The following is a 288,358-nucleotide window of genomic DNA, read 5'->3' as shown; positions in this document are numbered from 1 at the left end:
TGGTGTTTAATACACCCAGGACTGATTTTTTTGATTGGCCTTGAGTTAAGTATGTATTTTCTGTTTGGATAAGCAGTGTTGCAAGCACCATTTCTTGAATACATATGTCTCTTTTGTCCTCTAATGTGGACTATCAGTTCATTTTATACCAAGTACACATATCTTTCATATTTTACTCTTTTATGATTTCTTCTTCTTCTTTTTTTACTATTTCCTCTTTTTTAAGTCTTGGGAATGATTTTGAGGAGAAATATACCTCTTGCTATTTATACTTTGTGAAAGACTCCCCATAAGTATGAGGTATAGAAAATAATATCTACTGAATAGAATTTGGCAGAGGCTATTAGATCATAAAAAATCAGTAGCATCTTGGGCACTCTTTCTCACTCATAAGATTCCTCATTTAAGGGGAAATAATCTGCATGTTGTGGCAAGCCTTAGGGAAAGCCCTTGGCAAGGAACTGATGGCTCCAGCCAACAGCTAATGTTGGTCTCTTTTTTAAAAATTAATTAATTAATTTTAATTGGAAGATAATTACTGTACAATATTGTGATGGTTTTTGCCATTCAGTGGCATGAATCAGCCATGGGTACACATGTTTCTACATATCCTCAACCCCCCTTTCACCTCCCTCCCCACCCCATTCCTCTGGGTTGTCCCAGAGCACTGGCTTTGGGTGACCTCTGGTCTCCTAAGTGAGTTTGGAGATGAGATCTTTTTCTAGTTGAATCATGAGATAACTGGAGCTCCATTCAAACTTTAATTGCAGCAATGAAGAGACTCTGAGACTTTTAGGTACCTAGCTAAACCATTCCTGGATTTCTGAGCCAAAGAAACTGTGGGACTATAAATGTTTGGTGCTTTAAAATGTTAAATTTGGGGGTAATTTGTTACTCTGAAAATATAAGAAATACAACTCTCATCTTTCTCTACTTACAGCCACAACCTTGACATTCAAAGTGTATTCCATGGACCAACAACATCTAGGAATTTTTTTAAAATGCAGAATCTCAGGCCCCTTCCACAACCTCCTAAATTAGAGTCTGAATTTTTATAAATTTCCTAGGTGAATTTTAGACTAATTAAAGTTGAGGTGTTACAGTCTAGAAAGAATTATTTTAATCAGAGGTAGGGAATGGGTATTAAAAAAATTGTGGTTGACAAATAACAAAAGGACTATTGAAAATAAATAAAATTTCTCAGAAGATTAAGATTGGGTAAAAGCATATTGCAGAAAACAATTTCCTGGAGGTATTAGACTCTCACATCATCAATTACTTAGCCTCATGGAATTTGAACTTTGAAATGCAAAGAAGCAACAATGATGAATTCATTGGTTTATGTCCATAAGAAATAAACTTTGACAAGACAAATGATAGAGAGGCAAAAATAAATAGGAAAGCTTTCAATGAAAAGCTTTGACCATTTTACTGTAACAGCCAACATTTCAATGTTATATGCCATTATGACATGAACTCCAAACCATTACTCTCCAAGGATGTTGTGCTAGTGCATTTTTCATAATAGCAACCTAATCAATTTTGAGGTCTTTTCTATGTTCTTCTTTTTCTTAATTCAGAAGAATTGCATGCTGTAGGATCTTATAAGTGAATAACTTGCTTAAAGAGAAGTCTTGCCTTCAGTCTGGAACAGTTCCTCAGCCTTTTCTTGAATTTTGTGACTTCCACACTTTTCAATCAACTAGTTATTTTGTAGAAATGCTCCTGAATTTGATTTGTCTGACATTCCCTTATTATTCCCTCATTATTAGATTCAGATTGTGTCTATTTCCCAGGAAATCACAGTGCAGTACTTTTCTATTGTTCCCTAGTTGCTGGTGTACAATTTCAACATGTTCTGTTACTGTTGAGGGAACTTTGTTCACTTGAGTAAGGTGATGTCTGCCCGCCCGGCATTGTGAACTTACTGTTTTACATTTTGAAATAAATAAGTGCTCGTGCCATAATATCTTGAGACTTTGTATATCCCTTCAGACTTTTTTTTTCATTTATTTACTTATTAAATTTAATGTGGATATGTAGATTTTAATTTTATTTGATGAGTTTTAAGTCTTTATTATTATTCATTTTGACACTTCAGTTGTCTAATTTGACCAGTGGGAGCCTTTTAATAATGACGGTATATGATCCCCTTATTATTTAAGCTTTCCTTCCTTTCTGGCATAAGAAAGTATTTCAGGCTTATCAGGTACTTTCCCTGATCCACCCTTGGAATTATCCCTTTCTCCAATGAACTCTCATTCCCTTTAGTGAGAGTGATGTTTAGACGCCAGTACTTGGGAAGTAGATATGTTCATTGCTGTTGCCATTTTGCTGCTAACAGGTAGTGAGAAATTGGCTCCCATTAATTTCCATATATCAATTTTTGAAACCAGTCTCCATATATTTTTACCAGCCTCCTGTCACTGGTACCACATCTCAGTTCCTGGCCAGAGTGCGGACTCTATACCTGTTTACTGTGTTTGGATTCCAACAACTCACCCTGAGCTGTCTTCTTATATAGATGCCCTCTATACTTAAGTCTCCAAACCATGTACTGGGACACCTGCCCAGACATGGACTCCCTCTTCTTTTTACTTAAGCTCTAAACCCTACATTGGGGTGATTCTCATGCCATCTACCACTTCTTCATGGATAGTCTTCTCTCTCTTGTCACTCATAATTTGGTACATTCCACCCACCTTACTCTGCTCGTGCCACAACCCCACTCCTTCTCCACACCGACAGTCTCCTCATTCTTGTTCAGGTTATGTCTCTACTGGACCGATGCCCACCTAAACCTATTTTGATCCCTACACCAGGCCCCTTGCTCAGCATTAAAAATGACTTTTGTTCTGAATTGTCTAGGAAGAAAAAGAAGGGGAAAGGAAGAAAAGAGGTAAAGGAAAAGACAATATATTTTTGGCAAATTACTCTTCTGCTAAATCAATCAGAGCTACTTTTTATTCTTTGCAAATAAGAAACCTGATTAAAACATGCTATAAAAAAGAACTTCCTTTCAGGAAGGCTTTTCACAAGCAATTTATACAGCTGCCATTTAGCAATTGGTGATCTAGAGCAACAGCATATGGGAATCCAGTGAGACAGTCACCACCAAAGGATACTAGGAAATGGGTAGGAACATGTTAAAAATGCAGGCAGGAACCCTGCACCACAAATATTAACCATCAGTATCAAGGAGGTCCTAGTCCTGGATTAGTTCCTTTTACGGTAATGTATTTCCTGTCAAGAGAGAGGCAGATTGTTGAACTTGACTCACCTTGGGCATCTGGGTGGAGATGCCACTAGGAGAGCAACTAAAAGTAATAAGGAGTGAAGGGATGGAAGAGAGGAAACTTCCTGGTGAGAGAAACTTGACTGACATATCTGTCACCTCCTGTGCGGCAGAAGTTTTGCTAAGTGATGTCTCACGCATATCTTTGAATGCTCACAGCAAACCTGTAAGGTTGGTTTTGTTTTGCCTCTATATATAGTTGAGGAAGTTGAAATATTTTTCCAAGACGGCACAGTTCATAGACGTCTGCTCTAAAGATATGGTTTGAATTCTACTTGCCTAATTCTGTGCTACCAATATTTTCATCACACCCAACAGTAAACTTGCTATTTTGTTTGATTACATTAGAGTAATAGTCTCTCTCACACACACATACACAAACACATATAAACTCTGGTTTCATTAAGCATTTAATCATTATTAAAATTTTTTACTTTTCATTATATCAAGTAAATATAGTGGTTGATATGTGATTGTTTTATAATTAATTATTATTGATGGATTCCTGTAATTTGTAATATATTTCCTTTGTTATTCATTTGAAACCATCTGATGTCTCAACGTTCAGTGCATTTGAGTTAGAAAGTATTGGTTCTTAACTTTATTTGGGGACTTTGTCTTGTCAAAAAATCATAAAATCTCTCATTCTTTCTCATACACACATTATAATTTTAGTGGAAGAAAATTTTGAGATAAAAACCTGAACTATTAATGGAAAATAGTATTAGAAATAGTTTTAAATTTCATTTATTTAATTGTCATCTCTCTCACAAACCCCTGGATTCATTTGGTTTCAAATGATGGTCATTTATTAAGGAGAGTGCTCATCAGGAAGGAGGAATACATAAGGAAATATGTTCTTATATATTTTATATTATTATTCTTTTCAGATTACTATGAAGATTATTTGTCAGTTAATTAAAGATTATTGTTCCTGTTTCTTTTTTGCGTGTCATAGTGCATGGCTTATTTATAAGCATCTAACTACTGTAATCTGTTTTTCAACCCACACAGTGTCAATAAGATTTCATTTCTGACCTTACAAATGGAAAGCACAGCTTAATTGGTTGAACGGCAGTTCCAATACCTCAAGTATTTGGTCAATCTTGTTTCATTCAACTAAAGGTCAGGAATATGTACACACAGGCAAATATGTTTTTCACATTGGGAAAATAGATAGGTTAAAGCGATGCAGTAGTTACGGGTGTTGAATATTGACAGTCTAATAAAAAGTTACTAGAAAATATTTCACATAACCTTCAAATAGTAGCCATATTAATAGGATTTAGGGCAGTGATTAATGTTTCCATAATCCATTATCATTAATGTAATTACTCAGAGGAGAAATAAGAATTTTAGGGGAAAAGAATCTATATCCATTTCAAGTGCCTGTGTGAACATATGCCAAATTTAACTTTTGTTTTCATTTCTATTAACTTGATTTAATTAGTTGACTGTTAGTTGACATACAGTCTCAATGTTTACTTAAAACTAAGAAACTGTAGCCTCACTGAAATATTTGTAACTAAAAATCAACTGTGGTGGAAGCGATTATTGATTTTCAGAATTCATGTTGCTTTTAAATTTTTATTTATTAGTCTGGAAATTTCTAAAATGATTGTTCAGTATTATATGTTTGCTTTCTTTGGAGATTTAGTGCTGCATATTTCAGCAGATGAGTTCACATATTAGAAATCACAACTCTTTTATAAAAAACAGATGGTTCAGCATCTTGACTTCTGTAATGACCAAGCCTCACATTTCAGAGACTGTGAATCTTTTTGCTTCTTCACTCAGCCCTTCTGATATGTCTACCCAAGTGTTATATATAGTGCTATACGTAGTGCAAGGGACAGAGAGAAAATTCCTTCCTGAGCCCTGCAGGCAATCAGTTTATACCCTGAAGCATGATATTTGATTGCTCTTATTATCTGAGTTTCCATTCCTAATACAGTTGTCAGTGCTCACAAAATCAACCAGGCCTTTGTAAACATGCAGTTCTAGAATTGGACTTACCCTCTAGTTATAGCAAATCTCATTGACAGTCTTTGTCCTTTACAAGATGACATTGCATACTTCAAGATTTTATGAACTGAGATGTGACACTTAGCTACTGCTGCTTCCTCAAAAATTGAGCACAGAAGTATAAAAAAGAAAAAATCACTGATAAATTCTCAGTGAAATTTCAAAAAGTTCCTGAAACTTGGTGGTGGTGGTGGTTTAGTTGCTAAGTCATATGAACTCTTGCAACCCCTTTGACTGTAGCCCACTAGAATCCTCTGCCTATGGGATTTCCCAGGCAAGAATACAGGAGTAGGGAACCATCTCCTTTCCTAGGGAATCTTCCTGACCCAGGGATCAAACCCAAGTCTGCTGCACTGCAGGTGAATTCTTTGCATTGAACCACCAGGAAAGCGCCCCCTGCTGAAACTTAATGCAAGGTAAATATGATTTTGCCTAAGTTAATAAACAGATTCATTTCTCCATCTTCTCTCTTGCCTGTTTATTTTATACTCACAAAAGCTGATCTACTAAAGAGCTCCATATTTCCAAGTCATCAAACTACATTCACATATAAACTCCCTCCCCTTTTCCAGCAAAATGCCCTGCCAATGACCTGTGTGTTGCTAAATCAAATGATTTGTATTATGTTCTCATCCTATTTGACCTCTCAGCAGATTCAGCACAATTTGGAACACATCCAATTTGGAACACCTCCCTCTCTTGGTTTCTTCTACATAAGATTGCCCTGATTTTCCTACCACCTTTCTGACTATTTATCCCCAATCTCCTTCTCTCATCAGATACTTAAACATTGTACAGTTCATCTAGGTAGTACCAGCTCTGTGCACATTTTGCCAGTAAACCCACCTTTATGTTGATGACTCTTGAATTTAAGAGTTTAACTGAAATCTTCCTCTTAAATTCCAAAACTGTGCCTGTTTATCTACTTGATGTCATCACATGCGGGTGTATTCCAGGTATTTAAAATGTAATACATCCAAAACTAAATTCTTGATGTCTTTCCCATACCACCACCCTAACACCTATTCGATCCCCCACTTTTCCCATTTTGCAGCTTTCCAGTGTGCTAATTATAGTGCAGAAAATCTCAACATCTTGGAAAATAATAATGAGTAAGTTGGACATCATCCCCTCCCTTAGAAACTCATTTTCTAAAGGGGAGACAGACAAATGAAACACAGGAAAATAAAATAGTTGAAATTCATAATTTCTGTGAAGGAACAATGAAGGAATTCAGTCAGTAGCTAAATTCTACTGAGTATTATTTTAAAATGGGGAAGGCTTCTTCACTCCTAAATTTTTTTCTGTTCTGCAATTCCTACTGTCTTTCTACCTTCTCTCACTCCTGTCAGGAATGATTGTCAGAGCATCATGCATAGTGAACCTCCATACTTTTGTCCTCCCTTTCAGAAATGTCCTTGACTCTGCCAAGCAAGTACTAATGCCATAAGTTTTTAGAACCCATGTCCTGCCCCCATGGGGACAACCCATAATCCTTTTACTGTTTCATCTCCTTCTTCCCTCTTGAAATACCATCTATTTAGAAAGTATTCTCTCAACAGCTCTCTTCATTCCCATTAATTTTACAAGTGTTTTTCCTCCTGTTCTGGATCACAAATTGATCCTTTAGGAATTTTGAAAGGCTTTAGATTTGTAGCTGTGATCTCAAAGGCCTCAACATCTAGAATAAGGATTGGCAAACTGACCCCGGCTTAAGTTTGGCCATAACCTGGTTTAGTTTATTAAAGGTTGTACAAAAACAGATGCATATGCAATAAAGAGTGCATGTGACTTGCTAAACCTAAAATATTTACAATCTCATCCTTGACAGAAATAAAATGTTTGCTGACTACTACTCTAGAGCATAGAGCTAGGACTCTTAAGAAATAAACTGGAAATAAAATTTTGGTACAATAAAATGAATATGGAAGAATTTAGACTTCTGGTTATTCTCTCTCCTTTTCTCACTGTCTCTCTTCTCCCCCAACCCCTTTCTCTTGACAGTACTGAGCACTGGGATCAGGAATGTCATATCATCTGGAATAACTCTCCAGGGACTTGCATAATGGCTTGCTTGCCCTCTTTGGTGGCTTTGGGATTCCATTAGTTCTCAGCTTCTTCAAATATTAGTCTCGAGGGAGTCTTGGCTCTTAACTAATTTGAATTCTGAGGTCTTCTTCCAGTCTCATGGAAGGTCAGCTCCATGTAGGCATCAAGACCTCTCTGTCAGAGAATGAGCAAAATTAAAAATTGGGAAGTATGAATTTTGTGATTTATATATTTTAAACTTTAGACTCAAAGACAAGAGAATTTGATTTGAAATGTTTACTCCAGAGATGATTTTGATTCCTTTTCTTTGCTGGGTGGTAGGCTGTGTTACCTTGCTCCTTGGAAGAAAAGCTATGACAAGCCTAGAAAGCATATTAAAAAGCAGAGACATTACTTTGCCAACAAAGGTCCATCTAGTCAAAGCTATGGTTTTTCCAGTAGTCATGTACAGATATGAGAATTGGACCACAAATAAGACTGAGCATCAAAGAATTGATGCTTTCAAACTATGGTGCTGAAGAAGACTCTTGAGAATACCTTGGACAGCAAGGAGGTCAAACCAGTCAATCCTAAAGGATATCAACCCTGAATATTCATTGGAAGGAGATTGATGCTGAAGCTGAAGCTCTGATACTTTGGCCACCTAATATGAAGAGTTGACTCACTGGATGAGACCCCAGTGCTGGGAAAGATTGAGGGCAGGAGGAGAAGGGAACGCCAGAGGATGATATGGTTGGATGGCATCACCAATGCAATGAACATGAGTTTGAGCAAACTCTGGGAGATAGTGAAGGACAGGGAAGCATGGTGTGCTGCAGTCCATGGGGTCACAAAGAGTTGGACACAACTGAGTGACTGAACAACAGCAACAAGGCTATATTACCAACCCAGAATTGTTCTAATCATCTTAGCCTCCATTTGGGATAAGCACTTTGATATGTGAAATTCTCCCATTTTTGAAGGTACTCCTGGCTTATTCAGTTTCTATCTCCCTGTCACATTGGTTTTCTATTTCATTTTCCAGTCTCTACTCTTCTTCTTCTCATTTTTTTAATCCCTAAGACTTCTACTCCTTTTTATGAGCTCAGAATGCATTAAAATATGCTTCATCCATATTTCCTACTATTGAGTACATCTGGTATTTTATGAACTCTGCTACCCCCAGCAAGAGTGGCTCCTATATAGCTTCAAGGTGTTTGGAGCTGTATTCTCCTCCACTGTATTCTGAAATTTTCAGCTGAGACATATTTTCAAAATGTAATTTTGAATATTTTGCTCTTTTCATAAATCCCATAAAGATACTTCAATACTCTCTAAGTAAAACCCATACTTCTTTAATGGGCCATGTAAAAGCTGTTCTATACCTTCTTCTCCAAATTCCACCTTCACGCTTTCCCTGGGATGATCAAGTTCTGGCCATACTGCTCTTTTATCATTCAGTCACTTTCTGGCTGCTTCTGGTCAATCAGGTCTGGGCTTACATGGCACTCTTTCAATTTTTCCCAGATCTAAGATAGGTCCTCTTACTGTGTGTTTGCTTCACAGCTACAATTTGCTTGTACTTACCACAACTTGCAATTATATGTTCATGTTTGAGGGCAGAACCAGTTTATTTTTATTTTTAATAATCATCTGTCTTCATATGAGTTGGCAGATAGAGTACAATAAATCCAGTAAATATTGTTGCATGAATGAATGAGCATGTTGAAAAATGAAAACTTCTGACTTATGACAAATAATTTTCTCTAAGAATCAAACTAAAGCATAAAACAAAGTCAGGTCCTAATATATCTAGGTTTGGTGAAAATGGAGTGGTTTTGAGTTATTTAATAATGATAATTATCAAAAGCATTCATTAGGCTGCTGTTTTATTTTTGGTAATTCTGAGTAACATTCAAAATTATTGGTATAGTTTCTGATCCCACAGGGATCAGCAAATGGTGACTGATGACACTGAGGAATATACAATAAAAGTTTTAAAAAGAGTTATTCCTGTCCCACTCTCATTCAAGCATGTGTTCTAATGCAATAATTCTTTCCTTTTCCTCTAGTTTTTTTTTTTAATAACACATTCTAGCACTCCTCTCTGAGTACAAGCTTCCTCGGGACATGAAAATGCATTTAGTGTCAACCTAGTTTTTAACATTCCAGAATGATTACCTAAAGGAGCAAGGAAAACAAGGAATGGAGAAAAAAATATTTATAAATAGTAGAATTACATTCAGTATACCTGACTGTGGTAAACCCTCATCAGAGCTAGAAAAAAAGATAACTCTTTACTAAGAATGCTAACATTTTCAAAAAACTACTTAAATCAGAGCATGGGTTAGTGCATATTTTCAAAGGGACTCTACTTCCAGTCAGAATCAGACATTTTCTGACAATGGGCAATTACCTTACATTTTTTAAACTGCCAATTCAACTGCTATCATGGTGTCCAATCCTCAATGCATTTTAAAACAATTTCAAACCTCTCACAATTTTCAATGATTTAATTAAACAAAACAGCCTGGTTCTATCAGGAAGTTACTTTTCTCTAAAATTTCAACATATCAGTAATATTAAGATTCTTTTGGACACCTTTTTAGTAAACTTCCTGGATAGTAAATGAGCTGACAGGTTTTTCTGTCATCTAGTTCCTCAGAATTGCACTATTAATTTATCAAAGAACTTCCAGCTGCCCAAATATTATCTTTAAAAAAACACATTATTTTGTTAGTTATTAAATTGTAATCTCTTGACTTTCTTTAAATATTTTAACTTACTGGTCTTCAACTATATATTGCTCATATATCACTGAAAAGAATTAAGAAAAATATCATATTTGTCATACTTTTAATGTTCACTAAATCTTTTATTATATATTTAAATAACTTCAAAATATACAGTTCTGGCAAAATTTACAGCCTTACATTTTTTAACAAAATAGTTAAACCATTCTTTTAAATATCTTCAATGGAATCTAAACAATCATAGTGATTTAATGCTATATAATCTTATTAAAAGTACATGAACAAGATTTTCTTACATAATGAAATATTTACATAATTCCTTTTTCTCCTGCAGAACAAATTTTCTACAACTAAGGGAAAAAGAAAAGGCTACACTGAGATGGGTAGGAGGGGCAGAGATGCCGTCTAGTCAGAACCCACACCTCTGATGTGACAGCTTGTGAGCAGAAGGGATATCACAGCTATGGAGCTTTCCCTAGGAGCAAGGGGTCAGACTCCCCAACCTGAGGACCTATATTGGGAAGACAAATTCCTTTGGCTTCTGACTTTGAAAACCAGTGAGGCTAATGTCTCAGCAGAGTGGGAGGGATGTGGGAAGCCAGTACTCTACTCTTGGAGGGCTCATGCACAAACCCACCTGCTCAGCGTCCCAGTGTAGAGGTAGCAGCTTGAAATGTGCTTGGTTCACATGAGAGGGAGACTCATTGACTAATTTCAGGTAGAGATCTGGTGAAACTTTTTCTGAGGATGGAACTAGTCGGCATGATCTTTTCTATTTTATGCTTTTAGTCTTCTTCCATCTAGCTGCCCCAGGTACCATTTAAGTCACTCTCCTAGCTAACACCTTGAGCCCTTACCAGGTTTTTCCGAAGACCAATCCCACCAATCCAATCTCTCTGGCTGGTGATCCAAAACAGCTCTCACCTCATCCTACTTGGGATGAAAAAATATGATCATCCCTATGTTCATTACACCATTATTTATAATAGTCAAGATCATTATTAAAATAGTCAAGAAAGCAAAATATCCATGGATAGATGAATGGATAAAGAAGATGTGACATTATAATGGAATATCGGCCAGCCATATAAAAGAATGGAATCTTTCCATTTATAAAAGCATGGATGGACCTAGGGCATATAATAGGGCTTCCCTGGGGGATCAGTGGTAAAGAAACCACCTGCAATGCAGGAGATAGTTTGAAATCCTTAAACAATTTAATTATACCAAACACGTTTTTACTTAGAGGCAACTTTTGGACCTGATATAATCAGAGAACAGAAATATCATTAATTTAATTATACCTTTGCCTATACAATATTTTTAATAAAATATTATTATATTACCACACTCATTGGACATACTCTCATGAGAACCTTGGAACATCAGATTTAGTTTATTCAAACTATTTGGAAAAACGTCTATCATGAGACCTAGTTGACAAATTCATATCTCATTGTTAGCTTTGTCAGCCAAATCAGACTTGCCAACTGTCAGAAAAAAACTTAGCTTTATTTTTCAGTTCTACAAATACGTTAATACATTTTACTATGACACTGTCTCACTTTTGAATTCAAAGAGAGTTAAAGAATGGATGCTTTACATGAGTTTGCCTTCTAAATGAAATAAAGTATGACATTTTAATGTTTCTTTCTGATGATAATATCTTTGCTAGCATGGAACTCAATACTATTATTTTTGATGATAATAAGGGGAAGCAGAAAAGTGAAGGGAAAGTTGCTTAGTTGTGTCTGACTCTTTGCAACCCTATGGAGCAGTCCACTAGGCTCCTCTTTCCATGAAATTCTCCAGGCAAGAATACTGGAGTGGGTAGCCATTCCCTTCTCCAGGGGATCTTTATGATCAAACCTGGGTCTCCTGCATTGCAGGCAGATTCTTTACCATCTGAACCACCAGGGTAGGAGAAGGAGAAATGAGGTCATTAGATGAACATTTTTTATTACTACTACTCTTTCATACAGCTGAATTCAGAACACCCTAATGCCTCACTTTGTTGATAACAAGGAAAGACAAAGAGCTGTTCTGAGGTTTATAATGTCCTAGTTAAAAGAGCTTAAGGGTTAACAGCAGTATTTCAGTTTCCTATGTTTGGTATTTCAAAGGACTTACACTCAAGAGCAAAACATCATATGATGGATGTAAAAGTGAAAGCAAAGCCGTTGAGGATGGGGAGGTGGTAGTGGAACACCAGAATATGTTTAACAACTGACTCCAAAGAAAGGCACATGAGTATATACATACATAAGTTATTATAAATTTTACTGATCTAAAAGCATGTGTGGCATACATTTTGCAGGTAACAATAGTCTTCATTGTAAGTTCTGTATAGGGAGTTGATTCTCATAGGATTTTTTGTTGATTTTTGCTAAGTTGTTGTATTTAAAACTGACCATTGACTACAATCGGTCTGTGTGTGGTTCTGTCATGAATGTTGATTGATACTTTGATTACAATAACAGGAAAGATGGAAGTGTAACAACAAAGACATGTTGGAACTTGACTTGTTTGTCAATGATGTGATTGATTTCTTTGCTGAATCAGATTATGGTTTGAAGTCTTGGAGGAATATTTCCTCAAATTTTTTATACTATGTGCAGTGTAATGTACACTTTTAAATTTTATATGAATTATTAGCATTTTCTCCTTCACTTTATGTCTCTTTTTCTTTCTGAGTTGGGGATGAGTGGGTTAACTGCGCCATGCAGCTTGTGGGATCTTAGTTCCCTGGCCTGGGATTGAACCTGGACTGCCCATGGAAGTGGAAGTGCTTTCCTAACCACTGGGCTACCAGGGAACTCCCTCTCCCTTTCTTAGGCATAGCTAATCAGCAAACAATAAATCAAGCTCTCCTTTACAGTGTTTGTTGACTTGCTTAGTGATTTTTAACCTACATGCCACTACATGTGGAATTTGAAAAAGATATGGAGTTCTGTTCCATAGTATTTCTAACAAACAGATACAGTAGATATAAATAATCTCAAAAAGATATATAATAGTAAAAAAAAAGAATAAAATTAAAGGAATATGGTGAGTTCTGAGTATTTGTTATCTTTGGTTTTTAATACAATTTGATTATAAGTTTATATAATTTTTGGCAATAGCTGAGTTTAACAACCGAATTGCAAAATTTCTGAAAATTTAATCATTGATGCTTAAGATACAGTATGAACCAGTTCTATTCTACTATTGCAGGGAAAGCTAACAGCATAATTCTTTGACTACAGATGTGCAGAAAAGAGGACTTATGGACATTGAAATCTAGAAATTGATTCTCTGAGTTTACTAAGAGAATTGTTTTTAGATATCCCAGTTTATAATTTTCTGTCATATTCTTTCATATAGTCATTTAGATGGTATTTTCTTTTTTCTTTTCTTTTTTCTACAGTACTTTTTAATTGGCAGTGAAAAAGAAACACAATGTTTCTCTTTATTCAAGACAAAAATAATCCAAACCTTGTTATTACCAATGCAGGGATTTTAGATTGAATTGTATCTATTATTCATGTCCCTATAGTGGTATTATACAATTCCATCCTTGCCAAGGAGTCGTGGTGGGTATAGCACACTCTTCTACATTGAGACATTGGGTTTGACCATTTGTATAGGATATGGAGATGTGCCACTCTGAACTCCATTTGAATAAGGACTCTTGCTTGCCTCAGATAGTGGGAATGCTATCAACTGAGGAACTTCAGTAGACAGCCCATGAGGGGATTGCTTTGGCTCTAAAGAGGCTTCTTACCCAAGTTAATGCACTTCCAGGGATGACTCAAATCCAAAGATTGGCTGAGGTGGAAGTGAAAGGCCTCAGACATTTTGCCAGAATGGGTAACAGTTTGATGGGCCATTTCAACTCCTGCTAGATCTGTGAGTTTGGATGACTCTATTAACCTGCCTCATAGCTCACTTCTCCCACTTCTCAGTCCTACTTCTCCTTTCTTCCATGGGTGTTGATCCTCAGAGGACTTCAGCATAAACAAACGAATGACAAACTCTCGCTCAGAGTTTGCTTTCTGAAGAACCAAAATTGCAACAAGTCACATCAGAAGTGGTCTGGAAAAGTAAGCAATAATATAGGATTTGGAGGTTGGATTACTCACCACCCAGTTGGAAATGACGTTCTTATGGTGATTATGTAGGGCACCAAAAACCCTGGTACAAGTGGTGGTTTAATTGTTAAAATTCCAAAGGTGATGGATTTGGCCACATATACTTAGGAAAGAGAAAGCATTCACTGTTGCAGTGTATCAAGCATTTGAAAGGTATGAAAAAAAATAATATCCAAAAGAGAAATGAGATTGAATGTCAATTGCTAACTATACTGACACTCTAGAAAAATATAATGGCAGCCTGGGAGTGATTGACTGGCAATTGGGAATTGTCAGGTTGGTTTATTTCTCTCCCTTGGTTCTTGACTCACTGTAGCAAAGACCTGGAACAATGGACTAATTACAGCTCAAGCAGGCAATAGTTCTTGGCTCTTGTCTCAATGTAGCAAGGATTTGAAATATCAGACTAGTTACACCTCAGTTACAGCTCAAGCAGACAGAACTTTTATTAAACAGACAGTGCATAGTACACTCCAAAGATGTGGGAGCAAGCCAACCATAAAGCAGAGGCCATGATCCCTCTTGGCTTACCTTTTTATACTTCCCATCTCCTCCTCTTGGTTTTGCCCTGTGCAAAATAAGGCTTATACACACCACCAATCAGGAAAGGGAGTGCAAATAGTCATATGCTCAAGGCCAACTGGGGAAGAGAGCATATCTGGGCAGATGTAAAATAGGGATTTTACATATTCATCTAGGTGGGCATGGACTAAGAGTTCTAATAACAACAGGCTCTATTGCATATGCTTTTCCCATAATCCAGTTTGTTATAATCAGATGTATGTATGCATAGAGTATTTGTTTTTGTTCAGTCATTAAATCGTGCCTGTCTCTTTGAGACTCCATGGACTGCAGCACGCTAACCTCTGACCTTCACTATCACCTGGAGTTAGTTCAAACTCATGTCCATTGAGTCAATGATGCCATCAAAATATCTCATCCTTTGCTGCCCCTTCTGCTCTTGCCCTCAGTTTTTCCTAGGATCAGGGTCTTTTCCAATGAGTTGGCTCTTTGCATTGGTAGTCAAGTATTGGAGCTTCAGCTTCAGCTTCAGCATCAGTCCTTCCAATGAATATTCAGGGTTGATTTCCTTTAGGATTGACTGCTTTGATCTCCTTGCTTTCCAAGGGACTCTCAAGAGTCTCCTCCAGCACCACAATTTGAAAGCACCAGTTCTTTGGCTTTCAGCCTTCTTTATGGTCTAACTCTCACACTCCTACATGACTACTGGGAAAACTATAGCATATAGACCTTTGTCAGCAAAGTGATGTCTCTGCTTGTTAATACAATGTTTAGGTTTGCCATAGTTTTTCTTCCAGGAGCAGGCGTATTTTAATTTCATGGCTGCAGTCAACATCCGCAGTGATTTTGGGCCCAAGAAAATAAAATCTGCCTCTATTTCCTTTTTTCTCCCACCTATTTGCAATTAAATGATGGGACCAGATGCCATGATCTTCATTTTTTTATCTTAGTTTTTTGAATGCTGAGTTTTAAGCCAGTTTTTTTCACTCTCTTCTTTCATCATCATCAAGAGGCTCTTTTTCTTTTATGCTGAGTATACATACCATATTCAGCAAAAAAAGAAAAAGTATCAATCCTAAAAGATCACATGCTACATGATTCAATTTATTTTACATTTTGAAATAGCAAAATTTTTAAATGAGAGAGATTAGTAGTTGCCTTGGTTATGCAACAGGGATATAGTGGGATGAGGAGAAGGAAGCAAGTATGGTAACAAAAGATCACTAGGTTGAATTCTTGTGATAACAGAACTGTTCAACATCTTAACTATGGTTATAGATACACAAGCCTACATGGTAATATTGTATAAGACTAAACACACACACACACAAATGAGTACAAGCAAAATGGGAAATCTGAATAAAATCAATCGGTGGCTTGTATCAGTGTCAGTGTACTGGTTTTGATATTTTCCTATAGATTTGAAAATATTACCATTGATATAAACTGATTAAGTTAAATGTTGGACTCCTCTATTATTTTTAATTAAAAAATCAAATGTCCAGTAGTACTTAACCCAGGGTTGGAAGTAATATTAGAGATTTAAAAAACTATTAATGTAATTCACTATGTTAAAAAATTTAAAGGGAAGGATTCTGGTACCCTTGCAAAATATACAGAATTTTGTATGTTTCTGATACTAAGTTCTAATTAAAATAAATAAGCAAAACATCAAAACAAACTATCCTCTTGCTAATAAAGCTGAGGATAAAAATAAACTTCTTAACTGGGTGATCAAATGTCTATGCAATTTTTCATAACAAGTACCTTGCCTAGTCATAAAATACTAGAAATATACTCACTGAAGCAGACAATAGCACTAAAAACTCCAGCTTCTCCTCAGTGTTGTTCTATAGATCCAATCCAGTGTTAAGCAAATAAACTTTAATAAGATTTAAAAGTGATGATAATAAGACACAAAGCTATCTTACTTGCAACTGATATGATTGCCTAAGGAAAAATAATATGCAACACAATTAATTAAAATCTATTAGGCCCAATAAAAGAAAAGTGATCAGAGTACAGATAACTTACAAAAATCCATAGCTTTTCTGTTTAGCAGGAATACCAGTTAGGAAATGATCAACTAGGGGGGAAAAAAAAGCAAACCACTACATCTAGAAAAGCAACAAAAACTATAAAGACTCTAGAAATAAACTTAAGAAGTTTGAAAGCTCGTTGAGGTACATAAGAAGGAACTGAATTAATGGAAAGATATTCCATGTTCTTGGACTGATGAAGTTCTGTTTTTTTGGAGAAATTACTAAGTTACTGGATGGGAAGACCAAATTTTTTTAAAGTCAATTTCCAAAAATTAAATTATTTATTCAGTAAATATTATATTGAAAATCTCAAAGGAATCTTTTCTGTAACTTGATTTTAAAATTCGTTTGGAAGAAAAACTTTAGCTAAAGAGATTTTGAAAAGAATACTAACTATTGCTCATATCCAAATATTCTACCAGTATTTTTGTACACATTATATTCAAGGGTGGATAATTTCTATGTTTGGGAAATTGCTTCAGGACACTGAAATGTATGGCAATTTTCTCAACTTATTCGTGAGTTGAAAACTCTGATACTAGATGTAGTGCAAAAGAAAAAAACCAAACAAACCTATAAAGACAGTAATTAAATGATACTAGTTCTCACTCAAGAAGAGGCATTTTGATTAACAAAGCAGAAGAGATCTGAGAAGCATATCCATGTATATATGGAAATTTAGTGATTAATAACTGTTGCAATTTTAATGAAAAAGAGCAGTCTTGCCAGTTGTATTTGATGAAAGTTTTATCCTTTCCTTCATTCCATCCATAAAAAAAATTTATTCTGATTAGATAGTTAGGTGTAAAAATTTTTTAAGTAAATATATAGGATAATATGTTTTTACAAACTTATGGAGAGGAAGAACTGTGTAATTAAATTATCAAGGAAAATACTGAAATAGCTGCTTTTATGGAAGTTTTAATTTTCTCTAAATAATGTCAAAATATAAAACATGTTTTTGAAAGAATTACCATTTGCTGTATATTACAAATGATTTTTTTATTGCTGTTAAAAATTCTTCAATATGTTATTCGTTAAGAGAAACAACCAATTTGTCGAAATAGCATAATGTTGACTTTGTAAAAATGATACAGTCTCCATGTAAAATATACTAAACTACAAGGTAGTTATATATACATACATATATATGTATACATATGTATATACATATATGTAAGAAATTGTGATAAAGAAGTCTTTTACTCTACATAATTCTATATTTGTTTATTATTGTACTTTAGTAAATTAAAAAAAATTATATCGGAAAGGATAAAATCATTATTGTCAGGATTACTTCGGTTGCAGCCTCTCATTCTTCCAACCTCTATATGCTAAGGCATTGATACCTGCAAGTTGCATTCTGATAGCATCTGGAGCTATTTTGGTCAAGGCAGGTTGTGACTCAACAGTTTCTGTTTCCTTGTATGTAGCGCATCGAATACCCACTTGCCGTAGACGAGCCCTGAAGGTTGTCGCGCTTGTAAAATTTCAGCTTTCTGGTACTCTTTTTCACATAATTTTCCAGCACCTTTTACTTTGGTAGCTTCTCTCTTTAGCACTTCAATTCCCCATCAGCCTGGACCCTTGCCCCAAAGCATGTGCTCTAGAACATCATCTCTGCTTTAGGAGTGGGGCATGGCTGAGAAGTTCTTTTTTCCCAGCTTTGCTTTATGTATCACTGTGAGTGAGTTGAACACCAATTCAGGTCTCTCTGCTTCTCTACACTCATTTGATTTAACTTCTGAGTCAAAGGAAACTTAGGGATGTTGGAACCTTTCAGACAAGGTACATCACACTCATTGCCTGGCCATTGTGTTAACTGCCAACCCCAAAGCCTAGGTAATTTCTTTCTCTGTGCTTCTATCTAGTCTCAGGCACCATCATTTTCTCCACCAGTGAAGTCTAGGTTTTTCTTTATTTGTCCTTCAGTGTTCACTTTCATACAGCTCCATCTTTTTCTATGTCCTGAGAGGCTGACCTTTGTAGACCGTGTCACCAGTGGGATGATCAGAAGGCTGGTGGAAATAAATTTCATAGTATTTATTCCACTGCTGGCTTCTTCCCACAAAGCCAAAACTCCTTTCAAAAGGCTCTTTCCTATTGTCAACTTCTGGCAACTGCAACATTCCTTTATCCCTTAAAGCCTAGCAAAAGTAGCTATTGCTTATACAGGATTTTTTACTATATATCTAAATTTTCCTTAATGTTGCCTATGTCTTTATTATGGATTTAGTCTTCAAATTTCTCCAAGCCACTATTTTGGGTACATGTCCTGCTAGCACTCTGATGCAAGTGTGGCTATTGCAGTTGGTAAGACTCAAGCCTAAGTACTTTTTAGTTACAGCACTTAAAGTAACTGAATATGAATGCTCATCCTTTGACTTGACTTTAAAAATCTGTTTCCCCTTAAGGTAAATTATATTCAAAAAGTAAGAAACCTAACAATTCTTGATTCTTCTCTAATCACAGTTGGTATATTCTCTAGTCACAGGTTGTATATTGTCACCCTGCTTGTTTAACTTATATGCAGAGTACATCGTGCAAAATGTCAGGCTGGATGAAACACTAGCTGGAATCAAGATTGATGGGAGAAATATCAATAACTTCAGATAGGCAGATGACACCAGCCTTATGGCAGAAAGCAAAGAAGAACTGAAGAGCCTCTTGATGAAAGTGAAAGAGGAGAGGGAAAAAGTTGATTTGAAACTCAACATTCAGAGAACTAAGATCATTGCATCCAGTCCCATCACTTCATGGGAAATAGATGGGGAAACAATGGAAACAGTTAACAGACTTTATTCTCTTGGGCTCCAAAATCACTGCAGATGGTGACTGCAGCCATAGAATCAAAAGACACTTGCTCCTTGGAAGACAGACTATGATCAAACTGACAGCATATTTAAAAGTGGAGACATTCCTTTGCCAACAAAGGTCCACCTAGTCAAAGCTGTGCTTTTTCCAGTAGTCATGTATGGATGTGAGAGTTGGATTATAAAGAAAGCTGAGTGCCAAAGAATTGATGCTGTTGAACTGTGGTATTGGAGAAGACTCTTGAGAGTCTTTTGGATTGCAAGGAGATCCAACCAGTCCACCCTAAAGGACATCAGTCCTGGATATTCATTGGAAGGACTAATGCTGAAGCTGAAATTCCAATACTTTGGCCATCTTATGTGAAGAACTGACTCATTGGAAAAGACCCTGATGCTGGGAAAGATTGAAGGCGGGAGGAGAAGGGGAAGACAGAGAATGAGATGGTTGGATGGCATCACCGACTCAATGTAATTAAGCTTGAGTAAGCTCTAGGAGTGGTGATGTACAGGGAAACCTGGCCTGCTGCAGTCCAATGGGTTTCAAGGAGCTGGACATGACTGAGCAACTGAACTGAACTGAATCACAGGTGGAAAATACTAAAGACACTTGATGTTTCTTTAGCCCGTGGTTAAAAACAGTGGTATTTCAGGATTGATATCCATACTGATAAAATTAAATATAATTACCTACACTTATGAAATCAGAATTAACAATTGTGAACCTGGTGCACTGGGATGACCCAGAGGGATGGGATCGGGAGGGAGATGGGAGGGGGGTTCAGGGTGGGGAACACATGTACACCCATGGAGGATTCAAGTCAATGTATGGCAAAACCAATACAATATTGTAAAGTAAAATAATACATTAATTAAAAAAAAAGAAAACTCTTAAGTTCATACTTAATCTATTCAGCATTACGTTTTCTTTCTTTTCTTTTCTTTCCTACTAAGTGTTGTGTTTATGTGTGCTAGTCACTCAGATGTGTCTGACTCTTTGCAACCACATGGACTGTGCCTGCCAGGCTCTTCCGTCCGTGGTATTTTCCAGTCAAGAATACTGGAGTGGGTTACCATTCCCTTCTCCAGGGATCTTCCTGACCCAGGGATTGAACCTGGATCTCTTGCATTGCAGGAAGATTCTTAACTGACTAGGCCACATATTTTTCTGCATGCTTCTCTCATTAAATCATAATTCCTTTTCAGGTATTTTTATCTTATCACTTTGAATTTCTATACATTCAATTAACTGTTTATTTCACACTTTGATTAGAAAGCAATCTTATGTAAAGTAATTGAAACTCTGGTTCAATATAACTGATTTGTTCTTTGTTTTGGTAGTATACACTTATTCAGAAAGTGTCTATTGGGGCACTATTTTAGGGACAAGGTTTTCACAAAGCAAACATTTACAGTGGACTGAAACCAAAGTATTTTTTTAGCAAAAAAATTAAAAACATCAATGAAAAACAAGTCTTTTTAAAGAGTTGCTAGCTTGCCTTTTAATACATAGCAGAACATTCTTATTACACTGTTTTTATGGAAAAATGTATTATAAGTATTAACGAACTTTAAGAGGATGCCTGGCTTTCAGTCTGTTTAAATTGAAAACTCTATATGACCCCTTTTAACATTTAGAAGCAGATGCTCTGAAGACTTATAAATCTAGGTTAACAATCAGAACTATATAAAGGTAATTTAAAGCCTTGCTTTAAATCATTTTTGGCATTTCTCTTTCCCTGCAAATGATAAGGAAAAACAAATCGAGACTTAGAAATTAATTAAATATAGAACATTGTGCCAAACATAAACTCTGGGAGTTGGTGATGGACAGGGAGGCCTGGTGTGCTGTGGCTCATGGGGTCACAAAGAGTTGGACACGAATGAGCGACTGAAACTGAATTGATGCCAAACAAGGCTTAACCATTACCATAAATTTTAAATCAGAAAGAAATAATTACATTTGAATGACATCTGTCTGGGATTGAAGCAAAAAGTACAGTGGAAAAGGATGCTTATTGACTTGTCCTTTTGGGAGTTGTTAGGCCTCAGTAGGTGATGGTAAGTCTGCTAGGAATGATGATGTCACTCATTATTACGACAGGAAAAGATCCTCAGTTCCCAGAAATGCTGACCATCTGCCCTGAAATATGTTCATCATGTCACTCATAACACAAAATCTTCTTTCCAGGGTCCTTAATTTTGTGGCTGTATCCATTTTCAAGTTTAGCTAGGTAAAGAATTTCTGTTCTTGTAAGATGAGTCATTAATCAAATCTTAGTATAGCTTTTGTCAGAAAAATTTAAATGTAATTGTAAACATATGATATAAATGCCTTTTACTTAGGTCTTTTAATTTTCAATGCTTTCTTTACCTTTATCATTCTATTTAAAACTGAAGTTATGAATCCTATAATAAAATACAATCTTTTCCACCCAGTCTATCCATTCCCCTTTTCAAAGACTTCAGAAGGGAGGCAGTAGTTTCAAGTCACTTCGTGTCTAGTGGAAGAATGATAGAATGATCTGATGGGTCTTTTTCCGACCTCAAAAACTTCATCTTCCTGAAGGGGAGGTTACCCTTGCCATTTGCTCTGCCACTTTTCGAACATTTATCACTGTCGTTTAGAAGCCTTGCCTTCCATTCTGCTGAGGGTGTGTGTGTTATTTCTTGAAAGGCTGTCATGCTGATTACTCTTATTTTTAGATCTAGAATATGTTTGTTTCCATTTGCTTCACAGCCTACCAGCAAATAGATGGCTATAGTTTTTCAGCCAGACTTTATTCATGGGGCTTCCCATTCCTATATTTGTATTAATGCTAGAAAAATCTCCCATGCATAAAAATATTTGCACTGTAGGTAAGACTACACCTGTGAACTATGCTTTAAAACTCAGCTTTAAAAACAGCCCTCTTGGGGAATTATTTACAATGAATCAATACTTTCAGAGCTTCTGTGTTCAAGTTGCCTTTAGCAATAAATTATTGTGTTAGTTGATTCTGAGACTGTTTGTGAACATTTATTTGTTTCTAATAGGCACCTATAAATCTCAGAAAATACACTCTATTGGAAAGCTAGTACATTTGATTTGCAGATGTTTGGGTCACAAAGTATAACTTCAATTTAGAAAAGAGGCAATCGATGGAATAATTCATTTTCTACACACCTCTCAGTTACTTGATATTAAACCTGCCTAGAAACTCCTCTGTAGTGGACAATGGGATTGTCTTGCAAACATCTATTTTATTCTTTTTCCAATGTGAGGCCCACTCTGTAGCCCCAGTGTGTAGCAGTTGCTTGATTTGGGAGAAAGAAACTCAACCCTGATTGTTAACTCTCTCTCTTGACACAGTGATTAGTTTAGTGATAGGTGTAGGACCCTGTTCATAGCCAAAGACCTCAAGGTGTTTTCCTGGCCCAAAGGGCTTCATTCAAGGATGGCCTAAATAAGCATGGACATCAGCATTCGTATTCCTTAGGTATAGGAAGCAAATGTATTTCCCCATTCTAGGACCACCACCATCATGTAACCTGCATAAAAAGGCCACATTGAGAACAGAGTGACCTGTGGTTATGCAGTGTTCAATGACCATAGTCACAAAGGAAGCCCTGGTTGCCACTGGTGACAGTCTTGTGACCATGGAGTGAAACCACTCTGAGGACAAGGCTGACAGGAGAGTAGAGCTGAGTATTACAGAATAAGGATATTGTGTGTGCAGGCAAGGATTTTGGAACATGGCATCATTATATTCATGGTATTAAAGTGGCATTATTATATCTTATTTTTTATTTCAATTTATCTGAAGAAAAGATCAGTGTAATGCTTAAGGTATATAAAATACCTTTTTGTTTAGTTAATTGTCCAATCTTTGCTTTACCTTTACATTCTCTTTAAAACTAGAGTTATGAATCTCATAATAATTTGAGATTTTTTTGCACCCATTCTATCCGCCCTCCTTTTTGAAGACTTCAGAAGACAGACAGTAGTTTCAATCACTTTGTGACTGAAGAAAAGATAAATTGAAGAACTTGAAGGGAACTTAAATTCAGGCAAAATTTTTGCCACAAGGATTATTAGTAATTTAAAAATTACCATTAAAGTAACAAAATTTATGAAAATAGAGTTTAAGATCAATCTGTTTTCTTCTAATTAAATGCCCCAGTTTTAGCGAGTAATACTATGAAGGAGGAGACAATTAGCATTGTTCGCTTTCTTTCGCCTCCTTCTATATTTGAGTTCGAAAAGGGTCATCATACTTATGTTCTTTTCTACATCATAATTCCCTTTTTTGTCTTTTGATCTTAGTTCTACATGTGAACAGATTTACTGCTTACCAATATCCCCTTTCTCTTAGCTTCTTCATCCCTGGCTTCTTTATTTGTCATCTTCAGCTGAATGTCCTTTTTGGGAACTTGCTTTATCAAGTGGCTCATGAGTGTTATATTGTCTGTCCACCATTGTAGAGGATACGTGTCCCTCATTTTCATAATTAAGTAACACCTTAACTAGACACACTTTTCCTTGATAACACTTTCTTTCCCTTGGAATTTCATAAATACTTCCCTGATGGCTCAACAGGTAAAGAATCTGCCTACAATGCAGGAGAGGCAGGCATAGATTTGATCCCTGGACCAGGAATATCCCCTAGAGAAGGAGATGGCAACCCACTCCAGCATTCTTGCCTGGAGAATTCCATGGACAGAGGAGCCTGGTGGGCTACAGTCCGTAGGGTCAAAAAGAGTCTGATCCAACTGAACACACAGGCATAAGCACCTCATTTTTACTGGCACTGAAGACATCTGAGACTAACCTCATTTCCCATACCCCCTCATAGGTGACTTTTTAAATTTAATAGATGCAGAATTATTTCTTTATTCCTGAGTTTCTATCATTTAGCTATGATTTATTTCTATCTCAGTAATTCTGAATTAAATTTTCCAAATAAAATGTATTTCTTTCATTTGGTTAACTCTTTCTAAACTTTAGTGCATTTTACCTGTATTATACCTATGAATGATTTTATATTTTGTGTGTGTGTGTGTGTTAGATGTCTCTACTTAAGAAACACAAGTTACTTTTATGCTGTTTCTTCCTTACTCATCCTTCTTATCTGTCATCACTGCTCTAGTTGTTTTAATCTTTTTGCCTCTGTCTCTGTTCATTCGATTACCTCAAGCCTTTTATACAACATTAATTTTATTTGACTGTAGCCAGGTCTGTCCTGATTTCTGTTATTGAGAGTTTTCTTATTGTGTCAAAAGTTGTGTGTTTTAGTTCTTTATTTTCTTAGCTTTGTCATTCTCTTGCTTTATATTTTGTTGTTATAACATCTCACCTTTGAGCTATCATATTTCTCCTTACTTTAAAAACTTTAAATTTCTTTGCTATTTTATAGAGCAAAACACTTGTAGGAAATCAACCAGTGTTTCCTGTATTATGTGTTCTACCGTGTTTTTTTTTCCCTGTAGTATATTTGTATGGTTTTTATACCATTTCTTTTTATTTTTAGATATTCATCATCATTGCTTATGATGAATTTAAGTAGCTCCATCCAGATCCTGTTGATAGTTCAACAGAATTCTTTTTGAGACTTAGTATCCTTCTGACATAAATACTTTATCTTTCAGCTAATGTTTACCCTCTCCCTGGCACCATGAGAGGAAGATAATTTCTTGCCATACTGGTTTTGGCCTTCACCATTGACATTGACTTTGGACATTATATTTTATGGCTAATGGGATGTGAGCAAAGATGTCATGAACAGGCTTTGAATGTGCTTGTGCGATGACCTGTCCTCTTGGACTTGCAGCTTCTGCTCTGAGGGAAAGCTGCTCTAGATAGCTGCTAGTTCCAGAATATAGACATGTGTGGGGCAGAATTAAATCCAGCCCCATCCTTGAACCAATCCAAGACTCTCTCACCTAAGCTGAGGAGTATCACAGCCACCTCACAGACCCATGAGTGAGAAAAATAATTTTTTTGGGGGGGAGTCCCTGAGATCATGGGGATGTTTGTTTTTCAGCACTATTGTGACAGAAATTGACTAATACCTCATTTCATTTTATTTGGAAATAGTTTGTCTATTCCTTTCAAATGGACAGTTTTCAAAGTACTTTTCTAAGGCCTCAGACTATAAAGGTGGGAAAGGGATCGCATAGCTGAGACTGAGGCAGACCTAGGTAAGGGACTTATGTTCTTCTCTCTTCTGAGATCCCATTAAATGTCCTGCATCATGGAGACATCCCACTGTTATGGCTTCAACATCTTTTCAATTTTAGTACAACGGCATGAAAGATGTCAGACCTTGGCGGCCGTTTTCACTTGGTGGCTATGTCCTTAAGGTGGTCTTGCCTTAATGTTTTAGCATTTTAGAGTTTTCTCTGATATTTCCCTGGGTCATTTAATCACTACCTTAATCTGCTTGCCCTCGAATTGATAGAGCAATGTAAATTCTTAAAGCTTTGCTGAGACAAATGTTCTTTCCTTGTCACTAGCTCTAGGGAAAGAGAGTTAAGTAGCCATGCCATATCACTTACTTTTAGACACATCTGGATGTTTGGATTTGGTTTCTTCTTATAATTATGAAATTGTTTATTCACTTGTTTATTTAATATATATTCATCTTACTAGGCAACAGAGACAAGGACCTCATGATCCTAGTTTATTTTACAGTCCTAACCTGGAATTCATTTATGTATCATGTAGAAATGCCAAGTGGAAGTTTTAAACAATTAATAGATACAAGTTCAAAATGTATTTTATATAGGAAGTACATTGCCTGTTAAAAATGAAAAAGAAATTAGCTGAGAAAAACTTTTTTTCTAAAAATATGTTCCTAGTATATTATATATCTCAAATAGTATTTTAGTTCAACTTGAAATAACCCTCCTTTTAGTACTGTATATGAAAATGTAAAAGACTAAATATTGACTTAAAAAAACCCATGGTTTTGGTGGTGTTGGCTTCATACCATATATTTATATACTGAATAATAAGATGTCTGCTAAAAGTCAATAAAATGAGGTATTTCATTAATGTGTCTCACCAGTATATTACACTAGACATAAAAACACTTATATTTGATAATGCCACTTTATATACATGAGTCCACTAATTGATACTTCCTTATGCAAGTTATCTTTTTATATTGTAGTGTCTTACTTTTGCTTGATTTAAACCTGACCTAATTTATTAAGGAGGTATGCTAGTGTATGACCTAAGTGTTTTCAAATACTCCATTAAGAATGAACTTGAATATTTTTTATATTTAGTGCATCGTTAAATAGAGAATAGCTTAGAAGAAGCATCTTTTATCTAAAAATGATAAAGGAATCTATATCAATATTTGCTGGAATTAGTGTGTAGTAGATTAGGTTATGTATTATCCAATGATAATATTTATTTTAGAAATTGGTCTTCTGTGCAAAGTCGAGCTTTAATGGGGAATAAAGGAGGAAGGTAAGTGACTATATTGTGTATCAATTTTGCTAGTTTTCTTGTATTATCCTCCTAAATTTATGCCTTAAATGAAAAGATGGAAATTCATTCAGCAAAACGCAAGCAATCAAACCAAATGAAAGTGATCTGAGTAGCAAGTTATCTTGCTTATAATGTGGAATGGAAGCAAATAGGCATGAATAGAAGAGAACCACCTCTTCTTGATGGCTGGCATGGGGTCGTTTAGTATTTAAATCAACTTTAATTACTGGCAAGCTGATTTGTTCATTAATGGCTTGCCTGTAGTTACAAAAATAGCACATTTAACAATGTTGTTTAAATACTGTAGGGCAACATCATCTTCAGTCACGGGTATTGCCTGGAAGTTCAGTTTAGGTTGATTTACCCAAGATCATTTATTAAGTCAGTGGCAACGAAGGAGGTTTCAAATTCTTAGTCTCTGAGTTCTGTTGCTTCTGCTTTCTGAACTGTGCTCTCTTTTAAGTTACTAACATACCATACATTTTTGTGATTTGTTAATTAGCACTGGTGGTGTGTTTATGTTATCATTACTGAGTGGTTGGCTAGGATAGGCAGAGACCAAATATTGCAAGAAAATGTTCCATGTTACCAGGATTTCTAGTGTATATTTTGATTCATGTTTTGAGTCAGGTTCATGTATATTCCTTTTAGATCAGAGAACATTATATGAATTATTTTAGAGCATTAGAAAGCATTTCAAATTATTTAGATATCTGATACAAAGTAATTTGTTTTATTCCAAGACTTTCTAAACACAATATTTGATCCACATTTTAGGGATGACTCAGAAGTGAAAATAAACCTGTGGTTAAAAGCTGACCTGTCTCTTCTGAACAGACCATCTTGAGGGGTGCTCGCAGAGTGGAGCTGTCACGGCGTTGGGTTAACTGTGACATTTTGAAATGATTGTGGTTGTAGAGCTTCCTGCAGGCAGTTACTGCTTGCTTTGTTAAATTGCACACATTTTTCAGTCAAAGATTTTCCTGGCTGCATCAAAGGTGTTGAGTAACTGTGTTAACCTTGGTGTGTTTTGGCAATAGGAGATCAAGTAAAAGTCAATAAATGTCTCCCACAGCCCTGATAAACTCCAAGGGCACAAACAGAGGTGTTTATGAGCTGTGGGGGACAATTTGGTCAAGTATACGTTTTCCTTCAAATTGCTTATTGCCATTTTAGTGTTAGCAGAACATATTTTAAGTCACTTCTTTGACAGAACATGTTGGTTGGCATTGCGTAGGCTTCTGTGTTTTTTAGGAGACAGATGGCAGTCACCCATTTTTGTGCACTCTTATCTTTTAGCTTTGAGTATCACATTTATTGGTGAGCTGGACTTTGTTCTAACTTTTTCTTCTTTTCATTTTGAGCAGTCCTATGTTATAATATCTCTTTACAAAAAATTGTTACGATGAGTGCCTAGGAAGTCATGGCTTTAAATAGTTTAAGAAGGAAGAGATTTCTCAAAATGGGTTCAGATCTGTGATCAAGTTGCTTTCTTTGAATATATCATTTTCATTTCTCTTCTGCCTTATGAATATTTTAGAAAGATGATCATTGATATTGTCAACATAGGTATATACTAACTAGAAAAAGCCCTCCATGTTATTCTTTTTTTAAAAATTTTAATTGGAGGCTAATTACTTTACAATATTGTGGTGGTTTTTGCCATACATTCACATGAATCAGTCATGGGTATACATGTGTTCCCCCCTTTATTCTTTTAGCTTTTTGGAAGTAAAAACCATTAAAAATGTAACAGGATTTTACTTGTATTTGTGTCACTCTTTTGAAAAGTATGCTGTCATATATATGTTATAAAGAATATAAACATCTCTAAAATTTTAAATTTTAGATATTGGTCAAAATATTATCTTTGGAAATAAAAGTTAAAATCTATGATCCTTTGATGTGAATATCAACATTGGTGTATTTTTAAATGAAGTAAAATATAAAAGGTTAAGTAACTCATGGTTCACTCTTTCCAGTTCTTCTAACAAAAGGAAAAAATGATTTTTTCTAAATTTTGGCACTACATTTTTGTACTCTGGTTATAGAGACCGACATGTAAGTAATAATTTTATTTTCTTGGGAGAAAAAAGGGTAGTTAATTATAAATATACTTAATTTAAAGTAAATATATTTTCATCTATTTAGTTATTCTAGAATATTTTCAAATTATTCTTAGGATTTTTGATAAGTACAGGTTACAATACAATGTGACATTCTTTTTTTTTTCTTTTTATAGTAGCATGTTTGTAGTAATAAATCTTGCTATGTGATGAAATTTCTGCTCCTTTAGAACCTAGATTTCTTTGTGCAGCCCAGTTTCTAGACAAAATTATATATAGAAGCTTGGATTGCAGGCAATCTTTTTTATAGAATTCATAGCCTGTATTAGGATTCTGATCAGTTTCGTAAGAATTTCAGAAGCTCTCCCTTTAATCTAGCTCTGAACTGTTTCAGTTCTGGGTTATTCTACAACCACTACTTCTGGTTCAGTTACTTCCTAATCTGGTCCATTATCTTCCGATGATTGTAATACCACTGAATCTCTTTCACTAAGGCCACAAATAGCTTCTTATTTGCCAAAACTAATGGCTTCTTAATAATTCTCATCCTCTTAAGAATTTGCATGTCTTTGCACTCTGTGAGGCTATTGACAACCTCTTTCTATTCCTTCCTTCTTGGCCTGTGACAGGATTTTCCCTTCTGAGACTGCTCTTTTTCAGTCTCCTCCAGGGAAATCTCATCCAGGGCCACAGTTACAACTTCCACTATATGCTGTTGACTCCAGAATTTTTATCTCTGTTGCTGACATCTTTTTAATTTTAGATCTTTAGTTCCAGTGCTTAGCTGATGGACATAGGCTCTTGAATGTTCCTCAAGCATCTCAAACTTGACCTGCTGTCATCATTCCTAAATTGACATTTCACTGCTCTTCATTTTTGCTTCAGGCATTCATTATTCTGCTTCCTCAACATTTAACCTGGAGGCAAGAAAGCTCCTTTAACCTCCTCTCTCTTCTTAATACTGTACTACCAACAACCAGTCAGTCATCCTGTTTGTCAGAATTGTATTTCTCAAATCTGCCTTTTCTTTTCCATTCATTTGTGCAATTACTCATTGCTTCCTGCTTGTCTTAACTGTGGATAATTATCTTTCTGCTCTCTGTATTACTCCTACTCTAATTTAACCTCTACAATATCCCTAAAATTTTGCTCTTTTTAAAGGACCTAATGATGTCCCTTTTCGGATCAAAAACTTTGGCCATATCTTGTTTTAAAGAAAAAGTACTTGTTCTTTCTTCCTGGTATTTGAGGCCCTGCACTATTTGTCTTTATAGCCAAGTTTATCCTCCCAGTGGTGGTGGTGGTTTAGTCCCAATACCTTTCTTCAATCTCCGTGTCTTATCTCCATTTTTTAACACCTTGTTGTGTTTTAAACATTTCATCAACAGTATTTTGTTTGGGATAGCATATATTTAGCTGATTTATTGAGAAGTCATTACTCATTATACATGTAATAGCTTTATAGCTTTGTCCTTTTTACCCCATTCAAGATCTCAATTTTTATCTGCCAAACAATCTGCTCCAGGGACATCACCTTTTTTAAAATTACATTGGCCAACTTCTGAAACGGTGTAATTTCAATTTTCAAACAGTCTTTTCTCAAGACTCAAACCTGATTCAAAGGCCTTTTATTCTTCCAGTAAGTTAGAACCTTGGCTCTAGTGATTTGTTGGGGTAGGTGAGGATTGGTTTGTGGATTGCTTTTCAGACCCTTCATGTTCTCTGCATCTTCCCTACACGGACTGCTCTAATATGGGGTAGAAGAACAAGAGGGAAAATGCAGTTCTCTTATTTGCTTAGGAGTTCTTGGCTCTGCCTTATTTGGCTCTTTGTCCTTTGGATGTTGTATCAAGTAGTGGCTTCAACCTGCCAATCAATGAGGGTCTCAGAAAAGCTCTTTGTGCCTCTTCTGTTCCTTGGAAGGTCTGGCCAGTTTTTCTGGTTGACCTCCAGCTGTTAGTGTCATCATCACACATTCTTCTGATATGTGAGCCTTTCTTTCACAACTTGAGTGCTCTCTGGTGACATTTCATGTCCTCCAGGGTCAATTCTCAGGTTTGTGGGCATCTGCATCTGTGGGAACAAGGCTTTCATGGGAGAGTGGGCTTCACCCATTCATTTCTTGACAGTCTTCCCTTGTACACCTCTTTTCATTTATTTTTTCCTGTTTGGTGGTAGAGTGATAGTGGCAGGTAGCCTTAGTTATTCCTCAGGAAGAACAGCATGTGTCCATTTCTTATGTGACCAGGGTAAGATTGCAAGGACACTGGCATCCCCAATGTTTATGTTAGAGTTCCTTTCTGTAGCTCTTTGATAGACTCTTTTGGTGACCACTGTTCTTCTAAAAGAAGAATAGTGTTCTACAGAACACTATTAGAATCCTATAATAGACAGTGTAGGATTTTTTTTGGAGCAGGAAATGGCAACCCACTCCACCATTCTTGCCTGGAGAATCCCATGGACAGAGGAGCCTAGCAGGCTACAGTCCATGGGGTTGCAAGTGTGAGACACGACTTAGCAGCTAAACCACCACCATACTGCCTATTATGCTTGCTACTAGCTATATGTGGGTATTGAGTACTTGAAATCTGAGTACTCTGAATCAATATATATATACTAAAAGTATAAAACACACATCAGATTTCAAAGACAGGATAAAAAACAATATGTATTTTCCATTTCAAAATGTATCAAATGTTGAAAATATTTTGATTATATTGTTTAGATACTATGTTATAAAAATTAATTCTACCTATTTCTTTTTAGATTTTACTAGTTTTATGAGAAAAGTAAATTTTTCTCATAAGCCATTTTTTAAACCAAGAATTTTCTTTTTTTCTTTTTATAATTTTATTAACATGACAGAAAATTTTAAATTATGTTTGTCACCTATGCTATATTTCTATTGGATGATATGGATATAAGGGATAGGAAATGTCAATTAAATCCTACTGTTGTTGTGAATTCTGATAATTTAGAATGGAGATACTTGGCATCTCTTGTGTTTAGCTTTTGATCTTTTCTAACAAATCAGAGACCACAGGAGTAATCCCACCAACAGTAACAAAGAAATCTGTTCTTTTTAAAAATCTATTGAAAAGTTTCTAGTATTTATTTGTACTTTTCAGTTCTGAGAAAAATGAGTCAAGAATTGATTTGGTTTATATATTGGGCCAACTGTTCATATCACCCAAATATTAGTATTAAATGAAAGCAAAGAGAGATTTTTGAATTTGCAATTTTAATGAACATTGAAGTGAATGGGAAAATCTTAATGAAAGTCAATCAGTGCTAAGGCCAGAAGTCAGCATATTATTAGTAAGTTTTGTGGCAAATTTCAATGACGTGCTACAAGTTGTTTTCATCATGCTTGTTTATACTACCAAAATATTGCAGTTGTTTTTCTAAACTAATCTCAAAATAAATCCTATCCTGTGATTAAGGTTTGAGGTTGAGCACTACTTACTGCAGTAAAATAATATTGTTTAAATCTACTTATGTGAATGGGGTGATAGGTTATCTTACTAAATAGAATTCACATGTTTCTTTTGTATCTGCTAAAATGAAAATGCATATTAAATAAATCATCATTAACTGTAGAATTATATGAATTTATCTCTTTAGAAAGCCATACTGAATTGGTATAAGAACAAGAAACTCTAGCAATGTAACCTCTATTCCCTTCTTATAGTCATTATGAAATATTTAAACACTTACTTAAAATGAAGTTGTCCTTTTCCTTCTGCCTAGATGTCACATCTTCTTGGTGAAAAATGTCTAAAAATATCCTCTTCCCTACCTAATTAAGTGTATATGAGAGTATGCCATAATTGGTATTCTGATTGCACTCTGATTCCTCATCATACCCATTTTTGTTTCAATACTATCATTATCATAGTTTTACATTATCATACTTAAAGCACTTATGATATATGCAGAGAAACTTGTAAAAGATAAGAGTTGTAGTTCTGGGTCTCAGAAAAAAAAAATATACATGAGTGTTTCTGAGAGGACATTTAAGTGTAAAATAAGAAAAATAGAAATAACTAACAATAGTAAACACCAATTCTAATAAGAAATATATAGGTGATCTCCCTAAGCCCAAAATTGAAAATTTTGGTTTTAATATTATTGACCTGGAGTCGCAAAGAGTTGGACACAATTGAACAACAGAACTGAACTGAATCGCTCTTATCTAACACTAGTAGAAAGCTGTATGTTTTAAAATTTCAACTAGATTTCAGCTATCAAGCATGAAAAATAGGAAGCGGTTCAGGTTTTGTTTTTTTGTTTTTCTCTTGAAGGATTTATAATATAATGGAAAATTCTTTGAAAGAGTAAAGCTCATGATTGAGGTAACTCTGACTCTTTTTCAGCTGCTATTTTGAGCTGCTAACTGCTGACCACAACATGCTGCTTAACAGTCAGTCATTTCAAAGGAATATTTCTTTAAAAAGAGTATTTCTAGGGAAGCTAAAAACACTTTAAAGTACATGCAATTTAAAAAATAAGTACATAGATTTTATAAACAATAGTGTGCTATCATGGACAGAGAAGCCTGGTGGCTGTTTATTGGATCACAAAGAGACAGATATGACTGAGCAACTAAACAATACTAAACAACAAATATATATAAATATATACATATGCATATTTATACACATATACACATATATAAGGGGCTTCCCAGGTGGCAATAATGGTAAAGAACTCAGCTGCTAAAGCAGGAGACGTAAGAGACACGGGTTCAATTCCTGGGTCAGGAAAGTCACCTGGAGGAGGACTTGTCAACACACTCCAGAATTCTTGCCTGGAGAATCCCATGGACAGAGAGTCTGGCAGGCTACAGTCCATGGGGCTGAAAAGAGTTGGACATGACTGAAGTAATTTAGCACACACACACACACACATACATAAACATTTTTTCCAGCTAAAAATTATTTTTATTAATTCTGAAAAATAGGCCAGAATTGTTCATAAGCCAAAGCATCATTGGTTAATATAAATTGAGCATTTGTTTTAAAATGGACAAGCAAGATAAAATACTGTGGTATAGAATCAGAGACTGATAAAGAAAATAAAGTGAAGTTACATGGCCTTTTACTATCTATAACAAGGACAAAAAACATAGGGAGGACAAAAGGCTTATGAAAACCTCTGAACTTTTTAGAAATCTGATATTGAGATCTCCATGATTATGACGCACCATCTTCAGTTCCCTGTGTGCTTGCTAAGTTGCTTCAGTCGCGTCTGGCCCTTTGTGACCCCATAGACTATAGTCCTCCAGTTTCCTCTGTCCATGGGATTTCCCAGGCAAGAATATGGGAGTCGGTTGTCATGCCCTTCTCCAGGGGATCTTCCCTACCCAGGGATCAAAACTGCATCCCTTATGTCACCTACATTAGCTAGTGGATTCTTTACACCTGCTGTCACCTGGGAAGCCCAAGAGGTTAAGTACCTCTTATGTACCAAATAACTACCCTGTTTTTATGCCCTTGTTGTTGTGGATGTCACTTAACCACTAAGTTGTGTCTGACTCTTTTGTGACCTCATGGACTGTAGACTGCCAGGTTCCTCTGTCCTTGGGGTTTCCCAGGCTAGAATACTAGAGTGGGTTGCCATTTCCTTCTCCAGGGGATCTTCACGACCCAAGGATCAAACCTGCGTCTCCTGCTTGGCAGGCAATTCTTTACCACTGAGCCACCTGAGAAGTCCCTTTTATGTCCTTAGTCAACCTAAATATCTTGAAATGATATCTCCTCTTGCAGTTCATTAGATACTGAAAAAATTTATAATTTATGCTGTAATTTAGCTTTCTTTCAGGAAAAAAATATACCTTTAAGATGGGATACTCACTTGGGAGAACTAGAGATTGATGATTCTTAAGATAAATTATTTATTAGATTTTATATTTATTTTCATGCTTTGCTTCAACAATTTTGCAACTCAGGTTGATGACACTTTAAAAGTGGTTTTCAAAGATACAGATTCCTATTCATGTGTGCCTAGATTAGTGGAGAGGCAGCTATAGGTTGGATTTCAGAATTTTCTTTGTAAGAAACAGATTTGGTGTTTACCCTTCATAGCTGAAAATCAAACAAACACGTTACAGCACAGAGTAACTGTACAGTTTTCCTGGTGGCTGCATATCAGGGTACGGACCTCCAGAATTTATTCTAAAATACTCTCCAGGGCAAACTCATATTGCCAGTTGAAAGCAGTCCCGAATCCTCATTGATGAATCAGTTCTACAGGTATATACTAGCCTTATTTTTAAAAAATGGCTCATTGAAATTTACATACCTCAGATTTTACTTTCAATCTTATCATGTATGGACTGTATTTTAACAGACTACATTATCTTACCGGGTAACTTCAAAGGCTGATATTAATATTTATAGTTTTGGTTTTTATATATTTAGTGATAATCTCTTCATACTTGATAGAACTTATCTCTTGTTTCTGAAGTGCTTTGAAAATCAGCCAGGTTAATTTAGGCACTTAAAGCTACAAGCAAATAATAACTTCTGTGTTTAAAGCGATATCATCAATTCTAACTTGTACATATTAATAATCCTTTTCCTCTTCTCTGTCTCTACTGATATTTCCTAAATAATTCCAGCAATCTTCTAAGAAATCCAATGTCATGTCTTCAGTATTTCATTATTTATTACAACTGATTCACAGAATGTCTTCCTAGGGGGTGTTGGGGAAAGGGAACTCTGATCCCTTTCTTTGAGTAAAAGGTTTAACCTGTATAACATGACATTTAGAAACCTTAATAATAGGAATTTAATTTACCTATTAGTCCCATATCTCAACATTCAATTCATCCAACTCAACAGGATCAATTAAACATCCATGCTTTTATTCTTATTTTTCTAATGAACATGCTCTTCTAGTTTCTTTCTGCTTTAGATTTGCGAGAACCAACTGAAATGCAATTTCTTTTTTGAAATTGTCTTCTGATTGTACCAAAAAGACCTTTCTTCTCTCTCTCATATGGTTCTTGGAAAATACATAGATTTTAAAGTATTCATATTATATTATGATTATTAGTTTGTATGTATTAGGTAACCCAGAAGTGATCATCCTCTGACTTCTTGGATCTTGGATAAAATACAAGTAAAAACAAAATTTTATAGATCTCATGATGTCCCCTAAGTCTTGTGATTATATAGCACCATGCTCTAAGTCTCATTTGAAGTTGACTTCACAAAACACTTGTTTGTCCCAATATTACAATACAGACTCCATTCTTTTCCCAGTTTCACACTTCCTTCCCATTGTAACTGAATCAATTATTTCTCAGGAGACTTTCTACTGTTTTTATAGCCCTGGGTGTCATCTTTCATGCAGTTTCCCCTGCCTTTCATGCATACTGAAATATGATTATGTGAAGACATTTAAATGCCTGTTTTGCATATATAATTCTGTGGAAGTGGTCTCTAGTTTTACATCATAGATGACCAAACCTTAGAGAAGATTAAAATAAAGCCTATAGTAGAGATATTTTAAAGCAATATCAAAAAAGGAAATGATCTAACAAAGAACGCTAAGTCCTTTTTGATAGAAGTTAGATGCAAGTTGTTTTCCTTCCAAGTTTCCTGCAATTTTCTTTAAGCCCTAGGACTGTACACAATTTACACCACATTAGAGAGTTAATTTTATGTTTCTTATTTCTTAATAACCTGGGGAGAGGTAAACTATTTATCTTTGAATATTCCCAAAAGTGTAATTCCTGAAAGATGGCAGTCAGACTTTTCATGAATAAATATTTATTGAATGAATCTAATCCTAAAACAAAATCTCCATTTTGGTCTTATCTATTTATTAGTAAATACTTGACTTACTACATATTATTATTGTATGCTCATAATCCTCACATTGTGTCAAAAATCACTGAAGGATTTTAGAGGGCCCAGCCATTGAAAATGATTTTGGACTTTGGCTTCCAATAGTAGTGAAACGGGTAACTTGGACTAACTCTTCCATTAAAAATAATAATTCTGGAAAAAAATTGTAAGATATCCTAAAGTCATTGAAGCTATGAGAAGGTAGAGCAAAGCTCAATAAAATGAAATCAGCAATTTGCCATGTATAACTAAATATACAAGAAGAGGGAAAAATATAATATTAGAACACAAAAAGGAAAATGAATATACTCAGAAGAGATGAACTATTTGAATATACTATATTAACTTATACTGATACATTTGCAGTCCTAGGAAAATGGGGAAATTTGTAATAAGGTAAAAATTAACAAAATCTGAAAACCTAAATGGATTAATAACTATGGAAGAAAGAAACATAGTCATTAAATGCCTCTCACCACTAACCACCCCTCCCCTTGACAAATATATCAACCTCTTTGTGTCCTGATACTTTTACTATGTGGAAACTTCTTTCACATGAACTTAATTAACATGACAGAGTCAGCCTCACAATTCAAGTCTAAGGTCAAATATCATTAAATAAAGAAACCTCATCTGGCTATATTTTATAATTATATACTATCCCTGTTGTCAGTTCTCTCTTCATTGAGTTGTCTTATTTTCTTCACAACCTTTGACATTATCTACAGGTATGTTAATTTTTAAATTCATTTATTTGTTTACTTGTTTATCACTTCTTCCCTACTACAGATAATGCCATAAAAGCAAGAACTTCATCAATATTTTTCACTACTTTATCACTAGGACTTTTATCCCCAGAATATAATCTATCACAATAAAAGCATGTTATAAATAGTTATTGAATGAATTGCAATTAAAATGGGAAACAAAAATGAGGATCTTTGATAAAGTTGCCATTATGAAATATTATAAGAGATTCTGACCAATGAAATAATACAGGGAACACAGGGGATATAAATATAGGGATAGATCAGATACAGATCATTATTTGCATATGTTATCACTATTAGGTAGGAATAAGAAAACATTAATCCACATGTATAGGAGAGAGTTTGTCAAGATGGAAATATATGAAATCAACACACATACACACAATTTTTCTTATATAGTAACAAATTAATTATTAAACATAATGGAAAACTGTGGCATTCTCAATAGCAACAAATACTACAAAATAGTTAGGAGTAACAAGAAATGTACAAGAATTTTATGGAAAAATCTGAAAACTTTTGCTGATGGATATTACAGTCCTAAATGAGCAGAGAAGTATTCTATCATTACAAATAAAATGCTTTATATTATAAATATTCCTTATATTTATAAAGAATAAATATAATCTTTATAAAATCTTTATAAAAATAAAGATTGTTTATATTAATATGTAGGTGAATTCAACTCCAAGAAAGTCATAAAAGTATTCCTCACAGGACTTGAAACATTCTAAAAGCACATGCATAATATATATGTTGATAAGCATGCACTACTAAAATCCAAATATTTTATTGTTGGATCAAGCTCTGTCATATCTGACTCCTTGTGACTCCATTAACGGCTACACACCTGGCTTCCCTGTCCTTCCCTATCCCCCGGAGCTTGTTTAATTGAGTCAGTGATGTCATGCAGTGTTCTCATCCTCCGTCGTCCCCTTCCCCTTTGCCCTCAATCTTTCCCAGGATCAGGGCCAATGAGTTGACTCTTCACCTCAGGTAGCCAAAGGATTGGAGCTTCAGCTTCAGCATTAGTCCTTCCAATGAATATTCAGGGTTGATTTCTTTTAGGATTGACTGGTTTGATCTTACTGTCTAAGGGACTGTCAAGAGCCTTCTCCAGCACTACCATTTGAAAGCATCAGTTCTTTGGTACTCAGGCTTCTTTATGATCCAACACTCACATTTGTACATGACTACTGGAAAAACCATAACTTTGACTAGATGGACCTTTGTCAACAAAGTGGTGTCTCTGCTTTTTAATACGCTGTCTAGGTTTGTTATAGTATTTCTTTCAAGGAGCAAGCGTCTTTTAATTTCATGGCTGCAGTCACTGTCTGCCGGGATTTTGGAGCCCAAAAAAGAAAGTCTCTCACTGTTTCCAATTTTTTCACATCCACTAGCCATAAAGTTATGCCATGATCTTTGTTTTTTGAATGTTGAGTTTTAAGCCAGATTTTTCACTCTCTTTTTTTACCCTTATCAAGAGGCTCTTTAGTTCCTCTCACTTTCTGCCATTAGAGTGGTATCATCTGCATATTTGAGGTTATTGATATTTCTCTTGGCAATATTGATTCCAGCTTGAGTTTCATCCAGCTTGGCATTCTGTATGCTGTATTCTGTGTGTACGTTAAATAAGCAGGGTGACGATATACAGCCTTGATATACAGCTTCCTATATTTTGAACGAGTCCATTGTTCCTTGTCTAGTTTTAACTCTTGCTTCTTGACCTGCATACAGGTTTTACAGGAGCAGGTAGGCTTTTCTGGTATTCCCATCTCTTTAAGAATTCTCCACAGTTTGTTGTGATCCACACAGTGAAAGGCTTTAGCATAGTCAATGAAGCAGAAATTGATGTTTTTCTGGAGTTCCCTTGCTTTTTCTGTGATCCAGTGGATGTTGGAAATTTGATATCTGGTTCTTCTGCCTTTTCTACATCCAGTTTGTACATTTGGAAGTTCTCGGTTCACATACTGTTGAAGTCTGTCTTAAAGGATTTTGAGCATTACCTTGCTAGCATATGAAATCAGTGTTGTTGTGCGGTAGTTTGAACATTCTTTGGTATTGCCTTTCCTTGGGATTGGAAGGACAACTGACCATTCCCAGTCCTCTGTTTTATAAAATATTATATAAAACAATTTAATTGTATTGTTTTTGATGCAGTAATGCACAAATATGATATGAGAAATAACCACCAAATATAGTAGAGATTGAATACATAATGAAGATAATGTTTCCAATGAACGGAGAAACACTTAACAGTCTGTAAATAGTACTGGGGCTATTTTCTAGTGCATAAAAACATTCATGCAGAAAAACAAGCAAGGTATTAATAAAGAAATTATGAATAACTCAACAGAAAATTATAGAAAAATATAACAATATATATAGGACTTCCCAGGTGGCGCTAGTGGTAAATAACATACCTGCCAATGCAAGAGATATAAAGAGATGCAGGTTCCATCCCTGGGTCAGAAGATCCCCTGGAGAAGGAAATGGCAACCCACTCTAGTATTCTTTCCTGTAGAAACCCTTGGACAGAGGAGCCTGGTGGGCTACAGTCCATGGCGTTGCAAGAGTCAGACATGACTAAAGAGATTTAGCATGCACATAACAATATATACAGGGGTAACGATAAAGTGCAATATATTAAACATTATTTATGAAGTAATTAAGGAAATAGCAATTGAAACAAGAAGAAAACATAATTCTTCTGCTAGATCTTCACTGCTTTTGTTAGGCTTTCCTTCTGTTTAAGTTGCTTCTTGTTTCATCAAATTTAAATATGCATTTCTATTTCTAAATTCTCCTTGCAGGTTTGAGAAGATTTCTAAAAATGCAAGAGAAACTGCCAAACTTATCCTACCATTTAAACTTGGGAAGTCAACATTTTGTTCTTGGTCTCTTTAAAGTTGCTAGTTAAATATTAGTTAAGAATTCAATTATTAAATGAAAACAAAAAACTGGTTTGTGGACTAAGAATTATGTAAAGAATTGACTGAAGATTTTGGTAATCTTAATTTTAAAGTAGGCTAGACTATATATACAAAAGTTAATTGCCATTTCATTTCTGTAATTCCTCAAAAAGTTACTTCTCTCAAATTTTAAATAACTCTTTTTAGATCACATTAAGATCACATTTAGATCGCATTAAGTTATATTCTAGAATAAGGAATGCAATTATAATAAATATCAGCTTAATACTTACATGTATAAAATTGTTTTAGTGCAAGTACGAAGTTTATCTTTAGGGCTTATTAGTTATCTGCCTTACAACATTTTAACTCAGTTGAACATATTTAACAATATGAATCATTTAAAAATCTCAAAGAATTCACAAAAAAACCCATTATAGGTGATTTAGAACATTCACAGAAAGTTCACTTCCTTTTGGTAGTAGCAAGGGAACGAAACAAGCTAATGATATTAAGATACTATGAAGTAATTGCCTTTGCCTCCAAATAAACCATTAAGTCCCAATAAATAATTAAAGCAAACAGTCTTTGCCCAAATGCAGTGTTTAGGGAGCTGTGATTAAAAATTTCTGGGAGTCATTATTAGTTTATTTTTTATGTGGCAAAAATTGCATAATGTGAAATCTACCTTCTTATATTTTTAAATGGACAGCACAATATTGTAGATTATATGCACATTATACAGTAGATCTCTAGAACATTTTCATTTTGCATGACTAAAACTCTAAACCAATTGCACAGCAACTCCTCACTTCCTCCTCTCTTCAGACCTTGGCGACCGCTATTCTATTTTCTGCTTCTAAGAGTCTAGTACTTTAGATGCCTCCTATAAATGGAACCATGTGGTATTTCTAACTTCTGTCGCTGGCTTATTAAACTTGGCATAATGTCCTCAAAGCTCATCTATGTTGTCACATATAACAGAATTTTCTTTTTTTTTAAAGGCTGACAAATATTTTTTAGTACATAAGCTGCATTTTCTTTATCTGTTCATCCATCAATGGACGTTTAAGAGTTTCTACCTCTTGTCTATTGTGAGTAATGCTGTAATAAATATAGAAATACCAAAACCTCTTCAAGATTCTGATTTCAATTATTTTTTGTAAAATATCAAAAATTGGAATTGCTGGGAACATACGATAATGCTATTTTTATTTTTTGGTAGAACCTCAATACTAATTTCCGTAATGGATGCTGAATTTTCCATTCCAACCAACAAAAGGGCTTTAATTTCTCATATCGTCACCAACACTTGTTATTTTCTATAACAGATGTGATGTAATATCTCATTGTGATTTTGATTTTCCCTTTGTTGTTTAGCCGCTCAGTCATGTCCGACTCTCTGCAACTCCACGGACTACAGCATGCCAGGCTTCCTTGTCCTTCACCATCTCCCTGAGTTTGCTCTGACTCAAGTCCATTGAGTTGGTGATGCCAAGCCATCTGGTCCTCTGTCATCCCCTTCTCTTTCTGCCTTCAATCTTTCCCACCATCAGGGTCTTTTTGGATGAGTCAGCTCCTCGCGTCAGGTGGCCAATAATCGGAGCTTCAACTTCAGTATTAGTCCTTCCAATGAATATTCAGGGTTGATCTCCTTTAGGATTGACTGGTTAGATCTTGCTGCAGTCCAAGGGACTCTTAGGAGTCTTCTCTAACACCACAGCTCAAAGGCATCAATTCTTTGCCATTCAGCCTTCTTTATGGTCCAACTGCCACACGCATGCATGACTACTGGAAAAACCGTAGTTTTGGCTATACAGACCTTTGTCAACCAAGTAATGTCTCTGCTTTTTAATATGCTGTCTAGGTTGGTCTTAGCTTTCTTCCAAGGAGTGAATATCTTTTAATTTCATGGCTGTACTCACCATCTGCAGTGTTTTTGGAGCCCAAGAAAATAAAGTCTCTCACTCTTTTCATTGTTTTCCCGTCTATTTGCCATGAAGTGATTAGACTGGAAGTCATGATCTTAGTTTTTTGAACCCTGAGTTTTAAACCAGCTTTTTCACTCTCCTCTTTCACCTTTCATCAAGAGGCTCTTTAGTTCCTCTTTGCTTTTTGTCATTAAGGTGGTGTCATCTCCATATCTGGAGTTATTGATATCTTTCCCAGCAATCTTGACTTCAGCTCATGCTTCATCCAGCCTGGCATTTCACATGATGTACTCTGCATATAAGTTAAATAAGCAGGGTGACAATATACCACCTTGACATACTCCTTCCCAATTTTGAACCAGTCCAATTCTAACTGTTGCCTTCTGACCTGCATACAGTTTTCCCAGGAGGCAGTAAGGTAATGAATTAATGATGGTGAGTATCTTTTCATGTATCTGTTGCCATTTAAATATCTTCTTTGGAGAAGTGTCTATTTAAATCCTTTACTCATATTTAAATCAAGTTATTTATCATTTGCCTAATGAGTTGTAGGAATTCCTTACACACTTTAGAGTTTAACTCCTTATCATTTGATTTTCAAATATTTTCTCCCGTTAATTAGTTATCTTTCATTCTATTGATTGTTTCCTTTAGTCTGCAGAAACTTTTTAGTTTGATATATTTCCTTTGTCTATTTTTGCTTCTTTTGTCTGTATTTTTTGTGTCATATCCAAGAAACCATTGTTGAGATGAGTGTTATGATGATTTCCCCCTCTGTTTTCTTCTAGAAGTTTCATGGTTTCAGATCTTACATCTAACTCTTTAATCTGCTCTTGAGCTTATTTGTAAGTATTGTTTTTGTTCAGTTGTGTCCCATTCTTTGTGACACCATGGACTGCAGCATGCCAGTCTTCCCTGTCCTTCACTATCTCTCGGAGTTTACTCAAACTCATATCCATTGAGTCCGTGATGCCATCCAACCATCTCTTCCTCTGTCATCCCCTTCTCCTCCTGCCTTCAATCTTTCCCAATATCAGGGGTCTTTTCCAATGAGTCGACTCTTTGCATCAGGTGGCCACAGGATTGGAACTTCAGCTTCAGCATCAGTCCTTCCAATAAATATTCAGGGTTGATTTCTTTTAGGATTGACTGATTTCATCTCCTTGATTTTCAAGGGACTCTCAAGAGTCTTCTCCAACACTACAGTTCAAAATCATTAATTATTTCAAATTTAGCCTTCTTTATGGTCCAACTTTCACATCCATACATGACTACCACAACTAAACTCATGATAGTAGTGTAGTGATAGTCGCTCAGTATGTCTGACTCTTTGTGAACCCCATGAACCAGCCTGCCAGGATCCCCTGTCCATGGTATTTCCCAGGCAAGAATATTGGAGTGGGTAGCCATTCCCTTCTGCAGGGATCTTCCTGTCCCAGGGATTGAACCTGGGTCTCCTGCTTGCAGGCAGATTCTTTACCCTCTGAGTTACTGGGCTATCCCAATTTTAAGCATGGAATATATAAATGTTCACATTCATCCTTTTGTATGCGGTTATTCAGTTTTGAAGAGACTCTTTTTTCCTATTGTGTAATCCTGGTACCTTTGTCAAAGATCATTTGATCCCGTGTGTTTCAGTTTATTTCTGGGGTCTCTGTTCCACTTATCTATATGTCTATCTTTACGGCAGTACCATACTTGTTTTGATTATTGTTGCTTTGACTATGTTTTGAAGTCAGAAAGTCTGAGGCCTCCAGTTTTGTTCTTTTCTTTCAAAATTGTTCTGAGTATTCAGCTTTATTTGTGATTCCACACAAATTTTTAGAAATTATTTTTTTCAAAAAAAATGCCATTGGAATTTTGATAGGGATTGCATTAAGTTTGTAGATCACATAGGATAGTATGGACGTTTAACCAATATTAGGTCTTTTGGTTCATGAAAATGGGATGTCTTTTCATTTTCTGTATATTCTTTAATTTCTTTCAGTATTTTGTAGTTGTCAGTGTACCTGTCTTTGTGTTTCTTTGGTTAAGTTTATTCCTAAGTATTTTGTTCTTTTTGATGTTATTGTAAATGGGATTGTTTTTCTTCATTTCCTTTTCATGTTGTTTGTTCTTGATGTATAGAAACACAACTGACTTTTGCATATTGATTTTGTATTCTGTAACTTCTGAATTCAGTTATTCTAATAGGTTTTGTGTGTGTGTAAAATCTTAAGAGTTTTCTAGAAATATGATCATGGCGTCTGCAAACAGAGGTGATTTTACTTCTTTCTTCCAAGTTTGGATGCCTTTTCCTCCTCTTTCTTGTCTGATTGCTCTAGCTAAGATTTCCAAAATTATGTTGAATAAAATGGCAAAAATGAACATCCCTGTCTTGTTCCTTATCTTAGAGGAAACACTTTCATCACTGAATGTAATTTAACTGTGGGCTTTTCATACATAGTCTTTATTATGTTGATGTAATTACCTTCTGTTCCTAGTTTGTTGATTGTCTTTATCATGAAAGTGTGTTAAATCATGTCAGGTGTTTTTTTTCTGTATCTAAATGAGATGATCTTACAGTTTTTATCCTTCCTTCTGTAAGGATAAAAGGATATGGTGCATCACTTTGATCAATTTTCATGTATTGAAGCATACTTTCATCTTGGAGGTAAATCCCACTTGGTTGTGGTGTATGATTCATTTAAGGTACTTTTAGATTTGGTTTTTGGTATTATTGAGGATTTTTGCATCTATATCAGGAATATCAGTTTGGGGTTTGGTTTTGTTTTGGTTTGCATTTTTCTTGTAGTATTTTTTTCTCAGTTTGGTATCAGACTAATGTCCTCCAAAAATTAGTTTTGATGTGTTCTCTTCTCTTTGATATTTTTGAATAGTTTGAGAAGGATTGGTATTAATTCTTCTTTAAATATTTGGTAGATTTCTCCAGGAAAGCCATCTGGTCCTAGGTTTTTCCTTATTGGAAAGTTTAGTTTACTGATTCAATCTCCTTAATATTCATAAGTCTGTTTAGACCTTCTTGTATTCATGATTCAGCCTTTCTAGGTTGCACGTTCCTAGAAAGTTATGTATTTTGTTTAGATTCTTCTATTTATTGGTGACTAATTGTTCATAGTAATCTTTAATGGTTCTTTTAAAATTTTTTCTGGCATCATTAGTAATGTGTCATTTTATAATTTCTGTTATTATTTGAGTCTTCTCTATCTTTTCTTGGTCTAACTAAAGGTATGTCAATTTGTTAATATTTTCACAACACAGACCCAGTCTTATTGACATTTTTTCTATTTTTTTTCTAGTGTCTAATTTTAAAAAAATTTCTTCCCTAATTTTTATTATTTTCTTGCTTATGATAATTTTACATTTAGTTTATTCTTTATTTTTTGAGGTTGGAAGTTATTTTTATTTGAGACTTTTAATGTAGATGTTTACCTGAACTTTCCTCTTAATGTAAATTTCCTTTCTGGTAATGCTTTTGGTACATCCCATAAGATTTGGCATGTTGAGTTTTCAACTTCATTTCCTCAGTATTTTTTACTTTCCCTTTTAATTTCTTCTCTGACCCGTTAAGGGAATCAAACTATCAAACAGAATGAGCTAGAGAAAAACTAGAATGTATCAAAGTGTATGTGTAGTTGGTGGGATAAACCCAAGACCTATAGTGAACCATATGTGTTCGTTCCACTGATTTTACATTAATTCATAGAAATCAACCAGTCATAACCTATTCAATATAAATGATTATTCAGTATAAAATTATCTAATTCATCTGCAGTAAATTTCCCCAATGCACATATCATTCACACACTTATTCCTTTGGAATGGTGATAAACAATAACAATGTACCTTAATCTCAGGAAATTACTTACAAAATTTTCTGCAGTCATGGATGCACTCTGTCTCTCATGCTTATGAGATTACCACTGTACATTCCATCCAGTATAAGATCTTCATGCCCTTGAATCAAGAGGTGATCAATCAATCAATAAACCAACCAATCTACCAACAAGGGTTATTTTATTGACTTGGATGATTCATTTTGAACGTCAAAGGGATATTGGATTACTAATAACAAACCAGAAATGACACTATTTGGAACTCTGGGAACACAAGGAAATTCTGGGATAACTTGTGTTACATTCATGTTATGTAAGATATGGCACATTATCACAACACAAAAGCAGTTGAACCACTGAAGATTCATATCCTTCATGAATATAGGTTTGACTCACCTAAGAAGATAAAGAATCCCAACTCTGAGTTGTTGGTTCAGGGTTATGGGATCATCAACTGTGTAGAAAAAGATAAGTTATAAATATCAACTATGTTACCTATTATAGAGTTGTTGTTACTTGAGGCCATTTTGTGTATTTTATTTCTTGATGTGTATATATACATCTTTTTCTCTCTCCTTTCATTTTTTATTTAATGATGTTATTCATGGTTACCTTTAAAATAGCCTTTAGTTTTCAGATGTGAATGTCACTGAATTTGAGGAGTAATTAACATTGCCTTAAGATGGGTACCATGGCTAACATTCATAAATGAATTAAAAAATTGTTAGGGATTTCTGTCTCCCATTTCTAGGGATAAGGTGAGAATGACCTTGATTGTTTGAAATATAGTTACATCTTGCACTTTACTGTTGTTGTACTTATGATTAAGTATGTGAGGAAGGGTGTTTATAGATGTTGAGTAAGTCAGAGAGCTAATTGACTCAATTATTTAGCTAATGTTCCTTGATTCCAAACCCTACTTTCCAAATTTTGTTCTGTGATGCTGAATTCAGACCTTGCAAAGCTACATTTTGTCTTTGCCAGCTGGCTTCTCTTAGTTTCTTCCAATGGGTTAGACTAAGGAAGTGGGAAGGTAAAAGAGAGAAAGGAATTACTCCTTCCTGTTTAATTGGTCCTGTCAGTGTGCTCCATCAATTGATTTTTATCCAAGACAGCAGTTGTTGTTTGTTGTTTAGTCACTAAATCCCACCTGACTCTTTGTGACTCAGTGGACTGTAGCCCGCCCAGGTTCTCTGTCCATGGGATTTTCCAGGCAAGAATACTGGAGTGGGTTGCCATTTCCTTCTCCAGATGTAACTATGAATTCTGGGAGGTCCTTCTTTTAAGCTTCTGAAGTACCACAAAAAAAAGTCTTTCTTCAAAGTTCTGCGTCCAGCTCCATGAGGTTCCTTTTCCAGGCTTCTGCAAACTTAAGTTTGGAGAACCTCAAATTTTCTTTTTGTCTCCCACCCCTAAGGAGAGTAGCCACATTCTGCACATAATACTTCCATCTTACCTCAGTATTTCTTGCTCTTTTGGCCATCAGTGTCTATTTTTATAACCATCTATAATAAATGATTTTTATTAAAATAAGTAGTTATTTTTCTTTCAGTGGACATTGATTACTACAGTCATTGAGAATAGTATGTTCATTCTTCTACTATATTTACAGATCTGTTTATTATACCCATATGTATTTTGTATTGTTTGTACTTTTCTATTTTACTTCCATTTTCTTCATATATGAAGGCTTTTAAATTTAACAAAATTTTTTTCATTATTTTCTCAGTCCAATTTGTGTTGAGAAAGGAAGCAAATAAACAGGATTACCAGTCTTTCATCTTGAAATTAAATCCTAACTTACTTTATTTTAATATAGGTTCCCCCATATAATTAATGATTATGATTCTGTAGTTATTAAAAGAAAGTTTAATTGCACTGCAGAGCAATTTTTTGGTAATTTATTATATTGTAACTTAGTAACTTATTGTAAGTAAAACACTGGTTGTGGATAAATAAACTTTAATAATTAATTCTTCTAACCAAAATTTCTGAAGTAATGCAATTTTTTAAAAATTGGAAATGATGATTTCTGTTTTAGGAATAAAAAGAGAAAAAGTAATCTAGACCTAGGAATTGTATTATTCTCAGAAAAGATTTCTATATGAGGTTTATTGATCAAAGATTCCATCTGTTATTTTATAAATATAATGGACAGAATAGTGTATTTAAAAATAAAAATTTTAACAATAAGAATTTAAGCTTAAACATTACATTTTTACTTCATTTTTATGTTTCAGTGAGTGTATATATCCTTTGTAAACTTAAATTACACATTAAACATTGGCAATGGCATTCTATTTTAAAAATAATAAGCCTTTTCCTTTCAAAGATAGAATATAAGTGTTTCTATCAGTGAGATAATTGGATTTTAGTTTCTACCTCTGGGTATGGGCAAGGGTTTGCTACTTTTTTTTTTTTTTCAATTTTGCGTAGAGAAGAGTGCAGCTCCATGAAAAGTGATAACAAAAATAATAGTGCAGTGCTGGTTGGGAGGAAGCATTTTCTTTTGCAGAAATCAATAGGAAAAGAGAGTGATCCTATTTTTCACCCGAGGCAAATCACCGTTACAGAGCAGAAGAGTGCTCATCTGGTAGAGCCGCAGTGACACATACTTCCATCAACCACTGTTCAAGGTTAGGAGCCATACCTAATACTGGGGAGAGGCTAATTAAATTAATTCCGTGGGAAAGTGACAAGATGACTGAGTGCAATCTGAGTGCACCAAAGCCTTTCCCTTTCCCCTCCATTGTCAGTACTGCGGCGTCTCTCCTCTTTAGCATCTCACTCACATACACAATACCTGGTGTGCAATACCCGCTTCCTTTCAGTCTTCTCATTTAAGCTGCAGTGTGAATATTTGGCTTTTACTATGACTGATGAGTGCAGCAGGAAAGAGACGTGATTGCTTTGACTATGCAGCAGTAAATGGATACTCCCTTTGGAAACTCCACTTGCTTCATTTAGACCCAAACATGCCAGGCAGATGCAGATGATCAATTCACAACATATGATACAAGTGAATATCTTTCTCTTTTATGTTCTGTTTTTAATGTAATAGCAAACTAACATCTGTTGTTCTGAGCATCACAAATCTGTTCTTTTCAATGTAAAGGTTTGCTGAGCATTGATATTTTAGTAATAATAGGATGTGTGTGTCAAGTAGACTGCACCATATTTTTATGTCAAATTCAAATGTTCTTTGGAAAGGTCATTGTTGTGTGTGTGAGTTACTGAGCTGTATTACTATGATAGATGTAGTTACAAAGTTAAACTATTTAACTGATAATGTTCTGGGAAGTGGGTAAAAGAAGAAAGGTAACTATTTTTTAAGGGATAATTCTGTATTGTCAATAACATCTCACGCATTCTTTGAGTGTGGTCTTTACAGAGCACTTTTGCTCCAGATAAGAAATGCTATTCAACACCCTATGAATGAATATATGCTGTGGTATGGTGGCTCAGTGATAAGAATCCACCCGACAATGCAGGAGACATGGGTTTAATCCCTGGGATGGGAAGATCCCCTGGAGAAGGAAATGGCAACTCACTCCAGTGTTTTTGCCTGGGAAATCCCATGGACAGAGGAGCCTGGCAAGCTACAGTCCATGAGGTCTCGAAAGAGTCTGATACAACTTAGTGACTAAAACAACAAAATTATTTTCTGTATCCATATGCATTTTCTAACTATCTAGATAGACCTGTGAATGAAGAGTATAATATTAGAACCTTTCTATGAATCATAGAATCATAGGATTGCAAAGTTCAAGTCTACATGACATCTATCTGTTTGTTTTTCTGATGGAAAACTGGTTACAGTGCACGTATTGATGTTTTGCTGACATTAACATTGTTGGCTGCAAAAAAGACATGGTGGAACAGTGTGACTTAGAGATACATAGCATCACATTTAAGAAAATCCAGCTTAACATACATCTTCCGCATCTTCCATTTGATACCTTTTAAAACAAAATCAAAATAATAGAGAAAAATAAACATACCTGAATATAAGAAAATAAAAACATTAATTCTATTATTTTTGGGTCTAACATTTTATCTCAACTGAAAACTCAAATTTTGAAGCCCATTGAAGACTGACCATTATTTTTAAAGGTATAATAAGGGATATATTTTTCATCTGTAAGGGATAAACTATGACTTGATAGGAATTAAAAAAAAATAAGACCTCTCATTAGTTGTAATGCTCAAAGCTGTAGCTTTGGAAATTATGTCCTGCTGTCAGTTCATCTTGCAAACCTACCAATGTAGTTTTTGGCTAAAAGTTATTTTTTATCTAATAGCTTATGTGTTGAGTACACAAAACTATTCTCATATATTCAGGAGAATTAAAAACTACAAACTTAGTGAAGGATTTGGGGAATTAACATAAAAATAAAAAATTGAAATATTGAAAATTTTTGTGACTTAATCAATAAAGTGAAGCAACTGTTATGCCATAGTATAAAATAATAATAATTATAAGTCCAGAATATGGCACTGTATAACAGGTTTCTAAAGCTGTCAAGCATTCCTATTGAGAATGATTGGACCTTTCAAGATATAAAAGAGAAGCTGGGGATATTTGAAGTGGAGATTTATATTTCATGCAACCCTAGCCAAAGACATGAGCAGCAGTATGAAATAGTAAAAGAAAGATGTTTAAATCAAGCCAGGATGCTCAAAAGCTATCAAAAAGACCTATTACTAAAAACAAAAGATGGGTATCTTAATACTATTAAAGATTACAGCATTTGAGATATTAATAATTTCAGTTAATTATTCAACTAGTAATAACTAGAAATAGTACTCATTATTTATTCAGCTGAAAAAAAACCTAGAAATAACTCTCAATATTTAGATTGCTTTTATTTAAATTAATTTGGAAATTTGTAATTAGTGTGTATTATATTGATTTATGTTTTAAAGATAACCCACAATTGAAAATGGAAATTATAGCATTGTGTAAATTTATGTTTATTTAGTTGACAAGTGCTCTGTTTGAACAGATCATTTTCATCTGGGCTAAATAACTCACTCTAGGGGACATGGGGGAAGGGACGAGGGGGCAAGAAAATCTCTAGTAAATTTTAAAAGCAATTTCCCATGGAGAGTAATAGAAATTAATGACCACTGTGCTACTTCACTTTGAAGACTACATCAAGGTTCTTATCTCTGGGTATCCTTTTAAAAATGGAAAACTAAATTTAGCAAACAACCAGAAAGAATACTTTCCATTAAGGTACCCAGACTCTCCTCTGTTTGCTCTGTACTTAAATGTTTGGTATGTTAAGACTTTAAGTTGCTGTCAAAAACTTATATGATCACTTAATAAGTATTTCTGTAGTTACTTTGAAATGTTTTGCAATTATTTTTTCTTCTGTGTGAGCTAAATGTTGTGTATAAATAATTATGTTAGCTCTAATTCTGTTCTTACAAATGATAACATGAAAAATAGGTATTTAAAAACTTCCTTAGAAGATTAAATTTTTATAGACAATTAATATTTGATTTATTAAAACTTCAGCTATGGTGTACTCAAAACAAGCTTTTTTTATATCTGATTTCAAAGTGGAGTAAATGCTTAATTACCTTGAATGGATTATGGTTGGAGTTGTTTCTTCCATTCCCCCTCTTACTGGTATTCCTGAGGAGTAACTGTGTCAAGGTGTAATTATTTTATGAACAAGGAAGTAGAAAATAAAGATAAATTGAAATAGCTTTTTAATTTTTTAAGATTATGTTTTCTTCTATTAATTGTTGTCTGCACTGGAATCTGAAAGCCTTCTTGTCTGTATGTATCACTCTATGGTTCAGAGGTTTTTAACCTGCTCTCCATCATGACATAGAATATGTCTGACTGATGAATTTGTAAACTGGGGTTGAGGGCAATTCTCCAGGGCAGAACCTGTATCATCAGTTCTTTTTTTCTCATTAAATAAAACCAAATTGAATGCAACCAAGGGAGGCTGATGTATAAAAATAACCTTGAGTCATGCTAAAACAATATTTTACAATAAAATAAATTATCTCATAAATTTTGGCACTTTCAGTATTATAAGGGACAGATTGTTTATGGCATACCATTGCATTATGACAGTGGATGAGATGATCTGATAAAATTGTCTATGGTTCTTCTTTTGACTTTCCTATGTCACTTTTGATTCTTGGATGCTATGGTTTGACAGTGGAATATCTTCTAATTTAAAATAATGGTCAGATACACATGTGAAATGGCGTGGTCAGCCAGAATATGCTGCTGTCAGAATACGTCAGCTGAAAGATTCATTTTTATTATCCACTAAGGTAACATTTAATTTGCTGTGACTTTTCTGAAGGTTGTCCAAGTTTTTCTCCAAAAATGAACATGCAGATGCAGAAAAAATTTAAATGGTACCAAATTTATAGAGAAACTGCAATTGAGTGACTAAATTCTAAGAATTCCCAAACTTGGGAAAGGCATAGTCTACTGCAAGTAAGCATAACGTCAGGTGTGACACAAAGTCATCGAGAAGGATGTCATCAAGAGGAGATGAGGGCTGGCTGACCCTCCAGCTGAGTGTAGGCAATGGGAGGCTCCTCACCCAATCCCCTGTCCTGGGAATGTTATCAGCTCTGTCTGCTGTTTCCACAGTGGGAACTATCCCAAGGATAGAGCCTTAAGAGAGTAAAGTATTGTTGAGACAGTTTGGACTGAACCCAGTTAAAGTATCAAGGTAAACTTCTAAGATTCGGGTGAGCAAGGGTGGAGATCTACTCCTTGTGTGCGGCCACCCAAAACAAGCCTCGTATATACCTGTCCTTGCTTGTTAAACCTGACACCGGCCAGTCTGGAGTGGTTTGCCTCTGTCTTTGGTCTCTCTGCCCTCCATGACCAGGGACCAGCTTCAGAGTTCACTGGGGGAACTCCTGAGGCTGGGAGCCAGCAGTGCCCTTCAGGAGTGCAGGTAACTTTTGTATTTGATAATTATTTGTCTGTTGTGAAAATTTTTCATGAACCTTGAATAAAATTCTAAAAATTGATAAGAAAATACTGTTTTTCTTTCTAAAGGAGCATGCTCCTCTCCAAGCTTGCCCTCAGAAAGGACAGCTTTTTCTATTTTTCTACGAAGATAAAGAATCTTGAGATGGACTTTCTCACTGGGGTTCTTCCTGTATTCCTTCTGTATTCATGAGCTAGCATTAGTGCTGATGAGTGAAGAAGGTTAAAGTGAGAATGAGAAGGTAGAAGGACCATTTACTCTTCCTTTATTTACATTAATGGTGACAAATATGTGGATAATGATAATGTGAAAGGAATTGACTTGTGTTTATTGATTGCTAACTGTGGGCCAATTGCTCTGCTCTAAAGACATGCTCTAAAGTCTCAGAAAACAGAGACTTAGTTTGCTTAATTTTCCCAGGACCACCTAGATAAATTTGAATAACCAAACTAAGATTTGAATTCTAATATTCAGTTGATATATTAAGAAAGAAAACAGAGGCTAGATGTATTTTTAAAAGGGAAACAAATCCATATGTTAACATTAACATAGATCTACATTTCCCAAAGTGTATAAAAGAAAGTATTAACAGGTATTTTGAAAAATATCTCTTAATGAAAAGGAATTGTATGTTTCAATAAGATTGGGTAACATTAGTTTAAATAAAATTTTAAAAGCTGTTTATTGCTTGATTTCTCAGAACATGTACTATGTGTATGTACCTTGAAGAGGAAAATATATTATATAGCATTTCCTAGACTGCTTGTGCATTTAAAGTTTTCCCTTGAGCAACTTGCTTTGGGAAGTAATCTAAGTAAAATCTGGTTTACAAGGTGAATTTGTCAAAAGCTCATATTTTCAGAATAATTTTTAACCATTCAAATAGTTGTGTAGTGGTATATCACTTTTGTGTTGTTTCCTAATGGCAAATGATATTGAGCATGTTTCAACATACATTTTGCCATCTACTGATGCCTGTGCTTCTTGGTGTAGTATCTGTGTTCAGGAACTTTTTTTTAAAGGAACTGGTAATTAATTGACCAATGCACTTTAACAATTTCTGTTTGTTCTATAAACAGCCAAGGAATAGAAATGTTTCCATTGTCTCCTCTCTGCTTTTCCATCTCCCCTATTACCTGACACATTCCAAGGTGTTGATATCAATCATGTAAGTGGTAATTATTGCTTTTCCTTCTTCCTAATGAAAGAGAAATAGCAGTATGTAGTATTTAAACATTAACAATGTCTGCTTTTATTGTGCTTATTCCTGTAGAGTTTAAGACTTCTCTATATTTCAATATAAGCCATTTTTGAAATATGTGTTTTGCAAATACTTTCTCCCAATAGATGACATCTCTTTTCACTCTCTTAAAAATAAAGTTTTTAATTTAATTTTTTCCGTTTATTTTTATTAGTTGGAGGCTAATTACTTTACAATATTGTAGTGGTTTTTGTCATACATTGACACGAATCAGCCATGGATTTACATGTATTCCCCATCCTGATACCCCCTCCCACCTCCCTCTCCACCTGATCCCTCTGGGTCTTCCCAGTGCACCAGGCCCGAGCACTTGTCTCATACATCCAGCCTGGGCTGGTGATCTGTTTCACCCTAGATGATATACATGTTTTGATGCTGTTCTCTCGAAACATCCCACCCTCGCCTTCTCCTGCAGAGTCCAAAATTCTGTTCTGTTTAGAAAGATGGTAATGATAACCCTATATACAAAACAGAAAAAGAGAGATGTACAGAATAAAGTTTTTAATTTTAATAAATTAACTTAATTAGTTTTTTTCCTGTCATTGGTCATGCTTTTGATATATCAAAAAACTCTTCACCAAAAGCCAGGTCATGGAAGTTTTCTTTTTTTTAATAGAAGGCTTATAATTTTGCATTTCATCATTGATTCATTTTTGTTTTTCTGTGAGTTTAAGATCATGTCTAAATTTATACTTTTGCTTTGAAAATTCCATACCATTTGTTATAAGGATTGTTCTTTTTCCATTGAATGCCTTTGCATCCTTTTAAAAAATCAATTGATTTTGGAAGGTTTATTTCTGGCCTCTGTATTCTGTTATACTGATATTTATCTAATTCTTTCACCAATATGGATGCTGTCTTGATTATTGTCTTCTAGTAATGTTTCAAATTAGACACTGTGATTCCTCCAATGTTGTTCTTCTTCAGATATTATTCACTATTCTGGACCTTTTGACCTTTCATATAAATGTTGGAGTCTGTCTATTGATATTTACAAAACAACTTGGTAGGATTTTGGTTGAGATTGCAGTGATGGTATAGGTCAAGTTGTGAAAAATAGACATCTTAACAATAGTAAGTCTTTCATATAGGAACAGAAAATATCTCTTGATTGATTTAGAGCTTTGATTTTTCATCAGTTTTATATTTTTATAGCTATATCCAATATAGACTTGATTTGTTTAAATACTTCATTTTGTTGTTGGTATTAATGCAAAATGCCATTTGACTTTTGTGTACACCCTTTGATCTTGTATCTTACTGCCTTGCTATAACCTGCTGGGTAATTCTAAAAGGTTTTATTTTTATTTTTTTTCTTTTGGTAGGTTCTTAAGGGTTTTCTAAGTATATCACGGAATCTGTGAATAAATATTTTTTTAAAAATTATTTTCTAAACTTTACATAAACTTTACTTTACTTTTCCTTCTTCCTAATGAAAGAGAAATAGCAGTATGTAGTATTTAAATATGAACAATGTCTGCTCTTATTGTGCTTATTTCTGTAGAGTTTAAGACTTCCCTATATTTCAATATAAGCCATTTTTGAAATATGTGTTTTGCAAATACTTTCTCCCAATAGGTGACATCTCTTTTCACTCTCTTAAAAATAAACTTTTTAATTTAATTTTTTTCCATTTATTTTTATTAGTTGGAGGCTAATTACTTTACTTGTATACTTTACATAACTTGTATCTTTTTCTTGTCTTATTGCACTAGGATTGGACTTCCAGTACAATGTTGAATATAAGTGTGAGAGAGAATATCCTTGCCTTATTCCTGATATTAGGGGGAAATGTTTTCTCTCTCCTTTTTAATTATTATGTTACTTATAAGAAAAATGCTACTGCTTCTTCAGTTTTTTGAATTCACCAATGAAAACATCTGAGCCTGGTGCTTTCTTTTTTGGGGAAGGTTTAAAAGTTTTTTTTTTTTAATTAATCAGTGTAGAAATATTCTGGTTATCTATTTATTCTTGTACTAGTTGGAGTAGTTAATGTCTTAAAAGGAATTGATCCATTTCATTTATTATTGAATTTCTGGGAATAGTTGTTCATGTAGTCCTTTAAATATTCTTTTGATTTTTTCACAATGTGTAGTGATATCCCCTGTTTCCTTACTGACATTTGTAATCTATGTCTTTTAATTTTTTTTTTTAATAGATTGCCTGGCTAGAGACTTATAAACTGTATTGATCTTTTCAAGGAATAAACTTTAGTTTTGTTGATTTTTTCCCCCCCAATTGCTTTCTTATTTTCAATTTCACTGATTTCAGCTATAACTTTTGTTATCTCTCTCCCTTTTTTTTTTCCTGCTTCCTTTAAGTTGTTTTTCCTTCTCTAGTGTCCTATGCTGGAATTGTAGGTCGTTACTTTTAATTATCTTTGTTCCTGTAGCTCCGCTGGTAAAGAATCTGCCTGCAGTGCAGGAGACCCCAGTTTAACTCCTGGGTCGGGAAGATCCCCCAGAGAAGACAAAGGCTCCCCACTCCAGTATTCTCGGCTTCCCTGGTGGCATAAGCCATAAAGAATCTGCCTTCCATGCGTGAGACCTGGGTTGGATCCCTGGGATGGGAAGAGCCCGTGGAGGAGGCTGGGGCAACCCTCTCCAGTATTCTTGTGTGGAGTATCCCCATGGACAGAGGAACCTGGCAGGCTGCAGTCCATGGGGTTCCAAAGAGTTGGACAGGACTGAGCTACTAAGCAGAGCACAGCTTTAATTGCTTTGTTTTCCAATAAATGGGTTTAATACTATAAATTTCACTCTAAGCAATTCTTTTGCTGTATTTTACAATTAATTGGTTTTTTTTTTTTTTTTTTTACTGTAGCAAAGTGTGTGTAACACAGATTTTCCCATTTTAACCATTGTTAAGTGTATAAAGTTTGTGACCTGTAATCAAGAAGTCCCCCCAACCCCTCCCCCAGCCACTGGAAACCATTATTCTATTTTCCCTCTCTATAAATATAACTATTCTAGGTACCTCCTGTAAGAGCAATCATACAATGTTTATCCTTTTGTGTCTGGATTATTTTACTTAGAATACTCTTTTAAGATTCATATGTATTATAGCTTTTATCAGGATTTCATTCTTCTTTAAGAATAAATAACATTCCATTGTATTTTCATATCATGTTTAGTTTATCCATTAATCTGTAGATGAACATTTGTGCTGTTTTCATCTCCTGACTGCTGTGAATAATGCTTCTATAAGCAAAGTGTCCAGATAGCTATCTGAGCCCCTGCTTTCCTTTTTTTGGGGATGTATACCTACAATGATAATTTTATTTATTTATTTTTTTACAGAAATGGTATATTCTTTTCCACAGTAAGTATATGATTTTATATCCCCACTAGTAATGCACAAGTGTTCCAATATCTCTACATCTTTACTCACACTTGTTATTTTCAGTGTTGTTAACTCTTGTTTTCATTATTTTTTTGGTAAAATTCATCCTAATGCATGTGAAGTGGATGTGGTACCTTACTGTGGTTTTGAAGTTCATTTCCCTAATGATTACTGATGTTGAACATCTTTTCATGTACTATTGGCCATTTGTATATCTTCTTCGGAAAGTATCTATTCAAGTCCTTAGCCTGTTTTTTTTTCCCCTTTATTTCTAGAATCTCTGTTTTGATTCTTAGAGTTTATGTCTCTCTGCTTACAGTGTTCTTCCATGTTATAAACTTTCTTTATTAGAACCATCATCATATTAAATATAGAAATTCTCTGACTGTTCCAATATGAAAATCACTCTTTTTTATACTGAGCTTTCTTCCTTTTCATCACTTGTAATTTTTGGTGAATGCAGAATATGTATTAGGTAATAAGACCTGAGATAAAAAGCCTTTAATGTAATGATTTTTATAGGAGTTGAAGTGTGTTTAACATTTACTTTAGCTATAGGAATTGGCCTTCAAATTTCTATAATATTCTTTTTAATCTCTATTCTTGGTTTGGTTGCTTACCTATGTGCTGTTCCTAGAGAGACTCTATGTCTTATAGCTTTTTCAGCTTTAATCTACTGTTATTTCCCTTCTGATTTATTCTCATTTTCAATCTGCCTCCTACCACTAAACTGGATGGGCTACAGGTATGGATGAAATCTTGGATTTCTTGCAGAGACAACTGATGCTAAATTTTCTTCTCTACCAATTGTGTAAGTGACCAGTAAGGAAAGAAATGAAAGGCAGCAGATGTCATGAGCTGGATATCTTTGAACTTTAGGAAATGTTTGGGATCCTTTTGTGTGAGATGTAGGTCTTTCTCACACTCTGAAATAGATTCCTACTTTACTGTCCCCCTCCCACCCCCAATAGTCTTACTTTTGGGAATCCATGCCTGTGCTGGGAGTTCCCAAGACCATCCTCAGGCTCAATGATTCACTGTAAGGACTTATAGAAACTGTTTACTCATGGTTCGAGTTTACTACTGTGACAGAATATAGGTTAAAATCAGCAAAAAGAAAACACATTTATGAGGCAAAGTTCAGGAGAAACCAGGTGTAAGCTTCTAAGTGTTTTCACCCGGTGGAGTAGCATGGACATGCTTATTTCTTCTAGAAAGAGTGTGTGACCCGACGTGAAATGATGACAACTGGGGAAGCTCACTTAAGCCTTGGTATCCAGTGTTTTTATTGAGGATCACTCACGTAGGCATGCAGTTCCTGTGTGACTGAACTCAACTACTAAAATTCCAGCCTTTTGAAGCAAAAATAGTCATTCATTAATAATTACATTTGTTTGTATAAACTGTCTGATTAAACTGGTTAGGCATAGCCCATAGCCTCAGGCATGCAAAAACAGTCATTCTCCATAAAATATATTGTTAACATAAATTATTTCTTCAAAGTGGTACACTGTGGTCTAAGCCCTTAGGCATGCAAAACATTCATATTAGGCAGAATATTCTCAGGGCTCAAAGTTTTTATCCTTTGGGGCAAACCTGAAGATAAGCCTTCTGGCAAATATTCAGCATTCGTGAGAACCAGGTTTGCTGAGTTAACCCTTTCCCTGAACAATTCCTTTATGTATGTCCTTCCCCTATTGACTAAGTGCTTGGTTGTATGATTTGCTTTGGTCTGTGAAATATCCGCAGCTGAGATATAAACCATAAGCTTAGTATGTGTTTATGTTTGCCTTCTTGGAAGCTTACTGCTATGTTAATAAGTCCTGTCCAACATCCTTGAGAATAAATATACATATGGAGAAAAATTTTCAGCAATTTCATCTTTCTGAGTTGAACTCAATCAACTCACCAAATTATAAAAAAATAATGACTTGTTTTTATTTTAAGTAACAAGGTTTTAGAGTAATTTGTTAACCAGAAAAAAGATAACTGTTACAGAAATTGGGGCTCCAGAATTTGGAGTGATTCCAGAAGCAAGCTGATTAATTGAACTAAGCCTACTCTTTGTGGTGTATCTTTGTCTACAGCAAAATGTTTCTTAAAGAGTTGTTAATAGCATACAAGTCAAAATGGAAACCACCATGAATAGTATTTTCAATCAAGCTAGCCATTAGAAAGGAGTGTGTCTGCATGGTACCCCTGAAGATAAGAGTACTCAACCATTAAAAAGAATTCATTTGAATCGGTTCTAATGAGATGGATGAAACTGGAACCCATTATACAGAGTGCAGTAAGCCAGAAAGATAAAGACCAATACAGTATACTAATGCATATATATGGAATTTAGAAAAATGGTAATGATAACCCTATAAGCAAAACAGAAAAAGAGACACAGATGTACAGAACAGACTTGTGGACTCTGTGGGAGAAGGTGAGGGTGGGACGTTTCGAGAGAACAGCATCGAAACATGTATATTATCTAGGGTGAAACAGATCACCAGCCCAGGTTGGATACATGAGACAAGTGCTCAGGCCTGGTGCACTGGGAAGACCCAGAGGGATCGGGTGGAGAGGGAGGTGGGAGAGGGGATCGGGATGGGGAATACATGTAAATCCATGGCTAATTCATGTCAATGTATGGCAGAAACCACTACAATATTGTAAAGTAATTAGCCTCCAACTAATAAAAATAAATGGAAAAAAAATAAAGAGTCACCACATTTGTTGTGGTGACTCTTAATTTTTTTTCCATTTATTATCTAAGTCCTGTATGAAGTACTGAGCTAAAGTCAACCACATTAGAAACATCTGGATTTGGAGTAGGCTGCAATTCCTACTACAGATACAGAAATTTCCAAAACACACTGAATAGGCATGAATGTCTTAGTTGCAAGCAATAAAGACTAACTCTGAAAATCTTAATTGAAAAAATTGTTTATTTAAAGGATATTGGAACTCTTAGAATCTAGGAAAGCATTGAGCTTGATTGGGAGGTCCGTAGAACCAAGCCACAGAAATCAGAATGAGTATATTAGAGCGCAAGAACAGACGGATTTGTGAGCATAGCTACTGACGTCTGTGAATGTGACCTCTGGCTATTCCTAAGCCTTGTGTCACACCTTTGGCTTTAAAAGTCTCCTTGATGAACACTTGGGCAGTGAGAAGGAGGATTTGATTCCTATAATAGTGAGGGGTGGCCAATTCTTCCCACTCATACCCTAAAGGAGAGCAGGGAAAGAGGGTGTTGGCTAATAAACATTGAAAGGAGAAATATGTCCACTACAGAAGATGATGACCACCTGGTGATATCCATAAAGGTGACTGTCTCATCCCTTTAAACCTAAAATCTAGTTAAGTCAGGAAACAAAAATGGTGCTTCAAAAAAGGAATCCAACCTTGTTCATAAAGCAACTATGTGTCACATATTAACAGCACCATATGCTTCCTCTTGGACTTGATGAGAACATCAAAGATGTGAGGGTTAGAATGCAAGGATAAATTTTAATAAAATGTAAGCCTCAGGTAGCTATAGTTACCAGATCTTTTGTGATCAATATCTGACATGCCTCCTACTATTAAATAGAATTATGTCTCTTTTAAGTACAGAAGCTTAAGCATGTTAGAAATTTTAAAGAGATTGTTAAAGAAAAGGAAAATTTTACAAGAGGCCCTGGGAAGGGTTTGGGTTTCCTGAGTGGGTGTGGCAGTGCTAATTTACTTAACCTCTAGTTATTGCAGTATTGCATGCAACAGACAAGAGACAGGTATTTACCTTAATTTTCCATGTATATCTTGTATGCAACAATATGTAAGAAGAGAACAGAAGGAAAATAAAACATTTCTTGAATTGTTTTTTCCTCCTATTGAGTTTTTTCTAGAATGGTTTGTGATATTATGTCTAAAGTTATTAAAAAATTTGGTTGATGAAATTATTTATGGATTGAATTAACTCAAGAGAAACAGTTCCTTGAACTTAGCTGTCTAATGCTAGTGTAAATTATATACTAGGTAAGTGATCATAATGTATAGATAGACACAGTATGCAGTACTTCTATATTTAATAATATATTAGACTTAGATCAAATATTTTTTGTTAATTTTCAAATTTAATCTATCACAGGATACATTTCAGTAAAATATGTACTAAACTATGTCTCATGATCTGATATAAATATAAACTGCCTACCTGTGCATTTTGGTCAATTCATTATAAGCTGATTTAGTGACAACAGATATTGTAGATAGTTAAGTTTCCTTGAGTGGTAATTTAAGACTTAAGAATTAACCCTTTTATCCATATCTTTGATGATCCAAAAGAGACAAAGAAAATAATTCAGAATTGTAATATTTTAAAGAATAAGTCTAATATAGATTGACTCTAAAAACATTTTTTTAAATGTCTAAATAATAGTTCAGAAAGCCTTAATATACTCAGCAGGAAAAGAACTCTATAGATATAAAATCACATGACTCATTTTCAGGCCAGCAGCCCAAGAAGCCAAATTAAACTTCTAAATAAAGGTTTTAAAAATCCATTTGAGACAAAAACCACCAACAAAATGAAATTGAGGAAGTGAGGACCCCATTATATAGAAAGAAATAAAGCACGGGTACGCTCATTCTTGGCAGAATTGTCTAAAGAGGAGGAATAAATCATAGACCAGGAAACAAGAGACCAGTCACAGCTCTAATCAGCTTTTAATGAGCACCTGTTGGCTTATTTGTGACTATTTAAAGCCAAAATAATAATAAGGTAGTGTGAAATTTAGAGTGTATATAGCAGTAAAACATAAAAGAAAAGCACAGAGTCAAGGGATGGATAATTAAAATTAAACAGTGTTTAAGGCTCTTACCCTGTTTGTGAAATATTATTTCAAGGTTCTATGTGAATTTTCCGAGATGGTGATTGGTGAGCTGGATGTCAATTAGGATTGCTTTTCACATCTCCACTTGTGGAAGGGAGGAGCTGAAATGGGACTCAGAGGAAAAGATTTGTAATGGAGAATCCATAAAAGCCTCCATCTACACATGGGTGCTTTCAAGCTGGCACCGTCCTCAGATTTGCTGGGTTGGGATGAGGAAACTGGGCCTTTTCATCCCTGGATAGGCAGTCATTAGATGCTGTTGACTGCCCCTTGCAAGGAAACGTGAACTTCCAAGAGGGAGTTTTCTTCAGCTATGTGTGTGTGTTAGTCGCTCAGTTGTTTCTGACTCTTCACAACTCCATGGAGTGTAGCTTGCCAGCCTCTTCTGTCCATGGGATTCTCCAGGCAAGAATAGTGGAGTGGGTTGCCATTTCCTTCTCCAGGGGATCTTCGTCACTCAGGAATCAAACCCACGTCTTCCATATTGCAGGCAGATTCTTTGCCCCCTGAGCCACCAGGGAAGCCCCCTTCGGATGAGTCAATCCCAAAGAGATGAGTCAATCCTTCAGATGAGTCAATCCCAAAGAGAGCTGAGAGCCATCTGTATCTGTGCTTCCAACAGCTGGGGCAAGTCCTTCACTTCTGAAGGCAAATCTGGAACAACATAACAACCACTAAAGTGTATAAGTATGTGTTTGTAGGGACATAGAGAATTGGTGGAAATATATGCACAGGATTCTTCATATTGTCATCTTAGAAACCTAGAATTGGGAGGTATGTGGGAAATATTGAAATATAAATTTTTCCCTGGTATATTTGCCCATTATTACTTTACAAATATAACTTCTAACAATATTTCTTAAAATTTATCGGGACACGCAAACTGGTGTTTTAATTTCAGCATTCTTTTTTCATTTCATACTGACTATATTTCTTTGAGGACAATGATCATCATTATACCAATCAATTTAAAGGAAAATAAGAATATTCCTTTAGCAAGTTTATTCAATCTAAAAGATTTTCTTATCTATATTCAGTACATCAGATTTTCTTCTCAGTTTTAAAGCTGTGAGTGGGAGAAAATACTATTCTTGCTTCTTTAGTTGCCAACCAATGATAGGTCTCTTTGAGCAGAAAACCAATTAGTAGTTATTCTTATTCTGTGGTTGGATTTAAGAGTGCTTTCATATTGAAAAACAAAAAAGAAAAGAAAGCTTACTGCACTGTTAGCTGATCATAGATTTTTCCTTTAGCTTAAAGTAGTTCCTGATCAAAGTCTCAAGTCTTATTGAGTCAGATTTATAGCTTTATGCATTTCACTTCTTTTAAGCATCAGTAATTCTGAGTTAGAGAACTGTAAGAGTTCATGGAGAATACTAGTCATAGTCCAGAATGAATAACTGAAGTGGATGCCTAGAAGACAGCATGATTTTTTCTATCAAAGGTATGTTGGTATTCTGTTTCCTTCAATTTAAAAAGAGCTATGATGGACAGATGTAGCAATGACTTGGCTTTAGAGTCAACAAATTATTTTGAAGGGAAGCTTGATCAGAGAATAACTGTGATGCCTGTGAGTGGATTTATTAACAAGAATTATGTAGAGATATTTCCCTAACAGAAGGGATATGTAAAATTGTTTCTATGTTGATAAGGCAACTTATATCTCTATAGACTATTACTAAAGTCTAAGCATTTATTACCCATGATTTTTCTTATCCAACATTGAAGGTATATGAATGTAAGCTTTTTTACTGTATATATGGCTTCAAAGTAGTTACTCAAAGTCCAACTGATAACACATCAGTCGATTTTGAGATATTTTAAAAGGTAATGGAATTTCTGTATTTTCTGTGGCAAATTATCACCACCACATACTATCTTGAATACAATATTGATTATATCACTTTATAAAATAGTCTGCCTGAGGTTTAAGTTACTGACTTTAGCATCTTATTGGTCTGATAATTGCATTTCAGTTCGCTTTGGGAAACCATGCCTGGATTAATTGAGTCATTATAGTTAAAGTTGGTAATAAACAACAATAGGAAATATTTGTCTGTTCAAGTGCTGTTATTGCCTTTAACCACTTTGAATTATTAAACCATCCAAATCAATACTGCTCACTTATTTTTAATAATGAGTTCAATGACATAAAAGTAAACAGTTTTAGGAAATGACTTTCTCTTTGAAGCCCAGCACATGTTGCTATGCATGCAGAGTGCAGAGTGAACTTGCTGCAGCTTTTGGCAGTTTTAAAATTATTGTTAATTAACTTTTCTGCTCAAATTCCTGGAAGCTCAACTACAGTTGATGAGTTATCATGCCACAGCCAATAAATCCTGAAGTAATTTCATAAACATAGTTATTTAACCTAAATTGGATTCTCCATCAATCGAGACAAATCAATTTTTAAATGCCATATTATTGTGAATTTTTATAGTACTGCTTTATACTTATATTGGATTACACTTAAAGCATTTAACATTTATGAATTCTAATATCTCTGCACAGTACTAAAAAGAATATTATTAATAGTGATATATATAGAATATATACTTAAAATATATTTGTTTATCAAAATTGATATGTAGCAGATATCCTGTGGTTTTTGATGCAAGGAAAAGTGAACTAGGATCAGGAGCTCTCAGCTGTAGTTTTAGAACTACCGTGTATAATTTTCATGAACTCCAACAAGTCATGTAATTTACTGAGGCTGAGTTTATGCTGTGGCAAATGAAAATAATGCACCAAATTCTTGTAAAGGCATAGAGTTAACATATCAGAAGTACCTTATAAAATATGAAAGATTTTGTAAGAACAGAAGATTACTTGTATTTATTGTTATTTTTCATTAATTCAAATTTGTTAAATTCACATTCTATATTTCTATGTAGCTATATTTTATGAGACTGTAATGATTCCAAATTTGTTTCCAAGGTTATCATGGATTGTGTATAATTTTTTCTTAATTTGAGATTCAATATGAGTTGTTCCAGGGATCACAATATGCATATGTAAGATGTAGAAATTGATCTCTTAGATAGTAAAATATGCAAAGAAAACCCCATATTAGATAAAACACTCTCTGAGTTAGAACTGGAATTTGTGATTGTGAAAGAATTCAGAGCAATGATTCATTTCTTATTAGTATAATCAACATGTAAAGAAAACTTTGGTTGAAGGAATGTCTTAAAATATGTGTTGTAACAGGATATAGGAAGTAAAATTCTACTGAAAGCCTAGTTTAGTATTTTCTGAAAAAAAGTGAGGATGGAGAGACATTGACACATTTAGTTCTGGATAGCTATTTTTTGTGCTAAGTATGATTAAATAATTCATTCATTCATTTATTAATGCAGCCCTGTATTGACTATATGCTGTGTTTATTGCTGGGTGCTGACTCTGCAAGGACGTGAAAGAATGATTCTACTCCCAATATAGTAGGAGAAGACAAGTTGTAAGAGATGATTACAGCAACATTCTGTGCGCCATAGTCTGTACATGTTTTAAAATGTTAAAATCACATCAATCAAAGGTGTGACTGAGAATGCTAAGAAGCCTTCCCAGAGGATAGATGTTTGGATCTTGTGTTAGCTGTCCAGTTTTACATAATGCCTTCCATTTTTATCTCTGATTGCACTTTTTTCTTTTCCTAGTGAAAGAGTTAATCCATTTCACTATTTTTATGCTCGGCTTACCTCATTTTATAGAATGTTATAAAGATCCTCTTTGTGTGTGCACAGTCACGTCAGTTGTGTCCAACACTCTGCGACCATTATGGACTGTAGCCTGCCAGGCTCCCCTATCAATGGGGTTCTCCAGGCAAGAATACTGAAGTGGGTTGCCATACCCTCCTCCAAGGGATCTTGCCAATCCAGTGATTGAACTCACATCTCCTTCATTGCTGGTGAATTCTTTACCGCTGAGCCACCAGGGAAGACTTTATTTCTCAGTTTACACAGAATTACACAATGCCACAACCCCAGAACTGTTCCTGGAAAAGAGAGGACCCGAAAATGGGCCTTCTGACTTTCGTCCAGTCTATTATCTCTCCTCATGTATCTGTTTTCATATAATGTTCTCAATTCCATTCAGATTCAGAAAGCTAAGTCATACAATGATATAATTTGTTTTTATTTTATATATCCATTTGTATCCAGCTTCAAACCTACTTTTGCTACAAAAATTTGGTGAAATTTTTTTTCTAAATTTATTTATTTTTTTGAAGGATAATTGCTTTATAGAATTTTGTTGTTTTCTGTCAAACATCAACAAGAATCAACCATAGGTACACCTATGTCCCCTCCTTCCCGACCCTCCCTACCCCACCACTCTAGGTTGATACAGAACCCCTGTTTGAGTTCCCTGAGACATACAGAAAATTCCCATTGGCTATTTATTTTACATATGTACTGTAAGTTTCCACGTTACTTCCTCCATACATCACACCCTCTCCTTGATACCCTCCCCCTGTGTCCATAAGTCTGTTCTCTATTTCTGTTTCTCCATTGCTGCCCTGCACATAGATTTGTCAGTTCCATCTTTCTAGATTCCATGTATATGCATTAGTATACAATATTTATATTTCTCATTCTGACTTACTTCATTCTGTATAATAGGCTCTAGGTTCATCCACCTCATTATAACTGACTCAAATGCATTCATTTTTATGGCCGAGAAATATTCCATTGTATATACGTACCACAGCTTCTTTATCCATTCATCTGTCAATGGACATTAGATTGCTTCCATATTCTAGCTTTATAAATCGTGCTGCAGTGAACATTGGGTATACATGTTTCTTTTTCAATTTTGGTTTCGTCAGGATATATGCCTAGTAATGGAATTGCTGGGATATGGTAGTTTTATTCCTATTTTTTAAAGGATTCTCCATACTGTCTTCCTTGGTGGCTAAATCAATTTACATTCCCACTAGAAATGCAAGAGGGTTCCCTTTTCTCCACACCCTCTCCAGCATTTATTGTTTGTAGAATTTTTGATGATGGCCAACTCCATCATGTAATTTACTGAAGCTGAGTTTATGCCTTGACAAAGGAAAATAATGCACCAGATTCTTGTGACTGGTGTAAGGTGATATCTCATTGTACTTTTGATTTGCATTTCTCTAATAATGAGCAATGTTAAGCATCTTTTCATGTATTTCTTAGCCATCTGTATGTCTTCTTTGGAGGAATGTCTGTTTAGGTTTTTTTCCCCACGTTTTGATTGGGTGGTTTGTTTTTCTGTTATTGAGTTGTATGAGCTGCTTGTATATTTTGGAAATTAATCCTTTGTCAGTTGTTTCCTTTACTATTATTTTCTCTCATTCTGAGGGAGAAAATTTTTCACCTTGTTTGTAGGTGAAATTTTCACCTTTGCTGTGCAAAAGTTTTTAAGTTTAATTAGGTCCCGCTTGTTTACTTTTGTTTTTATTTCCATTACTCTATGAAGTGGGTCATAGAGGATCTTGCTTTGATTTATGTCATCGAGTGTTCTGCCTATGTTTTCCTCTAAAAGTTTTATAGTTTCTGGTCTTATATTTAGGTCTTTAATCCATTTTGAGTTTATCTTTGTGTATGGGGTTAATTAATTAATTGAAGTTGCTCAGTCATGTCTGACTCTTTGCAACCCCATGGACTATAGCCTACCAGGCTTTTCCATACATGGGATTTCCTAGGCAAGAGTACTGGAGTGGGTTGTCATTTCCTTCTCCAGAAGATCTTCCTGACCCAGGGATCAAACCCAGATCTCCAGCATTTCAGGCAGATGCTTTATCCTCTGAGCCACCAGTGTTAGGAAGTGTTCTAATTTCATTCTTTTGCATGTAGCTGTCCCGTTTTCCCACCACCCTTTGTTGAAGAGACTGTCTTTGCCCCATTGTATATTCTTACCTCATTTGTCAAAAATAACGTACCCATAGGTGTGTGAGTTTCTCTCTGGGCTCTCTATCATGTTATTGGTCTATATTTCTGCCTTTGTGCCAGTACCATACTGTCTTGATTTCTGCAGCTTTGTAATATAGTCTGAAGTCAGGAAGGTTGATCCCTCTAGCTACATTCTCCTTTCTCAAATCTGCTTTGGCTATTTGGGGGTCTTATGTGTTTCCATATGAACTGTGAAACTTTTTGTTTTAGTTCTGTGAAAAAGTGTCCTTGGTAATTTGATAGGGATTACATTGAATCTGTAGATTGCATTTGGTAGTATAGTAATTTTCACAATATTGATTATTCCTGCTCAAGAACATGGAATATCTCTCCATCTGTTTATGTCATCTTTGATTTCTTTTATCAGTGTCTTAGAATTTTCCTTATATGGTTCTTTGTTACTTTAGGTAGCTTTCCTCCTAGATATTTTATTCTTTCTGTTGCAATGGTGAATGTGATTGATTCATTATTTTCTCTTTCTGATTTTTCATTGTTAGTATATAGGAATGCAAGTGATTTCTGTGTATTGACTTTGTATCCTGTAACTTTGCTAAATTCACTGATAAGCTCTAGTAATAGTTTTTTTATGATAGCTTCTTTTGGGTTTTCTATGTATAGTATCATGTCTTCTGCAAATAGTGAGTGTTTTACTTCTTCTTTTCCAATCCCAATTCCTTTTCTTTTTATTCTCTAATTGCTATAGCTAGGACTTCCAGAAATATGTTGAATAATAGTGGTGTGAGTGGACACCCTTGTCTTGTTCCTGATCTTAGAGAGAATACTTTCAGTTTTTCACAATGTTTGCTGTGGGCTTATCATATATTGCCTTTACTATGTTGAGGTAGATTTATTCTATATTCATTTTTTGAAGCATTTTTAGCATAAATAGGTGCTGAATTTTGTCAAAAGATTTTTCTGCAGCTTTTGAGATGATCATATTGTTTTTATCTTTCAATTTGTTAATATGGTGTATCACATTGATTGATTTGCATATAGTGAAGAATCCATGCATCCCTGGAATAAACCCAACTTGATCATCATGTGTGAACTTTTTTGTATGTTGTTGAATTCTGTTAGCTAGAATTTTGTTGAGGATTTTTGCATCTATGTTCATCAGTGATATTGACCTGTAATTTTCTTTTTTTGTGTTGTCTTTGCCTAGTTTTGGTATCAGGGTGATTGTGGTCTCGTAGAATGAGTTTGAAAATGTTCCTTCCTCTGTAATTTTTTGGAAGAGTTTCAGAAAAATAGACATTAGCTCTTCCATAAATGTTTGATAGAATTCCCCTGTAAAGCCATCCAGCCCTGGGCTTTTGTTCTTCGTGAGATTTTTGATCATAGTTTTGATTTCAGTGTTTGTAATTGGCTTGCTTGTAATTTCTGTTTCTTCCTAGTTCAGTCTTGGAAAGTTGAACTTTTCTAAATATCTGTCCATTTCCTCTAGGTTGTACATTTTATTAGCATATAGTTGCTGGTAATGTTCTCTTATGATCCTTTGTATTTCTGTGTTTTCTGTTGTAACCTCTCCTTTTACATTTCTAATTTTGTTGATTTAATTTTTCTCCCTTTTTTTTCTTGATGCATCTGGTTAGTGGTTTGTCAATTTTGTTTGTCTTCTCAAAGAACCAGATTTTAATTTTATTGATCTTTGCTATTGTTTCCTTTTTGTCTTTTTCAGTTATTTCTGCTCTGATAATTATGACTTATTTCCTGCTGACTTGGGGTTTTTTGTTTGTCTTTTTCAAGCTGCTTTAGATGTAGACTTAAGTTGTCTGATGTTTTTCTTGTTTCTTGAGGTAGGATTGTATTGCTGTAAACATCTTAGAACTGCGTTTGCTGAATTCCATAGGTTTTGTGATTTTGTTGCCATTTGTTTCTAGGAATCTTTTGATTTCCCTTATTTCTTTAGTAACCTCTTCATTATTTAGTAATGTATTGTTTATTCTCCTTGAGTTTGTGTTTTTTTGTAGTTTTTTCTTCCCCTGTAGTTGATAGTTGTAGTCTCATAGTGTTGTGGTCAGAGAAGTTATTTGATATGTTTTCAATTTTCTTAAATTTACTGAGGCTTGATTTGTGGTCCAAGATGTGGTCTATCCTGGAGAATGTTCAATGTGCACTTGAGAAGAAGGTATATTCTTCTACATTTGGATGGAAAATCCTGAAGATATCAATTAGGTCCACTTGGCCTAAGGTTTCATTTAAGGTTTGTGTTTCCTTATTGATTCTTGGTTTTGATGATCTATCCTTTGGTGTAAGTGGAGTGGTAAAGTACCCTACTATTATTCTTTTGCTGTTGATTTCCCCTCTTATGCCTGTCAGTGTTTGCCTTATGTATTGAGGTGCTCCTATGTTGGGTGCATAAATATTTACAATTGTTATGTTTTCTCTATGGATTGATCCCTTGATCATTATGTAGTATCCTTCTTTATCTGCTATAATATTCTTTATTTTAAAGTCTATTTTGTTTGAAATAAAGATAGCCACTCTGGCTTTCTTTTGGTTTACACTTGCATGGAATATCTTTTTCCATCCTTTTACTTTCAATCTGTATGTGTCTCTAGGTCTGAAGTGGGTCTTTTGTAGGCAGCATATATATGGGTCTTATTTTTGTATCCATTCAATCAGTCTGTATCTTTTGGTTGGTGCATTTAATCCATTTACATTTAAAGTAATCATTGATATATATGATCCTATTAGCATCTTCTTAATTGTTTCAGGTTCATTTTTGTATGTCTTTCCTTTCTCTTGTATTTACTGGCTAGGTAAATCCCTTTAGTATTTGTTGCAAGGCTGGTTTGGTGGTGCTAAATTCTTTTCACTTTTGCTTGTCTGCAAAGCCTTTGATTTCTCCATCAGTTTTGAATGAGATCTTTGCTGGGTAAAGTAATCTTGGTTGTAGATTTTTTTTCTTTCAGTACTTTAAATGTAACCTGTCATCCCCTTCTGGCCTGCAGAGTTTCTGCTGAAAGATCCATTGTTAATCATATGGGCTTTCCCTTGTGTGTTACTTGTTTTCCCCTTACTGCTTATTTGTGTTTAATCTCTGTTAGCTTGATTAATATGTGTCTTGATGTGTTTCTCCTTGGGTTTAGCCTGTAAGAGACTACACTTCTTGGACTTGATTGACTATGTTGGGGAAATTTTCAACTATAATTTCTTCAAAATATTTCTCAATGCCTTTCTTTTTTTCCTTCTTCCTCTGGGATCCCTATAACTCAAATGTTAGTGCATTTACCATTGTCTCAGAGATCTCAGAGGCTATCCTCAATTCTTTTAATTCTTTTTCCTTTATTCTGCTCTTCAGCAGTTATTTCCACCATTCTATCTTCCAGCTCACTTATCTGTTCTGCCTTAGTTATTTTGCTATTGCTTCCTTCTAGAGTATTTATTTCAGTAATTGTGGTATTCATCTCTGTTTATTCTTTATTTCTTCTATGTTCTTGGCAATTGTATTAACTGTTAGTTTTTTCTTGCATTTTTCCTATTCTATTTTCAAGTCTTTGGAACATCTTTGCTATCATTATTCTGAATTCTCTTTCATGTAGACTGCTTATTTCCTCTTCGTTTATTTGGTCTTATGAGTTTCTGTCTTTCATTTGTGCTGTATTTCTCTCTCTGCTCTTGTTTTTTGTTTTTGTTTTTCCTAACTCATTCTATTTTAGGTCTCCTTTTCCCAGGCTTTAGGTTTATATTCCTCCTTCCTTTTGGTTTTTTCCCTTGGAGGGAAAGATTTGTTGAGTGGTTTGTGTTGACTTGTTAGGGGTGACTTGTGCCTGTGTTCTAGTGGAAGGAGATCAAGCAGATCAAGCAAGTAATTACAAAAATAATGGGACATATACATACACTCACACACACAGTTATAATCAAAGTATTCTAAAGAAAAGAATACAGGAGATTGACTTGGTGAACAAGGGAATCCAAAAGTGATATTGACCAATGAAAAGCAAAGCTAACTGATGCACAATCTGGAAAACTGAGCCTGAGCAGATTGCCAACTGGGGAATATAGAAAAGAGAGCACAGCAATTTAACTTACCTGGTGAAAAAAGAAAGAGTGAAGGAAAAAGAGAGAAGAGGAAGAGAAGAACAAAGAGGGAAAGGGAAAGGGAAAAAGGAAGAGAGGGTAAAAAAAGATTGAAAAGAAAAAATAGAAAAGAAAAGATAAATATATATATATGAAAAAGATTTATATATATTCAGGAATAGCTACAGCTGGTAAAGAACTATAAAAAATGCAGTCAAATATATAAAAAACTAAACCAGAAAAGGTCTTAGAAAAGGCAGAGGAACCACAGATCAAATTGCCAATATCTGCTGGAACATCAAAAAAGCAAGAGAGTTCCAGAAAAACATCTATCTATTTATGCTTTATTGACTATGCCAAACATTTGACTGTGTGGATCACAATAAATTGTGGAAAATTCTGAAAGAGATGGGAATACCATACCACCTGACCTGCCTCTTGAGAAACCTGTATGCAGGTCAACAAGCAACAGTTGGAATTGGACATGGAACAACAGACTGGTTCCAAATAGGAAAAGGAGTATGTCAAGGCTGTATATTGTCACCCTGTTTATTTAACTTATATGCAGAGTACATCATGAGAAACGCTGGGCTGGAAGAAGCACAAGCTGGAATCAAGATTGCTGGGAAAAATATCAATAGCCTCAGATATGCAGATGACACCACCCTTATGCCAGAAAGTGAAGAGGAACTAAAAAGCTTCTTGATGAAAGTGAAAGAGGAGAGTGGAAAACGTTGGCTTACGGCTCAACATTCAGAAAACTAAGATCATGGCATCTGGTCCCATCACCTCATGGGAAATAGATGGGGAGACAGTGGAAACAGTGTCATACTTTATTTTTTTGGTCTCCCAGATCAGTGCAGATGGTGACTGCAGCCATGAAATTAAAAGACGATTACTCCTTGGGAGGAAAGTTATGACCAACCTAGATAGCATATTAAAAAGCAGAGACGTTACTTTGCCAACAAAGGTCCATCTGGTTAAGGCTATGGTTTTCCAGTGGTCATGTATGGATGTGAGAGTTGGACTGTCAAGAAAGCTAAGTGCCGAAAAATTGATGCTTTTGAACTATGGTGTTGGAGAAGACTCTTGAGAGTTCCTTGGACTGCAAGGAGATCCAACCAGTCCATCCTAAAGGAGATCGATCAGTCCTGGGTGTTCATTGGACAGACTGATGCTGAAGCTGAAACTCCAATACTTTGGGCACCTCATGCGAAGAGCTGACTCATTGGAAAAGACCCTGATGCTGGGAGGGATTGGGGGCAGGAGGAGAAGGGGATGACAGAGGATGAGATGGCTTGATGGCATCACCGACTCGATGGGCATGAGTTTGAGTAGACTCTGGGAGTTGGTGATGGACAGGGAGGCCTGGCTTGCTGGGATTCATGGGGTCACAAAGAGTTGGACACGACTGAGCGACTGAACTGAAATGAACTGAACTGAAATGAAATCAGAAAAGTCACCAAAAAAGGGGTGGAAAAAATTTTTTTAAAGGATTTTTTTAAATAAGAAAAACAAAGAGGAAAACTTCACAAAAGGCTAATGTGAAGGTGGAAATATGTAGGGGAAATAAGCAGTGTGATTTATTAGGAAAAAAAAGTTCTCAGGGTCCTAGTTCTTGGTTGTGGAGTCTGCCCCCATGGATGGGTTGGATTAGTATTCTGTGATGTTTTCCTAGTTGGGGGAGCTTGTGCCTGTGTTCTGGTTGATGGAGCTGGATCTCATCTCTCTCAAGGGCAGTGTAGTGTCCAGTAGTAGGTTTTGGAGTGTCTATGGGTTCAGTATGTCTTTAGGCAGTCCTTCTGGCTTTGGCAGTTTCTGCAGCTTCCTCAAAGTAGACCTCTCAGCATATCTTCACTGCCACCAGCCCCCTCCTTGTCCCAGGAGCCTTTGCCAGTTTTTCTGTTCCCTGGTCCCACCCTGCACTGCAGGCTGATGCTTTCTAGGTAAGGCCTTGTGTGGCTCTTTTCTCAGCTCCCCAGCCCTGGCCTCTGTGTGGTGGAAACTTGCGTGGGCTTCCCTCAGGCCCCTGAGCTCACCCTCTATGTTGCGGGGCTTGTGTGTTCTTCTTTAGGCTCCCTGGGCTGCCCTCTGTGCCGTGAGGGTTGTGTGCACTGGAGAGGTTGGTATGCTGTGCCTCTCTGGGCCCCCTGGGCCTGCCCTCTTGATGAAGTATTTCAGAGAGAGAATGGGAAGGACTGTGAGTGGGGTGGGGAAGGGAGAAGGAATGAAAGTGGGAGAAGGAAGGGATAAAAAGGGAGGTAAATGTAGAAATGGGAGAAAGAGAGAGAGGGGGGTGTTTACACAACTTACTATAGGCAACAAAGCAATTCATTGTGTGAAGAATATTGAAAGAAAATTCTCTGGTTATATGCAGAAATATAATTTGTGTCACTGGATTTGTAAAGATTGCTCATGAACCAATTGCAATATATCTTGAAGTTTCAAATGCTTACTGTAACCCAGCATATAATTTTATTTCTAAGGTCTTAAAGAGACAGGAATCTATGAAATATGAAATGCTAAATTAATTTGTGTGATTTTTCATTCTGGTGCAATTTTCACCAATACATTAAGATATATGCAAGTTTGTTTGTGTCCAAATACTGGCTTTTTCTCAGAGGTTATCCACCTTTCTGTCTTGATGACACTTCCACTGAATTTTAAGGTCAGTGTAAAAGCAGTTTCCTTTTTTTTCCCTGACTCAATTTCAAAGCAGTTATACTTGTCTATTTAATAATGCTGCATTTAAAGGAAAACTATTATTAACTTTTCGTTAATTGTATTTTTTTGTAGAACCCCAATAGAGATTTCTTAATACCCCACTGGGAAATAACTAGGTAATCCCATTATCAGAGCCCTGTTTAATGGGGGTTTCCAGTATTCCCTCTGTCTGCCTTTCAGCAGCTAATAGTGTACCTTAAGGTAACAATTCTAGGTCATAAAAAATGTTAATATTTAACCATTATGATATTTTAAAATTTATTTTCTTTTCTTTAAAGTGGTGAATTAAGGGGTCAAGCAGTGGACTTGGATTCAAATTTCAATTTTTTCTACACATCAAAATTAATTAGGCCTTCATCCTTGTACTAGTTTTCTTTTGAAATCATTATTGTTACCCAATCATTCCATGGTCACTGGCAATACTAGTAGATTTGCCTTTTTAAAAGAAAATCTTGTTTCTTCTATTTTAAAATTAGTGTCAAATTTCACTAGGTGTTTTTAGACACTGTCAGTTTTATTTTGTGCAGGTTATTTCCTTCAAAGACTAACTATTCCCCACATCAATTTTTTTTTCTTATTTTCTAAGTCATTAGTTAGGGCTCATTTTTTTTTCCTGTGTAGCAATACACAGGGAAGCAATTTAGGTGGTTTGTTCTGATTTATGTTGAAAAGGATAGGCCAATAATATTTAATATGAATTCATTAAACTGAGTTTGTATTGAGTTGTTAACTAATATGTAAGCAAATTGTGATACATCTCTCTCAGATATTCTAGGTCATTCTATCATGCCTGTTGGTAATCCAGTTCTTCCATGTATTTTCAGAGACTTACAGTGGGGCTTCCCAGGTGGCCCTAGTGATAAAGAACCCACCTGCCAGTGCAGGAGATATAAGAGACACAGGTTTGATCCCTGGGTTGGGAAGGAAGGACATGGCAATCCACTCCAGTATTCTTGCCTGGAGAATCACATGGACAGAGGAATCTGGCAGGCTACAGTCCATGGGATCGCACAGAGTCATACATGACTGGAGTGACTTTGTGTTCTCTTACTATAGTGAATTAATAGTTAAAATTGAATAAGCATTGTTTAGGTTAGGCCTGTGCTAAGTATTTCCATGCATTATCACACTTAATTCTCATATCAGCCTTGTAAGGATTCCCTATTTATGTTAATAAAAATAGATATCTATGATCTTCCTCAATAGATAAGAAGTTGAGGCAGAAAGACGTTACACAATTTGCCACAGGCTGGTAGGTTGTAGACCCACAGTTAGAAATAAGGCAGCTTAACTCTGAAACTGGTCTCTCCATCCTTCTCTATATTACCATATCAGCAAAGGAAAAGGCCATGTATACATGGCAGAATCAAAGAGTTGTGTTTTTGTCTATACATAAAACAAAATAAAACAAAATATTTACACATAGCAATGCAGATTTATACTTTGTTTTTATTTTCTACTTCAAATTCTAAGCATTTTTTTTCTGTAGTAGGGTAAATAACCCTTGTCAAACATTATATAATAATGATATCATAAAATATAGTATAAAGATACCGTAATTTACTTAATTATTCTCTACTTTTTTTATTAGAGCATAATTGCTTTACAATGTTATATTAGTTTCCGCTGTACTACAATGTGGATCAACTGTAAGTATACATATATCCCCTTCCTCTTGAACCTCCGTCCCATCAACCCCCCCATCCCACCCCTCAAGGTAATCACAGATCACCAAGCTACAATCCTTATGCTAGACAGCAACTTCCCACTAGCTGTCTTATATAAGGTAGTGTATATATGTCAATATCACTCTCCCAATTCATCTCATCCTCCCCTTCCCCACTTGTGTTTGCATGTCCATATGCTACATCTGCATCTCTATTCCTGCCATGAAAATAGGTTTATCTGTACCATTTTTATAGATTGCATGCATATCCATTAATATATGATATTTGTTTTTCTCTTTCTAACTTATTTTATTCTACATTACAGATTCCCTAGGTCCATCCACATCACTACAAATGACTGAATTTCATTGCTTTTTATGGCTAGTTATTATTCCATTGTATTTATGTACCATATCTTCTTCTCTACTTCTGAATATTTATATTGTTTTTAATTTTATAGCATCATAGAGAAATTAATACATGTTGATACATGGATATCTTAACTTGGAGTACTATAACAAAATAGTACCAACTGGGTGGTTTATATGACAGAAATGTGTTTCTTACAGTTCTGGAGGCTGGATGACCCAAGATCAGGGCACCAGCATAGACACAAAGTTTGGTTCTGGTTATAGTCCTCTTCTAGGCAGTAGACTGCTAATTTATCCTATCCTTATGAGAGCAGAGAGGGGAAAAAGCTTTCTCATGATTCATAATAAGAGCACTAATCCCATTCATGAGGGATCTACTCTCAGGACTTCATCTAATCCCAATCACCTCCAAAGCCCCAACTCCTAATACCATCACATGGCAGGAAGATAGGGGCTCAATATAGGGATTTGTGGGGGGACAAACATTACACCTATAATGATAAATAATTATTTCTTTCATATAAATTTTTATGCAGAGGATTTTGTGACCAAAGGGTTTGAGCATGAGTCACTAGACACTTCAACTAAGGAAGTACTCTATGGAGACTCTCTCCCCTACAAGAACCTCACACTTGCATAAATCTCCAGCTAATAAATGCAGAGCATACCTGTGAATTGTTCTAGTCAGTAAAGTTTGTCAAAAGTGATGCGCAATCAACTCTGTTGATTGGGTTACATTATATGGCAAATATTTTTTTTCAGATGTAATTTGTGTCACAAATCCGTTGTTTTTGAGTTAAAGAAAAATTGTCCTGAGTGGACCTGACTTAATCCAGTGAAAGCTCTTAAAATAGGATGTTAGATTCTCTCTGTGTTCAGAAATGGTTTCCTGTAGACCTTGACTAAGGAAGTTATCATGAACTCAGTTAGTGTGAGAAAATGACTCCGTTAACAACCTCAAAGAACTTGGGAGAACATTTTTCTCCGCTCATGCCTCCAGGTTAGAGCATAGTCCAGCCAACACCCTGACTGTAGACTTGAAGACTTGTAGACACCCAGACTAGAAGACCCATCTAAGCTATGCTAGGTTCTTGACGCATGGAGACTGTGAAATAAATGTATCTTAGGCCATTAAGTTTGTGGAGCCAGAGGTGTAAGTTTCAGTCAGTCTGAAAGGCCTGAAAACAAGGTGATCTCCTGGTCTAAGTGCAGGAGAAGAACAATGTTCCAGCTCAACAGTAAGAAAGAGAATGAACTATTCCTCCCCCCACATTTTGTTCTAGTCATGCTCTCAACAGTTTGGATGACTCCCGCACTATCCACATTGAGAAGGGCAATCTGCTTTACTCAGTCTACTTATTCAAGTGATAATTTCTTCCATAAACATCTTGAGACACATCCAGAAACAATGTTTAGTCAAATATATGAATATCCCTTGTCCTGGTCATGCTGGCCATCACAGGACAGATCATAAGCTCAGCCATCATGGGAGAAATCAAAGGATGGGACAAGAGAGGAACCCAAGAGGCAAAATGTTTTTCAGAAAAAGGCAAGAAACCTATAGGAGAAAAATAAACTTGGTGATGGTAAAGACATATTCTTTACCATGTAGCAATGCATGAATGGGCCTTTTGAAGGGGGACACAGTTATCCACTATAGTTTGGTCACAGGTAAATAACAGGGAGGGAACACAGCATCCATCAAAACAAGACCCAGTTTCCCTGTCAGTCAGTCTTTCCCATCAGGAAGCTTCCATAAGCCTCTTATCCTTATCCATCTGAGGGCAGACAGAGTGAAAACCACAATCACAGAAAACTAACCAATCTGATCACATGGACCACGGTCTAACTTAATGAAACTATGAGCCTTGCCATGTAGGGCCACACAAGATGGATGGGTCACAGTGGAGTATTCTGACAAAACGTGGTCCACTAGAGAAGGGAATGGCAAACCACTTCAATATTCTCACCTTGAGAACCCCATGAACAGTATGAAAAGAAAAAAATATAGGACACTGAAAGATGAACTCCTGAGGTACATAGGTGACCAATATGCTACTAGAGATCAGTGGAGAAATAATTGCAGAGACAATGAAGAGAAGGAGCCAAAGCAACACCCAGCTGCAGATGTGATTGCTGATGGAAGTGAGAGCCGATGCTGTAAAAGCAGTATTGCATAGGAACCTGGAATGTTAGGTCCATGAATCAAGGCGAATTGGAAGTGGTCAAACAGGAGATGGCAAGAGTGAATATTGACATTTTAGGAATCAGGGAACTAAATTGGACTGGGTGAATTTAACTCAGATGAAAATTATATCTACTACAGTGGGCAAGAATCCCTTAGAAGAAATGGTATAGCCATCATAGTCAACAAAAGTCCAAAATGCAGTTCTTGGGTGCAATCTCAAACAAACAGAATGATCTCTGTTTGTTTCCAAGGCAAATCATTCACTATCACAGGAATCCAAGTCTATACCCTGACCAGTAATGCTGAAGGAGCTGAAGTTGAACAAAGTTCTGTGAAGACCTACAAGACCTTCTAGAACTAACACTCAAAAAGATGTCCTTTTCATTATAAGGGACTGGAATACAAAAGTGGGAAGTCAAGAAACACCTGGAGTAACAGGCAAACTTGGCCTTGGAGTACAGAATGAAGCAGGGCAAAGGCTAATAGAGTTTTGCCAAGAAAACGCACTGGTCTTAGCAAACACCCTCTTCCAACAACACAAGAGAAGACTCTACCATGGACATCACCACATGGTCAATACCAAAATCAGATTGATTATATCCTTTGCAGCCAAAGATGGAGAAGCTCTGTATAGTCAGCAAAACATGACTGGGAGCTGACTGTGGCTCAGATCATGAACTCCTTATTGCCAAATTCAGACTTACATTGAAGAAAGTAGGGAAGACCACTAGATCATTCAGGTATGACCTAGGTCAAATCCCTTACGATTATGCCATGAAAGTGACAGATAGATTCAAGGGATTAGGTCTGATAGAGTGCCTGAAGAACTATGGTGGAGGTTTGTGGCATTGTGTAGGAGGCATGGATCAAGACCAATCCCCAAAAAGAAATGCAAAATGGCAAAATGGTTGTTTGAGGAGTCCTCACAAATAGCTGTGAAAAGAAGAGAAGCAAAAGGCAAAGGAGAAAAGGGAAGATATACCCATCTAAATGCAGAGTTCCAAAGAATAGCAAGGAGAGATAAGAAAGCCTTCCTCTGCATTCAATGCAAAGAAATAGAGGAAAACAAAAGAATGGAAAAGACTAGAGAGCTCTTCAAGAAAATTAGAGATACCAAGGGAACATTTCATGCAAAGATGGACTCACTAAAGGACAGAAATGGTATGGACCTAACAGAAGCAGAAGATATTAAAAAAAGGTGGCAAGAATACACAGGAGAACTGTACAAAAAAGATCTTCACGACCCAGATAATCACAATGTTGTGATCACTCACCTAGAGCCTGACGTCCTGGAAAGTGAAGTCAAGTGGGCCTTGGGAAGCATCACTATGAACAAAGCTAGTGGAGGTGATGGAATTCCAGCTGAACTATTTCAAATCCAAAAAAAAGATGATGCTGAAAATGTGCTGCACTCAATATGCCAGCAAATTTAGAAAACTCAGCAGTGGCCACAGGACTGGAAAAGGTCAGTTTTCATTCCAATCTCTAAGAAAGGCAATCCCAAAGAATGCTCAAACTACTGCATAGTTGCACTCATCTCACACACTAGCAAAGTGATGCTCAAAATTCTCCAAGCCAGGCTTCAGCAACACGTGAACCATGAACTTCCAGATGTTCAAGCTGGTTTTAGAAAAGGCAGAGGAACCACTGATCAAATTGCCAACATCCGTTGGATCCTCAAAAAGCAAGAGAGTTCCAGAAAATTGTCAACTTCTGCTTTAGTGACTATGCCAAAACCTTTGACTGTGTGGATCACAACAAACTGTGGAAAATTCTTAGAGATGAGAATACCAGACAACCTGACCTGCCTCCTGAGAAATCTGTATGCAGATCAGGAAGCAACAGTTAGAACTGGACATGGAACAACAGACTGGTTCCAAATCAGGAAAGGAGTACATCAAGGCTGTATATTGTCACCCTGCTTGTTTAACTTATATGCAGAGTACATCATGAGAAATGCTGGGCTGGGTGAAGCACAAGCTGGAATCAAGATTGCTGGGAGAAATATCAATAACCTCAGATATGCAGATGACACCACTCTTATGGCAGAAGGTGAAGAAGAACTAAAGAGCCTCTTGATGAAAGTGAAGAAGAAAGTGAAAAAGTTGGCTTAAAGTTCAATATTCAGAATACTAAGATCTTGGCATCTGGTCCCATTACTTCATGGCAATAGATGGGGAAACAACGGAAACAGTGACAGACTATATTTGGGGGGGCTCCAAAATCACTGCAGATGGTGACTGCAACCATGAAATTAAAAGATGCTTACTCCTTGAAAGAAAAGTTTTGACCAACCTAGACAACATATTAAAAACCAGAGACATTGCTTTGCCAACAAACGTCCATTTAGTCAAGGCTATGGTTTTTCCAGTAGTCATGTATGGATGTGAGTGTTGGACTATAAAGAAAGCTGAGTGCTGAAGAACTGAAGCTTTTGAACTGTGGTACTGGAGAAGACTCTTGAGAGTCCCTTGGGGTGCAAGGAGATCCAACCAGTCCATATTAAAGGAAATCAGTCCTGAATATTCATGGAAGGACTGATGCTGAAGCTGAAACTCCAGTACTTTGGCCACCTGATGCAGAGAACTGACTCATTTGAAAAGTCCCTGATGCTGGGAAAGATTGAAGGCAGGAGGAGAAGGTGAGGACAGAGGATGAGATGGTTGTATGGCATCACCGACTCAATAGACATGGATTTGAGTAAACTCCAGGAGTTGGTGAAGTACTGGTAGGCCTGGCGTGTTGCAAAGAGTCGGACATGACTGAGCAACTGAACTGAACTGACTAAAAGAGATATTTGATAGAAAATTTTTCAAATGAGGTACTTTAGATTCCACATTGCAGCCTATTACCAATAAAATTTTTAGTTCAAATTACACTATTCACACATTTGTTTTAAAATAATTGTAACCTTTGGACTAAATATAAGAGGTTTTAAGGTTTTATTCAAATCTGCCTTGGGATTATTCTCATCAATATCTGATAACTGGACTACACAAACTATATTATAGGAATTATCTTCATAACACCATGAAGTAGATTCCTTTTCTGGCTGTTGATTGTCAGTTTGGTTAAGTTGAATTTCAGGTCCCCTGAGTCTCTTTCTGGTATAGGTTTGCTTAGAGTTTTCTAGGAACTTGGGTAAGATTTGGAGGACGGAAATGTAGGAAGCAACCATTGGTCATAGTTTTCATGGTCAGGTAATGTTAAGGTTCAGAAACAGAAGTGGATTATAATTTGTTGCTGTTTTTTCTTTGCATCAGTATGGACAGATAGCCATACTGGCCATAAGTGGCACCAAACTTAGTCCTGTCACTTGACTTTAGATAGGCAGAGGCAGTAGCTGCTGGATAAAATCATGCCTTCTCATAGACCTCTTCAGAAACTCTGTCTTCATACTCCTACTATGGTGGTTAACAGGGTTGGCCTCTTAGATTTTCCACCAACTCTTACATGTCACAGGGCCAGTTCTTCAGACTAATCACTGACTTTCTTTGATGATCCATCCTCCTTCCAGATGTTTATTTACCAAACCTCCTTACACCCAAACCCCAAGTTTGTGTAAGGGATGTATTCCTATAAGACTCATAGTAGTGTGATTTCTTGACTGAACACTGACTGATAGACACAATTATTTGTTTAATTTTTATTTTGTACTAGAGTATAGTGGATTTACAATGTATTAATTTCAGGTATACCACAAAGGATATATATGTATGTCCTTATATATATATATATATATATATAAAATATACAATATATATACAATATATATAAAATATTTATATATTTTATATATAGTATATGTATATATATATCCCTTTTCAGATTCTTTTCCTTATAATGTATTACAGACTACAGAGTGGAGTTCCCTGAACTGTACAGTACGTCCTTGTCGATTCTCTATTTTATATGTAGCAGTGCTTATATGTGAATCCAAACCTTTTAATTTATCCCTCCCCTATCTTTCTCCTTTGGTAATTAATAATTTATTTTCTAAGTCTGTTTCTGTATTATAAATAAATTCATTGGTATCTTTTTAAAAAATGTTCCATGTATACATGATATCATATGATATTTGTATTTCTCTCTCTGACTTACTCACTTAGTATGACACTCTCTAAATCCACCCACGTTGCTGCAAATGGTGTTATTTCATGCTTTTTGTGGCTGCTGTTGTTCAGTTGCTCAGTTGTGTTTTACTCTTTGTGACCCCAAGGACTGCAGCATGCCAGGCTTCCCTGTACTTCACCATCTGCCGAAGCTTGCTCAAATTCATGTCCATTGTCAGTGATGTCATCCAACCACCCCATCTTCTGTTGTCCCCTTCTCCTCCTGCCTTCAATCTTTCCCAGCATCACATCTTTTCTAATGAGTCTTTGGATGACGTGGCCAAAGTATTGGAGCTGCAGCTTCAACATCAGTCCTTCCAATGAATATTCAGAACTGGTTTCCTTTAGGATTGACTGGTTTGATCTCCTTGCAGTCCAAGGGACTCTCAAGAGTCTTCTTCAACATCACAGTTCAAAAGCTTCAATTCTTCAGTGTTCAACTTTCTTTTTGGTCCAACTCTCACATCCATACATGACTCCTGGAAAAACCGTAGCTTTGACTAGATGGACATTTGTTGGTAAAGTAATGTCTCTGCTTTTTAATATTCTGTCTAGGTTTGTCATAGTTTTTCTTCCAAGGAGTAAGCGTCTTTAAATTTCATGGCTGCAGTCACCATCTGCAGTGATTTTGGAGCCCAAGAAAATAAAGTCTGTCATTGTTTCCATTGTTTCCCCATCTATTTGCCATGAAGTGATGAGACCAGATGCCATAATCTTCATTTTTTAAAAGTTGAGTGTTAAGCCAGCTTTTTCACTCTCCTCTTTCACTTTCATCAAGGGTCTCTTTTGTTCCTCTTTGCTTTCTGCCATTAGGGTGGTGTCATCTCCATATCTGAGGTTATCATTATTTCTCCAGGCAATCTTGATTCCAGTTTGTGTCTCATCTAGCCCAACATTTCTCATGATGTACTCGGCATATAAGTTAAATTAGCATGGTGACACTATACAGGCTGGACAAACTCCCCTCTCAATTTTGAACCAGTACATTGTTCCATGTCCAGCTCTAACTCTTGCTTCTTGACCTGCATACAGTTTTTCAGGAGGCAGGTAATGTGGTCTGGTATTCTTATCTCTTTAAGAATCTTCCACAGTTTGTTTTGATCCACACAGTCAAAGGCTTTAGTGTAGTCAATGATGCAGAAGTTGATGTTTTTCTGGAACTCTCTTGCTTTCTCTGTGATCTAGTGGATGTTGGCCATTTGATCTCTGGTCCCTCTGCCTTTTGTAAATTCAGGTTGAACATTTGGAAGTTCTCAGTTCACATACTGTTGAAGCCAGGCTTGAAGAGTTTTGAGCATTACTTTGCTAGCATGTGAGAAGAATTGCAATTGCGCAGTAGTTTGAACATCTTTTGGCACTGCCCTTCTTTGGGATTGGAATGAAAACTGACCTTTTCCAGTCCTGTGGCCACTTCTGAGTTTTCCATGTGTGCTGGCATATGAGTGCAGCACTTTCACAGCATCAACTTTTAGGATTTGAAATAGTTCAAAGTTTTGTTTGTAGTGATGCTTCTATGGCTGAATGGAGTAATATTCTGTGTTTTCATTATTCGTTCATCTGTTGATGGACAGTTAGGTTACTTTCATGTCTTGACTATTGTAAGTAGTGCTGCAATGAACTTTGATGTGCGTGTATCTTTTCAAAGGTTTTGCCCATATGATTTTCTCCAGATATATGCCCAGAATGGGATTGCTGGATCATATAAAAGCTCTATTTGTAATTTTTTTTATTTTTTATTTTTTTGGGGAACCTTCATAGTGTTCTCTATAATGCCTGTAAGTATTTACATTCCTACCAGTGTAGGGAAGTTCCCTTTTCTCCACAGCCTCTCCAGCATTTGTTGTTTGTAGACCTTTTGATGTTGGCCATTATGATTAGTTCAAGGTGATACTATATTACAGTTTGATTTGCATTTCTCTAACAATTAGCAATGTTGAGAATCTTTTCATATGCTTTTTGCCTATCTCTATGTCTTCTTTGGAGAAATTACATTTAGACCTTCCACCCATTTTTTGATCTATTTTTTTTATATAGAACTACATGATCTTTTATACATTTTAAAGATTAATCCATTGTTCATTGCATAATTTGAGAATATTTTCTCCCATTCCATTGGCTATCTTTTTTGTTTATGGTTTCCTTTGCTGTGAAAAAGCTTTTATTTTAATTAAGTTCCATTTTTTTACTTTGTTTTTTAATTCATTACTCTAGGAGGTAGATCCAGAAAGAAATTGCTGTGATTTATGTCAAAGAGTTTGCCTTTGTTTCCCTCTAAGAATTTTATAGTATTCAGTCTTAAATTTAGGTCTTTAGTTCATTTTAAATTTATTTTTGTGTATGGTGTTAGAAAATGTTCTATTTTCATTCTTTCACATGTGTCTATCAAGTTTTACTGGCACCACTAATTGGTGGGACTGTCTTTTATCTATTATATATTCTTACCTACTTTGTCATAGATTTATTAACCATGGGTGAGTGGATTTCTTTCTGGGTTTTATACCCTGTTTCATTGATATATTTACCTGTCTTTGTGACATTACCATATGCTTTTGATTAATATAGGTTTATAGTATAGTATGAAATCACAGAGCCCAATTCCTGAAGCTCCATCTTTTGTTCTAGAGATTTCTTGGACTTTTTCAGGTCTTCTGTGTTTCCATACAAATTTTAAAGTATTTTGGTCTAGATCTGCAAAAAATGTCATTGGTAATTTGATAGGGATTGCTTTGAATCTGTAGATTACCTTGGGTTTTAAAATGATTTTAAATATATCAATTTTTCTAATCCAAGAACATGGGAGTATCTTTTTATTTGTTCGTGTCATCGTTGATTTCTTTCATCAGTGTCTTACAGTTTCCAGAGTACAGGTCTTTGCCTCCTTAGGTAGGTTTATTCCTAGATAGTTTATTCTTTTTGATATGATGGTAAATGAGATTGTTTTCATAATTTCTGTTTCTGATCTTTTGTTGTTAATATATAGAAATACAACAGATTTCTGTGTATTAATTTTGTATTCTGCAACTTTACTGAATTCCAGAAGTTTATTTACCCAACCTGTCCATACCTCAGCTCCAAGATTGTGTAAGGGACTTATTCCTATAAGACTTGTAGTAGATCTATTTTCTTGACTGAACACTGACCAGTGGACACAATCATATTATTATTTTATGCTGAGGATCCAAGAAGTTGGTTGATTTGCTCAATTTTACAATTTTTTTTTTGTGGCAGAACTGAGATTTAACTTAGGTTGGTCTTACTGTAAAGCGAAGATCCTGAATTCAATTGGCCTCAGAGGACAGGTAAAAGAATGATGCAAGCTTACAGGAGGAACTATTTCTCAGGAAGAAATAATGGGATTTTCTAGTACATAACTCTCTAAAACATTCACTCAAGTTTTCTTGAGAAGCAAAGACTTAAATTATCAGTATAAAACTCTTGCTTTTACTTTAGGTCAGTGCATTTACCTAATAAAAAAAATAGGTGAATATAAGTTATAGTTGAATGACCGAAAGACCTCTGGAGACAATTTTGGACTAAATGGGACTGATCAAAAATTAAAGCCAAACCTTCATCTTTTATTGATTGATCATCCTGGTATATATTTTCAGCTCTAGATAATTGTTCCTATATAGAATTTCTGGCTTAGTGTTGTCTGATTTTCAAATATTTTAAAAGATGCCAACAGTGTGAGTTTTCAAATAAAATTTTCCACATTAAAATTTTAGGTCTCTTATAATAGGGAACATGCTGCATTTAATGTCCCTATCACTTCTGACACTGTTAAACATTTAGTATATGCTTGTAGCTGAGTGTTTTTAAATCTGGAAAAATTTGGTAGCTTTTTATATGTTAATTAGATCATAAATATTTCTTAATAAAATACTCCATATAAAAGCTGAAAGATGTAAACTTGCTGAGTCATCTGTACTGGGATTTTCTGTATGTTAATTAGGTAACTTATGGGGCAATGAATGAGGAAATGGAACAAAAGTTCTCCATACCACCCAATCCTTTATACATTGTTATCATTCTAAAGTGTCTTAATTTATCCTTGTAATTAGTACCAAGTGTATATTATTCATGGGTTCATTATGATATTTTTATTCTTCTTATAATCACACTTTGAAATAAATATAGTACTTAATCAATTTGTATCATAATTCCTACTCAAATAATCATCAAAGCACCATGGAAATTGGTGTGACAGAGCTAGCAGTTTTTCTCCCACTTTCAGTGAGATAATTAACATTAGCCAGTGATTACTAAAGTTGTAAATATATTAAAAAAAAATCCTTGATGGAGATATAGACTTAGTTTAGAAATATTTTTCATCAAATGTTTTCTTTAGAAGTGCTAATATGAAAATGACTGAAAGCAGCAAATTGTTACTCACTTACCAGTTTCTTTATGCTTACTTTGTTAAATGTTAAATTTTTATCCTCTCTTATGTTTTAAGAATGATCAATATGAAGTCAATGGTATGTTCAGCATTGCAGCTATTTATGTCCATCAGGAAGTATTTGAAAGAAATAGATGATTATGGTTGGAAGTAGTTTATAAATAATTTTCAGAGTAGATATAATTTTTTCTCCATATAATTTCATTAGCATTTTTGTGTCACAATATTTTATGTCACAAGTTTGCAAAATCAAAAGGAAGGGTTTTGTTTGATTCTAAAGTCAATTTTTAAAACTTAATACTTGAACTTTTTGTCATCAAAATTTTATATCTAGACTTCAGTTTTCAGCTGTGACATTTCAAGAGCTTGGGGATTGTCACTCCTGTCTTTAGAGCAACAAAAAGTCAAACAGACAGAAAATCGGTGACTCTTCTTGGCGTTTTCAGGGCAAAACATCACTCTGAAATCTAGAGAGACAGGTAAATACAGAGTCCAAGTTGAGATCACATTACCTGGATCAGAAGACCCTGGAATCATCAACTGATAGCAATACTTAAATGACAATTTTGACATATTTTAGAGGCTATATGAGTGTTAGCAAGACTTCGGGAGACTCTTGGGAGCCACAGTTGTGGAGCCACATTTTTGGAGCTTTACCAGTTTCCAGTGTGATAATTTGGGAAAGAACCCCTCCTGTCTCTGGTAGGGCGAAGGAAAGAGTACTCATGGTGATTATTCTTCATAATACAGAGCCTTCTCCATAATAAAGGCTTTACTTTATAGGAAGAAAGACTTTACCATGGCCTAGCTGAAGGAAAGAAACCTCCAGTCTAAAATTCTATATCCAATGAAGTTGTCCTATAAAAATGAGGGAGAAATAAAGGATTTCTCAAACAAAAACTGAAGTAACTTACCATCAGCAGACCTGTCCTGCAAGAAATGTTAAATAATGTTCTTCTTTAGGTAGATCAGTTCAGTTCAGTAGCTCAGTCATGTCCGACTCTTTGTGACCCCATGAACCGTAGCACGCCAGGCCTCCCTGTCCATCACCAACTCCCAGAGTCCTGCTAGAACTAACGCCCAAAAGAGATATCCTTTTCATTATAGGAGACTGGAATGCAAAAGTAGGAAGTCAATAAACACCTGAAGTAACAGGCAAATTTGACCTCGGAGTACAGAATGAAGCAGGGCAAAGGCTAACAGAGTATCTGCCAATAGAACGCACTGGTCATAGCAAACACCCTCTTCCAACAACATGGGAGAAGAGTCTACACATGGACATCACCAGATGGTCAACACCGAAATCAGATTGATTATATCCTTTGCAGCCAAAGATGGAGAAGCTCTATACAGTCAGGAAAAACAAGACCAGGAGCAGTCTGTGGCTCAGATCATGAGCTCCTTATTGCCAAATTCAGACTTAAATTGCAGAAAGTCCATTCAGGTATGACCTAAATCAAATCCCTTATGACTAAACAGTGGAAGTGAGAACTAGATGTAAGGGACTAGATCTGATAGACAGAGTGCTTGATGAACTATGGACTGTACAGGAGACAGGGAGCAAGACCATCCCCAAGAAAAAGAAATGCAAAAAAGCAAAATGGCTGTCTGAGGAGGCCTTACAAATAGCTATGAAAGGAAGAGAAGCAAAAAGCAAAGGAGAAAAGGAAAGATATACCCATTTGAATGCAGAATTCCAAAGAATAGCAAGGAGAGATAAGAAAGCCTTCCTTAGCGATCAGTGCAAAGAAATAGAGGAAAACAAAAGAATGGAAAAGACTAGAGAGCTCTTCAAGAAAATTAGAGATACCAAGGGAACATTTCATGCAAAGATGGACTCAATAAAGGACAGAAATGGTATGGACCTAATAGAAGCAGAAGATACTAAGAAGATGTGGCAAGAATACACAGGAGAACTGTACAAAAAAAATCTTCACGACCAAGATAATCATGAAAGTGTGATTACTCACTCACCTAGAGCTGGATATCCTGGAATGTGAAGTCAGGTGGGCCTTAGGAAGCATCACTACAAACAAAGCTAGTGGAGGTAATGGAATTCCAGTTGAGCTACTTAAAATTCTAAAAGATGATGCTGTGAAAGTGTTGCACTCAATATGTCAGCAAATTTGGAAAACTCAGTAGTGGCCACAGGACTAGAAAAGGTCAGTTTTAATTCCAATCCCAAAGAAAGATAATGCCAAAGAATGCTCAAACTACCGCACAATTGCACTCATCTCACATGCTAGTAAAGTAATAATTCTCCAAGCTAGGCTTCAGCAATATGTGAACCATGAACTTCCAGATGTTCAAGCTGTTTTAGAAAAAGCAGAGGAACCAGAGATCAAATTGCCAACATTCACTGGATCATTGATAAAGCAAGAGAGTTCCAGAAAAACATCTATTTCTGCTTTATTGACTATGCCAAAGCCTTTGACTGTGTGGATCACAATAAACTGTGAAAAATTCTGAAAGAGATGGGAATACCAGACCACCTGACCTGCCTCTTGAGAAACCTGTATACAGGTCAGGAAGCAGTAGTTAGAACTGGACATGAAACAACAGACTGGTTCCAAATAGGAAAAGGAGTATGTCAAGGCTGTATATTGTCACCCTGCTTATTTAACTTATATTCAGAGTACATCATGAGAAACGCTTGGCTGGAGGAAGCATAAGCTGGAATCAAGATTGCTGGGAGAAATATCAATAACCTCAGATATGCAGATGATACCACCCTTATGGCAGAAAGTGAAGAACTCAAGAACTTCTTTTTTTTTTTCTTTTTTTTTTTCTTTTTTTTTTCTGAGTTGCTTTTTTTTTTCCATTTATTTTTATTAGTTGGAGGCTAATTACTTTACATCATTGCAGTGGTTTTTGTCATACATTGAAATGAATTAGCCATGGATTTACATGTATTCCCCATCCCGGTCCCCCCTCCCACCTCCCTCTCCACCCGATCCCTCTGGGTCTTCTCAGTGCACCAGGCCCGAGCACTTGTCTCATGCATCCAACCTGAGCTGGTGATCTGTTTCACCCTAGATAATACACATGTTTCGATGCTGTTCTCTTGAAACATCCCACCCTCGCCTTCTCCCAGAGTCTACAAGTCTGTTCTATACATCTGAGTCTCTTTTTCTTTTTTGCATATAGGGTTATCGTTACCATCTTTCTAAATTCCATATATATGTGTTAGTATACTGTATTGGTCTCTATCTTTCTGGCTTACTTCGCTCTGTATAATGGGCTCCAGTTTCATCCATCTCATTAGAACTGATTCAAATGAATTCTTTTTAATGGCTGAGTAATATTCCATGGTGTATATGTACCACAGCTTCCTCATCCATTCGTCTGCTGATGGGCATCTAGGTTGCTTCCATGTCCTGGCTATTATAAACAGTGCTGCGATGAACATTGGGGTGCACGTGTCTCTTTCAGATCTGGTTTCCTCGGTGTGTATGCCCAGAAGTGGGATTGCTGGGTCATATGGCAGTTCTATTTCCAGCTCTTTAAGAAATCTCCACACTGTTTTCCATAGTGGCTGTACTAATTTGCATTCCCACCAACAGTGTAAGAGGGTTCCCTTTTCTCCACACCCTCTCCAGCATTTATTGCTTGTAGACTTTTGGACAGCAGCCATCCTGACTGGCGTATAATGGTACCTCATTGTGGTTTTGATTTGCATTTCTCTGATATTCAGAACTTCTTGATGAAAGTGAAAGAAGAGAGTGAAAAAGTTGGCTTAAAGCTCAACATTCAGAAAACTAAGATCATGGCATCTGATCCCATCACTTCATGGCAAATAGATGGGGAAACAGTGGAAAACAGTGGCTGACTTTATTTTTCTGGGCTCCAAAATCACTGAGGATGGTGATTGCAGCCATGAAATTAAAAGACGCTTCCTCCTTGGAAGGAAAGTTATGACCAACCTAGATAGCACATTAAAAAGCAGAGACATTACTTTGCCAGCAAAGGTCCACCTAGGCAAGGCTATGGCTTTTCCAGTAGTCATGTATGGATGTGAGATTTGGACAATAAAGAAAGCTGAGTGCAGAATTGATGCTTTTGAACTGTGGTATTGGAGAAGACTCTTGAGAGTCTCTTGGACAGCAAGGAGATCCAACCAGTCCATCCTAAAGGAGTTTAGTGCTGGGTGTTCATTTGAGGGACTGATGTTGAAGCTGAAATTCCAATACTTTGGCCACCTGATGCAGAGAGCTGACTCATTTGAAAATACCCTGATGCTGGGAAATATTGGGATGGGAAATTATATATTAGAAACATGGGTCTAAATAAGAAAAGAAAAGCGATGGAGGAAAAATAAGGTAAAAACAATTCATTTTTTCTCATTTTAATGACTCTAAAAGGTAATTGTTCAAAGGAATAATATTGACAATGTATTGGGTGTTTATAGCATATGGATAAGTGAAATAAATGACAGTAATGTCATAAGGGGCAGGAGAGAGGAAATAGTATTCTCTGTTAGAAGAACCTGCACTAAAGTGTAGTGGAATATTATTATTTGAAGGCAGACTTAGATAAGGTAAAAATGTACATTGTACACTCTGTAACAACAACTAAGTTTTATTTAAAGAAATATAATTGATCCACCAACAGAGGAGATAAAATAAAATCATATAAAATGCTCAATTAAGACCAGAGAACGCACAAAAAGAGATTCTGATAATGACTAAACCACAGTTATAACATGGTTTATATTAACCCAAGAATATCAGTTATCACTTTAAATGTGATTAGTCTAAAAGCACCAATTAAAGGCAGAGATTGTCAGAGTAGATTAAAAAAATAAAGCCCAACTGTATGTTGTTGACAATAAGCTTGATTTAAATATGAAAACTTTAAACAGTTAAAAGTAATGGGATGGAGAAAAGTGTACAATGCCAACACTAATCGAAACAAAGCCTGAGTATCTCTATTACATTTAGACAAAACACACTTTGGGACAACAAAAGTTATCAAGAATTAGAGGGGTTCTACGTAATGATAAAGGAATCAGTTCTTCAGGAAGACTTATAATCCTAAACTTATATGCACCTGACAACAATCAAAATATGTGAGGCAAAAACTGTTATAACTGAAAGAAGAAATAGACAAATTCACTCATAATTGGTCATTTCAACACCCCTTGACAGTAATTGATAGGTCAGGCTGGCAGAAGAATCAATAAGTATGTGGTTGACCTGAATAACACTATCAGTTAACTTGATATAATCAATATTTATAGAGCACTCCACACAACAACATCAAAATGTACATTCTTCTCAAACTCACATGGAATATTCACCAAGATATACCACATGGTGGAGTATAAAACACATTCTTTAAATTTTTAAGAATAGAAATTATACATGATATGTTCTCCAACCACAATGGAATTAAAATAGATACCAAAAACAGAAAGATAGCACACTTAGGAACACAAATTTGAGTTTCCAATGCAATGCTACAATGAAAGGAAACAAGCATTCTCAGAAAAATGGCTGGCTCTAGGACTAAGACAGAAAATATTCAAGATCAACCTGGAGCATCTTGCAGTGTTAGAAAGTAAGGAATTGCTGAAACAGCGCCTCCACCACAATGATCGGACATGTCAAAAGGATACCAGAGTCAACTGAAAGAGCTCCTAATGGCCAAAGCAGGAACAATCTGATAAAATAAGCAAAGTAGTACTGGGTTATAACACAAAGTATGAAATAAATATCCATGAGGCCATAGTGAAAAAAATAAATAATTGAAAAACTAAATAGTGGAGAATGGACAAATCTTCCTTGTAAATAATTCCAAATAATTTCTGTAGATTCTTCACCCTTAAGTATAACTGGCTGTTTCACTTAAGAATTACACTTAAACTCCTAGTTTTCAGTATAGAATTCCCTTTCCTACTTTCCTCTGCAAGGAGTCTTTTAATCTGGATCCTGTCTCCATCCAAAATAGTCATGTCTGCTTTCATCAGGGACAGACAGGGAAGTTGCCCATCACAATGGGCTCGTTGTGAGAATTGGGGGATTTGACTTCTCTTTGCTTTTGTGTTCAGTTGTTCAGTCATGTCTGGTTCTTGCAACCCCATGGACAGTAGCCCACTAGCTCCTTCATCCATGGAATTTCCCAGGCAAGAATACTGGAGTGGGTTGGCAAGTTTCTTACTCGAGGGGACCTTCCCAACACAGGGATTGGACCCTCGTCTCGTGTCTTTTGTATTGGCAGGTGGGTTCTTTGCCGCTGTACCAACTCGGAAGCACTTTACTCTGCTGCTGCTGCTGAGTCGCTTCAGTCGTGTCCGACTCTGTGCGACCCCATAGACGGCAGCCCACCAGGCTCCCCCGTCCCTGGGATTCTCCAGGCAAGAACACTGGAGTGGGTTGCCATTTCCTTCTCCAATGCATGAAAGTGAAAAGTGAAAGTGAAGTCGCTCAGTCCTGTCCGATCTTAGCGACCCCACGGACTGTAGCCTACCAGGCTCCTCCGTCCATGGAATTTTCCAGGCAAGAGTACTGGAGTGGGGTGCCATTGCCTTCTCTGTGGAAGCACTTTATACAATTACTAAAAAGAAAAATAAGGGACACTGCCCTATTTTTAGCACCAATGTCAACATTGCCTTACATTCACAAGGCCTACACTCCTGAATCTTTCTGGGTTCTGTGGTGACAAATGGGCTTTCTTCTCATTGACACTGGATATGATTTCCATCCTTTCCACTTACATCCTTTTCATCCTTTCTACTTATAGTCCTTGTGTGTTGTGAGTCAGGGTCCCAGATGCCTCTTGTTTTTACTGATGAGTTTCTGTTTCTGTGTTCTGTTCTTTCTGTTTTATAAGTGATTTTTTTGAGAAAAGGATACAGAAATATCTTCATTGTGTCATCCTCAAACTGGAAGTCCACAGTTGGTTTCTTAAGGGTCATTGTAATTTGATAACTAATCTCTTTTGACAGTGCTATAAGAGCAGGCTGACTAGTCTGATAACATTCTACCACAATGCTCATCAATAATGAAAATGGCCTTTCCAGCAAAGACAATCATTTCATGACATTTTTCAAAGCATTTACATGTCCTTAAGGAAAATATGAAATATTTTACACCTTTCACATTCTGCTGTCCAGGGAACACACTATGTTGTTATTTTTTTAATCCCTTAACTGTCTGCATAGTGCATGGTTCTCCTTTAAAATAAGTTGATCTCCATATAAGTAAAAGAGAAATGTGGATTTAGAGTTATGTGATAATATATATAGCTTAAAATTAAGTCAACAGTTGGTCAAAATTGACTCCAATATACACGAGAGAGTGAATCATAGAGATTTCCATTACAAAATCTATGCTTGTCTTAATTTATTTGAAAAAGAAATGAATTAGATAAAAGACATTCAAATGCATCTAAGTACACATAATAATCATTATTAATAATATTCCTGTTATATTATTATATGTGAATTATTATCCTTATCAAATTAAAGACAGAGGCCTTCCTTCCTCCCTTTATCTTTCATGTCTCTATTCATTCATCATGTATTTATTGCCTATTATTTTCCAGGTGCTGTTCTGTGTCCTAGTAATCTGTCAGTGAACACAGTAGATGAACAAATTTGTCTTCATACTACTTATGTTGCCAGGTATGTTAATAATTTTTAACTCTTACGTGGTGTTTACTCTGAGTCACTAACTCAACTGCCCAAAACATAATAGGAACTATTAGTGTTTTACAGATAAGGAAACCATGGCACAGAGAAACTAAGTAACTTGGTTAAGTTACACAGCCAGTAACACATGGCACTGGGACGTGAAGTAGTCAGAGGCAATTAGCCTTAACTATCAGACATACATATGGTATGAATGCTTGTCTGATTTGTATGCCAGAATCAGTTATCAACTGGAGCTATAATTATCTTCATTTTGCTTTTCCATATTTCAACAATAATGTTGAAATGTTTTGATCTCTGCAAAAAGACTAGAAAACAGAGAAAAGTCATAAGAAAAATAAAATAATCTGGATTCTACTACCTGAAGAGAGTTAACATATTTGTGTGTGTGTGTGTGTGTGTGTGTGTGTTTATCCATATGTGTGCAAGCTCAGTGGTTCCGACTGTGTGACCCCGTGGTCACACATGCCAGTCTGTCCATGGAATTTTCCAGGCAAGAATACTGGAGTGGATTGTCGTTTCCTACTCCAGGGGTTCTTCCCAACCTGGATCAAAGCCACACCTCCTGTATCTCCCATATTGGCAGCTGGTTTCTTTACCACTGTGCCAACATATATGTCCATATAAATCCATATATGTGTATATAGATAGATAGATAGATAGATAAATAGATAGATATAGTGTATGTATTGCTCAATATGTAAGGTTTTAAAATGTTTCTTTTCACTTAAAACATTATTTTAAGCTGCCAGTAATCTGTTACATGGGGCTTCCCAAGTGACTCAGTGGTAAAAAAAAAAAAAAATCTGCCTGTCAATGCAGAAGATGTGGGTTTGATCCCTGGGTCAAGAAGATCCCCTGGAGGAGCAAGGAGATTATTGCTATTTTAAAATACACAGAGGGGAATGTTTTAATCTCAGCATGTAGAACAAAATAATATCATTAATTGGATAGCTGAATATTGCAACAGTATTTGTAATAATGTTATGACTGCATGGTAGGAAAAATAATCCCTGCCCTATTGGATTCAATTGGACAGAAATATCATGTCTCATAAAACTGTCAAGTTAATCTGAATCATAGATGTTGACAGGGAAATAAAGATGAAAATCATTGTTCCAAAAATTGGGGATTATAGATCTCCTACAGAAATATATGTATTCAATTTAATAGTGATAATCCTCCAATATAGATGAGCAGCATTATCTGCCTTGATAATATTTTTTAATATCAAGGGCAGGATTTTATCTTCCACATCAAAAACACTTTGAAAAATTATTACTTGGGGACCCTATGCACACTGTAAAAGTAATGATATAACAGGATTTTTTCTTATTGATATGAAAGTGGAATTAGAATCTATGCATTTACAGGTTAAAAATAATCTCTTAAAGCTTATTTTCAATCAAAATTCATAGCAAATTCTGACCACTTTATTTTTCTTAAGGGAATTCATCACTATGGTTATTCCTCCACTAAGCCTGTCCTGTTAAAACTCTATAAAATGTAAGAACAATTTATTGACTGAAGAATGTTTACTAAAGTTGTTTTAGGAAATCTTGATGTTTAAAGTGCAGCTTTCATAGGCAAGGATTGTTGACTTTCATTTTAATAAGAAAAAATATAAAGAAAAGTAATGAGCTAATATTATCAAGTATTTTGCTGTTCAGTCACTTAGCAGTGTCTGACTCTGTGCAACACCGTAGACTGCAGTACTCCAAGCTTCCTTGTCCTTCACCATCTCCCAGAGCTTGCACAAACTCATGTCCATTGAGTCAGTGATGCCATCTAACCATCTCGTCCTCTTCCTCTGATGTCCACTTCCCCTCCTGCCTTCAATCTTTCTCAGCATCAGGGTCTTTTTTAAAGAGTCAGCTCTTTGCAACAGGTGGCCAAAGTATTAGAGTTTTAGCTTCAGCAGCAGTCCTTCTATTGAATATTCAGGGTTGATTTCCTTTAGGATAGACTGGTTTGATCACCTTGCAGTCCAAAGGACTCTCAAGTGTCTTCTCCAATAGTACAGTTGAAAAGCATAAATTCTTCAGTGCTCAGTTTTCTTTATAGTCCAACTCTCACATCCATACATGACTACTAGAAAATCATTGCTTTGACTACACAGACCTTTGTTGGCAAATTAATGTCTCTACTTTTTAATACTCTGTCTAGGTTTGTCATAGTTTTTCTTCCAAGGAGTAAGCGTCTTTTAATTTCATGGCCACAGTCACCAACTGCAGTGATTTTGGAGCCCAAGAAAATAAAGTCTGTCACTGTTTCCACTTTTTCCCCATTTATCTGCCATGAAATGATGGGACCAGGTGTCATGATCTTACTTTTTTGAATGTTGAGTTTTAAGCCAGCTTTTTCACTCTTCTCTTTCACCTTCAGCAAGAGGCTCTTTAGTTCCTCCTCAATTTCTGCTATAAGGGTGGTGTCATCTGCATGTCTAATGTTATTGATATTTCTCCTGGCAATCTTGATTCCAGCTTGTGCTTCATCCAGCCTGGCATTTCGCATGATGTACTCTGCATATAAGTTAAATATGCAGAGTGACAATATACAGCCTTGACAAACTCCTTTCCCAATTTGGAACTGTTTCATTTTTCCATGTCCAGTTCTAATGGTTGCTTCTTGACCTGCATATGGGTTTCTCAGGAGTCAACTAAGGTGGTTTAGTATTCCCATCTCTTTAAAAATTTTCTACAGTTTGTTGTGATGTATACAGTCAAAGGCTTTAGGGTAGTCAACCAAGCACAAGTAGATGGTTCTTGAAATTCTCTTGCTTTTTCTAACATCCAGAGGATGTTGGCAATTTGATCTCTGGTTCCTCTGCCTTTTCTAAATCCAGGTTGAACATGTAGAAGTTTTCAGTTCATGTACTGTTGAAACCTAGCTTGGAAAATTTTGAGCATTACTTTGCTAATGTGTGAAATGAGTGCAATTTTGTGGTAGTTTGAACATCCTTTGATATTGCCTTTCTTTGGGACTGGAATGAAAACTGACCTTTTTCAGTCCAGTGGCCACTGCTAAGTTTTCCAAATTTGCTGGCACATTGAGTTCAGCACTTTAACAGCATCATCTTTTAGGATTTGAAATAGTTCAGCTGGAATTTCATCACCTCCACTAGCTTTGTTCGTAGTGATGCAGGGTGTCTGGCTCTAGGTGACCGATCACACCATTATGGTTATCTGGGTCACAGAGATCATTTTTGTGTAGTCCTTCTGTATATTCTTGACACCTCTTTTTAATAATTAATTTAAAAATTAAATAGTAAATTAATTAATAATTAATCTTCTTAGATCCATACCATTTCTGTCCTTTACTGTGCCCATCTTTTCTGAAATATTCCCTTGGTATCTCTAATTATCAAGTATGCTACACCACTATTTTTATCAGGTTTCCAAATAGTTTGTATTTTTATATTTTGGTGATAAAATTAAATTGCTGCTTATAACATGTAATTCAAAAGATCCAGTATGGGTCTTTTTTTCAGTGGGGATTAGAAATTGCTGAGATGCTTTTTTTTAAATAAAGAGACAATTTTTATTTATTCAACTTGAATAAACTTGAAGCTAGAACTTTCTTAATGGAAGGAAGCGAAGAAGGGAAGGAGGAATGAAGGAAAATCTTTACCCATGTGTTTAACCAACTTTTATTACAATATTCTATGTGCCATATTTTGTGTTTGAAGTCATTCTACTTGGGTAAGGTCCTATTGCTAATACTAAGTGGAGGTAAGATGTGAAGCACATTCTCTTCACCCTACTGCACTGCTTAAGTGGTAGTATTCAAAGGTGTATAGAAACCAAATGCTAACAACAGGGAATGGTCAATAAGAACTATAAAAATACTGGGGTCACAAAGACAAATTGGCTGTATTCATTCAACAGTGCCATGTGAAATGGGCAGGGTTATATACTTATTCTACAGCTCTTTTTAAGAACTGAGGAATATTTATTCAAACGTATAGTAAAAAGAAAAAAACAGTATTTGTAGCTGTCTTTAGCAATGACTGCAAATATCCATTAATATATTTAATGAAAGATATTATGTCCTTTGGGTCTTCCCAGATAGCTCAGTGGTAAAGAATCTGCCTGCCAAGAAGGAGATGTGGGTTCAATCCCTGGATTGGGTAGATCCCCTGGAGAAGGACACAACAACCTTCTCCAGGATTCTTGTCTGGAAAATCCCATGGACAGAGGAGCCTGGCAAGACTTGCAAAGAGTAGGACATGATTTAGCAACTAAACAGCAGTTTTGTCCTTTAATAGGGAAGTTATCATGTTAATTAATATTTTTACTGAGTTAATTCAAGAGAATGAATCAAACACATGATCTCTGACACTGTTAAATTCCAACTTTGTAGGCATAATTTAAGTATTCAATGAGACAACTTTAAAATGTTTCATTGTGAAGTGAAATCATTTAGTTTTTCTCCTTCTGTGACTGACTTATTTCACTTAGAATAATGACTTCATGGTTGATGCTGTTGCATATTTCCAAATTACCTTTTTATTTTAACAATGTATAGTACATTGTATGCACATTGTAATATTTTCTTTATCCATTTATCTGTGGATGGACATTTATATTGTTTCCATATCTTGGCATATCAATTGTAAATTGTGCTGCAATGAACACTAGAGTGCAGATATCTTTTTCAAATCCTGATTTCAATTATTTTGGAGATATATCTGGAAATGAGATATATTTCAGGGTCATATTAACTTTTGAAGAAACTCCACAGTTTAACATTGTGACTGCTTTATTTCACATTCCTAGCAACAGTTTTTATAAGGATTTCAATTTCTCTACATCCTCACCAACAGTGTTGACTTCTTTTTTTTTTTTTTTATAATAGCCATCTTAACACCTGAGTAAGTCAGTCAGTTAGTCAGTTTAGTTGCTCAGTCATGTCCAACTCTTTGCAACACCATGGACTGTAGCATGCCAGGCCTCCCTGTCCATCACCAACTCCTGAGTTTACTCAAACTCAATGCCCATTGGGTCAGAGATGTCATCCAACCATCTCATCCTCTGTTGTCCCCTTATCCTCCTGCCTTCAATCTTTCCCAGCATCATGGTCTTTTCAAATGAATCAGCTCTTCACATCAGGTGGCCTGATACCTTTCAGCATCAGCATCAGTCCTTCCAATGAACACCCAGGACTGATCTCCTCTAGGATGGACTGGTTGGATCTCCTTGCAGTCCAAGGGACTCTCAAGAGTCTTTTCTAACACCACAGTTCAAAAGCATCAATTCTTCAGCACTCAGCTTTCTTTATAGTCTAACTCTCACATCCACACATGACTATTGAAAAAACCATAGCTTTGACTAGATGGACCTTTGTTGGTGAAGTAATGTTTCTGCTTTTTAATATGCTATCTAGGTTGGTAGTAACTTTTCTCCCAAGGAGTAAGCATCTTTTAATTTCAAGAGTGTCTTTTAAACACCTGAGTAATGGTACTTATTGTGGTTCTCGTATGCATTTTCTTGATAATTAGTGACATCGAGCATGTTTTCATGTATCAGTTGTCCGTTTGTGTGTTTGCATTAGAGAAATGACCTTGATCTGTAATGAGCTATCTTAAGAAATTCAGTTCAATATTTTTTATAGATTGCCTGCTATGTGCCTGGCATTTTGCTGTCCTGGATTAACACATGTAGGTGAAATATTAGCCCTGATCTCAGGAACGATTCAGCAGTAGAAACAGATAAATACATGATGTAGTATGTTGTAGAGAAACAGCGAGTAATAAAGAACTATACAAGACACCCAGAGGAATCTTCACCTCTTCATGGAGTTGAAGCTGGTTTCATGGAGAACAGAACATCTGAATTGGAATTTGAAGGACCGCATTACCCATTATGTATAATAAAGAAAGAGCAAGTTTTCCGGCTTAGTGAAATGAATACCAAGTGAAATTCAGTTAGCAAAACTTTTTTCCCCTTGATTTCCATTCCAAACAGTTCCTTCTTTTATATTCACTATATTTGTTAATAATAAAACTGGCCACTTATTATCTAAAAGGGAAACCAACCTTTCCAATTCTCTTTTTGACATACTCTTACATCAATACACTTTGTTTTTTCATGTGGCCATCTCATCTCTTAGCCAAACCACTATAAGGTGTTTTAGCTGGTCTCCTGTATACTGCCAACAGAATAATCTTTCCAAAATGCAAATCTAGTCTGTCACTATGTGGCCAGAAACTACAGTGATTTCCAGAACTTCCAAGATAAATGCCAAGTTTATAAAAAATCAGTAATTTTTCTTAATATTTAGATTAAAAAAAAATTTACTTGGGGATAGCAGCTAAGATACAGGTTTGTGGGAGTACACTAGAATTTAAATTATTAGAGGAATTTGTCAGCCTTGTTTAGCTCCCTATCCTTACAACCTAGCACAGGCAAAGCATTTGATACTATTTATTGAATATGTAAATATACTTATACAAATATCATAATTCATATGCAAGCATTTATAAATAATGTATCAGTTCAGCTCAGTTGCTCAGTCATGTTTGAATTTTTGCAACCCCATGGTCTGAAGCCTGCCAGGCTGTCCTGTCCTTCACCGCCTCCTAGAGCTTGCACAAGCTCATGTCCATTGAGTCAGTGATGCCATCCAACCATCCCGTACTTTGTCATCTCTTTCTCTTCCTTCCTTCAATCTTTCCCAGCATCAGGGTCTTTTCTAATGAGTCAGCTCTTCACATCAAGTGGCCAAAGTATTGGTACTTCAGTCTGAGCATCAGTCCTTCCAGTGAATATTCAGAATTGGTTTCCTTTAGGATTGACTTTTTTGATCTCCTTGCAGTCCAAGGGACTCATGAGTTCTCCAACACCACAGCTCAAAAGCATCACTACTTCCTCGGAACTCAGCTTTCTTTATGGTCCAACTCTCACATCCATATATGCTACTGGAAAAACCATAACTTTGACTAGATGGACCTTTGTGGGCAAAGTAATGTCTCTGCTTTTTAACATGCTGTCTAGGACTGTCATAGCTTTTCTTCCAAGGAGCAAGTGTCTTTTAATTTCATGGCTGCAGTCACCATCTGCAGTGATTTTGGAGTTCAAGAAAATAAAGTCTGTCACTGTTTCCATTGTCTCCCCCAACTATTTGCCATGTAATGTATAATACTGAAAATCTCCTGTTTATTGATGCATGTCATCCTGCTAGTTGTTTTACATTAGTGTTTTTATTACCTTTATTTACACTGTCTTTAATACATTTATTTACATTATAGCCTCTCTTTTATGAGTGCAATAACTAAGATTTTGAAATGTTAAAAAATTTGCCTAATGTCATGTAGCTGATGAGTGGCATTACTGAGATTCAAAACAAGGTCTGCTTGACTAAAATCTGTACTCTTTCTTTATAACAATCTGCCTTGTTTTTCTGTCTCTTGTGTCCCATCTGTCTACCATTATTAATTAATAAAAGGTCTTATTTATAAAACTAATTACCCTTATATCAGAGGAAGTTTTCTGTGTATGTTTTACCCTCCACTCCCCTACTTCCTACCCTAAATATATTGGCACTATTTTAATAGTACTGGTAATGATTTTCAAAGGCTTTAGTAAGAAGTAGTAGATCTGAAGACAGTTGCTCTGCTTGTACATCACTATTTTAACTACAAGGATTTTCTAACTGAAATAAACATGCAAGTTCTTACAGAATTTTGTCTCCTCAGAGAACTTACTGTGTTTACAGTGATTGTATTTTCATAATGTTTTAATGGATTAGGAATTTATCTCCTTTGGGCTTGATGGATTAACTCTGCTAGCTTCTGGCTTCACATTGGCACACACTAGAAATGCACCTATACTTGTAACAAATCCACCCAGGATTAGAGCAAATTCTAACAACAACTGCATAAGCAAAACTAAAGGGCTAATAGTTTTTCCAGGGATAAATTAGGATAGAAACAGGCTACTCATCAAAAGCAACCGAGGAACCAAGTTTTAGTCATTGTAGTTTGGTTATCACTTTTATCTTCTACTATTAATTGCTTTGTCTTTTATTTTAGTTTTCCATTTTATAAATTTGGATCTTTGTCTTTTAAAGCTATCTTTCTACTTTCAGCATGTAAAAATCTTGGAAGTCAGCACTCCATCCTAACAAACAAAGAACTGAAGAATCAAAAACTTTTCTTTAAAAGATATAGTAATCAAGATATTTTTCTCTCTTCTTAAAGAGTGGTGAGGTGACAAGGCAAACTTGAAGAGATAGACAGGTAGATACAGAAAATCATAACATACCAGAGCAAAAATCCATGAGCAGAAATTTCTATGGGGAACCAGAGTCGGGTGGGGAAATGGTCAACTGTCATTGACAAGTTTCTAGAGGCTTAATATTGATTTGTCTGAGTTAAAAATCTAGGGGGATCTAGTCAGAGAAAAACTCCACATTTTTTCAGTTTTACCTCCAAGAATTTAGCCTAATTCAACATCAATTGAAACAGAACCTCCATATGATTCAGCTTTCCCACTTCTGGGTATATATCTGAAAGATACCAAATCACTATCTTGAAGAGACACCTGCGCCCTCATGTTCTTTGCAGCATTACTTGTAATAGCCAAACCTGGAAATGACCTAGTGTCTGTTGATGGATGAATGGATAAAGAAAATGTTATATATATTATGTAATTTTCACTGCATACCATTATGTGAGGGGATGGGCGTGTTAACTCTCATTATTATAATCACTGTACAATATGTCTATGTCACATTAGCACACTGTAGTAAAAATTACACAATATCATATGTCAGTTGCATCACAATAATGCTTGAAAAAACATGAAATTGATTTACCAAAATTGATTGTTTTGGGGGACTGTTTAAAATGTTGGTTCTGATAACACAAGTACATAACATTTCTCTCACCACTTTGCCCACTCTTTCCCAACCATCTTTAAGGCTTCTTTTTTCTTTACTTATGTCTTTAAAATTGGCACTCCTTAGCATTTTGTCCTGTGTTCATATGTCTTCTTACTCTGTAGACTGACCTTTGATATTTTCATCCACATTCAATTCATAGGTTTATGTATATTATGGCTTTGAAATCTGGGACTATATTTTCAACTTCACGTTATCACCTAGGTGACCGCATGCATCTAACATTTACTGTGTCTAAAGATGGAGTCTTTGTGTTTGCCTATCTCAGCTTTAGTTTTTTCTGCTTTGTTCCCCATCTTAGAGGATGATCTCACTCAGCGACCCAAACTAGAATCTGAGTGTTGTCCTTGATTCTCCGTCTTTGTTCATTTGTATTGCATCTCTTGCACATCTTGAATTCATCTACCTCTCTACACTCTTACTTCCAGTAGTCAACTTCAGATAACCTTTAAACTCCAGCTTCAGTTACTTCCAGTGATTTTTAACTCATATCTTACCTATTAGTTGATCCTCTGTATTATAGCTGGAATTATCTTCCTAAAATTTAGATATGCTCATTTCAACCCTCAGCTTAAAAACATTGCTTCATTCCCATTGCTTATAAGATGATATCCAAACTTTTAACAAGAGCTTAAATATCTCCTCCTACTTTGGACCATGCCTACTTCTTTAGCCTTATCCCCACCATTTCCCTCCCTAACCATAGGCTCCAGCAATATTATTTTATTTTCCTTTTAAAAGATCACCTTGATTAGGATTTCACTGTCTCTTTTAAGTATTTCCTGACCATCCAAGTCAGGAGTTAGGTCCTCCATAGAACACCACTATCTCCTTTGTGGCATCTATTGTGTTCAACTTTAATTCACTATTCACTTGTATGCATCTCTACTTGTCTACACAATTACTATGAAGAGCAACCATTGCCTGCTATGCTCCTTTTTATAGTACCAGAGTTTAATGTGAATGTGTGAATAAATGAATGAACTTATTTTGAAGTTTGCATATGGATGTAAAGGGAGGTGAGAACTTGATAGAAGGGAAAATGTCATTTATTTAACACAAATCATTATACTAAATATTTTATAATGTATTACTACTTAAAAATCCTTAATAAAAATGGGTGTGATCAAACCAATGTTCAGAAAGATTAAGTAACCTACCCAAGATCACATACATAACAATCAAGAGAAGCAACAGAACTGGGATTTGAATTCTAAAAGTTATAGTACTTTCTCCTGTACATCATTATTGTTTTTTATTCATGCCAGAAGCTTAGGAAATAACTTGGGAGAAGTGAGAGGCATTAGGAATCTTTTTTTTTTTTTGGTAGGAGTCTATTTATACTCTCAGAACATCTCGCCATGTCAGCAACATGAGACCTGATTTTATTTATGTTTTTAAGTTATGGTCTTATCATTCAGTATGCTGAACTCAGTGCAGAGATATTTGTGAATTTACCCATCATCAGATCATTGAACGCTTCTGTCCTAAGGATGTATGGATAATATGGAGAAGTGCATGTGTGCTAAGTTGCTTCAGTTGTGTCTGACTCTGTGCAACCCTATGGACTGCCACCCACCAGGCTCCTCTGTCCATGCAAGTCTCCAGGCAAGAATACTGGAGTGGGTTGCAATACAGTGACAACTATTGTTATTATGGGAGTAAGAGAAATAAGAGGGGGTTGAAGTTATTGTTTACCATCCTGAAAAATCTGATTCAGAATTTGGCTGTGCTAAAGATGAAAAGAGCCCTGCTATTCTGTAGTAGTTATAAATCTTCTTTGGCTAAAATAATGAAAGGTCATTCTCATAACATACTTGTTATACATTGACCACTGTTCTGTGTACTTTACATTTGGTAATTCAGCCCTACCAACTCTCTAGTGATGCATTATTCTTCTTCAGGTTTGTTTAGGAATTTGAGGCAGAGATTACCCAAGTAAAACCCAAATAAGTAGCTGAGGTGACATTTTAACCCAGGCAGTCTAGTCATAGGGTCTGTGGTTATAACCATGGTGCTCACTTTAGAATGACATATTAAAGTATCTTTTCTTAGGATGCATTGATTATACATTTATTTTTAGAAGTTGCTGCTGTTTATATTTAGTTAAACTCCTTGTTCTCACACCTACTATGGATTGTCACTTGGGAAGATGTGCTGTATACTGTATTTCGATTCTCTTGGATGGTAGCAAGATAACATTTGTTTCTAAATAAAGACAACTGAATTTCAAAGCCATTTTGCTTCATTTTGTGCCTTATTATTTTTATGTATACATTTGCATAGCCACTGGTCAAGATAACCTTAATGATCCCTCCTCTTGACTGAACTCTAAGTAGGTTTCTTCCTGATTCTAGGCCCCTGAACTCCCTTTTCTTAAAACATTTAGTTTAAAAACCTTGTAATTGTGTTTCCTCTGCCAGTTTTACAGTCCAGGAGTATTTTTCTCAAGGATCTGGAAAGCATCTCTCTGAAATGTCATCAGAAGAGAGTACCCCCTACTCCCAGTCTCCATTTGAGTAGGAGCCTAACTTTGATGGGTGTCTTGCTACAAATTGGCAAAACTACCTGCTAACGATAAGCTAAGAAAACTTGCCCTTTTCTTTGGAAAAAGCCAATTAGCAAACACAGATGGCCTGTGAGCTTTCTCTCACTGCTATCTCTGAAAGCTCTTCTACTCTTTGTTTCAGCGCAATTGAGTTCAGACTTAAATTTGACCTCTTTCATCCTTACAGTAATGTAGAATAAAATGTTCTTTGCCTGTTTAACTTTTTCTATTGCAATTTTTGCTTTGACACCATAACTGTAGGAAAAAACACATGACAAAATAAAGATTTATATTTTGACATTAGAGAGTGGTCTTTTCAAGGGCTTAATTCTTTACAAATATTCAAAATTGCAAGATTTTGGTGAAGATGATCAGGTTTGTTATTTCATATTTTTTGAAATAAGAAATTGAGCCTCAAAATACTGTTTAGTAAGCTCTTGTTTAACATCAAATGAAAAAAGCTGTTATGGAAGAAAGCAAATTTCCCACTTTAATTTTGGGATCAAGATATTACATCTCTTTATAAAGGTTGGCAAGGTAAAGATCTGAAAATATGTGTGTGTGTCACCATATATTTGAGGGGATAGAGGCTGGGGAATTTTAACCATAAGACTTAATTGAACCAATAGAAGTTAAGAGACAGAGATTCAAAAGAGAACATGTAAGTTTAAAATACTAAAAGTTGCTTATTTTGGTCATGTACTTCCTTGGGCAATAACATTTGTTATATTCATTTGTTTGAAAGGGAGAACCAACAGAAGGATGAGATGGGCATCTGAGGAAATTTCTATTGTTAATAACCACTTATGGTCTTTTAATAATATTTAGTGTAACCAAGAGAGAGTCTCAGCTATTCTGATTGCTACTTTTGTTTTATTGGAAAATTAATTCTCTTGTGGTTTCTGTTGAAGATTGACTGGAAATCACTTTTTTCCTTCGACATTTTTCAGTTATGCTCAGTTATTTATCTTTCATTTTCATAGGGATCTGAGACTCTTTTTCCTTCGGAAATAAAGGGCAGTGTGCTAAAGTAGGACACATTTTATTTTTTCCTCCAATGTTAAAAAAAACCCACAATATTTGCATATTTTTCAAGTTGCTTTGTGTGCTTTCTGAAGTAGTACTAAGTGAATCAGCACATTTATCTAAGGAGAAAATGATATCCTAAAATACATGGAGAAACCTAACGTGTTATAGAGCTTCTTAGTGTTCATGAAAGAACAAAACAAAAATCTTCAAAACATAAAAAGACCATAAATCAATTAATCAAGTTAAGGACTTCCTTTTGGATACTTGAACAAACTTTAAAAGTGCATTTAAGGTTAAAAATTAAAAATTGAATACTGTGAAAGAAAACATATATCACTTGAGCAGACTAGCTAACTGATTTGGGGAGAAACAAAAATAACAGGAAATTCAACACACCATAGCTGATAAAATATTTTTCATGTACCTACTCTCAGAGGATAATATTAAGTGAAACTTTGTTTTCTCATAATTCCCATCAACTCCAAAAGCAGTTGCTATTTGGTTTAATTTTATAACCCAGGAATGGTCCCTTTTCAAATTATATTTGTGAAAGCTATATGAAATCTAGGTTAAAATGTAATATATAAACATCATGAGGTGGCTACTTTTGGGCGATCATTTTGGTTCTTGTTCTGGAATTGCTAACTCTGAATAGAGAACATAATAAGGGTGTGATATCTCTTCCATTAATTTTGGTATCATAACATAGGGATTTTAAATGTTATTTCAAATTAGGTACTTCTCATGAAAAAAAAAATAAACTTCTTCTGGAGAAAGTCCTTACAGCTTTACAAGCTGTTCAGATGTTTGCACTTACTAGAGCTTTTATCTGAAAGTGGTACGCAGTAGTGAGTCTCTGCCAGAGCCACCTCTGCCTGGAGGGTTAGAGTAAAAGCTTCAACATCAACAGATTTCTCTTCATGCTCACTATGTGTGACAGTTTAGAACAGAAAGATCTACCAGCTGTTTCACTTCCTACCTTTTTTGCTTTTGGTAAGATGACAAATATAACAGATTTATCAACATTTTTTTCTATAGTTAAAATGTCAGAGTCAGCTTTCTAAATACAATCTCCAAAAATCCTTCAAAATCTTGCTTTTAAAAAACTGTTAGCACACCATCCCTGATTTTTTAATATATAAGTCTACTCACAAAACTGCACAAAAATATAAGCTACTTTTCCTTATGCATGACTACAAGAGGAGGAAATAAAATCACAGTGATTCCTATTAAAACTGCAAAATATATATATCTCCAGAAAAAGGAGAAACAAAGAACACAGATCATGATTACTCTGTAACTGAAATACAACTTGACAGGGGAAGGGACTGAGGGGAAATCGGAAACGGCATTTATAGACTGCTTCAGAATTTACTCCTGTGTGACCTTAGACATCTCCCGCAACCTCTGCAAACTTTCTTTTCTATTTTTAAAGTAAAAAAAAATAATGCTTGCCCTTCCTGTCTGAAAGAATTCAACTGAGGAATGATAAAGCTTTTGCATATGTTAAGGCCCTGTACAAATGTTGCTTTTGAATTCATTAAATATGTAATTTATAAAATAATCATTAAGCGTTTAACAATATTTTTCACTCTTGCACATACTTAGCATGGGTGTGGAGCCCAGTTGAGTCCATAGAATCTTGCTTTGGAACTCTGTAGGATCCAGGTGGTTCTTACTCATTGTAACAAGTCTCTGGTTGCACTACCTGACTTACCCCTCTTCCCTAGTCTTGTCCCTAGTCTTTCTATTCCTAGCTAAGTTCATTGCAAGCATAGACAAAGTATAAGACACTGATGGTCCTTAGATGTGTTTCCATCTAAGAAAGCAGTGGAGAGATATGAATTAGGGTCTGGCTAGACTAATACCAAGGGATGGAGAATGGAAGGAAATAGGGAGAGAGTGAAATCTTTATACTGCCCATGTGTTGGGTGTTGCTTCTTCTTGACAATGGAAAACTGACCTCTGCAGACAACCCTAGCATACAGGCTGCTTGTCAGACACCTGCATACACTCTGTAGCCATTATTTACTCTTAGAATGTGCCTGGAAAAGATCTGGAATGCTGTGAACAAATTTTCATTCAGAAGTCATATGCAGGTTGAATGCCCTGTTGCTCTAAGCTGTTAGTTGGAATCTTTCTCTGTGAGGGTGCTGTTTGTGTTGCGGGTGTGGGTGGTAGCTTGTAGTTTCTCTAGCATGTTGAGAAAACCTCTCTTGAAAATGCAACGAGATCTAGACTTTGTCTGAGAAATGTAGTCAAGTCTAATGTATTAAGTAAGTGGCTACTCTTTGCTGCCAGTCACCATTGACAGCCAAGGTGGTTCTGCCCCTTTTTCTCAGCCCCAGTCTAAACCAGACGGTGCCTACCTTAAAACAGAAAAAAATAATCCAATATGTGCTCAGAAGAGGTAGGGGAGGCAAGTGATCCCAGGGGAGGAGCGGTTGGATCATTCAGCTCAACGCTGGACCACTGTCCCCACTCTGTATTTTCTGCAGCCCAATTGTGTATGGATATGGTGAGTTATGATGACAGTGGGCAGGTGGAAGTGACCCCATTGCCTTTAGGAGGCTTGATTATCTACTTTCCAGGAGCTCAGCAGCAACTCTTCTCGCTAAGTGAAGTCCTTGCAAATCTGGAAGATAATTCTCTCTTTAGTCTTCAGGAAACTTCTCTATAGATAGTCCTTGCATTCAGATGGTGGGCTTCCTAGGTGGTACTAGTGGTAAGGAATCACCTGCCGGTTCAGGAGATATGAGTCTGATTTTGGGGTTAGGAGGATGTGTTGGAGGAGGAAATAGCAACCCAATCCAGTATTCTTGCTGGGAAAATCCCAAGGATAGAGCAGTCTTGCAGGCTATAGTCCATAGAGTCTCAGAGAGTGGGACTGACTCAAGACTGAGCACACATGCATTCAGATGATGTTCTAAAGATATGAGACAATAATCCTGGAAGACAAATTCAATCATCTTAATGATCACTAAATTATTTCAATTATCTAACCAACCCCTCAAATAAGACAGTGCTTCAAAGAGGTACAGACACATTAATCAGACATCCCAGAATGACAATATCAGAAGACACTTTAACCAAAAGTCTTCCAAAACAAGTAGTAATCCCTTAAAGTAGAACTCTTGGCAAAATGTTACCCAGACTTCATCACCCACAACTGCAGGGAGTGCACATTCACTCGAGAGCTCTGTGTAGGAGAAAGCACTCAGCTTTGGGAGTTTAAAGAGACTGGTTTCAATTCTGCCCTTTAATACTTTGGTAACACTGTGAATGTAAGCTAGATAGTTTACCTTTGGCTTCTTGGTATATTTATGACAGAAGAGAAAACAATATCTTTTTCACTGCAGCCATCTATCTGAACATGAGGTGAGATAATGGGAATAAAGCAGCAAAGAACATTCTTAATAATTGGTAGTTTTCTTCCCAGCTTTTTCATGATTGGAATCTGCCTTCTGCCTTTAAGAATATTGCTACAAACTGTGTAGTCTCAAGAAAATACTCTACCTCTCTGGATCTCAACTTCTTTGGATGTAAAATGAGTAACTTGGACTGATTGATTCTAAGGTCCCTCCAAGGACTTTTTTTTTTTTTTTTTTTTTTGCTAAAATATGAAACATCATGGTAGATTTCTGAAGACATTACCATCGCTTTTGTTCCCTGATAGCCAGCCATCTGTTATCATAGGCTTGGCTGGGCTAGACATAATTACTTTTCCCCTATGGAGCCAAGAAACAAACTAAATGGCAGTGTCCTTGAATAATTTATTTGACTCCTAGAATTAGTACATTATCATTGTTATTATGGAAGAAGTAATTTACATTTTGAAAGGCTATTTTACTTCTTTTATCTCTGAGTGTATTTTAATCCTTTTACTACTTAGAAGACATGACTCCATTATTTTATGTCAATACTTCTCCTATCCTGTGATTTGGGTGGGGTCAGTTATTATCTGCAGTGTCTGATGAGGTTAATGCACTGGGACTCTGAGTGCCTACATTTAGTTAATGAATTTGAAGCAGAATCTCTGAGTGCATATACCCACCAGTACCCTATCAGCCTCTAAGCTTTTGTTTGCTTTCTGTTGTGTGATCTGGAGAATAATAGCTTGTATACACGCAGAGTTTAACAATGAAGAGTAGGTGTCAGATTTGGAAATATGCAGTGCTGTGGAAAGAAATATATATTCTCTGATCAGACATAGATTCAAATCCAGACTTTACTAGAACTTTGGCTAGTCACTGTACATATCTATATTTCAGTTTCTTTCCCTATAAAATGAGGGCAACATTGATCTCCATGTTGGTTGAATGGTTGGTTGGTTAGATGAGAAATAATTTGTTAAAGAATATCATTTCTATTATTGTTATTTGTTAAAGTATTATATCACTTCTATGTGGAAATTAAAACTGATATAAATGAGTCTATACAAAACAGAAACAAACTTACAGACAAAGAAAATAGTGTTATGGTTACCAAAGGGGAAAGGGAAGGAGAAGAGGGATACATTAGAAGTAAGGGATTAGCAAAGTAATAAATATAAAATAGATTAGCAAGAAATATTTACTGTACAGCACAGGAAAATGATATTTAATGTTTTGTTATAGTCTATAATTAAAAATAATCTAAAAAATATAAGCATACATATATAACTGAATCACTTTGCTGTATACCTGAAACTAATACATATTTTAAATCAATTGTACTTCAAAGAAAAAAATTGTTAAAGTAGCTTTTAAATATTTCTCTATAACAATGTAATGCATTATTTTGAGTAGTAAGATTATTTGATTGCTCTCTATCAATTCCTGGGAACATTTGCTTGTAGAGGTTTATAAGGTAAGGGAAGATGAATAGATATGTATGTTATAAAATCATTGAAAATGTACATCAGAAACTGAACGTTGTTAAGATAAATGCTCTGGAGTCAGTAAAGGCATGGTAAAGAATGCACCACACAGGATAAGAGAAAGTCCTAAAATGGATGTGAGAAACTTATTTTCAGCCCTTTGAATCCCTAATGATAATAAATATATGTGGTCAATATGGCTATTTTCCAATATTTTGGTTCTCCTCACTCCAGAAGCATTGCAAGGTTATACTTCTTTGCTCCTTTGAAATCATGTGTGGCCACATGACTTGTTTTAACCAATGCTGTGTGTATGATCATGCCATGAAGTTATGTCCCAGATGGTTTTCACTCCCTCAGCCTATCCCCTCAAATAAGGATAATGTGGAGCAGAGTCCCCAGCTGATTTATGAAAATCATGAAAAATGAACAAGTAATAGATGTGTCATCTTAAAATATTTTATAGGTTTTTGGTAGTTCAACATAACCCAGATTCTCCTAGTTCAACATGACCTAGATTCTACTAGAATAAATTATGGTAATTAAGTCACCCAGGGGGCTTAACAGAACCTCTGCCCTTCCGTTTAAGTGAGAAGCCAGAGTAAGGTTTGGGGTGAATCTTAATCTGGGGGAGCATTAGGAATGAGCATGGGAGAGTACCACCCTCTTCAGAGAAACAGCTGGTTCAGGAGCCAGGGCTGAGCCGCAGCCAGCAGTTACAGGTCAGCGGCCCGGGTTCTGCCCACTGCCCAGTGACCACTCCTGTTTCCACTGTTCCATTTCCATCCATGGTATACAGAACAGGGATTGCATGTGTTAATAGGCTCAAGAGGAACCTAACGATCCTTTGAAAGCAATGCTTATTACGTAGCTACACACATGTTAAGGAATACAGGTAAAGTTTGGTTTAGGTGTTTTTACTTTGGTTTGATAAGGAAGCTCAGCAGCAGTGCACACGAGGGGGAAACTGGCATCCTTCATTTATTATCTCCTTAAGCATACACTTTAAGACCTTTCCATCCTACATTATCTTGCCTCGCTATCTCTCTCATCTCTTGCAATCCTCACTTTTCTTCCCCCCTCTTTTAACACACTTTTTGCCCAGGGAACTCGAGTGAATTCCTTGAGTATTAGTTCAGTTGTCACTTTTCAGACTCCTTCCTTGACCTAGGTGCATCAAATAATGGTATTACCTACTCATAACTTTATGCAGTTCTGCTTTGCAGCACTTGCCATGATGGTTATTTTAAATTTAGTTTTGTAATTGCCTGAATAGTGACTGTCTCTCTCTGGTGACTGGAAGCCACATTGGGAGAAGAGGCTTTCCTCTGTGTTTATTCACTTTTGTCTACTCTGACACCAGTATAGTATTTCACACATGGTTGCTCTCCACAGATATTTGTTAAATTAATAATGAACGCATGTCACATGGTGGTTATCTACATGCTCATCTTTAAAGCCATTCAAAAACATGTGAGATGAGTAGCTATGTCGTCATTTAAAAAATAAGGATTAGTTAAAAGATTGCTCCAAATCCACCCTTCTAGATGGTGGAGCCAGATTTTGAATTCATGTTTATATGACTTCAAAGCCTATGCCCTTTCCTTTATATGCCTCGGCTTCACCAGAGACAAAAAGAAATGCTTTAATTTTGAGGGAGTTAATAATGCATGAGACCTGAATTGAATATAATTTTATGCGGTTCTGCTCTAGAAGAATTTTTTATTATCCAGTTGTAGCTTTGTGCCTTCATCTCTTATCAGGAAGAGGTAATTATCTTCATTAGCAGGCAACTCCTTTTCTCCCGTATAACTTTGATGCAATTGGTAAAACTTATTTCCTCTACTCCTTGCTCCCTGTGAACTGTTATCTTCAAAAGCTGTCAAAGTTTGCAAGCAGATGGCCAGCTATTATTCACTCCTTAAGTTTCTCTGCAGCAATGCATCATCAGGTCCATCAGCAAATAGTAACATATGAAAACATATTGTCTCATCTTTAGTATCTCCAAATGTCACTTTTACATTTGTTATTCCACTCTTGTTCCTAATTAGAGAAAGCTCATTTCCAATTCTCCTGACTGATATCTACCATTTCAATAATGCCCTTTATGTTGGTCCTAGAATATTCATCATTGTCTTATTAACGCCGTCGTTTTAAAGCAAAATGTTAACTAACAAAGTCCTTTCTTGACTTTTCTACAGTCTGTGATTATTTCTGTTTGGCATCCTCTTCTATCTTATGCTATGATTCCCCTCTGGGCTCCTATACAGTGGCATTGCCATCTGAAACTTGATGGGTGTTTTTACCTTTTTAAGCTCTTTATCACACTTATCCCTCTACTTCTGCTGCCAGCCTGAGTAGTATTTTTCCTGCAGCTCCCAGTCACTCTTCCCGTTTCCATCTTACTTCCCTTGCTGTTTATCTCACACACTCAGCCTGCCACACACTTTGCTTAGGTTCACTGAGGTCTAATACCTTTCATGTCATTCATTTTGCTTTCATGTTCATTGAGCTTCTTAAGAAGATCAGCTCGTCTCTAAGATTTAATATCTAGTTCTTAATTTTATACCTAAAATATAATACTCAAAGAAAATCATTCTTACCTTCTCTGTTCTATGTTTGAAAGGCATTTGATCCTATCACAGTGACATTGATTTGCATTTTGAATTTATTGCCATTTAAAATAAATTAAAATTTTGTCTTAGCTTATAATCAGATTACAATAACAGCATGAATCCACCTGACTTTTAAAATATCTGGAGAGAGACACTTACTTGAATTATAGGTCAAGCCGACTAATATCATTTTGAGTGTACATTGTATTGCTGGTACCAGTATTTGTGATAACACTTCTTCTAAAAATTAAAAGATTTGACAATGAGAAAAATTTCTTTAATAGGAATATTAAATTCAAGAGAGTATGCAGCTGTTGTTTAAAGAGTAGATGGCAAGACAAAGGATGTATTTGCTTTTAGTGTTCAGAAAATAGTAGGGGAGGTAAAGAACTGAGTTCAAAGTGCCCCTATTATCATTTCCATAGGCTTGGATTGTTCATGAGACAACCAGTGTCACAATATGGGACATTCAAAAATGTGGCAACAATGTCCCATTAGAGTCACAGTAATTAACTTGATTTAAATGCCTCTCAAAAGTCAAGTTTCTTCTTAAGTATAAAACCATGTAAAAAATGGATTCAAACTGGACCTACTGAAAATGAAAAGATAGACCTAAATATATTTTTACTCATCATTTCTATGCAAACTTATCATGGAAGATTATTTCTAGGAAAAAGAAGTATATTTTCTAAGGATACTCATGAAATAGAAATAGAAGGCACTAAAGAAATCAAGTAGAGATGAGATGAGAGATCTTATTAAATATGGCCTTGGTGAATACAGATTTAGCAGATAATATCTTTGGAGTTTTAAATGGAAAGGTGAAAGTGAAAGTGAAGTTGCTCAGTTGTGTCTGACTCTTTGCGACCCCGTGGACTGTAGCCTACCAGGCTCCTCTGTCCATGGGATTTTCCAGGCAATAGTACTGGAGTGGATTGCCATTTCCTTCTCCAGGGGATCTTCCCAACCCAGGGATTGAACCCGGGCCTCCCTCATTGTAGACAGATGCTTTACCATCTGAGCCACCAGGGAAGTCACCAGTGGAAAGCCACCGGTGGAAAGGTAGTAACATTCAATTATGCTAATAATGTATATTGATATAAGAACACTGCCTTACTGCTTTCTATATTGGTCAGCACAAGATGAAATTTGATCACAGGTACAGATCAAATGTGAGTTCTCCAATTTTAAAATTGAACAATGATGAAACAGAGAATACAAAGAAAGATGGCCAAGATGATATAGAATTTGGAAAACATGTCATGACTATGCATTCATGTGATGACTTCATCTAGCTCCCTGTCAGATATTGGAATTGCAAGGACCAATATGACAAACATAGCTCCTACCTTAGAGAAGAAATGAGAAGACAGAGAATCGAAAACCACAGTGAAGTGACTAATGTTCTGGGAGAGAAAGCAGAGACAATAGTGACAGCATGCAGAAAGTTTAATCAAATTTCAGATCAGAAGAGGTGGAGAGACGAAGAAGTGAAAGAAAAGCATGAATGATTCTCTGTAGAAGGCCTAACAGATCAGAAAAAGCATGATGTTAGGAGGAACTGAAAGTAAGAGGTTTGTTGAGTAATGTTAATGGAGTACAGGGAAAAAAATAAAGCAGAAAGTGTGGTGAGGTCAGATACTGAGAGTTCTATTAACATCAGCCAAGCACTGGAGCTTGCGTTTAATCCTAGAACAATGGAACAGGCCTTGGGACTCAACCCCAGTGACTGATGCTCACACTGTAGTCTAATCAGATAACAACCTACAGGGTGGTGTAGTGCATAACTGGTGCAGCTAACTTCACTGGCCCCAAGTAGAAGGTACTTCTTAGCTACAAGCAGAAGAATGATGTAATTAGGTTTGGGTTTGTAATTATATAAGAACACATTGGCCGTTATAGGAAACATTTATTGTAGGATATAAATATGCTTATTTATTCACTCATAAATGAATCTTTATTATATGGATATTATGTGCCTGGAACTAGTCTACTTATTATAGGATTCAGCATTTAGTAAGGTAGTCAAAGTGAAAGTGAAAGTGAAAGTCACTCAGCCATGTCGGACTCTTTGTGACCACATGGACATGGAATTCTGCAGGCCAGAATACTGGAGTAGGTAGCCGTTCCCTTCTCCAGGGGATCTTCCCAATGGAGGGATCGAACCCAGGTCTCCCGGATTGTGGGCGGATTCTTTACTAGCTGAGCCACAAGGGAAGCCCAAGGTAGTCAAAGGCCCCATAATTGAGAAGTCTCCACTCTAGCATAAGGGAAATAGAAAAAAAAATATTATCACTAAGTAAACACAATAGTTTCAAATGCTGATAAGCATTATGAACAAAAAGAGATACCATTTCAACTGAGATTGGAAAAGATCCCAAGGCATTTTCCATCTAAGTATCTGGAGGCACAGGGACATTGGGAATAACAAGCATAAAGACCTAGGCAGAGATGGGAATTATGTGATCAAGGAACAAAAAGAAGATGAGTGTGACTAGAACATATGTGAAAGAGGAATTCAAATAGGTCAGGTGGGCCAACTGCACAGGGGCTTGTAGGGATGGTTGAAAGAACTGAATGTGTAAATGTGTGCAAGAGAAAACAAACTGAAGACAGAATAAATATGTTCAAATATGTGAGGGCAATTCACATAAAAAAGGAATTAAAACTAATTTTATGTTGCTATGTGTGCATGTTCAGTCGCTTCAGTCCTGTCTGACTCTTTGTGACCCTATGGACTTTTGTTCTTCAGCTCCTCTGTCCATGGAATTCTCCAGCAAGAATATTGGAGTGGGTTGCCATGCTCCCCTCCAGGGGGTTTTTCTGACCCAGGGATTGAACCCAAGTCTCTCACTTGGCAGGCAGGTTTTGTTTTTTTTTTTAACCATTTGTGTCACCTGGGAAGCCCCTTTTATATTGGTACCCCCAACCAAGTTAGGTGAAATGAGTGATCGTTAAAAGATGGAAGATTCTGGTTCCACAAACTGTCCAAGCATGAACAGAGCTACCTGTCCTTTGAGAATCTGTGCAGAATCATTAGGAGGAACTTCAGGTCTGTGTGACAGTTAGGGCTAGTTTGTCTCTAAAGTCTCCATAAATGTTTAAATTCATCTGGGGAAAGTAAGGTGTACAAAGGTTTCCTAAATTTCATATCAGACGCTTTTGTCAACTGTGGTCATTGCATGTAGAGGAGGGCCAGTGTTTCTTTGTTCTTAATGCTTAGTTCTATAAACACATGGGCGTAGGATTTGCACTGTGATTGCTTATAAATAACATAATTCTGTCCTGTCTTCATAGGTCAGAGACAGAAGAAAGGAATATTTTCCTACAAAATACTGTTTTAAATAGGATAATCACACTTTAGAACAGAAAAAGCCCACTTTCCCATATTCTCAAATAATAGCACTGATCAATTTTCTATCATTTCTTTTCTTTTGAATTTTGAAACTTACATTATTTCTGATCTGTTTTTCCAGAATATACACAAAATTTGCACCTGTTAACATGTTCAAGAGGAGGCATCATGGTATTTCTAAGATTACATTTATTACACAACTGGTAATACAGTAGTTCCCTGGAGATGGGAATAGCAACCCACTCCAGTACTCTTGCCTGGAGAATCCCAGGGACAGAGGAGCCTGGCAGGCTAGTCCATGGGGACACAAAGAGTCAGATACAACTGAGTGACTAACATATTCACTTGCACTTTTCAATATACTAGTTAGAGTTACATAGAAGTTATGTTTGTGGTCATTATGTGGTTTGGCTGTAGATGATTGTTTCAAGCAATGAGTGCCAAGTGGACAGATCAACTCAGAAGTACTGAGTTTCTCCTCGTGGGCATACTTTGATATCCTTCCACTGACCTTAGAATAAAGACAGTCATTTTCATCTTGGCTTGAACAGTTCTTTACCTGCCCTTGACCCCCTAGGCCCTCTAGAATCTTCTTACACAAAGGAGAGAAAGCATCAGTTCTAAATTCATTGAATTACTTGTTTTCTTAAAGTGTATGCACTCAGATATTTTTTAAGTTTCTGATAAGGGCTCTCTAAAATAGAGCCATCTAAACATTTATATATCTTAATCTGTTTTCTGTCTCAGTGTAGTAAGTAATGGAAGTGGACTTCATATTACCCAGGGTTCTTGGCCTTCCCCAATCAATAGAGTTGACTAGAGGCCAGACAAAATTTCAGGCAAGCCTCAATGGGGGCCTCTCCTGTTTTTGCAAGAAGGGGTGAAAACAAATAACAGGTTTCCTTGCTAACTACCCAAGGGAGGGAGAGTTGGTTCCTTATATGGGGGGGAGTGTAGTGGTGTGTCCAGGGTTAGGGTAGAGGAGTGGCTTAGGTGGTTTGCCAAGTTTGCCAACCCTTTTGGTGGTGTTGACGGCAGGGGAGAGGAGTGGTACTTTGATTTTGCTCCAGGATCTTTAAAAGTAGCAGTTGGATTATTTTGTTTCTTTGTTTTTTTTAAAAACCTTTCTGTATTATGTTTGATTGTAGGCAGACTGTAGGCATAATCTTATTATGCAGAGTTTGCCCCAACCTTGCAAGTATGCAGTTATTTTTAGTCTCATAGTTTCCTTGTATGTTGTTACGCAAAGAGGTATTTGTCCAGGTGTAAGCCTGCAAGGAGATCCAACCAGTCCCTCCTAAAGGAGATCAGTCCTGGGTGTTTATTGGAAGGACTGATGCTGAAGCTGAAACTTTAGTATTTTGGCCACCTCATGCGAAGAGTTGACTCACTGGAAAAGACCCTGATGCTTGGAGGGATTAGGGGCAGGAGGAGAAGGGGACGACAGAGGATAAGATGACTGGATGGCATCATCGACTCGATGGACATGAGTTTGAGTAAACTCCGGGAAATTGGTGATGGACAGGGAGGCCTGGCGTGCTGCGAGTCATGGAGTGGCAGGGAGTCGGACACGACTGAGCAACTGAACTGAACTGAACTGAACTGAACTAAAGCCTTGCAGCACTGCTGCAAATGGTCCCAGGTCCCAGGTCCCATCCTATCTCAAACTCATCTTCATCTACATTGATTACAGAACCTTGAGGATCCTGAGGAGCTGGGGATGGGGAGGCATTTTTAGACTCCCTTCTGAAGATTTTAAAAGGACACTTGTCAATACTTTAATTTGCTACTTTAATTTGAAAAGTTTTGCCTCTCCCACTTAAACTATTATCTTATATAAAATGTCTTTATACAGGAAACATTGCCTTTTGTCAAAGTGCGAAAATAGTTCCTTTAGAAGGAGTATGTTCCTTAAGAATTTTGAGAAGTGCACAATTTCTTTAGGGCTGATGGATTGCTTTTAATCATTTTAGATTTCTGCTTTTGTGAGTCCTGCTACTCCATTTTTCAGAATTCATTTAGTTTTGCGTTAGCCTGTGTCCATTTAGTACAAGATGAGGATAACATTCTTTTGCCAGATCATCAACTTTTAAAAGATTCATCTTCACTAATAAAACAAAGTTGAGGATTATGTCAATTAGCCCAATAACTGGAGCAAAGAGCAAACTTTTCCCTATGGTTTTTAAAAAGATGTTTCAAGCTGGCTTATAGAATTGCATTAGAACTGTAACAACATGCTTGTGGCTCTGGTGAAGCAAATTTTGTATGTACTCTTACAGACTGACTGGTCAGGAGAACCTCTCCATAGCTAAGTGTAATGTTGCCGTCTGAGTTCACAAAGTTAATCTTGTGCACTGAGCTATTTTAAGGGAGCTCCCTGGCTTAAAAGTTAACAAAAAACAAACAAAACCTGAAGCACTAAAGAAAAACAAAACACTTGAGACCAATCCATTTAGAAGCATAAGCAATAGCTAATACATAAGGTTTAAATACTTACCTTGATTTCTTTACCTTGACATTTAGTTTCTTCTGCTTATTAAAATAGTGTTGATAGTGTTGATATTTTAGTTCTATGTGCTATCATCTATACATTTTATTTTCTTTTTTGCTGCTTTGAATTTTTTAGATAGCAGTGTAAAAGAGGTCAGGGGAAATGCCTTTTGTATAATACAGATGGCTGATATGAATTGATTATGAATAATGACTGTAAATTTTTTTTCATTTTCTTGAATAGTTGGGGTTTGACTATAATCTTCACTGTCCTTGAGAAAGTTTTCAAAAAGATTTTCATCCTTGTGAAGTGAATAAGAGTCTATATTTGCCCATAAAACTCCTCTTTGTGAAAAATTTTAGCTTTTAAAAATTAAATCATGAAAGAATGTTGCATAGATTCATGCTCCCTGTGCTAAAATTATGTTAGAAATGAAGAGTGCCTGAAAACAGAGATAATACAATGCAAATTGGTCTTCGCATGTCATTAACCTGACATCTATGATGTGCCTTGCTCAATTTCAATATTTAATAAGTGTCCAGTTTCTTAAGAATGAATAAAAATTGGAAACAATAACAAGTAAGTTACTTTTCAATAAATAGACATGTCCTTACTGATTTAAGAATAGTAATTGGGTGTAGCACATTAGCTGAGTGGCCGAGAGCAATTTTATAATAATCGTCTAAGAGCTCAGGATAAAAAAAGATCAACATTTTATTACTTTTAACACACTGAACTTACTACTTCTCTTAATTCATTTTAGTGAGTTGTCAATAAATTTCACTCCATTAGATGCTGAATTTAATTAGCTCCCGGGTCGCAATTTATGTGATTTCTAAGTTGTGTGCTATTTACAACATCTAGTAAATGTTACCTATGGCAACATAAATATATTTAATCTATAGCAGGCAGTGGACAATTATTTTTCATTCCTTGGATATTAAACATTCAACAGTGCTGTTTCTGATTATTTTCTGGACTTCTCTGCCATATTATGCAGGGATTGGACTGGCTACATAATTTGCAGTTTCTATTATGTGATGAAAACACAGGGACCAGAATTTTAACCTGGCAACAAGAGAGAATGAGGTCAGGGCCCTCTTGAACTTGGTATATCCTGGGACTGCACAGGTTGTATAACCAGGAGGTCAGCCTTTTGTGAGAGAATAAACATTTTTAACTTACAGCAATCTCTAATGTATAAAAATTATATTTTTGGTAAATACTATGGCTGAATAAATAACATTAACCAGAGATTGGCCTGTGATGTATAAAGGCAGGAACTTTGCATTCTCTTTGACTTTCAGCAAAGGTGACACAGGTTTATGATGTAAGCAGAACAGTCCTTAGGAAAAGGTAAATTATCCTTTGATTAAGGGTCTGAGAAACTATGTCCCAGACTAGTGGATTTCATTACTGTGTATTCTTTCTGAATTTCCATACTTTATTCTGAATCAAGAGCCTGTTCAAGAAAATTGAGCTTTTCTTTGTGATTTGATGAGATATTCTGGTGGTCTGCCTGCTCTCCATTCTTCTGTCCCTTTTGATATCAGAATACCTGGTAAGATAATATGCTGAAAATCTAAATTTACATCCTCCCTGGAGACATGTGTGAGCACATGCTATTCACTCTTCCTGTCTGTAATAATGTGAGGGTTGAAGCTTCAGCAACCTCGAGGTTGGTAAACACAACTTATGGTGGAACAAAGAGACAAATTTACCGTGCTCTCTTAATAACTTTAAAGGGGCTCTAAATCAGCTCAGAATTGCCTGCATAAATAAATTACACCCTCATTTATTAAAATCTCTGCAACCCATTTTGTTAGTTGCAGCACAATTTTGACTGCACTCTTCTTTTCTTTTTTAAATGTTCTCTAAGATCCTACTTTTGCTGTGGTAATAACAGGTGAATTCAAAAGCACCTATATGGTAACATAAAGTAGAGAAAAGTTATTAAAGACAAACAAATTTCACTTCTTTTTGTTAGAATGACTTTAAAAATCTTGTTGATTGTTTCCTTTATTTTATATAGTTGATTGGGGATTTTATTTTGTTTTTGTTCTTTTTTTTATGTGCTTGAATGTCTATTTTCTTGATTTCTTGTAATCTATTGCAAATTACTCTAGTATTTATTCATTCATCTAAGCAGTACACCATACTAATGACATGAAAACAGTCATCAGACATGAAAACAGTAAGATGTGGCATCCCCCCTTATAAATGACTCATAGCTTAAACAGAGATCAAATATGTAAAATATATAGTTTGAAGTACAAGCTGGTTAGAGATAACATAGAAGAGAAAATTGTTATGAGTTTCCAGTTCCACACAGGCAAATGTCTGTCTAACTTCTTAGGGAAATAAGGAGGGCTCTCCAGTACTCTCGCCTGGAAAATCCCATGGACGGAGGAGCCTGGTGGGCTGCAGTCCACGGGGTCGCGAAGAGTAGGACACGACTGAGCGATTTCACTTTCATGCATTGGAGAAGGAAATGGCAACCCACTCCAGTGTTCTTGCCTGGAAAATCTCAGGGACAGGGGAGCCTGGTGGGCTGCCGTCTATGGGGTCGCTCAGAGTCAGACACGACTGAAGCGACTTAGCAGCAGCAGCAAATATCCAGGGTGAGAGAAATACCTTACGGTGTTCTGGAATTTGATATCCTTTAGCCCCACTGCTAAATAGATAAAACTTTATCTTTGACTTTTTCCACCTTAGGAATGAGACTTTTAGATTGGATTCATACACTATTTCCCCTCTACATATATTTAGATTTTAAAAATTAAGCACTCTCTGTTTTTTAAATGATAGAGTTGCTTTATTTTAAGAAGTGGAGAAGGGATCATGAATATTAGTAGCAAGCATTTTCTCAGGTAAAACCTATATATTATACCTGCCAGAAGGTGACATTTGCTTTTAAGTCCCTGTTGCCCAGGAAGTATTTGGTTACACTCTAAATTTCGTACTTGGTGTTTCTGCCATTCATTCATTTTCAATATTTTAGTGGAGTTATGTCCAACTGAGATAATACATTTTTTTCTCAACAGGATTCTGTAGTAGACTGCTGAAAAGTATAATTTCACACACATATGATAAAAAAAAAAAGGAAAGCAAAGCTGTGTTTGATAAGAGAGTAGACTAGTGCAAGCTTCAAGATAGATAGAGGATGCAGCATTTATCAGTAGATAAAACTTCCATGACTACTACTCTCTTCAGTTAAAAAAGCAAGAGATTCACAATTTCAAAACACTACTAGGTACATGAAATATTTAAAAGCAAGTCAACTACTACAATCTACTCATAGTTTCATAACCCAAAACACAGTAAACAAACTAATTAATAAATAAATCTCAGCCTTGTACTCTGAATACCTAAGCATTACAATTTTTTTGTGTGTGATTATGTCTATACAGACAAATGCACTTGCATATACCTTACACACCTGCTGGAAAAATTGGAAAGCGCACAGGATAAAGTTAAAAAGAACTAAAACAAAAATAAATGACCACTTATCTTTTTTGACCTAGAAATAAAACACTGTGAATTATCTGATATGTTAATTGATTGCTATAAATAAATCCTTATAAATGTATATATTTATAAAACTATAGTCCAATTGTATATGGCCTAACACTTTGATACAATTCTGGGAAAAAATAAGGCTGATACAATCTGAAAATAAATTTTTTTTTTCCTTCTTCTACTTTTGACCCTAATCTATTCGCCTCTCCTGAGCCTCATGGTAGCTTGTGCCTTCAGGTAGACGAGTGTAAGCAAAGAGGCCTGGATTTTGTTGGCGTTACATGGAGAGAATCTGCCAACTGGAAGCCTTGATAAGTATGGAAGATGAAGAATCAGGGAAAATTATTGCAGAACCCATAGTGACATTGACTTTGTATGAATAGGTCTGATTTCTCTGGCACAAAACCAATGGACAGTTGGGCCAGGCCTCCCCAGATGTGAGGATTTAAGGAGACCACAGCAGATTCTTTGGGGATTTCAGAGAAACCTGGAAATCTGAATTTTTACTCACTGCTGGCCAATAAAGGAAGTGGGTGTTTTGTCTCCCAACCCTTGTGCGACTCCTGTTGCTTGGTAACAGCAGGCATACCTGAGCCCAAGATGTTCAGCATGATCAGTTACAACCCATCTAAACTCGCCATCACTCACAAAGAGTGACCAGTTTGGTCAGAATGACATTTCCCCAGCAAAACATAGCTGCTGCATGAGACGAACAGACACTTGAATAAAATTTAGTAATGAAAGTATTTAAGGGAAATGAAGTTCCACACCAAAAACAAAATAAAATGGAATAATTTCTTTTAAATTTAGAATGAAAAATGTGATTTGTTATCCAAACAATTTAATAGATGATTTGAAGATGTGATAATCACTTGTTCTCTGAAACAATGGTCTGTCAAGTGAAATGCAAAAAAAAAAATAGCTTAAAAATAAAGGCAAATTATATAGAGTTAAAAATGTATCATGAGTTTAAAAAAAGAACATGAAAAAATGGTATAGAAAATGAAATAACCTAACAAGTGAAATAACACAGTTCCAGGGGAATAAAAAAAGACTAAATGTTAGAAGCAATAATAAAGAAATGATAGAGGAGAATTTCCTGAGGAGAGATTCGAGACTCATTCATTGAAGATGTTCACTAACTTCCAACCTGGACTGAAGATAAACAGTACATGCATATAAACTATTAAGTTTCTTTGCATGCTAATGAGAAAGAAAAAAAATTAGCTTCCAGATTAAAAAAAAAAAATCTTAGACTCACATTGGACTTCTCATTTCCAACCTCGGAAGGTTGTCCTAAGAGCCGCATCTATGGCCTGCTGAATGGAAAGATCTGTAACCAGAAAATTTTGTATTCTAACTTGTCAGGAAAAAAAAATTAAGATGTATAGTAACTAAGAAAATATATCCGTATAACTCTTCCAAATAAAATTTTCAAGGAAGTGACTTTGGACCAACTAAAAAAATGTAAACTAGAACAAAGTTCTCATGATAGAAGAAGAGAGAAAACAGAGTTTACAACTAATCTTTTTCTTTTACACTCTTCTAATAATTTAAGGCTAAGTGAATAGGACATCCTGAGAGTATGTAATATTTGCCTGAAAGGACTCATAACAAAAAGAATATACAGCATAATATCCTTCCAGCATTGATACATGCCAAAAGTACTAAATAATGATGTCAAAACTGCATTGGGAAGAGCTCACAGGTCAGGGAGGGGAATGGTAAAACCATCCTACTTCAATTTAGAGGTGAAACTGGGAAAAAAGGTAGAAGAGAGAAAAAGTAAAAATATCCTAAGGGATTTATCATGATATGGTGAGAAGGAAAAGAAAGACTTGGTGGGCAAAACAATCTATTAATATTTTGATAGGAAAAATGTTGTATATTTTGCATTGCATGAACAATTATAAAATACTTATTTTATTAGTAGGTTAGGGAAAAGTAATTTTTAAGGTGGAATTTCATCCTTAGGGAAAAATGGAATGAATAGCAGTGAAGTATAAAAGAAAAAGAGAAAGCAACAATGTAAAATAAGAAATACAAAGTGAAGATATAAGGAAATTCAAGTATACATAAATATATATCAGTGTATGAAATAATTGCATCACACTTTAAAATATCTCAAATTCTTGAAATTTGTTTAACAAATTTTTCCAAAATCTAAACGCTAATAATATATTTTTGGAATTATTATAGAAACAGAGAGTAATGTACCATAGTGGGTATTACAGAACACAAATAATCTAATGGCTTATCATTTATATATTTATATAAGCATATAATCAATGATCATTTTCTAGAATCCTGGCTTCTGGACTGCATCCATCCAAAACAATTGTGGGTTTTTTTTTAGCATTGTAAAGATATACATGACTTGATCCTGGATCGCTGAGGAAGTTGTCTATTAATATTAACAGATTCACACTATTAAAAAATTCATCAGTGGTGCAATTTTCCTAAGGTATATGATAGAAGCAAAATAGATGTTTATCGAAGTGACCTAAAATCTATAATTTTTCCAGAAAAAATACAATTGAAATTTATTCTTTGTAATAAATGAAAATAAATAAAATTTACATTTTTCTTTTTAGATAAAATGTTATCAAAATTTTCAGGAATATTATATGACAAAATTTGTACTTATCTATAATTTCAAAGTAGATTTCTATAAATTTATAAATACTTAGCTATAAAAACAGGACAGAATATGAATGTGTTTTTGGCTATTGAGCTTTATAACTATAAAGCTTAGAAACTCCATTGTAAATAGTCTTTTGGTATTAATAAAAAAAGTTTTGATGTATTAACCTGTATACTGGGCATCTTGAATGTGGCAATAAAAATAGGCAAACAAAACAAAAGGTGCAATGAAAGGAGTAGAAAGTGCAAAAACAAAATTTTAAATTTAGACACAATATATTGTTTCCTAAAGTTTTATTTTGACAAGAGTGGTAGATTCTAGAGGCATCTAGAGGAATGTAGCTTATTTTAGGAATTAGTTTCCTTCAAGGTTGACAATAGGATACAATTTAAAAATGATCTATCGCTATAGAGTTGCTATATGTCTAGGAATTATAGCAATGCCAATTTATACTTGTTATAGCTTCAGTATTTACAGAGCAGTTTTACATAACTTTCACAATAATCTTATTAGTAGGGCTGAAAATTTGTAGCCTTATTTTACAAGAAAGAAAATTTGTAGCCTTATTTTACAAGAAAGAAAACTGAGAGCGGAGACCTTATCTGCCACCATGACACACCTAGAGACAAAATTAGGACCTGGAACCCAGGCATTCTGAACTCCTGCAGTGTATGTTACCCTTACCAATTTGGTTTTATCTCGAATATGAGAGAAGAGATCAATTATTTTTCTAACTGCTTATATTAATTTATTGTTTTTCCACACTGTATGAGAACACATTTTAAAATAATCATCTCTCATTAAAAAGCTATTTATTTAAACTCTTCAACCTATTATTTTAGCCCAGTTTTTACATAAGTCAAGACTAATAATCACTATGGTGAGGACTTTTTGTTGGCTGAATGAATGGTTTTTATAATGAAGGAACACATTACATAACTCAAATTTATTAGACGATAAGAGATAGGTTGAACGTATAAACATCTTTACGTAAGATGCAAATGGAAGTAAAGTGAAAAGAAGGCCACACACAACATATTGATATTATTATTTTCCTATATTTCTGAAATCCCTAAAATAGTTACTTGCATAACAATATTTTATCAACAATAATTATGTCAACAAATTAGATACAATTTAATACATAATAAGTATTTTGTCTAAATTCTGCATGCAAAAATACTGGTCACTTTACAACAGGTTTCCCCATAGTGAAAGTATAGTTACAAAGTTAGTGCCTTTATTCAAAGTAGATTTGTCCAACCATTACCATTCAACATCTCTGAAAGAGATTTTTTTAAAATTATTTATGATTTTTAAATCTTAGATTTGCATTTCACCACTTAAACATCACCTGTGGCAATTCAAATAGACACATGGTATTTAACTACCAGAAAATGCTTATTAAAAGAAGTGGAATGTACTTTATTTTTTTCTGAAAACTAGCAACTCTATTCACAGCAGAGAGAACAATCATTTCCTAAAAATCCATCCCCTCTGAACAAACTGGAATAAGCCAAAATATCTCCTCTACCTAGAATCTGATCTGAGTAGCGAAAAGAGTTCATAGATTTTTAACTGCTAATCTCCAAAGGAGACAAGAAAACGTTAGATGATGATATAGTTACAAATTCTACTTCTCTGAGGGCATATAAATGTCTCAGGAATTAAAAACAATCCATCTCTACTCTGAAAAGCGTAGTCTTTTGTATAGCTAATCCTTGCCCAATATTAAGTTAAAAACTGAAATCCAGAGTGTGCTAGAGACACAAAAGACATACAAATACTTGTAGCTACTATGAAACGGACAAGCACAGTGGCATTTTAAAATTAAACTTTATGTATGTGGGTTAGAAATGAAGGGATGTAAACACTCTGTGTCCTAATTTGTATCCATTTGGAAATCAGAACTGGAACCTCATAAATTTCATATTAAATGATATATAAATATCATAGGTTAGAGGACACATTTTCAATACAGTGTTATGCTCCAAAAGTGAAATTCACTGAAGCTAGTCCAATGAATAGAGTTAATGCCCCAGGTATTAAATTCAAAATATAATCTATAGGATTTTAAAGTAGACTCTAAATAGCTCATGATATTTTCTGCAGAATATGTAAGCAAGTTTTTAAATTTCGCAGCTGTGTTATATGCACTTAATTTTCTTCTGAGTTTCAAACAGACCTCCAGAGCTGAGGCTAGTTCATTTGCCTAGAAATTCAAGATGTCAATCACCTTCTGAGAGTGACTGCTTCTTGGAAAATGTCAGCCCTATCGTCACTTCTTCACACTTTTGTGTCTACCCCTGCTCCATACCCCACTACAGCCGCTGGAGCTGTGTCAGAGAAGATTTGATTGATAACCAGATGTGTTGTCTCTGGGTGCTACTGGATAGAGCAGGGGATAGAATTGTACTTATCTGTAACATTACTGGTCTAATTATCTCCCCATACGTGTTGCCTGGTAAAACAGCTTCAGAGTTGTACACTGCTCCCCTGGGGCACAGCTTCCCTGGTAGCTCAGTTGGTAAAGAATCTGCCTGTAATGCAGGAGACCCAGGTTTGATTCCTGGGCCGGGAAGATTTGCTGGAGAAGGGATAGGCTACCTGCTTCAGTGTTCTTGGGCTTCCTAGGTGGCTCAGACTATAAAGAATCTGCCTACAGTGTGGGAGACCTGGGTTGCAAAATTCCCCTGGAGAAGGGAATGGCTGCCCACTCCAGTGGTCTGGCCTGGAGGATTCCATGGACTGTATAGTTTATGGGGTCACAAAGAGTGGGGCATGACTGAGTGGCCAAAAAAGAAAGCCACCTGAAACAGGAATGTCGTGGACCACTTTTCTGCTCCTGGGGAGCTCTCATCTCCAAAATTCATTTCACCTTGCAATATTAAACAGTCTAGAAATATTAAGCTGTAGGTATTAAGGTATGCAAATTTATCTCTTCCTTGTGGGTTATCACTTTCACGTGATCTTATTTTTCTATTCTTGCTCCCTCCTTTCTTTATCTCCAACAGTCTCTTCATTGTCTATTGTCTTTCCTCATGATGCCTTTTTCTTCAGAGGGCAGATCAGGGAGGAAGGCCATTTGCTATCGTAGGGGGCTAGTGGTACCTAGTTTTTTCTGTAACAATTCTTCTCCAAATTCTCACCACACCCGGTGTCTTGGCTGCATTAGCATTATTTAGAAGAGTACCTTTGAGATTCACTATAATGCTATCCTCAGGGCCCTTTATCCTCTGTCTTAAGGTAAAGCTATTTTATAAAGAAATCCTTTCAGTTCTTCAGTAACAAAACCATCTTTTAAATGGAGTTCAGACCTTTTTTTGATTTTAATTCAGTTCTATAATAAAGAAAGTTACTTTCATTTTTTTAAAGTGTGGAGAGTAAGTCCCAATGGGGAAAAAAATCCTCTCATTTGGTTTAAGACAGATGAATAATAAAGAGAGAAAAAGATAACCAGATTGTTAAGATTTGACTGCAAGGAGAAGATAATTTCAACTTGAGAGCTGTCAGCACAGAGCAGAAAAAGGATGATAAAATAGGATCAGAGGTACTTCAGGCTAGTGAGAGTTTTGAATGAACATCTAATAATACTGTGGACAACCTGTGGACATTTTGAGAACATAAGGAAGGTGGTATTTAAAAGCACATTTTTCCTTATACTTAGTATTTTATGGAATCTAGATATTTTAGTAAATCACAGTAATTTACATAGATGTTCAAATATTCTTCACTTATCAATACAATAATGCAGCAAATGAAATAGCCCAAATAATAGGTAAGAGACCCCCACACACAAAGAATTGATTTTATGTTATATTAAAATTTATTTGTATGTAACAAATAATTATAAATATAGATGCTATCTTGTTGTACATAATTTTTAGGCTAGTCTTTGCTTTTATTTTCCTTTTTTAATTATTTCCACTCTCTGTTCCTTTCTCACATCTCTCCCCACAAACCATGTCAACAACTTATTATATATTTATAATACATGATATACTTATAGTCACTTAATTTTTCTCATAAGATTTTTATTGTTCACATTTTATTTTTAAGCTAAAATCCATTAAAATTTTTTCTTTATTTATGATCTAAGGACCTAGCTGTGTTTTCCTTCAGATAGAAATAACTTATTTATACCAGTCAATTATCTAACCTATTCACTGTTTCCTTTTTCACAATGGGTAGAATGACTATCTTGGAGAAATACTGAATTGTTATATTGTCTATTTCTATGTTATCTTACGTTCCAGTGACCTGCTTGTTGTTCTTCCTCCAAAATCACACTAAAGTGAATACAGTGGTGCATTGGCTTGCTGAATTAAACAAAACAGGTCTGTAGAGCAAAATTCTGACATGGATCTCACTGAGGTAAAATCAAAGGGTTGGGACAGGACTATGTTCACTTCTGCAGGCTCTAGGGGAAAATGCTTTTCCTTGCCTTTCACCACTTCTAGAAACTGCCTGTGTTGCTTGTCTCGTGGAATTCCTGTCTCCATCTTCCAAGCCAGCAGGAGCAGTCAGATCTTTCTCTTGCTCCTGGCTCTCTGCTTCTCTGCAGTCTGAAAGGTTCTCCACTTCCTTTCCCACCATATTTAAAAGATGGTTGTAAGGGGCCTGTAATTAGATTGGATTTATATAAGTAATCCTGGATAATTTCTCCATCTCAAGGCCCTTAACTTTAATCACACCTGCAGAATCCCTTTTACGATGTGATGTGATATTAATCAGTGGTTCTTTGGGGACTATTGTGCCTATCACAGATTACTTTGACTTAAGTTCTGAAATCTGGTTAGACTAGTTTCTGACCTGCCCCATTACTCTTCTTTTTCATGTTTTTCTTGTTATTGCTTGAAACTTATTCTTTAATTTATGCTTTAAGAATTAACAAATCTAGAAAAAATATAGTTTTAGAATTGCATTAACTAATGAAAACTTACCTGCACATTTCCCAAATCTTATGAACAACATAACATAACACGGATGTACACTTTTGGCTCTGGGAAACATCTTTGCACTTTATTATGATTCCAAATCAACTGGTGAATAATAAATCAAACAGGGAAAATGTGAGTTTAACTGTAAACTTACATTTTCATTAAAATGTGAAGTAATTCTTTTCGTAAATCCTCAAAGGTCTTTATCATTTCCGGGGTAGAAGTGGAGAATGGCACTATGCATGCAAAACACTCCACAGCCATATATATCTTTTCCAGATGAAGTGAGCCACACTTCATGTCGTCTGACAGCTGTGTGTGTGTGTGAAGAATTAGATTATATCTGGCTGTCACTCAAAATTTTGTGCAACTATGAGAAGTACATTTGTTTATTGATTGGAAAAGTTTAACAAGCATATTTTTGCCAGGTTTGGAACAGAAAATACCTAGTCTTATTAATAGGGTAGCATTATTTATACATGCACAAACATAGATACTGAAAAAGTTGCCTTAACATTCAACATTCAGAAAACTAAGACCATGGCATCTTGTCCCATTACTTCATGGCAAGTAGATGGGAAAAAAGTGGAAACAGTGACAGATTTTATTTGCTTGGGCTTCAAAATCACTGGAGATGTTGACTGCAGCCATGAAATTAGAAGATACTTGCTCCTTGGAAGGAAGTCCATGACAAACCTGGTTTGTTGTTGTTGAGTCACTCAGTCGCACCTGACTCTTTGTGACTCCATGGACTGTAGCCCGACAGGCTCTTCTGTCTATGAGATTTCCAAGGCAATAATAATGGAGTGGGTTGTCATTTCTTTATCCATGACAAGCCTAGGCAGCATATTAAAAAGCAGACATCCCTTGCTGATAAGGGTCCGGTAGTCAAAGCTATGGTTTTTCAAGTAGACATGTGTGGATGTGAGAATTGGACCATAAAGAAGGCTGAGAGTCAAAGAATTGATGCTTTTGAATTATAATGCTGGAGAAGACTCTTGAGAGTGCTTTGGACAGCAAGAAGATCCAACCAGTCAATCCTAAAAGAAATCAATCCTGAATATTCATTGGAAGGACTGAAGCTGAAGCTCCAATAGTTTGGCCACCTGCTGTGAAGACCTGACTTTCTGGAAAAGACCCTGATCCTGGGAAAGATTGAGGGAAAGAAGAGAGGGGGATGATAGGATGAGATGTTTCTGACTCAATGGACAGGAGTTTGAGGGAACTCCAAGAGATGGTAAAAGACCTAGCTTTCACCACCTAGATGGTGAAGGAAAGTCTGGTGTGCTGCAGTCCATGGAGTCACAGAGAGTCAGACGCAGCTTGTGACTGAACAGCAACAATGACGACACATAGATATACACATTGAAAATAGGATCTTGTTAAATCCAGTTGACAAGAAACCAGAGCCTGGTTAGGAGGCATTTGGTTACGTCTTTTGTACTGCTGCAGATCCCCTAGCCTATTCTGTCTCCTATTTCAGGCACCATTGCAGTGACTAGTTTGGTGTGAGCTCTGACAACTTCTTGTACACTCAACCTAGTTTCAAGCTTGCCCTTGTGATATTTGTGCAAATTTCAGATTCAAGGGCATTAGCACTTTGTGGGATGAGTCATTGACTATTAGGGGGAAAGGAGCTGATGGATAAATATTTCTTCTTCCTCCCCTCAAAGGAGTGATACACTTGCCTGAGGTGAGTAGTACCACTTGAGGATAACTCTCCAGACTACTTCATTTCTGCTTTTAATGCTCTTATCCTCCTTGTTTTTCAGTCCTTCAGTTGTGTCCAACTCTTTGCACCCCAAGGACTGAAAAGAATGCCAGGCTTCCCTGTCCTTCACCATCTCCTGGAGTTTGCTCAAACTCATGCCTATTGAGTCAGTGATGCCATCCAACCATCTCATCCCCTGTTGCCACCTCCTCCTCCTGCCCTTAATCTCCCCCCACATCAGGTCTTTTCTAACAAGTCAGTTCTTCACATCAGGTGGCCAAAATATTGGAGCTTGTTTCAGCACTAATCCTTCCAATGAATATTCAGGGTTGATTTCCTTTCGGATTGACAGGTTTGATCTCCTTGCAGCCCAAAGGACTCTCAAGAGCCTTCTCCAACACCACAATTCAAAAGTGTCAATTCGTTGGTGCTCCAAATTCAGGGACATCAGTACTGGTAGATCTTTCTGGATAGAATTTTCTGATTTTATCATGGTGTTGTTGCCTAAATATCCTTCGGTATGCATTTTTTGGCTTGCTTTAATCAGTCACTTTGAACAGTGTCTTCTATTCCAGCATCATGAGACTTGTCACATTTTTTTTTCCAGAAATTACTACTTAAGGGAATGGCCTCTTAAGGGTCTGTACACCCCTTGTAAGTTTACCAAAATGTCTGTGAGACAAAATATGTACAAAATGCTAACTTAAAATTTCAGTGGGAATGCTTTCAAAGTTCATGAAAAAGGAGTTTTAAATTTCAGAATCTATATTCATCAAAATCCAGACTCTAAACTAAGCTTCCAAGATATTGACTGTAAAACTAATATGTAAAATGTTACCCAGTTACTGGTCTTCTTAAGCATCGTTTCTCTCACTTAAAACTTCTGATGTCAAATGAAGATAACCAGAGTCTCTATTCATTATTTTCTTCCTGATAGATTTATTTCCTCAAGCTTCTGAATCATTCCTAACCACTAAGTGAGGTCTTTAGGTGGGTCTTCCCTTAAGGACATAATCAGGCCATTGAACACATTATACATTACTGCTTTAAACCACTTCCTCTGAGTTAACACCATGATTGCCGCTCATAGAGCACTTACTTGAGAGAAGGTCAGCTCTTATTATTCCTGAAGTGCTGAGAAAATGTGCATTTAAAATGGATTCCATTTTTCTGAATCTGGAAAAAAAAATCAGTATCCACTATCATTTTATTAATTCTAGAACTTAAAAATAGTTTAGATTTCAATGAGTTTGAGTAACTGTTTATCATCACTCTCTATAGACTATTGTTGTATATTGACAAAAAGACTCTTTATGGGCACTAATAGTGTTTCAGAGATTTGGTTAGACATGCCCTCAAGGAGCTCACAGTCTCATGAAGGAGTTTACAGTCTATAAAATTGCCTTTTGCAATTGACTGGAAATGCCAGGTATCTTGTTTCCTAATTCTACCATTTAATCTAGGCTTGAAAGATGGGAGGAAGAAGTAAGATATTTTAGAATATTTAAAAATTTATAAATTGTGCCTTGTAAATAGTAAATCACTTGAATCTCTTGATTGAATGAAATGTCTGCTAATTCCAAGCAGGTTTTGCAGAATTCTCATTGGTTCTAGAGTTCTACATTACTTATTTTGGGAGAATGGGATTTCACATATTTCAGCCTGAAAATATAGATTAATTCCTTGTGTTAACATGGTTTCTACAAATGCATCTGCTTGTTCATTTTCTTTAGCAAATATTTGATTTCTGCTATGGACCAGACATTGCACAAAATACCAAAAATACAAGAGTAAACAGGGAAGAAATAGCCCTTGTTTTCATAGAAGTTACATTCTGTTGGTAGAAATTTTCAAAAAATAAGCAATCAAATAAAAAAAGTAATTATAAATTATTATTTACATTATTAAATAAATATTACAAATAAAAATTGATGCATTAAAAATACAGGTGACTATGTTTCAGACAGGGCAGTTCTCTAAGGTTGTGACATTACAAAGATAAGTCAAAATAAGACAGGCAAAATTCTGAGCAATGCATTCCAAAAGAGGCAAAGGAACACTAAGTGACCTCTCCAAGTTGTGGTGCAGGGAATGGAATCAGTGTTAAGAGATTACATTGGAGTTGGAAGCAGAGTACATCTTTTGGGACCTGGAGGCTATGATGACAAGCTTCCATTTTATTCTAAATGCAGTGGGAAGCAAATAGAGAATTTTGAGCATAATTTATATTAATAGAAGCAATTTGACTAACTACATTTTCCCCTAAACAGGCATTAAAATACACAGAGCTTTGGCTCAGTGTAGATACCTCTTTTGAAAATACAATTGAAAAATTTGAGTTTTGAGAAGTCAGTGTGATAGATTAATACTTGACCAATAGCAGAAAGATCGGTAATGAAATCGGCTGGATCATAAGACTCTAGGTCTAGGGTCATAAACACCATCTGGAGAAAAAGAAATTCTCAAGAAACTACTAAAGAGGATTCTGTGTTGCTCAAACTCCATCCTGGAACAAAGGAGAAGTAGGAAGAATTTAGAACAGGGGAATATTAAAAATTCTGTCTGAGATGAGGAAAATTGATTGTTGGGGAAAATTGTTAGAACCCGAGAAAGACAGCTTTTATTTTCAAAGAATAGTTTATAGCAAGAATGAATGCCCAGTTGGCCTGTAAGTGAAGTAAAGACACTAAGAAGCCAAGAGCACGTTGTAGGAGAGAAAGATGAGTATATGGTAACTATTCCCATATAATTTGAGAACACTTACATTGCATTATAATAGCTTTTAAAAATCAGATTGTGTTCAATAATTGAACATATAATTTGAAGAATGGTAGAATAAAAGGAGGAGTTTATAGTCCATTCCCAAGTTTACAGATTAGAGCTCTTAGAGTTGCATGGGCCAGGGAAACTTCTTTTGAAGATACTCCTGAAGCATTCATCATGGATACAATGACCTAAAAAAAAAGATTTGTGCATCAAAATCAAAGTCCATCAAACTCATTAACAGTCTCTTCTAACTAATGACTGAAAAATGGAGGCAAGGCCAGCTACTCTGAAGAAGCTTCAGGGGCAGTGGGTGCCTGCCTGGGGAGACAATGAAGAAAACTGTAGAGAAAAAAATCAAGAAAGAGATAGTTCCAAGACAGTAAAATAGAAAATTAATGCAGAGAAACACAGAGACATCCCAAATGTAGGAAGATCTATGCAAGTGATTATGCAAATGAAGAGAGAGGGGTTAAGGGTTGAGGTTTCTTACAAGTGAAAATGCCCAAAGGCATTATCTCATGTCAGTCCGGGGTTCATTACTAGAAAATGATTAGAATCAATGCTATGAAGTCAAGAGGTATCTTAATGGAGAATTTGGCTTATGAAAAACAATAACAGAATTAATGAAGGGGCTTTAACCTTTAAGTTCAATACATATTTAATTCTGTTTGTCTGGGCAAAACTTAAATATAAGGAAAGTAATATATTGTTAAGGCCCTGTAAAGTGCAATTATTATTATGCTAATAAGACTGGATAAGTAAAATCTCTTGCTTTATAAATGTCATAGATTAAAAATGGATCGTGCTAATAATTAGAGCAATGACGATTTTATGATTTTAACACAGATCATTTTACTCCAGCTTTAATTGTCTTTTCTAATTTAACAATTTTATTTTAATTATGGGTAGTCATTTATAATTATTTTGAACTTCGCAAAATTATTCAGGAGTGCAACAGTTTAAAGCTTTGTGCTCAATATTTAAAAGACATGAATCTTTTCACAGTACTAGTTGAAGGTTTTTCTAAAGGAATGGTCAGTTTCAAATTATATAAGAGGCCTTTTATAAGAGGACGATTTGCTTTAACAGTTGCTGCTTTTTGGTTTTCTATCTTGAAATGTCGACTGTTCGTGTGTAAGTGGCTCTCATGTTTTGAATCAATTACCTCTGGTATTTGCCATTAGTGTGCTGGTCACTTTGTAGTTGCTCTCAAGTCTGAAATATTCAGATTTGACAGAAGATATTAACTCATCTGTGACCTTCAATGTGAATATTATGTGTTTCCAAGATTTCACACATTATCTTTGAAAGTAGTTCAACTTTGTAAGTCAACCAAGTACAGATAGCTGGGTTGTGTATAGTGTTTTGGGGAAGAGGAATATTTTATAATCAATTTAAAAGTTCTCCTAACTTTACTGCCTAAGTATTTCACAAATTATTTCTACTTCCTCACTGCCCCTCCCTATTCCTGTATCTACACTAAAGCTGTCCTTGAGGCACATGCCTAATCCTCTGCATTCAGTTTCTCTCCTCCATTTTTATTTGTCACTTGTCTTTCAATATCCATTACAGTATAACTTCTTCATGGGCTGTGCTGGTGATTCAGCAGTAAAGAATCTACCTGTCAGTGCAGGAGAGAAGGGTTTGACCCCCAGGTTGAGAAGATCCCCTGGAGAAGGAAATGGCAACCCACTCCAGTATTCTTGCCTGAAAAATCCCATAGACAGTGAAGCCTGGAGGGCTATGGTCCATGGGGTTGCAAAAATGTCAGCTTCGACTTAGTGACTAAACAACAACAAAAGAACTTATTCAAGTACGTCTTCTTAAACTCTTCTCATTTTTGTGTATTCTCATGAACAAAATCCTATTTTTGATTGTGTTATTTGACCTTCAGGGTAGGTTAAGATTGGTTTAACCTAAGATAGACTGGCTAAACTTTGTCAATGATTGTTTTAGAAGAGATAGCACCTAATTATGGCCAATAAGACATGAAAAGTCTGGAGAGAAAGATGGAAACACACACATAGAGAGAATGAATGAATGAAAAGAAACAAACAACCCTTCTTCCAGGGCCAGATGGTCTTATATAGATAAGGCTACTAGATCAGCTGCAGGAAGAAACCAACTTAGAAAAACAAGAAATTGTTAAAAGAATCACAAAGATCCTGAGCTGGAGTTTTAGTTTGCGGAGTCTAGAGCCTGTCATACCGACTAGCTTCTTGTCATCTGACTTGATCAATCTCCTTTCTATTTAAGCCATTTGATTTATTTAAATTACTTCCAGTTGCTATACATAGAACTAACTACAGCTGAAAGGTGAAATTACTGATGAGAAAAACTTGGGACATGGAATGATATGTTCTATTAATATTTCTCTCTCTTTAAAACACTGCCCACACTCCCCACCAAAGGATAGTTAGGGAGAAAGAAGAGATTTCATAAATTACCAGTTTTGATGTAAATCTAACCAGACGTGAGAAGAAAGCAAAAGTGAAGGTTTGGGGTAAATGAAAAAAAAAAACTGGTATGGCTTCATCTTTCTATTTCCTGATTTTTCAAAATGTGACTTAGAAAAATGAATGTGTTAGTGTTCTATTACTGTCAGTAAATTTCCCTGCACTTAGTGACTTAAAACAAGGCACATTTTCTATGGCCAGGTTTCTAGTCATGGCTTAGCTGGTCCTCCGTTCACTGTCTCACGTGGCTACAAGAATATATTAGCCAGGGCTGCATTCTCGCGTGGGGTCTCACTGGGATGAATTCATTTCCAAACTCATCCAGGATGTTGGTAGAATTCATTTTCTTGCCCTGTAACTGAGGGCCATGGTTTCTTGCTGGGTGTCATTGGAGGCTGCTCTCAAGTTCTACAGGTCATGTGTGTTCCCTTGCTTACATGGCCCTTTTCATGGGCAGTTCACATCACAGCAGCTTAAATCCTCAAGGCCAGCAGGACAGTCTCATTTGTGTATACTAGCAAGTCAGAGTCTTATAAGCATATCATAACATTAGGGCATTACAATAAATGAAACAAGCCAGAGAGAGGAAATCAAATAATGCATGGTGTCACTAAATGTGGAATCTACAAAGGAAAAAGAAAAAAGTCAAACTCATAGAAATAGAGAATAAAAAAGTGATCATCAGGGGGCTGGGGGTGTTAGAAATAGGAAGAGATTGGTTAAAGGGTACAAAATTTCAGCTATCAGATGAATAAGGTCTGAGGATCTAATGTATAACATGGTGTGTGTAGTTGACAGCACCATATTGTATAATTAAAGTTTGCTAAGAGAATAGAACTTAAATGTTCTCACACACACAAAAGGTAAATATGTGAGGTGATGGATGTGATAATTAACTGGATGGGGCAAATCATTTCAAATATATACACATATCAAATAATCATGATGGACACTTTAAATATTTTAAAATTTTATTTGCTAATTATACCTCAGTAAAACTGAAAATATATCATTCCCTAATCATGAACCTTTTGCCGTATTCTGTTAGGAGCAAGTTACCAGTGTTACCCACTCTCAAGAGGGCTATTACTCAGAGGGCAACATTAAAGAACAGAGTTCATGTAGACCATCTTAGAATTCTGTCTATTATAATGAGATGATCCAATAGGTTAGTGAGCACTATTTGTATTATTTGCTATAACAAATTGAATGTCAGTCTATAGCACTGGGAACTAGGTTAGAGTAATGGGGAGAAAACGGCTTTACGAGATTATTCCTTACAAATATTACACACATTCATTGATAAAAGTTATAAAAATATAACAAAAAACTGCCTTCAAGCAAAAATGAATGTAGTTTTGTTGAATATTTTTCATGGTGTTTATTTTTTATAAACATGTATTTATAACTATCAAAACATAATGAAAGAAAATAACACCCTACCTAAAATTCTTTGAAGATTAACTTTGCTGTTGTGGTGACCTGATTCTACCTCATTTAGCCTCTGTCCCCTACTGAAACAATTATTTTTATAACTTGATACTCAAGGAAGCTTTTATATATAGAAGCTTATATATCTATATAACTTGATATGAGGAAGCTTCTTTAGATTGAGACTGATGTTATAGCAAAGAGAATATTTCAAAATGATTGAAAGTAATGAGACAAAGTACAAAGGTAACTCTGTGGCCCCAACACAACTCTGTGACATTTAGGGACTGGGTTTGTACTGAGATTTTAAATGGCACAGAGAACCTACAAAAGTAGCTTATACTTCTACTTTCCTGTAAACATCCTACCCAGTGGTAAGCCTACTTAAATTAACAGAGCTTAATAGTTAACCTTTGTGAATCTCCTATTTAGAAAGAACCAGGATGATTTTAGACATGAAGCATGCTTTTGAATACGATCTTTTCTTGAGTGTAAACAAGCTCTGTATTTACACAATAACTTACTTTTGTTAAATGGTTTTATGATAAAATTTGCTTATCCCAAAGTTGGTAAAAAAATAATACAAACAAAACAATAACATCATCAATAAAAATTATATAATGCTTCTTAAATCTGAGCTCTGATTTTCTGTTAGAACTCTGGGTTCAATAAGAAAGCCAGGTACAACATTTTCTAAAGTTTAGTCCTTACCATTAAATTTATAGGATAGATTCTATTATTATCTTAAATAACTGGATAAAGAAACAGAAAAATAAGTACGATTTAGCCAACCTACCTTAGGACATGTGGATATCATCTTATTCCACACTGACCTGGGCAGTCCAACTCCAAAGCTCACCAGATGAACTGTGCTACTGTTCTTTCAAAGTCTTGTCTGGGACTGATTATATTCACTGTGAATAAGGGACAATTTAATGCAGATATGAAGGTATCTGCTCCTTTGTGTGGTATGTAAAACTGTTTAGTAATTTGAAGTATTTGATGTGTTGATCATCAGAAATGTATTGTACATAACCTTGAAATATTTCAAAGATCTCAGGGAAATGTACATCAGGAATTTGTTTCTGTACTAACGGAGATGTTGGGATATTTATGTTCATGTTGATAGGAAGGGATATGAATGCAAGCAGATTGAAGTGTAATGAATAGAATATTTAATGTTAAAGGGATTAATTTAGACTGTATTTTTTGAAGGTTTCCTTGAGTCATAACTGGACTTGGATGTTGACTAGTGCCATGGAATCAAAGAAAGTTACCATGAAATGAATAAAAAAGATTCTCTGAGCATTTTCTCCCAGATTTTCTCTCTTGTCTGTATACTTTTAAGATTAATCACTATAGATTAAGAGGAATTCTTACTGCCAGGAATAGATCAAATATTTCCCTGAAGTTAGATAGGAAAATTTTCCAAAGAAATCTTTCAGAAGGGTTCAGAGAAAACTTCCTTTTGGGGTGAATTTCTCACTTGTCATTGGATTGCCTTGTCATAATGTAGACACAGTTTAAAAGTAAAAAAGAAAAACATGTCTAGTGACCTCTGAAGGGTGTTGGGAAAATACACTACCATTTTGTATATAGCTTTCAGTATGAGATGTGAAAGGTATTTTGGACTTGTCCAAAAAGCAATCTTGAAACTTCAAGCAAAGTTTTAAAAAATGTCTATGTTATCGAGGATATCCCCCTAACTATAGCAAACTGACAGTTTCCATGCAGTTTTGTGTCTAGAGGGAAAAAAAGTCAATGCAAATAGGGAAAATCTCCTACTAACAGTAGAGACATTTAAGGACAGACATTTAAGACATTTAAGGACAGAAAGACTAGGAATGTATATGGTTGCTCAAAGATATTTACTGAATCTTAACATTCAGTTTTCAGTGTTTTCTGTTTATTTTCAGAATCTTAGTAACTGACTTCAATTCTTTGGTTAATAAATCTGAATGGTAAGAATTAGTTTCTTTGAGTACTGAAATATGGCCAAATAGCTCTTAATTTTTTAAATACAAAAGGAATTTATTCTAATAGGCTAAATGATACAAATCATTTTTTAATATAATGTGCATTGATGAACCTAATGGGAAAGGTTGACAAGGTGGATTCATAGCCAGTGGTATTTTTTCTACCACAACCATTTTCTACTGACAAATAATGATATTGCTTATTTGTGTTGAAGGGAGGTGAAATGAACATTGTCAGATTTACCTTTTAAAACCCTCTAAGTACTAAAGTGCTGCTTCCTCATGAGGCTTTCTGTTACATAATTGGTGGCACGAGTTTATCACTGTTTCTCTCCTAACTCAAAGCTAGTTCAACTTCTTTATAAATATAGTCCTTTCTGCTTAAATATGAGAGGAAAAAAAAAGTCTTTTAAGGACAGGCTCAGTACTTTTGCCTTGGTGTTAAAAATGTAGCAATTATTGGGACTAACAAAAGGATAAACAATATCAGTTGATTAAATGAGTTTCCTTTTTAAGTTATGAAATCTGTTTCTATCGAGGGACATCTGAAAGAAATAAATGGCTTTTGAATAGAAGCAAGGAAAATTCTGTCTCATTACTTAATTAGGTCAGTGGAGATTTACTCTTTGTTTTGTGTTTCATATGGATTCTGGGGTACTTTGACCATTTTTGGAAATTTGCCTCGAGCTAATGGAAGTATAGATCTATTTTTATATTGATAATAATTTCTGTTATTTTGACATTCTGATTGGCAATTAGATGAATTATTCTGAGTACATAAACAGTTATGTAATATTATCATTAAAAGGTGAATTTGTTAAACACCCAATTTTACGCTTCTGAATTTTCCTCTTCAATACCTGGTGTTGGAATTAAAATAATTTCAGTATAATTCTGTGTGTGTGTGTGTTTTAAAAAAAAAAGGTAGAAATTATGCTTTGCCTAAAGTTTATTTCGTAAAAGGGTCATTTGTCCTTTTTCACTTTGAGGACATCTTATTATCCTTTGAGATCTTATTACTTCTATATTATTCCCTTTTTAATATTTTTCCAATTAATTTACTGGTTCATCATATTCTTGACTTCATGAACTTCTAAAACTTTCTTCTGCTTTACTAATGTTTTTCAGCTACTCACAAGAATGGTTACTTCCCAGGTCTATCAATATTTAGCATCACTTTATGTACATGGCCTCAAACTTTGAAATCCTCTTCTCTGCTCATAGCCTTTTATCTGTCCCTGCACTTGGTCAGTCCCTTACTTCAACTGAACACATGTTTTGTCCTTAGGTTCAACTCTTGCCTTTTACTGATCATCTCAGTGCAGGGTCTCCCACTGGTCCTTTGTCTTCTATCCTACATCCCAGTTTACTTCCGAACTCACAGGTATCTTAAAATTCTACCAAATTGTCTGCTTTTGATTGTAAGTTCTGCCGTTGGCTGTTTTGTTACCTTAGGCAGGTTGAGGCTTCCCAGGTAGGGCTAGTGGTAAAGAACCAACCCGCTACTGCAGGAGACTTAAGAGACACAGGTTCAACTCTGGGTTGGGAAGATCCCCTGGAGAAAGGCATGGCAACCCACTCCATTCTTCTTGCCTGGATGGACAGAGGAGCCTGGCAGGCTACAGCAGATAGGGTCACAAAGTGTTGGACACAACTGAAGCGTCTTAGCATGCACATACTCTAGTCAGGCTGGTTAATTTTTCAGTCTTCAAGTTCAGGTGGGAATTATAAAATACCTCTCTCCTCGGCTAGCTTTGAGGAGTAAATGAGATTATACCCATTGGGGTGTAACAGTGACTGGACCATACTGCTCAATACAAATTGATATTATTTTATTCCTTAATTCTTCTCTTGACAAGTTACAAACTTGGAAAAATTCTGCTACCATTTTCTTATTACTTATGAATCACTGGGTACTGTAGAGTGTGACCTTGTACTTTAGCTCAACTACAAGTTATTGTTAAAATGTTAGATAATATTATGTATTTTTACATAGGGTAATTATGGTTCATGATGGTTATCATCCAAAACTGGGACATTAGGGCAGAAAAGAAGGTACAATAAGCATGACAGATTCTGTCTTGGACACAGTGCTATCCTATTGTTACTTGAGCAAAACTGGATGAAAAATACTCTCCATAGTCTGTTTTTTGTAACTTCTTATTAGCTAATATTGTATGCTCTGCTCAGTAGCTCTGTTGTGTCCAACTCTTTGTGACCCTATGGGCTGTAGCCCGCCAGGTTCCTCCATCCATGGAATTTTCAATGGAAAAATACTGGAGCGGCTTGAACATTTCCTACTGCAGGGGATCACCCCAATCCATAGGTCAAACCCATGTGTCCTGCATCTCCTAATTAAACTAGGTACTATGCCCCAAAAAGCTGAGAGCCTCTGACAGATTAATTGAGGTTTATATGCAATCCTGGGCTAAGAAGAAGAGAGTAGGAGTTTGGGAATTGAAAGGAAGGAAGACAGTGCACAGGAAGATGGGGACAGCAAAATGTTTGGTAAATAAATAATTGTCATGCCATGCAGAGACCTTGGGACACCAAGAGAAAGGTGGACAAACAGGCTTTGCTAGGTTCACCCCAGTTCGCTACTACACTTAGCTCATATTTTTCACAGTTTTCTCTGATAAGAGTTCTTTTCCTGCTTCAGGCCCTCTATCTAAATCTTTTAGGCACTTAAGGGAGAGATAAAGAAAACTTCCTGGGTTTACTCTTTCTTCAGTCCAAAATAATTCTTATGCCAAAAGAGACATATTTTGAGGTGGTAAATTATTCCCCTACACTATCTTTTCCTTCCTTTTCAATTAAAGTGGATGCTGGTGATAGGGCTGTTCAGGCTGAACAGATAGTTGCAGTGCAAGCGAAACAGTTCACAATGATCATGTAAGTGGTAAAGTCGCCAAGGAGAGTTTGTTAGTGTGATCTTACCACACTGCCCTGTGGAATGTTCTTTTCTAACATCACCTTCATAGAGCCCTAGTCTATAATATGTGCTGTGTACCTATCCACTCTGCCTCCATGATGTTTAGGTGATAAAGACCATCATTGGTTTCAGAATGTGGTCTCGATCACTCTACAATCACTATATTCATAACCATTTTGTCTGAACACTTAGTCACATCTGATGTATATCTTTAAACTTCCTACTTCTCTGGCCATTTTTCCTTGGCTTAAAAACATGCTCAAGTTTCCTCTATCTTGAAAAGATATTCAAATTGTTCTTTATTTTTCTATGCTCTAGTGTCATTCTTTGGGAGAGTACCCTTTGTTCATTGTCTCCTCTCTCAGTCCTCAACATTTACTAACTGGATGCAGATCTCACTATCTTAGTCCAGTTCAGAATCCTCAGTTTTCATCCTACTCAGCATTTACTGAACACTTATTGTGGTTGGTTGGCTCATGAGCTGCCTGAGAAGGAAAGACTCTTCTCATCTCATCCTTGGATTATGTAAATCTGAATTTGCCTTTCTCCTCTAATTACTCTCCCACCTCATTTTACTGACTCTGTGTTACAGCAGGGAGGTAGCTAGATATGAGCAGAGAAGTGGGGCATGGACCAAGTGGCATGAAACCACACATTTTGTAAACAGCAGGGGTCCTTGGGCAGACAGAGAAAAGCAGGAACCCCCAGACTGACAAGAAACCACACATTTTGGGGTGATGAATGTCCTAGAGGCAGACAAGAAAGGTGGGAAAAGATGGGAATCTCTGGCATCTGACTGTCAACTTTTGCTCATTATGCTCTCATTACAATAAAATTAGCCTTGCAGAAAAGAAGTTCCCATCATGTACTGACTCCATGACACTTCCAATTAAGATAAATATGGATAAAAAGATTAAATATGAGGAAAGAAAGCCTTCCTCAATGAACAATGCTTAATAATACAAGAAAACAACAAAAAGAGAAAGACTAGAGATCAGTTAAGGGAAACTGAAAACATCAAGGGAGCATTCCATCCAAAGCTGGGCACAATAAAAGATAAAAGTGGTAGAGAACTAGTAGACACTGAAGAGATCAAGAAGAGATGGAAAGAATACACAGAGGAACTGTATAAAAAAGATCTTAATGAGCTGAATCACTGCATTGGCGTGGTTAGTCACCCAGAGTCAGACATTCTGGAGTGTGAAGTCAAGTGGGCCTTAAGCACTGCAGTTAATAAAGCTAGTGGATGTGATGAAATTCCAGCAGAACTATTCAAATCCCTAAAGGATGATGACATCAAGTTTTTGCACTCAGTATGTCAGCAAATTTGGAAGACAGTGGCCACAGGACTGGAAAAGGTCAATCCTCATCCCAATTCCCAAGAAGAGTAGTAGTAAAGACTGTGCTAACCATCAGACACTTGCACTCATCTCCCGTGCTAATAAGGTCATGCATAAAATCTTGAATGCTAGGCTTCAGCATTATGCGAAACAAGAACTTCCAAATGTTCAAGTCAGATTTAGAAAAGGAAGAGGAACTAAAGATCAAATTGCCAGTATTTGCTGGATTATAGAGAAAGCAAGGGGATTTCAGAACAACCCCTGTTTTCTGTTTCTATCTCTGTTTCATTGACTATAACTAAAGCCTTTGACTGTGTGGATCATGGAAAACTTTGGAAAGCTCTTAGAGAGATGGGAATACCAGATAATTTTACCTGTCTCTTGAGAAACCTGAATGCGGGTCAAGAAGTAACAGTTAGAACCCTGTATGAAACAACTGATTGGTTCAAGATCAAGAAAGGAGTACAATAGGGCTGTCTCCTGTCACCCTGTTTGTTTAACCTGTATGCTGAGCACATCATGAGAAATGCCGGGTTGGATGAGTTACAAGCTGGACTCAAGATAGGCTGAAGAAACATCAACAACCTCAGACAGGCGGATGATACCACTCTAATGGCAGAAAGCAAAAAGGAACTAAAGACCCTCTTGATGAGGGTGAAGGAGGACAGTGAAAGAGCTGGCTTAACACTGAATATTACTTCATGGTAAATAGAAGGGAAAAAGGTGGAAGTTGTGACGGATTTCCTCTTCTTGGTCTCCAAAATCACAGTGGATGGTGACTGCAGCCATGGAATCAGAAGATGATTGCTTCTCAGCAGGAAAGCAATGACAAACCTAGACAATGTGTTGAAAAGCAGAGACATTACTCTGCCAACAAAGGTCTGTATAGTCCAGGATATCATCTTCCCAGTGGTCACATATGGTTGTGAGAACTGGACCATAGAGAAGGAAGAACACCAAAGAACTGATGCCTTCAAACTGTGGTGATGGAGAAGACTCCTGAAAGTCCCCTGGACAGCAAAGAGATCAAGTCAGTAAATCTTAAGGAAGATCAACTCTGAATATTCACTGGAAGGACTGATGCTTAAACTGAAGCTCCAGTATTTTGGTCATCTGATGTGAACAAATGACTCATTGGAAAAGTCCCTGATGCTGGGAAAGATTGAGGGCAGAAGGAGAAGAGAGCGTCAGAGGATGAGATGACTGGACGGCATCACTGATGCAATGAACATGAACTTGGGCAAACTCTGGGAGATGGTGAGGGACAGGGAGACCTGGCTTGCTGCAGTCCGTGGGGTTGCAAAGAGTTGGACACGACTGAGTGCTTGAACAGCAACAAGAATAATGGGCAAAAATCCCTTCTCTTCTCAGAGGTGGAGATGGGATGAAAATCAGGGAATGTGGCCCGCAAACCTCTTCTTCTCCAGTGAACATTCTGCCCATTCATATGAACCCCATTTAACCAGCTTGTAAAAGAAACTCAGGGCAACTACTCACCTGAAACTGGCTGCTGTCCCCTTGAGAGTGTATTATCACTTAAATAAACCCTTGCTTTGCTTTCTTGACCTCCCTATCTCATGTCTGAAGTCTCTGAATTCGTTCTGCTACCAGACAAGAATGTACTCTCCAGGATCATTAACATCTACCATTATTAGACATTCAGATCTTGTCATTCTCCTCTATTGTTTTTCTTAGTGAGGTCAACCACATCAGTGATAACCACCATATTTATTCAAATCAATCCAGTTGTGTTTTTTTGGTCCCATTCTCTCCAATGAGATACAAACTACTGAAAGTCACTACTTTGATATTTGGTACCTCCTATTTGGTTCTTTTAAACTTCATCTTCTGAGTTTTATCTTTACCTGAGTTTTATCATCTTCTGAGTTCACATTGGGCATCATTATTTACTTAACCATTTAATCTTCCAAATTCAGTCCTTGTTAATTTTCTCTGTTATTCACTGGATCTCATATTGTTTTAACTACCAAATTACTTATTTATTAATTTACCATCCATTCATGCAATGACTGTTTATTGAGTATTTTTTTTAATGAGTGATACAATGGCAAATAAGAAAAAGTTTCTGGATTCATGGAACTTTCATTCTAGTGGGGAGAAGGCAGATAATAAACTAATAAATGAGTATATAAAAGCTTATTTTGGATAATGAAAGCTACTGCAAAGAAACTAAAACAAGTAAATATGTTAGGGATTGACTGAAATGATGACTTAGATGATTAGGAAACATTTCACTAATTAGATAACTTTGCAGCTAAGATTCAAATGATTCAAAGGAGGCAGACCTGAGGATCAAAAATGAAGAGTATCCCTGGAGAGAATACAGCGTATAAAGTCCTTCATTTGGAACCAGACGCCACACTGTAGGAGTAGAAGGAGAGAGAGCATATGACTAAAGCCTAGGGGTAGAGTGTCAAAGAGGTTGGGGATGTGAACAGGGTTGAAGTCACATAGCATCTTTTTTAGAAGATGTAATGTAACATTTTAATTAGAAGGATTGTCGACAAAGAAGTGTCATGAGCTCATTTACGCTTGGAGAAGATGACTCTGGGTTCTTACATAGGGGCCGGACTCAGTTCAGTTCAGGGGCTCAGTCGTGTCCCACTCCTGCAACCCCATGGACTGCGGCCCGCCAGTCTTCCCTGTCCATCACCAACTCCTGGAGCTTACTCAAACTCATGTCCATCGAATTGGTGATGCATGAGAGCCAGGAGGCATTGAAACAGCCCAACTGATAGCTGCGGGTGACTTGGCTTAAAGTGCTTACCAATAGAGCTGATTTGGGGGATATATTTTGGAGTTAGTGTTCACAGGCTTTAATGATAGTTGAAGAAGAAGAACACACAATGGGCTCAGTGATGGTGACTTCACTGAGATGAGGGAGACTAGGGAAGCAAAGGATATGGGTATTAATTGAGTTCAACTTTTAGATGATTATTAGGTATGAAAATGTTGATGCCAAGTAGGCAGTTGATGAAATATGAGGCTCAATGGAATGTTCAGGCATAAGAAAGTGGAAAGTGTGGTATCATGGAGGCCAATAGAACAGTGTTTTCTGTGAGTCCAATGCTGTCAAGTAAACCAGGTGGGAACAGATCACTCATTATTTTATCAGCTAACATAGAGGTCATATGCTTCTTTCCTGTCTCAACTGACTGATGGCTATAGATGCCTAATTGGAGTGGGTAAATGTAGAGTAAGAATTTGACATTAAGTTTTTGAATCCTGAGACATCCATGTCAAAGATATCTTTCTCAAAGATATTGTCAATTGCATGACACAGCTACTAATAAAATAACCTAGATAAGAAACCAGGCTGTCCCACTCATGAAACTCCCCTTTTATAAAGTCCTGCATTACCGAGATAACTGACTGTTTGAATGACCCCGCTTTTTCCTTCCTTTGCCCTAACCCTAATTCCTGTCCTTATGTTTTAAACTAACCAATAAAGAGTGAGTGAGGTCTCCCCTGGTGGCTCAGCAGTAAAGAATCCATCTGCAATGCAGGAGATGTGGGCTCAATCTCTGGTTTGGGAAGATCCCCTGGAGGGGAAATGGCAACCCACTTCAGTGTTCTTGGCTGGGAAATCCCGTGGACAGAGAAGCTGGCAGGCTGCAGTCCATGGGATGTTGCCAAAGAGTTGGACACAACACAGTTACTAAAACAACAACAAGACAATAAAGAATGAACTAATGAAACCTTAGGCATCCCACTCTCAGACTCCATTAAAGAGAGAAGCCACAGCCCCATGACCCCACTGTGTCACTCCACTGTGTCATATACCCTTCAGGGTTTGTGAAAAATATACCTGCTTCCCCTCCAAAGTTCTCTGATGGTTGTGCTTAGATTTGTTTTTCAATCATAAGAACCACAAGGGCTTAGCTCTAGATGGGGAAATGTCTGTGGAGGCTGGTCACAGTAATAGAGGCTCAGGCATGTACTTGCCAGCATTTCCAGCCTATAATGTTATCATAATCAATAAACTGGGACTGAGACAAAATAGTATAGAAAAACAATAGGTAGAAAATATAAACCACAGATTTTATACCAAAATGGCCCTGAATATTATTTCCTCTTTCTGCTTATCATTACCATTTCCTTTGCCTTTCTTCATGCACTGCTGTTTATCACTTGAGCCTTTGCAATAATCTCTGGCCTATTTTTTGCTTATGAAGCTTATGTCTCCTCTTTACACAATGGCCAGAATCATCTTAAAGTGTGGTAGACTATCAGTTGTCCAGTGGAGATTTGATAATTTTCTATGGCTATAAAAAGATAAAACTTTTTGTTTGCATATATTTCATATATTTGAAATTAGAGGTTAACTATTTTTCACAGAAATTCTGTTACATCCATAATAATTATTAAGCTTTTAATAATGGACTCTAAATATTATGCTGGACAGTTGATCTAGGCTAATATTCATTTAACAGGCAGTAAATTCTCTTGACTATTGAGAAACTTGTATGCAGGTCAGGAAGCAACAGTTAGAACTGGACATGGAACAATAGACTGGTTCCAAATAGGAAAAGGAGTACGTCAAGGCTGTATATTGTCACCCTGCTTATTTAACTTATATGCAGAGTACATCATGAGAAATGCTGGGCTGGAGGAAGCACAAGCTGGAATCAAGATTGCTGGGAGAAATATCAATAACCTCACATATGCAGATGACACCATCCTCATGGCAGAATGTGAGGAACTAAAGAGCCTCTTGATGAAAGTGAAAGAGGAGAGTGAAAAAGTTGGCTTAAAACTCAACATTCAGAAAATGAAGATCATGGCATCCGGTCCCATTACTTCATGGCAATAGATAGGGAAACAGTGGAAACAGTGGCTGACTTTATTTTCTGGTCTCCAAAATCACTGCAGATGGTGATTGCAGCCATGAAATTAAAAGACACTTACTCCTTGGAAAGTTATGACCAGCCTAGACAGCATATTGAAAAGCAGAGACATTACTTTGTCAACAAAGGTCTGTCTAGTCAAGGCTATGGTTTTTCCATTGGGCATGTATGGATGTGAGGGTTGGACCATAAAGAAAGCTGAACACTGAAGAATTGATGCTTTTGAACTCTGGTGTTGGAGAAGACTCTTGAGAGTCCCTTGGACTGCAAGGAGATCCAACCAGTCCACCCTGAAGGAGATCAGTCCTGGGTGTTCATTGGAAGGACTGATGCTGAAGCTGAAACTCCAATACTTTGGCCACCTCATGCAAAGAGTTGACTCTTTGGAAAAGACCCTGATGCTGGGTGGGATTGGAGGCAGGAGGAGAAGGGGATGACAGAGGATGAGATGGCTGGATGGCATCACTGACTCGATGGGCATGAGTTTGAGTAAACTCCGTGAGTTTGTGATGGACAGGGAGGCCTGGCATGCTGTGGTTCATGGGGTCACAAAGAGTCGGACATGATTGAGTGACTGAACTGAATTTCCTATCAGCTTAAGAATTGGGAAGAAGCTATTGGGTTGGCCAAAATGTTCACTCAAGTTTTCCATAATATGTTATGAGAAACCCAAATAAACCTTTTGTCCAATACACACAATGATTCTTTGCCATTCATTTGCCATTTAGTGATAAGAAGCAAGGTAGTCCGGTAAAGTCAGCTATAGAGTGGACTTCAGTCAACAAGGAAAATCTGGGGTTAGACACTGGTTTGGAGCCTTCTTGAGCATCACAATCAGGGTTTGGGGTATAACTGAAAAGGATATTTTTATTCCAGGGAACACCATGTTAGATTATCAATGAATCATGCTACTTTTTTTCTCCCAAGATATCCCTTCATTGCACAAGGCTAAGATACAAGAACATTTCCCTCTTTTTCAAAGTTCACTTCTAACACTTCAAAGACATGCCATTCTGTAGGTTCAACATGTCAGTTGCTAAGTGTGTGTGTTACAGTCTTTCAGTTGCAAGTGATAAAAACACACTCAAGAAACCAGACACATCTATAATCTCATGTAATTGTGGGTGGTAGGTAGACTGTCTAGGGAATAAATGTTACTTAGGCACCACTGAGTTCTGTGCTTCAAACAATGTTATAAGGATACTTCTTTCACTTTCCAGAGTTGGCTTCATTCTCAAGCACTCTCCTCCCATGTTATGTCAAAGATACCAGGCTGGGAGTAGCTCTAGGCTTCCATAATCCTCACACTGCAACTTCTATTGAAAAGAGTCTCTTACTCAACTGTTCAAGCAGAAGTTCAGGGCTCTGATGTCTTAGCATGCCTGCAGCTCTTAACATCAATGTGCCTAGGGAGACGGGACTCTTTGATAATCTAAGACTAGCTCATCTGCTTAAATTGGTGTTGGTGATGAAAGGGTTTCCCACGAGAAAGAACTGTTCAGTTAGCTGAAAGGTGGAAGGAAAGCATAATGGGAAGCCAATAATTCTATGTTGCTTAGAAGATTAAGGGTATGCATGTGAAGGTAAATATTTGAGAGTGGAATTTTGGACTAATATAGAAAGACATGTCTTCATCACAGTTTAATATGAGCAAACAAAAAGCATACCTGATCTTTTTAGCAGAGTATCCTTTTGTATACTTAGTTGAGAAGTCCTCCTTCCAGTAAATTTTGCTTATAATCAAACCACTTTTATTTCTCCTGAAATTAATTGCAACAGAAATGTACTTTATTGTTATGACACAAATAGGTAATTTCTATAATGCATGTTATTGATTGAGTTTTCTAAATCTGTTTTTACAACTTGAAGCTGATTACAAAGGTGAGTCTGACAACAATGGGAATAAAATTCTTTAAAAGCAATCTCATGTGGTCACACACATTATTTTGTTGTAATGGGATTCTGTTAATATCAATATATTTCTGTAAATCGCCTTCTCAATTCACATGATCAAAAGAAAATAGAAGGGAAATATAATCCCCCAGTAGTTAATTAGCACATAAAAAACTATATTTGAAAACAGAAGGAGAGAAAGAGACGTGCTATTTTCTTACCATTTCAATTCCTTTGGGCTTTATAAACTTGTTGGGTATTATACACATAACAAGATAAACTTCAATTCATATACCTCTGATTTGTTATTTTTCTATACAATAGATGAATGAAAACATTATTTTAGACACATAGGCATACATATATAATGGTATACTTATATACCATTATAAGTTAACTTATATTTGTATATACACACATGCACACTTCCCCATGCCTGTGTTGAACATTGTCACACATTCACAGCCCAGGAGACCTGGGAGGTTAAGTTTTGGCCAGTGAGCATTGGAACACAGGGCTGTAAATGCTTTCAGCCAAATAGCATTTTTCTAGACACTGAGTAGAGAGTGTTCTCTGATTCATCATTTTCCCACAGAAGCTCTCTGCCATTTATTTTGTTCTCTGAAAAAACATTCCTGACCCAAAATGAAAACACATCAGGAAATAAAATAAGATGTAAATTTGATAGTGCAACTCTGTCCAAAGATACACAGAAAATGTTTGACTGGGGTGTAAGGTAACTTGAAAAAGACAGTGCAGTCTACTGAGGATGAAATGCACTGGTCAGTTAGTGTTTGATGACAGTCAGTTGGCATTAGAAAGGCAAGTATCTTTAATCATCATTGTAGACTAGCGACTAAAATAACACTTTTTTACATAATAGATGAAGAAATATTAGAGGTATGTTGTAATTTCAAGGTATCTGAGGAAAATAAGAGGAGATTTTTGGTACCTAGAAGATAGCCACCACCAGAAAACCAGTAATGAGATATATACATATATATATAGTAATATATATATGTAGCAAGGAGTTGGACACGACTGAGTGACTAAGTCACTAAGACACTGAGTGTCACTAAGACACTCAGTCGTGTCCAACTTCTGTGACCCTATAGACTGTAGACCAACGGGTTCCTTTATCCATGGAATTCTCCAGGCAAGAATGCTGGAGAAGGGAGCCATTCCCTTCTCCAGGGGATCTTCCCGACCTGGGGATTGAACCTGTGTATTCTGCATTGCAGGCAGATTCTTTACTGTCTGAGCCACTGTGGAGGCTATGTGTATACACACACACATACACACACATGCACACACATGCACATACACGCGCGCACACACACACACACACATATATATATATATAATTGAATCAAGTATTTCCAGGAATGCATTGTCTTACCCTGTCAGTTGAAACCAAATTGTTCTTATTTAGAGGGAATTCAGAGATTCATGAGTAAAACATAAGGAAAATTAAGGAAAAATGATTTCTAAATGTCAGAGCATATAATCACAAATCAGAGTACTTTTATGACTAATAAGTAGATATAAAATATTATTAGTAATGACTTACTTTATCAGCATGTGTTTTATAATTTATGAAATGTCTTTTGCCATTACTAAGTATATAAATATTTCTGTGAACTACTTGATATTTTCAAAACATAAAAGCAGACTTCTTTTCACTGAAAAGCTACTTGTGAATACCTTGTTAAAGTGACCATTTGCCTCATTTTTAATACATTCTTTATATAAGCTTTGCTGAAAGCAAAGTAAAGCTATAAATGACCTTTTTTATAATAGTATTAATTACAGTCACATTCTGTCTTGGTTTAATGTAGCTACAGAAATTCCTTTTAGTTGCAACAAAAGAGGAAAGAAATGAAACCGGGGACTCTGTAGTCTGCATTTCTTTTACCTCCTTCCAATTTTTACGAAAATGAAGTAGCACTTTAATCACAACTTTATTATTTATCCTTAATCAAATGCAACTGCAATTTCTAATTATTATTCATCTTAATAATTAATGAAATTATATTGGGAGAGTTTCTCTCATATATATAGACTGCTCTCAAACTGTCTAATATAATTATTAATGAAAAAAGAGCCATAATGAAATGGAACTTCACAAGTGTTTTGAGTCCACGTTTCCACAAGGGGGATGCTGTGGATCATTGGCATTAACTGATGAGGACCTGAGACCAAAGGCAGAGCCCTGTGGAACTCCAGCTCTCAAGGTAGCATAATAAGTCTGAAATGTCAAATGAAATCCTCTAAAAATGAAATTTAAGCTACAATAATGGCCCATCAAAACTGTCAAGCTGGCTATCCAAGTGATATGTATATGATTGATTATTTCTAAAGCTCTAGGAAAGTGAAATAGTTCCAGACAAAAGGCCAAAAGCAAATCCTTAAGTCCAATTACAAAAAAGTAAATTTACCAAAGATGTCAGCAACACACAGTCACTGACCTTACCAGGAAACAAAAAGATGAAAACAAAAGAAAGATCAGTGAATAAAACTACTAAATAACAATTTTAATCAAGAAACTATAATTCACCTGTTATCTTACATACACCTGCATATAAAGCTCTAAGTCTCAGAGTCTGGAGTAGAATACACCACTGTTGAAAGCATAAAAGCTCAAAGGTGCAGATTTGGCATCCAGCAGAGAATGACAAGTTGTAAGAGCACATAAAGCTATGGTGATGGCAAATCCCTGATTATATAAAAGTAATTAGTGTAATTCTGGTCAGAACAATCCTGTCTCTATAACAGCTTGTTGGAATTAATAATAATAAGACTTAAAAAAAAAATCCTTAACGTATGTCTCCAACTCTACTGCAAGCATTAAAAATAGAGCTGTGAAATCTTCGTGAAGCCTGTGAGTTGAACATTCACTGCTTCACTTCTGAGAGAGAGAAGAGGCAAAAGACAAGCTTGTGGAGGATATTTAATTAAAGTCAGAAAGACTTTTAATATAGAAAAATTAGTTCAGTGAAACTCTTTTCTTTTCCACTAACTCAGAAGTAGTTTAAACACTGAAATGAAAACTGGAAGAAGAGGGGAAAAATAATTCCTTAATTGGTCTAGACTTCCATTGTGCTTCTGGAATTCTGACCCTTTAATATTTTCTGTGTGTTGGATACCGGGCTGTATACATTGACTATGCAAAAGTGTATATGGCATGGGGTCTGTCACCAAAATACTTAAAGGGACAGACAAACGTGTTAATCAGCACAGATGATAAAACATGATACAACTTAATATGTGCAAAAGGATAACAGAAGCATTAAAATCTGCCTTTCCTTGTACTAGATATAGTCAAGGGAACTTTCAAAGAGGAAATGTTATTTGAGTGTTTTCATGATAGTTTTAAATTTATCAGAGATTCTATAAAATCTACTTAAACAGGAAGAAAATTTGAAGGGCATTGACATGCACAGATAATTAGAAATGACAAATTTGAAGCTTATTTTCTAATATGTTTCCACAAATTGCATATTTCATGCAATTGGTAGTCAGCTGTATGTAATGAACAAGTATAACATGCAGATGGAATAATAACTCTTGAAGAAACAGTGATTATATTTAAAATTAAGTCAGTCTTGACCACAAGGCCAACAATATGCATGAGGTAGGTTACTAAGAGGGCACCAAACTTCCCTCCATAGTTATTTAATAATTACTAAGCAGGATGTGTTAAATGAGAAGGTCATAGTCTCTGGCTTATTAATACAGCTGGGATAGTTGATCTCTTCTAAGTATTCTCTGCATACTCATATGGGGCCAAAACCTTGAGTGGAAATCCTAAGAAGAAGGTTTTCTGCCAGAGGAGATTCTGGAAGTTAATGATGACCTATGAGATGTCACTACATGGTTTTAATGGGATGGCATGAAATTGAATTCATAGGAGGAGTGCTTCTGTAAGAACAGAAAAATATGCAAAAATTCTAAGGCACTGGGAAATGTTAAATTAGATTCTTGAGCATTATTCTTCAGTCCTGTTATGGAGAAGGATCTTAAAAGCTTAAAATGTTTTGTTTTTCTGGTTCAATGAGTACCTTTACTTTTCGTTTTGTTAAAATATTTTTCTGGTACCCAGTAGAAGCTTAATTTAATCAACGAATCCATTTTATATCTGAACTACTATATTGTCCACATGTTGTTTGGTCTTTATTTAAAACATAACAAAAATATATATGAGGCTCTCTCTGTTAAAGATACATTTCACCTTTGCATCTCTTGCTCTTCAAATATAACAGATATAAACTTTCCATGGCACTTTTTAGTTTTCACTAAGAGGAAATAAATTGGATTTGAATCCACATGATAAGAAAATACTTGATTTTCAGGCAGAAAATTTGGTTGCATACTCTCTTAGCTTGGGGTTCCCCCAAAGCAGACATTGAAGCAGAGAGTTGTTTATATTTGCAAACATTAATCAGGAAATGGAAGTGAGGATTAGAGAAGCGGTAAAACCAGGAAGGTAGAAAGGCCGGACAAAGATGGGATGGATTATAAAGATTCTAATAGGTTCCCTTGTCAACATGTAAGAAACCTTATGAAACATCTCAGAAGTTTTCACTCAGGTCCCAAAAGGTGGAAATGTTTATTAATTGGTCCTTATCATTCACAGTTCAGTGGTAGTGCCATAAATTTCTGGATGGAGCACATTGCGAGAGCAAAATAGATTCCTGTGGATTCCCCCACACTATGTTCCCAGGAGGGGCAAGTAATGTAGATGGTTCAGGCCTGAGTCAAGGCTGGTAGCTGGAATAGGGGAAGGGCCAAGAATTGGGAACAAGAAGTGCCTAAAATAGAGGTGGTGTGGTCTTGAACATAGAAGGAAAATGGTCTAGAAAAAATAATAAATGGGCAAATTTATAAGTATTGCAAAACATACTTTGCAGTGAAATATAGCAGATAAGTATGGCAAAGTTCTAAATGCTTCTCATTTTCAATTAATTCCAGTGACCACATTTTCCTCACCCTGTCCTTAGGGAGGAAGTCCAGATTCTTTCATCTTTCTTTATACTTTTAAAACTCATTGAATTTATTCAAGCGTGATTGTGTTAATATAGGTTGTACTCATATTAGGGCTTCCCAGGAGGGCTAGTGGTAAAAAAACCAGCCTGCCAATGCAGGAGACATAGGAGATGCAGGTTCAACCCCTGGGTCAGTAAGATCCCCTGGAGAAGAAAATGGCAACTCACGTCAGTATTCTTGCTTGGAGAATCCCATGGACAGAGGGGCCTGGCAGACTACAGTCCTTGGGGTCACAAAAGAATCAGACATGACTGAAGTGATTTAGCATGCACTCACACACGTACTCATATTAACTTCATTTAGAAATTAAAACATTGTAAAGTGGGTTGAGTACATTTAAAACTGAAAACAATAACCATGTTTCAAGTTAATATTGATAATAATTTTATGAAAAATAACTGTATTTCCCAAAACAAGAAATGGTGAAAAGACTCTTACTGTTACATGGCCTCTTCAATGTCTAGATCTGTAGAAGACAATTGGTTTCTCATATCTCCTTTACATTCAGTCAGATGAAGTATTACATGCTATGGATCCTCTAGAAAATGCCATTGTTCACTCCTGGGAGTGAAAATGAAAAAGGTGAATGACATCTTAATATTATTGTGAAAATTGTCCTTGTAGCTTATATGGTTTAATTTTAGAGACTCCCAGAGGATTTGGATGCTACTTTGAGAACCACCGATCTATACATATACGTACAGCCCAATCTACCTTGTTTCTTAGTTAGTCTCATGGCATCATCACACTGAATATTACCATTGCCCCAGAACAGCCTCTAGACTCCTAACTTTCCACTCACCATTCCCTCCCCACCCTCATCTTTCTTTACAGTATCGGTGCCTTGTCTAAATCCTTTCAATTCCCTTGAGGAAACATTCCACAAATCTTCTGTTTAGCAAGCATCATTTTCTTCTGGCCTGTGACTTATTCTTGTTTTGCCTCCCTCACCACTTTACTTTAAAGGCTCCATGCCCTCTAACTGATGCTGTGCGTGCTCAATCACTCAGACATGTCCGGCTATTCACAGCCCTATGGACTGTCAGCCCGATTCTTCTGTCCATGGGATTCTCCAGCCAAGAATACTGGTGTGGGTTGCCGTTTCCTCCTGAAGGGCATCTTCCTGAACCAAGGATCAAACCTGCATCTCCTGCACTGGCAGGCAGATTCTTTACCTCTGCGCCACCTGGGAAGCCCCTAACTTCCCAGATTGGTCAATAAATAATACTTGTTGAAAATAATGATATTTATTTTTACTGTGTCATTTGCCTGTCTTAGAGCACGTGGAGCAACAAACCTCTCATCTATGCATGTCATTACTGACGGCTTTACTCTTATAGACTGAGGCTTCAAACCTGAAAGACAAGACTTACATGTGTGAGGAAGTTTATCAGATCAGTCAAATGATGTAGCTGGCTAGCACAGCTCTTTTGTTTATAGCGCTTAGAATAGACAGTTATGTTTGACAGGGGTTAAGTGAAGACTGGAGAAGACAGTTTATTCAATGCAAAGACAATACTTGTAGTTTGTAATTAGTACCTAAGTATCTCTCACCAGCTTTCAGGGATGGCTGATCTTGGGTTTTTGCAGGAGACTGAAATATTATTAAACTTGCAAGTGAAAAGATTAGTTTCACACTGTTGTCCTGCTGATGCATGGCATGGCTCAGACTCTGATGAACTCTGTCAGGTAGTTGGTCCCTGGTTGGCACAGACCAGAAACTACCAGGAAACAGAGATGTCCAGTTTTTCCTTATTCTGTGAATATCTGAACATAGCTGAATTTAAAAGGAAGATAACTCTATTGCCCCATAATTCAAAGATTGCCTAATCGTGGCCATCTTAATGCTTATACCTATGCCATTTTCTTCTCATACACAAGTCCTACAACCATACACACACACACACACACACACACACACATACACACACACATGCTTCCCTGGTAGCTCAGCTGGGAAAGAATCTGCCTGCATTACAGGAAACCTGGGTTTGATTCCTGTGTTACAAAGATCCCCTGGAGGATGGCATGGCGATCTACTCCAGTATTCTTGCCTAGAGAATCCCCATGGACAAAGGAGCCTGGCTGGCTAAAGTCCGTGGGGTCACAGAGTCAGACATGACTGAATGACTAAGCACAGACCAGCGTATATAAATATATATATATATATACACACATCAATCAGTTCAGTTCAGTTGCTCAGTTGTGTCTGACTCCTTGTGACCCCATGGACTGCAGCCATCCAGGCTTCCCTGTCCATCACCAACTCCTGGAGTCCACCCAAACCCATGTCCATCGAGTTGGTGATGCCATCTAACCATCTCATCCTCTGTCATCCCCTTCTCCTCCTGTCTTCAATATTTCCCAGCATCAGGGTCTTTTCAGTCAGTCAGTTCTTCGCATCAGGTGGGCAAGGTATTGGCGCTTCAGCTTCAGCATCAGTCCTTCCAATGAATATTCAGGACTGATTTCCTTTAGGATGGACTGGTTGGATCTCCTTGCAGTCCAAGGGACTCTCAAGAGTCTTTTCCAACCCCACAGCTCAAAAACATCAATTCTTCAGTGCTCAGCTTTCTTTATGGTCCAACTCTCGCTACATAAGTACTGGAAAAACCACGACTTTGATGATATGTGTGTGTGTGTGTGTGTGTGTGTATTCATAATAACATAGAAAAGGAAATACATGTGTATATATTCTCCCCACCTGACTGTGAAATGACAGTTTTAAAACTGAAATGCTCTTTAATCAAGAACTAGCCAAACTGAAAAGTTTAGCATAGTTGAATGCAATGAGCTTGTAAGTGCCCACGTTTTTCACAAGTGATCCTCACTGCCTGTACATTAATCCTTCTTACAGTCGCTTTACAGAGAAGGTGCACTTCAGTGAATCTGGATACTAATTAATTTCAAAGCTGTAATGCACAGCAAAAGGATATATCATTAAAATAACAAGATTAGTTAGATTAAATGACAGTTCAATAGAAAAGGAACTTTTAAATTCCATTTGCAGATTAATCTGTAGAGAAAAGCCTTACTGACTTCAGGTACATGCAGAGTGACAGATAAGATATCTCAGCGTTTGGGTTAATATGTTTTTGTGTAGTTCTAAGCATATGCTGCTGTGGCTTGGACATTTGGAGCCTCTCAAGTTATTTAATGAAATGTATTCACTTAAAATATTAGTAGATTTACCAAGAAGGATTGTTTTATTCATTATAAAATACTCCTGATGCAAATATGATGGGAAAGTAGGACTTTTGGGGAAGTAGAGAGAAATAAAATCTGAGAGAAATAAAAGTGCTGTTTTATCATTGTCTCTTATTTGCAGTAAATTAACAAATATTTATTGACCCCACTCTGTGACCACCTCTTTTTCTTTGCTTTTGTTTTTTTTTAAATTTTTTTTCATTTATTTTTATTAGTTGGAGGCTAATTACTTCACAACATTTCAGTGGGTTTTGTCATACATTGACATGAATCAGCCATGGAGTTACATGTATTCCCCATCCCGATCCCCCCTCCCACCTTCCTCTCCACCCGATTCCTCTGGGTCTTCCCAGTGCACCAGGCCTGAGCACTTGTCTCATGCATCCAACCTGGGCTGGTGATCTGTTTCACTATAGATAATATACATGCTGTTCTTTCAAAACATCCCACCCTCGCCTTTTCCCACAGAGTCTGTTTTGTACATCTGTGTTTCTTTTTCTGTTTTGCATATAGGGTTATCATTACCATCTTTCTAAATTCCATATATATGTGTTAGTATGCTGTAATGTTCTTTATCTTTCTGGCTTACTTCACTCTGTATAATGGGCTCCAGTTTCATCCATCTCATTAGAACTGATTCAAATGAATTCTTTTTAACGTCTGAGTAACATTCCATGGTGTATATGTACCACAGCTTCCTTATCCATTCGTCTGCTGATGGGCATCTAGGTTGCGTCCATGTCCTGGCTATTATAAACAGTGCTGCGATGAACATTGGGGTGCACGTGTCTCTTTCAGATCTGGTTTCCTCAGTGCTTTTATTTTAAACTTACTGTCTCTAGTATGTCATCTCCCACAATTCAAGTATCTTAAAACTATTGTTCCATTTATTCACTATTTTTTTCTATCTCTCACTTTCTTCAATCCTTTCAATCCTTTTTTTAAACTACAATTTAATAGTAGGTAACTTCAAGAGGCCCTTAAGGCTTTGCCGTAATCACTTTGCATTTCCCAAGTCACTTCCCATTCCAACTCTCTTAAATAAGTAGTTCATGTCTTCTTTCTCCTCAGTTCTTTCAATACTTTCTCCCTTAGCTTTAATCTCAAAATTTACTTTGTAATCACTGAGAAAAAGGAAGCTGTCAGAACAGAACTTTTATCAAGATAGCTACACACCTGGCATACCTATGCTCATATTCTCTCCCTTTCTTTAGATCCCGCAGGTGAGCCATCTGTGCTCCTAGCTAACACCAAGCACTACTCTTGTGCATTAGATATCAGCTTCCTTGTCTTCTGAGTTACAGTTAATCTCTTCCCTCTTTGCGTCCTCAGATTTCTTTCTCTATTGGATGATTATTATTAGCATACAAACATGCTGCTAGTCCTTCTACTTGAAAAGAACCCTTGCTTGGTTAGACTTTTATCTCTAGCTAATACCCTATTTATTTTTTCCAATTCTCCTCAACAAAATTTTCTAATCTTTCCTCACACAGTGATAACTCTTGCTCTATGTGTGTATTCTTGTGAACCCATTTAAACCCAATACTCAGCATGCAGAACTGCTGAACACAGTGGGACTTTAAAAGGCATAATTGTGGCATTAAACCTCATTGTAACTTTTATAAAAAATGCTAACAAACTGCTTTGTTTATAATTGATTATAATGTAATTATAATTTCAAAATTCCGGAAATTGCTTGATTGCTCAAGCTTGGTTAGTTTCTAATGGCTGTTAAGCCAATCAGTAGAAAATACATAGAGAAATCTAGAGACTGATCCCATTTTCCTATAGTAGGAAGTACATATGTCTGTCGTGTTAAGTCAGGTAAAGAATGCATGGAGACTAAATGGGAAACTATTTAATGAAGTCTTTTGTTCCCATTGAGAACTAAGTTAAGAGATTCTGCCAATGTTTTAATTAAAAATGAAAATGGTGAGTGTACCTAAACTGTTACAGATTACTCACTTGAGTCTCCTGTGTTCAACTGGTAACAAATCTAAACTCTACTCTGTCATTGGAAAGGACGAACAACATCTGAAAACTTTCATTCATTCAATCAGTATATATTGATTACTTATTAGGTGCTGACTGTACAGAGATGGCACAATATGATCCCAAATATATATTGTTCATGTTGGTTCAGCTTGAAATGTGTCATGTTATTTGAGGGTTAAACTCTAAAAGTTTGTGAAGTTGCAGAACTAATCAAATGTAAAAATAAAGTAGTATGTTTAGCCAGGGCTTTGTAATAAAGGGACTAAAATAGAAGAGTTGTTTCAGTAGATATGTATTCTTCTGAATTCACTCATTACTTGCACTGAATAGATTATTTTTTTTCTCCTTTACTGAGCTTCATCTAACAGCTGCACACGTTTTCTCTGGCTTCTCTCTTTTAATCAAAAATTTTTATTTTATTCATTTTAGTTTACTCAAACCCTGTCTGAATAAAGGATTAAGGGATCTCTGTATCCCACTTCACCCCCCTTTTTGGACAAGGAAGACATTACACATGAGCAGAAAGGCCTCATGTGGGTCAAAAGTCAGGGGATAATGCCAGGCCATAACAAGTCTTGCTCCTCCCAGGAGCCTTCACTTCAAATCCATCTTGGCTGAGAGGTGTGTGCACACCCAAGTTCCCAGAGTAGGTCAGGTATAAAAAAAAGAAACCAGGTAATTGGCTAAGGGTAGACAAAGATCTGGAAATAAGTGACCTATATAAATGACTTAACCGCCTCTTTATTGTGCTTCTCCCCCTAGGGGGATGCCCACACCCTTTCTCTCCAGGTGTGTATCCCTCTGCCTGGTCTATCTTTACTAAACAAATCATTTCTCTGCCAGCTCTCCCACTTGCTGTTACGCTATGTTTCTAAAAATAAACTTTGTACTTGCATTTTTCAGCTTTTTGCCTCCAGGATAAATGCATTTTTACTGGGGGCAAAGATCCAGGGGGAAAAAAAATAAGCTGTTACCTTCTAGCCCTTGCTTGTCTGGTGATTAGGAGCCCTGGTTTTCATCGAGGCTACCCAGGTTCAATTCCTAGGGAGGAAATTAAGATCTTGTTTTTGGCCACTGCTCACTGCTGCCTCACTGAGATCAGAAGAAGCAAAAGAGAGAAATTAAAGGAGACTCTTGGTCAATTTTAGAAACTGAATAATTGCACTCTTAAAAAGAGGAGAGATGTTTGACGTTTGTTCTGACCAGTGATTTTATATAGTCACAGCAACCAGGGAGAAAACATCCACAGATTCTAAAAGGACACAAAAGGTAGAAAGTTATGTAAGTTCAACATTACTAAACATATTCCTGCACAAAGGTTAGTCAAACAATGATGAACAGAAATCATTTGATTACCATAGTATGTTCATATCTTTAATTTATTTACATATTACATAGTAATCAAAAATCGATGATGTCTCATTTTCTTATTGAGAAAAGACGTTCGTTAATTTTCTCACATTTTCCAAGCTGATTTGGGCAGTTCTATCACAACTCTGGTAGTTTTAATTCATTTTCGAGGGAGAGGGAATTATTTTAAGAAGTGAGTGGGCTCATCTCTCGGCTACTCCCTTTCCCTATTTCGCTCTGCTTATGGTAGCAAGTTGAGCTACTCTTGTCTTTTTTTTCCTATTATGCTATAATAGACAGCCGTTCATGCAACCAGTGAGCCTAGCCACTTCAGGTGGTTTCCCTGCCATACTGACTAGCTCAGATATTTCATCAACACTACTGTACCAGAACCAATGCTAATTCCAACACGGTACCTTTCTATCCAAATTGGGAAAGGAGGACTTCAAGTCTGTATATTGTCACCTTACATATTTAACTTATATGCAGAGTACATCATGAGAAACGCTGGGCTGGAAGAAGCACAAGCTGGAATCAAGATTGCTGGGAGAAATATCAATAACCTCAGATATGCAGATGACACCACCCTTGTGGCAGAAAGCGAAGAACTAAAGAGCCTCTTGATGAAAGTGAAAGAGGAGAGTGAAAAAGTTGGTTTAAAACTCAACATTCAAAAAACTAAGATCATGGCATCCAGTCCCATCATTTCATAGCAAATAGATGGGGAAACAATGGAAACAGTGACAGACTATTTTTTAGGGCTCCACAATCACTGCAGATGGTGACTGTAGCCATGAAATTAAGAGACGCTTGCTCCTTAGAAGAAAAGCTATGACAAACCTAGACAGCATATTAAAATGCAGAGACATTACCTTACCAACAAAGGTCTGTCTAGTCAAAGCTATGGTTTTTCCAGTGGTCATGTATGGATGTGAGAGATGGATTATAAAGAAGGCTGAGTGCTGAAGAATTGAAGATTTTGAACTGTGGTGTTGGAGAAGACTCTTGAGAGTCCCTTGAACTGCAAGGAGATCAAGTCAGTCAATCCTAAAGGAAATCAGTAATGAATATACATTGGAAGGACTGATGCTGAAGCTGAAGCACCAATACTTTGTCTACCTGATGTGAAGAACTGACTGATTGAAAAAGACCCTGATGCTGGGAAGGATTGAAGGCAGGAGGAGAAGGGGACAACAGAGGGTGAGATGGTTGGATGGCATCACTGACTCTTTGGACATGAGATTGAAGAAGCTCTTGGAGGTGGACAGGGAAGCCTGGTGTCCTGCAGTCCATGGGGTCAAAAAGAGTCAGACATGACTGAGTGACTGAACTGAACCGACTCTTCTATCAAGTCTATTGCCGCGTTTGTCAAGTTGCTGCTTCTGCCGTGTCAAGGGATTCTTCCAGCTGCCACCATGTCCCAGTGACCTGAGAAACAGGGTTTCCATAGCATAGCTTTTCTATTCTCCTTACTATTGCTCTTCTGTGAATGAGAAAGGGCTAACATTAAAAATAATTATTTGCCCAAAACAAGTTCTTGGTTGCTGTTCTTACTCAAAACGATTCTTTAGTCACTCTTTACTAGAAGTTTTATGTTAACTCATCTCACTACTAAAATGAAGTTTTTCCTCAAATTCTCTTTTGTTTTATAATTGTCCTGGGTTTAAATCCCAGTTTCCCTTGGCATGTATCCACTACCTGTATTTATTCCTTCCAGTCTTCCAATGTCCAGGGCATATCTGGAAGTTGTATATTTAAAGTAAGAAGTAAAATGCCATCACAGGCTAGATAGATGAAAGAAAGTAGGTTGAATTTGGATACAAAGAAATCTATATTCCAACTCTGTAGTTTACTAGCTGCATATATCTGAGCAATTTTTAAACCCTCTTGATGTTCAGTTGCTCAGTCGTGTCCAAATCTCTGTGACCCCATGGACTACAGCACACCAGGCTTTCCTATCCTTCACTATCTCCTGGACTTGGCTCACACTCATGTCCATTGAGTTGATGATGCCATATAAATACCTTATCATCTGTCACCCCCTTTTCTTCTTGCCCTCAATCTTTTCCAGGATTAGAGTCTTTTCCAGTAAGTTGGCTCTTTGTATCAGGTGCCAAAGTATTGGAGCGTCGGCTACACCATCAGTCCTTTCAATGAATCAGTTCAGTTCAGTCGCTCAGTCATGTCTGACTCTTTGCGACCCCATATTCAGGATTAATTTCTTTTAGGATTGATAGAGTTGATGTCCTTGCAGTCCAAGGGATTCTCTCTCTTCTCACCACCATAATTCAAAAGCATTAGTTATTCGGTGCTCAGATTTCTTTTTTTTTTCCATTTATTTTTATTGGTTGGAGGCTAATTACTTTACCATATTGTAGTGGTTTTCGCCATACATTGACATGATGTTTGATTTGCTTTCTTCTTCCTTTGATTCAGACAAGTAAGTTCCCCGTTCTGTTGTTAGTAATATAAACCTGAACCAGAAGGACAATATTTGTAAACTTTATGCTAAAGCTTGTTAGCCTTTTATGTTTTCATGCAAGAAAGTTTCCCAAGGTTATAAATATGATGTTAATTGTTTTTATAGCACATTTTCTGTGACTAAAAGTAATGCACACTATTGCAGAAATTTAAAAAATCATGTAAACGCACAAACGTAAACCCATTCACAAACCAACTAAACAGAGACAATCAGTTAAGAGATTGGCATATAGACATATAGACATCTGTTAAAAAAAGTATATGTTTAATTAAAATGTGAGCTTACTATACTTACTGTTTTGTACCAACTTAAAAAAAAACTTGCTAATAAAGGGCGATATATCACATTAGGAGAAAACTCCCACAGCATCATTTTAATGAATATATGATTTTCATAAAATGGATTTATTTAATGACACATATTTCAGGATTGTCTATTATCCAGTTTTGTTATAATAAACAATATTACAGTGAACATCGTAGTCATAAAACTTTATGTACATCCTTAATCATTTCTTTAGGATAAATTGCTAGAGACAAAATTGCTGTGTCAAAGCATTTGCATGTTTCACTTATTTCTTGTAACTTAGTTTTAAAGCATAGAGTAATAAATGCACTTTGGAAAAAAATCAATCACTCCAGAAACGTTAAAAAATTGTTAGTAGACATGTTCTAACTAAGTGTCCCACTTTAGAGATAAATAGTATTATTACACAGCTAATTTTTAAATTTTTTTTCCACAATTTGTTCTTGATATTCTAGCATACTTACACACACACATTTATATTTGCTAACTTTATAAGGGGCTCATTTTACAGACGCTCTTTTGTATCCTTACTTTTTTACTTAATGTACTTGAGAAATATTAGCAGAAAAATAATTTTGCCTCTTTTATCTTAAACTGTTGCCTAGTATTTCATAATATAATATTCAATAGTATATCATAAATGGGTATATACTTTATTTAAACAATCCTCTCTTAATAAATGTGTAGTTTATTATTTTTGCTCTCGTATTCAGTGATATAATGGACATCCCTGTAAAATTGTTTCTGTAAAATTTGAAAGTATACTTATAGGGTAGATTTCTAAAAATAGAAGTGAAACATAAAATAATGTGTATAATTAAAAATTTGGTAGTGTAGTTAAGTATTCTGAGCATTTAACTATTAAAATCAATATTCTTATTTTCTTGAAATATTTCTGAGATATAATGTAAATAAAAAATGCATTTGAAGTAAAAATTACCTTTTCAGAATATTAGATAGTTTTAGTGTCCCTTTTATGTAGTAACACACTGTATTTGAGGACTTCAGATAAATAATTATAAAATTTAATGGTAAAGAGACATAGTCACTTTCAGTTTAAAATAATTGAAAAAATAGCACTTTTTAAAAGGATATGTTCGAATTTACAAATGAGGTTGTTATTTAATGATTTAATGCTACAGCATCACACCTTTTTACCCACTACCACTTTTCTTTACATTTATTTTACATCAACTACCATGGACATCAGTCAACTATCGTCTTAATTTTACTCATCCATTTAACAAATATTTAATAAGTATTTGCTTTATGCAAAATCCCATTCTACTTGTTGGGGCTGTAACAACAGACCAAAACCCCAATACCTGATTATTTGTGGTATTTACATTCTAGCAGAGAGAAAACAAATTGAACAAATACAGTACAGATTGTAAAAGGTAGTCACATATTAAACAAAGAACTATGTAAAGTCTTTGTAAAGTCTGTGTAGTCTGTGTAAAGTATCCTCTAAACTGAACATTTAAAAATCAAACAACCTAGTTAGAAAATGGACAGATATAAACATTTCATTGAAGAGGACAAACATTTCAAATTGACACAAGAAAAGACGTTAAAACGTCAGTAGCTATAAGGGAAATGCAGTTTAAAACCACAGTGAGATATGCTTATATATATGGGATTGCCCAAGCAAGAATACTGGAGTGGGTTGCCGTTTCCTTCTTCAGGAAGTCTCCCAGACCCAGGGATCAAACCCATGTCTCCTGCATTGGCAGGTGGTTTACCACTGAGCCTCCTGGGAGGCCTACATACATAGTAGAATGGCTTAAAAAATGATGACAGCATCAAATAATGGTGAGGATGTGGAGAAACTGAACTATCATTCAACATTACTGGTGAGACTATATAATGGAAGAGTCACTCTGAAAGCCAGCTAGGCAGTTTCTTTAAAAACTAACTGTATATCTTCCATGTTACCCAGCAGTTTTCCTCCTGGAGCATTTATCCCAGATAAATTTAAAACTTATGGTCCCACAAAAACCTCTGCAGAAATGCTTATAGTCCTTTTATTCATAATAAAAGCCAAAACTGGAAACAATGCAAATGTCTTCCAATACTTGAATAAACTGTGATACATCCATACTTGAAATATTTCTCAGCAAGAAACATATGAGAACATTGATTAAATATAATAATTTCAATGAGTCTTGAAATTTTGCTGAGTGAAATAAAACCAGTCCCCAAAGGTTACATACAGGATGATTATCTAACACTAGGGAATGAAAAAATTATGGAAATGGAGAACAGATTACTGGATGCCAGGAGTTAAGAAGACAGGAAGGGGAGATGATTGGTGACAAAGATGTGGGTATGACTATAAAAGGGAAGCATCAGAGATCCTTGTGGTGATGCAAATGCTCTGTATCTTGACTGTTTCAATGTCAGTATTCCAGTTATAATAATGTACTATAGTTTTGCAAGATGTTACTTTTGGGAAGAAATACATAAAGGTAAAAAGGAGCTCTTAGTGTTCTTCCTTACAAGTGGATGGGAATTTACAATTATCTAAAAATTTTATTAAAAGTTTGATTTTTATAAAAACAAAATTCATAGCATTAATGTCCTATACAATATCACTTTAAACACACTCAATTTTCATGAGTGTAAACATATCAGTGTTTGCAAATTTTATAGATTTCGTCCCTTTTTCGGCATATCCTTAATTAATGAATATTTGAATCTGGCACCACTATTTCTGTTTATTTGAATCCACTCATTCAATTACTGTATATTACTTCACATTCTCATCCCTTCCAATAACATAGACTCATTTTATCATGCAGGATTTTTATTCTTTATTTTTATTTTTAAAAATAAAATTATATTAAAATATGCTTCTTGAATATATTTTCTTAAATGTCTTAATTCCAATATAAAATACAAAATAATAACAGAAATAATCAATGGGTTAGTTACTAACATTATTTTGTCCATGAATTGTAGAATAAGGAATGTAGAACATATTAAATATACCTGAAGCATTATTTCAATATAGAAAGAAAATTTAAAATCTTTGAATAAATGACCTTTTTGAATGTTTAATGGGATACTCATGAACACTTAAAGTGACTTTTGGTAGTCTGTCAAACAGATAAAGTAATTAACTTCCTTATGAGACAATCATATTGGTCATAAAAATCTGAAATATGTATTTAAGACATCATAGACATATACTAATTCAAGCCTATTATGTAGGAACAACAAAAATAATGGTTATACTAGTATCAGTTATAGTATTTCACCATGGGGACATATAACTTTGTCTAAAAAGAAGTTTGCCTATGATTTTCAAAGGAAGAACCACATGAACTTTGGCAAACATTATTTTGCAAATGCCACTCTTAAGAACAGTACCACTAGCAGTAACCTGACATTTATAACTATTCTAAATAATGCAACAAAAGCATTTTCAAGGTTCATGTGCATCTTTTCCTATGCAGACTTTGCAGTTCTCTTCAATAATTTAGCTTGTTTGGACACATCTTACTGAATCGTGTTTTTTGAACTGAAAATATACATTATCTTGTGAATCAAGCATTTGCAAAAAGTTATACTCTTGATTCTCTTCTTTACCTGACCTGTTTTTTTTTTTTTTGGTTTTCTTTGGCCCCTTCTACTATTGATCAGGTGTTAGATCCTTGAGAGTTAAACATATTTGTGGACCACATTCATCTGCTTTGGTTTATTTACTTTGATTTATTTATTTTGATTAAGTTGAGATATATGCTATTTATAGATACCCGTAAAGTTTATCTGATAAATTGGCTGAGAATCTGAGGTCTAAAATGTGAATACTTTTATTCCAGACTATTTCCCTAACTAGTCTCTTTCTTGGAACTTTGATTCTGATTCCTGTATTCCTGACTCACTTGACTGAACCACAATGTCTCATCCTCTTCCATTTACTTTTCATCTTGGCATATAATTTCTACAGTGGCCTGACAATATGAGTGGTTGCTCTGAATATTATTATTATAACTGTTGGTACAACCACTACCATTAGATAAAGTAATCCATATGCTACATCTTCTCTGAGAGGAAGGAAAAATAACAAAACTACCTGGAGAAAGGAATGACTACCCACTCTGGTATTCTTGCCTGGAGAATTCCATGGACAGAGGAGCCTGGTGGGCTGCAGTCCATGGGATCACAAAAGAGCTGGACATGACTGAATGACTTATACTTTCACTTTCAAAGAAATGAAGAATATGATTTAACATATTGTTTATGATAGGAAGTGTTTACTCATTCCAAAAGTTGTTATGTTGATATTTTATGATCCAAAAGATTGAAATGTTCTCTTATCAGATATTGTTAGTCATTTGTCTCAATTTGGGGGGCATTTTTATTGTCCCAACTCAATACTCCTGGCAGATGTTTTTCTTGGGTTGTGGCGGTTCAAATAATTAGAAGTTATTGTTGGTCATCATCAAAGGAAATTCCTTTGATTTGGAATGGCATTAGTTTAGTAGATAGTATCTCTCATGTAATGTGAAAAAGGCAAAAAAAAAGTTTATTTTACCTAAAGTCAGATGAATGGAAGAATTTCATCTATCATCTACTGCTTACAAAAATAGCTTTTGGAAAGAACAGTAGCATTCCAATTCACAGTTAGAAAAGGATAGTAGATATTTGTAATAAATAACATGTTAATTCTCATACAAAAATCACAAATATTCTAAATATTCAAATATACACTAAAATGTATATTTTAGTGTAATTCAAATGAACTTTGATCACTGGATATATATGTTTTTTCTATTGTGAAGTTTCTTCCTTTGTTTCTTATTGAAAGTGGTTCCATTTAAAAACAAAATTGCAAATTCAACTTCCAAAATATTACCATAAGCAGATTCTGTTGCAGCATATTCATACCTACATAGAATTTTATTCTATTTACAGAGCTTACTGAATAAACATTTGTTGAATAACTATTGAATTTGAATTGCTATACAAAATGCAGCTCTGTGTACAATGCCATAAGGTAAAGATAATTGTTATGCAATCTGCTTTCCTTTTCTGCCACCATACGAAGCAGCATTCATGCTCTACAGTTTTATTGACATATATTTTTGTCCCCATGTTCTCAAAGTTAGAATTTAAGCAAACTATTCCAAAAATAAAATTTTGGAAAACATATTTTGCTTGAGATGGAACAAGATGCCTGCAATTCTATAATGCTATTTCAGTGGTTTTAATTATTCACCAAATGGAAGGTTTGACTACCAGAGTTACTGAAGGCTACAGCATCTTCATAGTATTTGCCTCCAAGCTGCACATTAATGTACAAAAAGAAGTCACAGATAACTAGCAACATGACTACCAGGGTGTGAAATGTCAAATTTAATTTCACAATTGACTCAACAATCTTTGCATTTCTAGGGAATGAGAGTTAAAGAGCTAAGCAATAGAGAAATATGTCTGGAGGTAAACTGTTTCATCTTTGCAAAACATGTATACTTCCCTATGCAATTCAAACATAGAAGGAAAATTTTAAATACTGAGAAAGCATGTTTTTTGCAGTTTTATACCAAATTTTAGAATATTGTGCATCTCAATTTAAGAATTATTTTCATATTCTCTCCAGGTAAAGTAATTAATTAAAATATGACATCACTAATTATAATATGTAAATCTTAGTCAGTGTTGAAACAATATAACATACATATTTGAGTAGCTTAGAATAGATGTCAGAAGCAATTGAGCAACTCAAGCAACAATAACAGATAAAAAAACTATGTAGCAAGAAGGAAGGGGTCATTACTATAATTTCTAATATGACTATGTCATTGAGCAATGTAATAGAAATTACACCTTTTGGAGTTTTCAAAATAAGCTATGGACAGTTTTTATATCTATTTATTGAATCACTCAATTCAAGACTCCAACTATCAAAAGCCAACTAACTTAATAAACTTATATCACTGCAGAGCTAAAATAATACAGTCACATAGTTTTTTAAACTAGTACAAGGATTTTGCTCCCTGGATCGGTGTTTTTCAGACATTGTTATATAAAAAGTCATGTGGAAAGCTAGTTTAGATGCAAATACCTGGATCCTGTCCTAAGGGTACCCTGTTGATTTAGCAAGGACTGAGAAACCTACTGAAAATAATGCTCCAGAAAATTCCGAGGATGTTGACCCAAATGGGAATCTTTTATGCTATTGATCCAGTATACTATATTTTATATCTAAGATGCCATCAAATGTAAGATGATTTTTTGCAGTACTTCTAAGAAAGGAAGGGCTTCCCTGGTGGCTCAGAGGTTAAAGCATCTGCCTGCAATGCGGGAGACCTGAGTTCAATCCCTGGGTTGGGAAGATCCCCTGGAGAAGGAAATGGCAACCCACTCCAGTATTCTTGCCTGGAGAATCCCATGGATGGAGAAGCCTGGTAGGCTATAGTCCACGGGGTCGCAAAGAGTCAGACACAACTGAGCAACTTAACTTTCTAAGAAAGGGAAAAAGAAATAATGCCAATTATACAGTCTTATTGATTGTAAGATGCGTTTTAATTTTAGAGAAGTTAAAATGCATTCATTCTGGATTGCTGTGATACCATATAACCAATCTCCGCCAAGCTTTTTACATCTTCTAGACAGAAGTTGATTCAAAATTAAAAATTCTAATAAATATCTGATTCAACCAACAAAACTTACTTTATTTATATCTTATACACTATGTCAAGAAGTTTGGTAAGCATTTGTTCCTGTCATTTTTTAACTACATTAAAAAAAAATCTCCAAACTCAGGATGTTTAAATAATAATCTATTATTATTTTACTTGGTTCTAAAATTTATTTCGGGGCTCAGCTGGGCAATTCCTGTTTGGGACATCTCACATAGTTACAGTGAAATGCTGATTGGTTCTCCAGTCAAAATAATGCTCAACTGAATTGGGCTTCTAAGACTGCTTATTCACAAGACTGGTGGTTCATGGTCTAAAACTTGGCTGGACTTTCAACTTGAGTATCTTCATTGGCCTCTTCATGTGGCTTGGGCTTTATTGTACTGGTCTAGTTTTCTAAGAGGAAGCATTCCAAGAATGGGTGTTCCAAAAGGCTAAGCCTAAACTGCAAGACTTCTGATCCAACTTCAGTTCATTTTGACCACAGAATCACCTTCTCTGCATTCAGATAGTCAAGAGCGAGTTACAGTTTATAGTCAAGAACAGGTGACTATATGAGTGTTGCTAACCGGAGGGATGGTTCATTTAGGGCACCGTCCTTGGAGACTAGCTACAGAGAGTTTCATATACTATCTACCTTAATCTTCATTACAAATTCTGGAAAATACTTGTTAGCCAAATAGAGCTGTTTCTTTAGATAGCTCAGAAATTTTACACATTTTAAAAACAGCAAGCCCTTCATACAGTCTGTTGTCTCAATTGCTGGAAAATAACTTCTTTAAAAGTTTCCTCATTCTAGTGTCAACTTCTTAAAGGAAAACATTCACTTTTCCAAGCCCACGTGGTCAGATCTTGAATGTATAAAATCATACTGGGCTCCCCATAATTCTTCCACCCTGTGCCACACACTCTCATTCCTTCCTGACTGCATTCTTCCCTCCACCCTTCTCATATAGCTAGGACCAAAGGGCGGTGGTGGGGGGAAATCAAGAGTTATTTTTTAAATGAAATTTTAGCATGTTTGATGGTAAAACCATAAAAAAAAATCTAAACAGCATATCAACCAATTATTGCTGAGTTACTATGTGCCAATAATGTGCTAAGTGCTTTATGTTTCCTACCTGATTGAATTACTACAGTGAATCAAAGAGGCAGACATTATTATCCTCATTTTCATGAAGAAATTGAAGTTAGGAGAGACAAGAAACACTCCCCAAACTAAAAATGTGTTTGAGAATTATATCAGCTCGTGTCTTCATGGAAATTTATGTACATCTATGTTATAATGGATATTTGAGTTTTGGCTGAGTTGATGCATTCTTTCTCTCAGGAATTTTTCAACATTTCCAATTGCTTCCTAAGGCAAGTCTTGACCTATGATAATATATTATTATTGCCAGATTAGAGGAGAAGACTTGTCTTCCCATCGCTGCTGTGGTAGAGAAAACATACACAGCTTCTCTCAATGTCATATCAGGTTGTCTACATAATCTTAAAAGGGAGAGGGTAAAATTTAGCCTTGTTTTGTGCTGTTTAAGGAGAGATTTTGATATGCTAGTATTCTATTCTTACCCATTCTGGCACGTGTATAATGTTGCCATCTTAGAAGCAGCATTACATGTCAATATAATAGGAGTTATGGTGAGATCTAAGAGCTGATTCCAAGAACTGATTCTGATAATACTGTCTAGAAAATCAAAGGCTAATCAGTAAATTACTGCTACAAGTTCTTTCCTCTATTTTTCTGGAGTTGCTGTACATTTGCTTGCTTCTCAAGGCAGTTTTTGCAGCTTTTATAGGTGTAAGAAAAGTGACATTGAATTTTGGATAGAATACTCTGCAGAGAGCTGGGTGTGTGATTTCAGGTTAAGAGTTGGCCTTCTTAAGAAATTTACTGGAAAAATCTCCATTCCTTTCTGGACTGTGTCTGTTTGTTTTCCGATTTAAGACAAACATCCTTACACTTGGTTAATACAAGTCAATCAGGTGATCAGTTATGACTGACTCTCTCTCTCTCTCTCTCTCCGTGGTAACTTGTAAGCCCTTATAACATCCCTGGTATTTTGGGGGTCCTAAGGTAAAAAATTATTCAGTCTTAATCTAAAAAATATCTGCCTGAGATTTGGAACTGACTTAGAATTATGACATATTAGCCTCCAAGTCCTCATTTGGCAAATACTATTTCTAGCACAAGCACCATGTGTGAACAATGATCACCTCTGCTTATCAAAGGCTATTTCGGTCTACGGGAAACCCAGACGAATGAACTATCAAATTATGGAAGGTAAGTACAATGCAACATGGAAAGTTGAAAGAATTAGGGGGAGACAAAACAGGGGTACTTCCCCTTATGTTTGAAGTCTGGAAAACCCTTCCCAGAGGAAGTTGCTTCTAAAGCACAAACCTGCAGGAAAATTAAGAATTTATCCAGGTGAAAAAGCCTTCACAGGGAAAGAGTGTCCTGGCCAGAGGAACCAGTGTATGCAAAGACATACCAGTGAGTGAGGGAGAGTATGGTAGACCCAAAGAGCTGAGAGATGGGCAGCCTGGATGTTACATGCAGAATGTGCACGGAAGGTGAAGTTAGTGCTGGACATGTCAGCAAGGGACACATTCTGTGTTTTTGCTAAATATTTTGAACCTTTTCATGAAACAAGGAGTGCCAATGATTTTTTTTTTTTTAAACTGAGGAAAGAACAAAAGGATGTTTTCAATGAATAAATAAGTGAATGTCTTGGAAGGTACCTTTGAGAGGAGAAGGGTAGATAGGGAGGAGGATAACGACTGAAGACGCAGTGGCCTTGGAAAAACTTCCTGACCACTTAACTGATAACCCAAGTGATGGCTTAAGGGTAGAGTTTTTCCTTCAGTGCTAATTTAACAGAAATTTATCCTATACTCATAAGATCTCACTTTTTTTTAAAGTCACTATCGGCTATAACAGTGCCAGACAGCATTAGGAGCCAGACAGCATCTTTGCCATTGTGGAGTTTGTCTACATAAATGAAATATATATCAGGTATTATTTATGATGTAAAAGTGAAACACAATCAGGAGATAGAGAATGAGGGGATGTGTTCTTATTTTATATACAGGTACATACTTCATCCATCTCTTGTCTTTGGATGCTTTGTATCTGAGGGGAAAAAAGTTGTACTGTTTGTTTCCAGTCATTCAATATTCATGTAGTGCCTCTATGTATTAGGTGCTCTGTGAGAGCCCACAGCAGTGTCATGCAGTCTTAGAGGCAGAAAAGATCAATCAAGCAGTACTTTATAGACCATGTTAAAGGTTAAAGGTTTGGATGTTTTTCTTATGGACAATGGATAAATATAGTGTATTATTTAAGAGTTTATGTAATTAGATCTGTATTTTCAAAAAATCATTCTAGCTGCAGAAAGAAGAATGAATTAACAGATTGGGAAGTGGATAGGTTATCTTCACCTAAAGGGAAAAAAGAAAAGATGATATTCACCTTGCTTAGCTATTAGTTATGAAGGATAAATTTCTTTCCAGTCAAATAAAAGTTTTTTTTTTTTTTTTGTTGTTGTTTGTTTTTTTTTTTTGACTATGAATGAAAGGTTTTCTTCTCACAAGTAGAAGAAAAAATTGCTTGGGCTAAAATAGAATCTAGTATTTTAAAAATTTGTTATCACCTAATCCTTTGAATTCCTGACATGTGTTTTTAGATCCATAAATAAATCTCTTATGAATACATTTTCCTTTTAAATACTGAGCTTATTATTTTGTGATGGCTAAAATGTGAATGTGTGAACCAAGTGAATTTACAAAAGAAATTCTAAAAAGTCCTTACCTGCTGACTGGGGACCTTTTGTAACTAAGAAAGTAATACCTTTATCTCTGCACTTAATTGGCAGAAAATACTCATTTTATTATGAAAACACATCAGACACACTTCTGTTTCTACTGTTAAACACCTTTCTCATTAAAATTTTATACAAGTGGAATGTTAAAGTATTTGTTTGTATAATATGTAAGGAAGTATCTTAATGCAGCTTTGGCCATACTAAAAATGCCTTATGTGCCATGTTGCTCAGATGGCATGTTTATGAATAAGTTTTCAAAGCTCCATATGCACAAATATGAAATATGAAGCCTTCCTCCAAATATTCAGAATACAACTCATTCTACATTTGTTAGTTTATCATGCTAACATTTATCTGCATCTCCATATCCCAAGATTTGCAAATGAGATAATTCTGTTGCAGTATGCTGCCAAGTATAAACAGCTGGCTCTCTTTGGCAAGCAGAGTATCATCAGAACATTTAATGTAACCCTTCCTCTAGGATACCTTTTATCATCAGAATTTAGGGAGGCATATTTGCTTGGCAAGTATCAAATGCAGTATTCTCTAAAGACTTACAGCTTATGGATTCTCTTGACAACTACAAATAATAAGAGATATGGGAAGACAAGATATTAATATTAAGCATTGTAAGTGAAATCTTATGAACCTATAAGAAAGATGTTTGAGGGGAAAAATTTAAAATTTTAAATAGGTAGTTTAGTATAGTGATACTATAAGTTATCTCCAAATGAAATGAAATTCATTCACTGGAGTTTGGAGGCACCATGGTGTATCCAAATACAGAGTAGGGTGAGAAAAAGTTTTACTATCAATATGACATAGCATATAAATAAAATAACCAAATATTTCCCTCTGGATCATAGCAATCCATATAAAAAGCATCTTTCTGCCATTCTTTCACAAGTGGAAATAACATTCATTGACATACATTCATTTAGTTACAAGTAACAGCACAACAAATAAGTAATCAAGACCAGTCTGAGAAGAAAATTATGTGAACATAAGTAAGAACAAGAAGAGTAATTAGTGTTAAATGTAGCTAGTGCAACTGAGGAAATGTATTTAAGTTTTAACTGAAATAAAATATCAACAGCCAATCCTACAATGCTTCCTTCATTTGTGCAAAAATTTACAAAAATACTTTGTGTTTACAAAAATATTTTTTAGTTTGACCAAATTAACCTTGAAGAAGGATAACCTTCAATTGTTGTCTTTACATTTCTCAAACTATAGAAGATTTGAATAACACAATTAACATGCTTGATCAACAGACATTTGTAGAGTACTTGCTAACATCTAGATAATACTCGTTTCATTCAAAAAAACTGATGAAGTTCATCAAGCATAGGCTTGAAATTTTATTTAATTTAAATTAATGGAAACATTTGAATAGAAACATGTGGCTATTGGTGATCATATATGACATGCGTGTCTAGGCCATGAGAAGACTCTTTCTCTCTGTAACCGTAAGACATAGGATAGTAATTCAGACCTGGTCCTACATCCACTCCAGCTCATAGTTCACAGGAAGGCTGACCTACATCAAACAGTAGGTCTGGAGTCCACCATCTGTTTTCTCAGGATGGGTGATGAACTGTCTTGAAAGACTCCAGAGAACCACTAGTCATTCTAAAAGCTCATTCCTACGTGGTAATAGTTTGGACGAGGAGAATATGTTAGCTACCTAAGTGAACAATAATCATAATCTTAACTGAAAATCAAATGTTTCATAGGGAAAATAAGTTTAGAGGAAAGAAACTTACTCTTGTTGTTATAGATAATATTTTTTGATGTTTCAAAAGGTTTATTTTTATAATGACAATTATAAATCATTTATCTCACTACAAAGATACTGGTATTTTGAGCCTCCTTACAATTATTTTAATTCTAGAGGGTAGAACTGTATAGCAAATTAATATTTATTTATTATTTTATTAGTTAAGTAGGGAAAACCACTAGGCAATTCAGGTATGGCCTAAATCAAATCCCTTATGATTATGCAGTGGAGGTGATGAATAGATACAAGGGATTGGATCTGGTGGACAAAGTGCCTGAAGAACTATGGACAGAGTTTCATAACATTGTACTGGAGGTGGTGACTTCAAAATGACTTAAATGGAAATTACCTGCCTGAAATATACATGTTAAGAAAACAGTACAAGTTAAGAAACAGTAAGAACAAGAAAAGCTGTACAGGGGAAATAAGATTCTCTTACAAAGCATAATTGTTGAAGTGTATTTGAGATTTTTATCAAAAATAAAACTAATTAAGGTAAACTAATTAATTAAGGTAAAATTAATTAATTAAGGTAAAAACTAAACTAATTAAGGTAAAATCAAATACTGGGTGTTTACTATATACTTGACAATATGTGATGCAAATGAATTGTATACTTTAATCAACCTACAAAATAGGTATATCATTATTTTTATTTTGCCAGTGAGAATGCTGGGACTTAGAGATATGAAGGAAAGCTCCTATACTCATATAGCAAATCAGTGGGGTGACAAGAATATTGATTTAGGTTTATACAAATCCATTTTTAACCAATTAAATGAAAACCAGAAGATCTAAAATGATTCTATTTGGTATTATGGATTGTTGGAATGAAAATTTTCTATAAACAAAGAATGACTTTCTCAAGAAAACAGTTTGACAACAGAAAACCTGAATACAAATACATCTAAATAGCTTCATTTGTACTACTTATACGTTCCACATGTAATGATATTAGTCTTTCTCTGTCTGACTTCACTCAATGTGACAATCTCTTAGATTCCTCTATGTTGCTGCTAAGGGATTAACATATACACACTGCTGTATATAAAATAAATAACTAATAAAGACCTACTTATTGCATAGAGAACTCTACTCAATACTCTATAATGGTTTACGTGGGAAAAGATTCTAAAAAAGAGTGGATATATGTACTATATGTTTAGCTGATTCACTTTGCTGTACAGCAGAGACTAACACGGCACTGTAAATCAACTACACGCCAATAAAAATTTTTTTTAAAATACATATATGTTTGCACACATTTAAAATCTATGACATTTGTGTGTGTGTGTATAATTTGATCATAACACACCAAGTCTGTGACAATGAAGCCCACACTCTGCACTTGTACTACTAGAAAATCTGAGGGATACAAGAAGCGTTTGGGCTGCTGCCGTCGTTAAGTTCCCAGCCCTCAGAGAGCTGGAGGGCACCGTGCGTCCATTTGCCAAGTTGGCCGGGTGCACGACTACATCTCTGAAATCAATGTAGAACTACTTCCAGAGGAATTGAAAAAATGTTTCCTCTATTCTTTTTGACATGAAGTCATTACTAGTAGCCTTTGGGGGAGATTTGCAGAAGCTTCATGAAAAGTACAAGGCCTTTATTTACTTTTGATACTCCAAGTCTAGGTCTGAAGGAACAGATAATAAGACCTTTTGCTCATGAAGTATGTCTCATCGTGACTCACAACCAATTTTAAAAATATAGAGCGGAGCACAGAACATTGTTTTGTACATATTCTTATTTTTTAAAATCTATTTGGGATTTTTATTTTGCTGGTAACATTGGCCCTAGTATAATACTGCCACTGGAATCTTTTCCTTTTTACTTAATACTGTTATAGCGAGGGTTTGCTGCTGGTTATTTCATGATTAGGAGACTATAACATTAGAATGAGTTTTAGCACTATATATTTGAAATGGGATTAAGAAGATTGAGGAATTGTCTTTTTTTCCTACCTGTGAATGTTTACACATTGTTTTACAGCTTTCTGACAGAGGGAGGCAAATGATACTGTTATTGGTATATTGAAAATGGCTCTAGACTTTGATTTAGTTTACATGGGTTCTGGCTTCAGTCTTCAGTTTGAGTCTGTTACCTGCTAGATGATTCATTTTTGATAAATTACTTAATCTATTTGAATATTTCTCTGTAAATATGGATACTAAACTATCTTTGTGATAAAGATCAAATGAAATGTGGAATATAACAGTAAATTCTAAAAACATAGAACTTTGAGAGGATTATTTTATGATTTAGAGATATGAAAGTAGTAAGTTTCGTAAATAAATGCTTACATTTGGTGTTTTTGTTTTAAAAACTTTTTCTTTAGTCCTTCTCATCACTGAGCATGTGAACATGCTTATGTTAACTTCTCTAATCCTGAAAACATTTACTGCCAATGTATTGAGAGGGATAGTCTGTTTAACATCATGCTGATTTATTTCAACAGTGAAGGGATCACAAAATGCATTTTTTAAATTCAACCTAAACTCTACTTTCCCAGACTATTATGCAAAAGTATAGGATATCACTGGGCTCCCCTGGTGGCTCAGATAGTAAAGAATCTGCCTGCAATGTGGAAGACCCAGATTTGATCCCTGGGGCAGGAAGATCCCCTGGAGAAGGGAATGGCTACCCACTCCAGTATTCTTGCCTGGAAAATCCCATGGACACAGAGGCCTGGTGGGCTACAGTCCATAGGGTGGCAAGGAGTTGGACAAGACAGAGTGACTAACACTTTCACTTTCTTCCATAGGATATCATTAGTGATTTTATCTATGACCTTTATCTAAAAGATTAGCAAGGGACCAGGCTACTAGTAAGGGTTTTTCCTAATGGCTCAAGAGGTAAAGAATCTGCTTGCAATACAGGAGACTCAGGAGATCCCAGGTTGGAGAAGATTTCCTAGAGGAGAAAATGGCAACCCACTCCAGTATTCTAGCCTGAAAAATCCCATGGACAGAGGAGCATGGCTGGCTACAGTTCATATGGTCGCAAAGAGTCAGACACTCCTGACCACGCATACACACATGTTTTACTGACATCTTTAGGCTTATATCAATGTTTGTTTCATTTATTCTTATTGGTTTAATACACATTCAAAATGCAGAGACTAATTAGATCAATGACACAAAGATGCTCAATGAGTACCTTTAGCTTTACAGGTAGAAATAAGGGGCTTGAACACTTGTCTCTTTCTGTGTATGACCATCAATCATAAACCTGAAAGTGGTTTGACTTAATGTTAATACTATGGAACATTACAGAAGATGGAGGTGGCACAGTATGATACTAAGTTCCACCCCCAGCCCTTTCCTTCAAGAACTTGAAAATAAGGAAACTTGGGTTGGAAAAGAGCAAGGGCAGAATTCATGTTGGAAATAGCCTAGACTGAATGGATTAATCAAAGAGGGAAAGATTCCAAAATAAATTCTAAGTGGGAGAGAGAGACTGTGAGACTCTAAATGAGTTAGTAAGTCCTTTCCACTTGTATATCCTTGCATTAGAGTTAGAAGCACTACTATCTTCCAGAGTTAATGTAATTAGCATTCTGAATTATATAACTAACTCTCCTTATAGTGATTCTCTTCTTTTTAAGATCATCCTCAAGAGAAAATTCTGTCTTGAAAGACATATGTGCTAATCTAGCAGCTGAGGTCAGCTGGTATCCTGCTGCTGCTGCTGCTAAATCGCTTCAGTAGTGTTTGACTCTGTGCAACCCCGTAGACAGTAACCCACCAGGCTCCCCCGTCCCTGGGATTATCCAGGCAAGAACACTGGAGTGGGTTGCCATTTCCTTCTCCAATGCAGGAAAATGAAAAGTGAAAGTGAAGTCACTCAGTCGTGTCCGACTCTTCCCACCAGGCTCCTCGGTCCATGGGATTTTCCAGGCAAGAGCACTGGAGTGGGTTGCCCTTGTCTTCTCCAAGCTGGTTTCCTAGCTTATAACTTTTGGCACTTGTGAGTACAAAAAAAAAAAAAATCTTTGGAGGTACCCTCAACTTTAGGCCACCTGAGAGATCTAGTTTCAGCAAAACTCAAGACCAACACCAGGACATGGTAAAATTACTAAGTCAATGTCATTCTGTGTGATGTCTCAGTAGGGAGTCATTTGACCTTCCTCAGACTATCTTAACTTGTTCAAGTGGTTTGAAAAAACATCCACATAAGTCATATGTTATTTTCATAAAAATCCAATGTATGTGTGTGTATAACAAGTGATATCTTAGATTGCCAAGGTTCTCCTTTCACTCACTTTTGTGCCACATTTTTTAAGGGCAACTTTCAACATTTATTTTGCCCTTCCTGTTACCTAATTTTGGCTCTCTCCTTCTCCAGGATGTGAGTGTGTTATCTTTTCAATGCCCTCTATCTAACAAGTAAATTTGTATTGTATAAGCATTACTTCAATGCTATCCTATCAATTATGCTCAAGAGCTTTGGTATTGATGATCTGATTTAACTTGAATATGCATTACAACACAGGGTGAGGGGTGGGGGTTCTGTGGAGGAGAACATTACTAAAATATTCAGAAGGTGTGTGCATCTTTTGTAGGAGGGCAGAGCACACACTACAGACAATTAATTGAGTTTTGGGTTTGCTGATTTTTCTTTTCTATAACTTTTAGTCAATTTCTCAAGTCATGTTTTTAGTTATTCATATTTTGATCAGTCAATCGCTGGATTATTTGTTATATTACTTAGGCAGCAGAATCTAAGAAAAGACTGTATTCTTGGAAGTCCAGTGGAAATCTTCAGGTCAGTTTGGGATTTGCCTGGTATATAAGTTGCTGAGGTAATCTGGTTATATATAATTAATTCATCTATTACTTCTATATTTAGACAACTTAAATCTATATATTTTAATGTATGGAAATTTGACATAATTGCATACTATGTGAATAACTCAATGTTGAAATTTTAGTTTTCAGACATCACTTCTTTTGTGGATTTTGCACTTCTCTAGGTCAGGGACCTTATAATTGTCTCCTTCACATTGAGCTTAATGCCTCAAAGATAAATCAACACATATTTACTGAACCAAATTGATAACTATTTCTATTATAGCTCTTTTTTTAATTCTCAAAGTCAACTTGATCAATTCAGATTCATAATTTAATTTAAAAATGTATATTCTGCCCCAAACCTTCCTAATTTGATGAAGAAGGGACATCTTTGCTATTAAAACATTCCCACTTAGCCGGCCAACGTGGATGCGTAAACAAGTTCAGGATGAGGCATTAGTGAAGACACCAGGATAGGAGTTGAGTAGATGACAGTGGGTAAACAAAAAATAGACTATATCGTTTTCTTGATTGGAGGGCAGTTTTAGGCAGGAAAAGGTACAAACAGGAGGTGATGATGGAGCTTGAACTAGCAAGCTGATGTTTTCTTATTGAACTAGGTGGTAGACACTGTGAGTAGGGTTAGCACAGTGTTTAGAGCACAGTCTGTTAAAAACAGTGTGCGAAACGGTAAATAACAATACTTCATACAAAGGGGATACTGTGAGGAGAAGCAACTTGGTGGTTCCAAACTGTAATTACTGTGTTCTGACTGGAGCCCAGGGCATGAGATCGGCCCCACAAGAGACTTAGTAAGTACTGAGAAGGAGGCCTAGACCAGAACACGAAGGGCCTCACATTCCATGGAAAACAAAATTAACTTTGCTGTTTTGTCTGAAAATTCTCTATGTCGTCTTCAACTTTTCCTTTTATGTCTTCTACTGATTTAAATTTAACCTGATTTAACATGCTTTGTAATGTCTCCATTTTCTACCTTATCTTTCTTGTCACTGTTCATACTAGTCTCGTCATTCATTCACTGTGTCATTCAACCACCAATTTTTATGTGCCAAATGTTATCCTAGGCTCAAGAGAAACAGTTCTGAACAAGGCAGACAAAACACCTTTATCAAGCTTGTAGATAATTAACGAACAATTTGTCTGTTAAATTTACCTGAAAATATCAAGATGCAATAAAACCTATGAAAGTAAAATGTAGTAAAGGGATATCACATTGTGGACTCCACCTTGCTAGTGAGGGTGCTTGGATATCATTGCTCAGCAGATGGCGTTTCAGTTGAGACTTGGATGAACTCATCAGCCAGCCATGGGAGGGCCGGGGGAAAGGAGTTTCAGGAAGTGTGAATGACAAGAACAAGTTGTGCTGGTGGGGATGAACGTGGCTGATTGAAGGATGAGCCTGAGCATCTCCCACAAGTATTTAAGATCAGATACATTCTCTATTTTGTAATGATCATAGCGGCTCTGCTTCCTTCTTCAAATCCGGATAGATACAGGAGTAAGTGACTGGAGCACAGTAAGTGAGGAAGAAAGGATTTTGTGTTCTTGTTTGTCGTGCTCATCCTGTGCTTAAAAAAAAAAAAAAGAATCTTTCTTTAGATAGGCTTCTAGTGTTTATTTAGAATATACACTGAACACTTTGAGAATACGAGATGAAAGTTTGGATAAAATACAAATTTTATATTTAGCCCCACCATTTATATAATTCAATCAATTACTGTGTGTCATAGAATATACTGTGATATTTTCCTGACTGAAAAGGCATTTGTTCAGCTTGAACATACTTGAAATACAGTTACCCATTGTTAACATTGTATTGTGCAATATGGAATAGAGTGGATTAGATTTCTTGAGGGATCTCTAGAAATGAAATATTTTTATCTACGATGAAATAAAGTTTCATTCATTACTAGTGCCATCTGGGAAGTCCATTCATTACTAGGAGAAATAAATAAAGCTTAACAGAAATATCTCGGCCCTTAAAGGATGCCTGTTTCTGTTATCTTTAGATATGTTCTTTGATTAATTGAAGAAAGGCATGACATTTCACCTACATATTGTTTTTCCACTTTGGGATATAACCATATTTCTATAAACATAGTCATAGTTTGGACTGGCAGATGTAAATATTTTTAAAATTCATTTTTGAGAATGGCATTTGCCATGGTTAGAACTAGTTCCTTCTTAAGATTCAGTAAAACATTTTGCAATGATACAGTATTTCTTAAGAGCTTTAGCTTATCAAACACTGTTAAAATGTAAATAAAATAAATAAAATGGAATTTGGATCCACGGGGTGCCTCTAATAGCTTTTCCTCCTTGACGTGGAGCTAATATGAACTGCATCTAACCAGTTGATTTTTTAAAATTGCAGAAACTGACAGTTATTTTCCAGTGCTGCTTGCCACTGTTTTATCTCATTTTAATTCCAAAGTCAATGGACAATACCAATACCTATGGATTACATGTTAAAAGGATTTATGAATTATGGATGAACTGGGACAGTTATTGGTATTTAAAGGCACCATATTTCACGTTGAATATTAATAGGAGTGAAAGACCAGAAGAATATAGTTATAAAAATATTTCAAAACAGACTAGCTTCTTGAAGCCTTGGGATATAAGAATAAACGTCAAAAAAATTTATAGTTAACTCATTTAGTGACAATTCTACCATGATGAGTAGAGATGAGAACTTAGCATCAAAGGTTTTTGATTATTATTCAATTAGGGCAAACCTAATGTGGACATTAAATAAATAGATAGTTTAAAAATCATCCTATATTGTGACAGTGCCTTTGTCTGATTGTTTAGTCTTATGTAATTAGTAAAAGGAAACTATGTTACCATATGATATGAAATAAACATTTTATTACATATAAAGTGTTACATATTACATTTTATGTATACATATTACATTTTATTACAAATAAATATTAAAATTTTTATTTTAAGAATTCAGGTTGCTCTTAAGGAAATAGGAAAATATTTTTATTTGACACATGAAATGACATCATGAAATCATTACTTTTACTACACATGTAGGTTCAGTTGGTGCATAATAAAGATGGTCGGGCCTCTGCCTCTTGGGCTTAGGGTCTTATTTCCCAAACTGTCATTATCCTTCAAAGAACTTTATTTATTCTCTTGAACTACAAGAAACTCAATCAAGCTCACCAACCCACAAAACTAATAAACCAAAATATTAATATCCATAGATTACTGTGTAATGAGAAATAGAAGAAACACCAAGAAGACTAGCATGTGTGCTGATTGAAAAAAACTGCATTGCCAGTCGGAGTGTTATTTATTGTTTATTCATCAAGTGTGTTTTGATGTCTGATTTATACCAGACATTTTGCTAGATGCTTGGGTGAAAAGTCAAATAGGGTATAGTCTCCACTATCAAGGAGCTTATTGACTAAGCTTTTCCTTCTCCAGAGGATCTTCCTGACCCAGGGATCGAACCCAGGTCTCCTGCATTGCAGGCAGATTCTTTACTGTCTGAGACACCAGGTACGCCCCAGTTAGAATGACAGCCAAGTAAATACAGCAATAATAGCGGTGCGAAGAGATGATTTCAAATCCAAATAGCCATCTGGAAGGGCTTCTCTGAGGTGTGAAACTAGGTGAAGTAGAAGTAAGTAGAAGTTTGTCAGGAGAAGAAAATAATTAGTTCATTGGACACTCTGTTTTCTGGTGCTGTGGCATGGCATGGTACTAAATCAGGATGAGATCCTGACTTAGCACCATGGCTATGAAGTGAGCTCACTCTGCCTGCTCCTTCTAACCATGAGCTTGTCTATCCTTTGGATCCTATCTATCATCATACAACTCAGTTCTCATACCGCACATTTTGTGTTCACTCATCCTAGAAATTCTTTGAGCATCTACTGTGTGCCAGACAGTGTACTAAACACTGAGTGAACAAAATAAAATCACTGGCCATCACAGAGCTTAGAATCTAATTAAAAAAAAAATACCCTTCCTTGATCATGTATGCTGTCAATTACTTTTCCATTTCTCTATCAAACTTACTGATATTTTCACAACCATTTCTATGGCCTCATCTCTCTTTTTTTCTCATCTACATCTTTCCACTTTACTCTCAACACCACTCTTGATGATGTCATAACAGCCTCCAAGTATCAGAGGCAATAGCCATATCCCATTCCCATGTTATTTAAACACTCAGCAGGATTAGACACTGTTGCCTATTCTTTTCCCTTTAATAGTTTTTTCTTTTCTTATCTCTTCTTTCCTTTTTTCCCCCTCAGCTTCAAGGACAGATTCTCCTTCTTTCGTCTCACTGGTTCCTCCTCTCTCTCCCTTGTTCCTCTTGCCCAGACAGACCTCCAAATGTTTAATAATTCAGGCTCAGCCCTGGATCCACCTCTTTCTGTCTCTTCTCTTCCATTTTCTGTCTCAGAGTTTGAGTCTCACATTTTTTTAAGTGATTGACTTAGGAAAATATGTTAAGATAGAAAATCTTGGGATTAATTTTACATTAAAAATTATTTAGCAAATCTCCTAAATTGTTTCCTTAGTGTGTATTTGTCATCAGATGTCGTAAGGGTAATTGAATGATCTTAGTCATGAAAATAGGGATATGATGGCCAGGTGCTTGGGGATATTTACTTAGTTCTAGGAACTCTTTACACTAGAACATGTGGAAAATAAATTGATATTTTTTTTTTGGCTTGATTCCTTTCTTCTGTACTATGTATATTATATACCTTTATGTTAAAAGGAGACTGAAAGTAATAACTTTATAGCTTTTCTTGGTCTACCTTTATTCCATTCATGGTATACATTGTTTCTGAGGCATTTTGGTCTTTGTGAGGTGGACATAGAAATGTCAAACCTTTCAAGTTTCCTTTATTGAGTGATGATTTATAATAATGCTAATCTGATTTCCAAGTATTCTTGTCTAGTCCTGTTAGAGATGTTGAGGTTATTTGGGGAATGCTCATCATCCTGTGGCTTTCCCCATGACTCAGACAGGAGAATCTGCCTGCACTAGGGGAGACCTGGGTTCAACCCCTGGGCCAGAAAGATCCCCTGGAGAAGGAAATGTCAACCCACTCCAGTATTCTTGCCTGGAAAATCCCACTGACAGAGGGGCCTGGCCATCTACAGTCCAGGGGGTCACAAAGAGTCAGACACGACTGAGCGACTTCACTCACTCACTCATCATCCTATGAATAACTGAGTATTTAAACTTCATGCTCTAACAGCATATTTATTTTGAATCATCCATAGCAATGTCAATGTACCAATTCAGGGTATAAGGTAACTTTTCCTGATTCTGGGCAAAATTCTCCCATAAATAGTGCTATTGTTGTTGTAGGATGGGATAAAAATAGCAATGATTTCTAAACATGAGTACATTGTTCTAAGTGTTCTACTGTATGAATTCATGTAACCCTCACAAGAACTCTACGGTGAAGTTAAACAACTTGATTAGGTCACAGAGCTAAGAAGACCCAAGTCTCTCTCCAGAGCCTATGTTCTTAATCACCAAACTACACTGGCATATAAAGATTTATGCCATTAGAATAGTTCCAAATCTATGCCATTAGGACTGAACACACTGCTGTGATCTTTTATTAGAATCATACCCTGATGAGGATAAATATGTTTCTGAGGCAGGGAGGCCTGACAGGAGGAAAGTACTACATAGGGATCAATCCCTTGCTCTCCCACCTATTCTGAAACCCTTCACAGCTCCCTGCATCCAGTCACTTCCAGAGCTGGGCCATTTCCAACTGTTGCAATTTGGATGCTCGAAAAAGGCAGTGTTGTATCTAGCTATACAAGAGCAAACTATAAAATATAGGCAGCTTTGGGTGAATATGATTAATATTTATATCTAAAATTGGATATTTTAGCTCCTCCTAAATAAGTACACATCAATGAGGATTTTATTTATGAAATATTTGGATGACTATTTTAACTCTACTGTTAAAATCTCATTATGTAAAGGGGCATAAAAAGAGGCACTGAAAGTAGAAACAATTAACTTGAGTCAATTACTTGGCATTCTACAATTTGAACAATAAGCTCTTTGAACAATAAGTTAGCTAACTGCAATTTTGTCTATAAAGCATCACCACATCTACGATTCAGGAGTCAAATGATATTTTTTCCCTTGCTTTTGAAGATGACAAAGATTTCTTCCCAAATAAGATTCTAGAAGTGTCCTTCGCTTGTATCTCCATCCTTTTGGTTCTATCCCAGCATATCTTTGTCTGTTTCATCTGTCCTTTATTCTCTATTTGAGATTTTATTATAATTTCATAAAGTACATGTTAGAATCTGTCATGGATCTTGCTTCTTTATTTATATGTCTTTCTGTAGGGCTTGCATGTTTATTTTGCTAGCAATCATAATGAGATGACAACAGTACTGATCAGGAAACAAGAAAATAATTTTATATTGAGCTCAAATTTAAGTCTTTGGAGCCATAGTTCAAAACTGTGCAATAATATTTGCTGTTGCTGCTAGTTTGGGGTTTTGAGGGGGAGATAAGTGGAAGGATCAAAGAATGTGAGTAAAGGAAAGTAAATAAGAGGGAAGCCGAATGCCGCGGTGAAAGAAGGGTTTTGTTTGAATTTTCTATACAAAAAGAGAACGCTTACAAGGGAAGGCTTGAGGAAGGGTAACTGTGGCAAAACATCAGTCCCGGTAAGAGAGGATTTTGGAGCTTAAGTTCATATGAATTCTGTTACAAGGTGAGGTGAAACGGATCAAGGTAGGGTCTCCCACCAGAGAGAAAGGAGAACTGTGCAATGAAGAGAAACAGAGTTCGATATTGCAAACATAAATCTGAGGTGGAGTGAAATGCTAGCCTCTGAGTTGGGAAGGAGATGGTGGGTGAGCAGAACAGTGAGAGTTAACAAAGAAATGATGGTCAAGAGAAGAAACTTTTTTTCTACTCCATCCAGTATTAGTTCTGAAATACTAAACTTTTTCTTTGTAGCAAGGTAATATATTACTTTATGAACAAAGGATGGATTCCGCATAAAACAACTAAAAAAATAAACCTAGGAATATCCATATTTAGTAGTGAGAGAGACTAAAGAAAAACAATGTCAGGGTGCCATAAATGTAGGATAACTCAGCTGTGGCCTCTGGCAGCTGTCAAGGAAACTAGGAGAGGGAAGAGAACACAGCTAATGTTGATGGACCGCTTTTGTGCATTCAGCTTTGTATTAGGTGATTTCATTTATTTGGTTTTATTTTATCCTGAGACTCTGTGAAGCTTTCTGTCATATTCTGATTTTGTAGATGTATTAATAACTTATTTAAGATCATATTATTTTTTAAAGATGGAAATGGAATGCTTACTTTACACTGGCTGATTTCAAAGCCCATATTCTTTCTACCTGCTATTGCTTGCAGTATTCTTGTTAAAATCAGAACACCCATGCTGACTCTGAGAATGATTCCACTCTTTGAGATTAATGTTTGCCAAACTTTGTATATCATATAGCATCAAAGGTTAAAGAGAATCGATCATTCACTTCCATTGTACTTAACTATTTTGTAAAAAGTATGCATGTGTATGAGCCTGTAACAATATAATGTCCCTTATGAAACATACACAAAACTTTAAAAGTATGAATTAAAGCTAAATGTAATTAAAACTGCTAATATTTCCAGCAAGTATCCCAAACAGTTGTCTAGTTCAGCCACCAGAGTAAACAGACAGTACTGTGGGGAGCGCTGTTGAATACCACCATTACTATCTCCTGTAAAGCATGCATTGGGTTATATGAATATAGCAAAATCTCAGTATTTAAGGCTCTTTAGCAGGTTGCAATAATCCATGATGGTGGTCAGCATATCTTCTGGTTTGATACAAGTCACAATTTACTGAAGGACATGGCAGTAAACATCCTACATGGCAGGTAGGACATCCTTACCCAATGCCTAATGAAAGGAGATGCCATGTGCAACATGTTATTTTCCAAAAAGTCCTAGTAGATCTACATGCCCTGCTGAAGTGGGATTCAATACAAGACACACGCAGAGGTTACTTGTTATTCCTGAAACTCCGAAAGACCTCACCGGCTCATCTGATGATAGCACTTTCCTCCTCCTTATCCCACAAAGATTATTTGTTTTGGGTAATCTACATATATTAATTCATTGGCTCCTTTCTCTGTCTCTGCTTTTCTTTTTTTAAAGTGTCAGGAGGGCTGGTAGGCGAAATCGAGTCCAACAGGCCAGTGGATCAGAGATGTGATATGAAGAGACTGCAGCTGTAATTACAGGTCACTGTGCGGAGCCTTATAAGAGGATGTCCTCACTGTGAAGCCTTCTGTTTTGTCAATACTTTTACATCAATACTTGGCAGTCAGTTCTGCTGCTGTAGGGTTTCAGCATATAAAACAGACAAAGTCACTAATATCAAATTGGAGCTACTTTGCATTTGCAGTTGACAAATCCTAGTTTAGAAATATGCATGAGTCCGAGGATTAGATCAAGCTTTTAACATTTACATTTTTTTCCAGCGGGGAAGTCTCTGATCCTCTCCTAATTTACCTGTTGTTGATTTCCTGAATCTTTTTAAATCCCTTGCAACTGAGGCTGGTCTCTCCATCAGAGAAGCAATTAACCAAATCCCTGACTAGAGTGTATGAGGCACCTGTTATAAAAGTATAAAAGGTTAACTTAAATCCCAGCACACAAAGGAGATGTCAGACCAGAACAAATCAGCATGGAGAATTACCTGGAGGGGATACAAGGTTAAGGTGGAGCATATGTACAGTTGAGAGGATGTTTATGACTAGCAGAATTTGTTTTTCCGACTGCAAAGACTGGAAGGTTAGAAATGACATGTCTATTATTAATCAACATAATTTATATTCGGCAGCTTTTATCTGACAAAAGAAAATGTTCCCTATTTTTACCTATGCGACTTCAAATCCAAACAAAGAGTTTTAGACGTGTCAACTTTCATCTCACATAAGTGCTTTAGGTATTATCTTTTTTTAAAGAATAAGAGAGCAGTTTTTAGAAGGTCTTGCATGCATTGCCTGAGTTAGGTGAATTAGTAAGCACGTAACAATGAACTAAATTGTTTTTACATATAGACAGGCCTCTTTCAACCATTTATTGTAGGATGGAATAATACAATTTATTAAAATATTATAATTATGGAACTAATAATTTTACAGTAAATGGCCTGGGATATTACATTTTTATATGAAGTTATGCAGCATGATAAAGATGGCCATACATTCTTTGATACTCCTTCCATTGAAAGGAGGGTTCTAGGTCCCCTGCACTTGCATCTTGGCATGTTCTGTGAGTACCTTATCAGTAAAATATGGCAGGAGTTATGCTGTGCCAAATTCTGAACCAGAACCTCAAGAGACTGGTAGTTTCCATTTCCTGTCTTTCAGAATCCTCACTTTATGAGCCCAACCTATGATGCAAAATCCAATTATCTTGAAAAGACTATGGTGCAGAGACCTGAGACTACAGGGAGAGAAGAAAAGGGAAAGAGAGGGAAGGCAGGGAGGGGGGAGGGGGAAAGAGAGGAGAGGAGAGGAGAGGCTTAGTTTAATTCATTCTTTCAGCCTTGCCAAGATCCAAAAAAAATGTGAGTGAAGCCACAATCTGTCCTAGCCATCAACTAGATACTATAAAGTGGCCCTTGTTAACATCACATGGAGCCAAATAATTGCCACGTAAGACTCTGTATCAGTTGGTACCCCACAAAAGTATAATGTTTATTAAAAGGTGGTTGCTCTAAATTGCTGATCTTAAGGGTATTTTGTTAAAATACCAGATAATTGAACTGGTAGGTATGAGAAATTTCATTACTTTTATAATTAATCCTTAAGAAGTAGGATATTTTCAAGATTAGTAAATTTAAAAAGTAAATATGATACTTGTGGAAATGGAAATTATAAAACAGTATGTCAGAGTCATATGTTCTACTGAGGTTGTCCTTAACTTGATGTAATTGCATACATAAAGGCCCTGAGGGAAGAGAAATATACTATTTTTGTTTCTTTACCATCCTGATAGATGAGTCAAATATGTTTTCTTTAAAGTTGCATATTCTAGACCATCGTTCTAAATCTTCAGATCTTGCAAACATATAATGTTACACCAAACACAAATGCACTCGGTTATAAATAAGGCTGTCAGCTAAGATTCACTGTATTTGCATATTTAAAACTAGTCACATGGACAGTTAGATCCCTGAATCTTTGCAAATCTATACAGTTTCTAGGGATGAAGAACGACAGCTTCTCCCCAACTCCCATCCTCTCTTCCTCCTCTTTCTGCTTCTCTTCCTTTCTATATATCTTGATCTCTAACCTCCTAATTTCATTGAATTAGTTCTATGGTAGGTCATTTTGGTATCCTCCTGGGGAATATTTCACACAGATATGAGGTATAGTTCTTTTTATTATTATTACTTAAATTCAAAATTACTCCTGAAAAGCACTTTATGGCTTTCAGCCTCTAAGGAAAATTTGGCACAATAAAGACTTGATGTAAACCAGCTAGGCTGCTCTCCAGTGCGTTTCCATTCCTCTCCAGGTAACTCCATTCCAGAAAACCCAAATTTTCCCTTTGTTTTGCCAAGAAACTGTTTTCCCTATCCTTTAATTTTTTGTTAAGTGTATTCTTTTATATGTCAAGAGTTACTAATTGGCTTTGTTAATCTTGAAGCAAAATTTATCTCCAGCAGGCACAGAGAAACCGACAGAGGTGAACTTTTATTTTTCAAATTTTCCTACCCTGTGTTTAACTTTGGATAAAGGGAAATAAGGGAAAGGACATTTTTCAGATACTACATGGATCCAGGATTAGAGTAATGGATTGCTGCTACTGCTGCTGCTGAGTCACTTCAGTCGTGTCCGACTCTGTGCGACCCCATAGACGGCAGCCCACCAGGCTCCCCCGTCCCTGGGATTCTCCAGGCAAGAACACTGGAGTGGGTTGCCATTTCCTTCTCCAGAGTAACGGGTTAGAGGATTAGGAAATCAGATTCAAGTGAATCCAGCACCTTATCTAGCATAAAGTTTTACTAATGATTTCAAAGACGGAACAATCAAGAGGTTCAGATGATGAAAACAGATCTCTGTAACATTAAGGGTGATTTCCCAGGTCCTTTTTTTCACATCAGACAGACATCCAAAATAATATAGGAGATCTCCAAGTGAAATTTTGTGAGTTATCACTTCACACAGCAGGAAAATTATTTAAATTACAAGCATTTTCACTTTATATCCCATACCCCAGAGAGCTGTATAGCTTAAGTGACATTCTCTAAGGAAGTCAGGCCTCATAACTCTATAGATCGTGTACGTATTTACTAATAAGAACCGTCAACCAGCAATCGTCTCCTAATGGCTTTCTACATAAGAGGACCATTCCTTCTGGAAAATATAATTTGCCTATTTTCATAGTGGTCCAGTTGACAAGATTAAACAAAGTAACTTACTTTTTCTTTCCTTTTCTGAGAAAAAGAAAGTGACTCTGGTAAACTGAGTGACTTGGTCGTAGGCTAGATGCTATAATGCATTTTCCTCTCTGCCTGTCTCTTTCTCTCTCTCTCGCACACACACAAACACACAAATACACCTTCTCTTCTTCTGTTCACTTCAGTGTCCATGTGTGCCTTACTTTTCTCCTGTGACTCTTTTTAGCATCTATTATCTCACTGCTTACTCAAAACAACCATATTAAATATATATATAATGAACTGCTTAAACTTTAACAATTAAAATACATTTGTGATTTGAAGGATTTCATTATATTTTCCCAAACTGACAGCAACTTAATAAGCAATCACTGAATACTTTAAGTGTACAAGGCATTATTCAGAATGTTGAAGACTTAAACAGGGCTGGAATCCCACTGGGATATACCAATACTCCTGTATAAATTATTCAAATATTACAATGTTTGTATACTGTTTCCCCTTAACCCTTTTCACTTGCTCGCCAGGCCTTTTCTCGATCTGCATCTACTGTGATCAGGCTACTAAAGTTTTATACCTCGCTCAGGTGGCTCCAATGATCCTGCTTCAACACTAAAACTAGATTCTCTCCATGTAGAAACCGGTTAACCCTTCTTGTGCAAGTATTGCCTCCTCCCGGTCACCTATATTATTAGGGGGCAGCCCAATTTATAGGGTTAATCAATGCCCTGCTTAAAATCCTCATGATGAGCATTACCAGGCCACTGCTGTGGACTTGCCTTCCAGGTCACCACGGTTCTGGCCACTCCCCTGGCCAGAGTTACATAGACCATAACTCTATCGGCGCTTGATTATCTAGTTCCTAATATTGTGCTGCCTCTCATTGGCTAAGGGCTTTCCATTTCCCTTTCCCCAATCTGCATTACCTTTATGTAGCTGCGAGTGGGAACTGTATCCTCTGCATGTCTTAGATCCTGAATTCCAGAGAAAAACATGGGGAAAAGGGAGGCAGGCAACAATGGGACTAGCTCGGACTCCGGTATGGTGCTCTTAGCGACACTTCTGAGACAGGGCGTATTCAAAACATATTTTAACTAATCTGAGTGTTAGATTTACTACTATCACCCCCTATTTAGATGAGGAAACTGAGGCATTGAGATGTTATTTAAAGCTTAAGTCACAGAGTAGAGATTTGACCACAGGAAACTGTGATACAAAACCTATACTCCTAACGATAGAAATATGCCACCTCTCCACAATGCACCTCCTCTCATCTGATCTAACAAAATGGGTTTGCCTTAATAAAATCTGACATTTCAGTGAACTGTTTTTCAGGCTTGTTTCATGTAAAATGTTACATTATTCTCAAGTCTTCATTCCTCCGCATTATAGATTTAAACAACCATCTTTTCAGTAGCTTCCAGTAGAGAGAGGAGTATATTTCTGCACCTCATTAATGTTACACTTGGCCATGTGACTTGCTTTTGCCCAGGAGATGTGAGTGGATGTGGCAGCATTCTGATTCTGATAGAGGCCTTAAAAGGCATAAGGCATTTCTGCTTTCTACTCTCCTGTGATTTTGTCATTGCAGTGAGTAAATTTCCTGGGTAACTGCTGTTTCCAGAGTGATAGTGCATACATGTAGAAGATCTGAAGCCAATCTTCAGCTTGGAGCCCAGTTTCAAAAATGTTTAATGTTAATGTATAACTAAAACAGGGGTACTCAGAAGAATTCACTTTAGGTCTGCCAAAATCTTAGTGGATCTGAAGACCCAGAAATAGAAGAATAAATGCTTTCTTTTGTAAGATATTGGGTTTTAGGGTCCATGGTTTTGTAGTATTATTGCAACAATACCTGACAAATATTTTCAGTAAGATACATTCAATATATTAAAATGTAAGATATTCAAAAGCTATAAAAATCCCAAATATAGTGGTTATTTTACACACACAAGTGCACACACACACACATACAATGAAAACAAAAGAGTTGGAATTATGAATAATACTACTGATAGTAAGAGAAATTTATAATATAAGCCACTAATGTATATAAGTCACTAATCTATATAATGTATAGAATATAAGCCTCATAATTTCATGAGAAAGTGTTAGGAAATTTCATGTTTTTCTTTTCTGTCAAATCAGAACTGGCATTCACTTCAAACAAATGCAGTGCTAACACTTTTTAAAAATCAGCAAATGTTTTTGAAATCATTAGAATAATTTAACAAAAAATCAGCACTATAACATACATCACATTGACAGTGTTTGGTAATATAGTTTAGTTTTATTTAGAAAATGAGTATGGTTTTAAGGTTTTGATTTTTATTAAAAAGTATCTTACCATACTGGTTGTTAAATATTTTGAATATTGTTCTTAAATATAAACATAAAGGGCAAAATGGCTTTGTCCTTAGGATAGTTCACCAGATTTTCAGGAAGATAGCATTAATTTAAATAAGGCATGGCATCTGGTTCCATAACTTTATGGCAAATAGTTGGGGAAACAATGGAAACAGTGAGAGACTTTATTTTTGGGGTCTCCAAAATCACTGCAGATGGTGACTGCAGCCATGAAATTAAAAGACACTTGCTCCTTGGAAGAAAGCTATGACCAACCTAGACAGTATATTAAAAAGTAGAGACATTACTTTGCCAACTAAGGTCCATCTAGTCAAAGCTATGGTTTTTCCAGTGGTCATGTATGAATGTAAGACATGGACTATAAAGACAACTGAGCGCCGAAGCGTTTATGCTTTTGAACTGTGGGGTGTTGGAGAAGACTAGAGAGTCCCTTGGACTGCAAAGAGATCCAACCAGTCCATCCTAAAGGAAATTAGTCCTGAATATTCATTGGAAGGACTGATGCTGAAGCTGAAACTCCAATACTTTGGCCGCCTGATGCAAAGAACTGACTCATTTGAAAAGACCCTGATGCTGGTGAAAGGTTGTTGCTGAACCACGAAGGATGCCGGGATTCTTGGCCTCTGGAGAAGAATTCAATCTGGGCCAGAGACAAGGCTTGATTGCTCAGAGCTTTTGTGTAATAGAGTTTTATTAAAGTATAAAAGGGATAGAGAAACCTTCTGACATAGACATCAGAAAGGGGCAGAAAAAGTACCCCCTCACTAGTGTTAGCAATGGAATGATACACTTTTTAGTTACTTATTACAGTGAATCAAAAGAGTGTCTGGAGGTTGTAAGGACCTTACTAGACCCACCCCCATAATTTACATTTTAAGATTACAGGGTTAGCCAGAAGGTTTTTTCCATAAACTGTCCTCAAACAGGATACACTACTTTTATATAATCCTAAGGAATGTAGAGGGGAAAAAAATGTTTGTACTTTCTTCCTCCTTGAGAATTCCGGACCACTCTTTCCTTGGGGACTCCCAGACTTCTGGACTTCTTATCAACCTGCCTAGGAATTGACTCTCTCACTGGGAAAGATTGAAGGCGGGAGGAGAGGGGGACGACAGAGAATGAGCTGGTTGGATGGCATCACCAACTCTATGGACATAAGTTTGAATAAGCTCCGGGGAGTTGGTGATGGACAGGGAAGCCTGGCATGCTGTAGTCCATGGGGTCGCAAAGAGTCAGATATGACTGAGTGACTGAACTAAAGAATGATTATAGCAAGCGAAGACACTATATGAAACTAACTTGTGACATGTACCCAGAATCTGTCTCAGTCTACAAAACCTGTTTTATCTCAGCAATTTTACCCCATTGAAGTTCAGTTCAGTTCAGTCATTCAGTCATGTCCGACTCTTTGCGACCCAATGAATCGCAGCATGCCAGACCTCCCTATCCATCACCTACTCCCAGAGTTTACTGAAACTCATGCCCATCGAGTCGGTGATGCCATCCAGCCATCTCATCCTCTGTCGCCCCTTCTCCTCCTGCCCCCAATCCCTCCCAGCATCAGGGTTTTTCTGATGAGTCAACTCTTTGCATCAGGTGGCCAAAGTATTGGAGTTTTAGCTTCAGCATCAGTCCTTTCAATGAACACCCAGGACTGATCTCCTTTAGGATGCCTGGCTGGATCTCCTTGCAGTCCAAGGGACCCTCAAGAGTCTTCTCCAACACTACAGTTCAAAAGTATCATTTCTTCGGTGCTCAGCTTCTTCACAGTCCAACTCTCACATCCATACATGACCACTGGAAAAATCATAGCCATTGAAGTTAGGATGCCTTTTTTGTACTGAGTAGAGGTTTGTGGACAGATAACAGTAACTTTCCTAATGGCTTATCTCAGTCCTGTTTTCATGCTTTCCTGTCTGATTGGCAAGAGTAAATGGAGTTTTTGTGGCATTGGAAGCTTATAAAATTTGGGAACTCTTCTTAAGAAAAAGGACATATTTTTTAATGTAAAAGTAGTATTGAAAAACTTTAAAATAAAATAAGTTACAGAAAGTTAATGCAGCTTTTGAGCTTCTGATCTCTTTGGCAATCTGTCATAAATACTCAGAACTTGCCATAGCATTCTGCCATTTTTGCCGTCCTAGAACACCTGCAAACTGCATTCTCCCCACTCTCAGGGACTATGCTGTGGTGGGGAAAGTACTAGTTTCATGTAAATCTCCTTCTGTTGACTTTTGACAGTGTGCACTTAATTTCCGTACACTCTTTCTGTCAAAGTTTTTTTTTCCTCCATCTGTCCTGTCCTCATTCTGCAAATTTCCATTGAATTTATTAAATGTCTTAAGTACAATAGTGAAAGTGTACATCACTCACTCATGTCCAACTCTTTACGACTCTATGGACTTAATCTGCCAGGCTTCTCTGGCCATGGAATTTTCCAGACAAGAATACTGGGGGATTTTCCCAACCCACATATCGAACCTGGATCTCCTGCAATGCAGGCAGATTCTTTACATCTGAGCCATCAGGGAAACTCAATATCCAATACTGTACTCACAGGTACTTCTGACATGCATCTGCTCTCAAGAAGTTTATGATTTAAGGTAAACTCCCATATCAATTAAAGATCATAATATAACAAATGCTACAGTAGAAATATGCTATGGATATTAGATTAAGAACACAAAGGAAACAAGAGACAATTATGTCTGGGGAAAATAGAATGATTTTGTGGAGGTGATGGAGCTTCTACTGAATTGTAAAAGATAGGGAAGTTTTTGGTTGGCAAAGAAAATTGGGACAGGTATTCAAGGCAGAGCCATGGCTCAGATATAAAGAAGTGATGAAAACCACAGAAGCCAAATGCAATAGCTTATAAAAAGTTACCTAGGGTGACCAGGATGAAGTATATGAGAGGATATGAGTACATTAGATCTCATAATGACACTCTGTAGTGCCACCCTAAGGAGTCTACACCCACTGCATAGGAAGTACAAAAATACTAATATATTATAAACAGAAGCTTGGCATAATTGCAATTTTGGCAATTTGAGAGGGGGAGTTTGTGAAATGTAGTTTGAGAAAGGAAGTGGAAAGACCAATTAAAAGACTGTTTCGTAGTTGAACTGATCATAGTCAGTTTTGATGCTCCTACTTGACTTATAACAAAGGAACCTTTAAAGGAATGGAGAATAATTTACTAGGACATATGGCTCTTTCAAGGCAGTATCAGATAGTTTTAAAACTATTCCTTGTTCCATACATCTGAGTCTCTTTTTCTGTTTTGCATATAGGATTATCGTTACCATCTTTCTAAATTCCATATATATGTGTTAGTATACTGTAATGGTCTTTATCTTTCTGGCTTACTTCGCTCTGTATAATGGGCTCCAGTTTCATCCATCTCATTAGAACTGATTCAAATGAATTCTTTTTAATGGCTGAGTAATATTCCATGGTGTATACGTACCACAGCTTCCTCATCCATTCATCTGCTGATGGGCATCTGGGTTGCTTCCATGTCCTGGCTATTATAAACAGTGCTGCGATGAACATTGGGGTGCACGTGTCTCTTTCAGATCTGGTTTCCTTGGTGTGTATGCCCAGAAGTGGGATTGCTGGGTCATATGGCAGGCTTGTGGACTCTGGGAGAAGGCGAGGGTGGGATGTTTCAGGAGAACAGCATTGAAACATGTATATTATCTAGGGTGAAACGGATAACCTGCCCAGGTTGGGTGCATGAGACAAGTGCTCGGGCCTGGTGCACTGGGAGGACCCGGGGGGATCGGGTGGAAAGGGAGGTGGGAGGGGGGACTGGGATGGGGAGTACATGTAAATCCATGGCTAAGTCATTTCAGTGTATAACAAAAACTACTGTAATGATGTAAAGTAATTAGCCTCCAACTAATAAAAATTAAAAAAAAATAAATAAAACTATTCCTTGATTCTAAGTGAAACAAAGTCATTTTTATATTATCTTTTGATTAATGTTCAAAAGTGATAGGAAACTACTCACCAACAAAACCCAGGCATGAAAAGTTATTCATTGTAATGTTTTACATGGAAGAAGATTGTTAAAATTTTATGAGACAGATCATACGCCAATGTCAGTGAGATTTAAATGATTGTGAAAACATGATCAAATTGAAATGACATGTTACCCTTCAGTTGCCCAATGTATAGTGAGTTGGTTCTCATACTTTATATCAAGGAATCAGATAGGTAAAAGAGATAGAATGTCAATGAGAGAAATGGGGAAAGATCAAGGAGACGAAGGATCATGGGTGAGTGGAAGCTCAGTGGAGGTATCCAGGACAATTACATGATAGGGAGTCAATGTTAGAACGCTTGAGAAGGCAGAATTTTCACCATTTAAACGTGGGAGATTTCCATCTTTTAAAAGGTGGGTCAAATATCAGTAAGCCTTTTCATGTTCAGTGATGAAATATGAAGGGCATATCATGCATTGTTTTCCATACTTTTAAAATAATATTTAGTGCAATCTGTTATCTGTCTGTTGTTAGCCAGGCAGTTTGTTATTTCTAGACCTCTTTAAATGATGCTGGAAGCCCAAGGACACAAGTCTTGAAGCAATGTTTAATCCCCTGATAGTTATTAGACTAAGGTCTAAAACCAAGCAAGATAAATCTACTCCCATCTTCTTTGATTTCTGGTTTGTCACAAATCACAGCTCCAAACATTTATTTTAAGATTATGTACAGGCTCTGCACAATGCATCTCTGATGAAATTTGCATACATGCTTTTGCTTGATCTTAGTGCTTTTCTAAGGTTTCTAATTTTTAATCACTGGTTCTACCTACATTCTGCTCCAGCCCTGTTAGACTGACAAGCTTGGTCTGCCATCCAGGTAAGGTAAACAGACATAAAGCCCAAATAGAGAGAGATTTAGATAGGGTGAGGAGATACGAGATGAGCAGAGACATTTTTAGAGAGAAAGAATAAACTAAATGGTTCTTGCACTCAATGTAACTTGCACTTGAGTGGAGGATATGTATAACTAGTACTAGACAATGTAAAAATGTCAAAGAGTGAAAATATTGAGTCTTTCTTTCTAACATAGTGTATAGATGTTTTGGTAGGAAAGGCCATTTTTGGATCACAGAGGCACAAAACATGTTTTCTTAAGTGTGGAAACAAGTGAGAAGGTTGGATGGAAAGGGATATAGTTAAGTTCTATCCTAGCAGTATGGTTGCAAGTAGAATACACTCTTTAGTTTAAAGGAATATGTGAGTTCTGTGTCCACTGTCTCTCATACAATCTATCAAAGCATGTCATGCTGTTATGAAAAAAGAAAAAGTCCATTTTGAGGTCTGCAGCTTATTCTGTTACTTTTGAGTAAGCCACTTAACAGTTCTGAAGCTCAGAATTTTTTATCTGAAAAGATGAAATTTTAACATTTATTAGGATAAAATGTGATGAGATAATGTGTGTTAGCATATAGGAGAGTTGAATAAATGAACAAATAGGTGTTATTTTCCCATCAAAATACTTTATTACAAACTAACTGGTGTATTCATTTTTCATATCAGGGTAAAGTTTTGTCACTATTAAGAGAGATAAAATTTACGACATCTCTTTTAGGCCATCAACTAAGCTTCAGTTCAGTTCAGTTCAGTCGCTCAGTCGTGACTGACTCTTTGCGACCCGTGAATCGCAGCACGCCAGGCCTCCCTGTCCATCACCAACTCCCGGAGTTTACTCAAACTCATGCCCATCGAGTCGGTGATGCCATCCAACTATCTCAGACTCTGTCATCCCCTTCTTCTCCTGCCCCCAATCCCTCCCAGCATCAGGGTCTTTTCTAATGAGTCAACTCTTCTCATGAGGTGGCCAAAGTACTGGAGTGTCAGCTTCAGCATCAACTAAGCTTATATTATACCAAATCTGACTCCGTTTAGTCATGGACATAAAACTTAAATTGTATAACTGACTGTAGAGGGTTCATAAGAGTAAAACTCTATCTGAAATGCCATATGCATAGGGTTGGTCATTTTATCCTTTCCCACTTTACTCAATTAAGGTGTGTGGTACCTATATTTGTTGCATGATAGTTTGGAGGTCATACTTAATATTTTTTCTACTTTTAGTATATAATTCTTAATATTTCTCTTCTTCTTGTGAAAATATTTCCAACTGAATTTTAGAAAGCTCTTTATTTTACTTATACAATTAATTATGTAGCCATTATAAAGTAGTCTTTCCTGGATAAAGCACTTAGATTAGTTACCTCAAATTTGGATGGTTAGTTACCTTAAAATCAGTATAGAACTGCCTGTTAACAGTGACTAAATGTGTAAGATAGGATTGTGGATAATATTTTCACTTTTTATGTGTGTATGTAAATTCTGTTTATATAAACAATTTCTAACAGGAAATAATATAATATTAAGTATACAAAATAGAACTTGGTTGGCTGAATAAAAATAAAATATATTAATTATTCTTATTTGGCAGTCTTGCCTATGGCAAAGGAAAGAGGTAGCAATTGAAATATTATTTTCTGGTATGCTTATATTTACCTAGAAAATGTCTATTGTGTTTGACTCAGCTCTACAAAAAGAAGGAGAGGATTTGTTGAGATATTTACTCCAAAGGATGAAGTGGAGAATATATGTTGTTTATTATGCATAACATGAGCTAACAGTAATTGAACATTGATCATACTAGGGATTTTATATTTATTACCTTATTTTATTTTCAAAATGTTTCATAAGACAGATGTTCTTCAACATCCCCATTTTACAGCTAAGGCTTAGAGAGCTTGAGCTTGGTAGGTTCTCTTGTCATGTGTATCCAGCACCTAGAGGTCAAGACAGAGGAGAATTCTACTGATCTGGCTTCAGGTATAAATAGATATAAACAAATCTAACTTTACTCATCAGCTTTTTCCTGCACCTGACTCTTAAATTTGTTCCTGATTTATTTCACAACATAGGCCATTTTAACTTTAAAAATATAATTTATATCACATCAACCTCCAGCTTAAAGGTCTCCAGTGCTATTCCACTGAAATCAGAATAAAACCTAAACTTCTTAACATGACCTATGATAAGACTATGCAACATCTATTTTCTTTGTTGTTGTTGTTCAGTCAGTAAGTCATGTCTGACTCTTGGTGACCCCAAGGACTGTAGCATGCCAGGTCTCCCTGTCCCTCACTATATCCTGGAGTTTGCCCAAGTTCATGTCCATTAAGTGGGTGATGTCTCATCCTCTGCTGCTGTCTTCTTTTACCTTGCTGACCTTGGCATGACCTATTCTTATTCTTGCCAAAATGGCCTTGTTTTAAATTTCCACAACTTGCTTCTGTTTCAAGATCTTTACAGTTAAAATTCTTTCTTTGTCTTTTTACCCTGCACCATCATAGCAACTGTTTTTCACCATTCAATTCTTTGTAGTAATAGTGTCTCTACAAAAAGGGTATAAACTCTCATTCCTTACAATCTTAACCAAAGTAATCTTTCCTCTTTCCACCTTAATGCACTTTTTCCCATATAGTGTTAAATTTTTCTTTATAGTACCTATCACTATTTAAAATTATTTTATGTATTTGTTCACATTTATCATTTGTATTTTCCTGCTTTACTAAGCTCAGGGTTTTAGCTGTTTTATTATTGACTCATCAGTAATAGAACTACTACTGCCTACAAAGTCGCTAGGTTTTTTCTGACTCTTTGTGACCCCATGGACTGTAACCTACGAGGCTCCTCCATCCATGGAATTTTTCAGGCAAGAGTATTAGAGTGTGTTGCCATTTCCTTCTCCAGGGTATCTTCCTGACCCAGGGCTTGAACCTGGGTGTCCCATATTGCAGACAGATGCAAACCACTCCCCAAACCTATAACATATTAAATGAATAGATAGAATTTGATGTGACATTAAATAAATATATTCAGAAATATTTTAATACTTAGACTCATATATTTTAATATTTAGACTCACATTTTAATACTTAGATTCAAATTGCAAAAGAACTAAAAAACTCATCTAGTGTAGAAAACTTTCTGAGGTTAAATACTTCCTATCACATGTTCATTAAGTTCATGTCTGAATACTTCCAGAAGTAGGAAGCACACTAATTCCCAGTGTAACCATGCAATGTAAATCATCATCTTGGTTTCGTTCTGGCTGCTACAAAATGCTAAGATTGCCTAAGATGGAGTTGAAAAGTATGGGCCTTTTTATCCTGTATCCATGCATGAGACTACCCACTGAAACCATAGAATGTTAAAACCTCAATTATTTGATAATCACTATAATATATTAATACATTGTGAATCTTATCTTCTGCAGAATAAGTACATTTTACTTCTTTTTAAAAGAAGACATTCTTTCATTATTTTTTATATTCCTTTCTGGACCTCTTCCATTTTGACTGTATGTCCTCTATATTGTAGGGCATAGATATGTGGTAAACATAAGTGATTGTCCTCTATCTTGCTGGTAAATGTTTAACAACTATATCTCGAAGTATAGTTCTGACTTGAATGTTGGTTGATATGCTGGTTTACTTTAATGAGTTAGATGAAAGTGAAACAACAAAGACCAAAGTCTTTGTTCTTTCATCAGTGACATGAGGGATTTCTCTGCTGAATTGGATAATGGTTTTCAAATATTGTAAGTATATTCCTCAAATTTTTGAGTTATTCAGAATGTAATAGCTACAGACACAGACACACTTTTAAGTTTAATCATAATGCAACAGCTAGCAACAGGAGCAAACTTTTCAGTTCAGTCTTCTTTATGAACATTTTCTCTACTCTCTTAATTTTACACAATCCACAAAACACACTCACGTAAAAGAAAGCAATGTAGCATTTTGTTACATAATTATGTAGCATTTTCTGATTATTGTGGTGTAAATACTCCCAATGTGGTCAATGTCAAGGTACAAATGCGGCATCATTGAATAGAAAGTTGGAAAAAGATACACAAAAGTGTGCCATTTGTATAATATTCACACTATAAAGATGTGATTGAAATAAATAACCTGAAGAATATCGATAATAGAAAAATGTAATAAAATAACTAGGTAAAAATGAGTATGTGTTACCTTCAATATTTATTCCCTCCATTTTAATATAATTTAATAATGTTTACATAATTTAATTTTTAATAATGGCTCTGCTTAAACACTGGTTCACCAAATTCCTAGAAGTTCTCTGGTTAGGCTTTGTGAACTCTTAGCAGCTGATTCTAGCCCATAATTTCTGGCTGACCCAGCACCCATGTCAAAGTCTTTGTTTCCCAGTCACTTTTTACCTGGGGTGGCCATATCATACAGACATGGTCCATGAGATTTAAATAGAATCACCTGTGATATTCCTGGCAGGGTTTTTGTTACTGGAAATGGAATCTGCTTTTTCTTTCCTTTTCCATCCTACAAAAAATTCAGTATAATTTTATAGCTGCAACAGCTTTGTTCCTTTGAGGGAAATATAAGTCCTTTGCAAATGCAATAGCCAGGTCACCTTTACTGATGAATTTACCAGTAACCACCTACTCTGGATGTCTTACCATGGGAGAAAAAAAAACTGTTTAGTTACCATAATAGGCTCTCTGTCACTTGAAAGAAAAAACATTCCTAAAGGATACATAACTCTAGGTGTTTTGGCTAGTCTTGACTTATTGTTCATCTTGAGTCTAGATTACTGCATGTTAATTTAGAAAGCCAAAGATTGGGTTCATTTTTTTTGATAGTCTAATCCAAATTTTGAATCACTGGACTGTCCAAGATTTGTTTGTTTTGATCTATCTGACCACTTACTCTGGACATGAATTGTCTTCTGTTACATGCTGAGATTATATGCAAGGAAGTCTCTTCTCCTTTCCCTATCAGCTGCTTTAGCCCGCCAGGCTCCTCTGTCCATGAGATTTCTCAGGCAAGAATACTGGAATGGGTTGTCATTTCCTCCTCCAGGGGATCTTTTTGACACAGGGATCAAAACAACCTCTTTTAAGATTCCTGCAGCATTTGTTATTAATGTCTCAGAATTAGGCACATAGCTTTTCTTTTTCTTTTTTTTTCTTTTTTTTTTCATTTATTTTTATTAGTTGGAGGCTAATTACTTTACATCATTGCAGTGGTTTTTGTCATACATTGAAATGAATTAGCCATGGATTTACATGTATTCCCCATCTCGGTCCCCCCTCCCACCTCCCTCTCCACCCGACCCCTCTGGGTCATAGCTTTTCATGTAGTGGGATGCAGGGGGGCGGGGGGGAAAGCTATGCTAAGAAAGAGAGAACAGATTGGTGATTGCCAAGGGTAGGGGTAGAGTGTGACAAAATGGATGAAGGAAGTAAAAGGGTTTAAAATTCCACTGATAAGGTGATTAAGTTGTGGGGAATTAATCTACAGCAAAATGGACTATATAATTAACAGTATGGTACTGTATATTTGAAAGTTGCCAAAAGAATAGATTTTTAAAGTCCTTACTACACACACACACACACACACACACACACACATTAAAACTGTGAATAATAGATGTTTTAACTAATCTTATTGGGGTAATTAATCATTTTGAAATATATGCATATATAAAATCATTAGATTGTATACCTTAAATGTACACTGTGTTATTGGTCATTTATAGCTCAAAAGAGCTGGGAAAAAGACACAAAATATGCTCAGTTAGACAGTTTTATAGTTTACAGTGTTAAGACATAATATGGAATTGGAATAACCCCAAGGAAGAAATAAATCGCTGGATACTTTTGAGTAGAGATGGATCATTCTGGCAACAGCAGGGAGAGTGAATTCTGGTTCAGTCAGACAGAAAACAGGCAAGGAGGGAAGCTGGATGATAATTCTGAGGGTTTTATACATTAGGGTGGTGAGACTTAGGATATGCCTTGAAAGAAGAGCCTAGATAACACCTAAGAAGCTGAAGTTGAACAGTTCTATGAAGACCTACAAAACCTTTGAGAGCTAACACCCAAAAAAAGATGTCATTTTCATTATAGGAGCCTGGAATGCAAAAGTAGGAAGTCAAGAAACACCTGGAGTAACAGGCAAATTTCGCCTTGGAGTACAGAATGAAGCAGGGCAAAAGCTAATAGAGTTTTGCCAAGAGAATGCACTGGTCATAGCAAACACCCTCTTGCAACAAGAGAAGACTCTACACATGGACATTACCAGATGGCCAACACCGAAATCATATTGATTATATTCTTTGAAGCCAAACATGGAGAAGCTCTATACAGTCAGCAAAAACAAGACTGGGAGCTGACTGTGACTCAGATCCTGAACTCCTTATTGCCAAATTCAGACTTAAAGTAAAGAAATTAGGGATAACCACTAGAGCATGCAGGTATGACCTAAATCAAATCCCTTACAATTATACAGTAGAAGTGAGAAATAGATTTAAGGGACTAGATCTGATAGACAGAGAGCCTGATAAACTATGGACGGAGGTTCGTGACATTGTGCAGGAGACAGGGATCAAGATGATCCCCAAGAAAAAGAAATGCAAAAAGGCAAAATGGCTGTCTGAGGAGGCCTTACAAATGGCTGTGAAAAGAAGAGAAGCAAAAAGCAAAGGAGCAAAGGAAAGATATACCCATTTGAATGCACAGTTCCAAAGAATAGCCAGGAGAAATAAGAAAGCCTTCCTTAATGACCAGTGCAAAGAAATAGAGAAAAACAATAGAATGGGAAAGACTAGAGATCACTTCAAGAAAATTAGAGATACCAAGGGAACATTTCATGCAAAGATGGGCTCAATAAAGGACAGAAATGATATGGACCTAACAGAAGCAGAGGATATTAAGAAGAGGTGGCAAGAATACACAGAACTGTATAAAAAAGATCTTCATGATCCAGATAATCACAGTGGTATGATCACTCACCTAGAGCCAGATCCTGGAATGCGAGGTCAAGTGGGCCTTAGGAAGCATCACTATGAACAAAACTAGTGGAGGTGATGGAATTCCAGTTGAGCTATTCAGATCCTAAAAGATGATGCTGTGAAAGGGCTGCACTCAACATGCCAGAAATTCTGGAAAACTCTGCAGTGGCCACAGGACTGGAAAAGATCAGTTTTCATTCCAATCCCAAAGATGGGCAATGCCAAAGAATGCTCAAACTGCTGCACAATTGCACTCATCTCACACACTAGGAAAGTAATGCTTAAAATTCTCCAAGCCAGGCTTCAGCAATATGTGGACCATGAACTTCCAGATGTTCAAGCTGGTTTTAGAAAACACAGAGGAACTAGAGATCAAATTGCCAACATCTGTTGGGTCATCAAAAAAGCCAAAAGAGTTCCAGAAAAATATCTATTTCTGCTTTATTGACTATGCCAAAGCCTTTGACTGTGTGGATCACAATAAACTGTGGAAAATTCTTAAAGAGATGAGAATACTGGACCACCAAACATGCCTCTTGAGAAATTGGTATGCAGGTCAGTTAGAACTGGACATGGAACAATGGATTGATTCCAAATAGGAAAAGGAGTCCATCAAGGCTGTATATTGTCACCCTGCTTATTTAACTTATATGCAGAGTACATCATGAGAAATGCTGGGCTGGAGGAAGCACAAACTGGAATCAAGATTTCTGGGAGAAATATCAATAACCTCAGATATGCAGATGACACCACCCTTATGGTAGAAAGTGAAGAACTAAAGAGCCTCTTGATGAAAGTGAGAGAGGAGAGTGAAAAATTTGGCTTAAAGCTCAACATTCCGAAAACTAAGATCATGGCATCTGGTCCCACCACTCCATGGCAAATAGATGGGGAAACAGTGGAAACAGTGGCTGACTTTATTTTTCTGGGCTCCAGAATCACTGCAGATGGTGATTGCAGCCATGAAATTAAAAGACGCTTACTCCTTGGAAGAAAAGTTGTGACCAACCTAGACAGCATATTAAAAAGCAGAGACATTACTTTGCCAACAAACGTCCGTCTAGTCAAGGGTATGGTTTTTCCAGTAGTCATGTATGGATGTGAGAGTTGGACTATAAAGAAAGCTGAGGGCCAAAGAATTGATGCTTTTGAACTGTGGTGTTGGCAAAGACTCTTGAGAGTCCCTTGGACTGCAAGGAGATCCAACCCGTCCATTCTGAGGGAGATCAGTCCTAACTGTTCATTGGATGGACTGTTTTTGAAGCTGAAACCAATACTTTGGTCACCTGGTGTGAAGAACTGACACATTTGAAAAGACCCTGATGCTGGGAAAGATTGAAGGCAGGAGGATAAGGGGACGACAGAGGATGAGATGTTTGGATAGCATCACCGATTCAATGGACATGAGTTTGGGTAGACTCCAGGAGTTGGTGATGGACAAGGAGGCCTGGCATGCTGCAGTCTATGGGGTTGCAAAGAGTCTGACATGCCTGAGTAACTGAGTTGAACTGAACTGAAGAATGCTTCCTTATTATTTTGTTGTTTTCTTTTTTTGTATTAACATTTTCCTGAGAAACTATGTGCCCAATTTTGAGACATTAATATTGAATACTGCAGAAGACTTAAGATACATGGTTTCGATCCCTGGGTCAGGAAGATCTTTTGGAGGAGGAAGTTGCTACCCATTACAGTATTCTTGCCTGGGAAATCCCACGGACAGAGGAGCCTGGCAGGCTACATTCCATAGAGTCGCAGAGTCAAACACAATTGAAGCAACTTAGCCTAGCCCAGATATGTGCTCATTTCTATCTTACATTAACCCTATAGGTAGGAATTGCTATTATTTCCATTTCCCAGATGGAAAATTTAGAAACAAAGGTTAATAAGTAGCCGCTAAGTCAGATGACCAGTAGTAAGGAGTATAGCCAGAATGTGAACATTTTAAATCTTGTAACCACCATGCTTTCAAATAGAACTTTGAGGAGAGAAGATTGGAAATAAAAATTCAGCTACATGGCAATGCTAATATGGCTATTAAGCATGAGAGAGTCATAAAGGAATTAATTGGAAAATATATAGATATTCCCATTTGGTATAGGCAATTTGAAACATAATGATATTATGTGTAGCTTCTTTGACCTCCCCTTGCCTACCATTTTGGAGCTCCCAAGTGTCTCTGACACTTGGCAATCAAAATATTTTTTCTTTGCTTTAGTGAAGAAAGTGTGAATAAGGAGTGTTGTATTTCAGACCATATCACATTCAGGATAAGGTGGGATTCCTTCAGATCTTGGATCACTGAATCACAGTTTGACTGTATCAACAATTATAACTCATATCTTTACATAGCACTTTACTTAGCTTTACAAAGCCATTATTATACTTAATATCATTTTGATTTTAATTCTTCTATTAACCTTACAATGCCTATAAGGTAGATATTATTAATCTTGCTTAAGAAGTGAATATATTTATCCTCATTCAGATTAAGAACTATCAATCTGAAAATAAGTTGCAAAGATGAGATAGTAATTAGTTTCTTGAATTCATATTGTCTTTTCCAAAGGCTTTTGAAACATCAGAATTGAGAGTTCTGTTTGAATCTTGTATCCACGGCTTTCTGTAATTTAAATATGCAAAAGAGTATTGTTGTTGTTGTACAGTCACTCAGTTGTGTCTGGCTGTTTACAACCCCATGGACTGCAGCACGCCAGCCCTCCCTGTCCCTCACTATCTCCAAGACTTTGCCAAAGTTCATGTCCATTGAATCAGTGATGCTATCCAACCACCCTCTTCTCCTTTGGCCTTCAATCTTTCCCAGCATCAAGATCTTTTCCAGTAAGTCTGTTCTTCGTACCAGGTGGCCAAAATATTGGAGCTTCAGCTTCAGCATCATGAATGAATATTCAGAACTGGTTTCCTTTAAGATTGACTGATTCTCCTTTCAGTCCAAGGGACTCTCAAGAGTCTTCTCCAACACCACAATGAAAGCATCAATTCTTTGGCACTCAGCCTTCTTTATGGTACAAATCTCATATCTGTACATGACTACTAGAAAGACCATAGCTTTGACCATGTGGACCTTTGTCGGCAAAGTGATGTCTTTGCTTTTTAATATGCTGTCTAGGTTGCCATAGCTTTCCTTCCAAGAGCAAGCATCTTTTAATTTCATGGCTGCAGCCACAATCCTCAGTGAGTTTGGAGTCCAAGAAGAGAAAATCTGTCACTTCCTCCCCTGTACCCCTTCTATTTGCCATGAAGTGATGGGACTGGATGCCAGGATCTTAGTTTTTTTGAATGTTGAGCTTAAGCCAGCTTTTTCACTTTCCTCTTTGACCCTCATCAAGAGGCCCTTTAGTTCCTCTTTGTTTTCTGCTATTAGAGCGTTATCATCTGCATATCTGAGGTTGTTTGACATTTCTCTCAGAGATCTTAATTCCAGCATGTATGGATACCGCTGTGCTAACACATAATTTCAGATAGTTTAAGGAGACACTAGTTGAGTTTGTGGTTGATTTTTCCATGCTTATGCAAAAAGAAAAAAAAGAAAAACAAAAACAGAGCTATCTAAGCTTGATCCTCAATCAATATCCTTCAATACCCACAGGATTCTCCAAGTGTTTGGAGAGTCTTGGCATGTTTAATTCCAAACTCCATGAAGCGCTTAACCTTGGTAATGTGGCCAGGGCCGTGGATAAGCATTGAATTTATTTTTCCCTTTTTTAAACTTAAGCCAATGGATCACACACAATTTTCCCAGCAACGCATTTTATCCTTACTCATGGCATTTTCATGGCCATAAGTTGTTCAGATTTTAAACATTCAGATTTTTAAGCTCACTTACTGTGGTCTCAGACAGTGATAAATTTTAAGTCTACTTTCCCTTTGATAAACACTCAAGCCTTTCTAACAAACAGTACCCCTCCCCCTGTGATCCTGGAGATGATGAAGACCCATCACCAGCCCTCCCGCTGAAAATCACTGGCCTGTAGTACTTACAGGCTTTTTGAGCTCACAACACATTTTTCTCTCTTGATATCAGGCCATGGAGGGAAAAGGCAGGGAAGACAACCTAAAGGGAAAAAAAAAAAAGAGGAAAGTGAAGTAATCAGCCCACTGACCCACCTGCAAGCATCCCTACAGTTCATATTCTCCTGTGGCAGCACACCTGTTACATGGAAATAAATGATTCAAAGGAGAACTTAAAACTTTTGAAGCAGGATCCAAAAATAAAAGATATAAAGAGAAAGCAGGCTATATGTGTATGTGTGTGTGCATATAATTTTTTTTAAAGCACATTTAATGCTGAGAGTTAACATCCAAAATCTGCACACCTTGGTTCCTTGGTCCATCAAGCCATTTCTTTGACCCGGATGATAGCTTGTTTTCCTCAGGGTGTGAGAAGACCAGAGGAAGAAAGATGTGAGATTAACTGTGGGGAAAACAAAGGCACTCTAAGACATTGTTTTCTTTGCATTTAATTTTAAAATGCTAATTTTTTAAGTGGTTAAAGAATACTAGTTATAAACATGTAGTGCTCTCCTGCTTACATCTTTCCGTAGGGCACATTCTCTTCTTCATTTCCCTCACTTGTCTGGTCTGCAGTTTTGAGTGGCAATCCACCACAGAGATCCCTGGGTTAAGTAGTGAGGGAAATCATCCCAGCCTAAGCATGTTAAGTTTGGATGAGGGCACAGAATTCTAGAAGAAATTGAAACTTACAGTTGTGCTTAATTGGCTTTAACCCTTCAACATATTGTGTAGAAATACATTGGGTAGTAATATATACTGTTGCACCGTGCAGATGTTAAAATGTAAAATCCTTTAAATGCAAACAGCACTTGTCACTCCATAAACTATTCAAATTGTCAGAGATGTATCAGCCAACCCTAACTACCCTCTGCAGGCAATCTGGAGCCAGCCTGCTGTTTAATAACCAACATTTAACAAGAAATAACATGTAGATGTGGTGTGTAGTTTAAAACATTGTGTTAAGCGTCATTAAAACTCAGTCTCCTAAGAGCCTTATTAAAACAGCCCTTTCCCCACCATAATCAACATTTCTCTGTGGCTGTTTCGGTCTAGATGCTAACAATACAAACAAAATGCCTCTTAATTTAGCATCCCACTAGAGGGCCATTGTGGTTGTAGAACTGTAAAAGCAGGAAGGAAAAAAAAAAAATTAAATAAAAAAAAAACCAGCCCTAAACTACCCTTCCTCGATCCACCTAATCAGTGAAACTAAAGCACTAGGAGCCTTTGATTTTAACATTTTATTTGTACATTTTTTTGGTCTTTATTCTTTCATACTCCACGTGTCATTATTATTTGCGGCTGTGCTTTTGTTCAGCATTGGGAGGAAAGGTTGCTGGTGACTTAGAAATGGGCCCTGCATCACAGGGTAAGAAATCTGCAGTTGTCAAATGGGCAGAAGAAGTTCTCAAGACAATGCATATGTGAAACCTGTAAGACTGCAGGAGTTCTTGATGGCACTATTTATTTGAAAAGAAAATGAAATTTCCTTACCCTATAGTTAGTGTGAAGTCTTCCTATCTTATTATTAAAAGAGAAAACACGTGCATATTTGTGTCAGTTAACAGAGATAATAATTCAACTCTTCTGTGACAGAAATACAGAAAAATCCAATTTTTGTTTCCAAACTTCCTCCTTTGAAAACATGTATGCCAAAATTTTCTGTACAATTTTCCCTGCTGCTTCATAGACAGTTACAGAGCTAACAAATTGACAAATCACAATAATATTTGTATAGACAATGCTTGCAAATGAGATTTAGTAAGATTTTATTCTATTACTTGGTCTGCTGAATAACTTGTCTTACCTGCAATATTTAAAGTGACTCTAGTAGAAGTATATAGGATTGTAAGTGGCCAGTTGATTAAAAATGATCTTTGCTTTCTTTTAAAATGACTACCAAGGAAGGAGAAATTGTTTTATCTCACTTTTAGGTAATCTTATATACAAGACAAAGATTCCAGGCACACTGCTTTTATTTTCACTCATGCTGTTTATCCAAATTCTGGAGAAAGTTTTGGATAAATAGGTATTTGTACCCCATATTCTTTAAATTTCCCTGGAACATAAGATAGCTTTCCAAAGTTTGAAAAAGTTATACAGTGCCACATATTAATTTTATCTCAATAAAGCTGGGAGAAAAATAGTGAAAAAATGAAATTATTGAATAAATATATAAGTTACAAATTCCTTTTAGTAGCAGCTTCTCTGAATATAAAGATTAAAGTTCAATCTTTCCTCATGAAAGGATGACTCCAACACACATGCAGTGCTGTTATACATTCTTCCTAAAAACTCAGCAGAAGACCTATAAAATAAAAATTGGTGAGCCAAATATTTCTTTAAACCAGTTCAATTTGAAAGTACATGCTAATGATGAAAAATGAGATGGGAGATTGTATTATTTACTTGTGAGAGTGACATGTCAAGATTTTCCCCATGGCCACTTAAAGAGAAGGTTGCATTTTTACTCTTTATCTTATCTCTGAATAGGCAATACTGTGAATTCACTACCTTTTCATTACACTAAAATTCATTCAGGGCCCTGTGAAATCTGCCAGGTTATTCCCAGGAGGCCTTCTGGAGAGAGAGGCATTAGTGAAGTACACAATATAATTAAAGTGTAGACTGTGAAATGCATTCACACCAGTATGATATGAGATATTACCTGCACCCAACTGCGGTTGTTTTTTGAAGTCTCACCATATTGTGTTCCTCTGTGGCATTTTTCTTGTGTACCACTTCCTCTTCAGTCACTGTGTGTTTTAGCAATTTAGAGAAATTATACAATATTCTGTCTCAAGAGAAAGCATACCATCTAAAGTTAGCCCATAAAGAAAGGTCTTATGAAATTCACAGATTTAATATAAATGAGATCATTATGTTTTAACTCTGATAAATAAAATTTCACATAGAGATTATGATAATTTCCCAGAAATGGAGAAGTTCACAATACAAATCGCTATGCATTAATGTGCAGTAAAAAAAGACATCCATACTAAAATGTAATTTTCTGTTTATTCAAAATTGATTTTTTGAATGCCTACTCACAGGCTATACCAGGCACTGTGATCCAAAACTGCAAAGATACAGACTTTGCCCTCCAATTATTTGCATAGTGGGTGGACTTAACAACAAATAAATCACCAAAGGGAGGAGAAGGGAAAAGGGCAGTGAGACCACTAGATAAGCACCTTTGTTTAACCAGAAAAATGCTTTTCACTTATAGAGACTTGAAGATTAGGAAGACATATTGCAGACAAAAGAGGCAACATGAATAAGAAATACACAGTTGCAGAATCTTGAAGGAGCTTGGACCGTTTGAGTAAATAATGAGATTCAAATCACATAGGGAAGTGCATGCTTTGCACAGGGATATAAAACTCACCCTTCACAGGAATGGGGAGCAAGTGAAGAATTTTGAGCAAATGAGGAATACGGTGAAATTAATTGTGTGCCTCACCTCTCTGACGGCAGAGTAAATGGGTATGTTGAACAGGAGTGAGATTGAGGGGTGAGGTGGGACTCTGGCAGTGCAGTAGGGAGATGACAAATATCCACTCCAGTGGAAGTCTAATGATAGTAAGAGGATGGATAAGAGAGATATTTAGGGAACAGGATTGATTGGGCATTGATAACTGATGAATATGAAATGGAGGGACATGAAAAAAAAAATAAGATTAAGTCTGGCTTGAACCTCATATTTGTTTCAGTTGTTATCAATATCCTGAAGGCCATCTAATATATTTCCCCAGCCCATTCTGAGTCCTCCACTTTGGTTTTTATTTACTTTAACTGCATTGTGACCAATTGCTCTCTTGCTCCCAGAGATGCTCCCTTTTATTCTACTTTAACCTCAACATATGGTACCATCATATATTTACTTATTAGCTCAAGCCATAAAACTTGCTTGTCAAGCTCACCTTTCATTCTTCTTCATTCCAATAAACTACCTCAGCCCATTGATTTTCCTTATAAATATTTCTTAAATCTCTCCACTACTTTTCATCCCCACTGCCAGAATTCTCACTTTCACATTCTGCTACATACCTAAGCTACCGAATATCCTCTCTATTCAACTGACATAGCTTTTAAGTTGTTTTCCCAACCTCACCTTCTTTCTCTCTTGCCTTCCAATTCACACTTGCTTACCACTTCACACTGAAGCCAAATGATGTATAACTAGACACTTATGAAATATTCATGTTGTCTATTCAGCTTTGGTCTCTGCCAACACCTCAAGTCAAATCTCACATCATTTACTACCTCCTCCAAACACAATTTCTATGACTCAACTCTCCTGGCCTCTCTTTCTTGCGTTAGCAAACTCATTTATATTTTTCTTTCTTTTTGGAATGTTCCTTATCTTCTCCCACACCCTAACAAGAGGAAGTCTTACTCATGTGTCCCAAATCTGCTTAGGGATCACTTCCTCCAGTGTAGAGTAAGACCCCAGTAATACATTTATATAATGCTCTAAATCATTGTGTTGTATCACTGAGTAAGTACTCTTCATAAGGAACAATGTATGAAACTGGAGTGTATTAAATAATATTTCAGAGTTGTGATGGTGACAGGTTAAGTGGTAAAGTCACTGGAGAGAAGGAAAACTAACAGTTAAGAGGTGAAGAATCTGTGGGGTTTGTTTGTTAGATGGGTCAGATATAAGGAGATTAAAAGCCTTCATGATAACATCTAGTGTTGGAGAGGTGAACAATATGGTAAAGTCAGTAATGAACACGTAGGAGTTTGATAGAGTGGCACAGATGATTGTAAAGACATTAAAGTAGGAATAAATTTTGAGAAACAGCAATGGACTACTATTAGAATAACGATATGGTCATAGACTTTGTGGAGTTTATTTAATATGGGAAAGAGGGTTCACATTAAGGTGGGAAATAAAGTAGGGAGCTGGCTGTATGGCCCAATGTGGGAGTGAAAATGGTAGAGATGAGAAATATGAAGGATGGTTATACTTGGCAAATGGCAATGTATGACAGTAGAAGAAATAGAATTTTTCATTTCAAAGTTCCTGAACAGAATTTAGATTAAAATTATTCTGATGAAAAACTGACACAGCCTTCATATTGTTGGGGAAGTAATATTTATATCCTGCTGTTGAATCTCAATTGCACTGGAAGGATGAAAGTTAAACAGGTCTCTATGTCTAAAAAGTAGGGAGTAAGACAGGTGGTGTTAAATATCACTTGGAGTAGGAGTCTGAAAACTGTAGTTTGTGGGCTGAATCTGGTCCTATGACTGTTATCATATGGACTCTGAACTAAGAAGGATTTTGCATTTTTATATGGTTGAAAAATATCAGAAGAATACACTTATATTGATGGCTTTATAATGTGCCATGCAGTGTTCTAAATCTTTGCAAGTATAGCTTATTTAATCTTCACAACCACCCTGTGAAGTAGATATTATAACTCATTCTTAGATAAGGAAATCGAACCTTTGAGAGTTTAAGTAAGTATTCAAACATAAGGCAGCCAGTGAGTAGTTTGGCTGGGATTGAAACTCAGAGTCTCACACAGAAGCTGCATTTTAACCTGCATTCCCATTTGAAAAGTTACCCAACATCATAAGGGCAGTCTGAGAGTATGAAGAGGAGAAATGCAGGAAACACATTCTTGTGTAGTCCTGGGGTGAATTTCAGAGAAACAAGGGAAGACTGAAGAAGAATAAGACCATGTTTCTACATGAAGACAGAGAATTAACTTTGAATCCTAATGAATCAAAATGTTTCCCCTACCCAAGAATGAATTCCATTCTTCTCATTAGTGAAATTTTGATTGTAAGACTTTTACTTTATTAGTCCTAATATATGAGTTTCATCAATTTAAAATTTGCAAAAGTTTGTTTTTGTCTGTTTTTTAAAGTATCATTACATAATATCCTTGATTTTGTCTCTTGGCTCACAAAGCCTAACACGTTTACCATCTAGCACTTTACAGAAAAAGTATAACAACTTTTGACTTGGAGTAACATCTATAAGTTACTCAACACCAACTGAAAAATAGCATAAACTTGGAGAATATAAGGCCACGTCTACCATCAAAATCTAGGAAGTTCAGCTGAATATTTTTGCATCGTATCATGCGTAGACTTCTCTAACCAGTCTCTGTTCCATTTTTCTGTCACTCCTAGTTTCTCATTAACTAGAAGAACCAAATCAGAGCGTAGCCCAGTGAAGGCAGTTTGCTCTCTCCATAGGGGTTTTGCCAATGGGAAGTACATCTGCTTTTGCTGTTTGAGGTTTCTTTGTTAGCTGGTCCCTCCCCGACAGCCAATATCAATTATCCCCTGTGCATACATTCACTTCATTTCTGCCAAATTTTACCAGATGTTAGTTGTGCTACTGAGAAAGGAAGATGGACAAAATCCAAAATCTCAGCTCAGCTATCTCCTGCCAATGCTCACCTTAATTCCTAGGGGATGTATAAACAGCACACTCCCTGTATGAAGCATCTCACATTGACAATTCCAGCATTGATCAAATTTTTTCCCCAGTCTGTACCTGCTGTTATATTTGCATGTAACAAGGAGGCCTAACATAATATCCATCTTGTTTCCAAAACCAGAATTGTATTAGTCTTAATTCAATTTTTATTTTTTACATATCTGTATATCTAAGAGAAACTAATGTTACTAATATAAACTGCAAATACCATCAAATTTAGATCATTAATTCGTAGTGCTAAAGGTTGGAATCCCAAGGAGCCTATGGACTTCAGAGGCCCAGGCAAGGGACACAACCAGAGGCAGCTCCCTGGAGAGAACCAGGAGAATGGATTTCCTGAGATAGCTCTTCTTTCTTCCCCAAATCAGTCTCCAGAGATCTTTACTGACTGACTCCATAGGCAGAGGCCCAGGTGAAAAGCAGGGTGGGAAAGGGTGAGGTATGAATTACATGTGGAGGGACCAAGAGAAGGCATTCCTCATTGCTTCCCTCTCCTATGCAGTCAGTACATACCCACTTGTGTATATGTGCCTGTCGTTGCACTAGACCTGGATATAGTTCGCAAAATAAAGTTCATTCATAGTCTAGTCCATGGGTCATTTTGGTGAGTAGTGCAGTGTTATGGAACGAAAGCTTTACATCAAGGGATGCTAGTAACAAAGGGTACAGAATGTATGTAGATTAAATCAACAGTTAAGAATCACAAATGAAGCATTGTTCTCTGTTTTTATTTTCACAGCAGATGGTTGAATGAAAAACTCTGATAAACTCAGAATACTGATTTAATAATGGAATATTATAAGTAAAGCTCATTTAGAATATGTAACTAGATTTCATCCTTGATTATATGTGCAAATACCTTCTAGGAAAACAACAGCTTAATTTTGATTCAGTAGACAGTTCAAGACTTTGAGCCTTACGATATCTAAATTTTTGTATTGTATGATAGTCTAATAAAACAATATGCATTTATAAGTTGAAAATTATCCACTCTCAAGTTGTTTCTAGGAAAATAATACTACCTTTGGAGAGAAGGAAAATTCCTATAAAATAAAACTGTTACACTGTAGTATAACTCAAGAGAAAGTATTAATTACCAATCTTTGTTGTGAATTAAAGTTGAGGTAATAAATTTGACAACCCAAATACTACCACTAAAGTATCCACATTAATAAAAATAACAATAATATTAACATGTTATAAGGAACCTGCTCAGAGAAGAAAATATTTTGCTGCTGTTATAGTAGGTTGCAGATTCTTCAGGAAACAAATTTAAGTTGAAATTAATTTCAATTTGCCATTTGTCTCAGAGATGATTCTTTAGACTTGAGGTCAGCAGTAAATATAACAGATACTTATTTCCTTGTTTTAGAGACTTTATTATCTCCTTAATATTATGTAGTCTCTCCATAAGGAGATCACACAAGATATCTATATCCTCCTTGTGGTTAACAAAACATTCCCATGACATTTCCTATTAATTTATTTGAAGCTAAATCTCTCTCTGAAATGTATTTTTAAAAAATCTTAAAAAGCAGGTACATGGTCTATCAGTGTAACATGTTATATTGACTTGTTTTTGTTTTGCTTTGAGTCAGTTTTCTAGTTTATACTATTCTTTATTCATGTTAATTCTGCCATCTGGCATATAAAGTATCTTTCCTCATTATGTTTGGATCCCAATTTTGATGACAATAGACTCAATATAGAAACCTGTAGTGTATAGGTGGAGACACACCTCCAGGCTGAGAGTGAGTAATTAAGCATCATCAGCTCCAAATTTATGCAACTACATGACTTTCCTCATGACCCAGTCAAGAATCTGCCTGCAATGCAGGAGACTTGCGTTTGATTCCTGGGTTGGGAAGATCCCCTAGAGAAGGAGATGGCTACCCACTCCAGTATTCTGGCCTGGAGAATCCCATGGACCCTGTAGTCCTTGGGGTCGCAAAGAGTTGGACGCAACAGAGCAACTTTCATTTTCACTTTCAGGAGGCGCTAGTGGGTAAAGAACTCACCTGAGAGAGAGAGAATTAGAATTTGGTTTATCTATCCTAGGATTTGTGTGATGTGCTTTCTAAGGTGCCTATAGGAAAAGTAAACTGTAGTATAGAAAAGATGTATGTGAAAACATTTATTTGAGGGAGTTGAGAGTAAAAGCAACTTTTATCCATGATTAGGAGTTTTAGTTTAGTTTGAAAGTTAGTTGTGAATCAGTGAAGGACTCAAAGTGAATGAACTGATTGCAGTATGTAAATTAGTAGTGAAAGAAGTTGCCTGTAGTTCAACAAGTTTAGCTATATATTGTTCAATCATAGTGTTTAGGAGTGAAACCAAATATACAAAATGGCAAGAATCAAAAGAAATACACAGACCCAAGAAATACCTGAGGGAGGAAAGATGAGATGCGTCACCATGCTAAGCGTTAAATAATGGAAGACATTTTAGACAAGGAAAAGGGTTTGCAATTGGGAATTTAAAAATAATTTACGTATAGAAATATTGGGTTTTAGGGACTTCCCTTGTGGTCCAGTGGCTAAAACTCTGTACTCCCAATGCAAGGGGCTTGGGTTCAATCCCTGGTTAAGGAGCTAGATCTCACATTCTGCCACTAACAGTTTGCATGTTGCAACTGAAGACCTTGCATGCCACAACAAAGATCAAAGATCCCTTGTGCTGCCATTAAGACCTGGCACAGCCAATTAAATAAATAAATATTTTTTTAGTTGTCTACCTTTTATAGAAAGAAAACTGGGTTTTGTATTTTGATGTGCAAGTAGAGATATTTTTGAAAGGCCAAAATTAAAAAAAAAATAGGTCAAGTATCCATCAGTAGAAATATTCAGAAAATCTGGATACTATTGGCTACCCAGCAGATGGACCAGATGCTGCAAATTTTGTTTTCCATCTGCGTGACTTTTTCAGTTTTATTGTTAACATTGCCTCCTTTCAAGAGTTCCTGGTGTGTGTGAGTGTGTCTGTGTGTGTGCGTGCACACATATGCTATTACTGCCGTCTTGCTGCTCTTTGTCTGTTTCATGGTGCTGAGCATCAGCATGGAAAACAGGCAACAGCAGGTTGAGTGCTAAATGTAAAGTGTAAAAATAGAAGTAGCATACTCAATGATGTGGTGAGAACCATAAGACTAGGGGATTAAGAGAAAAGAGCAACTGCTCTTTTCCAGTATTTGCTTTAAAAGATATAATGGAGTAATATATAACCATTTGCAATATAATTAAGAATAAAAAAAATAACCACCAATTTTAGAAGGTTAGTTAGGCCCTAGTAACCATGCCATGACACCTTGTCCCACTCAAATGTCCTCATAGGATAATGAGAGCTAAGCTTAAAAAGAAGCAGGTTCAGATTTGGGGATGGAAACATTCTCAGACAAATTACAACAATCTCAAAGAGCACATAGAAGCAGAAAGAGAAGAAAAGGAAAAAATGACTTAAAAGATTTCAGATGCTGACAAAAATAATGTCTGAAATGTCTTTAGGTGAAACTATTATTCAAATGCCAATTCTTGCTACTCAAGTTTTAGGATAAATATAATTTATTTTGTAAGTCAGACTAAAGAAACACATAATAGGAAGCAGAATTTTTAGAAATAAAAGGAATAAGGAGAAGCTCAGGATCTGAAAAATCTTGAGATTCCACAGTCTGTAAAAATACATTGTCAATTCAGGAGAACCATTTTAAGCCTAACTGGAAGAGAATAGAAACATTAACTTTAGAGAAAGAAGTTGTGCCCCTTTATTGAAAGCCTCAAATAAGACGTAATTATTCAAGTTCACTATTTTTCTTTGTTCTAGTGCTCTTTTATTTATCCTAATTCCATATCAAAGCAATCCATGACAATTAGGAAAACTTATTTTCTTCTGTTTTCAATTCTGGACATTTTGTGATAATTATTTCTCCTGTAAAAAGTCCTCTGTTCTCTTATTCAGGGCCTCTTTTTAGCTTGTTTGGGTATTTTTTAGACATTGACTTGTATTTCCTTTAGTGCATTTTATGTTCACTTTGATATTCTTTACTGATTAATAATAATCTTGTGAAATGATTTTGTAAGTGAAAACTGGGCAGTCTCCGAGTGAGTCAGCTTCCAGATGACTAATGGAAAATACAGGGTTTTATTTCTTTTTATATCTGCGTGCAAGCATGGTAAACTGCTTCAGTAATGTCCACTCTTTAGCGACTCCATGGACCCACCAGGCTTCTCTGTCCATGGGATTCTCCAGGCAAGAATACTGGAATGGGCTGCCATGCCCTCCTCCAGGCGATCTTTCCAACCCAGGGATCGAACCCGGGTCTCCTGCTTGGTAGGCAGATTCCTTACCACTAGTGCCACCTAGAAAGCCCTTTTAATGTCTGTCCCTCTATTATTTACCAGGCATAGACCCTTCTTCTTGGAAATGTCCTGAGACCTCCCCAGGTGTCATTTCAAACTCCCTCAGCCCCTCCCCAACTTCTCTGCCCGTTTACTTTTAGAGAACCCCTTCTTTCTCCTGTCTCGTTTCCTTCAGAGAAATCTCCCTTTCGTCTCTACTCAAACTCAGCTGTGGTCTGGTTCTTTCATCATAGTCTTGAAGGCTCATCAAACCCAGATCTGAATCATTAGCAATTGAAAATGACTTCAACTTTCCTTGAGAGTTTCTAAATCAAACTTCAGGAAGAAAGGAAATCATTCTTGTTTCACTCTCCCATTATGACAAATAAAGAAAATGAAGCAGCACACTTTGAATATTCAGACAATCCAAACATTCTAACTCTGCCACACAGTCAGTACAAAATGTTGACTAAGTGATTAAGTGAATTAGCTGAAAGCTTATCCCTTGTCACTTTCCACCAAAGGGTGGAAACCTTTCTTGCAACTTGACATGGGCCTGTGACATAGTTCCATTTCCAAAGGGAGGAAAGTCATCTGGTGGTGATGGTGGTAGGTAAGGGACTAAGAGATGTCTTTTTTTTGGTAAAATGATCAAATGAGGGTGGGCATGGATGTGATACCTGGAGATGCAGAATTCTTTCTGTGACCACAGGGCAATAGGCTGTATACTGAGGATGGTGAAGCAAAAGATGAAGGTTTTTGGTCACAGATGGCAACTTTAAGCAGCTGAACTACAACCAACAATTGCCTGCATTCTGACATTTCTTATTGTTAAGAGAAATTTCTTTGATTCATTATTCCTCCACCCTGCTTGAATGAAACTGTGTTCTGCCTATGGCTAAAAACAGTCCCGCAAATTAACTTCTTTACCACCATAGGATTTGTGATTTCCCTTCTTCCCACACTCTTAATTAAGTGTTCAGACTTGGCAGAACCTGTTTTTATAAATCATCATAGCTCTCTGTTTCTATTTCCTTTTCCACTTTGACCCATTTTGGATAGTCTCGCAAAGTTTTTCTTTTCATTCAAAGCTTATTGACAACTTTGAAGTTAACCTCATCTTGAAAATATTCATTCTCATTATTTGTAAGGCCATTTATTAAGTTAATATGCTAGAATTCATATATATTACAAGTATTATAATTTGAGTTTAGGTTGTTTATTTTAGATGTAGCATGGTTGAAAGTATCCATAATATACAAGGTTTCATATATTTTTAGAATATTTAAACATCCAGTTTATGCAAATATGGTTTTTGCATCTTTAAAATTGCATTTCATATTGGTTTGATGAGGAAAATAGGTATATCACTAAGGCATAATTCCTGCCTTTATTTAGATCATATATACAAAGGTGAAAACTTTAAGCTTTAGGTATATAACATTTAAATTATTTAATAATTTAAAAACAATTAAACTGTATATTTTTAAAAAATCCTAATATTTCACATAGCCATATATTTCACTGTGACAAATGCAATCACTAGAAGGTTTGAGCTGACTACCTGTGCTGGAAGAAGGAACATTGGCTTTAGAATTCAGCAAAGTTGGGCTTAGCCTCTCTGCCACACTCTGTCTCTGTCACCTTGGGTGTGTCACTTTAGCTTCATAAACCTCAGTTCAGTTCAGTTCAGTTCAGTCACTCGGTTGTGTCCGACTCTTTGCGACCCCATGGACTGTAGCATGCCAGGCTTCCCTGCCCATCACCAACTCCCAGAGCTTTTTCAAACTCATATCCATTGAGTCGGTGATACCATCCAACCATCTCATCATCTGTCATCCCCTTCTCCTCCTGCCTTCAATGATTCTGTAGCCTTAATTATAAATGGTAATAATAACAGGTGCTTAGTACTGTGATGGTTTTCTTTATTTCTTTTAAAATAAAACATATGTAATCCAGTAAACCTTTTCTCTGATGATACTGTTTTCCTCTAATAGCTAGACATTAATTCCCTCATGGAATGAACTTTTTTGAATTAGGTAGGTTTATTTTTCAAATCAATATTCTTTCATCTCAGAATAATTAAATTTTTTTTTTCTTTTGCATCTCCTGAACTGCAAACAGATTCTTTACCTGCTGAGCAATCTGGGAAACCATATATGTAAGGTGTGATGGGCTCATTGTTAATAAGATTCACTGGACGGAGTAAGAAAACTGAGCCCGGGAAAGATGGTGCAGCAACAGTTCTGGGACCTGCTACGTGGCCTCTGCTCAGCTCTGACTTTAGCTATAATTCTGGTAGATGGTTTTCTGTAAGCTTCGATTTACCGGGCACTGACCCAGCAAAAGCTGATCATGTGTCTTTCCAGTCTCTGACTTGGAGAATTCTCTGGCACCACAAGAGTCTTACTAATCTACTCTGCCATCTTTTAAGTGAACAAGGCTGGAGGACATTATTTTTAATACTTCTCAGAAGGTTTCAGAAGATCAAGCCAACCTGTCTCATAGTAGGTTTTTCTTTCTCCCATGTCGTCTACCTTCTCCTTTTCTCCTGCTTCAGGTGATCATCTATCAAGTAAACTATGTGCACCCAAACTCTTATCACTGACTCTGCTTCTGGGGACCACATACCTAGAAGAGCTGTATTCTGTAAAAGTCTGCTCTGTTTAAATGGTTCCACGGGCAATGTCCCAAAGGCACATTAAACCTAGGTGTGTTGCAAACAATTTGGGTATAGGAAAGACATCTAATTTTGTAGTAAGTTTCAGGCAGGAAGAAAAGAGGGTGACTCCATTTTTGTTCTGGGTAATCATACTATTCAAAGTGGGATCCCAGCTGACAACTGACAAAACAAGATCCTTTGTAAGAACAAGGTGTGGTAGAGCCAGACAGGCCAGGGCCAACACATGACTCCGGACCACTCATCAGAGGACTAAATGTGCTGGATGGAGGGCCTGAGTCAGAAACCCACATGCGACGCTGGTTCAACATGTCAAGGTCAAGTCAGAAACACTAAAATTTAGAAGCTACATAGGAGTCCCAGACTTGAAATTTTAGGCCTGTGCAATAAGATGATTCCAAACATTTCATTCTTGTTGCCCAGGTTGCCTTCTGTTTGTGTTTTCCAAATGAAAAGCATTTGTCACTTCATTTTCCTGTTAGAGGAAAATAAGCTCTAATAAAAATAGATCAGTATTTTTCTACTTCTTTGTGTTAATATAGTGGGGGTTCTTGGAGGTTAGGAAGATGAAAGAAGCAGGATCACTCCCCATCTCCTTCTGTCCTTGGAACCTCTGAGTAATTTCTATGGGACATGAGGAGATACATGGAATACAATGAGTTTTTATAGAGAAAGGACCTTGGTCTAATTTGATTTTATATCCTCCGCAGTGTCTTCTTGGTAAAAAATTTGAAACTTAACTTCCACAATGAGCATGTTAAATAGGTAATTCATAAAACATGCTTATACTTCCCAGATTTCTGAAACAGTAAGAGTGGAGCAAATAGAGAATAGGTAATACCTTTAAAATATAGATAGCAACATCCAACCAGTAACTAGATAAACAGTTACCATGGACATAACTTAACTTTTTGTTCTTCCAGAAAAAGAAGTTGTTATGTGGCATAGCTTAGGCTGTTATGTTAGGAACCATGTGAAAATTTTGCCATAGTTCTTGACTGGGGTCCAATAAGTCATAGGATCTGTGTTCAAATCTCAGGTCTACTGCATGCTGACCATATAAATCTGGACAAGTCACCTCATCTCACTGTTTCTCTTTCTGCTAAAGGACTGGTTAGCTTGAAATAAACTCCAAGGACCCTTAAAGTTTCAACGATTTTATTCTAGTTCACAAACAGCCCAAATGTTCATAAAATATTCTGGAATTGACAGTACATGAGTAATCAGACTTTAAGTGAACAAACTGAGTCCGTTTTTGGATATTTACACTAAACATTTAGCAATCATTTTATTCTTTTCAAAAAGTATATTTATTTTTGGTTTAGGCATTGAGGTGTAGATTTTAGTGTTGTTGGCATGAATACTCTGGCCATTTTTATAAAAGAATGATACTCTTGGGAGATTAAAAATTCTTAAATGCAAAAAAGCCTGGGAAATGTAAGCTATATTTTATTGAACCAATTGATTTTGCAAATGCATTTATATTCACATTCACAAAAGATTTCATTAGAGATTCTTAGCATATTTTTACTACATGATTAAAACCTTTGTAATGTTTGAAGCCATCTCTTCTAGAACAAATGCAGTAGAAACAATGTAACATCAAATAAGGTAAGACTTGTGGAAAAATTTTTAAAAAATAAAGTGCTATATACATATAAAAGATTATTACAATTAGGTATAATAAAGCTACTGAAATTGTATAAATTGTTTCTAGATAATTTTAAAAAGTCAAAATGGCCAATTTGATGTCATGCTTTTATTTTTATCCTTGTTGCATATTTTGGTTGACTCAAGTTAGCACTTTATGCTTCACAGCTGCTGACTGAAGCTAAGGAATAGCAAAACTGACCAGTTTTTCTGTTATAAGCATTTGTGGGCTTCCTAGGCCACTTTTTGGTGAAATGTTGGCCTCTTATGCAGGATAATGAAATCCCTGTGCTAACAAGAGTGATAGTGAAAGTGAAGTCGCTCAGTCGTGTCCGACTCTTTGCGACCCCATGGACTGTAGCCCACCAGGTTCCTCTGTCCATGGGATTTTCCAGGCAAGAGTACTGGAGTGGGGTGCCATTTCCTTCTCCAGGAGATCTTCCCAGCCCAGGGATTGAACCCGGGTCTGCCGCACTGTAGGCAGATGCTTCACCCTCTGAGCCACCACGGACCTCACAAGAATGCAAAGGATAAAAGTGGAGACGGAGCTTCCATTCTGAGAACAGCGCCATGAGAATTCGGGAGAATCACACTGGAGAACAGAGGGCGAGCTCTGTCAAATCGCAGTCACTCAGTTGGATCAGACTCACCAGTGGTGGAGTTTGAGTCCTCGGAAGAGAAGACCCCCTAAGCAATATCAGGACAGGGTCGGGGTGTTGAGTCAGGTGGGAACCTGCAGTCCACATGTTTGCTAACTTGCCCAGGAGGCTATAGACCTTCCATAGCAGCCTCCTGTTGTCTTCAGGCACATGTGCAAGGGAACTCAGTCACCCCATGTGTCTCCTTTGGGAAGGCCCATTCTTGAGAGTGCCAAGAAGGAAAGTCAGCAACTTGGCACTGAGTAGATTTTAGATCTTTCTTTTGTGAAAAAGCCTATCAGGCATACAACTAATTGTTTCTCTGGATGAGTATATAAGTTAAGTTCAGTGCTCAGTGAATCAATGAATCTACCAGTCTAATAAATGTTGAGTGCTACAAAAGTACATAAATTATGGAGAATAAAAGTATAAAATGAAATTAGAAAAAAGAATGTTCTATTGATGGGCTATATTATTCCAAAAGTTATTTTAGATTCCTCTTCTAGTTGTTTATTTAAAAGCATATTTTACTTTACTTTTCAAAGAGTCAAACTGTTTGTTCTCACCTTTTTTGCCCACCATTCCAAGCTTGGTTGAAACTTTTTGGAGATGCGAGAGACAATAGCCTTTATACTGTCTGCCTGGCTGAAGGGTTAGAATCTAGGGAATGAGGAAAGGTAAGGTGTATTTGATAAACTGCATTATCTTTTCTGTGATTCTGATGGGATAGTTATGTGCCCTGGGTTAGCATGCTCCCTAGGCACAGAGGGTGGAATTAGATGCATTTGTGTGTGTTAGTTGCTCAGTCATGTCCAGCTTTTTACGACCCCATGAACTATATATAGCCTGCTAGGCTCCTCTGTCCATGGAATTCTCCAGGCAAGAATACTTAAGTGCATTGTCATTTCCTTCTCCATAGATTCATTTAGGCAATAGGAAAAATCAGAACTAGAAAGCGGATTCACCAGAGCTCCATTGATTGTTTGGCTCCCTGAGCAATGTGGCTTCTGAGGTGGTTCTGAATCTGTCCAAGTATCTTGCAAGTATTTCAGACATCTGCCAACTGAAGCTATAAAGGTGGTTTATGTGGACATAACCTTACCCTTTCTGAACTTTCACATTTTAAAAACCAGAAGATTTTTAAATTATGTAATAAACATCTGCCAAATAAAAGCTTAACAAGCCCCTAAAAAAACAAATCTCACAGCAACAAGAGAGAATGGATGGGTAAGATACACCTTGTACATGACTTGAAGGTTTATAGTCTGATTGGCGTTGAGATCGTTGACTGATTCCCTCTGGCCAATGCATATTTTTTGGTGGGTCTGTACTGGGAGTGGTCATCTTTATATTGATGCTAGAGGCTTCTATTAGAGAAATTTATAAAAGAACGCTTACCTTAAGACTGGGCTTGATATTTGAAATTCTTTCCAAATTTAAAAAAAAAATGGAAAAGACTTTTATCTCTAGTCTCTGTAACAATCAACCTTGACAATTTTAGAGGACTAAATGCTGCTTAAAGATACTCTATTTTCTGCTGGTCAATGCCATTGACTCTAGAAAATATTTGAAAACAGAGATCTTAGTTCATTGCAGCTTTTTTCCAATTTTCCCACAAAGTTCTCCTTCTTTGATTCATTAAAGCCAATTAGGCATATTGCACTGGCAGAGATTAATACTGCTAAATGTCAATGATGTGTCTGCTTTGAAAAAACTATTGAGCTGAAGAGTAAATAGCAATACAATAAAAATGCCCTGACATCTTCCTTGCAAGAAAGCAGAGAGCTGTAAGATGTCAGGAAGAGTAAAGAAGAGGATAATAATGGTTGATCACTAAATTGATTTCAGTAGTGTATGTCCCCAGAAAATCAGCTGAACATATACACAGAAAACAAAGCAAAGCAAGAAAAATGATAGAAGATCATAGCTGGTGGGTACAACCGTTGACATAAGAAGCACTGTTTGTGATGCTCTCAAAAATGTGTTAAAACTGAAATAATGACCTTGCCTCTTCTGCACGGCTCAAAATGTCATTAATTAGCAGCATTCTTGAAAAGTCTTGCTATCCTCCAGGCATATGGACAGTACTGTTCAATCTCCGAAATCTAGTTTCTGTAAGAAATTTCTCAGTATACTCAAAACATTGCATATAACACAAATACTTTTCTTAGCTGGAAACCAAGGTGACTGGCTAGGTCAGCAACCAGTCAGCTATGGCCAGGACACCAAATCTGGCCTGCCACCTGTTTGGGTAAGGCCCTAGTGCTGAGATTTTTTTTGCGTGTTTACATTTTTGATGGCTGAAAAAAAAGTAAAATTAGAATAATACTCCAGTTCTGTGAAAATTATATTGGAGCTCAACTTCCAATGTCTGCAAAGAAAGTTTTATTGGAATACAATCACACCCATTAATTTCTGTTTCTGTATTATCTGCAGCTGCTTTTGTGATAAACCTACACTGTCAGAGTGTAATAGTTGCCACAGGCGCCACGTGGGCAGCAAAGCTAAAATATTCACTGTCAGGCCCTTTACAGAAAAAAGTTTGTGGACACCTGAGAAAAAATTACTTAAGAACAAGTTTGAGGCTTGAAGTTTAATGTGGAATTTTTTTCTTTCTATATTCGTCAGTTTTCAAATAGAAGGAGAGGACATGAAGTTTGTGGGAGGATATGAGGAAAGAAAATTGCAAAAAGTTGAATTTTCTTTTAAAAACTGGAAATTACTCTGTACAATAATATTCAGTGTTCTCCAGATAAATAGAACCAATATGAGATCTAACAGTCAATCAATCTCTCAATCTACCTATTGAGAAAAAGGACGTTGAAAAATTGGTTCGCATAATCATGGGGATCCAGTATGTATATGATTTTCAGGCCAGGCTAGCAAGCTAGAAATTCCAGCAAGAGTTGATGCTGCCATTTTTGGAATAAGGACATTCTGAAGGCAGAATGCCTTTATTTTTCTTCTGAGAGGACTTCAGTCTTTTCTCTTAAGACTTTCAATGGATCGAATGAGGCCCACCCACAATATGGAGGATGATCTGCTTTACTTTATGTCTACTGACATAAATGTTAATCATATCTAAAAAATACGTTCACAGCAACATCCACACTGGTGGATATTGTTTAGTCAAACCACTGAATATGAATTTATTCAAACCACTGAGTGCCAAGGCCTAGCAGAGTTGACATAAACTACCACACTCTAGAATGATGCCAATGAGGTAGGTACTTATCAGAGATACTTGTGAATAGTTTTTCTGTTTAAACAGAGGTAAATTGAATTTCCATGTCCCATTTTCAAGCTGGAAAAACAGAAACAAATTGTTTATGTAGGAATAAGGAAATTTTGATATTACTTTTAATTTATAATTTAGATTAACAACGAATCCACAGTTCCATAGACATAAGAGCAAAAATAAGAGCTTGGAAGCTTTATCCTTCATTTTTCAGGACCATACACATACACATATGTTTCAAGACTATTTGTTATCTCACAAATATGCAATGACAATAGATATGAGAGTTGTCCTGTGTTTATTGGCTTACAGGAGCTGCCAAGATAGACTAACTTAAACAATAGAATTTATCTGAGTGCAGTTCCAGAGTCTGGAAGTCCAAAATAAAGGTGTCCACAGGATTGGTTTCTTTTTTTTTTTTCCATTTATTTTTATTAGTTGGAGGCTAATTACTTTACATCATTGCAGTGGTTTTTGTCATACATTGAAATGAATTAGCCATGGATTTACATGTACTCCCCATCCCGGTCCCCCTCCCGCCTCCCTCTCCACCTGATCCCTCTGGGTCTTCCCAGTGCACCAGGCCCGAGCACTTTCTTCTGAGATCTTTCTCCTTGGCTTACAGGTGGTGGACTCCTCACTGTTTCTGCACATGGTGGTCCTAGGTCCGTATGTTGTCTGTGATCTAAGCTGAGGCTCAAAATGTCATTAATTAGCAGCATTCTTGAAAAGTCTTGCCTTCCAGGCGTATGAAATGCTTTGGTAAGGACACTAGTCATATTGGATTAGGGCCCGTTTGTATGAACTCATTTTGAAGTGAAAGTGTTAGCTGCTCACTCATGTCTGACTCTTTGTGACCCTCTGGACTGTAGCCCACTAGGCTCCACTCTCTGTGGGATTCTCCAGGCAAGAATACTGGAGTGGGTTGCCATTTCCTTCTCCAGGAGATCTTCCTGACCCAGGGATCAAACCTGAGTGTCCTGCATTGCAGGCAGATTCTTCACCATCTGAGCCACCAGAGAAGCTTCTATTTTTAGAGCCTGTATCTCCAAATATAGTCGTATTCTGAGGTACTTGGTAGAACTTCACATATGAATTGGGAGGCAAGAGTAGAGTTCAGGCCATAACATCTGGCAAATATTCAATGACTGAATACTTTCTATTCCCAAATGAAAATCAGTAGAATCGATCTATTTTCAAACCTAAAGCACTTTCTATTAATAAAATGTTAAAGTATTATATACATGCAGAAATGTGAGTAAACCATACATGTACAGCTTGATTAATTATTAAAAACAAACACATCTTTGACAGAAAGATTATTCTGAAATTTAGCATCTCCTTTATGTCCCCTTTCAGACAGTATGCTCACTCCTCCCCAGAGTTAACCCTTGTCCTGTTTTGTTTCTGAATTTTATATAAATAAGATGTATTACTTCACTCATTCAACATTATGTTTAGAAGATTTATCCTTTGTGTGTGTGTGACAGCTCATTTTTATTACTGTGGGATATTTGTTTTAGATATTTGTTTTAGATAGATACCACAATTTATCTATCCTGTTTCCAGTTATCTGCCGCTATGAATCATGCTGCTATGAATAATTGGGTAAATCCCTATAAAATACCTAAACTGAAGCTAAGTATGTCAAAAGTTGCTTTCTGTTAAAGAAAACAATAAGGAGAAATACCTTTGTCATATGATTTATCTTCAAAAATATATCTTTCATTTATTCATCCTGTTTATAATTTTTTGTTTGTTTTGGTTTGGTTTTGACACATATGCCCAGGTGTGTTTAGAGCAACTAATAAATCCATTGATGAGCACATTAAAAACATCTCTGAAGGATTTGGAGTATGGTGGGGTAGGGTGGTGATTTTCAAAATATAGTTCCCAGATCAGCAGCTCCCCATCAGTAGCAAATGGGAGTCTACTAGGAATGCAGATTCTCAGATTGTTGTATCATAACTCCAGGGGTGAGACACAGAAATCTGAAATTTCTGCAAGCCTGCAAGCCCTGTAGGTGACTCTGGTGCTTTTCTGAACTCAGAACCACTCTGGTAGAAGTTGAGAAGACAGGAAATGAAGACCTAGTGCGTAAATTTCTTTTCAAGAAGCCAGGAGTGTCAGTGGTAACACCACTTAAATCATCATGGGGTGAACAGAGGCTTCTCAGAGGAAGGCGTTCGTTGTCAACCTTTAGTAAAGACAGAAACCTTTGTTTAGGTGACCTTAGCATTTTCTTTTTTTTTTTATCATAAGTAGTAACAACATTCCCTGGAGATGGAAATAGAAACCCACTCCAATATTCTTGCTTGGTAAATCTCATGGACTGAGGAGCCTGGTGGGCTACAGTCCATGGGGTCAGAACAGTCTGACACAACTTAGTGACTAAACCATCCCCACCAGTAGTGACATTTACTTACTGGCTTTAATTTCTTTCAAGCTTGTCTCAAAACCTGTCACCACATATTAGGAAAAGGTCAACTATATTATAGAATATATTATACAACTAGGCAGCAGGGGAGCAGCCACAGGTTCAATGCTTTTACAGTAATATCCTTGGTGATGCTGTGACTTCTTCAATTCCAAACTCTCTTTTCTGGATCTGTGTGATATATGCCCATATTGCCTTTTTGCCTATCTGGAAATAAAACAAATGATCAAACTCCTACTTAGCAAGGCTTTATAGCATGATGGATAGTAGGGCAGACTCTGAAAAAGATATACCTGGATTTACATCCTAGGTTTTCTGCTTCCTATCTATGTGACTGGGATCAGATTGTTTAACCCCACTACGTATCTTTTTTTCTCCTTTATAAAGCAAGGATGCTAATAATACCTAATTTGTTGTGTTAGAATAAAAATTAAAGAAATTAATACCCAGAAAACACTTAGATATGTGTTTTATACATAACAAGGGTTTAATAATTGCTAGATTTTAGATGTTTCTTAATGGTATTCACAGTCTCATTTCTCTATTATCAATATTTTTCCCCTTTATAGCAGCATCACATTCTGACAATGGTCCATTAAAAAACTGTTGTTATTGGATTATAGTTGATTTACTATATTGTGTTAGTTTTGTTGTACAGCAAAGTGAGTCACTTAACATACACGTATATACCCCCCCCTTTTTTTTTTAGATTCTTTTCCCATACAGGTCATTACGGAGTATTGAAAAGATTTTCCTGTGCTAGTCAATAGGTTTATTTTAAATTATCTGTTTTATATATGTTAGTATGTCTATGTCAAACCTAATCCCCAAGTTTATCCCTCCCCCGCTCCTTCCCTACTGGTAACCATGTATTTGTATTCTACATCTGTGACTCAACTTCTGCTTTATAAATAGGTTTATTTGTGCCATTTCTTTAAATTCCATGTTTAAGAAATATCACATGATATCTGTCTGACTTATTTGACTCAGTATAACAATCTCTAGATCCATGCATGTCACTGCAAATGGCTTTATTACATTCTTATGGATGAGTAATATTCCATTGTGTTTATGTACTACATCTTCTTTGCCCATTCATCTGTCAGTGGTTATTTATATTGCCTCCATGTCCTGGCTATTGTAAACAGTGCGGCAATGAACTTGGATGGGGTGCATGTATCCTTTCGAATTATGGTTTTCTCTGGGTTTATACCCAGGAGTGGAATTGCCAAATCATATGGTAGCTCCATTTTTAATTTTTAAAATACTCTCCAGACTATTCTCCATTGTGGCTGTGACAATTTACTTTCCCACCAGCAGTGTAGAAGTGTTCCCTTTTCTCTACACCCTCTCCAGCATTTATTGTCTATAGATATTTTTTGATGAGGGCCATTCTCATCAGTGTGGGAGTTGATACCTCACTGTAGTTTTGAGATAATGATCTACTTAAAATAAATAAGTGTGTTGCTTTTTTGATTACCCCAGATGTCAGTAGATAAACTTATAATTTATTATCTTACTATGATACAATTGTCCCTTTGTACCCAGAAGGGATTGTTTCTAGGACCCTGGGGATACCAAATTCCAAGGATATTCAGGTTCCAGATATAAAATGATATAGTATTTGCATATAACCTATGCATATCTCCCTGTATGCTTTAAATGATGTCCAGATTACTTATGATACCTAATGATTCAGAATGCTATGTTAATAATTGCCAGGATGCCTAATTCAACTTTTGCTTTCAGAAAATTTATGGAATTTTATTTTTTTTGCTATTTCCTTTCCAAGATTGGTTGATTCTGTGCATACAGAATCTATGGACTACAATCATACGAACTGTTACATGTATTATATATACACATATAATACATTGTTCTAAGACTCAACATACAAACAGATACTACCATTATTAACTGCTGTAAGTTTTGGATCTTTGTCAATGTGTACCTCCCTACAACATGTTATGGGGTCTATTGAAAGATGTTTAAAGTTCATATGCAAACATGTGGAAATCAATGCATTTAAAGAATCTAGACTTTGTAGACTGACTTCTAGAAAAGAGAATAGAGGTGATTTCATTCTGGATTGCCTGGGATTTACAATTCATGTTTTTTTTCCTACTTTTAAGATACCAGGGCCCTTTTGAGACCTAGGTTAGTTCAAGGAGCTTTATTTCTCCTTCTCTCTTTCTTATCTCCTTCCTGTTAGAGGAAGAAATAAAGAAACCTCAGGGTAGTAAATAGAGGTTCACATCAGGATCGGAGAGCCTCTTAGATTGTGAATGTGCCCATTGGACTGCCTGCGTCCACACCTCTGCCCAGCACTGCATCCCCACTCATCTCTAAGCGTGCAATGCTTCTTGATAAGTGATGGAAAGTCTTTCCTGGTAGACTATGACCCTAAAAATAAAGCCGAATACCTATGCTAGGCAGGATGTGAAAAAAAACAGAAAAAGGCAGGCAAGTAAAGGGGTTCACACATTTGGAAATACAGACCTTCTAGTTTTCTCCTATGACTCTCAAGAGTCAACTTTACTATCTTCTTTTATTCCTCTAGTTCCTGAATCTCCCTTAAAATAAGAGGATATTTAGACAACTTTCCAGCAAAAGGAGTTAAGACAACTACCTTAAGTCCACTTCTCTCTAGAGGGCATCTGCCTTCCAAAAATATTTGAGCAGGGTTGAAAGCCCAATAGAACTTTGTCCAAGTGAAACGTTTACACTTGATTTTGTGCCTGTTGATTTTTTTCTTTTATATTCAGATATTGCAATGAAATGTCCTTCAAATCTGTTTTGTTCTATCTAAACTCTAGGTCAGGTTCTATCCAAGCTTTACATTGCAGATTCCCAATTTACTACCTGAAAAGCTATCTACACAAGGCACTTCAAAGTGCTGCCAAACTTGTTTACAAAGATGTCAAATGGACATTCAGTAATAAAATATAAAATCCTTAGTTTGATTGGCAAAGTTACCTCACTCCGTTCTTCCTGGTTTGCTTTTTTTTTTAATGTATGAGTTATGCTAAATTTTTCCAACAATCAGGCACTATTTTCTTAACCTGCCTTGCACTCTTATACCTCCATCAATCTCACTCTGCCACTTCCTTAGTTTGAGATGCTCCTCTGTCTCCACTTCCATCTGTCCTTTATGACTAGTTAACCAGTGGTCTTACTTGAGGTCATTTTTTTTTTTAATTGTCAGAAGTCCTTTCCTCCCGGGAGTGCAAATTGTACCTCTACAATAGATGATGTCAAGTCAGCCTCCTCACCCCACAGCAAGCTAGAAAACTGGAGGGCACAGTGACTCCAGAGAGACTAGAAGCACAGACTTGGGACCCATAAGAATTATGGTCCACACTGTGACTTTGACACTAACCAGTTGTGTGACCTAAAGTTAAGTTGACTTAAAAGTTCAATATTCCTGTTTATACAGGGGCAGAGCACAATAGCTTCTACACAGGATCATTCAACTGGCAATCACATTTTTTTTCAGATCACCCTGAAGAAATCCACAGAAGATGAATTTAGCACCGTGGGTGCCAAACACTGAAAATGCTATAGGCCAGTTTCTTTTGCGGTGGGGAGTAGTGATCAAAAGGAAGGGAAAGAGGTAACCTTTAAATGAATGTACTTCTGCCTTCTGAGAAATCTGTATGTAGGTCAAGAAGCAACAGTTAGCACTGTACATGGAACAACAAACTGGTTCCAAATCGGGAAAGGAGTACGTCAAGGCTGTACATTGTCACCCTGCTTATTTAACTTATATGCAGAGTACATCATGAGAAATGCTGGACTGAATGAAGCAAAGCTAGAATCAAGATTGCTAGGAGAAATATCAATAACCTCAGATATGCAGATGACACCAACCTTATGGCAGAAAGTGAAAGAAGAACTGAAGAACCTCTTGATGAAAGTGAAAGAGGAGAGTGAAAAATTTGACTGGAAATTCAACATTCAGAAAACCAAGATCATGGCATCCAATCCCATCACTTCGTGGCAATAGGTGGGGAAACAGTGGAAACAGTGAGAGACTATTTTCTTGGGCTCCAAAATCACTGCAGTTGGTGAATGCAGCCATGAAATTAAAAGATGCTTGCTCCTTGGAAGAAAAGCTATGACCAACGTAGACAACATAGTAAAAAACAGAGACATTACTTTGCCAACAAAAATCCATGTACTCAAAGCTGTGGTTTTTCCAGTAGTCATGTATGGATGTGAGAGTTAGACTATAAAGAAAGCTGAGTGCCAAAGAATTAATTGTTTTGAACTGTGGTGTTGGATAAGACTCTTGAGAGTCCCTTGGACAGCAAGCAGATCCAATGAGTCAATCCTAAAGGAAATCAGTCCTGAATATTCATTGGAAGAACTGATACTGAAGCTGAAACTCCAATACTTTGGCCACCTGATGCGAAGAACTGACTCAGTGGAAAAGACCCTGATGCTGGGAAAGATTGAAGGCAGGAGGAGAAGGGGATGGTGGAGTATGAGATGGTTGAATGGCATCATCAACTCAATGGACATGAGTTTGAGCAAGCTCTGGACATTGGTGATGGACAGGGAATCCTGGCATGCTGCAGTCCATGGGGTTGCAAAGCGTCAGATACAACTGAGCTACTAAACTGAACTGAACAAAGGATGAGATATTAAAGACCCCTTACCAGGAACTGGTAGTGATAGACACCTTTTTGCCTGGCTTGGCTTGTTCTTAAATGGGGAGATTGTCAGGAACTATATTATTTATCATCAAAACCCAGACATATTTGAGAGTGAAATGTATACTGTTACTAATGACACTGGTACACCAAACTTAAACAAAAATGGCCCAAACAAATCTTCCCTGTGCATGCTAGGAGGCTAAAGTTGGATTTCTCAGCATCTGAAAAGTAATCACGTATTCTGTGGCAGGCCACTCTCTTATTGGGAACTCTACCTTTTGGAACACCACTTCCAATGGGAACACTAAACAAAAGCAAGCATCTCAGAGCAAGGCAGCTTTTCACTGGTCCCCTCCCCTCAAAGCTCTTACATCATAATGGAGGAACTGGGAGGGGTGGGTATTACTTCTCACAGATTTATTTGTCCTAAAGACCAAGTCAGAGAATATGAAGCCTGATTTCTGTTAATGTGACTTAGTAATACAAGTTTAGGAATACAGATGAAAATGTTTCACTGCCCAAGATCACACTGACTGAAATGCCTATTCATATTTTATTATTTTCCAATATTTTAAGTTATAATAGCCTAGGCAGGATTTAAATATGCCTTAAAAATGGAGATAATTACTTGTATCTCAAAAGAAGAGGATTGAGATTATAAATTTCAATAGACATGTATTATTAAAGTTTAGATTTTATAAATGTGGCATTGATTAGTGACTTCTATCCTTTAGCAAAGATGCTGCTGATAACTATTCATACATGTAGTGATAGAAGGTCTAAATGTTGAAGATCTCCAAGTATTGTTCCTGGGCATGCTTTGAAACCTCCAAGAAAATCCTCTCCTTCAATAATGTCTTCCAGTTCTATGATTCATACACCATCTATAAACTAAGATTTCAAAATGTTCATTTCTAGGCACTACCTCAAAGACCTACTTTCTTGCTATCTCCACATGCATGAATATAGTCTGTGTTGTCCTGTCTCTGCCTTTCTGAGACTATCTTGTGCACTTAGTCAGTACATTCAAGATACACTGTCTCCATCTCTTACTTGAACATGATGGACTCTTCCCTGCCTCTTCACTTTGTTTCTTCTATTGCTATTGCCCAACAATTTCTCCTTGGAGACTTTTCAGGCCTCACTGATTCTTAACTTTTATATCTGGGCTCAGGGATCAACTCCTCAGGGGAAATCTTCACTGACCACTTTATCTTTCCCCAGTTTCCATTATACACAATCTGTCTTCTGCCTTGAGAATGTGATCATAAATGGATCATGTCTATAGTCATTACTGTCTCCCCAACACATAGCTCAGTGTCTAGCTCATAGAAGGAGCTCAATAAATATCTGTTGAAATATTAAATGAATGTTTTGGTTTGATTAAAGTAACATAAGTAAAAGAATGATTACTCCCTCTCCATAGACCACATGAAAGTATTTATGGGGTGTGAAGCAAAAGGAATGTGACTTGCACACTGCTCTCTTAGTATCAGAAAAGAAAACCAGACCCTGATAATATGGCTTTGTATTCTGTGTTATCTTGTGAAAGAGGCAAATAGTAAAAACATTTCTTGTATCTTGCGAAAAAAAAGTACACCACAGGCAAGTGAACAACATCTTAAAATTCAAGCAAGTAAGTGTTGTGTACAAACTTTAAAAAGTGGTATGGTTTGAATAAACAAATCACTAAATCAGCAGATAGATAGCAAAGCAATATTTCTTGAACAATTAAGGAAATTGATACAGGATAAGACTTACTTGCCTAAGCAGGTTTTTAATGCATATAAATTTGGTCTGTTTTGAAAGAAGATGCTTTTTTAGAAGACATTTATTATAGTTCAAAATGCATATCTAAGTCTTTTATTTTCATCAATTTTCCCACAGCCACCTATTTTTATAAATGACAATTATGTTTCTCATGATCTTGTCCTAAGTCATATAAATCTCATAGTTGGGAGAAACTATGTATGTATCTATTACATCTGTGTAACCAAAGTGTTCTGCTTCATCTTTTAGGATATACGTAATTATCCCTGATCAGTTCCTAGAATGAAATGATCAAAGTCTTCATCTAGAAGTAAAAGTAGATTTAATCTCAAAATTTGTCTTGTCTCTCCCATTGGGTTTTACCATTTGCCACTGAAAGATGTAAGGATCGCCCAACTCACTCAAACATGTTTTGAACTCAAAGCACCTACTGTTGCCTGGGTCTATTTCTGTTCACTGGATTTCTCCGGTGGCCCAGTGGTAAAGAATTTGCCTGCCAATGCAAGAGATGTGGGTTTGATCCCTAAATTGGGAAGATCTCTTGGAAAAGGAAATGGCAACTCACTCTAGTATTCTTGACTGGGAAATCCCATGGACAGAGGAACCTGGTGGGCTATAGTCCATGGGATCAGAAAAGAGTCACACATGACTTAGCAGTTAAACAACAACAGCTACAAATTTCTGTTCACTACCCATAGCAATGTCAGCCTGGCTGCTGGTCCAAACTGAGTACTGCATGTGTGAAGCATACAGTGTATAATGGCATTTTTTTGCCAAAGTAGCAGCCCCGGGTGTTAACACAGTATATTGCTCCAGTGGTAGTGAACCTTAGAAAACAAGCAGACTTCTCTCCCCTCATGTTACGTTCAATAAATGGGATTTTAGTCAAAGATATTTAGGTTAAAATAATTTTGATTTTCTTACTCAGTAATGTCTACATCCCTCCAGGATGGCCGAACAAAGGGTGTGTATGGAGTCAACACAGGTGGTGGAGATTCAGATTTCAGTAGAACACTGCCATCAGCAACATGCTGCGTATATGATGGTGGTGGATCAAGATCTTCATTAGTAGTTGAGTATCTCCAGTTGAAAGCATACTTGGCAAATAGATGAATTTTGGTTTCAGGGGTGATTCATCTTAAATTGGATTTGTCTATTAAGACATAAAACCCTTTCAATAGAGTGTAATACTGTAATTTGAATTTATCACTTTCAAATTATAAATTTGGGACCTAAAATGACTACCTTAATAAGCCCTCAATCTAAAGGTCGTAATGCTTAGTGACTGGTTCTTTTAATCTATAACTTTGGCCATTTCCTAGTGTGTAGGTTAATGTCAAGTGGAATGGGATGCATGATCACTAATTTCCCTTTTCCTTTGTCTCAGGTCTAGAACAAACACAATATATCTCTCTTTTTTTTAATTTTTCAGGCTTTTCCTTGATCTAGGCCCTAAGTATGGCAATCTTTTTCCATGCTAAATGACCCTCTGTTTCTTCATTCAGGAAAGAAAGGCTGGGTATATCACAGCTTCTTCTCTTTCAAGAGAACTGATGCAAATCAGTCCACATCCCCTGCCACCAGGTCTATATAATAAGAGGTGAAATAACTTTGTCAAACATTAGATGCTAACAGATAAGTAGATAAATGAAAGATTATGCTTCATCCTTATTCCAAGAAAATAGAACCTGTCCTCTTGGATTTGACAAGTTAGCAGGGCTTCTAAAAAAATTGTTTTTGAAGACAAAGATATGTTTCTGCTGATTAAAATACATAATAAAATGTAACAACTATAAATGTTTACATGCCTAATTAAAAAAAAATCTCAAAATACCTGAATCAGAGGGAAATATAGACAGTTCCACAAAAGTGGTAAAAAATTTTACAACCCTTTTTCAATGCTCAGAAAACAACACAAGACAGCATGGCATTGGTATAAAGAAAGACAAATAGATCAATGGAATAGGGCAGCAAGCCTAGAAAAAGACCCACATAAAAATGGTACACTGATTTTTGGCAAAAGTGTCAAGGCAATTCAGTGGGTAAATTTAAAAGCCATTCCAACTGTACATACTCCTAGGGGGAAGGAAATGTTAACATATCTTACATCATGACCAAAAAATTAACTTGAAAGGAATGCAGACCTGAAGATCAAGGTAGGCAATAAAACTTGCAGAACAAATCATAGAAGAAATCATTTCCCTTGGAATAGGCAATGGCTTCTCAGATAGGAAACAAAAAAACAAAGGATAAAGGAAACTGATCCATTGTACTTAATCAAAACTTAAATCTTTTACTCCTTGAATGCCAACATTAAGAAAACTGAAAGGAAAGCTACATGAAAATACTCCCAAAACATTTTATTCCTCAAATGTATTCCCCAGACATATATTTGCCAAAGGATTTATTTACAGAATACATTAATAACTCTTACAGTTCTATAATAGACAAAAAGCCTATAGAATGGCCCAAAAGATTTGAGTAGACATTTCAAAACAGAAGATATACAAATAACCAACAAACATATGAAAAAAGTTTAATATCATTTGTCCTCAGGAAAATGAAAATTAAAAGCACAAGAAGAAACTATGAACACATTGACTGGTCAAAATTAAAAAGAGTGGGAAAAAAGAAAACAAGTATTGACTAAGATTTAGAGCAACCAGAGAAATGCCAGGCTGGATGAAGCACAAGCTGGAATCAAGATTGCCAGGAGAAATATGAATAACCTCAGATACTCAGATGACCTTGTGGCAGAAAGTGAAGAGGAATTAAATATCCTTTTGATGAAAATGAAAGAGGAGAGTGAAAAAGTAGGCTTAAAACTCAACATTCAGAAAACTAAGATCATGGCATCTGGTCCCATCACTTTGTGGCAAATAGATGGGGAAACAATGGAAACAGTGACAGACTTTATTTTGGGGGGGGACTCCAAAATCACTGCAGATGGTGACTGCAGTCATGAAATTCAAAGATGCTTGCTCCTTGGAAGAAAACCTATGACCAATCTAGACAGCATATTAAAAAGCAGAGACATTACTTTGCCAACAAATTACTCAAAGCTATGGTTTTTCCAGTAGTCATGTATGGATGTGAGAGCTGGACCATAAAGAAAGCTGCTTGCCAAAGAATTGATACTTTTGAACTGTGGTGTTGAAGAAGACTCTTAAGAGTCTTTGAAACAGCAAGGACATCCAATCAATCAATCTTAAAGGAAATCAGTCCTGAATATTCATTGGAAGGACTGATGCTGAAGCTGAAACTCCAATCCTTTGGCTACCTGATGCAAAGAACTGACTCATTAGAAAAGACCCTGATGCTGGGAAAGATGGAAGGCAGTAGGGGAAGGGGACGATGGAGGATGAGACGGTTGAATGGCATCACTAACTCGATGGACATGAGTTTGAGCAAGATGCACAGGAAGCCTGGCGTGCTGCAGTCCTTGGAGTTGCAAAGAGTCAGACACGATGAGCGACTGAACAGCAACAGGCAAGAATACTGGAGTGGGTTGCCATGCCTCCAGGGGATCTTCCCAATCCAGGGATTAAAGTGGGGATTGAATCCCACATTGCATGCGGATTCTTTACCAGCTGAGCTACCAGGGAAGCCCTTAGGACTTTTACTTCATGATAATATGTGAGATTAACATTATCCCAGACTATTTAATATATTTTCATTTTCATTATTGTGTACCTATCTATAAGCCATTCAAGATTTCATGATGAAGTGTGAAAACAAAATAAACTAATTTCAGTAATTATTGCCATTTCGCCCTCTGCTCTCTATTCTTATCATCCCAAGGCGTGTATATCTTATGCTACTAGGGTCTCCCCGTGTCCCTTGCTTCTTATTTTATAGAGCATTCTTTTACATAGTATAATTCTGTATTACAGTCTAGTTAAATATAATTAGTTTATATCTTTCTAGAGATAATAGATCTTTGAACTTGTAGGAAGTAATTTATGTGGTTGTTGGTTGTGTATCTATTTTTAGACTTGCCCTTTAAAGTATAATGTTGTGGTTGCTATTCTTTCAAGCTCCCATTTGTGTTATGATTTAAAAATGTGAAAGGTGATAATTTGATTTTAGTCATTGGAACTAGAGCTTAATTATAAAGCAATTCTTCTTTCCCTTTCAGAGAAAAAATGAAGCAACATAGTTTTCATGCAGCTAAAGACAGAAGAGTACAAACAAGGTGATGCCTATTATCCCAGGAACACATTCATAGGTATCATGTGTTGAATTTTCCACCAGACATTTACAATACACATTATTGCAAAAGTTTGTGTTTTTATATCTTGGTTTTATTTATATGTACATTTACATGTGTTTAAATTTAACTGTTTTCCACAAAGGACTGAGTTGCATATTTTGTTAACTATTAACACTTTAAGGGTTTGAAGAGTTTTACCTAGGATTTTTTGTTTTTATCCTTGCAATTTTTTTTAAACAAGCCATCTGAGAAAGGATATTTTTCTGATTTTCTGATTTGATAAATGTATGTAAGCTTAGAATTCTGGAAAACAAACAAACAAACAAACCAGATCTTGTGTTTCTATTAACTCCTCTTTCCTCATTGCTTGCTTTTAATTCTTAAAATCAATCTCCACAGCCTCAGTTATGATTTTGACTTTCTTTTTACTGGACTGTTTTCTCCTTGACCAAGCTTGTATCCAGTCTGGCTTCTAGCTTTGTGCTGGGAGGCACCAAAGTGGAGGGAAAAGAAGGATTTTTGACTGGCAAATATTACCTGGCTGTATTAGTGTCTAGTAATGAGCATAGGTGAGCTATTTCAACTATGCTGATGCATGTGCATCATCATGTGGACTAATAATAGTTATATTACTGTGTAGTTCTGAAGCCTGTTACAGGTAAGGAACCTGGAGAATAAGTACTGGTTCCTTGTGTTTGATGCTATATTCTCCCCAGCTACCCTGACCCTAACTTCTAACCCTGATGGCTTCATTTATCCATTATCAGTGATTCCAAAGGGCACCCTTTCTGATTTGGGGCTGACGTTTAGACATAAAAGTGCTCTCAGTTCTTAAATTGTAATTAGCTTGCTATTCTGCATTTACCTATGCAAATTATTTTATTATTCTCATGTGAATTTGACTCAAGTGAAGGTCACAGTCCTAATCTTGTCCTTTTGCTACTTTTTTAGAAATTCAGATGCAGCAATCAAGTATTATATGTTGAATTTCTAACATGTAACTGATGTGCTAGAATCTTAATATTAACTTTCTGTTATATTTGTTCAAGTGATAGAAAATGGAGTTAGAAACTGAGAGACCAGTATTGATAATATTGATTGAACAGTTCTTCAGAGAACATCATGTATATTCTACATACTATATTAATTCCTGAATTATTGATTGAGATTTGAAGTTTAATAATTATCATTGGTATGCTACATAGGATAATATTTGGGAATAAATATAATAGAGCCTGAAAATGAAAATTAGTTCAGCTTTATGTGTCAGTATTCTCTAAAAATTATCATATTTATTTCATTTAATAGCATGTGTTATTATTGTTCAGTATATTCAATAATTTGCTATAAGCTCCTAGTTTCACTGTAAATGTTTAATAGGCAAATGAGGCTTTAGCTACAAATTCAAACAAAAATTCTGAAACATTTATTTGACCATATATCCCCATCCATGACCTGGTATTCCTTATTCCATTATTGCTATAGCCAATATCTTAAAAAAGGCTTGAAGTTTAAATTTACGGACTGCATGAACTGCTAAATTTATGAGACTTTATTTTCATAAAAAGCATCTAAGAAAATTCAAAGTAATATATACTTTTAAAATTAACTATAATGAGGAAACGTGGCAAATTTTACCAATCCTGATCCACCTCATAGAATACACTCACTTGCCTGTTTTATTTGGGGAGAAAGGAAAACATAAAAAGGAAAGGAGTCCAGATGAATACTTTTGCTATAATTAGTGGTGATGCATGTAGTGAACTGCTAAGTATCCATGACTAATCGAGATGGACAGGGCTGTCCCTTGCTAATCACAGAAGATATTGGCCTGTCCATAGGAGAAAAGAGTGATTATATCAAAAAGAACAGTCAGATATTACCAGGGCAAACTCTGTCAACACTGTCTGTGAATGATAAGAGAAAATGACAGAGATGAAATTAAAAGCAGTATTAACTATCCTTAAGTAAGGAGGCATTTTTATGTGCTCATGCATTGCACTGAAAGACACTTTTTTTTAACAAGAGTATTTTTTAAAGGAACCAATTACTTTATTAGGTCTTGAAATTCTTTGTCATAAAATTAATCATAGTCATTGTGTCTTATACTAATGTAAAGCACTTAAAATATATAATTATTTGATAATTCCTACATAATCTTTACATGCTAGTTATAGTCCAATATCAAATCAAGTGCAGAATAAATGATGGAGCCAAATGAAGCAGGTGGGTTGGATATTTGTGGTATGGTAATACAGTTTGTTTTTGGTCTGCTATTATTTATGTAAACAGACAATTAAGTCTTAGTTTATAATTCATAAATGATTCCTTACTGCCAAGCAAAGAATTAGCTTTTAAGTTTTGTTGTTTTTACTGAGGCTTCTGTTTGGATGCATCTTCAAATTTAGCAAATACCTTTTTTCAGGAATCAGTCATTGAAAACTAACTTTTTTTAGTTGGTTGTCATGGGATCATCTCCATTCTCTCATTATTGGAGTCTGAAAATTTCCTCTTTTTCCATATTGTTGCTTAAGTCTAACTAATCAAAGAATAACAACAATTTTATAAAAGTTCAGTTGTTTATAAAGTAATATATTTTCAAATTTCAGAATTCTAATAAATGAATATATTAGTGAAAAATTATGTTAGCAAAAAGCTAAAAAGAATTTTGGAGAAAAAATTTTATATTCCTTTCTGTAGAATGCACACACAAAAAGTTCAGTAGAACAACAAACATGGAGTCAATGAAATATTGATAATCAAAATATATATGTACCAGACATCATTGTAAGTACTTTTATATATATTAATTAACTGAACCCTCACGTCACTCTAGAGTAGGCTTTGTTTTTATCTTTTTTATACACACTTCGGAACTGAGACACAGTTATAAGATCACAGTAGAACAGGAATTTAAATCTATATACTCTGACTCCACAGTCCATAAGCTTCATTACCATAATATTTTCCCTCTCAGAGCAAAGCAGTTACAAATTTCTGTGAGCAGAATTTTGACATAATAGGGTAGGATGGGTTTGATTTAGATAGCTATGGAATAAATACAAGGAATGAACATAGTCTTAGATGTTTTTTCCTCCAGTGTTTGTTGTAACTCAGCTCCAAAGAGAGGACTCTAGAGACCAGACACAGATTTTTGGTTGCTTCATACAACTTCAGTCTTCTTAAGCCATGAATATAAATTGTATACATTTAATATATAATTTTGTATATATTAATTACAAATTTAATCTCAATAGCATAATTTGAGATCCTCCGCTAGCCCCCATCAACATTCCTTTGACTGTTTTCTTAATTGGCTTACTGCAATTGTTTAATTCAAAGCGACTGTCAATTTTAGAACAATTTTTAGCCATTGATGGGGCTTAACTGAGGTACTAGGAACTCACAGAATCCAAGACACAAGCAAGTTTTGGAAATGAGAAAATATAATAGCGCTAATCAGTCAATGACACATATTCTAATAGTCTGTCAGTGAGTTGCTGGCTTGCAGGAGGTTGTCAATGACTATGACCAAATCATTTTGGAAGAATGGAACAAGAATGAGTTATAGAAACTTTCCTGAGATTGACCACTGAAAACTTGAGCTTATGAAAATTTATTTTTGTCCAGTTTTTTCCATCTCCAAGGGATATTTTTTCCTCACCTCAAGAACCACCAAGCTATCCTCTTTTAACTGTCCAGAGCACAGGCTTGCTATTACAGGTACTGTACACCCTGCCCCATAGGTGACCAGTGTCTTCTAACAGTGTATTTACCTTGCCTTTCATAAGGCATGAGACAGTGACCACAGTCTTGCTCAAAGTATTCTTCTATATGCAGCATTGCATTGCATCTAAAAGTCCCAAATACCACATCCTTCAAGTGAGGTCCTGCTCATCCTGGTGTTTGCTCAACTGGCTGAATATATAACAAGACAATCCAATATGATTAGTCCCTCCTCCCAAAGAGTGAATTGGGCAGAGCTGCACTAAAAACCATCCCTGGCAGAGCCCTAGGTTCTGGGCTCCTGGAGTTGCTGCATGTAGTTTTTGGTTTTTGTTTTTTTTATTTTTAATTGCTAAGTAAATGTGATACATATTTTTATTTTATTTATTTTTTTTTCTGTTTATTTTTATTAGTTGGAGGCTAATTACTTTACAATGTTGCAGTGGTTTTTGCCATACGTTGACATGAATCAGCCATGGATTTACATGTATTCCCCATCCTGATCCCCCCCTCCCACCTCCCTCTCCACCTGATTATCCCTTTGGGTCTTCCCAGTGCACCAGCCCCGAGCACTTGTCTCATGCATCCAGCCTGGGCTGGTAATCTGTTTCACTCTTGATAATATACATGTTTCGATGCCGTTCTCTTGAAACATCCCACCCTCGCCTTCTCCCACAGAGTCCAAAAGTCTGTTCTGTACATCTGTGTCTCTTTTTCTGTTTTGCATATAGGGTTATCGTTACCATCTTTCTAAATTCCAAATATATGTGTTAGTATACTGTATTGGTCTCTATCTTTCTGGCTTACTTCACTCTGTATAATGGGCTCCAGTTTCATCCATCTCATTAGAACTGACTCAAATGAATTCTTTTTAAAGGCTGAGTAATATTCCATGGTGTATATGTACCACGGCTTCCTTATCCATTCGTCTGCTGATAGACGTCTAGGTTGCTTCCATGTCCTGGCTATTATAAACAGTGCTGCGATGAACATTGGGGTGCACGTGTCTCTTTCAGATCTAGTTTCCTCGGTGTGTATGTCCAGAAGTGGGGTTGCTGGGTCATATGGCAGTTCTAGCTCCAGGTTTTTAAGAAATCTCCACACTGTTCTCCATAGTGGCTGTACTAGTTTGCATTCCCACCAACAGTGTAAGAGGGTTCCCTTTTCTCCACACCCTCTCCAGCATTTATTGCTTGTAGACTTTTGGATAGCAGCCATCCTGACTGGCGTGTAATGGTACCTCATTGTGGTTTTGATTTGCATTTCTCTGATAATGAGTGATGTTGAGCATCTTTTCATGTGTTTGTTAGCCATCTGTATGTCTTCTTTGGAGAAATGTCTGTTTAGTTCTTTGGCCCATTTTTTGATTGGGTCATTTATTTTTCTGGAATTGAGCTTCAGGAGTTGCTTGTATATTTTTGAGATTAAACCTTTGTCTGTTGTTTCATTTGCTATTATTTTCTCCCACTCTGAGGGCTGTCTTTTCACCTTGCTTGTAGTTTCCTTTGTTATGCAAAAGCTTTTAAGTTTCATTAGGTCCCATTTGTTTATTTTTGCTTTTATTTCCAATATTCTGGGAGGTGGGTCATAGAGGATCTTGCTGTGATTTATGTCGGAGAGTGTTTTGCCTACATTCTCCTCTAGGAGTTTTATAGTTTCTGGTCTTACATTTAGATCTTTAATACATTTTGAGTTTATTTTTGTGTATGGTGTTAGAAAGTGTTCATAGTTTCATTCTTTTACAATGTAGTTGACCAGTTTTCCCAGCACCACTTGTTGAAGAGGTTGTCTTTCTTCCATTGTATATCCTTGCCTCCTTTGTTGAAGATAAGGTGTCCATAGGTTCGTGGATTTATCTCTGGGCTTTCAATTCTGTTCCATTGATCTATGTTTCTGTCTTTGTGCCAGTACCATACTGTCTTGATAACTGTGGCTTTGTAGTATAGTCTGAATTCAGGCAGGTTGATTCCTCCAGTTCCATTTTCTTTCTCAAGATTACTTTGGCTATTCGAGATTTTTTGTATTTCCATACAAATTGTGAAATTATTTGTTCTAGTTCTGTGAAAAATGCCGTTGGTAGTTTGATAGGGATTGCATTGAATCTATAGATTACTTTGGGTAGTATAGCCATTTTGACAATATTGATTCTTCCAATCCATGAACACGGTATATTTCTCCATATGTTTGTGTCCTCTTTGATTTCTTTCATCAGTGTTTTATAGTTTTGTATGTATAGGTCTTTTGTTTCTTTAGGTAGATATATTCCTAAGTATTTTATTCTTTTTGTTGCAATGGTGAATGGTATTGTTTCCTTAATTTCTCTTTCTGTTCTCTCATTGTTAGTGTATAGGAATGCAAGGGATTTCTGTGTGTTAATTTTATATCCTGAAACGTTACTATATTCGTTGATTAGCTCTAGTAGTTTTCTGGTAGAGTCTTTAGGGTTTTCTATGTAGAGGATCATGTCATCTGCAAACAGCGAGAGTTTCACTTCTTTTCCTATCTGGATTACTTTTACTTCTTTTTCTGCTCTGATTGCTGTTGCCAAAACTTCCAAAACTATGTTGAATAGTAGTGGTGAGAGTGAGCACTCTTGTCTTGTTCCTGATTTTAGGGGAAATGCTTTCAATTTTTCACCATTGAGGGTAATGCTTGCTGTGGGTTTGTCATATATAGCTTTTATTATGTTAAGGTATGTTCCATCCATTCCTGCTTTCTGGAGAGTTTAAAGCATAAATAGGTGTTGAATTTTGTCTAAGGCTTTTTCTGCATCTATTGCGATAATCATATGGTTTTTATCTTTCAATTTGTTAATGTGGTGTATTGCATTGATTGATTTGTGGATATTAAAGAATCCTTGCATTCCTGGGATAAAGCCCACTTGGTCATGATGTATGATTTTTTTAATATGTTGTTGGATTCTGTTTGCTAGATTTTGTTAAGGATTTTTGCATCTATGTTCATCAGTGATATTGGCCTGTAGTTTTCTTTTTTTGTGGCATCTTTGCCTGGTTTTGGAATTAGGGTGATGGTGGTGTCATAGAATGAGTTTGGAAGTTTACCTTCTTCTGCAATTTTCTGGAAGAGTTTGGGTAAGATAGGTGTTAGCTCTTCTCTAAATTTTTGGTAGAATTCAGCTGTGAAGTCATCTGGTCCTGGGCTTTTGTTTCCTGGAAGATTTCTGATTACAGTTTTGATTTCCTTGCTTGTGATGGGCCTGTTAAGATCTTCTATTTCTTCCTGGTTCAGTTTTGGAAAGTTATACTTTTCTAAGAATTTGTCCATTTCTTCCAAGTTGTCCATTTTACTGGCATAGAGCTGCTGGTAGTAGTCTCTTATGATCCTTTGTATTTCAGTGTTGTCTGTCGTGATCTCTCCATTTTCATTTCTCATTTTGTTAATTTGGTTCTTCTCCCTTTGTTTCTTAATGTGTCTTGCTAATGGTTTGTCAATTTTATTTATTTTTTCTAAAAACCAGCTTTTAGCTTTGTTGATTTTTGCTATGGTCTCTTTAGTTTCTTTTGCATTTATTTCTGCCCTAATTTTTAAGATTTCTTTCCTTCTACTAACCCTGGCGTTCTTCATTTCTTCCTTCTCTAGTTGCTTTAGGTGTAGAGTTAGGTTATTTATTTGAATTATTCTTGTTTATTGAGGTAAGAATGTAATGCTATGGACCAGCTAGACCTAAGTGATATCAATAGGACATTTCACCCCAAAACAATCAATTTCACCTTTTTCTCAAGTGCACATGGAACCTTCTCCAGAATAGATCACATCCTGGGCCATAAATCTTGCCTTGGGAAATTCAGAAAAATTGAAATCATTCCAGTCATCTTTTCTGACCACAGTGCAGTAAGATTAGATCTCAATTACAGGAAAGAAATTATTAAAAATTCAAACATATGGAGGCTAAATAACACGCTTCTGAACAACCAACAAATCATAGAAGAAATCAAAAAAGAAATCAAAATATGCATAGAAATGAATGAAATGAAAACACAACAACCCAAAACCTATGGGACACTATAAAAGCAGTGCTAAGGGGAAGGTTCATAGCATTACAAGTGATACATATTTTCTTCTCCCTGAACAAAGCATTGCTTATACATTTGTTTAAATGGTGCTATTCTTCCAAAAGTGGAATCCTTCCCACTCTCCCAATTGGAGCTGTAGGCATCTTAAGTGCCCAATGAGACCTTCTTGTTCCTCTTAGAGGTACCTCCATACGTAAGTAGCCTGTTCTACAGTCTTCACCAAGCTTTACACTCTTAGGTTATATTCAGGTTTTCCTAGACTCTGGGTTACATTTCACTAAACCTGTGAATGGCTGTCCTCATTACTGACCTAATTCTATAAGCTAGATGGTCTCTTTTCTTCCTGAGGCATATTTGTAAAAAATTTTTATGTATTAATTAACCTAGTATTTTTTTAACATCCATAGAAGTAATTACTATAAATATCAGCATTTTATAGATAAGGGAACTGAAATATAGAAAGGTTGAATAACTTTATACTTAGTCACCAACTGGTGGTAAAACCAGATTTCAAGATCAGGTAATTTGGATTTAAAGTCTGCACATTCAACTACCATGCTATGTTACTGTGAAAATTGAAGGCAGATTTATCACTGAGGGTCAAGAGATTGAGGCAGTTTCCTTCTAATGGTCTCAATAACTTCTATGATTCCAATATAGCAGAAGGCTCAGTAGGACTGAAAATGATGAAACAGATGTGGGGGGAGTGGCAAAGATTTGTTCAGAGACTCACCATTGATGTGATTTTCTCTTCTATCAGCACTCAGATAGCCACAAGCTCTATTGGGGAAAAAGGGGGAGTAAGGATATCAATGGAGGGGGTTCAGGTAAGCAGATATCCATGGTGAGTATAAAAGAGAACTTTGAGATGACTATTGGAATAAAATCATTTTGACCTCACCATGTGTCATGCAGGATCCCAGTTCTCAGACCAGGGATTGAACCCATAACCACTACATTGGAAGTGTGGAGTCTTACTCACTAGACCACCAGGGAAGACCCACTTCTCAGGTAGTGCAGGTGGTGAAGAATCCACCTGCCAATGCAGGAGATGCAAGGGATGCAGATTTGATCCCTGCTTTAGGAAGATTCCCTGGAGTAGGAAATGGGAACCCACTCTAGTATTCTTACCTGGAAAATTCCATGGACAGAGGAACCTGGTGGGTTACAGTCCACAGGTCACAAAGATTTGGACATGACTGAACATACACAACCAACAACAACATGTGGAATAGACTATCACAGAGTGAGACTTTTTTTTTCTCTATGTGAAAGATGACATTTGGTTCATATTTAGTTAGATTGATGTATGTAAATCCTGGAAAATTCAAAGCTGTTGAGAGTATAGTCTGAGTTTTCTGATCTAGCATGTCTGTGGATAGGGGAAAGTCAAGAATTTTATACCTGGTTTGAATCTTGAAGGAGATTGGTTCTATGGAAGGAAGCGTAATTTATAGTGTAAATATCAGATTTGGGAAGCCAAGGTTTTACCCCCGATTATAGCCAGAATATGGACCCAGAACAGTTAGTTGATAGGGATCCTTTTGATCAGTTGGTCAAGTTTCCACTATGATAATATACTCTTCTTCCTGAAAGATGCTTCCAGACCTTGCACTTGAAGTGACTTATCGACTAATATTTCTCTGGAATTAGTTGCAATCTTCTACCCTTATCTGGTAAAATGGATTATTTCTGAATTGAAATAAATGTGGAAATTATACAGTGCTTCCTATGATAAGATTTTAAATACAGGAAACATTGTCAAAGTCAATCTAATATAATGCTTCTATTTTTACATTGTTTGTAAATTCTTCTGCCAAAATCAAGGACTGAAAGAGGAGTTTTGTCCTCTTTGAATTGTACCACTCCCCCCCCAAATAAATATATAATTGATAAAATTTTTTAAAAATAAAAAAAATAGATTATATCCCACCCTTTCATTACTTCAACAACATCCTTCTTTACTTATTTTTATAACTTAAAACCTTTCTGAATATAGCATAAGGAGTCACTGGGTATAAGCTATATTAAAATAGCTATGCAAAACACAAAGTTTAAGATGTTCCCAGGTTCACTTCAACTGCTTTACTACCAACAGACTCATATTTTGATACCGAGAAGAATTTTGGTTTCCTACTTCTCTCTCCTAAATATATCTCAAAACCTTCTGTTGCTCCCCATCTCCAGTTCACCCTATTTGTTCAGGTCACTACTGTTCCTTGTCTGAAATGCTGAGATAGCTTCTTCTTCTTTTTTTTTTTTTTTTGAGATAGCTCTTAACTGATCTCCCTACTTTTCTTCTTATCTACCTTCCCTGTCTTTCCTCATATTGCACATAATGTCATCTTTCTTATGCAGAAATACAGTATCTCTGTTTAAAACCTTTCTGATCTTCACTATTTGGCTTAGTGAAAAAATTCAGACTTTTAAAAATCTCTCTAGTCTTCTATCTTAATACCAATGTCTTTGTTTCTAGGATTTTGATTAGAACACTGTTCTTCTGTTCATCTCTAGCCTGAGTCCTGCCACCTGGCTGATTCCTGATTCCTCCTTCAATTTCAGTTTGAATGTCTCTTCCCATAAGAAAACTGGTTGCCTTTTGACTACTATAAGTATTCCTCCTTTATGCTCCAAGGAACTGGGTACTTATTTCTTTGTTATTTAAAATGTTCAAAAGATTTTGAAAAGTGAAAGTTGCTCAGTCGTGTCTGACTCTTTGCAATCCAGTCCACGGAATCCTCCAGACCAGAATATTGAAGTGGGTAGCCTTTCCTTTTTCCAGAGTATCTTCCCAACCTAGGGATAAAATCCAGGTCTCCCGCATTATAGGTGGATTTTTTTTAACAACTGAGCTATCAGGGAAGCCCCAAAGATTGTGAAGTCACTTTCTCCTTTCAATGGAATAGAAACTCCTTGAGATCAGTGGCATCTTGTTTGTGATTGTATTTCATTTTGAGCTTAATGCTTGGCACAGAGTAGGTGATTATGTGTTTTTAGTAAATTCAAAGTGCTCTGACATGATTCTACAGCAATCTTTCTCAGTTCTCCTCAATAAAAAGGACACACAGGATCAATTTTGGATGGTTTTCTAGATATAAAACCTGGGTTTACCCTGAAATAACCCAGAGACTGTCTGATATATTAAGCTGATTACTGTGTCTCCCTCAATCAGAAAATTTCCTGATCCAGCTCTTCAGGGACATTCTGCCTATCTTAAATGTCTACAGTGTGATTCTCACTCACTCAGAAATCTTCCTGAAGCAGCTATCCAGAGATAATCAGCCTATCTTTAAACCGTCTTTCTCTTGCGTTTAGCTCCCCTTATCCTTGGGGTTCACCTTCTCACTCATCTTGCTTTCTCTTGCTCAATACCCACATCCACATGGACTGAAACTTTTTCTCTAAATAATGTTTGTATCAAAATCTGGGCTCAGAAATTTCCACATATAAATCCATTTGTGTGTGTGTGTGTGCTCAGTCATGTCCAACTCTTTGTGACCCACTGGACTGTAGCCTGTCAGACTCCTCTGTCCATGGGATTCTGCAGGCAAGAATACTAGAGTGGGTTGCCATTTTCTTCTCCAGGGGATCTTCCAGACCCAGGGATCGAATCCGTGACCCCTGCATTGGCAAGCAGATTCTTTACCACTGAGCCACCTGGGAAGCCCAATAAATCCACTTGGGTAACATAAATACAAACAGATGTAAAGTAAAAGAGTTTATGCAAATACATATATGTTATTTGGGGTGAGATATGTGATCTCAGGATTGACAGTTATAGAAAAAGGTCCTGTGTGATTAGGCAATAAGAATTTCAGGCAGATTGCAGGAAGTCTGTAGCTGCCATTTCAGGATATCTTTCAATGTAACAGGTCTCCCAAAGTGTCAATGCATTTTTTTACCAAAGGTAAGTTAAATTCAAAGAAGAGACTGCAAAATCTCAAATATCTGAATTGTGTTTTTATCTTAAACACTGATTCAACAAGACTTTTAAAGATAAATTTATGTAGACTCTGTACATACTGACACATAGATAGGTCTTATGCTGATACAATTTAAGGGAAACAGGTAAGAGGTAAGATTATAGGTAGATTTTGTTTTCTTTTGCAGCATCGGTAGCTTTTTTTTTTTTTCTTTTTTATTGCCATCAAGACAGCCCTTGGGTAAGTGACATTTCAAGAAACCACCAGAAGACAGATAACAGCATCTGATTACTTTAGGGTTAATCGTTAGCAACACGGTTGTACTAGTGACATTGTTTATAGTGTTCAATTAAATGCCGATTTAATGACACGCCACATTTAAACAGCACTGCTGAGCTTTTATGTAGTTCCAGCCTAGAGGATTGACCAGCTGTCCATCCTTGATGACCCACCACATGCCTTTCCTTCTATGTTTCAAGGATGCAGGTAATTGCTAGTCCTGACAGAGACTAAACAAGCTATTGTCTTGCTGTATCCATAATGCCTTTCCTAATAGGAAATGAATTGGCAATCTTTACAATGCCAGGTATCCAACAGAAAATGGGTTTGGATATTAATATGGTAGGAATTTTGCTTCTTGAAGCTTTTGCTGGATATTTCACTCTGCACTTGCAGCTTTTTATTATACCTTGCATTTTGAGAGGAATGATGGGTGCATTACCACCAATTAAACAAGTGCAAGGTTATCTTTTCCACCCAACCAATTAACTTGGATTTTTTGAAATAGGGTTTGCAAACCTGAAAAGTATTCCTATTCCAGTAGTGCAAGAGAGCAAAATGACCAGGGGCTAATATTCAGCGGTGATGAGACTGCCAGACCCTGATCATTTGCATCTAAAAAAACCAATTTGAACCAAGGGCTGCTACTGAAATGTGTCATTTACTAATAGACTTCTATAAATATGTGATGTCTTGCTCATTCAGATATTCTCAGCTGAAAAGAAACAAAGTTTGAAGATATTGACTCCATTTTCCTACTTACTCCTCTTAAAGAATACAGCAGACAAAACCTTACTATATGATCAGCTTGTTGTATTTCCTGATGATATAGATGTGCAAGTGATAGCCTCCATCTCAGACTGCTTCACACTCTAGTGGGAACACCAGAGAAATAAACAGAAAAGCGTAATGTAGAGTGCATATAACTGTGATGAAGGTGGTACATATTGCACTGGGTAATATAAAGGAGAGAGGTATTTTTTTCAAAACAAAGAAAAAGGTTAAAGAAATTACATATAGAATAAGAAAATGGGTTGAATCACCAATCTGAGGTGACTTCAGCTCTTGGTTTATATAATCAACTTATACAACATAGTTTTAAATGTACCAGAAATAACCTTCAAGAACAATTTCTGTGAAAGTATAATATCAACTTGAGTAATGTGAAGGTTAAATATTCTACTTGAACTCCTTAATACAGCATGCAGAAACATCTGACATAAAGCAATAGTAAACATTCCATGTAATTAATCAGTAACTATTATTAATTGAAGGTGATCAAATATTTTATTTATATATTATTATTATTAAGAATTTATAGCTATATTTTTATCTAGAGAAGCAGAAATAGAGAAGGAGAGAGTCATATATCAGTTCAGTCGCTCAGTTGTGTCCAACTCTTGTGACCCCAATGGACTATAGCACGCCAGACTTCCCTGAGCATCACCATATCAGATATTAATATTTAGGAGATCTAGCAAAGAATCCTATTTTATATCCTATTTTATGGCAAACCACATTTAAGAAATTATAGTTTAACTAAATTATGAGAGAAATTATATTTCAACACACTGGTTTACCATGGATACACCTTTGTTTTCTATCACTTCTAGCCATTCAAGTGAGAATTTAATTAAACATTTCTTACTTGAACAAATTATCTGATGAAATGAGATCAGTGATGGCTGGTGACTGGAGGGTACTGTCTAGGGTGATTGATGATTCTGAGAATGCAATGCTGAGTCTTATTTTACATTGCATCTTTACCCTTAAGTAACATCTGATCTTAGAGAAAGCTAGTCCAAATTTGGGGGTTAGAGTATAGTGATCTAATTATTTTTCCTTCAGGATTTAAGATAAATTATTAGAATTAATAATATTGCTTTATTTGTGAAACATTGTCATTATAATTCCACGTGAGATTTCTTCCTTGTTTAATTTAGTTAAATTTTAACTTCCTATTCCTTCTTTGGTAACCACCTAATGAGATCAATTTAGTTCTTTTAATTTGCATGTATCCTTAAAGAATGCTCAGTATTTTTTATGTTCCTCTTCTTGCCTTTTTTTTTGGTCAAATACCCACATTATGTAAGTAATATTAATATTATGCTGTGTTTTATCTTCTTACTTGTTTCATTCAATACTCATTTTTAGATGTGTTCATTTGAATTTAGGTGTTTGTGGTTCATTTATTTTAACCAATCCATAGTCCCCATTATTTATAGCCAGGAATGTTGTTTTTGTGTCTTGAGTATTTTCATACTTAATTTTACTAACTATTGCTATACCACCCTTCAGAAAGTTTGTGACGATTTGCACTCCCATCAGAAGTGTGTGGTGAATTCCATCATCCCTATATGTATATATTTTAAAAAGAACAGTGTGTGTCAAAAAAGAGATAGGCATGTACTGCAGATATTTCAGGCTCTAAGACCCAGCATCTTACTTCTTGCAAACCATCTTCTGCCTATGTACTAAACCTAGATTCATACAAGTCCTCCCCCCATCACCAAATTAAGAAAGCATTAAAGAAAGAAACAATGAAAAAGAAAACAGGTAAATGAAAATCTGTAGTAGAGTGGAAAAAAATGTTGCCATACTTAGAAACAACTCATTGCCAATTATTTGGTAATAGAAATGATTTTTAAACATTTTATATAGAGGCATACTCATACAGGGGCTTTCTGTGTTTCATCTACATTTAATAAATAGATTAGTAGATGTTTTACTAAAGATTTAAGTAGCTTCAGGTTATAATATTTGGGAGGACTCTTCTTTAACTAAAAGAATACAAAATTATCCTACATTTATTAATGTTACAAGCATTTATTTCTAAGTCTCCTTCCAAGATCTAGAAAGGGGCTCATGCAAGTGAGGGACTCAGAAGGTTATGTTTCATCGCTTTCTCAACCTCTGGGATTTGGGATAAATGTGTAATGTATCATAATCTTTCCCCTCTTCACATAATAGGAAACAGGTTCCCAGTTAGCATTTTGGCACATAATGTCTGATTTTCCAGAAAATATTAAATTAATATTCTGCTGAATTTAAACAGATTTCTGTTTTTAGACAAACTATGAAGAAATAAAAAATCAAGTGATTGGGAAGAAAAAAGAAAACTTTAAGCAATCATAGCCCAAACTTCCTCTTCAGTTCTTTGTTACTTGATGCAGTAGGTCTCCAATTCTCTTTCTATTTGGACTCATTTGCTATTGAGTATTGTATATTATGTATTGTATAATACGTCCTTGGGTTCTCAATTTAATCAAACTCATTACACTTGGAAGGGACAATTTCAAGGCAATTTTATTTTTATTTCCCATTGTCCTTAAAATATAGTGTGTGGAGTATATTTGTTCCCCTGCCCCTGCATCAAAACTCAAGCAGACTCTATGACTTTTCTCATTAATCTGAGAAACAAGTTCTCTTGTTCCTTTGAGTCATAAATTAAAATGTCCAAAAAAAATTAAAAAATAAAATAAAATAAAATGTCCAGTCCTATGTAAAACAAAAACTTCAAAGGTGGGTTCCAGTTTATTTCCTCTTTCCTCACTTAAATCCTCCGTTTCTGTCTGCCTCTCATCATGGGTATTATCTGACCTCTTCCAAAATTTGAAGATGGAGGCAGGAGAATTGACAAAGGGAGCAGAAATATTCTGAGCTGATGGACACTGGTGTAATGATCTGACCGTGGCTATTTCTTCCCCATTCCTGAGGTTTTCTCACATGTGCTTGAGACAAAGTAAATGAATTTCTCTCTAGACCACATAAACAAATCTCTCTCTCTCACTTGATCACTTCCTCCTTCCTCATCCTTATTCATCCCTCAATCTCTTTTTTCTCTTTTTTTTTTTTTCCATGCTGTCCTTCAGAGAAGCTATATCAAAAGGATCTAAGATGCCCCCACACTGACCTTACAGCCTGGTTCATGGGAAACAATCCCACATTCTTCACCCTCATAGACTCTGCCTCCTCACAATGGTTCTTCTTTGTGTCCTGTTTCAAGGCAGGAAGCCAGCCCCCTTTGCCTTATATATTTCTCAGGTAGAAGTCAGAAACCAGACCACTGCATCCTGAAATAGCCAGGACACAGTTGAAGTTCTCCACATGGAAGTGAATGAAGCACCCAGCATTCTTCTCTCTTATGGGGTAGTGGGACTTAGGACTCATGAACAAATCAGCTACTCACTACAAACAAAAATGATACCTTTCTGATCTACAACACATCAGTGTTGGTAAATGGTTTTATACATTACAAGTCTTGTTTCCTACCATCTTCTTTGAAATATATTTATCCTAAACTAGAAATTCACTTGAAATCTCTTTTGACATTATAGTACTTTATTCAAAACATACATAAGAAATGAAGAAATAAACACTTTTTAGAAGCCTAGATATTTTCAGTATAGCTTCTTTTACTCTTTATGCTGTAAGCAAACAAGATTTATTATTTGTAGTAGTTATTATGTATTTATAGCATGGTACACTGAGTTGTCTGTTTAAAAGGGGAGCGAAGGTTTAGGTTTGTAATGTCTATAGCTATTTTTCCTTCAGTTCAGTTCAGTTCAGTCGCTCAGTCGTATCCAACTCTTTGTGACCCCATGGATACAGCATGCCAGGCTTCCCTGTCCATCACTAATACCTGGAGCATTCTCAAACCCATGTCCATTGAGTCAGTGATGCAATCCAACCATTTCATCCTCTGTCGTCCCCTTCTCCTCCAGCTTTCCATCTTTCCCAGCATCAGGGTCTTTTCTAATGAGTCAGTTCTTCGCATCAAGTGGACAAAGTATTGGAGCTTCAACTTTAGCATCAGTCCTTCCAATTAATATTCAGGACTGATTTCCTTTAGGATGCACTGGTTGGATCTCCTTGCAGTCCAAGGGACTCTCAAGAGTCTTCTTCAACACCACAGTTCAAAAGCATCAATTCTTTGGTGCTCAGCTTTCTTTATAGGCCAACTCTCACATCCATACATGACTACTGAAAAAACCATAGCCTTGACTAGATGGACATTTTGTTGGCAAATTAATGTCTCTGCTTTTTAAAATGCTGCCTAGGTTGGTCATAGGTTTTCTTCCAAGGAGCAAGTGTCTTTTAATTTCATGGCTTCAGTCACCATCTGCAGTGATTTTGGAGCTCCCCAAAATAAAGTTTGTCACTGTTTCCATTGTTTCCCCATCTATTTGCGATGAAATGATGGAACCGGAAGCCATGATCTTCGTTTTTTGAATGTTGAGTTTTAAGCCAGCTTTTTCACTCTCCTCTTTCACTTTCATCAAGAGACTCTTTAGTTCTTCTTTCGCTTTCTGCCATAAGGGTGGTGTCATTTGTTTATCTGAGGTTATTGCTATTTCTCCCCACAGTCTTGATTCCAGCTTGTACTTTATCCAGCCTGACATTTTGCATGATGTACTCTGTATATAAGTTAAATAAGCAGGGTGACAATATATTTTTCCTTAACCAATGCTAATCCTAGTTATATAGCTGCTGCTGCTGCTGCTAATTACTTCAGTCGTGTCCGACTCTCTGGGACCTTATGGACAGCAGCCCACCAGGCTCCTCTGTCCACAGGATTCTCTAGGCAAGAATACTGGAGTGGGTTCCCATTTCCTTCTCCAATTATGAGACTAGTGCCTTTCATATTCCATGATACATGCCATTGGCATTTAGCCTTAATCTGAAACAAAAGAGCAAAAATGCCTCAGGGAGAAATAGTGGTCTTTTAACTGGTAAGAGACAAGTAAGATACAACTATTTCATCCAGTTTTGTTTGGATTTTCCTGTTGAAATAAAGTTTCCCATTTTTGCTTACTATAAAATGTAAGTGTATCTTGAAAACAGACGGATCAAATATTTTGAATGGCATGATTACTACACACACACACACACACACACACACACATATTTAAAACCCCTTTTTAGAAATACCACAGCAGAAGTGTCATGAAGATAAAAGAATATACATTGACAAACAACGACCTAGAAAAGTAAATAGTAAGGGGCAAGACAAGAAGACTGGGTTACAGGTAACATGAGAAGATAATTTTTACTCCTCAAAATGTATTAGAATCTACTACTTCCCCATGACAGAAACTAAATAATGTTACTTTACACATTATCTGTTTACTTATTTTTCTTTTGTAGGTAAACTGTGAACTTTTAAAGAATTTCATGAATATAAATTAGAATTGGTCTGAAATTTTTAAAAAAGAATATATTTTTCCCAGAAAGAAAAGCTGTACTTTTAAACAAAACTGTATATTTTTATAAAACAGTGATTCTTTTATTCCAGTGTATTCTATACAGTATGTTAAGCATAGAATAGATGAAGTTTCCCTTTTTAAATATCAGTTATTTATTTTTGTTATGCTTAGAATACCTGACAGTTTAATACTAGTAAAGCTATGGTGTAAATCTCTGTTTCCAAATGAATCTCTTAGCAATAAAATTAGAAAAAGAGTTCAGATTCAGGGCTTGGATGGATAAAGCAAAAAATACTGCAATTTTAGAATTTACTACCTGTGTATAAAGGTGCTTTTATTCTAACTGTAATGTAGAGCTTTAATATACTTAAAAACCTTCTCGTGGCATTAGGTCCCTGCTATCTATACAGTGCTAATGAGTTTTACTTTGGCCAAGTCATGTTTTATAGCGTGCTAAAAGTTGTTTTGAGTTTTGTGTGTGTGAGTGTTTTAAGCTTTGGTGTCTGCTGTGCTGTTTGAGAAATAAAAATTTTTAACAAAATCAAGAAAGTCAAATTTGGGACCTACTTAAATGGCTATTTCACATTATGTTTGTTGAAAATGCAAACTAACTCTTCCATTTCCTAAATTTCATATTAGTCCTTGGATGCACCTAATATAATCCATAGATGCAAAAGTGATACTCTTGCTGGTTTATTTGAGGCATTTCCCTCAATTAATGCTATGCAGAATCATAATAATCCAACTTAATGAGTTTTGTATTGACATTTGGATTAGTATAACTAATAAATCCCAGTCCACTTACTTTCCAAGTTCATTACTTAGCCTTCTTTAATTCAATGGCCTTATAGCATTTACAAATGCAGGGCTATTTGAAATATAAGGATAAAGGATTGCAACCCTGAAGTTCAACTATGAAATTTAGATCTACAGAATATTAATTTAGGAATACTTTAAGAAAGTCATTCATTTTACAGATTTTAAAAAAATGGACATAATGTAACAGAACAAACAGGTGACTGGAGGTAGGATAACTGGTGGTGAATGTGCTCAAACTGTTGGTGACCCCATGGGCTGTAGCCCTCCAAGCTTCTCTGTCCCCAGGATTCTCCAGGCAAGAATACTGGAGAATATCAGAGTAGGTTACCATTCCCTTCTCCAGGGGATCCTCCTGACCCAGGGATCGAACTTGGTCTCCTGCATTTCAGGCAGATTCTTTACCATCTGAGCTACCGAATGAAGATCACTGAAATACAGACATCCCACCCACCACTAATCCAGGGCTCTGCCAATAATGCTGAACCCAGGCATGAAGTGATAAGAGAGAAATATGCTTCCCAACCTTCCATCATCTGAAATTTACTTAAAACAAGCATGAACTAACAAGTTATGCTGCCTTAGACATGCTACTTTCATTCTTATTCATAAAAACACTTCACACATAGTAAATGCTTGATAAATATTTACTGAAATAAATTAAATTAATTCAGGTATAAATAAAGTGTAACACATCTTTCCAAAGCTTCACTGTGTTAGTATCAATTCATGAGTTTCACCTGCTTAAGAAGTTCTACTTACTCGATGGCAGTTATCTGCTCTTTACCTAAAAACTGAATTCTGAAATGCACCAAAGCGAGTAGTCTCCCATGTGCTCAGAAAACGTCATCTTGTGTTGCTTTGCTCTGAATCAAAGAGCCCTGTTTATATCTCTGCACCTATCACTTGAATATTGCCCTGCAGGGCAGTGATATCCTGTAGCAGTGGCCACCTTGCCCTTTTCTTGTTTAGTTACTCAGTCATGCCCAACTCTTTGCGACTCCATGGGCTATAGCCTGCCAGGCTCCTCTGCCCATGGAATTCTCCAGGCAAGAATACTGGAGTGGGGAGCCATTCTCTTCTCCAAGGCATCTGCCTGACCCAAGGATCAAACCTAGGTCTCCTGCATTGCAGGCAGATTCTTTACCATCTGAGCCACCAGGGAAGTCCCTACCTTGCCCAGCCAGATGCTGAAGATGTTCTGTGACTGGGGACAGAGGTGGGGAGAATGCCTGTCTCTCCATATTCTGTGATTCTCCCTGAAGCCTAAACAACACTGCTGGGTCACACCAGGTAGTAAATGGAACGGCTAATATTTAAAGTTAGCCTGGCTCCTGTCTCTGAGCTACTCCCTGAAACTGTGTGACGTGTGACAATGATGTTCCAGCCTCTACATCTTCCTCCACTTTCTGAGGATAATGCACAAACATGCCTTTCTTCTGTCTTCAGCTAAAAAAGTATTATTTGCACATACATTTCTTGAATAGGTTGTTTACAGGGAAATAGATAAGGAAAGAGTTTCATCTAGCTTCACTTTCTAGAAGTGTCCCAGCTGTGCTCCAACTTCCAACTTAACTCATTGCAATAAAGTAGTAAGATTTGTCATTCTATGATACATATTTGTGTTTTTATACTAATTTATTGATCTAAGACATACAGTCTTGTTTTGAAAAGCTACACAGAACCATTCAACTGTTCATTATTCTATATAGCACATTTCTTTTGTGAGGATGCTGCATTGTAAACAACTCTAAAATTCTCAGTGACTCAAAACACAATTTCTTGTTCCTGGGCTTGCAGGTCAGCTGTGGCACTGCTGGGCTCAGATGGGGTTAGCTGGGCTTGGATCCAGACTGTACCTTGTGCTCAGGTATATTCATTGTTTCTTCTCATTCCAGGACTAGTGGCTCAACTTGGTTTATTTCTCATGGCAACAGACAAAGCTACAAGCAGCAAGAGAAACTATTCAAATGTATTCAGTACCTCTGCCTGCATCACATTTATTAACATCCCATTACCTGAAGCAAATCACACGGCTCAACCCAAAGTTAGCAGGGTAAGGATGGATATTCTCCCTACTCTGCTGGTAGGCCCTGTAGAGTTACATGCAGAAGATTTAAGTATAATCCTATTTTGGGGAGGGGGGTGAAAAAACAGAACAATCTATTTTGCTACGGTTGAAAATAATGATAACAGTGGTGATAGTGATAAAATGATTATAGTAGAAGGAAGTTGTCTTTCCCCCTCATTTCTAACATTAAACTATATTCACCTTGAGATTTTTATCCTTAATGGTAATGGCCTAACAAGTTGGTCTCATTGGAATGTTTTATTTTTCTTCCCATGAACAATTGAAGAACATTTTGGGGGCTGGGGTGGGGAAGAAGTTTCTCCCAAACATAGAGTGAAAGGCGAGGCTGCAATGCTTTGTTGCTTAGATAACAAAGAGTATTTCACACCTTGGATGAAGATTCTTTCCTCCCACTTTGCAGGCACTCCCCAAACCCAGCAGTCTGAGAATGAAACAGAAACATTCAACATGTGAACTAGAAGCAGGAGAGGGCATTAAAAGCAGTAGTAGACTGTCTCCAGGTCTGAAGTGTGATGATATAATGGGACACAGATCAAGAGAGCAGGAAAAATGGTAGACTCCATTTGAGCGAGAATGAACTAGTTTTAGTATATGCACAGACAATAGTTGCGAAGAAAATTCAGGGGAGAACTGTTACTGCTACTGCAGGCTGTTTTCGTCCAAGCTAGTTGTTTGAAGGCCTCAGAGCTTATGTTGTTTTTGTTATTATTGAACACCGTTATGATCCATATATTATTGTTTTATCTTCAGTGAGGTGATAGTGAATAGTGAATTCTGAGAGTTCCGTTGTTCATGAAAGGAATATGGTTTCCCAACTCATAGTTCCCTTTGCTTAGGCTAAGATAACAAAACCAAAATTGGATCTATCTTAAGGAAACAAGGATGAATGATAGCTTATCAGATCAATATAAAAATGTCAACATATGGTTAAGACTATGCCCAATGGACAAAAAGTTTCTTAGCACTTCTAAGATTTTATATTCCATAATATGCTACATAAGAGCTAGAATTTATTTATTGCTATCAAGTTAGAGGAAGCTAAAAGTTATCTCATCAGTACCATAGAATTGTATTCCAATACTTTTCATTACCTGAGGGACATTCCACAGGCTGTGAAATTCTCAGTAAAATTGTAAACCTCATTGAATTCTCTCACACTGAGCTGAATATCAATAAAACTACAATTTTATTGGCAAGTGCTGGCCAGCAAAAACGGGAATTGCATTGATTTACATTATCATAGCTTAATATCCTTTAACAGACAATGTCCCCTAGGTTCACTCCACAAATAACTTTCTTTAAACTTACTCTTTCTCTGGGACTTTCTTTCTTAGGAATCTCATCTATTCCCATGCTTTAAGCGTCAATGAATCCTGAAATTGTATCTCTAGACCTGCATTACAGTCTCCTCGACAATCTACCTTGGATATCCTACAAGGAGCTGAAACATGTCAGGTTAAAAAGCAAACCCATTCATTCCTTTCCTCAGTATTTCCCAAAACATTCTGTTTCTCTTGACGTTTTCATTTCTGTAAATAGGTCTGGCGTATTAAACTTGCAGCTATTATCCTTCTCCCACTTTCTCTATATTTTATCAATGCAAATTCTACATCTACAATTCATCAATATTTTATCCCCACATTTCCATTTTTAGTCCATTTCCTCTATGGTAGAGCCTCCTAACTCTTAAATCTTTGAAAAATCCTTCCAAATGTGATTCCCAAGCCCACTCCTCTTGCCTTCTTAATTCACCTATAATATCTCTCTGCTTATGATTCTTACTGATGTGTACCCCTCTGCTATTACAAATTTTATGTTGAGGGTCCACTTCAAATGTCATTAACTCCATTATGATTTTTTCCAGTGTCATACTATATATAGTTTCTCAATCATGTGAAGTTTCTTGTAAATTTTACCCCTTAAAATATTGTCACTCATGGTTAATCCTTTTAAAAATGTGATCAGTTTTGTGTTTCTCCATTTTCTCCTACCAGGCACAGAATCGTATGTCTTCTGATGCTAAAAATGAAGAGTTACTTATCTTTCTATCCAAGGTTATCATTTGCATGTAAAAGATGAACAGTAAATGCTGACAAAATTTAATCAGCTGCTCAATTCAGGCCCTGTGAATTCATATTTATTTTTTAGAAAAAAAAAGTATCACATTTTTCTTCTAGTGGTTATACAATTGAAAAATTACCTAGAGTCACATCCATACCCAGGAACGCAAATGCTCACAAATAACTATTGATATTATTTTGGTTTGATTTATTGGAAAGCTTTTTCTTTTTTTTTTTACCCTATACCTAGGAAGATTTTAAAGTCCTCTGTTGGGTTAAAGCGTGTGTTTAAAATGTTGGAGGTTGTTTTTACTCAAGAGCTAGAATAGTGGACCAGAAATGTCTGCCATGCACAGATTGTAAGGGCCTTACATTGAGAGATGCCTTTTCAAATGAATTTACTTGGATAGCTACTGATATTGAAAATGGTGTATTTTAGGTAAAATTAAATGAGGCCTTCCTGTGTGTATTCAAATTCAGGAAAATCTTAATTTTCAGGAAAAATATAGAGAGATAAATAATTTATATAGCCAATGATTCTTAAGTATCACTCACATTTGCTGTTTTCTATTTCTCTTTATTATGCTGTCTAAACCAACTTGCACTCTTTCTCTCTTGATAGCTAATGTTGAACATGTGCTAAATCTTGTAAGAATATCTGCTATGAAAATAAAAATAAGTATAGTTCATTTGAGATGATATCTTATATTTTCTTGACTATCTCTTGGATTGCATGATTCTAATAGTACAAGCTCTCCCTCGGCTTCTGTTTCCCGAATTGACGTTAAATAAACCCTGAAGCTTTGGTGCTAAAATAGACAATTCAGCAATTAAAGAGACAGAAAATGGAAAGAGTATATTTACTTTAACACTGCTTCCATTATTCGAAACCCCCTAACAACAGTAATAAAATATTTCAGCAAGAGTTTCCAGATGCAATAGGAATTTAATTTTCTTTTCAGAAAGAGGAACTTGTTCATAGCTCACTAGAGAAGACTGGGTTTATAAGTTATTCAGTTCTTCTTATTGTGATAAAATTGAGGCAGAGAGTAATTTATTTTCTCTTTCAATGTAGTAGATATAAGGTGGAAGATAAAGCTAAATAACTGAAGTAAAATTAGCATGTATAAGATACATATTGCTACTTTGGAAATTATAAAGTCTCTGTGGTTTCAGTAGTATAGGTCAGAATCTGCACCTTCACTGGTCACTGGTGAATAGGCACTGTATGGACAGGTAGGTTGGGTAACAGGAAGTAACTTTATCTATGTTACATTCACACCAACAGTGAGGCAAAACACCCCACTCACATGCAGGACATGATTTTCAGGGGATCATCCTGCATCTTTGCTTTACTGACTGTGTAAGCCATTTATTGCTGCTTATTTCAGGGGATGTAGAAGGTATGGGTTGTGCATGTATGTTCAGTTGCTCAGTTGTGTCCGACTCTTTGCAACCCCGTGGACTGCAGCCCACCAGGCTCCTCTGTCCATGGGATTTTCTAGGCAAGAATACAAGAGTGGTTGCCATTTACTTCTCAAGGGGATCTTCCTGACCCAGGGATTGAACCTGCGTCTACTGCATTGGCAGGCACATTCTTTGCCACAGAGCCACCAGGAAGGGTATGGGTCCAAGGTATGGGTCACGTCATCCTTAAAGAATTGTTTTTGCCCATTGTTGTCTAATTTCAGTTACAAAACTGCAGCAGGTATTTGGAAACATTTCCCATAGAGCGATTTCCATTGACACAGAGTTTAATATGAGTTGTGTTGCTAGTCATGTAGAGTTTGTATTTTTAAAAATACTCTTTTTCTTATAATGAAAGTAATTCATGGATATAGAACCCAGGGAATATTTTGCAAATGCACAGAAGGAATTATTTCTAATCCTATTGATAACATTGCACTATTTTTAAAAATATTCTTTTTACTATGTATATAATCATATCTTTCAATCTTGCAGTTCAGTATATGTATGTGTGTGTATGGGTTTCTATGGAGGCTCAGACAGTTAAGAATCTACCTGCAATGTAGGAGACTCAGGTAGAGAAGGTAATGGCTACCCACTCCAGTATTCTTGCCTGGGGAATTCCATGAACAGAGGAGCCTGGCTGGCTACAGTCCCTGGGTTCATAAAAAGGTGGATATGACTGAACATCTAACAAACACACATACATGTGTATATACATGCAGGTGCACATGCATTTATCAAAATCTTGCATTTTTCAGGTTACCCTGTCATTGGAAATTTTCCCATGTCATTAATTATGAAAAAGCATTATATTAATGGCTGTCTAACAGTCCAATGTTAGATATACTTTAATTCATCTATTCATTCTCTATTAGGTATCAAAATTTTTTCTGTTTATAATATCATATAAACATAAAATATCACATAAATATAATTCAGTTGTGAGTAATTAACTTCTAAGGAAAATTAGCTTTTAGTCCAGTCACTCATTAGTGTCCAACTCTTTGTGACCCCATGGACTGCAGCATGAGAGGCTTCCCTGTCCATCACCAATGCCAGGAGCTTGCTCAAACTCATGTCCATTGAGTCGTTGATGCCATCCAACCATCTCACCCTCTGTTGTCCCCTTCTCCTCCCACCTTCATCTTTCCCAGCATCAGGGTCTTTTCCAATGAGTCAGTTCTTCACATCAGGTAGCCAAAGTATTGGAGTTTCAGCTTCAGCATCAGTTCTTCCAGTGAATATTCAGGACTGATTTCCTTTAGGATGGACTGGTGAATCTCCTTGCAGTTCAAGGGACTCTCAATAGTCTTCTCCAACACCACAGTTGTTGGTGTTGGAGCATCAATTCTTCAGTGCTCAGCTTTCTTTATAGTCCAACTCTCATATCCATACATGACTACTGGAAAAACCATAGCTTAGACAGACTTTTGTCAGCAAAGTAATGTCTGTGCTTTTTAATATGTTGCCTAGGTTGGTCATACCTTTTCTTCCAAGGAACAAGCATCTTTGAATTTTGTGGCTGCGGTCTCCATCTGTAGTGATTTTGGAGCCCCCCAGAATAAAGTCAGTCACTGTTTCCGTTGTTTCCCCATCTATTTGCCATGAAGTGATGGGACCTGATTCCACAATCTTAGTGAAGATTGAGTTTTAATCCATCTTTTTCACTCTGCTCTTTCACTTTCATCAAGATGCTCTTTAGTTCTTTTTCACTTTCTGCCATAAGGGTTGTCATCTGCATATCTGAGGTTATTGATATTTCTCCCAGCAATCTTGATTTCAGCTTGTTCTTCATCCAGCCTGGCATTTTGCATGATGTATTCTGTATTTAAATTAAATAAGCAGGGTGACAACATACAGCCTTGTGGTACTCCTTTCCCGATTTGGAACCAGTCTATTGTTTCATGTCCTGCTCTAACTGGTGCTTATTGACCTGCACACAGATTTCTCAGGAGGCAGGTAATGTGGTCTGCTATTCCCATCTCTTGAAGAATTTTCCACACTTGTTGTGGTCCACACAGTCAAAGACTTTGGCATAGTCAATAAAGCAGAAGTCGATGTTTTTCTGGAACCCTCTTGCTTTTTTGATGATCCAACAGATGTTGGCAATTTGATTTCTGGTTCCTATGCCTTTTCTAAATCCAGCTTGAACTTCTGGAAGTTCACGATTCTTGCACTGTTAAAGCATGGCTTGGAGGATTTTGAGCATTACTTTGCTAGTGTGTTAGATGAGTGCAATTGTGTGGTAGCTTGAATATTCTTTGCATTGCCTTTCTTGGAATGAAAATTGACCCTTTTCAGTCCTGTGGCCACTGTTGAGTTTTCCAAATTTGCTGGTGTATTGAGTGCAGCATTTTCACAGCATCATCTCTTAGAATTTGAAAGAGCTCAATTGGAATTCCATCACCTCCACTACCTTTGTTCATAGTGCTGCTTCCTAAGTCCCACTTGACTTTGCATCCCAGGATGTCTGGCTTTAGGTGAGTGATCACACCATCATGGTTATCTGGGTCAAGAAGATCTTTTTGTATAGTTTTTCTGTGTACTCTTGCCACCTCTTTTTAATATCTTCTCCTTCTGTTAGGTCCACACCATTTCTGTCCTTTATTGTGCCCATCTTTGCATGAAATGATCCCTTGGTATCTCTAATTTTCTTGAAGAGATCTCTGGTCTTTCCCGTTCTGTTGTTTTTATCTATTTCTTTGCATTGATCACTGAAGAAGACTTTCTTATCTCTCCTTGCTATCCTTTGGAACTCTGCATTTAATGGGTATATCTTTCCTTTTCTCCTTTGCCTTTAACTTCTCTTCTTTTCTCAGCTATTTGTAAGGACTCCTCAGACAGCTGTTTTATCTTTTTACATTGCTTTTTGTTTGGGATGGTCTTGATCACAATGTCACAAACCTCCATGCATAGTTCTTTAGGCACTCTGTATATCAGATCTAATCCCTTGAATCTATTTCTCACTCCCACTGTATAATTTTAAGGAATTTGATTTAGGTCATACCTGAATGGTCTAGTGGTTTTCCCTACTTTCTTCAATTTAAGTCTGAATTTGGCAATAAGGAGTTCATGACCTGAGCCACAGTCAGTTCCCAGTCTTTTTTGCTGACTGTATAGATCTTCTCTATCTTTGGCTGCAAAGAATATAATCAATCTGATTTCGATGTTGACCATTTGGTGATGTCCATGTGTAGAGTCTTCTCTTGTATTGTTAGAAGAGGGTTTTGCTATGACCAGTGTATTATCTTGGCAAAATTCTGTTAGCCTTTGCCCTGCCTCATTTTGTACTCTAAGACAAAATTTGCCTATTACTTCAGGTTTCTCTTTTGCATTACAGTCTCCTATGAAGGAAAGGATATCTGTTTTGGGTGTTAGTTCTAGAAAGTCTTGTAGGTCTTCATAGAACTGTTCAACTTCAGCTTCTTCAGTATTGCTGGTTGGGGCATGGACTTGGATTACTGTGATATTGAATGGTTTGCCTTGGAAATGAACAGAGATCATTCTGTCATTTTTGAGACTGCACCCAAGTACTGCATTTTGGACTCTTTTGTTGACTGTGATGGCTGCTCCACTTCTTCTAAGGGATTCTTGCACACAGTAGTATATGTAATGGTCATCTGAGTTAAATTCGCCCAATCCAGTCCATTTTAGTTCACTGATTCCTATAATGGCGATGTTCAACTCTTGCCATCTCCTGTTTGACCACTTCCAATTTGCCTTGATTCATGGACCTAACATTCAATGTTCCTATGCAATATTGTTCCTCACAGCATTGAACTTCGCTTCCATCAGCAGTCACATCCGCAACTGGGTGTTGCTTTTGCTTTGGCTCCATTTCTTCATTCTTTCTAGAGTTATTTCTCCACTGATCTCCAGTAGCATATTGGGCACATACCAACCTGGGGAGTTCATCTTTCAGTGTCCTATCTTTTTGCCTTGTCATACTGTTCATGGGGATCTCAAGGCAAGAATACTGAAGTGGTTTGCCATTCCCTTCTCTAGTAGACCACGTTTTGTCAGAACTCTCCACCATGATCCATCTGTCTTGGGTGGCCCTAAATGACATGGCTCATGGTTTAATTGAGTTAGACAAGGCTGTGGTCCATGTGATCAGTTTGATTAGTTTTCTGTGATTGTGGTTTTCATTCTGTCTGCCCTCTGATGGAGAAGGATGAGACTTATGGAAGCTTTCTGATGGGAGAGACTAACAGACTATCTTCTTTCAAAGTTTACCATATTCCACCTAGTTTTTAGTTTTCACAGCAAAGACAGTCCTTGTTTTATGTAAAATATACTAAAGGATTCTTTATGTTACTTACAAATGAGTTTGCTTCCTTCTTTTAAAACCATAGGCTCTTTTCTCTGTTTTCTCAGTCTTCATTTGACTGTGTTTTTCTGACTCTCTTTAGTATATTCTGTCTAAAACTTTTCCCCTGTAAGCCTCTATAATATGGTAACATCTAGTTTGACACACCTATCTTTGCCCAGGTTTTGTTTTCTCCCCTTGCACTTGGAGGGGCACTCAGGATGTAGGACTCAGGCTTTTCTATGGCCTTTCTCACTGGAGGAAGTCATTCATTCTGAAGACTGCAATAACCAATGTCATGTGACTTGAACCTATTTTTGTTTACACATATCTTTTATTTACTATTGAGAAAGACTCTTGAATCATCAGCACACACTAAAGGATTTTCCCCTTATTGCAAATACTTAATGCTATGCTATTATCACTACTACTACTTTTAATAGCAATGCTCATTGGCCACTCACTATGTAGGCCAAGAATTGTGCAAAGCAGTTTCTTTATTTTCATCTAAATTCAACTTCTCAAAAATTCTGTGACCCCATGAACAGTAACCTACCAGATTCCTCTGTCCATGGAATTCTTCAGGCAAGAATACTGGAGTGGGTAGCCATTCCCTTCTCCAGGGGACCTTCCCATTCCAGGGGTTGAACCTGGGTCTCCTGCATTGCAGGCAGATTCTTTAGTGTCTGCGCCACCAGGGAAGCCCTGCCACGATTGTGCAAAGCACTTTCTTTATACGCATGGACATTAAACTTCACAAAATTTCTGTGAGATGGGTACTTTTATTCTTCTTTTACAAATAATATGAGTTTTCAGCGTGTTAAGTATTTTGCCAAGGTCTGCATGACCCTAAAGAGCATATATAACTATCACCCTATTCAGTCTCATCATAAACCATTAATCATAAATGTACACAGAACATTATCATCTTTCACATAACTTCTTTGTAAGTCATTTGTTTTTCTCTTAATAACTAATCCAAACTCCAAAATGGAGCTTAACCATGGAGTTCAACAGTAGTCCTGAGACAAAGCAACTCAGAATTTGAACCTGAAAATGTGAGATGATAGACAGCCCCTTGTGAAACCTGTATAGTTCCTTAATCCCTTACCTGAGTGCATCCTTTTCCAACTTGCATGATTTTGTTCTCCCGTTCTACTCTTCCTTGCCCTCCGCTGCTGGCGGATCCTGAATATTGGATATGTCCTGGGCATAAAAGATTTGTTGATGAGTAAGCAGCATAGGCCCTGATCTGCAGGCTTGTAGAACTGGGGGCTCAGCACTGTTGGTAATATAAATCCACTTCAGGAAAAATTTTCTGTCTTGATCCATGTAGCTCCCCATTCACCTTACGGCTTTTTTACTTATTATGCCTCCAGGATGCCTCTCTCTTCTTCCACGTCTGCTGTTAGTTTTTACTAAGGTTTCTTTCTTGAACTGTGTCCTATCATAATTATTCTCCTGCTTAAGGAAGAATCTCATGGCTCTACTGAAATTTTTCTTCTACTCAGGTTTCCTTTCCTATTAGAAAAGAAAGAAATGACACAGATTTAATTCAAAAAGGAAAAAAGATGTGACCAAAATTCTCCTGTAGGAATGAGGAAGCCCTAAGTTACAGTCCCAAGGAGGTGTGGACCAACTGTTGAGAATATGGGCTTTCAGTAGAGACCTGGATTTCAGTCTCAGCTCTGTCACTGGGCCAAGTGGTTTAACCTTTAAGAGGCTCAATTCCCACAGGTTTAAATTGGGAAAACTGTGAAACTCAACTGTATTTTATAGCATAGCCTACAATTATTATCTTCTTTGCTTTGTAGCAATGAGCAAACACAACTGAATGCAGTCCTGTGCACTTACCCACCCAGCAGGGGGCGCTGTGGGGACCGTATGCCAGGTCAGTTAGTGTTCCCGTTACTGTCAATAAATACATGCACTTTGATTGATTTCTAGTATATTAGCCAAAAAATAATTATTGCATTTTAAACTAAAAAGCATATTATGACTGTCATTAACCTTGTCAAATTGCTAAATTTGAAAAATGCTAGTACAATTTTCACTTAAAAATCATGTTATTTCTTTGATCTTTCCCCACATTCTTTCTCTTCATTGCTAGTTGTTGAACTGCACATTACCTTTTTAGTTCTGCATCTTTGTTTCATAGCATACTCTCATTTGCATTTCTAAAATCAGATGTTCTTTTCAGATAACACAGTACCGTAATTAAAATATTAAAAGATGCTTTTTGAATGAAGAGAATTTCATTGCCATAAAAAATGCTCAGAGTGATGCAGAATGTTTCTTTTTTATATTTCAATGGCACTTTCTCTTTAAATTATTTCCTATGGTGTTAACCCTCTCAGCCTTTAGGGTGGATTAAAACTGTGGAAGAGGAATAGACAACAAAAAGAAGGCAAAAAAGAAAGCATTGACTTCACAGTAAAATTCTGAAGGAAAAAAAATTTCTTATTTTGTAATTAGCTCCCACCTAGGTGTCTTATTTTCTCAATTGATTGTTTCACTTGGCCTCCCTGTGCAGAGTAGAGCTAATCCCATTTTCGATTCACAGCTCATTGTTTGTCTCAGTTTGTGGAAATCCAGTCTCTTGTTTTTTGACTTTCTCCTCTTCCCTGATCTCTGCTCATCCCACTTATGCTTGCTGAGATGTTTGATACACTTAAATTTTTCTTTAAGTGTCTTATATGTTTATATTTATTTTAAATTAACTAACTGGTCCCTTATTCTGTTTCTTAATCTCTTTATTTAACACTATAATTTGCAGGTCTGGATAATATTACAGGATGTATCTACAGTTTGCTAGACACTTTTTAGCAACAATCAGTTCAGTGTTCTTGTCATTTCTTTAGGGATAAACATCTGAGTTATCCTCAGATTCCTTGACCCACCTGCAATACAATCATAAATATCCTAGCCGAACCATGTGTGGACTTGGAGTTCAACCCCCAGGTCATAGAATGTGTCGTGGTCCAGGCTCAGGTTGGAAAAGAATTTCCAGACATGAGACAGAATGAGAGGGAAATGAAGTTTATTAGAGTGGGAGACGCTGTTAGAACAGCGGGCCAGCTCAAGGGAGAACCGACATTGAACAGGGGTCCTTAGTCCACTTTTATACCCAGGGTACGAGGAGTGGGACAGGGGTCTTGTGAGTCATTTGCTGATGGATGAGGCACAGATACTAGTTGGAGGGGAGAGTAAGGCAAATACCTTCTCCCTTTGTGGTAGGAGGAGAGACAGGTTACACTGCTCAGGAGGACCTGAGATCTGTTAATAGTTACAACGTGGGGGAGGGAAGGACGATAAGGGTCTGGTTTTTCTGTTCATGCATTCCCAGGCCCTCCTTGGTTTTATCTGCATTTTTGTCTTTGGGCCACCATAGAATGTACACACTTTAATTATTCTAAAACCTTCCATGTGGCCTTACAGAGAGGCAGCAGCAGTTCAGTTTAGAACTCTTATTTTTCCCAAGAAAATCTCGTTGTCTTATACTTCTTCAGAAGCATGGACTATCATTCCTCTGTTTAATTTTTGTTATTCTAAGTGATAATTCATCCATTTATTTCACAGTTCCAAGCACAGTTCAGAGAAGATGAAACCCAATCCCCCTAAAACTGAGGCAATATTTTTAAGAATAAGGACTAGAAAACTTTAGAACTGATAAAACACATGCATGCATAGATTTAAAAAGCCCTGGAAAAGAAGTATTTTTCACAAGATTGTGGTATGAGAAAGTAAGTTCTAGGAAGTTTGCTGTAAGAAATAAACAACAAAAATGGGAAGGTATTACTAAAGAACTCTTTCTGCCTTAGTATCACTGTATTCCTAGCAAGTAGTAAAATGTTGTGCACATAGTAGGGTTAATAAATATTTATTCCATATATGAGTAATGACCATAAAAGTGTATATCCTCCATTTGCAATTAACATAAAAGCCTAAGTATTTCCCCATGTTACAGTATTTACTTTTAAGTATTTTTATGTGTTTCACCATCTGTTCATTGCATAAAAATCAATGTCAAGTTTGTTGAACGCTTTGACTTATGTTTATCACCACCATAAACCAAGGTTCTTAGTAGTGCAATCTCCCTCATCAATTCCTTCTATATCCTGCTTCCTCTTCACTTCTATAAACTAAAACTAAATCTTTGTTTAAAAAAAAAAGACAAGAGCAGAGTCCTAATTCAGAAACTAATAAGCATGCAAAGTTAATGAGAAAAATCCTAAAACTTCCTCTTTATTCCTGCTGGCTTATTTTTTAATGTAATGATATCACAGTAAGCACAAAGGATCTTATTCCTTCTTTTGAAAAAATATGGTCTTTGTTATTCTAGTTAGATTTAAAATTTACTTTCTGACTATAATCTCTATAGTTTACATAAAAGTATTGAAGAGGACATGAAGAAATATTTCATCTTTAAATTTGTTATTTTAATATCTGGTGATTTATTCATTCATAAATGAATGATCTAGCTATAGTATTATGCAAGGTACTGAGGCCCAATTGAGTGGTATGAGCATCCATTTAAGCCAACACTTATTCAAACTTCAAGAGCAGGGTTATCAACAAGTATATGTAAAGTATGTAACAATGGGGAATTTTTATTTTCTCTATGAGGGTTTTTGTTTTAGGGAATAATTTGAGGAAAGCTTCTATAACAAGTAGCTGTGGTCTAAGAGTTAGATAACATTTTGCCTGATGGGTAAGGGAAGACATCATGTTTTAAAAATGATTTTTATAGTTAAAGTATATATCAGGGACAATATCTGTACTTTTCAGAAATCAATACAAAATATTCAAGTGTGAAAGGAAAATCAAAATGGAGTTGATATTGCTAAGAGAGAGCTCTCAGAAATGGAGCCAGAGGCCACTGAGGAAGTGGGATTGATGTTAATTTCACTTCAGATGCAATCTGAGCTGTGGGCCACTTACTATCTTAACACAGGCATCCAGAAAGTCTGTACAATGTTCCAGAAACATTGAAACTCAAGATACTTATTGGACCCTTGTTCTAAATAACTCATGACAGCCTACCCCTAGGACAGATATTTCCTTTTCTCATCAAAGCCAGTCATAATTCTTGAAAGACAATTTTAACAATCTTGTGACTTTTGTCTTTATAAGCCCCTTCAAAACTCTTGTCTTCCCCAGAACACTCTTTGTGATATACCTGAATCTGTCTCTTGAATTGCAATTCCTAAGACCCCAAGTAAAGCTCTTTGTTCTTTGCAGCCTCAAAACTGACTATTGTTTGACACAAGCAAGTTAATTCTGCATAGTTTAGTAAGGGGGAAATTTGAGTTGACAATTAAAAATCTGTATTTTTAATATATAGAAATGTCCGCACTAAGTTATAAAAGTGAAAAACTGTCAAGTGTGCAAATCTATATAAGTATTGCCTCTTGACTTACTTTTAAAAAACTGTTTGAAAGCTTAATAAATTGACAAGCAACAATCAATTACACATCAGAAAGGTACTTGAAGCTTGGATTGTCATCACTGTCTGTGAAAACATGAATACGTGTAAAATATATTGTTTTGTACTGGAATGATATCCCTGCCAATTGAGATAGCTTTGTTTTTATGCAAATATTGTTACCTGAGTAAATCTGAAATTTCTTTTTATAATCATTTTCAAAGTGGGGGCCAACCGAAGTGCAGGGTCCCAGATTAAAACAAGCAATGCCTTCATAACTCTTAGTTCAAAGCAAGTGAATAAACGCTACCTCCTCAACGCCATTATTGGAGAAGGAAATGACAACCCACTCCAGTATTCTTGCCTGGAAAATCCCATGAACTTCAGTCCATGGGGTCGCAAAGAGTCAGACACGACTGAACAACTTCACTTTTACTTTCAACATCATTATAGGGAAGCAAAATTTAACGTTGGCCCTCTCTTATGCTTGCCCTGAAGAGTATGAGGGCCTTGTAAAAAGAGAGAAAAGTGGGAGACTGTCTTGTTTCATATGCTGAGGAAAACAGAAGCATATGCCTGTGCTATAAAAAGTAATTAAAGGTACACAATGACACACTTGTAAAACCTTTGTCCACACCTCTGTCTTAGCTCTTACCACACTAAACTGTGATGATATGCTTACATTTTGATTTATTTTCTGTATAGTACACCTCTAAAAGAAGGGACAATATCTTTCTCATTAGCACCTACAACAAATATCTGCCTCCTTAATAAGTGTAAAAAGAACTGGAAAAAAAGAGATAGTACCTTTGATAACAGGGTGTTTTTGAATAACTATGTCATGAGAACTTTACCTAGAAATTAAATTTGTTTTATTTGAAACCTAAAAGGATCTGTAAATGGACTAACCAAATGACATTTACTCTGGGATGTTTTTCCATACATTTAAACAATTGCATATATTTTACCTGCAGTATAAAAAAAAGTGATAATCACATTAAAGATATAATTCTCACTTCAGCCTTTAGTTTCCTTTCAAAATGCAGATATGTTTCATTGATATGAAAGAATCTATAAATTGAAATCATTTTTTTACATTAGTTTAAGTGAATTACAAAAAACTCTAAATAAAACCATCAATTTGTATATGAAATGCATTCTCTTTTTCACATTGTTTATAAATAGCTTAAAATAACTGAATTACTGGTATTTCATATGGGTTAAAATCAGTTTATAGGTTTGCTGTGTTAAAAGTTGCTAAGTATTCATGACAATATCAACATTTAATAAGAAAGTTTATAGCAGCAATTAAGGCAAACATATTACACATGGATTCTGATTGAAAACTAGTCTATAGACTTCTTATAAGGTTTAAAAATTTGATATTTCACAGAACATTGTCTCATGAGATGTCCCTTGGAAGTAAAAAGCTAAACAAGACTAGAACTCAGTGATAAGATTAAGCCCCAAGTTGTCATAACTTATTTATGACCTGTCTAATCTGTGAATAACGAAGAGCTGATGTTATAGAATCACAATGGTGTGGAAGTTTTAGCATTGAACTTGTTACCTTGCTTTCTTTCTTGAAAAGTAGACTCTAAACTAGTCTGAATTATTTGGTCTGAGAATATCATTTCAAATCACAAGTATTTTGTCAGGTATATATATAAAATATGAAGTCATCAATGATTGAATTCTGCTTATATTCAGTTACTGTGTGTCACAAAGAATAAAAATAATTTATTTGATTTCCAATGAGAAAAAAAATTATAGTTTCCATTTTATAAATAAATCCATACAAATTTAGAAGTAGAGGTCAGATGTCAGCTTACTGCCAGATGTACACATTTGCCTATATCTTCTTTGCATCTGCATCTGTACATTGACACCTGCCTTAATATTACACCTATCTGTAACTCACTAGAGTTTCCTTGGGTCTCATGAATCTATAGCCATTTTCACAGCAATAAGCAAAATTTAATTGGCTCCAGAATTCATCCACATAATGTAGGAATGCAGCCTTCTGCAAAAATACCTGTTATTTCTGGGATTTTACATGTTGTCTCAAAGGCAAGTACAGTCTCTTATGTTCTCCTGCTTGGACTCTTCCCTCACTGGTTGTTCTCTGACTAGCAGGTTGAAGGCAGCATTCTTCCAACTTCTAGTTGAGAGCAAGTTCCTTGTGCTCCCAGTTGAGCTGCAACGCATCAATTAAGGGGAAAAAAATACTGTTACCTAAGAAAATAACCATCATTACGTGCAACACTAAGCTAAGTTTTCAGAGTGTAAAAATACTTCTATTTTATTACATATGATCACTAATTAACATGATATTCAAGCCTGTAGTATTCAAGATAAGTTCTAAATTCAGAAATTCAAGAGAGATGAAGCACAATGATACAAAACAGATCACAGAACCATTGAAATAATGGCTCGTGTTGGTAAAATAAAATCCTTTTCTATCCTCTCCAAAATGAAAAGATCTTTCACAGAGTTAGGTCTTGGGAAGCTCTTAGATAAAAATGAAACTGTGTTTGTAAAATTTGTACTCTGAGGTTATTGGGGACTCTGAGGAGCAGGGGAGAGAATGTGGGCATATGGGGTTGAGCAAAAGACCTTAGATGGTAAACAAGAACTTATTAAGTACCTGCTGTGATGCATTAGTTGGAAAATTAGCTCTATTGGTTGTGGCGTAATGCTAATGAGCCCAAGGATGAGTGTTCCCTGTCGACTTCAGGGTCAGTTAGGTGTGCTTTCCAGTGGCCTCTAATTACAAGGCTTGGCAAGACATTTACATGTGCTGCTGGGGCTGAGGGTACAGAGCAATCATGGGAATTGTGTATACCCATCCCTTCTACTGAATGCCTACTCTCAAGCCATATGCATTCTACTGGCTATCATAGCAACATTAGAATATATATAGTCATGAACAAACAAAATTATTTTTCTTAATAATTGTTTTATTTACATTTTCCTTTGATGTTAGCATTGGAGAATGTCATGGTGCAATTTCAAGAACACATTTTTGGTATTATCCATCAGAAGTCATACACATGTTCACGTACTTGAAGAATCTCATCTGGAAATTTAGGTTGGAAAATAATTTGATAGTTAAAAATGTTATATACATATACATAGGAATTTGTTGTAGAGCTGTCTGTGTCAGGCAAAATTGAATACAAGCTAAAAGAAATGTTAAACCATAGAAGAATGACTTTCTCAGTTTTAAAACATTACTGTATAGATTGTTATGCATGAATGAAATAAAATATAATTATAGCAATTGAAGGAGAATATAGAAAAAAGTTATGAGGGAATTCTAGAAGAAAACAACAGCATGAAATGGTAAGTACATTATGAACACAGCTTTTGAATACTGAAATATGAATAAAACTGTTTGAATACATATACACACACATAAAAACAAATTTACTAAATAGCAAGACCTTGATTGAGAAGGAGAACAGTTGTGTTCAAGTGGTGGCAGGCAGTATATTCCATGGATTAGTGCTAGAATATGTAGATTCTACGGGCTCCACCCTTGGCTCAGTGGTTAAGATTCCACTTGTAATCCAGGAGGCTTGGGTTTGAACCCTGGGTCAGGCAGATGCCCTGGGAAGGAAATGGCAACCCGCTCCAGTATTCTTGCCTGGAGAATCCCATGGACAGAGAAGTCTGGCGGGCTACAGTCCAGTGGGTCTCAAAGAGTCAGACATGACTGACTACACACGTAGGTTCTGCAGTCACACAGGTATGGTTTTGAATTTTGGCTCCTTCATTTATTAGATGTGTGACCATGACTAAATTACTTCAATATTCTGTATGTCAACTTAAAGAAAAATTCACAACATATGAGTTGTGAATTTTATGTTTTATGTTTTATTCTGGGTCTTACTGAGGAATATAGCCTGGGAGCCAGCCAGTCAGGAGCTGTGAGTAAACTGCTCTGATGAGGTAGAGGAGACGCCAGTTTATAGATGATTTCTTTTTCTTTTTTGTCTAGGAAATACATGAGGTTCAAGCATGCATGCATGCTAAGTCACTTTAGTCATGTCTGACTCTGTGACTCTTTGGACCATAGCCCACCAGGCTCCTTTATCCAGCATACATCTTGGTCAAATGTTACTGCTAATCACAAAGAATGGATACCCCAACTTAATGATTTTAGTGTTTTTCTATGTCTGGGAAAATGTAGGAATCTGGGGTCACTGAAATTCTTCCTGAGGCATGCATCTAACTATCTAAGAGTATGCTTTTCCAAAGCAAACAGTGCTTCCTTCTGTTTTTCATCCTGAATTCCTTTCAGAGTGTACTGTGGGCAGCTACAGTGGATTACGATTCAAATCCTGTAGAATTGGCTTGTTTTGAGGACCTTAATTTTTCTGTATCCACATGTACCTTAGTCTGTTCTTCCTCAATTCTGAGATAATAAAGTTTGTTCATTCTAAGTATTCTTTTAGTAAAGATTATTGTTTCCCTATGTGGTAATTCTAGCTGCATAAAGATGTTTGACTGTTGAATGAGGTTAGTTATGCAAAGGCCTTGATCATATGCTGGTACTCAGTATGTATAATTGTTATTAGAGCAATAATGATAGTACATAATTAATATTACCCTTAGTGATTTTGTGCTTTTTAGTTTTCAGTCTTTAACTTTAATAATGATAGCAATAGATATCTAAGTGCTTACCCTTTGTCAGGCAGGGGTGAAAGCATATACTGCAGAATTAAGCATATCTGAGTTTGAGACAAGCTCTATTAGCTCACTACTTTTGCAGTGTTGGGAATGTTACCCATCCTCTCTGTCAGTTACCTCATCTGTAAACAACCCACTCAGGGGTTTGTTTCACAGATTCACAAAAGATGGTATTTGTGAAGGACTTGGGAATTATTCAGTAAATGGCAACTGTCTTACACCTTATAACAACTTACACCTTACAACAATTCCATGATATGTAAAAAACTGAGATTTAGAGAGTCAAGAAGCTACCCCAGCCACGCTGCAAATAAGAAGTTGAGTCAGGATTTAACTTCTATTTGTCTGACCTCAGAGGCTCTGTTCATAATTGGTATAGTATACTGTGGCTGATTTTATGACCATCCACTGCTAGAGTTGCATTAATTGGAAGTATAGGGGAGCAAAATTTGCCTACACAAAATGAGTCTCCTTGGCATGAGGATTAATTTAGGATGATTAATTTTAACAAACAAAAGACTTAGGAAGTTTTCTTGTTACATTCCCATAACTACCTAAAGAATTTAGATAAATGACTAGTTCTCAGAATAGAGCTATCACCAGAGACATCTACAAAGAGCGTGGGCTGGGTGTGATGGGGAAGACTCAGAGGAGCCCAGAGGTCAGAGTCCACTGTGTGTCCCACCCTCCCTGAATGGCTTAACAAATATATATTTACCAAACATTTGCTTTTCCATCTCCATGTAAGTTGCCTTCTTTCCCTCTGAAGTCTCAAACCACTCTGGCCAGCATCCTCTTTTGTCTTTAGATAGTGTTCAAGGTGAGAATTTTGGCTTTCTTGGCAAGTAACTCAGTTTTCCTGTGTCTCTCCCACATGTACATGTCACTGAACATTTGTTTGATTTTCTCTTTTTAAATTTTCTCATGTCAATGTAATTCTTAGACCAGGTAGAAGAATACAGAAAGGTAGGCGAAGATTTTTTTCCTACATTACAGAAAAAAAAAAAAAATTAGTCGAAAATGGAGAGTTGAACTCATAACACTCTTGCATCTTGGGCTATGGGGAGTGAACATGCCCTGGATTTTCACAACTGCCATCCTTTCTTCTTTCTCTGTAGGGTTTGGATCCCAGGCTATAGAGTCACATATTGCCCTAGCTCTGCCACCAACATAGCTGCTGCAGTAATCCTTCACCCTCATCATCCTGTCTGTTATTCACTCTCCTCACTTCTCCGCATTCATATTCATAAGGCTGCATTTGTGTAAGATGAACTAAGACTTCTGAGATATCTGCTCAGCTAGATACTGAATGACTTAAATGCTCAACTGTCCAGGAAGGAGGAATACTCAGACCCCTGGTTCCATATTTTCAGTGGAACCCCTCACTTTTCTGAGTAGGTTTAAGTCTCCTGAAAGTGTTAATCGCTCATGAGACATGTCTGACTCTTTTGCAACCCCATGGACGATAGCCCACCAGGCTTCTCTGTCCATGGGATTCTCCAGTCAAGAATACTGGAGTGGGTTGCCATTTACTCCTCCAGGGGATCTTCCCGATATGGGGATCAAACCCGCGTCTCCTGCAGAAGATCCTCCATTGGCAGGCAGTTTCTTTACCACTGAACCACTTGGGAAGCCCTAAGTCTCCTGAGGGTCTGGGAATTAGGAAAACAAGATGCTTAAAGACACCCACTGCTACTACTCGCTGAGAATCATGGTCAAAAGGAGAGACAGTTTCAATCCCTGACTCTGCGAAATGACTTTGTTAAAAAAAAAAAAAAATATATATATATATATATATATATAATATATAGCAGCCCTTTGTCTTG

General features: G+C 36.3%; 1 long non-coding RNA gene across 3 annotated transcripts; it reads left to right on the top strand.

The window, feature by feature from the left end:
- Nucleotides 1-64,080: 64,080 nt before the first annotated feature.
- Nucleotides 64,081-271,302, top strand: LOC139037696 (uncharacterized). Of its 3 annotated transcripts, XR_011490529.1 has the most exons (6): nt 64,081-64,348; nt 77,167-77,224; nt 95,858-95,936; nt 247,423-247,512; nt 268,380-268,537; nt 269,908-271,302. It is a non-coding gene; the product is annotated as an uncharacterized lncRNA (long non-coding RNA). The 3 variants fall into 3 exon arrangements; XR_011490527.1 differs by lacking the exon at nt 77,167-77,224; XR_011490528.1 differs by lacking the exons at nt 77,167-77,224; nt 247,423-247,512.
- The last annotated feature ends 17,056 nt before the right edge of the window (nt 271,303-288,358 follow it).

This window comes from Odocoileus virginianus, chromosome 12, assembly GCF_023699985.2.
Source record: "Odocoileus virginianus isolate 20LAN1187 ecotype Illinois chromosome 12, Ovbor_1.2, whole genome shotgun sequence".
Lineage (NCBI taxonomy): Eukaryota > Metazoa > Chordata > Mammalia > Artiodactyla > Cervidae > Odocoileus > Odocoileus virginianus.
This window is presented reverse-complemented; position numbering and strand designations above follow the sequence as displayed.